We start from the raw sequence: 267,115 nt of genomic DNA, 5'->3' as shown, positions 1-267,115 counted from the left end.
ACAGGATATTTCTCCCCCTCCCTTCTTCTAAGATTTTCCTTTGGCATAGATTTTAATCAATTTCGTTATGAGTCCCTTGGAGTAATACCCCCTGTCCCCCATGTTTTTGTGATTGGGATAGGTTGAACTTCATGGGCCTGTGCGTTTATAATTTTCATGAAATTTGGAAAGTTTTCAGCCATTATTTTTTTAATTAATTAATTTATTGATTGATTTTTTTTGGCTGCATTGGGTCTTCGTTGCTGCGCGCAGGCTTTCTCTAGTTGTGGTGACTGGAGGCTGCTCTTCATCGTGGTGCATGGACTTCTCATTGCAGTGGCTTCTCATTTCAGAGCATGGGCTCTAGGGTGCATGGGCTTCAGTAGTTATGGCATGCCGGCTCAGTAGTTGTGGCTCACAGGTTCCAAAGCGCAGGCTCAGTAGTTCTGGTGCATGGGCTTAGTTGCTCCACAGCATGTGGGATCTTCCCGGACCAGGGCTTGAACCCGTCTCCCCTGCAATGGCAGGCGGATTCTTAACCACTGCACCACCAGGGAAGTCCCTCAGCATTATTTCTTCAATTATTTTTTCGTCCCCTGCCCATTCTTTTTCCTCTCTTCTAGGGATCTCAATTACACATAATTAGGCTAGTTGAAGTTGTCATACAGCTCTCTGATACTCTTATTTTCTCAGTCTGTTTTTCTCTGTTTCAATTTATATAGTTTTTATTGCTATGTCTTCCAGTTTACTAATGCTTGCTTTGCAATGTTTAATCTATTAATCCTAGCAACTGTATTTTTATGTCTCAGACACTGTTGTTTTTACCTCTAGATTTGTTTGGGTCTTTTAAATATTTTCCACATTGGTACTTAACATGATCAATCTCTCTTCCTTGTTGGATATGTAGAATATAGTTATGACTTTTGTATTGTCAGTATCTATTATCAAATACAAAATCTATTTTTGTCATTTCTAGTTCTGGTTGTGTTTCTATTGATTTTTGCATTATAGTCATGTATGCCTGCTTATTTACACTTCTGGTAAAATTTATTTACTACAGACATTATGAAAGTTACCTTCAATGTGCTTGGTATTTTTGCATTTCTATAAATATACTCAAACTTTGTTCTGTAATATACTTATGTTACCTGGAAACAATTTGTTCAAGATTTGCTTTAAGCTCTGCTAGGTGGGACTAGGAAAGCCTTAATCTAGTGCTAACTCGCCTCTCTACTGAGGCAATAGCTTTTTGAGTAATCTAACCAGTGCCCTGTAAATTATGAGGTTTACCACTCTTGCTGATGGGGATACAAACTATTCCTGGCTCTGTGTGAGCTCCAAGGATTACCTGTGCTCTTAAGCATTTCTTTTGCTGGCCTCAGGTGGTTTCCTTGATCCCATGCACTGATGAGAACTTGGCTCAATACTCTGCCCTGCAGACTCTAGCCATCACTGCCTCCCTGGACTCTCAGCTCCATCTTGTCTACTTAGGGAGATTACAAAGCTCCCCTTGTATTCCCCCTCACAGTGCTGAGATGTGGAAATGCTCTCTAGGCAGTAAGCTGGGTCAAGTGTATGGATCACATTTGTTTATACTTTCTTAGGCATTACATTGTGTTGCCTGGTGTCCAATGTCTGAAAACCTTTATTTCCCATATTTTATCTAGTGTTTTGTTATTTTAGGCAGGAAGGTAAATCCTGCCTCTATTATTCCCATTTTGACTGGAAACAGAGTATTAAAAAAAAAATTCTGTTAAGAATTGCAAGAAGAGAAAAAAAAAAAGAATTGCAAGAGGACTACAGAGCTTCCATATGCCCTTCTCCCAGTTTGCCTAATACTAACATTTTACACTACTGTAGTATAATGATCAAAACCAGGACATTAACATTGGGAACAATACTATCAATCAAATGACAGGTTTTACTGAATTTCATCAAGTTTTCTCTGCTAATGTTCCAAAAATTGAATCCACAATCCGGCATTGTATTTAGTTCCCTTGCCTTTTATGACCTAGAAAACTTATGAACTTTTGGAATATTGGGCAAGTTATTTTACAAAAGGGTATTCATTTTGGGTCTGCCTGCAGTTCCTTCATTATTAGAACATAGTTACGCATGTTTTAGTGAGAATACTACCCAAGTGTTTGCCCTTCTTAGTGCATCACCTTGATGCCAATGTCTCACTGTTGGTGATTATTTGGTTAAAGGGGTGTGTGCAATGTTTTATCTTTGTAATTAAATACTTCGGAGAGATACTTTGAGACAATTCTAATATCCCGTTTTTTCCTTATACTTTCACCTTCAACTCTTACCATCCATCAATGGATTTTGTATATAATTACCACTATTATTATGGTGATTTCCTATCTCCCTCATTCCCTTTACATTTATTAATTAGAATTCTTCACCACTAAATTGAACCAGAATCCCTTCTTTGCAGTAGATAATTTTATGGTTCAGGACAGCAATAAACAGGATAGGTCTGGAACATCCCCTTGTATTTGGGGAAAGAACCCAAAGCTACCAAGTAGGCTAGGGAAAATGTGGAAAGGATAAAGGAGCAAATGAAAATGGAAAGGAATAAATTTTATCAATTTGAGCACAAAGAAAAGGTACCAAAAGTTACATTTTGGTTTATCAGATTAGCAGTCTGTGAAATGACAGGAGTTCATAACAAAATTCAAAGAAAAATGTTAATGTAATGTGACCAAAATATTAATGTAATGTGAACAAAATGTAGCTGTAATTACAAATAAGGGAGACAATAAGGATGTGTTGTATTTTTTTCATTTATTCATTAATGATTCAAAAAATAAGTGTCATTCAAGCCACATGGTTATTTCATTTGTCATTAATTTTAAGTCCGTATATAAGGTTTGGATAGCTCATTGTTTTAATTTGTTCGAGCAAGCAAAAAATATTAAAAACACAAAGAAGTGTAGGGCAGGTAGCTCTGGAGTACTACACAAGAAGAGGGAAATTAATCAGCATTGATGGTAACTCAGAATAACCAGGTAGAGTAGGATAGAAGAGCAAATCAGCAGTGTGGTCACATGACAGCTCAGTAAATAGAATGAGCTGTTAATAACAACATTAATAATTATAATACAATTGAACTATTTCAAAGATATGAAATAGCAAGTATCCTAATAAAAAGGGTAACAACAGAGACCCATTCTTTTACTCTGTAGGACATGAATGATCTATCAGTTACATACTTTTAATAACTGCTAACTTAAATAAATTACTAATAAGGAATAGGTAAAGAAAACATAGCTCAGTATACCCAGTGAGAAAACACCTTACTACTGCTGATCATGCAAAACTGGGCAAGACACCAATCTCAAAAATTAAAATCTAATGAATGACAGTAATGTAAATGTATGTAAATATAACAGGTAAATTTTCTTATAAAAATTAATAACCAGTGGCTTTTGATCACTTTGATTATATAACCAGGTCAACTGTTGTAAGAAAGAGGTGATGAGTAGCTAAGATTTGCAACCTTATTAACTGTCTCATTTTGTTGTTGTTGTCTCTTTGTTTTTCCTGAGTCAGGGGAGATTGCTAAAATCAAAGGTCTACTGATTTTCCAACTGCCAAGACACAGTAAGACAACACTGAATGGAATAAAAAGGAAAATTATAAATAGATACAAAACCCAATTGAAGCCATGGTAAATAAAAGCATTGTAAACCCTCTTAATTTTAGTGAGCAGTTTATAATCATTGCAATAGCTGTAGATTTTCTCCTACTTTTAAAGCTGCCTAACAAATTTAAGAGACATAAGATTGGGTTAGAATATTTTATGAAATATTTAAAATGCTCATTTCATTTGGATGCTGACTGGTACTGCCTAGAGGTGAAAAGGCTCCTTAAAGGAATTGTGTTGCAAAAGGTATTTAGGGAAATCTGTTGTGTCAAAACAAAATAGAAATTCAAAAAGAATTCAAACATTTGATGACAATGGAAAAGTTAAAACATCTACCATTAAAACAAAATCAAGAGAAAACAAAACAAAACAAATCTACACAAACACCTTGCAGGACCACAAAACTTTAAAACCACATAGTAGCTGGGGGTTCTAACTCTCGGGAGAAGATAAGTATGCCATATAAAACAAGCAAAAAATTAGAATGCAAAAGATATATTTGAGCAATATTACAAATCACTAAGCCAAAAACAATAAATAGCCAAAAGAACAAAAACACAAACACCAAAAGTAACTATAAGCAAAACATCCCTGGACAAGAAACTCATATGAAAATAACTCAAATAATTAATAATTAGGGAAATTATTTCCCATGCATTTAAGAAACGGATTGATAGGCATCATCCTACATAAACGGATATTCAGAATGTTAATTGATATAAAAAGGAGAAATATTTGGTGATATTGAACAAAGCTGAAAGTATATCTCACTTATGAATGAATAATTCTAGTTCTAGAGTGGCCATAAAGTCTGGAAATAGATTTAAGAGAGGTAGAATCTCTGCAATAACTTCTACTTAAATACACAGATTTTTCCAACAAAACTCAGAAACAAGTGGGCTTTATATATGTCTTTCATTCAAAAGTCTTCTCACCAGTACAACTTGTTCAATGTTAAGTAAGTTGCCTGCCCACTCTAAAGGCATTCCCACATTCCTTACATTCATAGGGTTTCTTACTATTATGAATTCTCTGATGTTTTGTAAAGGATGAACTATGTCTAAAGGCCTTCCCACAAGCCTTGCATTCATAAGGTTTCTCTCCAGTATGAATTCTCTGATGTTCAGTAAGGGCCGAACTGTGTCTAAAGGCCTTCCCACATACCTTACATTCATAAGGTTTCTCACCACTATGAATTCTCTGATGTTGAATAAGGGCTGAAGTAAGTCTAAAGAACTTTCCACACGCTTTACATTCATAAGGTTTCTGACCACTGTGAATTCTCTGATGTCGAGTAAGTTCACTACCTACTCCAAAAGCTTTCCCACATTCCTTACATTTATATGGTTTCTCACCAGTATGAATTCTCTGATGTCTAGTCAGGGATGAACTGTTTCTAAAGACCTTTCCACATGCTTTGCATTCATAGGGTTTCTTACCACTATGAATTCTCTGATGTCGAGCAAGTTCTCGACAGACTCCAAAAGTCTTCCCACATTCTTTACATGCATAAGGTTTCTCACCAGTATGAATTCTCTGATGTTCAATAAGCTGTGAACTAATTCTAAAGACCTTCTCACATTGTATACATTTGTATGGCTTCTCACCAGTATGAATTCTCTGATGTTCAGTTAGTTGTGAATGAAATCTAAAGTCCTTGCCACATTCCATACATTTGTAAGGTTTCTCATCGGTATGGATTTTCTGATGTCTAGTAAGTTGTGCATGCACTCTAAACGATTTCTTACAGAAAGTGCATTCATAGGGTTTCTCACCATCATGAATTCTTTGAAGTGGAGTGATTTTTTCAATTCTTCTAAAAGTCCTTCCATATTGCTTACATTTATAGCACTTCTGATCTTCACAGTATACACTACAGTCTTCATAAAAACTAAATGCGTTCCCACATTCCATACATTTACAAGGTTTCACACCAGTATGAATATTCAGTTGTAGGGTATGTGGGTCATCTACTCCAAAGGTTTTCCAATATTTTCTACGTTCAGAGGTTTTCTCAGTATATATTTTCTCATATTCATCAAAGTTTAAGTCACAACTAAGGACCTTCCCATATTCCTTAAAGGGCTTCTCACTATCATGAATTCTCTGATGTAATATAAGAGATTTATGATTTTTGTAATTGGGTACTTTTTCAGAGATGATTTTCATTTGACTGAAATATCCCACTTCAGGTCTTTGTACTTCAATCTTCCTTTTGCTTTGCCAATCATTTCTGACAATGGAGTTCTCAAGGCCAACTAATTTACTACTTTCTATTACTTCCCCCTGAGAATCATTTTTTTCAATAATGTCCTTCTCTGTAGATAAAGTCTTTTTGTCATACTTGGATTCCAAGTCTGAAAGAAAGGGAAAAAAACAATTTCTTTTTTCATGTGTAACAAAGATAAAATAGTTATAAAATGCACAGGAGAAAAACTGAAAATAATTCACAGTATAAGTGAATGATTAAAATACTATTATGGGGCTTCCCTGGTGGCACAGTGGTTGAGAGTCCGCCTGCCGATGCAGGGGACACGGGTTCGTGCCCCAGTCCGGGAAGATCCCACATGCCGCAGAGTGGCTAGGCCCGTGAGCCATGGCCGCTGAGCCTGTGCTCCGCAACGGGAGAGCCCACAACAGTGAGAGGCCCGTGTACTGCAAAAAAAAAATACTGTTATGAAGTTTGAGGAAAGGTAAAGAGAACTCAGAGAATGATAAGAGTATAACATAAGGTTGTGAGGTTTGTGCTAAGAGAAATGGATTAAGCCAGTGGGTCTGAAATTTTGGTGTTGATCATCACCTAGTAAGCTTGTCAAGTACTGATGTTCATGAACTAATCCAGATAAACTGAATCAACACCTACAGATGTGGAGTTTAGTCATCAATATCTTGTAGAGATACTGCAAATACAGATCAAAATTTGATTATTGATACATACTAACAGTTTTCTGATACTTTTCTTCTTTTACAATATAATCCCAATACTTTACCATCAATAACAGGGTGCTGCTTGTAAAACAACATTTTAATCCATTATCCCCTTTCACCTAATCATTTTCACCTTCTGCATCAAACCACATTTCCTATCATTTAGAGATACCCACAAGATATTTCATTTCTCAGAAATGGAATCCTTATATACTACCTCCTTTTTGTTGTCCGGGTCTAAAAGTTACCACCCTCTGAAATTATGTACTAGCTGACTCTAAGTAAGTTCATATCTATGTCTCTATTCCAATATCTAGTTCCTTGCCCTCATACCCATTTTTCCAATTGTGTAATCTGTAATTTTCTCTGTTATCATACTGTTTATTTCCTTATTAAACTCCAAAAGGACAAATAAAATCATTCTATGTACCACTGAATAGCAAGCCCCAAGGTCATAGTAGTTTACAATTACAGGAAAAGCAAATCACTGGTTGAAAGCAATGTGAGAATAAAAGCCAATATTACAAAAAGAAGTCACTGGAGAACACAATTATCAGAATAATTATATAAGAATCTCCATGCCTTTAAAACCTCACACTACACTACAGTGATTTTATATATATATAAATTTATATACATGAAATTTATAATATAGTAAGATACATTCATATATATAATAGTGTTTATAAATGATTGTTTTCCAATTGCCTCTCCACCTACGCACACTGTCTCCATCACTGCTGTTAATTTCCTCCTATGCAAAACCATGTGTTTCTTCATCCCAATAAAGATGGTGTTTTATTTACCTCTCTTCAGTAACATTTTCACTATTATTCATCTATCCTCCTGAAATCCTAGTCTATATTTAAATGTTTTCCTTCATGCTCTTTCCCAGGTATTCCTTTCCATTTTCCTATTCTCAAAGCTAACCACTGCTATACTGCCTAAAAAAGTATCAGAATGTTTTAGATATTATAATAGGTATTTCTCATATTTTAAAGCTTATGCAATTCTGAGTAAACCTGTGGCTGAAAAGGAGAATTTGGTAACAGAATGATATGTAAAAGGTGGTGGAGGTGGGCAAGAGTGTAAGGCACTTTGTAACAAAAGATCTCTTGGACCTAGCTGGAGATTGGCAATCAGATGAGGGAATAACCTGAGGAAAATCCAAAGTGACTGATATACATTGCATGATAAAAGGCAAAAATAATGTCCTGTGACTGAATTATGTATAATTAAGGTGAAATAATGCAAACACCATTATTTGACTGAAACAATAAAATAATAAATGAGTGCCAGTATCAGTAAATTAAAAGTACTTCCACTTAGAAATGAAGAAACTTTCTATCAAATAACTGTTTAGTTATTGTGGAAATGTAACTGAAATTACAAAACTTTCAGGGAATGGTGGTGTTGAAAATATTGCACATTAAAAATCTATGAAACTCAATATTAGTCACATAGAAAGTAAGGATTTAAACACTTATATTGATAAAACTGAAAGAATGAAAACCAATGTATACATTCCACTCAAGAAGACAGAAAAGAACAAAGTGACCTAAAGAAAAGGTGAGAGAATTCAATAATATAGAATCAGAATGTGATGAGTTAGAGAACATATAAAGAATATAATCAGCAAATATAAAAAGTGAAAGAAATCAAAGATGACATAAACAGATGGAGAAATATACCATGTTTTTGGACTGGAAGAATCAATACTGTGAAAATGACTATATTACCCAAAGCAATCTACAGATTCAATGCAACCCCCATCACACTCCTAGTGGTATTCCTCACAGAATTAGAACAAAAAATTTTACATTTCTGATGGAAACACAAAAGACCCGAATAGCCAAAGCAATCTTGAGAAAGAAAAACGGAGTTGGAGGAATCAGGCTCCCTGACTTCAAACTATACCACAAAGCGTCAGTAATCAAGACAGTATGGTACTGGCACAAAAACAGAAAAGTAGATCAATGGAATAGAATAGAATGCCCAGAGATAAACCCACACACATATTGTCATCTAATTTACAAGAAGGGAGGCAAGAACACACAATGGAGAAAGGACAGCCTCTTCAATAAGTGGTGCTGGGAAAACTGGACAGCTACATGTAAAAGAATAAAATTAGAACACTCCCTAACACCATACACAAAAATAAACTCCAAATGGATTAAAGACCTAAATGTAAGACCAGACACTATAAAACTCTTAGATGAAAACATAGGAAAAACACTCTGACACAAACCACAGCAAGATCTTTTTTGACCCACCTCCTAGAGTAACGGAAATAAAAACAAAAATAAACAAATGGGACTTAATTAAACTTAAAAGCTTTTGCACAGCAAAAGAAACCATAAACAAGACACAAAGACAACCCTCAGAATAGGAGAAAATATTTGCAAATGACAACAAAGGATTAATCTCCAAAATATACAAACAGCTCACAGAACTCAATATCAGAAAAACAAACAGGGCTTCCCTGGTGGCGCAGTGGTTGAGAGTCCACCTGCCGATGCAGGGGACACGGGTTCGTGCCCCGGTCTGGGAAGATCCCACATGCCGCGGAGCAGCTAGGCCCGTAAGCCATGGCCACTGAGCCTGCGCGTCCGGAGCCTGTGCTCCACAACAGGAGAGGCCACAACAGTGAGAGGCCCGCGTACCCCCCCCACACACACACACAAATCCAATTGAAAAATGGACGGAAGACCTAAATAGACATTTCACCAAGGAAGACATACAGATGGCCAAGAAGCACATGAAAAGATGCTCAACATCACTAATTATTAGAGAAATGTGAATCAAAACTACAATGAGGCATCACCTCATGCCGGTCAGAATGGTTATTCTCAAACAATCTAGAAACAATAAATGCTGGAAAGGGTTTGGTGAAAAGAGAACCCTCCTGCACTGTTGGTGGGAATGTAAATTGATACAGCCACTATGGAGAACAGTATGGAGGTTCCTTAAAAAACTAAAAATAGAACTACCATATGACCCAGCAATCCCACTACTAGGCATATACCCTGAGAAAACCATAATTCAAAAAGAGACATGTACCACAATGTTCACTGCAGCACTATTTACAATAGCCAGGACATAGAACCAACCTAAATGTCCAATGACAAACGAATGGATAAAGAAGATGTGGCACATATATACAATGGAATATTACTCAACCATAAAAAGAAACGAAATTGAGTTATTTGTAGTGAGGTGAATGGACCTAGAGTCTATCATACAGAGTGAAGTAAGTCAGAAAGAGAAAAACAAATACCATATTCTAACACATATACATGGAATCTAAAAAAAATGGTATTGATGAAGCTAGTTGCAGGGCAGGAATAAAGATGTAGACATAGGGCTTCCCTGGTGGCGCAGTGGTTGAGAGTCCGCCTGCTGATGCAGGGGACACGGGTTCGTGCCCCGATCCCGGAAGATCCCACATGCCGCGGAGCGGCTGGGCCCGCGAGCCATGGCCGCGGAGCCTGTGTGTCCGGAGCCTGTGCTCCGCAATGGGAGAGGCCACAGCAGTGAGAGGCCCGCGTACAGCAAAAAAAAAAAAAAAAAAAAAAAAAGATGTAGACATAGAGAATGGACTTGAGGACATGGGGTGGGAGGGGGAAGCTGGGGCAAAGTGAGAGAATAGCATCAACATATACACACTACCGAATGTAAAGTAGTTAGCTAGTGGGAAGCAGCCGCATAGCACAGGGAGATCAGCTCTGTGCTTTGCGATGACCTACAGGGGTGGGATAGGGAGGACGGGAGGGAGGCTCAAGAGGGAGGGGATATGGGGACATATGTATGCATATGGCTGATTCACTTTGGTGTACAACAGAAACTAACACAGTATTGTGAAGCAATTATACTCCAATAAAGATCTATTAAAAAAATAAGTAAATGATAAGTGAAAGAACCATCACAGAGGGTATTTTTTAAATGTTATAAGACTTGTATGCCAATCAATTTGAAAATATTGACTTATGAATTATTTTCTAGGTAAATAAATACTGAAAACCCCAGAAGCCATAAAAGTTGAAAAAAGAACAATTTGCTAGAAAGAGATAAAATTGTCAAAGACTTACCTCCCATGAAACAAAAAATCATAAGCATGCCTATTGCCCAGGTTGTGGCAATAAACCAGGTAATGAACCAGGGCTCCTAAAATAAAGATCTGAGTCATGACCTGGAGCAGGAAAGGTAGAAGATGTGCCCTTGACTGTTGTGACAGAAGCAAGAATGTTTTATAATATTAATGAATCATAACAAAAAGACACAGAAATCATCAAAGGAGACCACCATTTTGACAATACATGAATCAAAAGAGGGTAAAAAGTACTTTGTGTACTAAAACATGTTAACTAAACAACTAAAAATTTATAGCTAGTATTAATTTTTTAAAAAGGAACAAAACACATAAAACATGGAAAACCAGAAGAACTCACTTTTAACCAATTCAGGTGTTTGGTCTGGGATAGGGAAGGTATAGGGTGAGCCTGGGAAAGCTTCAGAAAGCAATAGTAAATTCAAAGAATAAAGAATCAAGTCAAAGGTACACAAAAATCCATAAGGAATTAGTATTTATACAGCTAGGCATCAACAATCAAAGACTGTGATGGGCTAAAGTATACTAAACCAATGAAAATCAACAAATCCATAATGATACATAAATAAGAGGTCAGAAAATTTCAAGTGCACCATTTGAGGTGGCTAATTAGTTACAGTCATATAAAGAGTATAATTAAACACTTGCCTTTTCCATTAGATTTCAAGTTTATCAAGTAGCATGAGGGTAACTAATTAAATGTATTAGAAGGAATGATGGACTTAGTACAACACTGATTTAAATGAAGGTTTTCAATTGTAAAAAGCATTAAGTGAATTGTTGATGAGGAACTGTGTATTCACAGAATGCTAAAATAAGACCACAGAGATCCCTTTCTGACCATAATATCTGAATTAGTTCCATCATTGTTCATCCCTTTATTTTGCTTACTTTTCTTCATAGCACGTATCACTATCCATGGTATATTTTCTAATCATTTATTTACCTATTTATTATATATCTCACTTACTAGTATGTTAGTTCCATGACATTAAGATCTGTATTGGTCTTTCTTACCGTTGTACTCTTCAAAGAACAATAATGCAAGTAATATTTATGCCATAGGGTTGTAGAATTAGGTAACTCAGTATATTAAAAGGGCTTAAATCAGGGCCTGGTACAAGGCAAGAACTATGTGAGCTGAGAGGAAAACAAGGAGCTTTCTAAAACATTAAAAGGTCCTTGCTGGAATACTGACTTAACGTTAAATGCAAAGTTCTTTAACCCCATAGCAGGTGTAAGACAACACTTGTGTCAGGCAATGAATATGACTTCTATTTGCCAATGTAACAATATAAATTATACAAATTATTTTAATAATCATAACAACTCAGGACACAGTATCTTAGCTGTTCTCCCAGAAGGTGGGTAAGAAAGTAATAAAGAAATTTTAGCAATTCTGGGCTCAGAATTGCTAAACACAATATAATAGATATCTCAAAGGATACAGTGTATGTATCCTAGAAGTCAAACCCAAGGACTTCCCTGGCGGCGCAGTGGTTAAGAATCCACCTGCAAATGCAGGAGACACGGGTTCGAGCCCTGGTCTGGGAAGATCCCACATGCCATGGAGCAACTAAACCCGTGTGCCACAACTACTGAGCCTGTGCTCTACAGCCTGCGAGCCACAACTACTGAGCCCTCGTGCCACAACTACTGAAGCCTGTGCGCCTAGAGCCCGTGCTCCGCAATAAGAGAAGCCACAGCAATGGGAAGGATGCGCACTGCACTGAAAAGTAGTCCCCACTCACCGCAACTAGAGAAAGCCTACACGCAGCAACAAAGTCCCAGCACAGCCAAAAATAAATGAAGGTAGAAATTATAAGAGACTGAGAAGGGACTTCATAGAAATTACATGAAGAATGATGAAGATGCTTAATGGAGTTGTCATCTCCAACACCATGCTCAATCCATGCCTTTGGAAACTGGGAGAAGAAATTCATCTAGTTTCTTAAAAGATAGCTTTGAGTTCACTGAATGTCAACTGATATTCTATAGAACATATTCTAAATTATGTAAACAGCTAAATTTACCCAGTGAGACCAAGTTGCTGTAATTTTCCATCATGACATCCCAGTACAAGTGCCTCTGAGCAGAATCCAGATACTCCCATTCCTCCTGAGAGAAGTTGATGACCACATCCCTGAATGTCACCAATTCCTGAAACAACAAACCACATAAGTAAAATTGAAGGAAACATTTTTGAGTAAAAGATAAGAAATAAAGAATTGAATTAAACTATTATATATAGAATGGGTAAACAACAAGGGACTACTGTATGGCACAGGGAACTATATTCAATATCCTGTAATAAACCATAATGGAAAAGAATATGAAAAAGAATATATATCTGTATAACTGAATCACTTTGCTGTAAAACAGAAATTAACACAACATTGTAAATCAACTATACTTCAATAATATAAATTTAAAAGAAAAAGAATTGCATTACAGGAAGGGGTCTAATAGTAAGTACATCGGCCAGGGGTAGAAGCCTATGGTATGGGAAGTAAGGAAATTAATGCTTCCAAACCAGACTATCTACAGGTCTTTAAAGAATCCTTTTGATTCAGAGAAATCTTCCTGCATGCTATGGGATTTCTTAGCTAAGCACGTCTGGAAATAAACAAAATAATCAGTTTACAAATTAAAAGAAATAGTGTATACATGAATGCTGCATGCTACATGCCTGCTGAATGAATTATCAATAATAGTGAATTTCTACATCCTCGTTCCTCTGTAAAGGAAAAATATCTAGCTTAGAAAATGGGATATGAACAATATTTTAAAATTTTTTACAACCCCAAGTTCATCACTGTTAATCACCATTTCACATTATATAAGAATTATAACTTCTAATGAAAAATTATTTATTAAATGCTTTTTAGTGGCTACAGAGTAGTCTGCTTGGTGGAAATATATCAGCCTTAATTATATTTAGACATATAAGTTGGATAAGATCTCCTCCAATTCTGAAATCCGCAGTAATCTATTTATGTCGGACTGAGACTAGTCAACATCAAATCCAGTCTACCTGGAAAAATAGGTCTGTTCAGAAGTACAGACTTTGCCCATATGTCATCAAATGGATCCATTTGCTCTTTTTCTCTACCCGAGAGTATGAAAAAGGCTGGTAAATGCCTCCATCTAGGGATTCCATTTCTACCCTATAGCTGCTCTGAACAAAACACTGAACACATAGGAATGTTGAACATTATTTGGAGAATAGATAGGCACATAGGAAATACAGTGTGCTGTTTGACTCCAACTCTCACTAGAAAGTGAAAATGGGGATTTTTATGGGGATGTGGGGCAGGCTCTTAGGGCTGCTTTCTGGGAAGATTCAGACAAATGAAGTGTTCACAAAGGAGAGAGAAATAGCAACTTACATGGTCCATGGTTAGAACTGTAAAGAATTGATCAGGGAATTCCACTTCTGGTATGACAGCATGAGGAGCTCCACCGACATGCTCCCCATTGAAACTGGTAAAAATTATATATAAAAACATAGAGCAAATGAAGAAACATTTGTAAATCTACTAAAACTTATTAAGAACTGTGAAAGTCTGCAGTATCTTAATCTAACCTGCACCCTTCCTTGTCCATCCCATCCTAGTGAGAAAAAGATTCCACTGCAGACTAGTACAGCCAAGGACACAAACTTCCTCACCACTCCTGCCCTGTTCCCAGTCAGATAACTATCTTCCTGGGAGGAGTAGAACATGAGCATTTCTCATTCTGCCCCAAGCTACCTGTTGCTCAGGCAAATGCTATGAAGGAATGGAGATTTTCTTCTGCCTAGTAGCCACACAAGAATTGTAGACTGTACCTTGGGTGTGGCCCTGCTGAGAATACTGGGCTTCCAACTGTCTTTGCCTTGGCTCATAGGGCAGGAGTTCCATGCCACGAGAGGCAAGTTGAGACCTAGGACTGCTGCCCAACCCCCTCCAGGGCCCTCTCCAAAGGAACTGCCTTCATTTGCAACAGAGTGTGAAGAAGTTCAAGGGTAAGGACATTCTCAAAAACACTGGAAATTTTGGTGAAAGGCTATTGGGAGAAGATTGAAAAATTCATTGGAGATAAATGCTAAACTGTAGGCTGGCTAGTTTGTCAGAAAGGATCAGAGAAAGATACTTGGGGAGCCCTTCCTATTGTCAGAACAAATCTCAGACATTGACTTGATTTCATTAGTCTGTGAAGCAGTGTAACCCCACAGCATTACTGAAAAACAATAGTGCCATTAGTCACAATCAGTGGATCCTAACAGCTTGGTGTGGTCAGGTAAAGAGACACTCAAAGACAGCCCTGTCAAAACCACTGTCATCCAAGGGTAACTGTGGTAATAGCAAAGTCTATATCCCAAGGAGCAACATCAGAGGTTTACACTATGGGGGAGATAGATTTCACTTCATTAATCTAGCCAGTCACTAAACAAGAAAGCAAATAACAATAACAGGCCTGGGGAGAAGGAGTAGACAAAAGTACCAGAGTTACAAAAACTATCTAAAATATCTACTTTCCACAAACAAGAGACAGGTGAAGAAATAGGAAAATATAACCCATAAACCAAAAACACTAAAGCCAAAACCAAACAGACAACAGAAAGTGCCTGTGAGAAAGCAACCAAATTTAACAAAGACTTCAAAGTAGCCATTATAAATATGTGCAATAAACAAAGGAACCCATGCTTAAAGTAAATGAAGGTATGATCACAATGTCATATCAAATAAAGAATTGGTGAAGAGATAGAAGTTATTTAATATCACCAGATGAAATTCTGGAGTAGAAAAGTATTAACTGAAATGAAAACTTCACTAGAGTAACTCAACTGTAGATGTGAACTGGGCAGAAAAAAAGTACTAGAAAACTTAAAGATAACATGATAGAGATCATTCAATCTGAAGAACAAAGGAAGAAAACACAAGGAAGAAAAATGAAAAGAGCATCAGAGAAGTGTTGGACACCATTAAGCACACACCTGTAATAAGTGTAACAGAAAAGAGGAAAGGCGCATTTTAATATATTCAAATAAATAATGGATGAAAAGTTCCCGGGACTTCCATGGTGGTCCAGTGGTAAAGAATCTGCCTTCCAACGCAGGGGACACGGGTTTGAGCCCTGATCTGGGAAGTTCCCACATGCTGTGGAGCAGCTAAGCCCGTACGCCATCACTACTGAGCCTGTGCTCTAGAGCCCAGGAAGCCACAACTACTGAAGCCCGCACACCTAGAACCTGTGCTCCGCAACAAGAGAAGCCACCGCAATAAGAAGCCTGCGCACTGCAACGAAGAGTAGCCCCCACTCGCTGCAACTAGAGAACGCCTGCACGCAGCAACAAAAGAACAAGTGCAGCCAAAAATAAATAAAATTTTCTTTAAAAATCAACTGTATGAATTCATATATATGTATACATATACATAAATATTATATACATATATATACACACACATAACATGTATTATTGGGCCTGCAACATATATAAATGTAATATGTTCGACAATAATAACGCAAAGGAGATAGGTAGAAGCAAAGCTGCATTGGGCAAAGGAAACGAATCCAGATGGTAATCTGAATCCACAGGTTCAAATAAAAAGAATGAAAAGTGATAAACAGGATTAATATAACAAAGCTACATATCATCTATAGCTGTTTATGTTCTACAATGGTAGAGTTGAGTAGGTGTGACAGAGACTGTGTAATCCACAAAGCCTAAAATATTTAATATCTGTCCTTTACAGAAAAAAAAACTTGTTAACCCCTACTGTAGAAGTTAATTTATGCATTTTTCACCAGTTACAACTGTAAACCCCTTGTTGTTGAGTGTAAACTATTTCAGTTACTTTGGGCAACTATTTGACACAATCTACTAAAAAAAACATACTGTGACTTAGCAATTCCACTCTTGTGTATATGCCCAATAGAAATGAGTTCTTCCATCCAAAAAGTATGTAAAAGAATTATTTTAGCTGCATTTCTTTATACTGTCCTGAAACTGTTAACAACCCAAACATCCATCAACAGAAGTAGGGAAAAATTAAATGAGATACATTCCTATAATGGAAGATTACTTAAGAATAAAATTGAACAAACAGCAGATGATTTTCATAAACATGAGGTTGAGCAAAAGAGGGCAGAAAAAAATGTACATAATGGGGACTTCCCTGGCTGTCCAGTAGTTAAGACTCTGTGTTTCCATTGCAGGGGGCACAGGTTCGATCCCTAGTTGGGAAACTAAGATCCCACGTGCCACACAGCACAGCAAAAAAAAAAAAAAAAAAAAAAAAAAAAAAAAGTACATAATGTATGATTCCATTTATATGAACTTCCAAATTAGTTAAAACTTATCTATTGTAATAGTGAAAAGAATATTGGTTAACTTTGTTGGGGTTAAAGGCAAGTTGGTAATGACTGGAAGGAAACAGAAGGGAGCATCCTGGAGTGTTGGAAATATGCTATATCTTAGCTGTGTAATGGTTTCATAGATATACATAAATGTTAAAAACAATCCACCTTTAGAAGATGGTTTGTATAGTTTACATTAAGTTACGTCTCAGAAAAAAACCAAACCCACAAAGTGGCAGAGCTGAGTTTTGAACTCATATTCCTCTTACTACAAAGTCTCTTTAGTTCAGAATTTCTTCTTTATGGAGTGAAATCTAAGCATGGGTAGTAGTTCACTGGCAAGTTAGAAACAATCTATAACCTACCAAAATTTACTAAAGCATGAAAGTTATTAAATAAATCCATTCATGTTCATAGATATCTCATGGGTGCAGTAAACAATGACCTCAATGGATCTGGAGTACCCAAACCCTGCTCTTTCCAAAGAAAGGAATGGCCCTTGAACAGCTCCTGGGAGACAACCTCTGAGCCCTTACAATATCCTGCTTGATAAGAGCATATCTGGGCTATGCCAGACAGATAATTTATGTTATAAATGTGATTTATGGTAAACACCTATTTTTGTTGGCCAGGGGTCCGGGGATGCACTGTATCAATTTGACCTCTGAAGCAGCTAAGCCTAGTCACACAGTTGCTCCATGACTGTGTGACTCACTCTCAATAAAGAGTCTGGACATCAAGGCTCAGGTGAGTTTCCCTGACCTACTTCACATGTGTTGTTATAAAATGGTGCTGGCAGAATTTAGTGCTGTCTGTATGACTCCACTGGAAGCTCACATCTAGTTTCTCCTGGACTTTTCTCTGCTGATCTTAATCTGTGTCCTTTGACTGTAATAAACCGTGAACACAAGCATAACAGTTTTTCTGGATTTTGTGAGTCCTAGCAAATCGTCAATCTGAGGATGGTTTTGGTAAACCCTGACAATCCATGACTTTAGTGTAAGTTGGTAAAAACCTAACAGCCTTGGGTTTGTCTCCATGACATCTCTCATCATCAACTTCAAATGCATGTCATCCAATTTCTTTAATGATCATTATCATACCCTACTATAGTTTTAGTCCTATTCACAGTTTATATTATGTGATCAGTTATAAACAAGTTAAGGGATAGCAACTATGTCTCTTTAATGCTAATATCCACACCAATAACATGAATAAAATTGGCATATTACAGGCATTTAATAAATATTTAATCTGTAAATAAAACTTCTGGAAATTTTTCCTTAAGTAACAGATAAAAAAGTAGACAAAATTCTATTACAATGATCTACATCAGCGTAGTTTATGATAATTCTAAATATCTATGGATAGACAACAGGTTAAAGTGTGGTGAGCTATATGTTAGCAATATCTATGCAGTATTTAACAATGATAACATTGATTCATATTAAATGTTGGGGAAAAAATTTTGATGAATTACTCATCAAACAATCAGATTTTTAAAATAATTGGAGGTTGTGTACTATCATGATAAAGAACATAAAACTATCATCCAAAATTCAGTTTGCAAATCTTATCTTTGGCTGTTACTGTGTAACCTTTTACTAAGTTACTTAACTGCCTTAATTTCCTCATCAGTAAAATGGAAATAACAATATGACCTACCACAAAGTGTTGCTATCTGGATCAAATTAAATAAAAGACATAAAGCATTTTCAGTGCCATATAAAAAGCACCTAATGATACCTAATAAAAGCTGTCTGCTAATTTATGAAATGGTAAAGAATATTTCACATCCCTTGTTTCATTATTTTTTTAAAATTCCCTCTATGCTTCACCTTTGTGCTACAGCGAAATTTGAGATTTTCAGGTCTGTTCTTTCCTATAATGTTAACTCATTTCAGAGTCCAGCCTTGAGATTACAATTTTTCCTCAATAATATTTGTCACAAAGATTCTCAAAAATGAAAGGACATATCTCCTTGACCTCTACACAAAGCTGCAGACATATAACTAGAATCTATCTAATATGTGACAATTTGAGCATAAAAGGCTTAATCTTGTCCCTCTGTCCAACACAGAGAGTTACATGCATATTTATTTCTGTTTCTATAAAACTGTCCTTTCAAGTGTAATTTGTATAATGAGTTCTTGTATGATACCTGGATTTCCCAGATCATTCCTATGTCCTCTGAAAGAAACCACCACTTCTTAAAAAACCATGAATCTCTGATCAGCAGTCTTAATTCATGATTTGTTCTCCTGGTAATTGTTTATTTGATATCTATGTAATCCCCAAAGCTTTGAAAACTTAGATATGTCAAATCACATGGTGACCACTGGCACTTTCTACTTATTCCTACATGCCTAGAAGTATGATAAAACTGTGACTTTGTCTCACTTATGTGGCAAATTTATATAATTCTTTTTGCAGAAACAAAAGAAGAAATACATACCCAGGTTCAAAAATTCTCAACAAAATATTAGCAAACTGAATTCAACAATACATTAAAAGGATCATACACCATGACCAAGTGGGATTTATTCCATGGATGCGAGAATGGTTCACCATCCCCCAAACAATTAATGTGATACATCATATTAACAAAATGAGGGATAAAACACACATGATCATCTCAATAGATGCATAAAAAGCATCTGACAAAATTACACATCCATTTATGGTAAAAATTCTCAGTAAACTGGATATAGAGGGAACATACCTCAGCATAATAAAGGTCATATATAACAAGTCCACAGCAAATATCATACTTAATGGTGAAAAGCTGAAAGCTTTTCCTCCAAGAACAGGAACAAGACAAGGATACCCACTCTTGCCACATTTATTCAACACAGTATTAGAAGTCTTAGCCAGAGCAATTACATGTTAAAAAAAAAAAGACATCTAAATGAGAAAAGAAGCAAAACTGTCACTATTTGCAGATGTGATATTATATATAAGAAAAGCCTAATGATTCCACCAAAAAACTATTAGAAGTAATAAACAAATATAATAAAGTTGCAGGATACAAAATCAATATATAAAAAATCAGTTGTATTTCTATGGACTAATAATGAACACTCAGAAAGAAAAATTAAGAGAACAGTCCCATTTACAAGTGCATCAAAAAGGATAAAATACCTAGGAATAAATTGAGCCAAGGAGGTGAAAGACCTGTACACCAAAAAATATAAGACACTGATGAAAGAAATTGAAGAAGACATAAATAAATGGAAAGGTATTCCATGTTCAAGGATTGGAAGAATTAATGCTACCCAAAACAATCTACAGATTCAGGGTAATCCTTTTCAAAATTCACATCCAACGGCATCTTTCAGAGAAATAGAAAAAACAATCCTAAAATTTGTATGGAATCACAAAAGGCCCCAAATAGCCAAAGAAATTTTGAGAAAGAAAAACAAAGCTGGAGGCATCATGCTTCCTGATTCCAAATTATATTACAAAGCTAAAGTAATCGAACCAATGTGGTATTGTTTATTTTTTTAAAAAACCACACACAGACAAAGGAACAGAATAGAGAGCCCAGAAATAAACCCAAGTACTTATGGTCAATTTATGACAATGGAGCCAAGAATATACAATGTAGTAAGGACAGTCTCTTCAATAGATAGTGTTGGGAAAATGGACAGTCACATGCAAAAGCATGAAACTAGACCACTATTTTGCACCATACACAAAACTCAAAATGGATTAAAGACTTGAACATAAAACCTGAAAACATAAAACTCCTAGAAGTGGGTAAGCAACTTGACATCCGTCTTGGCAGTGATTTTTTTTTTTGGATTTAGCACAAAAAAGCAAAAGCAACAAAAGCAAAAAATAAAACAAACAAGTGGGACTACATCAAACTAAAAAACTATCAGCAAAATGAAAAGGCAACCTTCTAATGGAGAAAATATTTGCAAATCATATTACTGATAAGGGGTTAATATCCAAAACATACAAAGAACTCATACAACTCAATAGCAAAAAAACAAACAATTTGATTTTAAAAATGGGCAGAGGGTTTGAATAGACATTTTTCCAAGGAAAACATAGATTTCCACCAGGTACATGAAAAGGTGCTCAACATCATTAATCATCAGGGAAATGTAAATCAAAACCACAATGAAACATCACCTCAACTGTTAGAATGGCTATCATCAAAAAGACAAGAGATAACAAATGCTGGTGAGGATGTGGAGAAAAAGAAATCCTTGTGCACTGTTCGTGGGAATGTAAATTGGTGCAGCCACTACGGAAAACAGAATGGAGATTCCTTTAAAAAATTAAAAACAGAAATACCATATGGTCCTGCAATTCCACTTCTGGGTATTTATCTTAAGGAAACTAAAACACTAACTCAGAAAGACTTATGTACCCCCATGTTCATGTAGCATTATTTACAATAGCAGGCATGGAAACAACCTAAGTGTCCACAGATGGATGAATGGGTAAAGAAAATGTCACACACACACACACACACACACACACACACACACACACACACGGAATATTATTCAGCCACTAAAAAAAGAATGAAATCTTGCCGTTTGTGACAACATGGATGAACCCTGAAGGCATTATGCTAAGTGAAATAAGTAAGAGCAAGACAAATACTGTATGATCTTACTTATATGTGGAATCTAAAAAACCAAAAGACAAACTCCTAGACACTGAAAACAGATAGATGGTTGCCAGAGATGGTGGGTAAGGGGTGGACAAAATGGGTAAAGGTGGTCAAAAGGTACAAACTTTTAGTTATAAAATAAATAAATCATGGGGATCAATGTCCACCATGATGACTATAGTTAATAATACTGTACTGTATATTTGAATGTTGCTAAGAGTGTATCTTAAAAGTTCTTATCACAAGGAAAAAAACAACTCATAATGATGTATAATGATGAATGTTAACTAGATTTATTGTGGTCTTTTTGCAATATACACAAATATCGAATCATTATGTTATTCACTTGAAACTAATACAATGTTATATGTCAATTATATCTCCAAAAAAAAAAACAAAACAACAAAAAAAAGCCCCACATACCTAGAGAGAAAAATTTTGGAAGAATGTACATTATGTTATTACAAGTGATTATTCTGGATGGTGGGACTATGAGTAATTATTGACTTTATACTTTACAAGTTCCTTAAAAACTGAATATTTTACAACAAACCTGCATTAATTCCATCATCAGAAATATATGAGAGCTATTTCTGCATAACAGATTTAACAGAGTTGGAGGCAAGTTTTCCTTCTGTTTAATAACATTATGAACAAAAAGATCTTCAAAATGAGTGGGAACATGAAGGAAATTTGTGACTGAAATAAATTACTTCTACAAACTTGTGAACATCCTTTAGATGTATCACACCAGTGCAGTAGGGTACATTCACTATTCACGTACTTGAATTAACAAAATTCAAGATGGTAGCATCTTCAGACTAAGTAAGAAAATGTGTGTAAAGAAGGCAGAAATGTGTTTGAGGGCTTCCCTGGTGGCGCAGTGGTTGAGAGTCCACCTGCCGATGCAGGGGACACGGGTTCGTGCCCCGGTCCAGGAAGATCCCGCATGCCGCGGAGCAGCTGGGCCCGTGAGCCATGGCCGCTGAGCCAGCGCGTCCGGAGCCTGTGCTCCGCAACGGGAGAGGCCACAACAGTGAGAGGCCCACATACCGCAAAAAAAAAAAAAAAAAGAAATGTGTTTGGTACAGCGTACATGCTTATTACATATGGCTTAATTTTTTAACTTCATTATTCAAAAACTAATATTTTAGATATATAAAACTGCTTACAAATGCAATCTTAGTAAAACAGATTCATATACAATACTGACAATTTGGAATGTTCTTTTTCCTATGTAAAAATACTGTATAATATTACGTATTAATCATTTTTCTTTTTATGACTAACTCCATAGTTTCTCTTATCTGCATGGTATTATCATCACATTTACGTAATGTGATTAACTTAGTTTTTAAGATTATATACACTTATATAACCCCATGAAGTTACAGACATTCTGCACACAAAACCAAACATACCAAAAAAAAAAAAAAAGTTAGGAACTATATAATAGAATAGTTTTGAACATAATTTCAACAGATTTGTGGTCCTTTGTGAGCACCAAAATGGAATCAAATTGCCTTAGGTTAAGAATTTCTATTTTAGGACTTTGGCAAATCTGGCTGTTAAAAATTCCTTTTAAGTGCTCATCAAAATTAACTTTGTATTTTCATTACTCTTCATTTATAGAAATTTATGAGGAATATTTAGAATCTTCACATAATAACAACTATTTTTTTTCTTGAGGATAAGTGGTCTAGGGCTATGCCCAGATTAATGTATCCAATTCTCATAAAATCCATAAGGCACTGATATGATTATTATGTACATTTTATAAAAAGAAATTATAAAACATAGACTAATAACTACTGACCTCCTTGAAATATGACTAGTGTGAACAAAGAACTGAATTTTCAATTTAGTTTTAATTAAAATACAAAAGCAATATAAAATGTTTATTAATTAAACACAATTTTATTGTTTTGGTGTGAATATATTTCACCTTAACCACTGAAAATTTAGCATCCAAATTGAGAAGTGCTATAACAATAAAATATGCACGAAATTTTGAAAACTTAGTATGAAGATATGAATGTAAAATACTTCAATTTATTTGTTATTATATGTTGAAATAATATTTTAGAGATATTGGTTCAAATAAGATGCATTATCAAAATTAGTTTCAACTATTTCTACTTTTTAAAATGTGTTCAATAGAAATTGTAAAATTATCTAAGTGGCTTTCATTATATTTCCATTAGTATTGCTTTAGACTCAAATACCACTATACCACACTGCCTATCACAGTCTACACCAATATGTGGTCTGAAACAAAGTCTACTGCCAAATCTCAAACAAGACTTGGTTGTCACCACTCAAAACTCCCCATGGATTCTCTGGAGAAACTCTGCCCTTGTACACACATACCTCTCTTCACGAAACTCCAATCATATACCCACTCTCAAATGTCAAAGTCAACTTTGTCACTTACTGATTGAAATCAAACCATCTAAAACAAGCCCTTAATTTATCCTCCACGAGTTGTATTTCTGTGCTATCCTTTGGAAAGAAGAGCGTGTGTGGTAATTGAATGATTTACCCAGTGGGTATGGGAATATTAACTGGAAGGGAAAAGGGTATTTGGAAAGGCACTGGAAGAGAAGGGGACCCATCTCTATGGCCCTGTTATTAATTGGGAAGGGAAGTCCTATGAACCAGGAAAATTGATAAGTCACAATTAGGTAGGGAAATTTAAAAGAAGGAAAGCAAATATTCTATGCTCTGTAAAACAAAAATGTATGACAACAAAAAGCAAACACGAACTGACCTTGTATGGGCCATTAAGTTAGTAGCAATGCTCTCCACTTCAGAACTTGCAGAGCTACAGGACCAAGAAAAAGGGACTTGTGAGGCTCAGGACCGGCTAAGAGTTGTGGTGAACACACTGTCCACCATCAGACATGACCCATCACCCACCACAAATACAAGCGGATGGAAGTACGAGTGAAACTAGAATGCTGATTTTTACCAGTATCAGAGAAAAAGGTAAGCATCACCTATGCCCAGAGCTGGAATCTAAGTTCACAGCAGTTTCTACAGGACACAGCTCAGGGAATGCTGTGGTTCTGAAAGGTGTAAATGGCCTCCATAATGCATCCAACGGAGTTTAACCCACGAAGGGATTCTACACCTGTGCCCTCCCCCTCATGTCTTCCCAGAAGCCTGTCTTGAAGGCAAGTGCAGGCCTAAATGCTAATCCAAGGATTCAGTATGTACTTTTCTATTGGGAACTTTCATTATAGGAGTGAAATTCATGACTTTCACTCTGATGGCCATCCCTCTACAGCGAGACCCAACTGGCTACATGGTGTGAGGACAGAAGAGAATCCAGGGAAACACATTCCAAGAAACGATGGAACCTACAATTAACTGGACCTGGATGGGCAACACTCACTTCACCAATGCCCCCTCTGTGTAAAGTACGAGGCTGGGTACTGGGGACATGGTGTTATAGCTTATACACACTCATAGTGTGTGTATAAATTTTACACACTCATAAATGAAAAAAACAAAACTCCAAACTTCAACAAGCTCATTGAAAACAAAATTTAAAAACTCCACTTCGTGCACACTTATAGTCAGTCACAACAGAGATGTTACAGGATCACTCGGTCACAGTGCCAGTCAGACACCCTCGTCGCCACGACCATGTTAACCATGGTCACACAGTAGGCTCCGCCCCCACTGACAGTCTCACCAACCCAATCAGATACCAGTCACGCCATCCCAGGGCCCCGTTACACGCACTCTAGCCCTCGCTCTCACGCACGCACAGGCGCAAACACTCAACAACGACGCCGTCACAAACAGTAGCACCCGCAACCATGGTCGTCCGCGGCTCATGCATACACGAGCTCCTGGCTCCACAAGCCCCATCCACACTCTGCCAGCTTGAGGCCTTCTCACCGCCAGCCCCTCCCGCAGCTTAACCTGGGTCACCTCAACTCACCAGGCGTAACCCAATAACGACCACGACACCGGAAGGTGAACCGAAGGTCGAAGTTCATTGGCGGCTCTGGGGCCTGTGGGAAACGTAGTCCAACACCGAAAAAGTCCAGACTTTCGAGCGGAGCGCGGAGCCCACCAGCTGCAGACACCCCCCTCCCCGCCCCGAGACTCCCGGGAATTCCAGGGCGCAATGATCGCACGCCTTTGGTGGAGGGGTTGCAGCTGGTTGTCCTTCAAGACGCCGAAGAGCCGGGTAATGGTCCTCTGAGAGCGAGGTGAGATCGCGGAAGGAAGGAGAGCCCAAGCCGAGGAAGTAATCGCAAACCTGGGCCGGGGAGAGCAGAAAAGGGAACCGGAAGTCGGGTGCGGGCCGAGGAGGCAAACGGAAGAATCCTGGCTCGGGTAGGGCTGGCTGAGAATTGGAAGCTCCGGGCCTAGGAGAGAAGAGGGAGTTGGGAACCCGGCAGAGGAGGGCCGGGGCGGGGATCGTGAACCTCTGCCGAGGGAGGCCGGGCTAAGAAGGGCTGAAGCCGTGCGGAGGGACTTCGGGCAGGAGAGAGCCCAGGCGAAAAGTTCACTCAGGCCTGTACGTGCGGGACCCCAGGTCCGTGATCGTGAACCAGAGGGTCAAGGGTTTTGTTGTTTTTGTCAGTTTTGCCCCTTGAGAAAGCCCCAACACCCACGGCACATAGCAGACGCGCAGTGAGTGTATGCACGCCCTTGGCGTGTTTAATATCATCACCGCCAGGAAGTTCCCTGGTGTCCTTTTCCTGTTAGTCTCACAGCAGAGACAGCCATGGTTCTGATACATGTTATCGTAGTTTAGCTTTGTCAGTTCTTCAATTCCAATTGTCTCCTTTAGCTCGTCCTAGTATTGTAAGATTTATTAATGTTGTTTAGTTCATTCCTTTTGTTTCTGGACAGCATTCCATTGTGCAAATGTGCCACAATTTGTGTTTTCATTTTTCTCTGTATGAACATTTAGTGTATTTCCAGGTTTTATGTATTTTGATAACGCTGGCATGTTTCCATTTCTCCTGGGGAGATACCTAGTGGAAGAAAATGCTGATAATAGGTTAAGTTTCTATTTAACTTTCTAAGAAGCTGACAAACCTTGTAGGATGATTAGTTACGATTTCTCTTTGAGACTGTATGTGACTGTAAAGTGGTTTCTGAGTTTGATTTGGTATTCTTCTATGGAATTAGGAGATGGGCTCAGTGGAGTTAGGAATATCACGTAGAGTCCATGGAATTGTGGTTTTGTGAAATGGGTGAGATCATAGGAAACAAGGTGTCTGTACCAATTCTTATCATGATCTTGTGTGTTCATTATAATGTGACTGTGAAAGTGGATCACTACATAAGTGATATTAATGAATGACTGCGAAACCCTGTGTGTCTAGTTAGGTGTGTTTCATTTTGGTTCCGCTTGCAGAATTATGACTGTTTCTAATCAAGTAAAATAGCAGTATTATAAGATTATCCAAAGGAAATGAAAACAGGATATTAAAGAGATACCTGACTCCTTCCTATCTTCACTGCAGCAATATTCACAATAGCCAAGACATGGAAACAGCCTAAGTGTCCACTGACAGATGAATGGATAAAGAAAATGTGTGTGTTTACACCCACACACTCATTCACACACACACTCATTCACACACACACATACTCTGGAGTATTATTCGGCCTTAAAGAAGGAAATCCCGCCATTTGTGACAACATGGAAGGACACTGAGGGCATTATGCTAAGTGAAATAAGTCAGACAGAGAAAGGCAAATACTATGTTCTCACTGTATGTGGAATCTAAAAAAACCCAAACTCACTGAAATACAGAGTAGAATAATAGTGGTTGCCTGAGGGTGGGAGAAAGGGAGAGATGTTGGTCAAAGGTTATAAGATGAATAAGTTCTGGGGATCTAATGTACAGCATGGTGACTATTACTAATAATACTCTGTATTATATACTTGGAAGTTGTTAAGTGATTAGATCTTAAATGTTATCACCACACACAAAAAAGCATAACTATATGAGGTAACTAACCTTATCGTGGTGATCTTTTCCCAGTACATACATGTATCAAATCATCACAATGTACACCTTAAACTTAAGTATGTTACTTTTAAAAAAAAGAATTGGAAAGTAGGAGGTAAAATCAATTTCTAGATGACTGAATTGCATACTTGGAACACCATCTGAACTAATACTAATATGTTGAAATGACTAGGGTTCAATAAGTAGTTCACAAGAAAATACTTTTTTTACCTCTATGTACTACTTTTAACAGATTTGAGTGAGTTTTTTTTTCCCTGTTCCTGGATGAAATTATGGGTGATTTAATAACTTTTTCAGTCGCTCTAAGCTAAGGAAAAGTATCTGAAATACTTCGAATCACAAGGTCAGTCTCACAGCAATTAAATTAGTCATTTTCTAATAAAAATGTTTACTGTAAAAATCAATATTTAAACTTCATTTAAAGGAAAAATTTCTTCCATCTGACTGAAACCTGCAGTGTGGAAAAGTACATAATCAGTTTCTTCTCTATTTCCCTAACCTGTATTACTGAATAGTAATATTTAGCATGATGAATATTAATATTTAATAGTAACTGTTTACTATGTAAGTAGACAGATTTAATCAAGTTGTTATGGAAACTCTAAGGTAAGTGCAGTTTCACATGGTTTCTTATGCCTCCCTTCTCTCTTCGTTGTTCATTTTTCTTAAAAAGAATCGAAAAGAGCAAAGGTCCTCTCTTGCAAATCTTAAAGCCATGACGCCGATTAGATGATGTTTCTTTTCTCCTTTCTGCAATAGTCTTTTCCCCTAGCATATATGAGCAGTTTCCCATTTTGAAACTTCCTGGAGATAGGATTCCCTTTCATGAAACTGGTCCACATTTCCTTTTATTCTCTCCAGATAAACCTGTACCTTATCCAAGATCTTCTAATTTTAACTAATGTTCACTTACTAATTGCATGTTTCGCTCAGCATCTCGTTTCTCATGCCCACAAATGGAAATACATTCTCTTGAATTAAACAAGCATATATTCCTTGAATGAACCTTTCTTGTCTAGACAGTGATTTGATGTCTAAGTATTGAGTGCTTAGGAGAGCCCATACAAGAAGAAGACTTTATTATGTCCACAGACCTTGGTTTTCTAGTGAGTAAAGATAGATGTAAAATCAATAGATTACAATATTAGTATATGGCAAGAAGGGAGGTCCCCGTGTTACACTGTGTCCTTCTTCCATCTCCAGCTCACCCTTGGATCATGTTTCTCCATCTCTCCCTTGTAGTCATATCCCAGGACTGCTCTGTCCCATTTACACGTCTCCATTCTGTAACAAGCACCAAAGGCATGGAAGTAATCTATGGTTGAAAGAGCAGATAGAAAAGCCTACTTTCTATACACAGTAAAGCACTGGAGAAGAGAGAGGTCAAGAGAAGCAGGTCCTTGGTGACAGGAGCCTAGGAGTAGAGCCGGCCTTGAACCCCAGTAAAATTAGAAAAGCTGCCCCAAGCCTTCCCTTGGTCATTAATTCAATACTACCCACTCTTTTTTCTTCTCCATGCCTCCCTTACATTTTTTAAAAAGTGAGGAAATCATTCCATTTTTTTCTCTCCTCTAGGTAAGAGGCAAGAACAAAGTATAGTAGAAAATTTTAATTATTTATTTATTTTTAAAATTTATTTTTTGTTTATTTATTTTTGGCTGCATTGGGTCTTTGTTGCTGCGCACAGGCTTCCTCTAGTTGCGGTGAGTGGGGACTACTCTTAGTTGCGGTGCGCGGGCTTCTCATCGCAGTGGCTTCTCTTGTTGCAGAGCACGGGCTCTAAGTGCGCAGGCTTCAGTAGTTGTGGCACATGGGCTCAGTAGTTGTGGCACGTGGGCTCTAGAGCACAGGCTCAGTAGTCGTGGTGCATGGGCTTTGTTGCTCCGCGGCATGTGGGATCTTCCTGGACCGGGGATCAAACCCATGTCCCCTGCATTGGCAGGTGGATTCTTAACCACTGTGCCACCAGGGAAGTCCCAGAAATTTTTTTAAAAGAGAGACATAACAAATGGATGCCTGTCCCTCCTCCCCCTACAAACACAGAGAAATGCCATCTAAACTATGACAGAATGTCTTAAAAATGGTCAAGTTCAAAAGAAAAGAAAAGGAAAAAGGAAAATTCTGCATCCAGAAACAAAGAGATGAATCACAACAGTAAATGTAAAGGTAACTGTGAGCTGACACCTCATAGAGATCTTTGATCCCATATATAATGCTTAAGAGTACTAACTGGGGTCTGGGGTTCTAGTTTCTACACAGGAACAGGGGGCACAGAGCTGGAACTAAGACCCTGCTTAGTCCTATAAAATATTTCTAGAAAAATACTACTCACTGGCCCAAAGAGATGAGGGAGCTTGCAATCTCTGAGACTTTTTTAGGGGATTGGGGGCAAAAAATACAAATACGGTATTACTCCACTTATGTGAAGTATCTAGAGTAGTCAGACATATAGAAACAGATAGCAGGATGGTGGTTGCCAGGGGCTGGGGAAGAGGAAGTGGAGAGTTATTGTTTAATGGATACAGTTTCAGTTTTGCAAGATGAAAAGTTCTAGAGACTGGTTGCATAACAATGTGAATATACTTAACAGTATTGATCTCTACACTTTAAAATGGTTAAGATGGTAAATTGTATGTTATGTGTGTTTTACCACACTTTTAAAAAATGAATAAAGGCTGAAAGAAACTAGAAAAAGACAACCCAAAAAACGAAACCCAAAATAAGTAGAAGAGATAAAAATAGGCAGAAATCAATGAAGTAGAAAGCAGACAATAGAGAAAATGAATAAAACCAAAAGTTGTTTATTTGGAAAGAGTTTTAAAATTTATAAATCCATATTAAGAATAGTTAATAGGGCTTCCCATGTCAGAAATGAAAATGGAGATATCACTACAGATCCCACAGATGGCAAAAAATTAAGGGAATGTTACGAACAAGTTGATGCCAATAAATTAGACAACACAGATAAAATGCTATTATTGCTTGAAAAGCACAACTTCCCAAAACTAACTCGAGAAAAAATAGAAAAACAGAATCTCTCCATATCTATTAAAGAAATTTAATTTTTAATTTAAAAAAAATCCTACATGCAGAACCTGGTTGAATTCTACTGAAATGCTTACAACTCGGCAGGAAGTAAATGTAACAGCACTGCTTTAGAAATTCTTTTAACTCAGGGCACATGAGATTAAGTTGAAATAAACAACAACCTCTTCCTCCACTGAAATGAGCTGAAAAACAAAAACTATAAATCAACAAGAAGGGACTTCCCTGGTGGTCCAGTGGTTGAGAATCTGCCTTCCAATGCAGAGGACACAGGTTTGATCCCTGGTCAGGGAACTAAGATCCCACATGCCTTGGGGAAACTAAACCTGCACGTGGCAACTAAGCCTGTGCGCCACAACTACTGAGCCTGCACACCACAACTACAGAGCCTGCGCGCCTCAACTACAGAGCCCACACGCTCTGGATCCCACATGCCACAACTAGAGAGCCCACACGCCACAACTACTGAGCCTGCATGCTCTGGAGCCCGCACACCACAACGAAGAGAGCGCCCACCACAACAAAAGATCCCGTGTGCTGCAACTAAGACCCGACACATCCAAAATAAATAATTAAATAAAAAGGAAGGAAATTTTTTAAATCAAAAAATTAAAAAAAATAGGGCCTCCCTGGTGGCGCAGTGGTTGAGAGTCCGCCTGCCGATGCAGGGGATACGGGTTCGTGCCCCGGTCTGGGAGGATCCCATATGCCGCGGAGCGGCTGGGCCCGTGAGCCATGGCCGCTGGGCCTGCGCGTCCGGAGCCTGTGCTCCGCAACGGGAGAGGCCACAGCAGTGAGAGGCCCGCATACCGCAAAAAGAAAAAAAAGAAAAAAAAAATTAAAAAAAATAAATCAACAAGGAAAAAGCCATCACAGGAGAGTCAGCAGGTAAAGAAAGAAAGTTGGTGGTGGGTAGGGGAATTGGGTGAAGATGGTCAAAAGGCACAAACAAGTAAGTACTGGAGATATACAACAATGTGACTATAGTTAACAATGCTGAATAGCATATATGAAAGTTGCTAATCCTAAAAGTTCTCATCAGAAGGAAAAAAATTATTTTGTAACTATGTGAGGTGACAGGTATTAACTAAACTTATTGTGGTGATCATTTCACAATATATACATGTGTCAGGTGATCATGCTGTGCACCTTAAGCTTATATGATGTTATATGTCAATTACGTCAGTAAAACTGGGTGGGGGGGAGAAAGTTGGTACCTACAAGAACTGCATATAATATGACAACATAAAAGAATATGAAATAATGTTTAAAATGGAAAAGTCAAGAAAAGCACAATACATAAAAAGAATCTGCAGATACTAAAAGAATAAAGAGAATTTCCAGAAATAAAAATCAAAGTAAAAAAAAACAAAAACCTGAGAACTTAAAGAATTAACACTACTGAAAAGTAAATTATTAGACTTAAACATGTATCTGAGGGAATCACCTAGAAGGCAGCACAGAGATGAAATGTGAAATATAGAAGGGAAACTATAAGAGATATAGAAGAAAATGAAAAGGTTCAATACACATCTAATGTCATAAAAGGAGGGAAATAGAGAAAGGAGGGGAGGCATCAGAAAAGAAAATGGTTTAGAACTTTTCATAATTAAAGTCATGATTTCACGATCAGGAATCAAAATAAGTTGTAAGTGGAATAATGAAAGTAGATCTAATACCTAGACACATCCTGATACTGCAAAATAACAAATCTTCTGAAGGAAAGAAAAAGAAAGAAAACATGTTACCTAAAAGGAATGATGATTAGGCACATGAGATGTCAGAAGGCAATGGAATAATACCTTCAAAATGATAAAGGAAAAATAGCAGTCAAGAATGGGGCAAAATTGGGCCTCCCTGGTGGCGCAGTGGTTGAGAGTCCGCCTGCCGATGCAGGGGATACGGGTTCGTGCCCCGGTCTGGGAGGATCCCACGTGCCGCGGAGCGGCTGGGCCCGTGAGCCATGGCCACTGGGCCTGCGCATCCGGAGCCTGTGCTCCGCAGCGGGAGAGGCCACAACAGTGAGAGGCCCGCATACCGCAAAAAGAAAAAAAAAAAAAGAATGGGGCAAAATAGGGGCTTCCCTGGTGGTGCAGTGGTTGAGTCCGCCTGCTGATGCAGGGGACACGGGTTCGTGCCCTGGTCCGGGAAGATCCCACGTGCCGCGGAGCAGCTGGGCCCATGAGCCATGGCCGCTGAGCCTGCGCGTCTGGAGCCTGTGCTCCGCAACGGGAGAGGCCACAACAGTGAGAGGCCCGCGTACTGAAAAAAAAAAAAGAGAGAGAATGGGGCAAAATAAAGACATTTTAAGGCAAAGAATGGGGATTCTTTCATAGACTCACTGGAAAATTTCTAGAACATACACATTAGCAAGAAGTAAATTGATCCCAGAAAGACAGAATGAGATAAAATTGGTTGCAAAGTCTAAGTAAGTGTATACTAAGTAATAATGATTAAGTAATGACGTTTCAAAACAAGATTAAAAAGCACTAACAATAGAAAGAATAGACTTAAAGCATTCTAAAATCTTCAAGGTGTCCTCTCCCAGTGAAATCATGGACGATGCTAACATTTTTCAGCAACAGTGTGTGGCTAAGCATGGAGTACTGCCAATGAGGGAAGCTCACCTGAGCCTTGGTGTCCAGAGTTTCTACTGGGGCTCAGTCATATAGACATGGTTGACTGCCTGCATGGCTGACCTTAGTTTCCAGCTCCCTCCAGAGTTTGCACTAATACTGCATGACTCAAAACTCCAACCTAAATCACATTATTAGACTCTTCGGTTTTTACCCTCAGGTAAACAAAGACACTATCAAGCAGGACATTCCAAGGGTTTAGTGATCACCTCCCAGGAGCCAAAGGCAAAAGCAAGACCTCTCTTTGTGTAAGGTTAATTCTTTACTACATAAGAACAAACACAGAAAATATTACAATAAATAAACTAATAGTATATGTTAGGAAAACTCAGAAACAAATTCAAGAATAAATTACAAGTGAAAGTTTACCAGAAATGAAGACAAACAAGCAATAAAGAAAAACAATAAAACCACAGATTATATCTTAAGACAAATAAAATTTTAAAAAATACAAATTTTCAAAGTAAAGAATATATAAGCAGCCAGGGGCTCAATAGTCTACCATAATAGTTTTCAGTTCTGGGATAAGGAGATTGATTCACTTGGTGTTTATGCCTGCCCCAAGAGTGGTGGGTCTTAGTATCAGGACTTGCTTGCCCACAGCCTCTATGAGATTTTTTTTTCCAAAGAAAAAAATTCAAAATGAAGGTATAAAAAGGGAAAGAGTTCACATATCTTCTGTCAGAGTGGTGGAAAATGGAGCCCATGAAGGAGCTCAATCTTCTTGACCACAACTGAGAGACCCTGAGAGAATCAGGGTCTAGGCCCATGTGTTGTCATGTACAGAGAAACTCAGGCAGAGTTTGTGGTCTGCATGGATGACAGCCTGGATACACGCAGAGTAACTGGGTAATAACTAAATATACTGAAGATATATGGAACCATGATTCTCATAGTCAGAGAAGATAGGTACAAACATGTAAAGGAAGAGGTCTGAAATAAACCTTGTTAAATTGGATTGGAATTAGAGGCGTCAGTGTCCACTACACAATTTTAAAAAGTGTTTAAATCTTAACAAGGCAGAATTCTATATTCAGAGAAAATATATTCAAGAATGAACGAAGGGGCTTCCCTGGTGGCGCAGTGGTTGAGAATCTGCCTGCTAATGCAGCGGACACGGGTTCGAGCCCTGGTCTGGGAGGATCCCACATGCCGCGGAGCAACTAGGCCCGTGAGCAGCAACTACTGAGCCTGCGCGTCTGGAGCCTGTGCTCCGCAACAAGAGAGGCTGCGATAGTGAGAGGCCCGCGCACCGCGATGAAGAGTGGCCCCCGCTTGCCACAACCAGAGAAAGCCCTCACACAGAAACGAAGACCCAACACGGCCGGCCAGCCGGCCGGCCAGCCATACATACATACATACATAAAATTTTAAAATGCACAGTATTCCAAATCATTAAAAAAAAGAATGAATGAAAAATAAAGATACTTTTAGATAAGAGAAAACTAACAATTTGTTACCAACAGACCTGCATTACAAGAAATGCTAAAAGGAAGCTCTTCAGGCTAAAATACAATGCTACCAGTGGGGAAATGGGATCTTCAGGAACAAAGGAAGAGAGCATAAATGGTAACTCTCTGGATAAATGTAATAACTCTTTTATTTTAACTTCTTTAAACTACATATAAGTATTCAAGGTAAAAATTATAGTGTGTTGTGTTTATATAGATACAGTTTGTATAGCTAGTAGAGTGGCTATACTGTTTTCAGATAAACTACACCAGTGATAAAGAAGGACATTTCATGATAGAAGAGTCCATACATTAGGAAGAATTATTATCATATATGTGTACACACCTAAAAACACAACATCAAACAACACTGCACTTGCATGACCCTAAGAATGAGCGCCTCCTTAAATTTTGCACCCCAGGTGCTTTACTCAATTCAGCATTACCGTAGTCCTGGCCCTGATTTTAATATCTCTCAGCAATTGAAAAAAATACAAGACAAAAAAAATTGTGAAGACGTAAATGATATGAACTATCAACCAACTTGGACAAATTAATATTTGTACAGTAATTCACCCAACATCCATCGAATACATATTCCTTTCAAGTGCACACAGCATATTCACCAATATAGACTATATATTGGGCCATACAAAAAGTGTCAATGAATTTCAAAGGATCAGAATCATACACAGTGTATTCTCTGAGCAAATAGGACTAGACTGAAAATCAATAACAATGAAGTAGCTAGAAAACACACAAATGTTTGGAAATTAAGCAACACACTTCTATATGATCCGTGGGTTAAAGAGGAAATCAAAATGGAAATAAGAAAATATTTTGAACTGACTGATAAAAATACAATATATAAAAACTTGTGGAATGGAGTTAAAGTAGGGAATTTCTGGCTTTAAATGTTATATTAGAAGAGAAGAAGGGTCTAAAATCAGTAACCAGAGGTTCTACTTTAAGAAGCTAGAAAAAGAAAGGCAAAGTAAACCCTCAGTGCCTAGAAGGTAAAAGAGAAGAAATAAACTAAATAGAAAATAAACATACAATTAGCCAAACCAAAAGTAATTTCTTTGGAAAGAGCAACAAATTTGATTAAACCTTACCTAGAATTGTTAAAAATAAAAAACTGCAAAGACAAGTCACCAATATCAGGAATGAAAGAGAACTTATCACTAAGGAACATATAAATAGTAGAAGTCTAACAATGGAATTATTATGAACCACTTCATTGCAACAAATTTGACAACTCAGATGAAATGGACAAAATTACTGAAAAATATAACAGTATAAGACAGATACAAGATGAAATAGAATATCTGAATAGCCCAATACCTATTAAAGAAAATGAATTTGTTATCATAAAGAAAACTCCAGGCCTAGCTAATTTTACTAGAGGATGCTACCAGACATTCAAGAAATAATACCAATCTCATACAAACTTTTCTAGAAGAGGAGGAAATAGTTCACATCTTATTTTATGAGGCCAGTACTACACTAATACCAAAACTTGAGAGAAAATGACATACTAAAGCTTTGTGCAAAATTTCTTAAGAAAGTGTTAGCAAATTGGGTAGGAAAAACACATTCCTCCTGTGTTTCTCCTTTAGTCTTACACTGCTATCCCACTTTACTTCTGGTCACCAAAAGTATGGGTTTTTTTTAACATCAGCTGGGTGTCCTAAAATTTAACTCAATTCTGATGCCATCTACCTAGAGGTAGCATCAGATCACACAGGTTAAGGGCACAGTCCCAAAAGACTGTCTTCCCTACTCCCCCACCCCATTTCAGATGCCAATCAAAAGCCCCAGGTTGTCACCTGTACTTTTGACCAACTGGCTATAAATCGGGGTTCTTCATTGGGTATGAGCATTTCCTAGAACTCACAGAACTCAGAAACACTTGTTTGCCAGTTTGTTATATAACAAAATATATCATAAAAGATACAGACAAACAGCCAGATGAGGGGGTACATAGAAGGAGGTCTGGAAGGGTCCCAAGCCAAGGAGCTTTTGTCCCCATGTTGGGCCACACCACCCTCCCGGTATGTGACTGTGTTCACTGACCTGGAAACTCTCAGAATCCCATACTTTGGGGATTTTTATGGAGGCTTTATCATGTAGGCATAATCAATCATTAGTTTAATCTCCAGCTCCTCTCCCCTACCCATGATGGGTGGGGCTGAAAATTCCAAGCTTCTAATCATGGCTTGATATTTCTGGTGACCAGCTACCATCCAAGAGTTACCTTCTCAGAACAAAAGTTACCTGCCCACCAAGAGTTACCTTCTCAGAACAAAAGACACTCTCCTATTACCTAGGAAATTCCAAGGGATTTAGGAACTCTGTCAGGAACCAGAGTCAAAGACCAAATATTAGAACAAAAGATGCTCCTAGTACTCTTATGACTTAGGCAAATACAAGGGTTTTAGGAGTTCTATACTAGGAACTGGGGGCAGAGATCAACATATATTTTTCTATTATTTCACACAAATTTAATATGGAAATATATATAAGGAAATACAACATGACCCACATATACAAGATTGAGTTAACAATCAAAAATCAATTTAATTCATCATATTAGTTGAATAAAGGAGTAAAGACATATTGCTTCAGTAGATTCAGAAAAAGTATCTTACAAAATATAATATCCTTTCATGATAAAAACTCGCAGCAAGCTAGGACTAGAGAACTTGCGAAATTTGATAGAGCATCTATACAAAACCCCCACCTATGTGTAATGATGAAATATTAAACATTATCCTCCTATGACCAAAAAATGGCAACAATGTCTACTTTCACTACTTCTATTCAACACTGTATTGGAAGTCCTAGCAATTACATTAAGGCAATAAAAATGAATGAAGATATAAACACTGGCAAAGAAGAAGAAAACCCTATCTGTAGATGGCAATTGTTTGTTTACAAAATCCTAAAGAATCTGTAAAGCAAGAACTAGCACTTATAAGTAAATTAGAAAAGTTGCTGGATACAAAGTTACTATATAATAATTAACTAATTTTATATAGTAACAGCAAACAATTGAAAAGTGAAAATTTTTTTTAAAAGGCCTAACAGATGTAATTAAAGTTCCCTGCCTGATCAGCCCTTACTCAGCTGAGCTCTCTGTCTTCTTGACAACCCTCCCAGCTTCTTCCCTTGCTTGAATATGGTGGTCACACTGCCCATAAGAAATAAATATGAAATAATGTATAAAAATATTTATAAGAATTAAAACCAATTCTATAAAACACTTTGAGAATTAAATTTCTAATGACCTGTAAGCAAAAATAATATTGGTGAAGACTTCAGAGAAGAGTAGAGGGATTGAGAGAACAGTCACCTTAGGGTGATGAAAGAATCACAAAGAATAGAGAGATGAGAGAGGTAAGGAAGGTCTTATTTAAACCTATACTGGCTCTCTGTATTAAAAGGCAATATAGTATAACAGTTAATTCAATGAGAACCATGTTGGCTATGATTACTATATTTTTGTTTGTTATTTGCTAAGAGGAAAAATGGAGATTTCTGAAACATTCACAGGTTCTTTCTAGAATGCTAAACAAATGCTGATAAATGCAAAGTTCATGGATTGTCATTTTCAATGACAATGTAGGTCAAATAAAAAAATTCTGTTATAAGAAATGAATGTGTTCACTTCACTATTTAAAATATTTTTTGACTCAATCCATCACCATGTAAATTGTAGAGATTACTTTGAAAATCAGTATAAATCAGGATTTTTTGTTTGTTTGTTCTAAAGGTGGGTCAGAAAATAATGTACAGCATCTTTACCAATTCTGAGTTCAAACACAACATAACACCTGGTTTCTTTGTCAACAGATATGTCTTAAGTGTCCCACAAATCACATCTAGCTCCCTGGGTATCAAAGAAGGTAGAAATTATATGAAGGGACTGAGAAAAGTATGACTATCATGAAGAATGAATGTCATGAAGAATGGTGAGGTGTCATCTGCAACACAACAAAGCTTAACCCATGCCTTTGAAAACGCGGTGAAAAAAATCACCTAGTTTCTTAAAAGATAGCCTTGATATTCCAGAGAGAATATTTAAATTATTTGAGGCAGACAGCTTACCCAGTGAGGAGACTAAGTTGCTGTTTTCTATCATCACATCCCAGTACAATTCCCTCAGAGCAGAGCCCCAGATATTCCACTCCTCCTGAGTGAACTCTAGGGCCGCTTTCCTGAATGTTACCCATTCCTAAAAGCACAAACCCAAGCATTACTGGTGAAATTCAAGAAATGTTTTCAAAATAGAAAGAGAGTAAATAAAGGTTTGAAATCCAAGAAGGGGGCTATATAGCAAGCAAATAGGCTGTGGCTGGAAGTCTATGGTAAGAGAAGTTAAGGAAATCAGTGTTTCAGAAACAGATTATACACATATTTTTAAGTAATCTAGTTGATTTAGTTCATGCCTATTATGTGGTTCCTCAGTTATAAAAACATGTCTAGAAACATGGCTAGAAATGAATAGAAGAATCACAATTTACCAATTCTGCAATAGTGAATATGAGCATACTGCATGCCATATGCCTACCTCATAAGTTATTAATAAATGTTAATTTTTACATCCTCTTTTTCCATTACAGACTAAGAAAATATAATTCATGGAATTTCTTTTCCAACATAATATTAAATCTCCATATAGATAGATAGAGGGATAATAGTTTGCATAAAATTAAAGAATTTCTTCAAGCCTCAGGTTCATTATGTTATATACCATTTTTTTAATGGTTTCATATTTCACACTAAATTGTTCTCTAACTTGTTTCGGTTTGGGTGTAAGACCATTATTTTAAAATATGTAATAAGCACTAAACTTTCTTATGCCAAAGTATTTAGTAAATTTTTTAACAGCTACAGTTAATCTAGTAGATATATCACTCTTAATTATTCTTTTATACTACCAAGTTTAGGGTGGGGGAAAAAATCTCTAACATCTTTTCTACTGATGGGAGTCTGTAGTTATCTACTTCTTTTAAATCTAGCTGAGCCACCATCCGTCACTGAATACTTTCCTTGATCCTGAGTTAGTGGATATAAAATGCATAATGGTCCATAATCACATAGAAAATCATCTTAAACCAGCACAAACTTTTCAAGTACACAATAAATCTTCCTCCTGATAATCATCTTTCCATGACTGATTCCCAAGGTAGATCCCTGATCTCTCTGTATGCAAGTCCCAATTTTACTCCTACTCAATCCTAAAAGCCTCATAAAACATGTAATCTCAACACATACCAACACTGGAGCCAATCAACTGCCAATCGTATATTTTCCTAGAAAATGCAAAGAATTTCTAAGTTTTTCCATGAGTAATCAAATGGGACCAACTTCTCTTAATCATCTCTCCACCATTCTTTGGATGGTGAAATACCTCCTCCTCAAGCGCTTTAATTTTACTCCATAACTCTTCTTGAAATAAGGCTGAACTTATAGGAGATGCTACACATTAATGGAAGAACAGGGAGACCCATCAGGAGGACCCTGGGCTGGTTGGCATCATACTTCACTGGTATGGGAGGAACTGGGGACAGCTTCTTAGAGATCTGTTACACAGGACATTTCTAAATAAAGAAATGTTCACACGATCTAATATATAACTATGTTCAAGAACTAGAGAGAAACAGAAACTTACCAAAGCCATGGTTTAAAATGGTTGAGAACTTGTCAGTACTCTTCAGGGTTTCCCTCCTGGAGAAGCACAGAGACTACAGAGGTGAGAACTGGGAAAAGAAAAGTTGGTCTGACACCAGATGTACTTCTCAGCTCCCCAAATGCTACACATTACTATGTGCTTTTTTCTTTTGTCTTCCTGCCTGTAAACAGTACCTTATCAACATACATAGAAAATAACAGGTAAGATGGGTTCTGGACAAATCTAAACAGTCCACACACAAAGAATCCAGTAAACAAGCACAGATACCAAGCAGAGGTCCTCCTGTCTGAAAGTAGGATCCAGACACTTCAGCAGGAGGGTTCTGGCTCGTCCTCCACTCTGCTAATACTGGCCTGGGCCTGAGATTGGGCACATCTCGAGCAGATACTCCTCCCGCTATTCTATTTTGCAGGGCTGCAAAGGGAAGACACCATCCACACCTAAACCTCATCTTTGGCCTCAGGGATTGGCACATAGTGTAAATTCCAATAAGGCGCACATACTGTAAATTCCAGTAAGGCCCACAATACAGGTCCTGAATGTTCTTCCAGAATTTTGCCATTCACCTACTTCATCATGAAGTGGGGTTTAGGGGCTTCCCTGGTGGCGCGGTGGTTAAGAATCTGCCTGCCAATGCAGTGGACATGGGTTTGAGCCCTGGTCCAGGAAGATCCCACATGCCGTGGAGCAACTAAGCCCGTGCACTACAATTACTGAGCCTGTGCTCTAGAGCCCATGAGCCACAACTACTGAACCCCGGGCACCCTAGAGCCCGTGCTCCACAAGAGAAGCCACCGCGATGAGAAGCCCATGCACCGCAACAAAGAGTAGCCCCCACTCACTGCAACTAGAGAAAGACCGCACACAGCAACGAAGACCCAACGCACCCAAAAATAAATTTTTTTAAAAGTGGAGTTTATTTCCCTTCCTTTGAAACAGAACAGGCCTTTGTGATTCTCTTGATGAATAGAGTGCAGTGGAAATGACACTGTCTATTTTCCATGGCTAGATTAGGAAAGAAAATAGAGCTTCCTACTAACTCACTGTCAAGACGCTCACCCTGAAACCCAACCATTTTGAGGAATCCAAGCAGCTACATAAGAAGGCCACAGCTAGATATTCCAACCACAGTCCAGCTGAGGTTCCAGCAGACTGCCAGCATCAACCACCAAATACGTGAGCAAGCCTTCCGATGATTCCAGCCCCCAATCTTAAAACCACCCCAGCTGAAGCCAAGTAGAGCAGAGACTAGATGTCTCCACAAAGTTCTGCCCAATGAACAAATTAATGATTAAAACAAATGCTATCATTGTTCTAAGCCACAATTTTGGGATGGTTTTTTACGTAGAAACTGGGAATGCCTGATCACCCCACACACAAAAACAGAAAACAGTGCCATTGCAAAACAGCATTGGCCCACATGGAGTCCTACCCCCAAGCCAACTTTTTTGCGGTACACGGGCCTCTCACTGTTGTGGCTTCTCCCGTTAAGGAGCACAGGCTCCGGACGCGCAGGCTCAGCGGCCATGGCTCACGGGCCCAGCTGCTCCACGGCATGTGGGATCTTCCCGGCCCGGGGCACGAACCCGTGTTCCCTGCATCGGCAGGCAGACTCTCAACCACTGTGCCACCAGGGAAGCCCCCTAATAATATTCTTAAAGGTCTCCAAAACAGAAGACCGTTTTTACGGAACACTGTTACTGAAATCAATCAAACCTCCTACCTTGCCATTTTCCCACTCATGTCTTTGAAGAAAATCTGAAGTATCTAATGTGTAATTCTACCTAAGCATTAACAAATCACCATGTAAAGGAGGACTGTTTCTATGTCATGGGACTGCTTAGACAAAAACAGCACAAGGGGAAAGTGTTGCCAAGTGGTTATACAAAAATTAACTGTAGGAAGGGCATTTGATAAGGAACTGGGAAAGAAGGGGATCCATCCTCATGGTACTATCATTAACTGGGAATAGAAGGCTTGGCCAGGTAAATGGATTAGTCACTATTTGGCAGGGCATTTAAGATAAAGTTATTCTATATGCTGAGAAACAAAAATTCATTCCATGAAACAAAAACCTCAAAATGACTTCTAGGAAAGGGGAACCCTCTTGCACTGTTGGTGGGAATGTAAATTGATACAGCCACTATGGAGAACAGTATGGAGGTTCCTTAAAAAACTAAAAATAGAACTACCATATGACCCAGCAATCCCACTACTGGGCATATACCCAGAGAAAACCATAATTCAAAAAGAATCATGTACCAAAATGTTCATTGCAGCTCTATTTTTTTTTTTTTTTTTGCGGTATGCGGGCCTCTCACTGTTGTGGCCTCCCCCGTTGCGGAGCACAGGCTCCGGATGCGCAGGCTCCGCGGCCATGGCTCACGGGCCCAGCCGCTCCGCGGCATATGGGATCCTCCCAGACCGGGGCACGAACCCGTATCCCCTGCATCGGCAGGCGGACTCTCAACCACTGCGCCACCAGGGAGGCCCTGCAGCTCTATTTTTAATAGCCAGGACATGGAAGCAACATAAGTGTCCATCAACAGATAAATGGGTAAAGAAGATGTGGCACATATACACAATGGAATATTACTCAGCCATAAAAAAAACAAAATTGAGTTATTTGTAGTGAAGTGGATGGACCTAGAGACTGTCATACAGAGTGAAGTAAGTCAGAAAGAGAAAAATAAATACTGTATGCTAATACATATATATGAAATCTTAAAACATAAAAATAAAAAAAATGTTCTGATGAACCCAGGGGCAGGACAGGAATAGACACAGACGTAGAGAATGGACTTGAGGACATGGCAGGGGGAAGGGTAATCTGGGACAAAGTGAGAGAGGAGCATTGACATATATACACTACCAAATGTAAAACAGGTAGCTAGTGGGAAGCAGCTGCATAGCACAGGGAGATCAGCTCGGTGCTTTGTGACCACCTAGAGGGGTGGGATAGGGAGGGTGGGAGGGAGATGGAAGAGGGAGGGGATTTGGGGATATATGTATACATATAGCTGATTCACTTTGTTATACAGTAGAAACTAACACAACATTGTAAAGCAACTATACTCCAATAAAGATGTTAAAAAAAAAATGACCTCTAGCTTGGCTTTGAGATGTGCAGCTGCAACACTTTTCTCCTTTCGTGGCCCTTCTTTTGGGATACGGCAAAACTTGGAATGAAAAGGGGATCATGACATACTAGGCCTTTCATACCAAGACAGGCTAAATAAGAACACATTCTTCATCACTAGCAAGCCTCCATCATCCATGTTAAATATACCCAATGGAAGTAAGAGAAAGACTGGAATACTCTTGACCCTTCCCTGTATCATAAAAAAAAGTCAGGTTGACTGAAGCCTAGGAGCAAAATCTGTTTGTGTTCACAGCAGTTTCCTGTCAACAAAGCTATGAAAATGCTGTAGATCTGCAATATGCAGCTTGCCCCCACAGAGCTTCCAAGAGGAATCTTTGGAGGAAGGACACCTACTCTTGGTGCCTTAATATCATGTCTTCCCAGGACCCTGCCTCGAGGGCAATTCCAGCTCTAAAATCCCCGTAATAAACACGGAGCTTTGATTTTTTCAGTTGGAACCTTCATTCTAGGTCTCAAATATTCAACTTCCCTTTGAATATTTGAGACCTAGAATGCTAGCCATTTTTGTGCAGCTAGCATTTCTGCACAGTGTGGCTATAACAGGTGAAAACACAGAGGCAGTGAAAGAAAGCCCAGTGCAACAAATTCCAAGAAACCATGCAACTGACAATTAGCTCCCAAACAGGTTACACTTAATGTACTGCATGCCTGTGTATTAAGCACTAGGCTAGACAATATATACAGGGTGCAATGATGAAGGCAACAGGGGCCATGCTTTAGAACTGGGGACCTCTGTAGTTAACAAGGGGCTCGCAGTCTTTGACAGGCACAGGCTGAGTCACACAGGGATCTTGTCCACTGATTCCTCAATGCTAGAACTGCAAAAATGAAACCACCCTCCTAAAAGTAAAAAAAGTCACACTAGGCCAGTTTTGATCTGCCTCTAGTCGGTCACGATAATGCTGTCACAGGATCACTTGGTCACAGTGTAACACCTCACAGTCGCCGCCGACCACGGTCATTAATAAGGCCCCGCCCCCTCTCAGTCCTAGGAAGCTGATCTGGGCCAGTCAGAGCCTCCCCACCACGCACACACCCCGACCCCATACTCACACACTCGCTCTCGCTCTTTCTGATACACACATACACTCATATGTGTGTATCTTACACTGATGCAGTCACACAATCACACATGCCCACCCACAATCACCTTCCTCAGCAGCTGACTCACAAAGGCCCGAGGCTCCTGCCTCCACCTGCCGCATCCGTGCCTGGGAAACTCCGGGACTCCTGCAGTGAGCTCCTCCCTCACCCAGACCCGGGTCACCTCAACTCACCGCACGGAAAACGATGACCACAAGGCTAGCGGAAAAAGAACCAGAGGCCGAAGTTCATCAGTCCCTCAAGGCCTGTGAGAAACGGAGTCCAACCCGGAAAAGTGCGTTCGCCGACACTAACACACCCGAGCGTCCGCAGCTGGGACCTTGCGGTTCCTAACCCGCCGCCCCGCAGACTCCTGGGAGCGCCAGCCCGCGCGGGAGTGCGCAGGCGCAGACGACTGAGCCTTGGCGGGGCTGAGGTTGGTAGGTCCTAGGGCCTCTGAGGAGGAGGCGGGAATTGGGAGCTCCGGTCCCGGAGGGCAGACTAGGGAAGCGGGACCGGTGGGCAGTCTGGGGAGGAAACCGGGAGCCCAAACCCGGCCTGGTAATTATGATGAGGGAACCGGAACCGGGCCGTGGTAACCAGACACTCAGATCTGTGCTACCGGGGCCTCGGGCGTGGTCCGTGGGCGTGACCCTGAAGGTGACAATCGAGTGTGACCTGGAGCGAGTTTTGCGAGGAGAGATTTTGTCTGTTTTGACCCCGAGGAATCTCCATCGCAGGGAGCAGGGCCTCACACAGAGGATGCTGTGTGTGTGTGTGTGTGTGTGTGTGTGTGTGTGTGTGTGTGTGTGCCAAATGGAAGCGGCCTCCTGTGTCCAACCTGCTGCGTTTTGGATGCGTGCTGCTCTGTGGGATGTTGCGGCTGACTGTGTGTGAAACTGGATGAGTCTTGTTGCGTGGGGACTCCTCTGCATATGTCTCTCTTCGGATTAGGTGTTGAGTCGTGTTTGAGACCGCAGGTGACTATGGAGAAGCGAAATGATTTGTGATGTGATTTTGTAACTTTGCCTGGAATTAGTAATGTGCTGTCTGAGATTGTGAATGACATGGGGGTGCTGTGAAACGGTGCTTTTCTGAAGTGATCGAATGTAACTTTGCATATGTTTGTGACCTACTGTTACTATTTGTGATTGAGAGACTCTGTATGACCACTAGTTAGGTGCATAAGATTTGATTATCTGAATAGTGGTCATTAAGCCTGCCTGCAAAATTGTAACTCAGTAGCAATTTAGCAAATAAAATAGAGGTATGAGTATTGGAAAGGAAGAGGTAAGATTTCATAATTCCCAGATGATAAGGTTCATTACAGGGAAGTATTATATGAACTAAAACCAATGTGTTAAAATGATTAGTGTTCCATGGGTAGCATGCAGGAAAAAACAATTTTTACCCATAACTAGCACTTTCAACACTGATATATGAGTAAGTTTTCCTGCTTCTGGATGAAATCTATGGCAGGGTCAATAGCTTCTTCAGGCATTCCATGATATAAAAGTATTAGGTATACTTTTAATCATAAGACCAGTCTCATTTTAGTAATTAAAATATTATTTTGCTATTTAAAATATTCACTGTAGCAGTCAATACTTCAGACTTCATTTAGCAAACTGTTCTCTCTGCCTGAAAGCCTACAGTGTGGAAAGATCAATTTCTTTTCTATTTCCATACCTGTACTACTAAAAAGAGTTGTTCAGTAGTTAATACTTAAATTACTATTAATAAACTAATAATGAATAATGATTAATTTTCAATAATTAACTATGCTAATTAGTAGTACACACAGGTGAATCAATAAAATGATGAAGTAGAGAAATTAAATAGAAAGTCCAAATATTCTCAAGTATACAGGGATATGTAATAATGATAGAGATGGCATTTCACATCAGCTGAGAACATAGTATTGCTAAACAATAAAACGTACAGGGAAAAAAATCTTCACAAGGCATAAACCCTGTAATAGTTACATGAACAGCTAAGAAAAATTACTTTCAACTTAAAATAGATAAAGGTTTAATTTATTAAATTGAAAAAGAAGATAATGTCAACCAATTAGAAAAGAAACACCTATGAGAAAAACAGACATACTATAAGATGTCATCACAGAAAAGAAATGAAAACTTATTCTCATAATAAGAAATGTGTAAATTAGGGCTTCTCTGGTGGCGCAGTGGTTGAGAGTCTGCCTGCCGATGCAGGGGACACGGGCTCATGCCCCGGTCTGGGAAGATCCCACATGCCGCGGAGCGGCTGGGCCCGTGAGCCATGGCCGCTGAGCCTGCGCGTCCGGAGCCTGTGCTCCGCAACGGGAGAGGCCACAGCAGTGAGAGGCCCGCGTACCGCAAAAAAAAAAAAAAAAAAAAAAAATGTGTAAATTAGAATATATATATTATATATATATATACACATATATATACACACATATATATATATGGTAGGCAGAGATTAAAGTTCTTTTCGACTGCATTCATTAGGGTGTGGGGAGGTACTCTCATGCACTTTTGGAGACAGTGTAAATTGGTAGGAAATCCATGAAGAGCGATTTGGAAATATATGATAAATCTGTCTTCCATGGCAGATGGAAAGTAGAGCTGCAGAGGGAAACACACAATGTGCCCTCTCCAAGCTACAACACATTCCCCAGAATCTATTCTACCTCACCAGAAGATTAGGTTTCTGGCATTGATAAGGCAACAGGATTTGTCCATTTCCCTACTAATCTCTGTCCTGGATTTGTGTGGGGTACACAGAGTGGGCAAGTGCTGAAACTGAAAATAGATGTAGATTTAACTGAGTTATTCTGGGTGATCTAAGTCAAATATGGTTTCACATGGCTCCTTGTATCTTTCCATCTCTGCCTTCTCAGGACTCTTCCCTTTTCCAAAAGAAGAGCTCATAAGAGAAGTTTCATCTCTTGCAAATATCAAAGCCATGCCTCAGGTGAGATGATGTTTCCTCTCTTTCTGAAGTAACTTGTTTTTAGGTTATATGAACGTTTGCTTCCCTATCCTTAAATTTTCTGGATATTGGGATTTGATTCCATCAAACTGGTCTCCAGTAGGGCAAGCAAGTGGCCTAGGTACAAAATTTAAGAAGGACCCTCAGGGCTGTCCAGCTCTAACTTTTGTACCCTACATGTCTTACCTGCCTTACCCTAGTTGCAGTCCTGTTCCCAGTTTCTCTCATTCCAACCGGATAAACTTAAGTCTTCCCCAAATGCACCTTCTCGTTGTAGCCAATGTTTGCATATTGATTGGGTGTATCATCCATCATCTCCTTTCTCAGTCCTCTCATAAAAGTACTGCTGGAACAGAAATATATTATCTTCATTTAAATGGGAATGTATTACTTGAATGAATCTATCTTGTCTAGACACTGATTTGAGATCTAAATTTGTGAGGAGTCAGGGAGCAGACATGCAAAAACCTTGATCATCTCCACTGATCTAGGTTTAGTGGGAGGTAGAACTGGTAGATCACACTATTATTTTCGATTAGATTTCCTGTTTTGTGAGGTTTTTAGGATAGAGATTTGCTTGCAAGCTTGTACAGAAAACTGAAATTTTACATTGCTCCCTGATCTTTCTATTTTATCCATATCTGCCAGCAATTCCTATAAACTGTGGCCTACCAGTGAAAACCCTTCCAGTGTTTCAGTGCTATTATAGATTTATTCTTATATTTTTAGTTTCTTCTAATCTTTATATGTGCATGCAAGAGAAGGAGATGCATTTGCTAATCCACGCTTGAGATATTCTATTCTTGAATCAAAGGTGGTACTTTCTCCTGTTTCCATATCTTTCTTTCAGAAAATTCCTCTTCATCTACCAATCTTTGAAATACCAATCTGGGTTTTCCCCAGATGGTAATTGGTTCTCTTCTCCTCTCTGTCTCTTTTTCTGTATGCACAATCATATTCACTCCAGAGGTTATACTGATCTGATTCTAGTGACTCCCAGATACCTCTCTCCATCCTAGACCTCTAACCAGAGTGTCAGAACCATATATCCAACCTCCAACAGCTATCACTACCTGTATGTTTCATAGACATTTCAAGTACATGTCCAAGGTTTACCTCATTACCTCCTTTGGTGCAGCTTATTCTTTCTCCTGCTTCCCATTTCCATTTTCTAGTCTCAGCACCCACCCACTTGCTGTGCAGATGACCTAAGAGCCGTGCCTCTCTTTTTTCCACTCTACAACCAATTTATGACCAGTTCTGTTGAAACTCGTCATGAAGCAACCCATTGTCTCCTGTCCAGACCACTAATACCATTTTAATCTTGGACACATCTCTAACAGTGGTTACTTAATTGTCTTTCCCACCTAACACACCTCAAGCCTTCTCTAGTGTTCTAGAGTATTGCCTCTAAAGTACAAATTTTTTCACATAACATATGTGATGACTTAACATTTCTTCATGTTTTTTTATACTCCATAAAGCAGCAGACCCAAAGTGGGGTATGCATTACAATGGAATGTACAGGACAGTATACTGAAAAGGAGGAAAATAATAATAGTTTATATTCCAGAACAGTAATCGTTAACAATGTGGATTGCTATTAATGCCAACTGATGATTTATAAATAAATACAAATATGTTGGGAGTGTGCTCAGTACATTTTTAAGACCATTGCTCTGTCTTAAAACAGAGTATTAAAACATCCAGTATTATTACATAAATATGCCTACTGCCTACCTCCATACACCTTTTCTTCTTACAGCTCAAAGACTCTTTCCTAACATACTGTACCTTTTGCTATTTCCTGAATTTACTGACTGGTTTTACTCTCCCCATGAATCTTAAAAGCCAGTGACATGTAGTTCTACAAAAAACATTCATTGTGAGTACAAAGTTTTTATGTCCTCAATGAAGTCTTAGAATACAAAATGAAATTTTCTTTACTTTGTAGTATGTTCCCTTGTACATATTCCTGTCATTGCATCTGTAACATCTATTGAGTGTATGTATTTACAAATATGCCCTTCTTTTAGCCTGTAACTTCTTATGAGCAAGGTCAGGGTTTTATTTGTTTTCGTGCACCAAGCAACCAATCCCATTCAAGGCAAAGAGTATGATCTCATGTATTTTTAGCATGAGATAATAAGTAAATACTGATGAATGTATTTTCAGAGAGAATTTTCTACAGTATAAAACACAAAGTAGGAAAACCAGTTTGACCACTGAACATGTTCTCCAATGTCTAGTTCTCACTAGTTTCAATTACTTTAGGATGAACTAGACTATGCCCTTACAGGGATCAGTGTCATTCAAGGATGTGACTGTGGACTTCACCCAGGAGGAGTGGCAGCAACTGGATCCTGCTCAGAAGGCCCTCTACAGGGATGTCATGTTGGAAAACTATTGTCACCTCATCTCTGTAGGTAAGGAAAATTCCTTGAATCTTTCAGTGTCATGCATATCCTTTCAAGAATTTCTGAAACATATGGAACTTTGAATTTCAAAGATCAGAGGTGATGAATCCCTTTCTGTTAGTAGAAAGCATGATTGTGTCCGCATTTGGCCTAGTACAAGGTATTAACTTTGGTAGGACGTTAATGTGTACCTTGTCTGTCATCTTGAAGCTGTATCTTTCTCTTCCTTCAATAGTTTTGAAGCCCAGCAGCTTAGACCAAGTCTCATTTTTTATTATCAGGATTTCACATGACTAAGCCTGATATGATCCACAAGTTGGAACAAGGAAAAGAACTATGGACAACAGAGAAAATTTTTCCAAGTCAGAGTTACCTCGGTGAGTCTGTATAGATAAAGTCCAGTGGACTCAGGTAGTTGATGTCTTTGAATATTTTCAGAGATCTATTTTTTAAATTTTAGTAAAATACACATAAAATTTATCATCTTAACCATTTTTAAGCATATAGTTCCATGGCATTAAGTACTTTTACATGGTTGTGCCACTATCACCACCATCCATCTCCAGAACCCTTCATCTGTCAGAAGTAAAACTCTGTACCCATTAAACAATAACTCCCCATTAGCACCCCCCACTAGCCCCTGGCAACCAGTATTCTACTTTCTGTCTCTATGAATATGACTACTGGTAGGTACCTCATATAAGTGGAATCATGTGACTGGTTTATTTCACTTAACATAATGTCCTCAAGTTTTACCCATGTTGTAGTATGTATCAAAATTTTCTTCCTTTTGAAGGCTGAATAATATTCCATTATATGTCCATGCCACATTTTGCTTATCCATTCATCTCTCAGTGGACACTTAGGTTGCTTCCACCTTTTGGCTACTGTGGATAATGCTACTATGAATATGGGTGTACAAATATATATCTGAGTCATTGCTTTCTTTTGGGTATATACCCAAAAGTAGAATTGCTGGGTCATATAGTAATTCTACGTTTAATGTTTTGAGGAACTGCTATACTGTTTTACATAGTGGCTACACCATTTTACCTTCTCACCAACAATGCACAAGGGTTCCAGTTTCTCCACGTCCTTACCAACAACTGTTATTTTCTTTTTTTCTTTTTTTTCAGATAGTAGCTGTCTTATTAGGGATCTATTTTTAAAGGCCTGAGATCTTTGAAGTGTCTATACATGACTGACTTTTATACCTCTAAAATCTAAATTTTATTTTGAATATCGCTCCCCACATAAATCCTTTCCTTGTGTGCCTTATGCTTATAGAGCTATTGGCTGCTATTACTTTACCAAGAATCCACTCCATGCTTTGTAGGTATAACGTCCAGAGAGATCTTAAGTGTAAAGTTCTTTGAGTTCTGACAGAAGTATAAACCCACGTATCTCACACTCTAATCAAGATAAAGGACATTTCCATTAACCCATTAAGTTCCATCAGGCCTCTTCCAAGTCAATCCCTCCCTAAGACGATCACCACTGTGATTTCTACCAACATAGATTAGTTTTGTCTATTCTGGACCTTTTTCATGTCTACTTTCTTTCACTCAGCTTAATGTCTGAGAGATTTATACATGTTTTTGCATATATAAATAGTTTATTTTAATTAAACAGGATAGTATTCAATTGAATGGGGAGACCAGTTTATTATGCATCTCCTATTGATAGACATTTGAAATGTTTCAGTTTGAGGCTATTATTATTATTATTATTATTACTATTATTATTATTTTGGCCACACTGCACAGCATGTGGGGTCTTAGTTCCCTGACCAGGGATCAAACCCAAGCCCCCTGCCGTGGAAGCGCAGAGTCTTAACCACTGGACTGCCAGGGAAGTCCCTGGGGCTATTATGAATAAAGCTGCTGTGAGCATTCTTGTAAAAATCTTTTTGTGGACACACGTTTTTATTTCTCCTCAGTAAATACCTATCAGATTGTGTTGCTCATTCATAAGGTAGGTTTATAGTTCACATTTTAGAAGCTGCCAGTTTTTAAAAGTTACCATAGCATTTTAAACTTTTACAAGCAATGTATGAGAATTTTGATTGCCTCCCACATTCTCTTCCACATTTGATGTTATCAGTATTTTCATTTTGGTCATTGTGAAGTACTATTCTGAAGAATAGTAGCATATCTTAGCAGTTTCAATTTAGATTTCTTTTATGACTAATGATGTTGAGAACTTTTTCAAGTGCTTTTTTTTTTTTTTTTTTTTTTTTTGCGGTACGCGGGCCTCTCACCGCCGTGGCGTCTCCCGTTGCGGAGCACAGGCTCCGGACGCACAGGCCCAGCGTCCATGGCTCACGGGCCCAGCCGCTCCGCGGCACGTGGGATCCTCCCGGACCGGGGCACGAACCCTGTGTCCCCTGCATCGGCAGGCGGACTCTCAACCACTGCGCCACCAGGGAAGCCCTCAAGTGCTTTTTATATCTTCTTCAGAGGTATCTGTTCAAATGTTTTACCCATTTTTTATTGGGTAATATTTTTTTTCTTGAATAGTAGGGATTCTTTACATTTTCTGAATAGAAATCTTTTGTTTGATATAGGTATTGCATATATTTCCTCTAGTCTATGGCTTGCCTACTCATTTTAATGGTGTCTTTCAATAAGCACAAGTTTTTGAAGTCCAGTTTATCATTTTTTTCTTTTATCATTATTTCTTTGACCTCTCAAACAAATATTTGCCTTAGGTTGTAAAGACAGTTTCCTGTATTTTTTTCTAAAAATGTTATGTGTATTTTGCTTTTTTAAAATTAGTTCTATGATCCATCTCATGTTAAGTTTTATTTATGGTATGGTAAGTGTTAAGAGTCTGTTTTCTTCCATATAGATATCAATTTGTCCCATCACTTGTTGAGTTGAATTAAATTGCTGATGATCTTATCAAAAATTGTTTGATTGTATTTGTGTCAGTCTATTTCTAGAGTATTCTTTCCTTTGATATAATTTAAGTCCTATTACTAATACCACCTGGTCTTTGATTATTGTAGCTTTATAATAAGTCTTGATGCCAGAGTAAGTCCTCTTAACTTTCTTCTTTTTAAAAAATTGTTTTGGCTATTCCAGGTCATTTTCATTTTCTTTTTCAAATACATTTTACAATCAACTTCTTGATTTCTTTATTTTATTTTATTTTTTAACATCTTTTATTGGAGTATAATTGCTTTACAATGGTGTGTTAGTTTCTGCTTTATAACAAAGTGAATCAGTTATACATATACATATGTCCCCATATCTCTTCCCTCTTGTGTCTCCCTCCCTCCCACCCTCCCTATCCCACCCCTCTAGGTGGTTACAAAGCACCGAGCTGATCTCCCTGTGCTATGCGGCTGCTTCCCACTAGCTATCTATTTTACATTTGGTAGTGTATATATGTCCATGCCACTCTCTCACTTCGTCCCAGCTTACCCTTCCCCCTCCCTGTATCTTCAAGTCCATTCTCTAGTAGGTCTGTGTCTTTATTCCCGTCTTGCCCCTAGGTTCTTCATGACCTTTTTTTTTTTTTTTTAGATTCCATATATATGTGTTAGCATACGGTATTTGTTTTTCTCTTTCTGACTTACTTCACTCTGTATGACAGACTCTAGGTCCATCCACCTCACTACAAATAACTCAATTTCGTTTCTTTTTATGGCTGAGTAATGTTCCACTGTATATATGTGCCATATTTTCTTTATTCATTCATCTGTCGATGGACACTTAGGTTGCTTCCATGACCTGGCTATTGTAAATAGAGCTGCAATGAACATTTTGGTACATGACTCTTTTTTTTTTTTTTTATTCATTTATTTTTGGCTGCGTTGGGTCTTCATTGCTGCATGCGGGCTTTCTCTAGTTGCGGCGCAGGGGGGCTACTCTTCATTGCGGTGTGCAGCCTTCTCATTGCGGTGGCTTCTCTTCTTGTGGAGCACAGGCTGTAGGCATGTGGGCTTCAGTAGTTGTGGCACGCAGGCTCAGTAGTTGTGGCTCGCAGGCTCTAGAGCACAGGCTCAGTAGTTGTGGTGCACGGGCTTAGTTGCTCCGTGGCATGTAGGATCTTCCTGGACCAGGGATCGAACCCATGTCCCCTGCATTGTCAGGCAGATTCTCAACCACTGCACCACCAGGGAAGCCCCCATGACTATTTTTGAATTATGGTTTTCTCAGGGTATATGCCCAGTAGTGGGATTGCTGGGTCGTATGGTAGTTCTATTTTTAGTTTTTTAAGGAACCTCCATACTGTTCATAGTGGCTGTATCAATTTACATTCCCACCAACAGTACAAGAGGGTTCCTTTTTCTCCACACCCTCTCCAGCATTTACTGTTTGTAGATTTTTTGATGATGGCCATTCTGACTGGTGTGAGATGATATCTCATTGTAGTTTTGGTTTGCATTTCTCTAATGATTAATGATGTTGAGCATTCTTTCATGTGTTTGTTGCCAATCTGTATATCTTCTTTGGAGAAATGTCTATTTAGGTCTTCTGCCCATTTTTGGATTGGGTTGTTTGGTTTTTTGATATTGAGCTGCATGAGCTGCTTGTAAATTTTGGAGATTAATCCTTTGTCAGTTGCTTCATTTGCAAATATTTTCTCCCATTCTGAGGGTTGTCTTTTCATCTTGTTTATGGTTTCCTTTGCTGTGCAAAACCTGTTAAGTTTCATTAGGTCCCATTTGTTTATTTTTGTTTTTATTTCCATTTCTCTAGGAGGTGGGTCAAAAAGGATCTTGCTGTGATTTATGTCACAGAGTGTTCTGCCTATGTTTTCCTCTAAGAGTTTGATAGTGTCTGGCCTTACATTTAGGTTTTTAATCCATTTTGAGTTTATTTTTGTGTATGGTGTTAGGGAGTGTTCTAGTTTCATTCTTTTACATGTAACTGTCCAGTTTTCCCACACCACTTATTGAAAAGGCTGTCTTTTTTCCACTGCATATTCTTGCCTCCTTTATCAAAGATAAGGTGACCATATGTGCGTGGGTTTATCTTTGGGCTTTCTATCCTGTTCCATTGATCTATATTTCTGTTTTTGTGCCAGTACCATCTTGGTTTCTCTAAATAAATATGCTGGGATTTTTATTGGTGAGAAATAACATCTCAGCAATACTGAGTCTTCCGGTCCATGACTATACTATATCTTAACATTTTAGTTAGCTTCTCTAATTCCCATAAGCAGTGTTTTATTATTTTTAGTATATTGGTCTTATACATATTTTATTAAGTTTATCTCTAAGCTTTTAATATTTTTGATGCCATTGTAAATAATGAGATTTTTAACATTTCTTTTTCCAGCTTGTTCTTAATATGTGTAGCCACAATTGACTTTTAGATATGGACTTTGCATATTTCTTTTTTTTTTTTTTTTTTTTTTTTTGCTGTACGCGGGCCTCTCACTGTTGTGGCCTCTCCCGTTGCGGAGCACAGGCTCCGGACGCACAGGCTCAGCGGCCATGGCTCACGGGCCCAGCCGCTCCGCGGCATATGGGATCCCCCCAGACCGGGGCACGAACCCGTATCCCCTGCATCGGCAGGCGGACTCTCAACCACTGCGCCACCAGGGAGGCCCTGCATATTTCTTTTGATGGTATTAAATTTTGTTGTTGTTACTCTTGTTCTTTATTTGTTTTGGTATTTTTTTAGATTTTCTATACATAAAACAGGCCTTCTTGAAATAAGATATTTCACTTCTACATTTGCATACTTTATTGCTTTCATTTCTTTTTCTTACCCTGCTGTACTGACTAGGATCTACAGTACAACGTTGAATAGAGGTAGTGAGAGTGAGCATCCTTAGCAGTTCACTAAATTTAGAAGGTAGACATTTAATATTTCATTCTTTAGCTTAATTTTAACTATAGATTTTTCATAAGTGCTCTTTGTTAGATTCTGGAAGTTCTCTTTTCTCCCTAGTTTTCGGACAATTTTAATTATGAATGGATGTTGATCTTAAATGCTTTTTCAGCATTGAGATGATCATATGATATTTATTTTTTAATCTGTTACTGTATGTATTACATTGATTAATTTGAATTTTTTTTTTTTTTGCGGTACGCGGGCTTCTCACTGTTGTGGCCTCTCCCACTGCGGAGCACAGGCTCCGGACGCGCAGGCCCAGCAGCCATGGCTCACGGGCCCAGCTGCTCCGCGGCATGTGGGATCCTCCCAGACCGGGGCACGAACCCGTGTTCCTGGCATCGGCAGGTGGACTCTCAACCACTGCGCCACCAGGGAATCCCGATTAATTTGAATTTTAAACCAACCTTGGGCTCCTGGGATGAACCCCAGTTGGACACGATGCATTATCTGTCTTATAGATTGATGAAATTGGTTTACTAATATTTTAGTAAGCTAAATGCATGATTTTACCAAGGATAGTGGTTCGTAGTTTTCTTGTAATGTCATTGAAAAGTTTTTCTATCCAGAATTGTGTCAGGCGTATCAAACTGGGGGTGTTTCCTTTTCATCTACTTTCTTATGGAATTTCTGTAAGATTGGCATTGTTGCTTCCTTAAATGTTTGAAGAAAATCATTATTAAGCCATTTGGGCCTGCATTTTTTTTTTTTTTTTTTTTTTTTTTTGCGGTATGCGGGCCTCTCACTGTTGTGGCATCTCCCGTTGCGGAGCACAGGCTCCGGATGCGCAGGCCCAGCGGCCATGGCTCACGGGCCCAGCCGCTCCGCGGCATATGGGATCCTCCCAGACCGGGGCACGAACCCGTATCCCCTGCATCGGCAGGCGGACTCTCAACCACTGCGCCACCAGGGAGGCCCTGGGCCTGCATTTTTATAATTCAAAACTTCTGCTTCCAGCCCTGAGGAAGTAACAGAGTCTAGAATTATACTACTACAGGAAACAACTAGAAAACTGGACAAAACTATTTTCAGATATTGAACAACAGGCAGCACAGGCCTGGATTCCTGAGAGAAGAGAAATAAATGAGATGCACCCTACCTCATTCCAGGCTTTCATTTGAAGGCAACTTCCAGACTGCAGTGCAGAGAGAGGAATCCAGAAAGAACCTGGCAGTTTTACTGACTTTAGGGGACCAACACTGGCATTCAAAGAAATTGAGGTGACTAGAATTTGCAGGACACACTTTCCAAAAGAGGGAGTTATGCAGAGAAAGAGTTCCCCAAATCTTGAAAAGGTTCCCCTTGAGTCTTGGCTAAAGGTAAGTCTGCTCGTGGGTAGGTGAAACCCCATGAGACCAGGCAAGGACATGTTCTAAGAAAAATACAATTACAACAGTGTTGTGACACAAACAATTCTCATAGCCTGCTGCACCAGGAATCATTTTATTTCCCTTCAGCCAGAGTGGAGAGAACTTGTTAATACACAGGACATTAGATAGACACCCTAGAAAGGTCACACCTAATAAATGGGACTGCAAGATTTGTCATAAAAGGGCTTAAATTAAAGCATCAAAAGGATTAAACTAATCCAAAAATAACTTCTGTGTGCCTGTTGGGTCCTCCAAGGAGATGCTGAGTTGGAGTTGGGAGTGTAATATATTTCTTAGAGGTGACATCTCTGAAAGATAAAGGAAGAAGTAAGATCAGAAACAGAAAGCCATCAGACCATCATGCAGATATGTGGAAGGAAAGGGGATTGGGCAGGGAGAGCCTTAGACCATTATGCAGAGCTGACAAAGTCTCAACCAACCTAACTCCTCTGAAGCAAAGACTGTTCATCATAGGAGTCCTAATGGACAGAAATGGCCGCCCTCTAGTACCCACTCAGTGTTCAGTCATTTGGTAGGGATTCCCTGGGGAGTCCCTGGCTTGGTTCAAAATCTGAAGAGCATCCTGAAGATGCTAACCATTCTTGCACATGAATGGTAAGTTCTTTTTGAAGGGAGGTCCTAGTGGTGCAACTCTGGCTGCCACAGAATGCCAAAAAAAAAAAGACCAATATTCTTTATGAAAATACAACCATGTCTTAAACTCAACAACATTAAATTGATAATGTCTGATATCCAATCAAAAATTATTAAACATATGAAGAAGCAGGAAAATATGACCCATAAACAGGAAAAAAATCATTCAATAGGAAAAAAACACAGTTAATAAAAACAGACCTAAAAAAGGTAGAGGTGATGGAATTCGCTCACAAGTATGTTAAAACAGCCATTATAAATGACTTGAGTATCATCAAGGATGTAAACTGAAAATGAACATAATGAGGCAAGATAGCAAAGATCGAAATAAAAACCAAAAGAAGCTTCTAAATATGACTATTCAGTATCTGAAATGAAAAGAAAGACCCAACTATGTGTCCTATGTATTAAAATATAAAGACACAGGTAGGTGAAACATAAAATGATGAAAAAATATGTACCATACTGTCTTGCGATTGCCCTATGTGGGGATGAGATCATCCCCCCCTCCACTCACCCAAAATTTGGGACAGATGTCAAGACTGAAATCTCACATAATGAGGCTTTCTAGGGAGAGCAGGGAAGATTTCCAAGCTGGCCCTAAAGTGGCTTGAGAGAGTAAGGAGGGGTGTCTGGCTTTGGTGTTTATTGTGTTTCAGTGGGGGGTAAGGTCAGGTCTCTACACATAGGCTAGGGCTTGCATGGTTTAAACTTCCTGCCAGCACCAACAGAAAGAACATGCAAGGTTTCTGATTGGCTTGCCCAGGTGTGGGGCAAGAGAGGAAAAAAAGGGAGTGGGTCTAGGAAGTTGTCAGCAGTAAGACATCAAAAATAGAATCTGACTCTATTCCACATGGAAACACTAAGAAGAAAATAGGAGTGGCCATATATCAAAGTAGATTTCAGAAAATGGAATATTACAGTGATAAAGAGGGACACTTCATTGAGAAGTCATAACAACTATAACAGCTTCAAAATACTTCAGTGTTTCTCAGCTTTTTATCATTTTCACTACCCGAAAAAGTCTTTTTAGAGATTTTCTTTCTAATTGCCCCCCCATGAAATTTTAATACCATAATCTATGTTCTGTTGCCCTTTGGAGGGCCACAAACCATAGTAATATGTAAGATTTTCTTTTTTCATTTTCTCCAGAACCAATTTTGCTCCCTGAAAGAAGCAATATAATTATAGCTTAAGATATAAATACTTTTCCCTCAGTAACTGAGAGAACAAAGAGAAAGAAAATCAATAAGGCTATGGAAGGGTTGAAACACAATCAGTTGTACCTAGTTAATCTTTATAGACTATTTTACATGGAACATTCACCAAGACTCTATATGCTGGGCCATAAAACAAGTATCAATAAATTAAAAAGAATTGAAATCATAGTGTATAGTTTCTGACCACAGTAGAATTAATTTAGAAATCAAAAACGTATCTCTAAATTCCCCAAATTTTTGGAAATTAATCACATTTCCAAATAACCCATGAAGCAAGGAAGAAATCCTAAGGTAAATTAGAAGGTATTTTGAACTGAATGATAATTAAGACAACATATCAAAATGTGTGGGATGCAACTACAGTAGCATTAAAAATTTTTATTTCTTTAAATCAGGGCCTAAAACAGGGGTTAAACTGTCAACCTAAGTAACTAGAAAAAGAAAAGTAAATTAAACTCAAAAGTTAGTAAGAGGAAAAAATTGACTAAAGCAGAAATCAATGAAATACATAACAGAAGAATAAATAAGTGAAGCCAAAAGCTGATACATTAAAATAATAAAATTAATAAACCATAGCTATATTACTAATAAAAAATAGAAGACACATCACCAATATCAAAAATTAAAGAGGCTACATCACTACAGATCCTACAGACATTAAAAGGACCATTAGGGAATATACAAACAATTTTATACCAACCAATAAGAGTAGGAGAGAACACTTCCCAACTCATTTTATAAGACCAGCATTATCCACAATCAAAGGCACTATAAGAATAGAAAGCTACAAAGCAATATCCTTCATGAAGCTAGATATAAAAATCCTTAATAAAATATTATAAAACTGAATCTAAAAAAATAACTGAATCTAACAGTATTTTAAAAGGATGATACCTCACGGCCAAAAGGAGTTTATCCCAGGAAAGCAAAGTTGATTTGTATTAAAAAATCAAGCTATAGGGACTTCCCTGGTGGCACAGTGGTTAGGAATCTGCCTGCCAATGCAGGGGACATGGGTTCAAGCCCTGGTCTGGGAAGATCCCACATGCTGCGGAGCAACTAAGCCTGTGCGCTGCAACTACTGAGCCTGCGCTCTAGAGCCCACGCACTGCAACTATGGAGCCTGTGCTCTGGAGCCCATGTGCCACAACTACTGAGCCTGCGTCCTGCAACTGCTGAAGCCCGCACGCCTAGAGCCCCTGCTCCGCAACGAGAGAGAAGCCACCGCAATGAGAAGCCTGCATACTGCAACAAAGAGTAGCCTCCGCTCACCACAACTAGAGAAAGCAACGAAGACCCAACACAGCCAAAATAAATAAATTAATTAATTAAAATTAAAAATAAAAAGCTATATAATTCACCATGTAAAGATAAAAAGAGGTCAAAACTCAAGGATATAAGCTACCACTTAAAGTATAGAAAAATAAAAAAGAGAGAAGACCACAATCATCTTGGTAAATGCAGGAAAATAATTAAATTCAACTTATATTTATTATAAATCTATTTATTAGCAATCCAGGGGAATTTCCTCAACTTCCTAAAGAATATCTTCGAAAAACATAGCCACAATCACATTCACTGGTGAAAGCATGAATGCTTTTCCTCTAAGAACAAAAACAAAGAAAGGATGTCCATTATCACCACTTCTATTAAACATTATACAGAACACAAGTCAGTACAATAAGGCAAGAAAAAGAAGTTAAAAGGCTTCAGATTAGAAAGGGAACTATCTTCATTTGTAGGTGACATGATTGTGTACATAGTAAATCCTAAGGAATCTAAAAGAAAAGAACTGTTAGAACTAATAAGTGAATTTAGCAAGTTCACAAAGTTCTTGTTTTAGATAAAATTTGGGAAAATTTTGGTCTGTACAGTTTTTTTCCTGCTCTTTTCTCAATTATATTTTAAATCATTTCATCCTACCCTGTAGTTCACTAAGGATTTTAAAAGTTCTTTTAGTTTGGGTAGTTTCTGTTAACCTGACTTCAAGTTTACTGATTCTTTATTTTCTTATGTTTATTAAGAAACCCATCCAGTGAATTTTATATTTCAGCTATTGGGTTTTTTTTCAGTTTGCATTTCTTTATGCCTCCTGACTACTCCATCTCTTCACCCATATTTCCATCTTTTCTTGTAGATTTGTAAACACATTTATCATAGTTCTAATTTCAACATAGGGACATATATCAGTCTGTTTCTGTTGAATGGTTTTTATCTTCCCTATTGGTCACATTTTCCTGTTTCTTCTGAGGAAGACTTTATATAACATGTTGTGAAGTTGCCAGATCCTTTTTCTTCCTCTGAAGATTGCTGAGCTTTAATCTTACAGGAGGTTAAGTTACTGGAGGCTCATGTCGATTCTTTTTTCAGGGTGCTTTTAAGTTGTTTAGATTATTTCTATTTCGGTTTCAGTTTTGCCTTTAGTTTTATGGTATTGCTCTAAGTCCTGGGATGCAGCCTTTACTCCTAATACATGGCCCTTCTGGGATTTCAGTAGAAAGACCAAAGTTTTAACCAGGTTCTTCTAACTTGGCACAGGACTGGAATTAAAAACTGTTTTTGCAGAGTTAAGTAGCTGCTGAAATCTCTGCTGAGTTCTTTCAGTGTTCCAGCTTTCTTTTCCCTTTATGCTCCTTGCAGTCTTACTCTGTAGAAATGAAGTTAACCAAGGATTTGAGGAGGGCTTTATGCTAACGTTGGGGCTTTCCTTCTATGCTTTCTTCATCCTTGGATTTTGTCCTCAATTTACAGCCACTCTGGTACTCCTGAACTCTGATCTCTGATTCTTCCACACAGGATGACTCCTGCTTTCTCCTTGAGATCTATCCCCTGTGTGCTGCATGAACTACCAGGGTACACAGTGGAAGACCTGGATAAAAGTAGATCTTATTGCAGTATGGTTTCTTTCTTTCAAAGGTTGTATCCATTCCAGTTTCTGCCTGCTTTTGATCATTCTTTAGTGTCTTCAAACAAGTTGGTCTTCTATAATTGGTCCATAGTTATCATTGTTATCAGTTGGAAGGTTGTTCTGATACAAACTTCTTTGCTATTACCAGAATTTTGAATGTCTAAATCAGCAGTTCTCAAACTTTTTAGTCTCAGGACCTTAAAAAAATTTTTTTTTAATTTAAGTATAGTTGATATACAATGCTGTGCCAATCTCTGCTGTACAGGAAAGTGACTCAGTTATACACATACAGACATTCTTTTTTAATATTCTTTTCCATTATGGTTTTTCACAGGATATTCAATATAGTTCCCTGTGCTATATAGTAGGATCTTGTTTATTCATTCTCAATGTAATAGTTTTTATCTACCAACCCCAAACTCCCAGTCCATCCCTCTCCCTCCTCCTCCCATGACAACCACAAGTCTGTTCTCTATGTCTGTGAGTCTGTTTCTGTCTTGTAGACAGGTTCATTTGTGCCATATTTTAGATTCCACATATAAGTGATGTCATATGATATTTGTCTTTCTCTTTCTGACTTATTTCACTTAGTATGATAATCTCTAGTTGCATCCATGTTGCTGCAAATGGCATTATTTCTTTCTTTGTTATGGCTGAGTAATATTCCATTGTATATATGTACCACATCTTCTTTATTCATTCATCTGTCGATGGACATTTAGGTTGTTTCCGTGTTTTGGCTATTGTGAACAGTGCTGCTATGAACATAGAGGTGCATGTATCTTTTTGAATTATAGTTTTGTCCAGGTATATTCCCAGAAGTGGGATTGCTGGATCATATGGTAATTCTATTTTTAGTTTTCTGAGGAACCTCCATACTGTTTTCCATAGTGGCTGTACCAACTTACATTCCCACCAATGGTGTAGGAGGGTTCCCTTTTCTCTACATCCTCTCCAGCATTTGTTATTTGTAGGCTTTATAATGATGGCCATTTTGGCCGGTGTGAGGTGGTACCTCACTGTAGTTTTGATTTGCATTTCTCTAATAATTAGTGATGTTGAACATCTGTTCAAGTGCCTACTGGACATCTGTATGTCTTCTTTGGAGAAATGTCTACTAAGGTCTTCTGCCCATTTTTCAATTGGGTTGTTTGTTTTTTTTGCTGTTGAGTTGCATGTGTTGTTTGTATATTTTGGAGATTAAGCCATTGTCTGTTGCATCATTTGCAAATATTTTATCCCACTCCGTAGGTTGTCTTTTCATTTTGTTTTTTTTTTTTATGGTTTCCTTTGCTGTGCAAAAGCTTGTAAGTTTGATTAAGTCCCACTTGTTTATTTTTGTTTTTATTTCTATTGCCTTGGGAGACTGACCTAAGAAAACATTGGTACGATTTATGTCAGAGAATGTTTTGCCTATGCTCTCTTCTAGGAGTTTTATGGTGTCTTGTTTTATGTTTAAGTCTTTAAGCCACTTTGAGTTTATTTTTGTGCATGGTGTGAGGGTGTGTTCTAACTTCATTAATTTACATGCAGCTGCAGGACTTATTTATACTCTTAAAATTATTAAGAATTAAAAGAACTTTGTGAATGTGTATATATCCTATTCAAAATTAAAACACATTTTAAAATATTCATTTATTTCATTTAAAAAGAACAATATAAACATAATAAAGTCATTATATGTTGACATAAAAATCATATTTTTACAAAGACTGTTTTTCAAAAGAGAAAAGTGAGCAAAGGGGCATTGTTACATGATTGAAGTTTATTTAATGTCTTGCTGAATAAAAGATAGCTGATTTTCACATCTGATTCTGCATTTAATCTGTTGCAATATGTTGTTTTAATTGAAATATATGGAGAAAATCTTCCTTCATGTGTATATGTAGTTTGAAAGAGAAGTATTTTAAAAGCGTTTTTAGATTGTCATGGATATTCTTCATTAATACTACACCCAAACTTAACAATTGGTAGTTCCTAAGCAGTTAGTTGCCACTTAGCAATTGGTTATTTCTAAACAGTTAGTTGCAATATAAAATCTGAAATCATAACAATGAACTTTTGTAGACTATTACATAAAATCCAATGGTCTATTTAAATATTTTACCCATGCATTGTTTTGTAATATGTATTGGTCATTTGGAAAGTAACAGATCACTTGTGCATACAGGTCTGCCAAATTTTGACACATTTCCATATCAATATTTTTTTAAAAACCCCAAACCCACATGTGTTAATATCACCAGCAATCTCATTATAAAAGTCCTTTAGGTATTGGGAAGTTGACAAGCTCACTGTAGCAAATACAAGCTTTCTAACATAATGACTTATACTTCTTTTATCGTAGGTAACAAGTATTAGCAGATGTTTTCTTTGAATAGACAGGTTCACATTGTTCAAGAAAATGTTTACCAGATACCCACATCTGAATAATAGTGTTTTTTCAAGTAAAACTGCTGTTCCACAAAATGTAGATATTTAGTTCTCAACTCACATAATTACACCAGCACTTTTCCTCACAAAATACATTATATGATTGGCCCTTGAACAACATGCATTTGAACTGTGCAGGTCCACTTATACACAAATTTTCTCAATAGCAAATATTACAATACTACACGATCCACAGTTGGTTGAAGCCACAGATGTGGAACTGTGAATATGGAGGAACTGAGGGCCAACTATAAGTTATATGCAGATTTTTGACTGTGCAGAGGGTTGGCGCCACTAACTCCCCATGTTATTTAAAGATCAACTGTACTCTGGTATGCAAAAGAAGCGCTGTATGCATAATTCTTTAACAATCACCCAGAATATTGAAAATATATGTACTCAAGGGTGGAGAGCTTATAAAATTAATGAATTTTTTCTGCTCTAACAAAAAGTCTTAAGTGAAACGTTTTTCCTGCAAGTGTGTGGTAGTTAGAAATGTAGTGATTATTATTATAGATTGGTGCCAGTGCTTTGATATATGTTAATGTGCCAGCATTTTACCTACCATATCAATCATTTTTAGATTTTCTATATTTTATGTTTTGACATCTTTGGGGAGCCCTACTGGCTGAGGAGAGATTGCCCTTCCCAGAGCTAGCCAATTTCTAGAGATAGTAAACAAACAACTTGTTGGTGAGCCCACCTTTCATATACAAATCAACCAATCCCCACTCCACATCCTCAACCACCTCCTTTATCTAACTCACAGACACCAAGCCAATATTTACCCTGCCCTAAATCACCCAGGACCAGGTACCAGACAACTGGAGAGCTCACCTATAACCCATAACCTGCCAACACTCTTCAAACTAGCCAATCCTAAGCTGTTTCCCCTGCTCTGCCTTGCCTTTCTCATGGAAGTAAGCCCCAGTAAAGGCTCTGGCCTACACTTTCCCCTTGCTTCTTTCTGCCTCCTGACCAAAGCCTGGTGCTTCCCCATGTGGCCCTGCATGGCATGGCATGGCCCCTTCTCTCAGGAAAGGTAAGTAATAAAAAAATTTCTTTTAATAGCATTAGCCTCTCTGTGTCATCACTCAGTCACCTCTATAAATTAAAAGTCCATGAGACACCCACCAGTGCTTTTGCCCCACTAATGCAAATAAGAACACAGTATAAAATACTATTATTTTTGTTAATAATGAAGTGTTGTTATTTTTATTATTATTTTGGCTGCACTGTGCGGCATACGGGATATTAATTCCCTGACCAGGGATTGAACCCGTGCCACCTGCATTGGGAGCACGGAGTCTTAACCACTAGATGGCCGGGGAAGTCCCAATGAAGTGTTATTATTATATTTTTTTCGAAGATTTTTTGATGTGGACCATTTTTAAAGTCTTTATTGAATTTGTTACAATATTGCTTCTGTTTTATGTTTTGGTTTTTTAGCCACGAGGCATGTGGGATCTTAGCTCCCCAACCACGTATTAAACCTGCACCCCCTGCACTGGAAGGTGAAGTCCTAACCACTGGACCACCAGGGAAGTCCCCCTGAAGTGTTATTACTAACAAAAATATTTTTGACTTTGTGGACCTCCCATTAGGGTCTCTTGGAAACTGTTAGTTTAGGCCTTTCTTCTTGTTTTTCATCTCTTTCTTTAACATTTCAGCTCTTTATCTTTCTTCTTTTATTATAGTCTCCTATTTATATGCATTCTTAAATCTATCCAAAATATAAAAGGGTAATCATTGCTAATATTAATCTTCCTCTTAGTTTTATTTCCTTTCTTTCCTTTCCTCTTCTACTTGTTTCCTGCACTCAGTCTCACATCCCATTCTCACTGTGAGACCAACTGTCGGATTTCAAAATCCATATGCCTTGGACTAAAGTGATAATTTCAGTATCACTTCTTTCAGTAAATTTCTTCCCAATAAATCTCCGTGTTTCATAACATAGTGCTCAGATTCCTGATATGTACCCACCTTGATTTGGGTGAAAAACTTATCCTACGTTCCTGAGTGCCTTTTTCATCTTGGTTGCTTTTCTTCCCTCTGAAAAAATAAATATTTGTTGAATAAATGGATTTTATTTCAGTAGGCTGTCACCGGTATCCTTAAAGAATCTTTCTTCATCCTCAGTTCTTGTCTTTATAAAAGCCATGTAAACTGTAATAATCTGATCCATTCTCAAGTTGTGATTTCCTTGTTTTATGTGAATGGCTTTCAAGTAGTCATTTTCAGCCCATTTCTCCCACTTGGACTCTACTGGTATATTTTAATCTGCCTACAGCAATATAGCGTCACTTGTCTCATCCTTTTGGTTATTGATATTTCAGAAATAATAGTCATTAACTTTATCTTATCTTTGTATATCCTTTTGTTCCTGTAGTCTGTTTCTTGTAACATCAGGTTGATTCCATCATCTCTGAAATACTTTAAAAATTATCTCTCCACAATTTGTGTTTTATTTCACTCCATGAATTATCTTTACATCCTCTCATATTCTCGTTTGCCACTGACATCTTCAAAAGTGAGAGCCATGTTATTTCAGATGTGGGCTGCTGTAATTACTATTTGGATTTGCCATGATTTTTTTTCCAGTTCTTTCAGTTTCCTTTCAGTCAATATGCAAAAAATATATCACTTATTATATGAAATTTAAATCCCTTCTATTTCAAGGGCTGACAGAATAATATCCCATCTGGTCATTCCACATGTATTTCTCTTTTTGACTAAGAATTCCTGCTAACGTCTGTTCGAGTCTCCCAAATGTACTCAATACAATTGATTTTATTCTTCACAACTGGACCTTTCATTATATGACAGCTGCCATATAACCATAGGGATACTTGCAAAGTTAGCCAACTACAAAGTAAGAGAGTACAGTAGTACACACAAGGCCACCCTCACTTCTGATACCAACTGTAAGTTCAAGGGTCCCTATGACTACTGTTAGGATCAAGAGTTTTCTATAAGGACTTACAAAACTTACTGAAAACTATAATACTCACAGTTATGGTTTGTAGGAGAAGAATACAGATTAAAATTAGCCAAGGGGAGAAGCACATAAGGCAGAGTCCAGGAAAGTACCAAACACAGAGCTTCTAGTAGTCCTCTCTCTGGAGTCATGGACAGCATTACTTCCCTGTGACAATACATATAGAATACTGCCAGCCAGGGAAGCTTCACCCAAGTCTATTGTCCAAAGCTTATATTAGGGCTCCATCACATAGGCATGCTTGACTGCCCATGTGGCTGACCTAAGTTTCTAGCCCCTTAAGAGACTGAGCTAATATTCTGTGACCCAAAGCCCCTAGTTCTCAATCACATTGTTGGTGTTACTCAAAGACCCCCCCCCCAAAATCACATTGTTACTTTCTGGTTGGCCAAAGGCTCCCAGGCAATTAATACTCCTCTCAGGCATGACATTCCAAGGACTTCAAGATTACCTCCCAGAATCCAAAGGCAAATGTCAGACTTCTCTTTGGGCAAGATTATATATTCTTTACCACACAATACTACATATCCTTTGATTAAAAGATCAAATTTCACTTCTCCATGAAATGTTCCTGATGACTCCAAAGCATGTCAGTTCCTTTTTTCTGCATTCACATTATACTTACTGTCTATAAACATGCAAACAGACAAATCCTCTGATATGATCTAGTAATTTGCTACCTGATTCAACATTGTTTTATCTGAGGCCTCTCTTCCCATCTGATTAACAATACCCTCAAAATAAGGTCCTCTCTTTTACTTTTCCTTACTGTGGCTTGTAGCAGAGGCTAGATATTCGATAGTTACTTGATTGATGGCCTGTGGTAGCATGCAAGGAAAACATCTTTCTCATCCATTCAAAAATCATTTAATGGTAAGTTCTTTTTAGATATACATGTCAAGATCATATCTCTTTACCACTGATAAGTGTGTTAATGTATACTCAGAAGGTTTTGAAGAAGATAGTCAATAAAATGTTGACATCCAAGAGCATAAGTTTTAGTTGGGAAGGCATTATCAAATTGAGCATTTTACATATAATATTATATGAAAATAGCAGGTTGTTGAAAGATTGCTTGACTATAATTATATACTAATTTCAGATAAAATAGACATTGAAGGGTAGAAAGAATATGTGAAGGCTTTTGGATAAATTGGATTGTAGCATATCCCTGCAGGTGGTTGAATTCTCAGGAAGGCAGTATAATTACAATTATTGATACAGATTAGTTTTCTGTGTCCTAGAACTACACATAAATGGAATTGTATGACATGTACTCTTTTGCATAAAGCTTTAAATCTGAAAAATGTTTGGGATTCATCCCTTTTGTCATTATGTATCAGTAGGTTTTTTCCTTTTTATTGCTGAATGGTATTCCATTGTATAAATTTCACTGAAGTATTCCATTTTATAAATACATGATACAGTATTACCTGTTTACTTTTCAATGTCTAGTTTGATGGGATAAAAGGGCTGTTGTAAATAAGATGCAAGTCGTGAGTAAGATGAATCCATCTTTAAAATTGCCCCACCGGATATGGGTGGTGGTAAGGCAACAGTAGTAAGATATAGTTTTTAAGGCCAATCAGTGCTGTACATATACACTGAAGAATTCAATCTTTCACAGCCCCAATAGGAAATAGCAGAGTTAAGGTATGTTACTCCACTGGGAGGAAAACTTGAACCCATCCTTCCCTAAAACTGAAAAAGTAATTTAGCAAATTGAAAGGAGGAAAAGTTATAATTGACGGTCAAGAGAATTTAGTTATTGATCATTTCTGGAAGAATACATTGATGGTAGCAGCAGTCAGAACATAACAGTGATTATATTCATGTTGCAGATATACTTTGTCCTCTGGTTTATTTCACAATTCCTAATAGAATTATGTTTTTCCCAATTCTTCCCTTTCAAGAGAAAAAAATTACAGATATGGAGAGTTAGGATCTACGCTATAGACTAGTGTGTCTGTTTGCACTAGGAAATGAGTCCTGAGAAAGTTCAGTTGCCATGGGTGGGCTAAATACAAGTGAGGAAGAAACACATGGAAGTATTTTATAACACTTATTTAGTCATTAGGGAATAAATATATGTCTTTCATCTTCACCTGAACATTTTTATTGCTTACTGTTTAGTACCCTTGATAGGCTCCCTCCATTATCTCTGAATCTGCCCATTCCAAGAGCAATCCCACTTTCACCATCCTTTATCTTCTGCTTACTTGCCCTTGTGTTTATTACACCTGCTTAATGTACCTTATATTTACAACATCCCAAAGATATAAGTGTTGTTTGCTTATGGCAATTTTTCCTCATTTTAATGTTATATACATTTTCCCTCCAAGAGGTAATTTATTTTGGCCTTTCTGTAGACTACAGCAGTGAGATAGACAGTCCCACCATGGGTTGTTTGTATATATATCTTATCCATAACGTTTATGTGAAGACTTACTGGTGTTAATTGTATTTTTTCTAGAAGAAGATTGGAAAGCTGAAGATGTTTTAGTGAAGTTCAAAGAATACCAAGACAGGCATTCTAGATCAGTTGTATCCATCAACCACAAAAGGCTAATGAAGGAGAGAACTAATATTTTGGGGGAAACATTTACTCTCAGCAAGAACCGTATTATTTCAAAAACAACACTACGTGAATATAAACCTGATGGAAAGATTTTTAAAAATATTTCAGAATTAGTCATTAGAAATATAAGTCCTGTAAGAGAGAAGTTTGGTGAGAGTAATGGATGGGAGAAATCACTCCTTAATACTAAACATGAGAAAATTCATACTGCAGTGAATCTCTATAAACAAACAGAGCGGAGTCTGAGTGGTAAACAAGAGCTTATTCAACATCAGAAGGTTCAAACTCCAGAGCAATCATTTGAACATAATGAATGTGAAAAACCCTTCCTTATGAAAGGAATGTTATTTACACATACTAGAGCTCACAGAGGAGAAAGACCCTTTGAATACAATAAAGATGGAACAGGCTACATCGAAAAGTCAAATCTCAATGTTCACCAACAAAATATTATGGAGAAGAAGGCCCATGCATACAGCAAATATGGGAAGTTCCTCTGTAGGAAGTCCATTTTTATCATGCATCAGAGATCTCAAACAGAAGAGAAACCCTTTCAGTGTCCTTACTGTGGGAATAGCTTTAGAAGGAAGTCATATCTCATTGAACATCAGCGAATTCACACAGGTGAGAAACCTTATGTTTGTAGTCAATGTGGAAAAGCCTTCCGTCAAAAGACAGCCCTCACTCTTCACGAGAAAACACATATAGAGGGGAAACCCTACATTTGTATGGATTGTGGGAAGTCCTTCCGCCAGAAGGCAACCCTTACTAGACATCACAAAACACATACAGGAGAGAAGGCCTATGAATGTACTCAATGTGGAAGTGCTTTTAGAAAGAAATCATACCTCATTGATCATCAGAGAACACACACAGGAGAGAAACCATATCAATGTAATGAATGTGGGAAGGCATTTATCCAGAAGACAACCCTCACTGTACATCAGAGAACTCACACAGGAGAGAAACCCTATATTTGCAATGAATGTGGGAAGTCCTTCTGCCAAAAGACAACCCTCACTCTCCATCAAAGAATTCACACAGGAGAAAAACCCTATATTTGTAATGAATGTGGGAAGTCCTTCCGCCAGAAGGCAATCCTCACTGTTCATCAGAGAATACATACAGGAGAGAAATCCAATGGATGTCCTCAGTGTGGGAAAGCCTTTAGTAGGAAATCAAACCTCATTCGCCATCAGAAAACTCACACAGGAGAGAAACCATATGAATGTAAAGAATGTGGAAAGTTCTTCAGCTGTAAGTCAAACCTCATTGTCCATCAGAAAACTCACAAGATAGAAACCGTGGGAATTCACTAAAATCTGTGACTTTTTTGGTGAAAACTTTTAAAGTCATAGTAAACCCTGTACATGATGTTGCTTGCAAGTGTAATAATATTATACAGTTTAAGGTACTGTACCACATATTTACCTACTATTTGCTAGCCTATAAAACACATAAAAAGAATTACTGGACAAATTAAATGATAAAAGTCATTGAAAGTACAAGCTTAAATTTTATTAGATTCACCAGACATAAATTCCTCTATCAAGTTGCTATAAACATTTTAAATTGCTTATTTTAAATTTTAATATATACCTTGTTGTGACCCAGTAATAAACAGTAGGCTGCCTGGCAGTGGTCCATGGACCACACTGTGAACAGAACTGCTTTAAAAGAAAGGTGGTGTGACTGTATTTCTCATTGCAAACATGGTATAAAAGTTGTTACCTCCTCAGAGTTAACCACAGTTCTAACTTCTAACATTATAGTTTTTGCATATTATAAACCTTTATATAAAGTAAATTATACATGTATTCTTTTATATATGGCTTGTTTCATCCATCACTCTGTCTTTAAAACTCATCATTAGTGCATGTGGCAGAAGTTTATTTATTTTCATTCTGTATAAAATTCCATTATATGATTATATTTCAATTTATCCAATCTACTGTTGATGGACTTTTTTATTGTTTACAGCTTAGGGTCATAATAAATAATGCTTCTTTGAATGTATTTATATTTCAGTGTACATATATTCATTTCTCTCATGTATATACTTAGGAGTGGAATTGCTGGGTCCTGGGGTATATGTATGTTGATACTATCAAATGACTCATAACTTTCACATGAGATAATTCACTCTGAAGGAAGACAGCTGTAAATAGTATCAACATGGTGATGGTTCAAACCAAGAATTCATACTAGAGGGAAACTCTATGAATGTTGTGAAAACTGGGAATCCAAATATAATGCATGGCCAAAGGCCTTTAGCCACAGCTCAAATCCTAAATACCAGACACATGTAATAAATTTGAGACTGCCTTTACCCATAAGGATGCCTATTTGAGGGCTTCCCTGGTGGCGCAGTGGTTGAGAGTCCGCCTGCTGATGCAGGGGACACAGGTTCGTGCCCCGGTCCGGGAAGATCCCACATGCCGCGGAGCGGCTGGGCCCGTGAGCCATGGCCGCTGGGCCTGCGTGTCCAGAGCCTGTGCTCCGCAACAGGAGAGGCCACAGCAGTGAGAGGCCTGTGTACAGCAAAAAAAGAAGAAGAAGAAGAAGAAGAGGAATGCCTATTTGAAATCAAAGTCATACTAGAGAAAGGGAGGCATCTAGTATCTTCCTTGCTCAACATTAGAGAATTCTAACTGGATAAAAAACTATCTTACTGGTCATATAAAAATGATAAATATGGAAAAGCTTATAGCCATAGCTCAAATCCTTACAACACCAGGGAATTCACAATGGATGGGAACACTTCAAATGAAATGACTGTAAGAATGATTAGTTATAACTCACTCTATACAGCAGCAAAGAATTCATACTAAAGAAAGGAAAGTTGAAAAGGGAACAGATGAGGCTTCAACTCTTAACTCTGGGGAAAGCTGTTTCCATGAAAGAAGTCCAACCATACTGAGATCATGACGCTAGCGAGCCTACGCGTAAGCACCCTAGTCAATAGACCCAGCTAAGCACCAAGCCGTTATCCAGTATCATCTGCCAACTATATGAATGGGCCATCTGGGGCAAGTCGTCTTTAGATGACTGTAGCTGCTCTGACATCCAACTGGAACCACATGAGAGATCCACTCCCCCCTTCCCAAGCAGGAACTGCTCAGCTGAGGCTGCCTCAAATTTCTGACTCTTAAATGGTCACATTTTAAAATTAAATTTGATGGATTAAAAAGAAGGGGAAAATAATCTCTTAGTATCTGTATTATAAAAATAAAGGTAAGAATATTTGGATTCCAGGGTCAATGAGCAAAAGTGTGGTGACTACGAGGTGATCAAGGCATGAGCAAAAACTGGCCCTGAAATACAGTTGAAGTTTGGACTGTAATTTTTGTTTACAATTACATATCTACATAACAATTCAGTGAGGAGTCCATATACATATCTTTTTTTTTCCTCCTTTTCTGGTAGTAAGTTACACTCATCAACTTGATTACCAATGCAAATGTATACTTCCCAATTTTGTGAAAAAAATTAAAATAGCCCCAAAATACCAGCTGTGGACAATGCAGAGAGAAGTAAGTCTATCTTTGAAAGATCCTGTGCAGAGTCATTTCATGAACTAAGATGAAGACAGAAATCAAGATATAGAATCCAATGGACATAAGTACAGCCATATCCTTGTAGGAGGTACCTTTGAATGCCTTGAAGAAAGTCTAAGTGAAGTTTTGCTTTCTAACAGACGTTCAGGAAAATTAGGTCCAATAGTTTTTATTTTGGTATGCAACAGGATTGGGCTATATTCCAGACTCCTGTGTTAAGATTTCTTTTGAAGAAGTTGAAAATGTTCTTTTTCTTTAATTTTTATGGGTCCTTATTTTATGAATTGATAAATATATGAAATGAGGATTTTCATCTAACTGATCTTTTGGTCAGTGAAGTTTGTGCAGCTCTGAGGAGTGGACATGGTTTTGGAATCCAAGTCCACTTATTCCTAAATATATACACAAGATAGGAATTAATTTGAAAATTCGTATTTTGTAGACCTAACTGCAAGGTCATAGGACACGAGAATTAACATGGGCAAAGATTTCATCAGTTCAAAAGAACTAACAAAACTCCACAGAGTATATACATGTAATGCTTTCCTTTAAAAGCAAAGGATGTAGCTTACCAAGAGAAAGGATAGGCAAGCATTTGGTTGGGGGAAGTCCAGTTGCAAGCTTCCCAGTGTCCTTATTCACACAGAGACTGCACTCTTTTTTTTTTTTTTTTTTTTTTTTTTGCGGTATGCGGGCCTCTCACTGTTGTGGCCTCTCCCGTTGTGGAGCACAGGCTCTGGATGCGCAGGCCCAGCGGCCATGGCTCACGGGCCCAGCCGCTCCACGGCATATGGGATCCTCCCAGACCGGGGCACGAACCCGTATCCCCTGCATCGGCAGGCAGACTCTCAACCACTGCGCCACCAGGGAGGCCCGAGACTGCACTCTTATCTCCTGACTGAACCACTAAGATCTGTGTGAATCTTGGCTCTGGGAGAGCTCAAGGCAGAAGTTCCCCACAAGGGCTTTTATGCCCCTCTGTTCACTGGTCACACAGTCAAGATGGGTTATCTAATCGTTTATGTGAGTAAACAAATTGACTCTGGGCTGTCTCTGAGGAAGTTTTCAACTTTAAACAGCACCTTATATATCCCTCTGCCCTTATCTCAATCAAAGTCAACATCAGACATTCAAGCATCATGGAGATAATGTTAGAGATTTTCCAGTCCAACTATAAATCAATTCCATCCTATAAACATGGTTCCTACGGCTCCTATGTATTTTCTGATCATCTGTGTATGCAAACAAGCATGTTGCCTCACTTCTTGTGTCCCCAGTATCAGATTGTGCATAGTGCATCTCAAACCTGAAACATTTTTGCCAGGTAATACTTGAATATCTTCACTTAGTTTGTGGTCCAGAAATAGTGCCAGACTTGTCATGCCCTGCCTTATAAGTAATATACAACAGCCAAAACACAGATATCAACACTGGTCTCTATAAACTGGGGCTTTTCAGAATCATAGATGTGTGACAGTACCAAGCAGTGAAGAGGATGTGAAACAACTGGAACTCTCATACACTGCTAATGGGAATGCAAAGTGGTAAAACCACTCTGGAAAACAATTTGGCGGTTTCTTAAAAAGTTAAACATACACTTCCCATGTGACCTAGCAATCCCACTTATATTTAGCCTAGAGAAATGAAAACTTATGTTCACACAAAAACCTATGCATGAATGTCTATAGTATTATTATTTATAATCACTAAAAACTGGAAACAATCCAAATGTTTTTCAATGGGTAAATGGATACACCATGGTACATCCACAAAATGGAATATCACTCAATAAAATTAATGAACCACTGACACGTGCAACATTATGGATAAAACTAGTGTCAAAAAGTTACATCCTGGGAGGAGCTTCAAGATGGCGGAAGAGTAAGATGCAGAGATCACCTTCCTCCCCACAAATACATCAGAAATACATATACATGTGGAACAACTCCTACAGAACACCTACTGAACCCTGGCAGAAGACCTCAGACCTCCCAAAAGGCAAGAAACTCCCCACGTAGCTGGGTAGGGTAAAAGAAAAAAGAAAAAACAGAGACAAAGAATAGGGACGGGACCTGCACCAGTGGGAGGAGCTGTGAAGGAGGAAAGGTTTCCACACACTAGGAAGCCCCTTTGCGGGTGGAGACTGCGGGTGGCAGAGCAGGGGAGCTTCAGAGCCACTGACGAGAGCACAGCGACAGGGGTGCGGAGGGCAAAGCAGAGAGATTCCCGCACAGAGGATCACTGCCGACCAGCATTCACCGGCCCGAGAGGCTTGTCTGCTCACCTGCTGGGACGGGTGGGGCCTGGGAGCTGAGGCCCGGGCTTCGGTCGGATCCCAGGGAGAGGACTGGGGTTGGCTGCGTGAACACAGCATGAAGGGGGCTAGTGCGCCACAGCTAGCCGGGAGGGAGTCTGGGAAAAAGTCTGGACCTGCCAAAGGGACAAGAAAATTTTTCTTGCCTCTTTGTTTCCTGGTGCGCGAGGAGAGGGAATTCAGAGCACCGCTTAAAGGAGCTCCAGAAACAAGCGCGAGCCGCGGCTATCAGCGCGGACCCCAGAGACGGGCATGAGATGCTAAGGCTGCTGCTGCTGCCACCAAGAAGCCTGTGTGCGAGCACAGGTCACTATCCACCCCTCCCTTCCGGGGAGCCTGTGCAGCCCGCCACTCCCAGGGTCCCGTGATCCAGGGACAACTTCCCCGGGAGAACGCACGGCGCGCCTCAGGCTGGTGCAACATCACGCCAGCCTCTGCCGCCGCAGGCGTGCCCCGCATCCGTACCCCTCCCTCCCCCAGGCCTGAGTGAGCCAGAGCCCCCGAATCAGCTGCTCCTTTAACCCCGTCCTGTCTGAGAGAAGAACAGACGCCCTCAGGCGACCTACACGCAAAGGCAGGTCCAAATCCAGAGCTGAAACACCAGAGCTGTGCAAACAAAGAAGAGAAAGGGAAATCTCTCCCAACAGCCTCAGGAGCAGCAGATTAAATCTCCACAATCAACTTGATGTACCCCGCATCTGTGGAATACCTGAATAGTTCTTTCTTTCTTTCTTCCTCCCTCCCTCCCTCCCTCCCTCTCTCTCTCTCTTTCTTTCTTTCTTTCTTTCTTTTCTTTTCTCCCTTTTATTCTGAGCCATGTGGAGGAAAGGCTCTTGGTGCTCCAGCCAGGCGTCAGGCCTGTGCCACTGAGGTGGGAGAGCCAAGCTCAGGACACTGGTCCACAAGAGACCTCCCAGCTCCATGTCATATCAGACAGTGAAAATCTCCCAGAGATCTCCATCTCAGTGCCAAGACCCAGCCCCACTCAACGACCAGCAAGCTACAGTGCAGGACAACCTATGCCAAACAACTAGCAAGACAGGAACACAACCCTATCCATTAGCACGGGGGCTGCCTAAAATCATAATAAGGCCACAGACACCCCAAAACACACCACCAGACGTGGACCTGCCCACCAGAAAGACAAGATCCAGCCTCATCCACCAGAACATAGGCACTAGTCCCCTCCACCAGGAAGCCTACACAACCCATTGAACCAACCTTAGCCACTGGGGACAGACACCAAAAACAACGGAAAGTACGAACCTGCAACCTGCGAAAAGGAGATCCCAAACACAGTAAGTTAAGCAAAATGAGAAGACAGAGAAACACACAGCAGATGAAGGAGCAAGGCAGAAACCCACCAGACCTAACAAATGAAGAGGAAATAGGCAGTCTACCTGAAAAATAACTCAGAATAATGATAGTAAAGATGATCCAAAATCTTGGAAATAGAATGGAGAAAATATAAGAAACGTTTAACAAGGACCTAGAAGAACTAAAGAGCAAACAAACAGGATGAACAGCACAATAAATGAAATTAAACATTCTCTAGAAGGGATCAATAGCAGAATAACTGAAGCAGAAGAACGGATAAGTGACCTGGAAGATAAAATAGTGGAAATAACTACTGCAGAGCAGAATAAAGAAAAAAGAATGAAAAGAATTGAGGACAGTCTCAGAGACCTCTGGGACAACATTAAACACACCAATATTCGAATTATAGGGGGCCCAGAAGAAGAAGAGAAAAAGAAAGGGACTGAGAAAATATTTGAAGAGATTATTGTTGAAAACTTCCCTAATATGGGAAAGGAAATAGTTAATCAAGTCCAGAAATCACAGAGAGTCCCATACAGGATAAATCCAAGGAGAAACACACCAAGACAAATATTAATCAAACTATCAAAAATTAAATACAAAGAACAAATATTAAAAGCAGCAATGGAAAAACAACAAATAACACATAAAGGAATCCCCATAGGTTAACAGCTGATCTTTCAGCAGAAACTCTGTAAGCCAGAAGGGAGTGGCAGGACATATTTAAAGTGATGAAAGAGAAAAACCTACAACTAAGATTACTTTACCCAGCAAGGATCTCATTCAGATTTGACAGAGAAATTAAAAGCTTTACAGATAAGCAAAAGCTAAGAGAATTCAGCACCACCAAACCAGCTTTACAACAAATGCCAAAGGAACTTCTCTAGTCAGGAAACACAAGAGAAGGAAAAGACCTACAATAATAAACCCAAAACAATTAAGAAAATGGTAATAGGAACATAAATATCAGATAATTACCTTAAATGTAAATGGATTAAATGCTCCAACCAAAAGACACAGATTGGCTGAATGGATACAAAAACAAGACCCATATATATGCTGTCTACAAGAGACCCACTTCAGATCTAGGGACACATACAGACTGAAAGTGAGGGGATGGAAAAAGATATTCCATGCAAATGGAAATCAAAAGAAAGCTGGAGTAGCAATTCTCATATCAGACAAAATAGACTTTAAAACAAAGACTATTACAAGAGACAAAGAAGGACACTACATAATGATCAAGGGATCAATCCAAGAAGAAGATATAACAATTGTAAATATTTATGCACCCAACATAGGAGCACCTCAATACATAAGGCAAATACTAACAGCCATAAAAGGGGAAATCAACAGTCACACAATCATAGTAAGGGACTTTAACACCCCACTTTCACCAATGGACAGATCATCCAAAATGAAAATAAATAAGGAAACACAAGCTTTAACTGATACATTGAACAAGTTGGACTTAATTGATATTTATAGGACATTCCATCCAAAAACAACAGAATACACATTCTTCTCAAGTGCTCATGGAACATTCTCCAGGATAGATCATATCTTGTGTCACAAATCAAACCTTGGTAAATTTAAGAAAATTGAAATCATATCAAGTACCTTTTCCGACCACAATGCTATGAGACTAGATATCACTTACAGGAAAAAATCTGTAAGAAATACAAACACATGGAGGCTAAACAACACACTACTTAATAACCAAGAGATCACTGAAGAAATCAAAGAGGAAATCAAAAAATACCTAGAAACAAATGACAATGAAAACACAATGACCCAAAACCTATGGGATGCAGCAAAAGCAGTTCTAAGAGGGAAGTTTACACCTATACAAGCCTATCTTAAGAAACAGGAAACATCTCAAATAAACAACCTAACCTTACACCTAAAGCAATTAGAGAAGGAAGAAAAAAAAAACCCAAAGTTGGCAGAAGGAAAGAAATCATAAAGATCAGATCAGGAGATGGAAGCAACCTAAGGGTCCATCATCGGATGAATGGATAAAGAAGATGTGGCACATATATACAATGGAATATTACTCAGCTATAAAAAGAAACAAAATTGAGTTATTTGTAGTGAGGTGGATGGACCTAAAGTCTGTCATACAGAATGAAGTAAGTCAGAAAGAGAAAGACAAATACCATATGCTAACACATATATATGGAATCTAAGAAAAAAAATATCATGAAGAACCTAGGGGTAAGACGGGAATAAAGACACAGACCTACTAGAGAATGGACTTGAGGACATGGGGAGGGGGAAGGGTAAGCTGTGACAAAGTGAGAGAGTGGCATGGACATATATACACTACCAAACGTAAAATAGCTAGTGGGAAGCAGCCGTATAGCACAGGGAGAGCAGTTCGGTGCTTTGTGACCACCTAGAGGGGTGGAATAGGGAGGGTGGGAGGGAGGGAGATGCAAGAGTGAAGAGATATGGGGACATATGTATATGTATAACTGATTCACTTTGTTATAAAGCAGAAACTATCACACCATTGTAAAGCAATTATACTACAATAAAGATGTTTAAAAAAGTTACATACTGTATGGTTGCATTTATGAGACATTCCGGAAAAGGTAAAAATATAGGTACCCAGAATATATCAGTGGTTGCCAGGTATTAGGGCTGGGGGAATATTCTGAATAGAAAGGGGATGCATGAGGGAATTCCTTGAGGTGTTGTAATTGTTTTGCATATTGTTCGTGGTCATAAATATAAAAATATGCACGTGAAAAAAAATAATAGAAGTGTGTACATACCAAAAATAGTGAACTGGAGTAGTAACATCAGCAAGATGGTGGAATAGAGTTTCCAGCACTTGTCCTCTCATTGAAACATCAATCTGAACAACGATCCACACATGAAAATTCTTTCACATGATCTAATACAGCACTTGAGTGGAGCACAGAAATGAAAGATACGTTGAAGAGGATAAAAAAGCCAATTTCACACTACCTGCATTACCCTTTCCCCAAGCCTGTGCAGTGAAGTGTGGAGATACACCCTTTGCATGGGGGGAAGAAGAGTGAAGTGAGCACCCAACTTTGCCATAGACCCAAGCACCAGCCTCCTCCAGTGAATCCAGGCTCCAGGAAAGCCCCTACAGGTAAACCATGACTCAGAATCCAGCCCTGCCCCTGTGGACGCAGACACCAGGCTCCATGCTGTCCAACCCAGCACCACGCTGGCACTACAGACCCCTGTACCATATTGGCACCCATGGACCTAGGCTCCAGGCCCGCCCCAATAGACTCCAGTATCAGGATTGCCCCTATGGTCTCAGACCAGGCCTACCCCCATGGATCCAGACAACAGGCCAACTCCACCAAGGTCAGCCCCCACAGATTAAGGTTCAAGGCCTGTCACTGTCACAGGAACAGGTCAGCTCCTGTGGACCCAGGCTTCAGGCCTACCTCCACAGATCCAGCCACCAGGCCAAGTCCAGTGAACCCCAGCACCAGGCCAGCCCCCACAGACACAGGCAGGCCTACTGCACAGACCTAATTAACAAGCCCAGCCCAGTGGCTCCTGGCACCAGATCAGACACCATGGATCCAAGTTTCAGGCCTGTCCCTGCAGTCTCAGGTACCAGGCCCACTCACCTGCTGAACAAAGCACCAGGTCAGCCTGCCTGAAGGCTCCAGGAGCAAGCTTTCCCATGGACTTCACCAGCTGATCCACTCAGAATCTCTGGGTAGCTAGTTTGTGAAGGGCTTTCACTAATAAGGCCAGTCTGTAAAGACTGGAAGAGGTGCCTCTTCTTCAAATGTGCAGACACCAATGCAAATCCACAAGGACCACAAATAACCAGGGAAACATGACACCACCATAGTAATAATATAAAGCATGAGTAACCAACCCAAAAGAAATAGAGATCTGTAAACTGCCTGACCAAGAATTCAAAATTATCATCTTAAAGAAGCTCAGTGAGCTACAAGAAAGCAAAACAAAATCAGGAAAACAATACAAGAACAAAATGAGACAGGACAAAGAGGTAGAAATCATAAAAAAGAACCAAATAGAAATTCTATACTTGAAAAACACAATGACTACATTTTAAAATGCCAGCACTTCAGTAGGAGACTTGATCAAGCAGAAAAAAGAATCAGTGAGTTCTAAGACTTGCTGTTCATTTGAAATCACCCAGTCAGAGGACCAAAAGAAAGTCTACAGGAATCATGGGGTACCAGCAAAGGTATCAATATATGCATTATGGGAATCCCAGAAGAGGCAGAGAAAGAAAAAGGGGAAGACAGATTATTTAAAATATAAAAATAGGGCTTCCCTGGTGGTGCAGTGGTTGAGAGTCCGCCTGCCGATGCAGGGGACACGGGTTCGTGCCCTGGTCTGGGAAGATCCCACATGCCGTGGAGCGGCTGGGCCCATGAGCCATGGCCACTGAGCCTGCATGTCCAGAGCCTGAGCTCCACAACGGGAGAGGCCACAACAGTAAGAGGCCCGTGTACCACAATATATATATATATATATATATATATATATATATATATATATATATATATATATATATATATATATATATATAAATAGAAAATGTCCCTAATCTGGAGAGGGAAATGAACACCCATATCCATGCAGCCTAAATAACTCCAAATAATTATAATCAAACTCTTAAGAGTTGAAGACAAAGAGGATTTTAAAGCAGCAATAGAAAAGCAACTTGTCACATCCAAGGGCACCCCCCTAAGACTATTAACAGACGTCTCGGCAGAAACCTTGCAAGCCAAGTGAGAGTGGCGTGGTATCTTCAAAGTGCTGAAAGAAAAAAGACTGCCAACCAAGAAAACTACACCTGGCAAAGCTGTCATTCAGAAATGAAGAGAAAAAAAAAATCCCATACAAACAAGGAGGGAGTTTACCACTGGACCACCTTACAAGAAATGCTAAAGGGAGTTCTTCAAGTTGAAATGAAAAGATGCTAAGTAACAACTTGAAAACATATGAAAGTATAAAACTCAGTGGTAAAAGTAAAGTCAGAATACTCTACTATAGTACAGTGGCATGTTAATAACAGAACTTTAGTATAAAGATTAAAGGACAAAGTATCAAAAATAACTGTAACTACAATTTATTATTGATACATGAAATAAAGAAATGTAAATTGTGATATCAATTAACATTAAAGGTCGGGGAGGAGAAGTTAAATAATAGAGATTTTGTATGTGGTCAAAGTTAAGTTCTTAGTTTGAAATAAAGTTATGTTTTTTATGTAAGCCTCATGGTAACCACGAAGAAAAAATGTGCAGTAGATACACAAAAGACAGAGAAAGGGATCAGTGCATTGCACTATAAAAAAAAAGCATCAAATTATAAAGGAAGATAGCAAAGAAAGGAAAAAAGGGACACATGCAAAAAACGAAAACAATGAACAAAATGTCAATAAAAAGACCTTACCTATCAATAATTACTTTAAATGTAAATGAAATAAATTATTTAATCCAAAGATAGTAGAGTAGCTGAATCAATCAGTAGAGTAGTTGAAGGGATTGAAAAACAGATCCAACTTTTTGCTACCAACAAGAGACTCATTTTAAGGATATCCATAGGCTGAAAGTGAAAGGATGGAAAAAGATATCTTATGCAAATGGTAACCAAAAGAGAGCTGGGATGGCTATACTTATATCAGACAAAATAGACTTTCAGTTGGAATCTGTCACAGAGAATAAAAAAGATCACTATTAGGATGTGGCCAATTCATAAAGAAGATATAATAATTGTAAATATATATGCACCTAACATCTGGGCACTTAAATATATAAGGCAAATATTAACAGAACTGAACGGAGAAATAAACAGTAATACAGTATTAGTAGGGAACTTCAATACCCCATTATCAACAATGGATAGTTCATCCAGACAGAAAACACTACAGAACAAATGAATGTAATGGACATACATAGAACATTCCATCCAACAGCAGCAGAATACATATTTTTTCTCAAGCACACACGGAACATTCTCCAGGATAGATCATATGTTATGGCACAAATCTTAACACATTTAAGAAGACTGAAATCATATCAAGTATCCTTTTGACCACAATATTATGAAACTAAAAATCATTAACAGGAGGAAAATTGGAAAATTCACAAATGCATGAAAATTAAACACACTCCTTAACAATCAATGGATCAGAAAAGAAATCAAAAGGGAAATCAAAAAGTATCTTGAGAAAAATGAAAATAGGAGCAAAACATACAAAAGCAGATGGGATAAAGCAAATGCAGTTTCAAGAGGGAAGTTTATAGAGATAAAAGCCTATATTTTTTTAAAGAAAGATCTTAAGTAAACTACCTAACTTTATGCCTTAAGAAACTAGAAAAAAGAAGAATTAAGGCCAAAATCTGCAGGTGGAAAAAAAGATAACATTAGAGCAGATATAAATGAAATAAAGACTAGAAAGACAATAGAAAAGATCAATAAAACTGAGTTGGTCCTTTGAAAAGATGAAGTTGAAAAAATTTTAGCTAGTCTAATCAGGTAAAAAAACAAAGATAGGACTCAAATAAATAATGTTATAAACAAGAGAGAAGAGTTCCAATATTGCAGAGCAGGCAATGAAGAATTTGGAGCAGAAAGGCAGTAAATAGTTGGTACAATGTTTATAAATCCCTCTAATATATTAAAATTAACTAAAGGTAGGCTAAATGTGTACTGATGAGAACATCATGAATCATGGATTATGATTAATCCACTTCTGTCCAAAGAATTTTTAAAATTTAATTCCTGGAAGAATACAAAAGAAGTGACAGGTATAGTTACTCCTGTGTAGGGAAAGCAGATGGTTATAGGACTAGATATTAGGGAAGATTTTATTTTCACGTTATTTTGGGTAATTTTTGAATTTTTATAGTATCTGCTTTTATTTCCCATTTTTTAAACTACAAAATTAATGTAACATCAGAACAGACACACACTTTCATGGTTGGGAATCTACCAATAGAAACATAAGAATCACAATCTAAGAGTGTTTATTGCACGATCATTTCTGGTGAAAAAGAAGTGGAAACAATTTGAATGTCTACAGTAGGGAATGGCTCAAAATACTGGCATACATCCCATACGAAAATATTCTGAAACTTTAAAAAGAATGAGTCAGATCTACAGTATTGACCTGGGAAAACGTCCATGATTATTTAAGTGTAAAGGGCAAAATGCCACGAAATATGTCACTATAGGGGGTAAATCCTTTCACAGACATGCAATAAACCCTTCATATGTGCAGATATGTTCGAGCACGAAGAAAGAAGCAACACACACACATAGTGGTTATTTCAGGGATTTGTAGGAGGGGAAGAAATTGTTTTCATTTTATTTCTGCCCCATATCACTGGTTTCAGTGAAAACAAATAGTTTTATAAAATTTATTTCCAGTACTGATCATTACAATAATTCAGAAACAGCACTGATACCAGAGCAATATTTTTCCTTTTAATAACTTTTCCATTTTCCCACTTGAAAAAAAAAGAGTTCAAAGATTACTAAAATAAATCAATACTAATGAAACCCAGTATTTAACCAACATTTTCCTTAAAGAAAAAAAAGTGTATCTCCAAAAATAATTTCATGATGCTAGACTAGGATGGGGAGAGAAGAAAATTTATTGAAGTCTCAACAGTATGAAGTGTCTGATGTACATTAAATTGTAAGCCATGATTAATGGCCTTCCCACATTCATATGGTTTCTCCCCAGAATGAATTCTCTGATGGTGTGAGAAGCTTGAATGATAGCTAAAGGTCTTTCCACATTCCTTACATTCAAACGGCTTCTCACCAGTATGAATTCTCTGATGTTGAATAAGGTGTGAATGAAGTCTAAAGGCCTTACCACATATCATACATTCATGAGCTTTCTCACCAGTGTGAATTCTCTGATGTCTTCTGAGGTGTGAGCACTGCCTAAAAGTCTTCCCACATTCCTTACACTCATAGGGTTTCTCACCAGTATGAATCCTCCGATGTAGAGTAAGTTGTAAGCCATCACAAAAGGCCTTCCCACATTCACTACATTCATAAGGTTTTTTGCCAGAATGAATTTTCTGATGGTGAGAGAAGCTTGAGTGATAACTAAAGGTCTGTCCACATTCTCTACATTCATAGGGTTTCTCACCAGTGTGAATTCTCTGGTGTATTGTAAGGTGTGATCGATGTCTAAAAGTCTTTCCACATTCTTTACATTCATAGGGTTTCTCACCAGTATGGAGTCGCAGATGTTCAGTAAGTTGAAAGCCACGAATAAAAGCCTTCCCACATTGTTTACATTCATGGGGTTTTTCACCAGTATGAAGTCTCTGATGTTGAGTAAGCTGTGATCGCTGCCTAAATGCCTTCCCACATTCCTTACATTCATAAGGTTTCTCACCAGTGTGAATTCTCTGATGTAGAATAAGTTCTGAGCCATAATTAAAGGCCTTCCCACATTCTTTACACTCATAGGGTTTCTCATGAGTATGAAGTCTCTGATGTATGGTAGGGGATGATCGATGCCTGAAAGTCTTTCCACATTCTCTACATTCAAAGGGTTTCTCACCAGTATGGAGGTGCAGATGTTCAGTAAATTGAAAGCCACAAATAAAAGCCTTCCCACATTGCTTATATTCGTAGGGTTTTTCACCAGTATGAAGTCTCTGATGTTGAGTAAATTGTGATAGCTGCATAAAGGCCTTCCCACATTCCTTACATTCATTGGGTTTCTCACCAGTGTGAATTCTCTGATGTAGAATAAGTTCTGAGCCATAATAAAAGGCCCTGCCACATTCTTTACATTCATAGTATTTATCACCTTTATGAATTCTCAAATGTTGTTTAAGTTGTGAGCAATGAATAAAGGCCTTCCAACATTCCTTACATTCACTGCACTTGTTACTATTTTGAATTCTCTGTTGTTTAGTAAGGTATGATGTATCAACAGTTTCTGCACATACCTTACATTCAGAAAGTTTTTCTTTAGAATGAGTTTTGTGATGACTAAAGAATAAATGGCAACTGAAGTTTTTTCTACATTCTTTACATTCAAAGATTTTCTGTCTATTATAAAATTCCTGAGTGAACAAAATATGTTGGCTAAAAATGGGCATGTGCTCATGGTTGATAATAAACTGCCTGAAATAGCCCTTCTGTTTTCCCTGTTGTCTCTCAAACTGACTTTTGCATGCCCAAATATCTCTGAAAATGGGTTTCTCAGGACTATGGCTTTTAAATGGTTCCATTATAGCCCATTGGGATGATTCTGTCTCATAAATGTTTCTTTTTGGAGATAACTTCTTGGACTCACACTTGGACACCAAGTCTGAAAGATAAGAAACACATTTTAATTGCTAGTTTTGTGTTACAAGAGAATTGAAATACCTCTGGTAGAAAAGAGAGAGAATTGAAAATAATTCACATAAGAAATGAAAGGCTTGGGGAGCTCTTAAATACCATGATGCAATTGAATGAAAATAGAGTAAGGAGAATGCAAAGAAATGAAAGCTCATGAAAGAAAAGTGAGGGAGTTAATTAACAAGTCAAGTCAGTGGTTCTGAAATTTTGATCCACTTCAGAATCACCTTGGGAATTTGTTGCAATTATGGATGTTTACAAAACATTCTAGATCACCTGAATCAGAGTCTATGAGAGTCTGTATATTTTAACACTCTCCACCAGGCCAAAGGATCATGTGATATCTGCTAGTTGTCCCCAAACATCTATTATTCCCCTTTTGTACACTGATTGAACCCTTGGTTTTTAGTTGAGAACAGGCTGCCCAATATAAACATTGCACTTCCCAGGACCCTTTGCAGCAGAATATGCCATGTAACTGGATTCTGCCTAAAGAAATGCAGAAGTATTATGTAGTAGCTTCTGAGAACTTTTTTTTTAATTTTTAAAAATTTTTATTTATTTATTTTTGGCTGCCTTGGTCTTCGTTGCTGCCATGGGCTTTCTCTAGTTGTGGTGAGCAGAGGCTACTCTTTGTTGCAGTGCACAGACTTCTCATTTCAGTGGCTTCTCTTGTTGCAAAGCACGGGCTCTAGGTGCATGGGCTTCAGTAGTTGTGGAATGCGGGCTCAGCAGTTGTGGCTCATGGGCTCTAGAGCACAGGCTCAGTAGTTGTGGCACATGGGCTTAGCTGCTCTGTGGCATGTGGGATCTTCCCAGACCAGGGATCAAACCCGTGTCCCCTGCATTGGCAGGCGGATTCTTAACCACTGCACTACCAGGGAAGTCCTGAGAACTTTCTTAAGAGTCAGCTTGCCCACACCCTATATCCGTTATTCTTCTGATTCCTCAGCAAAGCCAGCTGCAATGTGCATTTAATGTCATGTCTGTCACAGATGATTTTGCAGAACAGAGTTGCCACTCCAGCCTGGACTTTAATGAAAGAGAAAATTAACCCTCTATATAGTTTAAACTACAATTATTTGGGTGTCTGTGTCACATACAGCCAAACTTATATCCAAACTAATACAGCCTTCCATTGAACTGTTTGAGACCAACAGTTACATAAAGCATTCTATGCTAATGCTATTTATTTTTCCATTTTCCTAATGATGATCATTTGGGTTGTTTCCAGTTGTTGGCTATTATGGTTAGTACTGCTATCAACATCCATGCACATTTCTTTTGGTAGAAACAGTACTCCTTTCTTCTAGGTGTGAAATTACTGCACCAGATGATATGCATTTGTTCAGCTTCAGTTGACACTATGCAACAGTTTTCTAATTTACAATTCCATCAAACTCTAAAAGAGTTCCTGTTCTTCATATCCTCAGCAACACTTGTAATTGTCAATCTTCTTTTAAGCATCCTGGCAGATGCGTTGTGATACTGGATTGTGGTTTAATTTGTAATTTCGCAGGCTGAATACTTTGCCATATGTTTATTGGCCAATGGGATATCTTCTTTAATAAATTGCCTATGCAGGTGTTTTGTCCATTTTTATTAATTTTTTGGGCAATAAAATACATACAAAATCCACCATTTTAACCATTTTGAAGCATACAATTCAGTAACTTATAGTACATTCCCACTGTTGTGCAACCATCCGATCTCTAATTCCAGAATATTTTCACCATTCCAGAAAGAAACCTCACACCCATGATCATGTTCTATTCTCCTCCCCGCCCCACCCCCAGCAACCACCAATCTGCTTTATGTCTCTGAATTTGTCAAGAAATTTCATAAACACGAAATCATACAATATGTGACCTTTTGTGTCTGTTCTCACTCAGTATGTTTTCAAGGTTCAGTGATGCTGTAGCATGTATCAGTACTTCATTTCTTTTTATGGCTGAGTTATATTTTATTGTACAGATAACTATATTTTGTTTATCCATTCTCCAGTTGAGGGACATTTGGGTAGTTTCTGGGTTGTATTTTTCTTTCTGATTTGTAGGAATTCTTAATTTATGCTGGATATAACCACTACATAATGCAAGTATCTTTTCCCACTCTGGGGCTGGCCCTTTTGCTCTCTTAATACTATGTTTTGATAAACAGAAATTCTTAATTTTAAGATAGTCTAATCCCAAATTCATAAAAATATACTCAAATAATCTTCCAGAAGCTTTTACTATATTACCTTTCATATTTAGATCTATAATCCACCTAGTGTGAGGTAGAAATCAAGATTCTTATTTTTCAATAGATATCAGCACCACTTACTGAAAAGACCATCCTTTCCCTGACTCTGTGTTATATCAAATGACTTCGTTAGTCATTTTCTCTGTAATCCACTCCAATAAATATTTCAACTCCCATAGCTCTGTTAAAACATTTCTAGCTAAAGTAACTAACAAAATTACTTTACCAAAATCAGTGCTCAAATGCCAGTCAACACTCTATTTGACTCATTAGTAGCATCTGACACAACTGATCAATCCCTTTGCTTCCTGTATACCATATTCTCCTGGTTATCCTCCTACCTCTCTACTTATATTCAGTTCCCCTTAATGAATTCTCCTCCACTTCCTGACCTCTAAATGTTGGAATGTCCCAGAACTCAGGCTCTGGCCAGCCCTCAATCTACACTCTTTCCCTTAATAGCAGTCTGTCTTAAATACCAATAATATAATACTAAGTCTTAAATTTATACCTCTTAATTATGATAAATTACACATAACATAAAATTTACTATCTTACCCACTTTTAAGTGTTTAGCGAAGTAGTGTTAAGTATGTGCACACTGTTGTGCAACCAATCTCCAGAACTTTTTCACCTTGCAGAACTGAAACTCTGCACCCATTAATAACTCCCCATTCTTCCCTCTTCCAGTTCCTGGCAACCACCATTCTACTTTCTGTTTCTATGGATTTGACTACTCTAGATACCTCATATCACTGGAGTCATACAGTATTTGTTGTTATTTTTCTGAATGTGACTGACTTATTTCACTTAGCATAACGTCCTCAAGGTTCATTCATGTTGCAGCATGTGTCAGGATTACACACACACACACACACACACGACAACCACACATTTTGTTTCTCCATTTGTTTGATGATGAAATCTAGATTGCTTCCACCTTTTGGCTACTGTATATAATGCTGCTAAGAACATGTGTGTACAAGTATCTGTTTAAGTTGGTGCTTTTAGTATATACCCAGAAGTGGAATTGCTGGATGATATGGTAATTCTAGTTATAATTTTCTGAGGAACCACCATACTCTTTTCCCACAGTGGCTGAACCATGTTACACTCCCACCAACACAAGGGTTTCAGTCTCTCCACTGCCTCACCAATACTTGTTATACTTGTTTTTTTACTGTAGCCATCCTAATGGGTGTGAGGTGATATTTCACTGTGGTTTGGATTTGCATTTCGCCAGTGGCTAGTGATGTTGAGCATACTTTCATGTGTTTGCTGGTCATCTGCATATCTTTTTTGAAGAAATATCTATTCAAATCCTTTTCTCATTTTTAAAATTGAGTTGTTTGTTTTTTTGTTTTTGGTAGGAGTTCTTTATATATTCTGGATATTAACCCCTTATCAGATACGTGACTTACAAATATTTTTTCCTATTCCATAGGTTGCATTTTCACTTTATTGTGTCCTTTGATGTCTATACTTCTAGCTTTTATCTTACCCCTAAGCTCCATATTTATCACCTAGTTGCCTAGTTGAAATCTTCATGTAAATATGTAATAAGTACCTCAACCATAACATGTCCAAAGAGAAGTTTTTTTTAGATTCATTCATACTCCAGCTTAACCCATCTCAGTAAATGCAACCATATTTTACCAATAGGTTAAGCCAAAAGCCTAGTTTTTTTCTTCTTACTCAACTTACAGTCTATTAGCAAGCATGGTCAACTTGTTCTTTAATATATATATAATGACATAATAATTTATCAGCACCACTTCTATCACAGTCTAAGCTACCATTGTTATACTACTGCAGTAACTCTCAAATTGGTCACCTGCTCTCTTTCTTGTTCCACTAAACACATCATATCTTAGTGACAACACATAACTTTTGCTCTCAAATGCCTCTAATAGTTTCCCATCACATTTAGGAAAAAAAGATTCTTATAATGCTCTATAAGGTCCTATACCCCCTGGGCTCTCTCTACCCCTCTTACCAAAACGTGTAGGATGCAACTAAAGCCACATTTAGAGGAAAATCTATGGCCTTAAATGCAAATAGAAAAAAGAAATTCTTAAAGTGAATCACCTAAACATCTATTTCAAGAAGTTAGAAGAAGAATAGCAAACTTAGACCTCAAAAAGTAGAATAAAGTAAAAAACAAAGATAGGCAGAAAAAATAAAACAGAAACAAATATGTAATAGGATTTCTGGCAAGACTGGTCAAGAAAAATAGACTACCTTACAGATTAAATGTTAATTACAGAGAAAAAAAATACAATGGAGTAACTTGGCAAACACCATCCAAACCAAGTGATCAAAGGTAACAACACTAATAATGGGACAGAATGACATTATGTGCCTCCTTAAATAATACACTGAGAAAGATAGGTCACCAATGCAATAATCCTGCCAAAAATGTATAGCCTGAATTTAATCTGGAAGAACCAACAAACATACTCTAATTGAAGGATATTCTATAAAAGTGGCCAGTATTCTTCAAAAATACCAGCCATAAAATCCAAAGAAAGGCTGAGGAACTTTTCAGATTAAAGTAAAGAGAAATGTAATGTGAGATCCTGAGTCAAGTGAAAAGGACAATATTTGGAAAAGTAGTGGAAAATAATGCAGACAATAAATGAGACAATAGATTTGGATAAATGTAAAATTTCCTGAATTTATGAAATGTAAGAGAATATCCTTGCTCTTAGGAAAGATAACTATTTAGGGTAAAGAGACTTAAATGAAATAATAAGGAAAATATGGCAAAAATATTACCAGCTGGTGAATATAGGTGAACAGCATATGGGAGATTTTTTGGGGTTATTTTGTACCTCTTCCATAAGTTTAAAATTAATTCAAAATAAATTTTTATTTCATAAAAGAGAGAAAAGGTACAAATAACCAATCTTAGGAGTGAAAAGGGAAATATCATTACAAACAAAAATGCATCCCCTTATAGAGTTACATTCTTTTGAGATAACATCTAATAAATAATTAGTAAATGAATTAGTAAGTCAGATGGCAAAAAAATGCTATAGAAAAATAAAGAGGAAAAGAGATACAAGGTTATAATGGAAGGTTTGAGATATGTGGCAACAATTTTCCTCCAAAAAGACTGGAGACTAAAGGTATCAGCTTTACCTCCTGAGAGGCTGGAAACTAAAGGTCAGCCACATGGGTAGCCAACAAGGATTCCCAATAAAAATTCTGGACACTAAGGCTCAGGTGAGTTTCTCTATTTGGCAATATGCCCAAATGCATATTGTTCCACATAGTTGATGGGAAAAGTTAGCACCGTCCATGACTCCACTGGGAGAGGACAACAGGTAGCTCCACACTTGGCACTCTCCTAGGCTCTTCCCTATGTACTTCTTCCCTTGGCTAACTTTAATCTGTATCCTTTTGCTGTAATAAACTGTAACTGTGAGGATGATAGCTTTCAGTGAGTTCTATGAGTCCTTTTAGTGAATTATCAAATGTAAGGGTGGTCTCAGAAACCCTTGAAATTGCAATTGATGTCAGAAGTGAGGGAAGACTCCTGTAGACAGCTCCCTCTAATTTTCATATGAGACCATAATAAAATCAAATTATAAAAGAAAGACAACAAGAAAATCTCCAAACACCTCCAAATAACACATTTCTAAATAATCTATGGGTGAAATTAAAAGTCTCAAAGAAAAAAATTTTTTTGAAGGATTATAAGGACATGTATATCCTTTATATACATGGATATATATATATATATAAAATTATATATAGATAATCCATCATAATGATAATAAGAACACCATGTATAACTTTACACTCATAACTTTGACAACTTAGAAGAAATATACCAATTCCTTGAAAATCACAAACTACCAAAACTCAGCCAAGATGAAATAGGTAATCTGAATAGTCCTATAACTATTATAGAAATGGAATTTATAATTTAAAAGAGATCCTGAAAAAGAAATATCCAGGTCCAGATGGTTTCACTGGTGAATTTTACCAAACATTCACATCAATTTCTTTCACCGAAGGATGAAAAGGGAACACTTCCTAACTTACTTTATGAGGCCATTATTATTCTTATACCAAAAGCAGGCAAAGGCAGCATGTACACACACACATGCATGCGCACGCGCACACACACACACACACACACACACACAAAGAAAACTACAGGCCAGTATCTCCCATGAACTTAGATGAAAAAATCCTGAATTAAATTTTACCAATCAAATCCAGAAGTGAATAAAAGGAATAATATATCATGACTAAGTGGAATTTTTACAGGTGTGAAAGGCTGATTCTGCATTCAAAAATCAATGTAATCCATCATACCAACAACTAAGAAGAAAAATCACATGATCATATTAACATTCATTAAAAAAAACCTCAGGGCATTAAAAAGAGAGGGGACCTTCCTCAACCTCATAAACAGCATATACAAAAAATCTACTGCTAACATCATACTTAATGGCAAAAGACCTTACCCCTGAATGCTTTCCCTCTAAAATTAAGAGGCAAGGATGTCCACTATTACCACTCTTATCCAACACAGAACATATTTCTAGCCAACAAAAAGGCAAGAAAAAGAAAGGGCATAGATTGGAAAAGGAAAAAAAAAAGACTCTGTTTGCAGATTATGATTGTCTACAAGAATGAATCTACAAGGAAAAATTAGTGCTAGTTAGTATTAGTACTAACTAGTACTAATAAGTTCATTGAGTAACGTCATAGAATACAAGATTAACATACAAAATTGGCCGAATTTCTGTACACTGACAATGACCAAATAGAAACCAAAATAAAAATGCAATACCACTTACAAATGCTCCAAGATTAAAAAAAAGAAATACTTAGGTAAAAAATTAACAAAACATGTACAGATAACATATGATGAAAATTATAAAATGCTAATAAAAGAAATCAAAGGAAAAAAGCTTGGAGAAATGCTGTGTTCATGGATTGGAAGACTCAACAGTGTAAAGATGTTAATTCTCTAATTTCATCTATAGGTTTAACGTAATTCCTATTTAAATCTCAGCAAGTTTTTTTGTACATAGAGACAAGCTTATTCTAAAATTTATATGCAAAGAAAAAGGCCCCAAGGATAGCCAAAACTTTTTTTTGGAAAATAATATAGTGGGAAGAATCACTCTTTCCAATATTAAGGCTTACTATATAACTGCTGTAATCAAAAGTATGGTATTAGCAGAGGAATAGTTACAAAGATCAATGGTACAGAACATAGATCTCAGAAATGGAGCCACACAAATGTGCTCAACTAATTTCTGATAACGGTGAAAAAGCAACTCAATGGAGGAGGGATAACTTGTTGAAAAAAATGGTGATGGAGAATTAGACATCCATAGGCAAAAAGTTAAACCTTGACCTGAAGTCTCACATCTTCTACAAAAAGGTACTCAAAATGGATTACAGATTTAAATGGAAAATGTAAAACTATAAAAGTTCTAGGAAAAAAATAGGAGAAAATCTTTAGGACCTAGGACTAGGTGGTGTTTTGTTTGTTTGTTTGTTTGTTTTTTGCGGTACGCGGGCCTCTCACTGTTGTGGCCTCTCCCACTGCAGAGCACAGGCTCCGGACGCGCAGGCTCAGCAGCCATGGCTCACGGGCCTAGCCGCTCCGCGGCATGTGGGATCTTCCCAGACCGGGGCACGAACCCATGTCCCCTGCATCGGCAGGCGGACTCTCAACCACTGCGCCACCAGGGAAGCCCTAGGTGGTGTTCTTAGACTTAACACCAAAAACCAAAACCAAACAAAAAAACAACAACAAAACCCCCTAACAATTCATAAGATTTAAAAAATGAATAAAGGCTAGACTTCATCAAAATTAAACTTTTCTCTGCAAAAGACCCTGTTAAAAGGATTAAAACACAAATTATAGACTTGGAGAAATTATTTCTTTAAGTCACATATCCAACAAAGGCCTATCTATTGGGTTGGCCAAAAAGTTCCTTAGGTTTTTAAGTAAAAATAAAAGACACAGTTTTCATTTTCACCAAGAACTTTATTGAACAACGTATTCACCATTTTGTTCCACTACCTTCTGCCATTTTTCAGGCAACTTCATAATTCCATCTTCCCAAAACTTTTTATCTTTTTGAGCAAAGAACTGTTCCAGGTGCCTTATACAGTCTTCCAGGGAATTGAAATTTTTTCCATTAAGGGAATTTTGTAAAGACTGAAATCAATGGAAACCCGAAGGTGCAATGTCTGGTGAATACGGTGGATGAATCAGAACTTCCCAGCCAAGCTGTAACAGTTTTTGCCTGGTCATCAAAGAAACATGCAGTCTTGCGTTATCCTGATGAGAGATTATATGTTTTCTGTTGACTAATTCCAGATGGTTTTCATTGAGTGATGCTTTCAGTTGGTCTAATTGGGAGTAACACTTGTTGGAATTAATAGTTTGGTTTTCCGGAAGGAGCTCATGATAGAGGACTCCCTTCCAATCCCACCATATACACAACATCACCTTTTTGGATAAAGACCGGCCTTTGGTGGTTCACTCTGCTTGCCCCATGATCTCTTCCATTCCACATTATTGTACAGTATATATTTTCCATTGCCTGACACAATTTGTTTTAAAACAGAACATTTTCATTACGTTTAAGTAGAGAATCACATGCGGAAATATGGTCAAGAAGGTTTTTTTCGCTTATGTGGAACCCAAACATCAAAGTGATTAACATACCAAGCTGGTGCAAATGATTTTCAACGCTTGATTTGGATATTTTGAGTATGTCGGCTATCTCCCATGTGGTGTAACGTTGATTGTTCTCAATTAATGTCTCGATTTGATTGCTATCAATTTTAACTGATCTACCCGATTGTGGAGCATCATCCAGTGTGAAATCTCCAGCACAAAACATCGCAAACCACTTTTGTCACGCTCTATCAGTCAAAGCACCTTCTCTATACATTGCACAAACCTTTTTTTGCATTTCAGTTGTGTTTTTACTTTTCTGGAAATAATAAGGCATAATATGCTGAAAATGTTGCTTCTTTTCTTCCATCTTCAGTATTAAAATGGCTACACAAAAATTCACCAATTTTGATTTTTTTAAAAAATGTACTCTGATATGACAGGTATCACAATACAATCTAACAAAATTGTTTCGAATGAAGTTAAAGACAACTAAGCGCACTAGAACCATCTTACAGAAAAAACCGAACTGTTTGGCCAACCCAAAAGAATACATAAAGAACTATGAAAACTCAACAGCAAAAAACCCCAAACAATCAAATCATAAAATGGGCAAAAGACATGAACAGACATTCACTGAAGAGGACACACAGATGGCAAATAAACATGATTTTCTGTTAAGGGAATTCAAATAAAAACTATAATGAAATTTCATTACCCACCTATCAGAATGGTTAAAATGAAAAACTGATAACACCAAGTGCTGACTAGGATTCAGTGAAATGCATCATTCATACACTGCTAGTGTTTGGCAGTTCCTTTCAAAACTAAAAATGAGCTTACCTTACGACCCAGCAATTGCATACTTGAGCTTTATCCCAAGTACAAACTTTTACATGAATGTAAGGAACATATATATATATGTTTACATATGTGTGTATATATATATATTCCTTACATTCATGTTATACATACATATATATATATATATAAGAAAAAAGCTAATCTCAAAAGGATACATACTGCAGGATTCCATTTATGTAACTTCATGAAATAACAGAGTTATATAGATGTAGAATAGATTAATGGTTACCAAGAGTTAGGAATAAGGGAGAAAGGGATGGGTGTAGCTATAAAGAGATAATAGGAGGGAGTCTTGTGGTGATGGTACTATCTATTTTGATTGTTGTAGTAGTGATACAAGGCTATATATGATAAAACTACATAGAGCTATACATATGCACAGAAACACACATACAAATAAGTGTGTATATAAGTAGTGAAATCTGAGTAACTTCTATGGATTATAAAAATGTCAATTTTTCAGTATGATATTGTACTATAGTTGTGTAAGATGTTAACACTGGGAGAGGCTGGAGGAAGGGTACATGGAACTTCCCTGTACATTTCTTTGCAACCTCCTGTGAATCTATAACTATTTCAAGGTAAAAAACTTTTAAAAAGAAATCACCACACCATATATGCAAAAGGAAAGGCCTGACCAGGTATCAAAAGTTAGTAAAAAGAATAACATCTTACATGAAAGCAAAACATTTAGGAAAGTATATATCATTTTTCCATGTTTCACCTCTGTATTAGTTTCTTAGAATCAACGTAACAGTGTACCACAAACTAGGTGGCTTAAAACAACAGAAATATACTCTTTTCATAGCTCTGGAGTACTATGAGTTACAGACATCATCAAAGACCTCTAATTCAGTGGTCCCCAAACTTTTTGGCACCAGAGACCAGTTTTGTGGAAGACAATTTTTCCCCGGGGGCGGTGGGGGATGGTTCAGGCAGTAATGCAAGCGATGGGGAGTGGCAGATGAAGCTTTGCTCACTCTCCCGCTGCTCACCTCCTGCTGTGCGGCCCGGTTCCTAACAGGCTGTGGACCAGTACCGGTCCATCAAAAGATGCAATCAACAGAGCTCAACCCCCGCAGCCCAGGGGTTGGGGACCCCTGCTCTAACTTGTGGAATGAACCTGCTCTTAGCCTTCAGGACCCTATACTTTCCTAGGGTCCTACTCCTTCTTTTCTAATCATCCCTCTACCATCTCCATCTCCTCAATGTAGTCATTTGCTTTAATTTTAACAATTTCTAATCAATTAATTTTTCCTAAATATTTTATTAGAAAATATATTCATATGTTCTCGATCCACTACTAGATTAAAAATGTCTTTATAACATTTAAAAAATGTATTCTCATCACCTAGCAAAGCAACTTGTATGAATTTTTTTTAATTAATACTCTGTTGATTGCATCTTTTGATGAACAGAAGTTTTTTAAGTTTGATGTACTCCCATTTGTCTATTTTTGCTGTGCCTTGGTATCATAGCCCAGAAATTACTGCCAAATCCAATGTCACGAAGTTTTTCCCCTATATTTTCGTCTATGCGTCTTATAGTTTTGGGTCTTAGATTTAGTTCTTTGATCCACTTTGAGTTAATTTTTGTATATGGCATAAGGAATTTTATTCCTTTGCATGTGGGTATCCAGTTTCCCCAACACCATTTGTTAAGAGTACAGTCCTTTCCCCCATAGAATGGTCTTGGCACTCTTATCTAAAATCATTTTGTCATATATCTGAGGGTTTATTTCCAGACTCTCTATTCTATTCCACTCATCTATATGTCTGTCTTTATGCCAGTACCACATTGTCTGATTACTGTAACACTGCAATAAGTTTTGAAATCAGATTTTCCCTAATTATTCTGTCGAATACAACCTTACATTAACCTTATAACCTTAATATAACCAACATTCTTACCAGTTGGCCTACTCCTCACAACAAATTTCTGCTTCCTGACTATAGCTCACTCACCTGGGAACTGTTCTCCTATCACTTCCCTCATAACCATCCAGGGCTCCTTCCCTTGCTCCAATGAGGAGATCACAGCTGGCTTAGAAATAGAAAGTCCTGGTTATAAGAAAAGAAATGGAGATGAGGTGGAAATGAAAGTATTCAAATACTGTGTTTCAGAATTTATTTTAAAAAACCTACAGGACAAGATGGTACTCGATAAGGTCTAGAGAAGAAAGAAAAGTCAAATTCTCATATACAGGTAAACTCAGGATCATAAGAAACAAAACAAACAAATAGATGGTAAAATGCTCTTTAAGTTATGTAAGTTTTCACTCCTTATTTTCCTTTGAGAAAAAAAGGAGTTTCCTGAAATACTTATTCTCAGATACTTTTCCATGTTAAATGTAAAGTTCTTAGAATGTAACTTCCAAATGCAAATTGTTTACATTTGTTGCAGTAAATAGAACAGTGTTCATTTGAGCTGTAAATGTAAATGACATTTCTTGACTCAGTCCATTACTACACTAATTGGGAAGGCTAAAGAGCTTTGCACCCAGGACCCATGCGCTTAGTTTTATCTACACTAGTGCATCTGCACATTTAGCACATTGCAAGTGAAACAAAAGACAAAGCCTGGTTTCTTTGACTATGTTATGCTTTAATGGTATAGAATTTCAATTCTGCTCCTTAATTTTCAAGGAAGAAAGTCAATTATAAGGAAGGACCAGAGTAAGATGTGAGGATAGAGAAAATGAAGGTGCAACTCCACTTGGCTGTGCTCATTTCTACACAAAGAGAAAATTCATCTAGTTATTTGAAAGGTAGCCCTGAAATTCATAGTGGAGAAAGCAGAAATTCCAAGAAACAGATTCTGAATTATTAGAGGCAGATAACTTTACCCAGTGAAACCAAGTTGCTATAGTTCTCCAACATCACATCTTTGTACAAATTCCTCTGTGCAGGGTTCAGGCATTCCCATTCCTCCTGAGAGACATCTATAGCCACACCTTTGAACATCACCAACCCCTAAAATGACAAATCACAGTACTGTTTTTGAAATTATAAGAAACATTTTTCAAAAGGAAGAAGCACTGCTAAAAGAAGGCACTGCAGGAAAGGGATGGTACAGTGAGTATATAGGCTAAGGCTGGAAGCTTGTATGGGTCAAAAATAAATTTAGTGAGACTAAAGCAGAGTGCCCACATACTCTTAAACAATTCAATTTCTGCACACACATCCTCTAGCATAGGGTGGAAAACTTCTGTTAATCACTCATCTAGAAATTTAGAAAATAAATAGAGGTTCCCAACTAAGTTAAATAGTTGTAAATTTTTCCAAAATTTCTTATGAAAATCTCCATCTTCAGAAAAAGGACCTGATGATTTTTCTTCCTCATTATGACTAAGCATTTTTACTTTTAATGCAAATTCTTTAGTAAACACCCAGTGCAGACTATATTTTCCAAAGATGGACAGAGCACATCTCCCTTTCATAACCTTGGTATGCCCCACTCACTAGCAGGCCAGTAGCAGCTCTGGGCCCTGCAGCGAACCATGTAAGGAACTGGTCCCATCCACCAGCATGCCAACACCAGATCTGGGACCCTCAGCCCCACAACCACCCACTCCAGAAACTGGCTCCACCCACCAGTGGGCCCCACTGCCAGCAGTCTCGTGATCCAGCTCTGCCAACCAGTGTCCATCAGCCTCAGTATAAGACAGGGCCTGACAGACAACTGGACCAGGAGCCAGCCACACCTACCAGACTGCCCACAGTAGTCAGCCCACCACAACAGAAGGACCCACGCAGCCCAAATCTGGGGCACCCCTAGACTATATAGCTCTAGTGCCCAGAGGGGAGAGTGCTGCTGGGACACAGAGGACGTCTCCTACAAAAGGCCACTTTTCCAAGGTTGGGAAAGGTAACCGATCTATCAGAAACACAGAAATAAAAACAACCAACTGGGCAAAATGAGGTGACAGAGAAACATCTTCCAAATGAAGGAACAAGATAAAACCCCAGAAGAAGAACTAAGTGAAGTGGAGATAGGCAATCTACCCTATAGAGAGTTCAAGGTAACGATTGTAAAGATGTTCGAAGAATTCAGGAGAAGATTGGATAAACAGAGTGATAATCAATAAGTTACATACAAAGGAACTCCCATAAGGCTATCAGCTGACTTTTCAGCAGAAACTCTGCAGTCCAGAAGGGAGTGGCATGATATATTTAAAGTGATGAAAGGAAAAAACCTAACCAAGGGTACTCTACCTGGCAAGGCTTTCATTCAGTTTGATGGAGAGACCAAAAGTTTAAAAACAAACAAAAGCTAAAAGAGTTCGGCACCACCAAACCAGCTTTACAAAAAAATGTTTCTCTAAGTGAAAAAGAAAAGGCCACAACTAGAAACATGAAAATTACAGAAGGAAAAATCTCATCTGTAAAGGCAATTATACAGTAAAGGTAGTAAATTAGCCATGAAGCTAGTAGGAAGGTTAAAAGACAAAAGTAGTAAACTCATCTAAATCTGCATTAAGTAGTTAAGGGACATATATGCAAAACAAAAAGATGTAAAATATGATAAAAACAGGAAAAGTTGGGGGAGGGTGTAAAACATGCAGAGTTGTTAAAATGCATTTGAACTTGAGAGATCAGTAACCAAAAATAATGAAAGAAAGAGAGAGAGAGATGGAGGAAGAAAGAAAGACTGTTATATACAGTGTGGGGAATATAGTAGATAACTGTAATATTCTTCTATGGTGACATACCATAACTAGACTTATCATGGTGATCATTTTGAAATGTATAAAAATATAAAGTCACTATGTTGTGTAACAGAAGCTAACATAGTGTTGTAGGTCAGTTATACTTCAAAAACAAACAAACAAATTCATAGAGAAAGAGATCAGATTTGCATTTAACAGAGGCAGGGGGTGGGGAGGGGGATTGTATAAAGGTGGTTAAAAGATACAAACTTCCAGTTATAAGATAAATAAGTACTAGGGATGTAATGTACAACATGATAAATATAATTAACACTGCTGAACGTTATTTATGAAAGTTGTTAAGAGAGTGAATCCTAAGAGTTCCCACAAGAAAAAGAATTTTTTTCTATTTCTTTATTTTTGTATCTACATGAGATGAAGGATTTTACTAACTCTACTGTGATAATCATTTCATGATGTATGTATGTCAAATCATTATGTTGTATACCTTAAACTTAAACAGTGCTGTATGTAAATTAGATCTCAATAAAACTGGAAGAAAAAAATGCTGAAAGAAAGCTGTCAGGCTATAATTCTATTTCCAATTAAAATCCCTCAAATGAAGGTGAAATAAAGATTGGAGTTTTATTTTTGTTACTGTTGGTTTGTTTTTTTGAGAGTAACAAACCTTGCTACAAAAAATGTTAAAGGAAGTTTTTCAGGTGGAAAGAATTTCAGGTGGAAAAAATTTATAGGTAAAAACTTCTATCCACAGAGAAATGAAGAGTGCTAGAAATGATAAGTTCGGAGGTAAATAAGAAAGATATTGTTTTCATCTCATAATTTCTTTAAAAGATAATTGACCATTTAAAGAAAAAAACCTGGGAGTTCCCTGGTTGCCTAATGGTTAGGATTCTGGACTTTCACTGCCATGGCCTGGGTTCAATCCCTGGTCAGGGAACTGAGATCCTATAAGCTGTGTGGCACACCACACCCCCACAAAAAAAAGGAAGAAAGAAAAAAAGAAAAAAAATCATGTGTGGTTTAAAAGTATTTAGAAATAAAATATATGAAAACAGTAGTAAAAAAAGATGGGAAGGGGAAGTGGAAATATCCAGTTTTAAGATTTTTGAATTATGTATGAAGTTGTGTAAAATTATTGGAAGATCTAGTAAGATTTTTTTTTTTTTTTTTTTTTTTTTTTTTTTGCAGTACGCGGGCCTCTCACTGTTGTGGCCTCTCCCGTTGCGGAGCACAGGCTCCGGACGCGCAGGCTCAGCGGCCATGGCTCACGGGCCCAGCCGCCCCGCGGCATGTGGGATCTTCCCAAACCGGGACACGAACCCGTGTCCCCTGCATCGGCAGGCGGACTCTCAACCACTGTGCCACCAGGGAAGCCCAAGATTTTTTTGTTTTTAAAATCACAATGGAAACCTTAGAACAACACCCAAAACAATAAACAAAACAAAACAAAACAAAAATGGTACAGCTAATAATCCTATAATGGAGATAAATGGAATACTAAAAAATACAGGATTAGTCCAAGAGAAGGCAGAAAAATAGGGGGAAAAAAGGAAGAAAGGATAGATGATAAGATGATAGATTAAAACATAATCATTACATTTAATTTACGTGGTCCATCTAGAAGTCAGCAAAATTTTTCTGAATAGGGTCAGGTAATAAATATTTTAGGCTCTGTGGATCACATATAGTCCCTATAACATATTCTTTTTTCTTTACTTATTTATAACCCTTTTGACATGCAAAACCATTCTTAGGTTGAGGGCCATAGGAAAATAGGTTGTGGGCTGGATTTGGCCAGCATGCCATAGTTTGCTAAACCCTGTGTAGATAGATGAAGGCAGCGACTGTCAGACTGGGTAAAAAAGTAGAACCAAAGTATATGCTGTTATATGAGATACACTTAAAATAGGTTAAAATAAAAGGATGGGGCTTCCCTGGTGGTGCAGTGGTTGAGAGTCTGCCTGCCGATGCAGGGGACACGGGTTCGTGCCCCGGTCCGGGAGGATCCCACATGCCACGGAGTGGCTGGGCCCGTAAGCCATGGCCGCTGGGCCTGCGCGTCCGGAGCCTGTGCTCCGCAACGGGAGAGGACATAGCAGTGAGAAGCCTGCATACCGCAAAAAAAATAAATAAATAAAAATTAATTAATTAATTAATTAATTTAAAAAAATAAAAGGATGGAAAAAAGATATGCCATGAAGAAAACAGTAAAAGATATGCCATGAAGAAAACGGTAAAAGAAAGCTGAATCAGTTATGTTAATAAAGAAAACAGAATTCAAGACAAAGAATATTATCAAAAAGAACATTTCATGATCAAGGGGTCAATTTGTCAAGAGGATATAGCAATCCTAAATATGTATGCACCTAATAACACAGCTTCAAAATACCATAAAGCAAAAATTGACAGAACTGTAACAGATCCACCATTGTATCTGGAAATTTCAACTGTCCTCTCTCAGTAATTGATAGACCAAGTGACAAAAAAAATTAGTAAAGATATAGAAGAGTTGATCACCACTACAAACATTTGACCTAACTGATAAACACTCTACCCAACAGTATAATACCCTTTTTTTTAAATTGCACATGGAGCATTCACCAAATTGTCCACATATTGGGCCATAAGACAAATCTCAATAAATTTAAAAGGATAGAAATTACAGAGTATGTTCCTTGACCACCACAGAACTAAATTAAAAATGAACTATCAGAAAGATCTGAAAAAGTTCCCACATATTTGGAAGTTAAAGAGCACTCTTCTATATAACCCATGGGTGAAAGTAGAAAGGGAATTTTAAGCTAGAAAAATAAGAGAAAGTTAAATCTAAAATATACAGAACAAAGGAAAGAATAAATAAGATCAGTAATCAGCGAAACAGCAAGGGCAAACTAGAGAGAAAAACCAGTAAAACTAAAAGCTGGTTCTTTGAAAAGACCAATAAAATTGACAAGCTGCTAGAATACTGATCAAGAAAAGAAGACATAAATTATCAATATCAGGAATTTAAAAGTGTGAATTACTGTAGATCTGACAGGCATTAAAATGATAATAAGGGAATATAATGAACAACTTTATGCCAATAAATTTGACATCTAAGTTGAAATAAACTAATTCCCTGAAAGGCACAAATTACTAAACTAATTCAAGAAAAAAAAATCCCAAAGCCCTTTATCTATTAAAGAAATTAAAGTCTCCCCATGAAGGAAACTCTAAACTCAGATGGTGTATTAGTTTTCTACTGATGCTGCACATACCACCACAAATGCAGTAGCTTAAAACAAATTTATGATCTGTTGGTTAGAAGTCCAACAAGGGTTTTACTAGACTAAATCAAGGTATTGGCAGGGCTGTGTACCTTTCTGGCAGCTCTAGGAAAAGAGGCCATTTCCTCACCTTTTCTAGCTTCTAGAGGTTACTTACGTTCCTTGGCTCATGGCCCCCTTCCTCCATCTTCAAAGCCAGTAATGTTGCATTTTTTTAACTGAAGTATGCATATTCCGTACTCACATCCTCTTTTGACCCTGACTCTTCAGATAACCCAAGATAATCTCCCCATCTCAAAAGCATTAATTTGAGGGACTTCTCTGGTGGCACAGTGGTTAAGAATCCGCCTGCCGGATTCAATTCGGGACAAAGGTTCAATCCCTGGTCCAGGAAGATCCCACATGCCGCGGAGCAACTAATCCTGTGCGCCACAACTACTGAGCCTGCGCTCTAGAGCCCGCAAGCCACAACTACTGAGCCCACATGCCACAACTACTGAAGCCTGCATGCCTAGAGCCCATGCTCTGCAACAAGAGAAGCCACCACAGTGAGCAGCCCGTGCACCGCAACGAAGAGCAGCCACCGCTCACTCGCTGCAACTAGAGAAAGCCTGCGTGCAGCAACGAAGACCCAACACAGCCAAAAATAAATAGATAAACAAATTTATTTTTTAAAAAGCATTAATTTAATCATATTTGCAAAGTCTCTTTTGCCACGTAAGGTAACCTATTCACAGGTTCTAGGATTAGCACATAGACAGTTTTTTTTTGAGGGGGGCTCATTATTCTGCCTACCACAGATGCTTTTTGCTGGTGAATTCTATCAGACAATTAAGGAATAAATAATACTAATTCTATAAAAAAAAAACTCTTCCAGAAAATGGAGGAGGAGGATGCAAGTCCTGACTTATTTTATAAATAAAGGAGGAACAAAGACATTTTCACATAAAGAAAGCTGAGAGGATTAGTCACCAGAAGGTACAAACTACAGGAAATGCTAAGGAAATGTCTTCAGGCCAAAAAGAAATGATACCAAACAGAAATTCAGATCTCAAGAAGAGAGAGCAATTGGAAATGGTACATATGTGAATAAATAAAATGTATTTGCAAAGAATCAAATAAAGTATTTTTTTCAAGAGTCTATTGAATTTCCTTTGTTTCTGTGGATTTTCCCCTTTTTGTTTTGTAAATTTGTGCTTTCTCCCTTTTCATTCATGATTCAAAGGTTAGTGATTTAACTTACTGATTTATCTTATTAGTTATAATTTTTTCCTGTTTTGTAACACATGTAATTTTTATCTTTGTAAATCCCTTTCAGATTTCTTTCTACTTATTTTTAACTTACAAATTTTCATTATTTTTTGTTAGAAGCATTTAAATCTATGACTTTTCCCTTAGAGTCCTGCTTTAACTAAATTCCATGGGTTCCAATATGTAGTGCTATCACTGACATGAGAAATTTTTCACTTTTTAGATTATATTTCTTCTTTGAATCAGCAGTTACTAAGACAGATTTTATAAACTGCTGGTAAGAATAACAATTTTTCTGATTCTGTAATTAAATTCTAGTTGTATTTCACTGTGTTCAGAGAATATTGTCTACCATTTGTACTTTTTGGGCTTTACTACAGCCTAATATTTTGTCATTTTTTTCTGAATGGTCCATGGATACTTTAAAAATGCATATTCACTACTATTAGCATATAATGTATATTAGTAAGATAGATCTGATGGAGTATGTGATTTAGTACTTCAATATCCTTAACTAAATTTAGTCCACTTGTCTTGACTTTGACTAAGAGGGTTAACTAATGTCCCCTACTGCTGGCAAGAATCTATTTCTTCTTCTATCTGCTTTTCTATTTGTTTTAGGAAAGTTGCTGCTGTAATATTTTATATGTAGGTAATTCATAACTATTTTAGCTTCACTTTGAAATTTACACTTTAGAATTATGTAGTGTCCTTCTTTGCCATGTTTTTTTTTAATTTATTAATTAATTAATTTATTTATTTTCAACTGTGTTGGTCTTAGTTGCAGCACGTGGGATCTTTCCTTGCAGCATATGGGCTCCGGAGCGCATGGGCTCTGTAGTTGTGGTGCACAGGCTCCAGAGAGCATGGGCTCTGTAGTTGCAGCACACAGACTCTCTAGTTGTGGCATGGGCTTAGTTGCCCCACAGCATGTGGGATCTTAGTTCCCCAACCAGGGATGGAACCTGCATCCCCTGCATTGGAAGGCAGATTCTTAACCACTGGACCACCAGGGAAGTCCCTCTTTGCCATGTTTAATGGTGTGATGTGGCCTGAAGTTTAGTATGTTTTCCTTTAGTTTCCATTTGCCTGGTATAATCTGTCCATCCTTTTATTAAACTTTCTGAATCACTGAATCACTTAAGCGTCCGATGCAGAGAGTTGAATTTTTCTTTGTGCCTCAATCTGAAAGACTTTTTCTCTTAATAGGTATGTTAAAACTCATATCCAGGGACTTCCCTGGTGGTGCAGTGGTTAAGAATCCGCCTGCCAATGAAGGGGACATGGGTTCGAGCCCTGGTCTGGGAAGATCCTACATGCCACGGAGGAACTAAGCCCATGAGCCACAACTACTGAGCCTGCGCTCTAGAGCCCGTGAGCCACAACTACTGAAGCCCATGTGCCTAGAGCCCATGCTCCACAACAAGAGAAGCCACCACAGTGAGAAGCCCACGCACTGCAACAAAGAGTAGCGCTGCTTGCTGCAACTAGAGAAAGCCTGTGTGCAGCAACAAAGACCCAATGCACCCAAAAATTAATATTAAAACAAAACAAACAAACAAAAAGAACTCATACACAGTTATTGATTGATAAGACATATATTTGCTCTTTCGTCTTAGTTTTACCATACAATGATTTTGTTCATTACATATACATAGTCATCCCTTGGTATCCACAGGGGATTGGTTCCAGGACCCCCACAGATACCAGAAGCTGCAGATGCTCAAGTCCCATGTAAAATGGCATAGTATTTGCGTATAACCTACACATATCCTCCCACATGCTTTAACTCATCTCTAGATTACTTATAATACCTAATATAATGTAAATGCTATGTAAATAGTTGCTTGCATGAAGCAAATTCAAGTTTTGCTTTATGGAACTTTCTGGAATTTTTTTTCCTGAATATTTTCAATCTACAGTTGGTTGAATCCATAGATGTGGGACTCACAGATATGGAGAGTTGACTATATATATATATATATATATATATATACATATAAAATGTATATACATATATACATATGTACATATATATATTTGTGTGTCTTAAGTCTTGTACTATATAAGCTGATTATTTACTTTCTGTCTCTTTCATTACAAGTCAAGTTCCACAGGAAATGATTTGTATGTGTCTGATTTTTACCCCCCACTGATTTATTCCTAGTTACCTAAAAGAATGCCCATCACATAGTAGGTATTCAATAAATATTTGTTAAATCAGTTCATCAAACCAAAGTTCTGACAAGAGGAACATCAATATTTCCCTCAAAAGGATACTATTTATGTTCTTTCCTTATTCTGGCAGAAGACTCAGCATATGGGAAATAAGTAATGATTTACTGAATGAGTATATAAACTGGTTAGAGAGATGAGCAAAAAAGGAAGATCCTATATTTTTGGCACAATCACTTACTCACTCACTGGCAAGTTACTGTGTGTTATTCGGTTAGGTAACAATATCAGGATGAAGAATGCAAATATTCACACGACCTATAGGAAAAAAAGAGGACTACTTCAATGAGGAACAAGAAAACAACAACTTACATGGGCCATGGCTTTTTTTTTGGAATTCAGTGTATTTATTAGTTGTCTTCTTAGTTCCACTTTAGAAGAAATTCACAGTCCAAAGAAAGTGTTGCTCAATGAGAGGGGTTTAAAAATAAACAAAAACAAAAACAAACATGAGATGATCTTGCCTCTGAGCTCCCAATGTGCTAACTTAGAATGACATTTCCCCCACTTCACATCTCCTACTCCCAGACCCCATACACACATACATAAAAGATCAGAGAAAAGATGAACAAATCCCAACCTTACTCAAAGCAAGGAGGGAACCAGCTATGGATTCAAGAAAGACTGGGCCCAGGCTCTTTAGCAGGAGGGATCTAGAGAGGCAAATCAGTGTCCCAACACTATGATAAAATCGACCCAACTGGCCTGCTCAGACCTACCCTGACCAGATTCTCACTGAATTAAGAGGAAAAAGAAAAGGAAATGCACCTTATGAAAAGGTCAGGGAAAGAGAAAATGACTCAAAAGATGTAACAGATCTTTGGTTATATCTAACATTCTTGTGTAACAGGAACTTCAAAAATAGACACTAAGCAAAACTGAAAAGAAGAAATAGAACAAAGATGTCCGGAGCAAAATAAATACTTGAGTCTTTAGTTTGAAGTACCGGTGAGAATTTTAAAAACCACATCCTGGGGCTTCCCTGGTGGCGCAGTGGTTGAGAATCCACCTGCCGATGCAGGGGACACGGGTTCGTGCCCTGGTCCCGGAGGATCCCACATGCCGCAGAGCGGCTAGGCCCGTGAGCCATGGCCGCTGAGCCTGTGCGTCCGGAGCCTGTGCTCCGCAATGGGAGAGGCCACAACAGTGAGAGGCCCGCGTACCGCAAAAAAAAAAAAAAAAAAAAAAAAAAAACCACATCCTGGAAAATCTTCTGAAATTTATCCCTAAATACAGGCAAAAAAGACCTAAATATCTTTTAATAAGGAATTACAAAACAATGTGTATTGTGTTCTAATCTTTGGGAAAAAATACTCATGAACATAAGCATATATGTATGTACATAGAGGGTGAAAGCATTTGCAATAAAATGTTCAGAGTGGTTGAAGAATTATAGATAACTTTCACTTTAAATGAAGTAATATAACAAAGGAATTTTGAAGGTTAATGTGAAAATTTCAGGTAAGATGCAGCACCTAATCATCTTAGACACTGTTTTTGGATGTGCAACAGTGTCATTCTTTCCTCCAATTCCAGGTGTTTCTAAGGGGAGTGGCAGAAGTAGTGAGGTACAGAAAAATTATGAGATACTAGGCTTTTCTGGAAGCTCAAACTTTGTGTGACCTTGAGTGTGATGTGGAGAGGTTGTCTGTTACTATGAAGACTATGTTTCTCTGATTCTTGGTGATGTGTGTGAGCTCTTCAGATAACTATGAAGGACACCGGCTAAGTGGGCATACGGTTAGTTGTTTGTTGTTTCCTTTCTTTTTCTTTTTTTTTGTTTTTTTACTATATAAGTCACTTTGAGGTTGTGTGACGATGATAAACACGGGGGGGGGATGGTGGGATTACGTGACTTTGGCTTTATGACGTGTGTATGAATCTATAGGTGACTACTGGAATGTCTTCCTAACTGCCTGATTACGGTGAGCCTGGGTTTAAAGGTTTGTGTAAATGTGCTTTTCTTTTATGTAAGTAAATGGGGCTTACACAAATAGTCACCCGCAATCATGAACATAAACACATACAAACTCCATTTACACATATGGCCAATGCACAAAATTACAATGGTCACAAAAGCACGAATCCAGTTGCTGTCACAACAAACAGCCAAATATCCTTAGTCATGAGACTAATTTCCGTCACGCACGCACAGACTAATCTACTCTCCCTAGGCCGGCTCCCGCACTAAGAGGCCTAACACTCCAGACACTCCTCTTGCCCGGTCCTCTTGCCCGGTCCTGGGGCTACAGGATTCCTCACCTTCAGCATCCTCAGGAGGAGCTCTGGTCCAAGTTCTGATTGGACTTCCCGGCGAAACCGCCCGCCGAGCCCTGCCTACTCTACCCGTAAGGGGAAGCCCTCAACTGTCTCTGCGGCCGACTATTCAACCGACGTTCTGACCGGAAGTAGCTTTGGAAAGCCGTGTCCTCTGGGAAACTTAGTCCTAGAGGAAGGAGCCCGGGAGGCTAACGAGGTAGGTCTTCCGCTCGACTTCCGGTCGCACCTCCGCTGTTTCACTCGGGCTTGGAGTGACGCCACAACCACCCAGTTTGCGTGGCTCACACCCGGGTTTGGGGGCTGAATTCGGAACCTCAGATTTCTCTGAGGACGGATTTCAAACCTGGCACGGTGGCTGTCCCCACCCTCCCAATGTGCACGTTCGCAGGCTTAAGAGAACTGTTGTCTGGTGCGGAGAGATCCAGCCTCTGGATGGTTCTCTCCGCGGTTGCGATGCGAGATGTATTTTCTGTGAGTCCGTTACGTACGCGGGGGTGCGTCTCATCGAGAGGCAGATGATTATGTGACACCGACTGTGAGGGTGTCATGCGTGAGGAAATCTGTATGTGAAAGTGGATGTGCTACATATTCGTGTAGGTTCAAGCAGTGAGCTCGGCCACGTGCAGTGATTGTGAGGTGGCATAATGTGATGACTTACCTGTGAGTGGTGCTTTGAGACCGTGTGATTGATTACGCATGCTTGCGGGTGGCGCGGCTGGCTATGCTGGCATTGACCTCACAACATTCTGTGGAAGGCTGCCTGTGCTGGGTCCACCTATGACAACCGGGAGGGTTTAGGTGTGGCGAGTGTCCGCAGGTGAATTTCACCAGCGAAGGGAGGAAGCTGGTCTGTTGGAACTAGGAGGGACCCAGTGGATGAATCACAGATCCCTGGGGCAGGCAAGCTGGTCCTGAGCCGTTCGTGTGGGGGGGAGGGGGGAGAGGTGTGAGGTGACATTGTGTGCCTAAGTGTGTGTGACAGGCTGGAATTAATCCAGAGGGGTGGAAAATAGTACAGATTATCTGCGATAAGGGACAAATCTATGGTAAAGCTTTTTAATCTTGCTGAGGCCAGAAGCTCCATCTCTTAAGTGTGAGGAAATATAGTATCTGTGAGAACATGTGGTTGTGTTTCTGTGTCTGATTCTGTTATGTATATTAGATGGTTTGCACTTGAGCCTATCACTGGGAGAGGGTGTTGAGTGAAATATATGAAGTATGTGAAAGTGGTTTGTGACTGTACCCAAGTCTCTGCCTATGGCAGTAAAAGGGCTGGTGATTATAACGTTGTGACTTTGACGTTTTGAGTATGATTGAGTGGGAGGTCATGCAAGAGATTTGGTAAAGGTGTTTTTGTGTGTGTTAGAATGCAACTTATGCAAGTTAAGATCTGGATGGAAGACAGTGTGAGGTTGTGATCTGAATTTAGAAACTGTGAGAGACTGCAATATTATGTGTGTGAGATTGAGTAGAGGTGATACCTACTCTGAACCTCAATTATCTCTAAAAAGATAATAATGGCTAAGCTTCCTGAAGCATCAGTTACTTGAAAATTTAAATTTCCAATGGAAATTCTTTTAAATCTAAGAAGAATTAAAACATGACTAAAATATGAAATAATTTATTGTGATGAAGAATGCAAAATGACCATGAAAGGTTTTTTGGTTGGTTTGTTTTTTAATTTCTGTTATGTGGTTACTGGGAGTATGGTTGATATTCTTTGGTGGAAGTGAAATAGATGGGAAGTCTACAAAATTCTTAACTTGATCTGTATAAGTGGACGAGTTCTAGGTCAGGAGAACAAAAGCTTAACTTGAATAATAAAAACAGTCATGGCCGCTCAATTCCCAGACTTGACCCAGTGTGCAAACTTAGAACCCCTTTAATGAGAGACACTGCTCCATTGCCAAAAATGTATACTGTTAATTTTTCCCCTAAGCTTTCCCAAAAGAACCTACAGCCTTTACCAGGATAACTGTATGTTGAGGAAAAGGAAATAATCAGACCTTTCAGGGATTACTGGACGATGGCTCTGAATTGACACTAATTTCAGGAGACCCAAAACATCATTGTTGTCCACCAGTCAGAGTAGGCGCTTATGGAAATCAGGTGATCAATGAAGTTTTAGCTCAAGTCCATCTCACAGTGGACCCTGAACCCATCCTGTGGTTTTTTCCCCAAGTTCTGGAATGGATAATTGAGATAGACATACTCAGGAACTGTAAGAATCCCCCTCAATGGCTCTCTGCCCTATTGAGTGAGGGCTATTATGGTGGGAAAGGACAAATGGAAGCCACCAGAATTGCCTCTACCTAGAAAAATAGTAAACCAAAAGAAACACTGCATTGCAGAGATTAGTGCCACAAGGGCTTGAAAGATGCAAGGATGGTGATTCCCACCACATCCACATTAAACTTGCTTATTTGGCCTATGCAGAAGACAGATGGATACTGGGGAATGACAATGGATTATCATAAGCTAAGCCAGGTAGTGACTCCAATCGCAGCCACTGTACCAAATGTGGTTTCATTCCTTGAGGGAATTAGCACATTCCCTGGTACCTGGTATGCAACCATTGATCTTGCAATTTTTTTTCCCCTCCATCCCTGTTAATAAAGACAACCAGAAGCAGTTTGCTTTCAGCTGGCAAGGCCAGCATTACATCTTCAGTGTTCTACCTCAGGGCTATATCAACTCTCCAGCCCTATGTCGTAATTTAGTTCATAGGGATCTCGATTACCTTTCCCTTCCACAAGATGTCACGCCGGTCCATTTCATTGATGGCAATATGCTGATTGGACCTAGTAGCAAGAAGTGGCAACTACTCCAGACTTACTGGTAAGACATTTATTTGTGTGTCAGAGGGTAGAAAATAAATCCAACAAAAACTCAGGGGCCTTCTACCTCAGTGAAATTCCTAGGGACCCAGTGGTGTGGGGCATGTCAGATATCCCTTCTAAGGTGAAGGATAAGTTGTTCTTATCCTTATCTGGCCCCTCCCATAACCAAAAAAGAGGCGCAAAGCCTAGGAAGCCTCTGGATTTTGGAGGCAACATATTCCTCATTTGGATGTGTTACTTCCATCCCTTTACTGAGTGACCTGAAAAGTTGCTAGTTTTGAGTAGGGCCCAGAACAAGAGAAGGCTCTGTGACTCTGCAACAGGTCCAGACTACTGTGCAAGCTGCTTTGCCACTTGGGCCATATACCCCAGCAGACCCAATGGTGCTTGAGGTATCAGTAGCAGATAGGGATGCTGTCTGGGGCCTTTGGCAGGACCCTATAGGTGAATCACAGCATAGGGCCTTAGGGTTTTGAATCAAAGCCCTGCCATCCTCTGCAATTAACTACTCTCCTTTGGCGAAACAGTTTTTGGCCTGTTACTGGGCCTTAGTAGCGACTGAACACTTAACCATGGGCCACTAAGTTAACACGTGATCTGAGCTGCCCATCATGAACTGGTTGTAATCTGACCCACCAAGCCATTAAGTTGGGTGTGCACAGCAGCAATCCATCATGAAATGAAAGTGGTATGTTGATCAGGCCAAGCACACCCTGACAGCACATGTAATCCTCCTACTGGGCAGAATTTCAAGTAGTGCACCTGGTTACTTATTTTTCTTGGAAGGGGAAATGGCCAGATGTACAATTATATATGGATTAATGGGCTGTGGCCAATGATTTGGCTGGATGGTCAGGGACTTGGAAGGAACATGATTGGAAAATTGGTGACAAGGAAGTCTGGGAAAGAGGTATGGACCTCTCTGAATGGGTAAAAATGAAGATATTTGTGTCCCATGTGAATGCTCACCAGAGAGTAACATCAGCAGAGGAGGATTTCAGTGAAGTGGATAGAATGACCCATTTTGTGGATACCAGTTTCTTTCCTCAGTCATTCTTGTCATCACCCAATGGGCTCATGAACAAAGTGGCCATGGTGGCAGTGATGGAGGTTAGGCATGGGTGCAGCAACATGGTCTTCCATTCACCAAGGCTCACCTGGCTATAGCCACCGCCGATTGCCCAATCAGCAGAAGAGACCAACACTGAGTCCCCAGTATGGCACCATTCCCTGGTGGCAGGTTGATTACACTAGACTGTTTCCATCATGGAAGGGGCAGCATTTTGTTCTTACTGGAAGAGACACTCTGGATACAGACTTGCCTTTATTGCACATAATGCTTCTGCCAAAACCACCATCTGTGGACTTGCAGAATGCCTTATCCACTGTCATGGCATTCCACACAGCATTGCTTCTGGTCAAGAAACTCATGTCACAACAAATAAGTGCAGCAATGGTACCATCCCCATGGAATTCACTGGTCTTACCATGTTCCCCACCATCTTGAAGCAGCTGGCTTGAAAGAACAATGGAATGATGTTTTGAAGACTCAGTTACAATGCCAGCTAGGTGGCAGTATCTTGCAGGGCTGAGGCAAGGTTCTCCTGAAGGCTGTATTTGCTCTGGATCAGTGTCCAATATTTGGTGCTGTTTCTCCCATGGCCAGTGTTCACAAGGCCAGGAATCAAGTAATGAGAGGGATACCACTCACTATTACCCCTAGTAACCCAATAGTAAAATTTTTGCTTTCTGTCCCCACAACTTGTGTTCTGCTGCCCAGAGGTCTTAGTTCTAAATGGAGGGATGCTTCTACCAGGAGACACAGTGATTCCATTGAACTGGAAGTTAAAGACTGCTACCCAGCCATTTTGGGCTCCTTAACCCTCTGAATCAACAGGCAAATAAGGGAGTTACTGTGTTGGCTGGGGTGGTTGATCTTGACTACCAAAAGGAAGTTGGATTGCTACTCCACAAGGGAGGTAAGGAAAAGTATGTCTCAAGTACAGGGGAGCCTTTCCAGTATCTCTTAGTATTAACAGGCCCTGTGATTAAAGTGAATGGAGAACTACAACACTACTCAGGCAGGACGACTGACGGGCCACATTCTTCAAGAATGAATATTTGGGTCACTCCACCAAGTAAAGAACCATGACAGGCCGAGGTGCTTGCTGAGGGCAAAGGGAATATGGAATGGGTAGGGGAAGAAGGTAGTTATAAATGCCAACTACAACTGTGTGATCAGTTTCAGAAGTGAGGACTGTAGTTGCATTCAGCATTTCTTCCTTATTTTGTTGTATTTGTGTACGTGTGTATAGTAGATATGTTTTCTTCCCTTTTTTATCCCTTTATCATTGTAACATAAGATGTACTGACCTTTTATCATTGTATTTAAGTATTATTAACTTTACATCATAATATTTAAGTTATGAGATATCAAAGAGAAGAGTAAAGATCAACCAAGGACTTTGCACCCTCTTCTGGGCAGAGGATTAATGTGTTTTTTGGTTATCTGCAAGATATTTCTATGATATTAGGTGGAAGTATGACCTTGTTATTGTCTTTATTCAGAGATTTAAGTATGGCTTAAGGAGACGCATATACGTGCCAGGTTGTTACGGGGTAGATTTATGATGGCTAATTTTATGTATCAGTTTGGCTGCGCACAATGCCCAGATATTCGGTCAAACATCATTCTGGATATTTCTGTGAAGATGTTTTTTAGATGAGATTAACATTTAAATCAGTGAACTTTGAGTAGAGCAGATTACCCTCCATAATGTGGGTGGGCCTCATCGAATTAGTTAAAGGTCTCAACAGAACAAAGACTGACCTCTCCCAAAGCAAGAAGGAACTCTGCCAGCAGAGAGCTTTCGGATTTGAACTGCAGTTGTTCCCTGGGTGTTCAACCTGCTGGCCTGGCCTACAGATTTTGGATTTAACAAGCCTCCACAATCTCATGAGCTGATTCCTTAAAATCTCTCTCTCTCAGAACCTTATGAGCCAATTCCTTAAAATCTCTCTTAATCCCCCCCCACACACAAACACACACACGCACACACACACACACACACACACATCTTATTGGCTCGGTTTCTCTGGAGAACACTGACTAATACACTAGTCTAAGAATTTTACATATATTGTCTCATTTAATCCTCATGAGAACCCTGTGAGGGAGGTATCCTTATCATTCCCAGTAAACCGATTTGTCAAGTGAGGCACCAAGAGCTGAAATAACTTGTGAAATGTCAGAGTTCCTGAGAGATAGAAGCAGAATTTAAATTCCAAAGCCCTCAGCCTTTAACTGTTTAACTACTAGATTCTACCATTTTCCAACTCTATATCTTCTGCTCTGTATCCTGATTCCATGTCCTAATTATTGTGAATTCACAGGAATTCTGGGTATAAATGAATTTTTTCTAGTCAAGTTTATAGTTTTGAATCTCTTGATATTGGGTCCAAAAGGAAACTAATGGAGCAAGGTGATTTTCTCACAGGATACAGGGAATTATGGCTAATATTTCAGAAGTGAAATAAATCCCCCATCAAGAAAACAAAAAACAAAGCAGCAAGACCAAGCTGTGAGCCTCTCAGCTCTTCTTCTCTAGGCTGAACACCCACAGGCATGCTTAGAAACCACGTTTGTTGGAAGGAAACATAAATCATTCATATCCGACTGTGTTTAGAATACACTGAGCTGTAAATCTAACCTAAAGACGTACAACAGTGAGTTTTTTTCACCTATTTTTGAAGAAGTTCCCTTTAACAAAATTCCTTAAAGCATATATTCTAAAATCAATACATTGTTCTTATAAAGAAATTATACTTAAGTTTAGATTTATGTAAGTTATCTCATCGTGAGGAAGTTCTGGAATTTATTAAACTAGTTTATCCTTGCTGGACTCAGAAAGCTGAACCATGGGAGAGAAATTCCTTGTATATGCTGCCTAGCTCTTGTGTCTGGTCCACCCTCCCTTTTTTCCCAGGATCATATGGGACTAGGCTTTGTAGAGTTGGAGTGTTTTTGTCATTTGCAGGACTGTTGCTTCTGAAGATGTCCATCAGGTTCTCCCAGGTGGAAAGTAAGTGCCTGAACTCTGCTCGGAGGGATGTAACCACAAGGATGTGATGTTGGAGTCTGGTTTTACCAGTTTAGAGTATTTCCCCTGATTGTTTATAATCTGCCTGCTGGAAGTATTTTCCTTCTGGAGGAAATCTCTGGAGAGACTTTGAAGAACTGATCTGACCTTTGTATAACTGGAAAGAAATAACTGCGGTTTGTTTTTACTGAGGCTTCATTTTCTTGACACCTAAGGTGAACTTATCTTCTTCTGGCTCTTCTCTTCCTCTTCCTTGATTGACATCACCACCACAGACCCAAGTCCCACACCTTTTTCTATATATAGCACTTTATATCGCTAAGCCAGATGTGATTTCCTCATTGGAAAAAAGGAGATAGCCCTGAATGGTAGAGAAAGCAGTGAGTAAACCAGCTCCAGAAAGAGAGATGCCATTGCAGGTAAAAGTTCAGCTGATGTGAAGAATCAGAACTTTAAGCTGAATCAAATGTTGAATTCCTAATTCCCAGTACTTTAGAAAGTGACTGTATTTGGAGATAGGGCCTTTAAGGAGGTAATTAAGTTAAAATGAGGCTGATAGGGTAGGCCCTAATCTAATCTAACTAGTGTCCTTATAAGAGGAGATTAGGACATAGAGAGAGACACACTACGGATGGGTGTGTAGGAGAAAAGGCCATATGAGGACACAGTGAGAAGGTAGCCATCTACAAGCCAAAAAGATACCTCAGGAGAAACCAGAGCTGCCAACTTGTTGATCTTGGCCCTCCATCCTCCAGAACTGTGAGAAAATTAATTTCCATTGTTTAAGCCACCCAGTCTGTGGTATTCTATTTATGGCAGTCCTATTAAACTAATACAGGAGTATTAGCCCTTTATCTGTGATAAAGATATTTATTTGTAAGTTGTCTTTTGATTTTATGTGTTTTTAATTATAGTCAAATCTTTGAATATTTCAAAATTTTCAATATTTTCTTTTACTGCATCTATTTTCTGAGTCATAATGAGAAAGTTTTTCCTTACCCGGAGGTTAAACTGGAATTCATCGATGCTTTCTTCTAGGACCTATATGGTTTCATATTTTTACGTTTACCTCCCTGATCTATTGAGTTTATTCTTGTGACAGGATGTGAGGTATGGATATAATTTTATTTTTTTCCAAATGGCAAACTGCTTGTCCCAGCTATGTACTTATACTTTAACTTTTTATTTTGAGATCATTGTAGATTCATATGCAGTTGTAAGAAATAATATAGAGAGATCCCACATAAACGTCACCCAGTTTCCCTTAATGTTAACTTCTTGTAAAAAAAAAAATCATGACCAGGATTTTTTTTTTTTTTTTTTTTGCTGTACGCGGGCCTCTCACTGCTGTGGCCTCTCCCGTTGCGGAGCACAGGCTCCGGACACACAGGCTCCGCGGCCATGGCTCGCGGGCCCAGCCGCTGCGCGGCATGTGGGATCTTACGGGATAGGGGCACGAACCCGTGTCCCCTGCATCGGCAGGCGGACTCTCAACCACTGCGCCACCAGGGAAGCCCCATGACCAGGATATTTATATTTATATAATACATAGTACTTCTTCACGTTTTGCCAGTTTTACATGCACTCGTTTGTATCTGTGTTTCTGTGTATATTTGGTTCTATGTAATTTTATCACATATGTAGAGTCATGCTATTATAGATACTATATTGAGTAAAAGAGGCCAGACACAAAAGAACCTACTGTATGATTCCACTTATACAAAGTTCAAAAACCAGACAAAATGAATCTACTGTGATAGACGTCAAAATAATGTTAACTTTGAGGTATACTGATTGGGAAGAGACATGAAGGGAGCCTTCTGGGATGTTGAAGTTTCTTTATCAAATGGTGGTTGTATGGGCTTATAAAACAAATCACCAGGCTAGGATTTTAAGGTCTGGGCTCTATATTGTGCAAAAGTCTTATTAAAAACAAAGGAAAATAAATCATTCCTGGGACTACCCAGGAATCCTCCTTCCAATGCAGGGTACGCAGGTTTGATCCCTGGTTGGGGATCCCTGGTCAATCCCACATGCTGTGGGGCAACTAAGCCTGCGTGCCACAACTACTGAGCCCGCCTGCCACAACTAGAGACCCCGCACACTACTACTGAGCCCACGCGCTCTGGAGCCCATGCACCACAACTAGAGCACCCGCGCACCGCAACTACTGAGCGCCACAACTAGAGAGAAGACTGCACGCTGCAATGAAGAGCCCACGAACCACAAAGAAAGATCCTGCGGGCCACAACTAAGACTTGAAACAACCAAAAATGTAAACATTTTTTAAATTAAAAAAAAAGAAATCATTCCTGTTCAATAAATGGCAGATCTATGTTCTGAATCCACATTTCTTTAACTACAAAACCAGTTCTCTTTCAATTCTGACTTCTGTCCAGAAGCCCAGATTTTATTACATTGAGTGAAACCTGAGCGTGCATAATTTATTTAAACAAACAATTTCCACTAGATTGGTAGATTTAAAAGACTGACGATGCCCTATATTAGTAGACTAGACACTCCCATACTGTGTTGTATATTGGTGAAAATTTAAGCAGGGCACTTGATAAAGATGTATAAGCAGGTTTTAACTATGAAAGCCTCATTGTCAATAATATTTCTGAGACTGTCAAAAAGATATAATTACACATGTGCACAAAAAGGAGTGTGCAGTAAAACACTGTATAATAATGAGGGAAAGCTGGAAAGAACTTAAATATCCTACAATAGGGAAACAGTTTAAAAAGTTACAGTATATCCAAACAGCATACTCAAAAAATTATGACACAGTTTGTCATTTGATGACATGAAAAGCTGTTCACTATATTAGGTTAGATGAAGAAGATAGATGACAAAACAGTACTACAGTATAATTCTGTTTTGAATTTCAGAATCCTATATGGCTATATCCATGTGTTAATTCACAGAGAAATAGGTGAGATGATTTGGAACAAATAAGCTGTTTCTAGATGAGCTTTACTTTAAGCTTTTCTGTATTCTTCAAATTTCTGAATTAAGAATCTACTAATTTTATAATCAGAAAAAAATAATAGAGCTAATCCCTCCCTCTTTGAGAACAAAAGAAATGATAGGAGATATGAATATAATACATGGAGTGTATTGTTGTAGTTGTTTGAATTCTGTCTTAAGAGGCCTGAACTTTCTTCATAGACATGAAGCCTTTCAAATAAGTGACTCAAATACTACCTTAAAGGTCCTAAATCTTGACTCCTAAGATTTTATACACAATGAATTCCTCACTGGTTGCCCCTCACCTAGGCTCAGATTTGCTGGCCGACCTCTCCACTAGCCTTAGAAACTAACAAGGAAACCACATTTGCCTTGAAAATCAATTAATTAATTAATAATAAAACCTGCACATAGGAGAAGAAATGGGATTTAGGTCTGATGTGGTTAATTCAGACCATTCCCTTTGTCATCAGGCAGAAAAGGAAGTTGAAAAAGTAACCTGAAGTATTAGGAGTATGACACTTTTGAAACAACACAGCAGAGATGTTCATTTCCATCTTCAGGAATCATACCAATCCTTCAAATAGCTAAGCACCCTAAAGAGTCACATTCCCCAGTGAGTCACAGTGATGAAAGTTAAGATGGCTCCAGAATGCAGATTCTGAATTGGAAAATGGAAGAGATATTGTAATCAGGGAGACCCAGTTTATTAGTTAAATAAATGTACATTGGTCCTATATCCCACCTATATTGAACAAATTCTTCTGAGTGGGGTGAGTCACCTATACACACTCAGCAGAAGTCAATGCCACATTCTTGAGTCTACATACCCCTGAAATGACAGGAACCCATGTTCCCCTTAAGGTCCTGGAAGGGAATGTAAAGTTGGTGAAGACGTGGGAGTTGGACAGGAAGAAGAAGGGGTTGCTCGGGAAAGTTATTGGTTAAATAAATTATAAAATAACCATGTAATAGAACACTTAGATACACAAATGCAAAGTTGTAGAAAATTTAGGATATGGAATATTTTCAAGGTATAACATCAGTAGAGAAATCACTTAACAAAGCAGGTTGACCAATACAATTATATCAGTATAGGGTGATAGAAAATGTCTAGAAGTTTAAACAGCAGTTTCAGTTATCTATTGCTGTGTAACCACCCCCAAAAGTTTGTGGCTTAAAACAAAACCATTAATTAGGCTCATCATTCCGGGGTTTGGCAATTCGGGCTTGGCTTGGCTGAGTGGTGCTTCTGCTGATCTCACTCACGTGACAGCAGCCAGCTGGTGGCTTGGTGGGGGCTGGATGGACCAAATGGTCTCAATGAAACATCTGGCAGTTGTTGCTGTTAGCTTGGCCTCTGTCTCCAAGTGATCTTTTGTCTTCAAGCAAGCTAGCCTTTAGGACCTGGTGGTCTCAAGGCAGGAAGAGGGAAAGAGCAAAAGCTGCAAGACTTCCTAAGGCTTTATCTTGAAAGTCTCACTTCCACCACATTTTATTAGTCAAAGTACATCACAAGGCCCTGCCTAATTGTAACCTAACCATTTCAGGAGAAGGAGAGCAAATACTTCCCTTTTCTGAAAAACTAAAACAAAGAGAATAACAGCAACAACAACAAAATCCCTGACCTTGAGCTTGGTTTTCAGATATGCTCTGTAATGTTTTCCTTTCCCCAGGGCTCTTCTTTCAGAGAGCTGCACTGCAGGGGAAGGGTGAAGAGAAGGGGAGTAAGGACTCATGAGACACCAGACCTTTCTTAGAGCATGAACTGGCTAAACTGGAAGAAATTCTTCAACACCACCCAAGCTCAGTCATCTACCACACGCATACTCAGATGGAAGTAAAGGGGAGATGGGAGTACTACTAACTTTTCTTAGTATCAAAGGGAAAGGCCAGGGTCACTGATAACCAGAGCTGAAACTTTCTCTAAGTTCACAGCAAGTTTCCTGGGGAGACAGCTTTGGAAATGATGTGGTTCTGAAACATGGAACTTGACCTCAGCTCCCAAAGGAGATCCTCTGAGGAAGGAATCCTACTCCTAGGCTCTCTACAGGTCTTCCTAGGACTCTGCCTAAGGGACACTCCCAGCCGCAAAACTCATTCCAAAAACAGGTTTGTGCTTTCTTGCTTGTATATAACCTTTATCCCACCACTCAAATATCTGACTCCCCTTTTTGTGACCATTTCTCTGCAGCTGGTGTCCTGGCTATGAAGTGGGAGAAAAGAGAAAGCAGTGATAAAAGGATACAGATACTAAGAAACAATAGAACCTAAAATTGGCCCCTAGGCAGGCAACACTCACTCCACTCATACCCACTTTTGCGTTAAGCACTGGAGTCTGGGCACTGGAGGTGGAGGTGCTGACAAAAGCAGCTCAGGCCGTGCTTCAGTGCAACTCCGGTTAATACAGGCATCGTCGTCTTGACAGGCACAGATACACTCTCAGGGAGATCAACAGATCGCCTCAGTCCCGACGTTAAACCAACTGCAGAAATGAAGCTCCACCCCGTGACACAACCAAACTCCCACCCGGTCACAGAACGAAAAGCCTCTTCCACCACACTAGGTAACAACAGCATCGTCTTCTGAAGGGCGGTCTCAAGCCCCACAGTGTCACCTACCTCAACATCACAGCCGATCACGGTCACCCAAAGGGTCCCGCATCTTGCACCAGTCACGGCCTCATCACCGCACACACACCCCGCCTCGTTACTGCCACAAATGCTCACACACTCTTATACACGCCTACACAGGCCTGAGCTCCAGGCTTCACACGCCCTGTGTGCGCCAGAGGGTGGGGGCTTCCTCACCGTGAGTGCCCGCCGTGCCCAGACTCAGGTTACCACTCGGAGCGCGACGACCGAGAGGACCTCAGAAGGGAATCAGAGATGAACCAAACATCAAAGTTCTTTTCAAAAGCAACCCAGGGGCTGTGGGAAATGTAGTTCAAAGCCGCAAAAACCCGGATGTCGAGAAGGCGCGCCTGGGACGCGGCGGCGAAGAAGGAGCCGCGGAGACTCTTGGGAGGTACAGCCCGCGCTGGAGTGCGCAAGCGCAGATGGTTGGCCAGTAGTCGAAGGTGAGCCCAGTGGGTCCTGCTGGCGCTGGGCAGGCTGGTGATTGTGGTACCCGGTGGGGATTGCCGAGCAGGCAGGTGGGAACCAGGACTGGGAAAAGCGAGGAAAGAAGAGAGAACCTGGGCTGAGAGAAGGCCGGGGAGGAAAGCGAGGAGGGAAGCAAGAGCCTAGGCAGGGGAAGGAACTGGGAGCCAGGGCTGGGAACGCCGAGGAGGGAACAGGGAGCCCGAGGCGGGTGTGAGCTCGGCCTGGCACACACAGGCGTTCTGTTTGTGTAGCTTTTTGTGCCTGGTCTTGTGTCTGTGTGTGGAACGTGTGTTACTCTGTGTAACGTTATGGAACCTATTGTTTATGAAAGTGAGAGGGTCTCTGCGTGTGTCTAATTTTTAAATTAGGTGCGAGTAGATTTGTGTTTGAGACTGTATGCGACTTTGGAGAGGCAACAGTAAGGGGTTTGTGAGTAAAATTTTGCAGCTTTGTGTAGAATTATGTAATGGGCTCTGAGAGATTATGCATGAATTGTGTCTATGGGATTGGAATTGTGTAGTGGGTGATATAACTGAATATGTCAAATTTTGAAGTATTTGTGCACACTAATAATTGCACAATTCACGGTGACTAGGAATGTGTCTGGCTCGTTGTGTGACTGAGATGGAGCATTTGAGATTGAGCATTTGAGAAAGTAGATGCAAGACTAGTTAAGTACTATGTATTGTTTATATTGTCTGAGTATTGTCCATTTTATATGCCTGTAGAATTTGACCCTGGCCATTAGACAAGTAAAAAAAAAATAGAGATTTTAAAAACGGAGAGAAGGAGGTAAAATTAAAATAATTTTCAGATGGAACAATTGTATATTGCGAAACCCCATATTGACTAGTGACCAGTATGTTGACATAAGTAGAACATCATTAGGAGAACACAATAAACTTTCTCCATAACTGCTACTCTCAGAATTTCTATTTGGGTGAATTCCTGGACAATAAAGTTTCAATAATTTCTTCAGTCATTGTGAAGATAAAAAAATCTGTTGAACATTTAAACACAAGATCAGTCTCGTTTAGCTGAATAAAGTGTTCACTGTAGAAATCAATACTTCTAATTTTTTTAATTTAATTTAATTTATTTTTTAAAATAAATTTATTTATTTATTTTTGGCTGCATTGGGTCTTCGTCGCTGTGTGTGGGCTTTCTCTAGTTGCGGTGAGCGGGGGCTACTCTTCGTTGCGGTGCGCGGGCTTCTTACTGTGGTGGCTTCTCTTTGTTGCAGAGCACAGGCTCTAGGCACACGGGCATCAGTAGCTGTGGCACGCGGGCTCAGTGGTGGCGCTAGAGCTTAGTAGCTCTGCGGCATGTGGGATCTTCCCGGACCAGGGCTCAAACCTGTGTCCCCTGCATTGGCAGGTGGATTCTTAACCACTGTGCCACCACGGAAGTCCCACTAACTTGTTTTAAAAGCAAAAACTCTCCCTCCTGTTGGAAGTCTGCTGCGCTAAAGAAAACATGATCAGTTTCTTCCCTCTCTAATTCCTCAACCTCTATTTTGTCCCCTCTTTACTCCCTCTAGGTTGATAGTCTCCAGCTGGAATGGATTGGGAGCTGGAAAAGAGAAGTCAGGGACAAGAAGAGGCTAACATGACTGGTACTGTTATAATTTAGTGTAAGTCATATTTACCTTCTGAGAGACCCCACTGCTGGGAACTTCCAAATACAGTTCCCTTTTCATGGGCATGGCCACTTCTCTAGATGCCTCCTCTTGGCATGCAGTGGCCCACCTACTCTGGTAGGTCTTGTTCTCTCCCATCAGTCCTCTTGGACAGGATCCAAACCAACCTAGGCATGCTCCATCCGTGGGTTCCCCATCTGGAGCTCAGGTGATAATTAGCCACTTTAGTCACCACCACCCAGCTCCACACCCCCCCCCCACCGCCCAAATCCTGGAAACATGTACATTTCCCCCCCAAATTCTCTCACCACTTTGATTTATAGTGGCATCAGGGTCTGAGGAGCCCCTTGTTTATTATAAGGGAGTGAGAAGCACCTACTTTTCTTCCCCCTAGAAAACTATGTTCTAAAAATAATTTGTTCTCTTAAAGAGACATTCCCTTTTCTCAGCCTCTCAAAGTAGGAGGTAAATTAATGGTAGCAAAACTTTACAGTCAGCTGCTTTACAAGACTTCATCTTAGAATGAGGGACAATTGAAAGATTGTTTTGCCTACCATCTTTGGGACATCTGCTGAGTCTGAGGCAGAAAAATTGCTAAGTTACCATCCTGTTCAAAACAATGACAACAGTTAGAAAACTCAGAGGTTTGCTGGAAAAGACATTAACAAATCAGTAGGTTTCATATATGTGTCTGTGCGTATGTGTATATATGCATCAAACAACTATGGAAAGTTGCCAGTGGCCATCAAAATATAAGATACAAAAGACATGATGTATAAAAAAATTTTTGATGTTCCTAAGGGACTCAAAAATTAAAGACTTAAATAAAAGGACGAGGGACACATGATAAATTGTCAAAACTCCCTAACATTTCATGGAGTTTCATTAAAATTTCAGTAAAATTTTTTAACTTTCTGAAGTTCTTAGGAGAAAATGAACAAGACAGAAATTGCTAAAGAAAAATAATGAAGGGGGAAGTAAGCCTACCTGATACTAAAACATGTTTGTTTTTTTTTTTGCGGTACGCGGGCCTCTCACTGTTGTGGCCTCTCCTGTTGCGGAGCACAGGCTCCGGACACACAGGCTCAGTGGCCATGGCTCATGGGCCCAGCTGCTCCACAGCATGTGGGATCTTCCCAGACCGGGGCACAAACCCGTGTGCCCTGCATCGGCAGGCGGACTCTCAACCACTGCGCCACCAGGGAAACCCCTAAAATATGTTTTAAAACTGTAATAACTGCAGACTAATCCTGGCAATTAAATGAACAGATCAGTGGAACTAAGTACAAAGTCCAGATACACTCAAATATATAAAGGAAATAAAGTGTATGATAAAGAAAAACTATAAAAAATTATTTTAAGTAATTATAGAATTAATTTCCTTCCTTTAAAAAAGATCTAATATCAATCCAGAAAATAAAAATAAGTTAATAGAAAAGTGAAAAAATCGAGACCTTTCACAGACAAGAAACTAAAAATGGATGGCGGTGGTGGCTGCCGTGGGGTGGTGGCTGCCTGGCTTGGCCTGGCTTTTATTTAAAAAACAAAAATTAAGGTGCTTTTTAAACTTGTGAATAGAAGCTTATCTTCTCTCATAATAAGAAAAATAAGAACTAGAATCACAGTGTATACCTTGGTAAGCATCAGGAAGTTTGTATCAGTGGTACTCATGAGGGTATGGGGTGACAAGAATTTTCACGTATTGCTGGTCATGATGTAAATGGTAGGGCCTTAATGGAGAACAGCTTGGAAGTAGTTAATAATAGCAAGCAGGTTAGGAGAGAAAAGATAGTTCTAGAGAGGTGGGGGCTTGCCCAAAATCTAACCCATTGCCCCAGGAGCCTGTATCTCTGGCTTTGGGGATAAAATCATTTTTGTCTAGCTTATTCTCCCCCCATATTGGTGTGGGATATATAAATGGACAAGCACCAAAGCAAGGGAAATGGAGTCAGTCTTGAGTCGTAAGTCATAAGAGAGCTTAAAAGCATGTGTAGTGGCATGTGCCTTCTTTTCATCTTGGTTTTGCCTTCTTAGGGACCGCCCCTTTTCTGAAGAGGAGCCCAAAGGAAGACTGGTCATCTCTTGCAGATCTCAAAACCATGGCTCAGGTGAGGTGATGTGATGGTTCCTTTCTCCTTTCTGAAATAGTTTTTTGTTGTTGTTTTTAAGAATATTTGAGCATTTATTTCCCTTTCTTGTACTAAAATCCTCCTGTTTATCTTCCCCTTCAGGAAAGCAGTCCCCACTTGTTCCCATATTGGTCAGATAAGCTTTTACCTTCCACGAGTGCTCCTTCTAATTTTAAGCAGTGTTCACACATTAAGTGGGTATAATCATTCAACATCTTTTCTCAGTGTTCTCCCAGAAGCAGTGCTAGAACAAAAACGCATTTCCTCAAATGAGAATATATTACTTCATGAACCTGTCTTGCAAAGATAAAAACAGTCAAGATGGAGATGGAATTGATAGATTGCTGTTAGTTAAGTGGCAAGAAGTCCTGTCTTGAGGCTTTGAGACTAGAGCTATGCTTTGGCAGATTGTGCAAAAACCAAGAATCCTGTATTTCTCCTCTTGGATCCTTGAGTTCTGCTCACAGCTGCTAATAATTCCTAAAAATCTGTGGTACGTGTTATAGATTTATTCCTATTTTTCAATTTCTTCTAATTTTATGTTCACTTGCAAGAGAAGTAAATGAATATACTTAGATCACCATACTGAACTAGGAGTGTAGCTCATGAAATAGTCTGCTCTTGGTTTCAAAGACATTATTCTGGTTCTTTCTTTCAGAAAATTCATCTTTATACCTGGACCTCTTTTTTTTTTTAATTTTTATTGGAGTATAGTTGATTTACAATGTAGTATTAGTTTCAGGTGTACAGCAAAGTGAATCAGTTATACATATATATGTCCACTCTTTTTTTACATTCTTTTCCCATATAGGCCATTACAGAGTACTGAGTAGAGTTCCCTGTTCTATACAGTAGGTTCTTATCAGTTATTTTATGTATAGTAGTGTGTATATGTCAGTCCTAATCTCCCAATTTATCCCTCCCCGCCTTATCCCCTGGTAACCATAAGTTTGTTTTCTGTATCTGTGACTCTACTTCTGTTTTGTAAATAAGTTCATTTGTACCCTTTTTTTAGGTTCCACATATAAGCGATATCATATGATACTTGTCTTTCTGTGTCTGACTTACTTCTCTCAGTATGACAATCTTTAGGTTCATCCATGTTGCTGCAAATGGCATTATTTTGTTCTTTTTTATGGCTGAGTAGTGTTCCATTGTATATATTGGACCTCTTAAATACTGGTGTTCTCCAGATTCTGTATTGGTTCTCTTCACTGTATAGTCCCCTGTTCTTATTCACAGTCTACCACTATTATTCTAATGATGCTCAAATAATTTTAATCCTAAATCTCTATTGTGGGTGTCAAAACTGTATCCAATCTCCAACTAGATACTACCTCCTGTGTCTTCCACAGATACTTCAGGCACATGCCCAAGATTTACCTCATTATCTCCTACCATTTTAGTCTTTTTTTTCCTCTCAACCTGCTTATGGGCCCAGCCCCTACCCACCTGCTAACACAGCTAACTTGAGTTAAGTGTCTCTTTTCCACTGCACAACCATTTAGTGGTGAATCTTATTCCTTATATTTCAGTTCCCTTTATCTCCACTGATATCATCATGGGTGTCTCTCTCATACTGGTAACTTATCTTCCCATTTAACACCTTTGCTCCTTTTCCCATCCTCCAAGTGCTCATCCCAGTGCTCCCTTATGGATGTTTGTGTTGCTTACACTTTTCTGTTTAACTGTGTGTGTGTGTGTGTATGTGTGTGTGTGTGTTTTAAAATATACATGACATAGGGCTTCCCTGGTGGCGCAGTGGTTGAGAGTCCGCCTGCCGATGCAGGGGACACGGGTTCGTGCCCCAGTCCGGGAAGATCCCACATGCCACGGAACAGCTAGGCCCGTGAGCCATGGCCACTGAGCCTGCGCGTCTAGAGCCTGTGCTCCGCAACGGGAGAGGCCACAACAGTGAGAGGCCCGTGTACTGCAAAAAAAAAAAAAACAACGAAAAAAAAACTTTGAGAGCTAAAATATACATGACATAAAATTTTATCATTTTAACCATCTTTAAGTATATAATTCAGTTCCATTAAGTACATTCACAATGTTGTATAACCATCACCAGTATCTATTTCCAGAACTTTTTCACATCCCAAACAGAAACTCTGTACCAATGACATTAAACAATTAACTCTTATCTTACAGTTTTCATAGAATTAGACCCGAAGCACATTAGAAGAATGTTTAAGACAACCTATTAGGGGAGAGGAAAATATTAAAATATGCATTAATAGTTTAAATTCAAGAATAGTAATCAATAAAAGGGCTTCCCTGGTGGCGCAGTGGTTGAGAGTCCGCCTGCCGATGCAGGGGACACGGGTTCGTGCCCCGATCCCGGAAGATCCCACATGCCGCGGAGCGGCTGGGCCCGCGAGCCATGGCCGCGGAGCCTGTGTGTCCGGAGCCTGTGCTCCGCAACGGGAGAGGCCACAGCAGTGAGAGGCCCGCGTACAGCAAAAAAAAAAAAAAAAAAAAAAAAAAAAAAAAAAAAAAAAAAAAAGAATAGTAATCAATAATGATAATATAGTTTTCTAATTCATGAATATGAGGCACATCTCCTTTTATTTAGATCTTTAAATTCTCTGAGTAATGTTTTGTTATCAGTGTACCAATCTTGCAAACGTTTGTTATATTAATACCTAGGGTTTTTTTATGCTATTGTAAATACTATTCATTTTTACTTCAAATTCCCATTGTTTATTGCTAGTATATGAAAATGCAATTGATTTTTTTATATTAACCTGCATTCTCTCTAAACTTATTCTAGTAATTTTTTGGTAGATTCTTGAGGATTTTCTACATAGATAATCATGTCATATGTGAATAATTACTGTTTTCCTTCTTGCTTTCCAATATGTATTCCTTTTATTTCTGTCTTGCTTTATTTACTACATTGTCTAGAACCTTCAGTGCAATGTTGAATATAAGCGGTGAGAACAAACATTTATGCCTTATTCCTGACTGAGGGGAAAAGCATTTAGTCTTTGACAAAGTGTAACATTAGTGACAATTTTTACTTAGATGCTCTTTATCAGATTTATCAGGTTGAAGTTCTAGTTTGCGGATCATTCTTACCACAAAAGGGGGGGTTGAATTTTGTCAAAAGTTTTTTTGCGTCTGTTGGATTTTCTGCATTATATGGTTTTTCCCCTTTTTAAATTAACATGGTGAGTTATATTCATTGATTTTGAAGTGCTAAACCAGCTTATCCCTAGGATAAACCCCACTTGGTCATGATAGGTTCTTTTTTCATATGTTGCTTGATGAATTTACAAGTTTTTCTTGCAATATCTTTGTCTAGTTTCGGTATCAAGGTAATGCTGTCTTACAGAATGAGTTGGGAAGTATTCTTTCCTCTTATTTTCAGAAAGAACTTGTGTAGAGCTGCTATTATTTCTTCCTTCAGTGTTTGTTAGAATTCACCAGTGAAGCCATCTGAGCCTGGAGATTTCTTTGTGGGAAGCTGTTTAACTAGCAGTTCAATTTCCTTAATACAATTATGGCTATTCATGTTATCAATTTTTTTTCTCTTCAGTGAGCTTTTATAATTTGTGTCTTTCAAGGAATTGTCCATTTCATCCAAGTTATAAAATTTATTGGCACAAAGTTGTTTAAAAATCTACTCTTTTTATCCTCTTGATGTTTGTACAGTTTGTAGCAGTGCCATCGATTCATTCCTGTTATTGGTAATTTGTGACTCACCTTTTTCCTTGATCAGTTGGCTAGAGGTTTTTCAATTTCTCTGGTCTTATCAAAGTACCAACTTTTGGTTTCATTGATTTCCTCCATTATTTTTCTGTTTCCTGTTTCTTCATTTCTGCTCTTATATTCTTATTTCCTTTCCTTTTCATTACTTTGGGTTTAATTAACTCTTTTTCTTATTTTGTATATGGGAGCTTATATCATTGATATGAGACTTATTTTTTCCAATAGAACATTTAATGCTATAAATTTCCCTCTAACAAATTTAGACGTGTTGTATTTTCATTTTCATTCAGTTGAAAATATTTTCTAATTTCTCTCATGATTTCCTTTTTGACCCATTGGTTGTTTAGAGGAAGTATGTTTAATTTTCAAATATTTGGGGATTTTCCAGATAGCTTTCTGTCATTGATTTCTAGTTTAATTTTGTTGCAATCAGGGAACATGCTGTATATGATTTCATTCTTCTTAAATTTATGGAGACTTTTTTTGTACCATCTGATTGATATTCTGTGTGCACTTGTAGAGGATGTATATTCTAGTGTTACTGGATGGCATATTCTCTAAATAATCAGGTCAAATTGGTTGATGAGGATGGTAAAGTCTTCTGTATCCTTATTGATCTTTCAGTCTATTTGTTATAGCAATGACAGAGAAGAAAGTCAAAATCTTAAATTATAATTGTGGATTTGTCTATTTTTCCTTTTCAGTTCTATCAGTTTTTACTTTATATATATATATATATATATATATATATATTTATTTATTTATTTATTTATTTATTTTTTTTGCTTTACGCGGGCCTCTCACTGCTGTGGCCTCTCCTGCTGCGGAGCACAGGCTCCGGACACGCAGGCTCAGTGGCCACGGCTCACGGGCCGAGCCGCTCCGCGGCACGTGGGATTCTCCTGGACCAGGGCACAAACCCGTGTCCCCTGCATCGGCAGGCGGACTCTCAACCACTGCGCCACCAGGGAAGCCCTACTTAATATATTTTGAGGTTCTGTTTTTAGGTGTATTCATATTTAGGATTGTTATATCTTCTCATGAATTGACCCCCTCTATCATTATAAAATACATTACTTGGGACTTGCTTGACGGTCCGGTGGCTAAGACTCCATGCTTCTAGTGCAGGAGACATGGGTTTGATCCCTGGTTGGGGAACTAAGATTCCCACACCCTGCACAGTGTGGCCAAAAATAAATAAGTAAATATAAATAAAATAAAATGCCTTGCATAATCCCTGATAATATTCTTTGTTCTGAAATCTATTTTGTTTGATACAGTTGTAACCATTCTGGCATTCTTATGATTAGTGTTTTTATTTTTTTGTTGGCTGCGTTGGGTCTTCGTTGCCGTGTGTGGGCTTTCTCTAGTCGCGGCCAGTGGGGGCTACTCTTTGTTGCAGTGTGCGGGCTTCTCATTGCAGTGGCTTTGCTTGTTGCAGAGCACAGGCTCTAAGTGCGCATGCTTCAGTAGTTGCAGCACGTGAGCTCACTAGTTGCGGCGCACAGGCTCTAGATCTCAGGCTCAGTAGTTGTGGTACACGGGCTTAGTTGCTCTGTGACATGTGGGATCTTCCCAGACCAGGGATTGAACCTGCGTCCCCTGCATTGGCAGGCAGATGGATTCTAAACCACTGTGCCACCAGGGAAGTCCCTATTTTTAATTTTTAATTTTAATTAATGTAAAATGAATTAGTTTTAATTAATTAATTTCCAAAAAATGTCTTAAATATCTTTTAATCTAGAGCATCTCCCTCCGTTTCTTTCTTGTTTATTTTTAGTTGCAGTGTAGTTGATTTTACAACATTACATACATTTCAGGTGTACAGTGTGGTGATTCATAGTTTTAAAAGGTTAAACTCCATTTACAGTTATTCCAAGTATTGGCTATATTCTGTGTGCTGTACAAAATATCCTTGTAGCTTATTTATTTTACACCTAGTAGTTTGTACCTCTTAATCCCCTACCCCTAGCTTGTTCCTCCCTCCTTCCATCTCCCCACTGGTATCCACTAGTTTGTTTTCTATGTCTGTGAGTCTTGTTTCTGTTTTGTTGTATACATTCATTTTGGTTTTTAGATTCCACGTATACGTGACAATGTACAGTGTTTGTCTTTCTCAGTCTGACTTGCTTCACTGAACATAATACTCTCCAAATCCATCCATATTGTTGCAAATGGCAAGATTTCATTCTTTTTTATGGCTGAGTGATATTCCAGTGTGTGTGTGTGTGTGTGTGTGTATGTACACACCACATCTTTATCCATTCATCCTTTGATGGGCACCTAGGTTGCTTCCATATCTTGGTTATTGTAAGTAATGTTGCTGTGAACATTGGGGTGCATGTATCTTTTCGAATTACCATTTTTATTTTTTTCAGATACATACTGAGAAGTGGAATTGCTGGGTCATGTGGTAGTTCTATTGATAGTTTTAGTTTTTGTTTTTCCTTGTGGCTGCACCAATTTACATTCCCACCAACAGTGTATAAGGGTTCCCTTTTCTCCACATCCTTGCCAACATTTGTTGTCTGTGGTCTTTTTTTTTTTTTTTTTTTTTTGCGGTAGGTGGGCCTCTCACTGTTGTAGCCTCTCCCGTTGCGGAGCACAGGCTCTGGACGCACAGGCTCAGCGGCCATGGCTCACGGGCCAGCCGTTCTGCGGCATGTGGGATCTTCCCGGACCGGGGCACGAACCCGTGTCCCCTGCATCGGCAGGCGGACTCTCAACCGCTGCGCCACCAGGGAAGCCCTGTCTGTGGTCTTTTTGATGATAACCATTCTTACAGGTGTGAGGTGATACCTCATTGTGGTTTTGATTTGCATTTCTCTGATGTTAGTGATGGTGAGTATCTTTTCATGTGCCTGTTGGCCATTTCTGTGTTTTCTTTGGAAAAATGTCCATTTAATCTAATGCCCATTGTTTAATTGGTTTTGCTTTTGGTTTTTTTTTTGATACTGAGTTGTATGAGCTGCTTATATTTTGGATATTAACCCCTTATTGGTCATATCATTTGCAAATATTTTCTCCCATTCTATAGGTTGCCTTTTCATTTTGTTGATGGTTTCCTTTGCTGTGCAAAAGCTTTTAAAGTTTAATTACGTCCCATTTGTTTATTTTTACTTTTGTTTCCTTTGACTTAGGAGACAGATCCAAAATAATATTTCTACAAATTATGTCAGAGTGTTTTTCTGCCTATGTTTTCTCCCAGGAGTTTTATGGTTTTAGTCTTACATGTAGGTCTTTAATCTACTTTGAGTTTATTTTTATATATATGGTGTTAGAAAATATTCTGACTTCCTTCTTTTACACATCCAATTGTCCCAGCAACCCTTATTGAAGAGACTGTCTTTTCTCCATTGTATATTCTTGCCTCCTTTGTCATAGATTAATTGACCATAAGTGCATGGGTTTATTTCTAGGCTCTCTATTCTGTTCCATTGATCTGTGTGTCTGTTCTTATGCCTGTAGCATACTGTTTTGATTACTGTGTTTGTAGTATAGTCTGAGATCAGGGAGTGTGATACCTCCAGATCTGTTCTTCTTTCTCAAGATTCTTTTGGCTATTCGAGGTATTTGTGTTTCCATACAGTTTTAAAATTATTTATTCTAGTTTTGTGAAAAATGCCATTGGTATTTTTTTGTGTTTTTTTTGGCTGCACCACACAGCGTGTGGGGTCTTAGTTCCCTGGCCAGGGATCAAACCTGCACCCCCCTGCATTGGAAGCACAGAGTCTTAACCACTGGACCACCAGGGAAGTCCCACCATTGGTATTTTGATAGGGATTGCATTGAATCTATAGATTGCCTTGGGTAGTATGGTCATTTTAACAATATTAATTCTCCCAGTCCATGAACCTGATACACCTTTCAACCTGTTTCTGTCATCTTCAATTTCTTTCATTGGTGTCTTAATAGTTTTTCAAATACAGGTCTTTTACCTCCTCAGGTAAGTTTATTCCTAGATATTTCATTCTTTTTGATGTGATTGTAAGTAGAATCGTTTCCTTAATTTCTCTTTCTGGTAGTTCATTGTTAGTGTATAAAAATGCAACAGATTTCTGTATATTAATTTTGTATCCTGCAACTTTACCAAATTCATTGATGAATTCTAGTAGTTTTTTGGTAGCGTCTTTAGGATTTTCTATGTATAGTATCATGTCATATGCAGTGACAGTTTTACTTCCTTTCCAATTTGGATTCCTTTTATTTCGTTTTTTGTCTGATTGCTGTGGCTAGGACTTTCAATACCATGTTGAATAAAAGTGGGGAGAGTGGGTATCCTTTTCTTGTTCCTGATCTTAGAGGAAATGCTTTCAGCTTTTCACCATTGAGAATGATGTTTGCTGTGGGCTTATCATACGTGACTTTATTATGTTGAGGCATGTTCCCTCTATACCCACTTTCTTGAGAGTTTTTTTTTTATCATAAATGGGTATTGAATTTTGTCAAAAGCTTTTTTTGCATCTATTGAGATGATCATATGGTTTTTATTCTTCAATTTGTTAATGTGGTATATCACATTGATTGATTTATGAATATTGAACCATCCTGGCATCCCTGAGTTAAATCCTACTTGGTTATGGTGTATGATGCTTTTAATGTATTGTTGAATTCAGTTTGCTATTATTTTGTTGAGGATCTTTGTATTTGTGTTCATCAGTGTTATTGGCTTGTAATTTTCTTTTTTTTGTGATGTCTTTGTATAGTTTTGGTATCGGGGTGACATGCCTTATAGAATCAGTTTGGAAGTGTTCATTCCTTTGCAATTTTTTGGAATAGTTTGTGAAGGATATGTGTTAACTCTTCTTTAAATGTTTGTTAGAATTCACTTGTGAAGCCATCTAGTCTTGGAATTTTGTTTGTTGGGAATTTTCTTATTATTGATTCAGTTTCATTACTGGTAATTGGTCTGTTCATATTTTCTATTTCCTGGTTCAGTCTTGGGAGCTTGTGCATTTCTAAGAATTTTTCCATTTCTTTTAGGTTGTCCATTTTATTGGCATAGAGTTGTTTGTAGTATTCTCTTATGATTCTTTGTATTTCTGTGATGTCAGTTGTAACTTCTTTTTCATTTCTGGTTTTATTGATTTAGGCCCCCTCTTTTTTCTTGATGAGTCTGTCTAAAGTTTTATCAATTTTGTTTATCTTTTCAAAGAACCAGATCTTAGTTTCATTGATCTTTTCTATTGTTTTTGTTTGTTTGTTTTTAGTGTCTATTTCATTTATTTCTGCTCTGATCTTTATGGTTTCTTTCCTTCTACTAACTTTGGGTTTTGTTTGTTCTATTTTAGTTCCTTTAGGTGTAAGTTTAGTTTTTTTATTTGAGATTTTTCTTGTTTCCTGAGATAAGCCTGTATTGCTGTATACTTCCCACTTAGAACTGTTTTGCTGTGTCCCATGGATTTTGGATCATTGTGTTTGTGTTTTAATTTGTCTCCAGGTATTTTTTTATTTCCTCTTTGATTTTTCTCACTAATCCATTGGTTGTTTAGTAGTATATTACTTAGTCTCCATGTTTTTGTGTTTTTTGCAGTTTTTTTTCTTGTAGTTGATTCCTAATCTCATAGCATTGTGGTCAGAAAAGATGCTTGACATGATTTCAGTTTTCTTAAAGTTACCATGACTTGTTTTGTGTCCTATGATGTGGTCCACCTTGGAGAAATGTTCCATGTGCATTTGAAAAGAATGTGTATTCTGCTGCTTTTGGGTGGAATGTTCTGTGTATATCTATTAAGTCCATGTGGACTAATGTGTCATTTAAAGCCCTTGTTTTCATATTGATTTTATTTCTTTGTATAGACACATTGATGTATGTTAAAGTACCCTACTATTATTTTGTTACTGTCAGTGTCTCCCTTTATATCTTAATATTTGCTTTATATATTTAGGTCCTCCTATGTTGGGTGCATGTATTTTTACAATTATTACACCTTCTTGGATTGATCCCTTGATTATTATGTTTTGTCTCTTATAACACCCATTGTTTAAAAGTCTGTTTTGTCTGATATAAGTATTGCCACCTCAGCTTTCTTTTGATTTCCATTTCCATGAATGCCTTTTTCCATCTCATGTTTAGTCTGTGTCTTTATATCTGAAGTGAGTCTCTTGTAGGCAACATATACACAGGTCTTGTTTTGTATCCATTCAGCCACTCTGTCTTTTGATTGGAGCATTTAATCCATTTACATTTGAACTAATTATTGGTATATTCAATATATGTTCTTGTTGCCATTTTGGTAATTGTTTTGGTGTTGCTTTTGTAGTTTTTTTTTTTTTTGCCATACGTGGGCCTCTCACTGCTGTGGCCTCTCACGTTGCGGAGCACAGGCTCCGGACGCGCAGGCTCAGCGGCCATGGCTCACGGGCCCAGCCGCTCTGCGGCATGTGGGATCTTCCCGGACTGGGGCACGAACCTGTGTCCCCTGCATCGGCAGGCAGACTCTCAATCGCTGCGCCACCAGGGAAGCCCTGTACTTCTTTTTTGTTCCTTCTTCTTTTGTTATCTTCTCTTGTGATTTGGTGACTATCTTTAATGTTATGTTTGGATTCCTTCCTCTTTTTTGTGTGTGTATCTATTATGGATTTTTGGTTTGTGGTTACCATGAGGTTTCTATATAGCAATATATGTACGTGTGTGTGTATATGTATATGTATATATGTATATTGATTGTTTTAAGTTGCTGATCTCTTAATTTCAAATGCATTTTAACAACCTTGCATTTGTTCTCTTCTCCCCTCATAATTACTGGTTTTTTTTTTTTTAAATAAATTTATTTATTTATTTTTGGCTGTGTTGGGTCTTCGTTTCTGTGCAAGGGCTTTCTCTAATTGTGGCAAGCGGGGGCCACTCCTCATTGCAGTGCGCGAGCCTCTCACTATCGCAGCCTCTGTTGTTGCGGAGCACAGGCTCCAGACGCGCAGGCTCAGTAGTTGTGGCTCACGGGCCTAGTTGCTCCGCGGCATGTGGGATCTTCCCAGACCAGGCCTCGAACCCGTGTCCCCTGCATTAGCAGGCATATTCTCAACCACTGCGCCACCAGGGAAGCCCCATAATTACTGGTTTTGACATTACATTTTACATTTTTTTTGTTTTGGATATCCCTTAACTGCTTATTGTGGATATAGATGATTTTACTACTTTTGTTTTAATCTATTAGCTTTGTGCATGGACAATTTAATACCTTTACTGTATGAGAGTTTTCTTTTCGTAATTTTCATGTTTCTAGTTGTGGTCTTTTCTTTTTTGCTTAGAGAAGTCCCTTTAACATTTCTTGTAAAGCTGTTTTGGTGGTACTGAACTCTTTTAGCTTTTTCTTGTCTGTAAAACTTTTGCTCTCTTCACTAAATTTGAACAAGAGCCTTGCCAGGTAGAGTATTCTTAGTTGTAGCTTTTTCCCTTTCATCAGTTTAAATACATCGTGTCACTCCCTTCTGGCCTGTAGAGTTTCTGCTGAAAAGTCAGCTGATAGCCTTATGGGAGTTCCCTTGTGTGTAACTTGTTGCTTTTCCCTTGCTGCTTTTAATATTCTCTCTTTATCTTTAATTTTTGCCATTTTCATTACAGTATGTCTTGGTGTGTTCCTTTTTTGGTTGATCCTGTTTGGGAATCTCTGTGCTTCCTTGACTTGGATGTTTATTTCCTTTCCCAAGTTAGGGTAATTTTCAGCTATTATATCTTCAAATATGTTGTTAGCCCCTTTCTCTATTCTCCTTCTGGGATGCCTGTAATGTGAATATTAGTATCCTGATGTTGTCTCAGGGGCCTCTTAAACTTTCCTCATTTCTTTTCATTCTTTTTTCTTTTTTCTGTTCAGTGGCACTGATTTCCACTACTCTGCTTATAGCTCACTGATCTGTTCCTCTGTATCATTTAGTCTACTGTTGATCTGTTCTACTTTATTTTATATTTCATTTATCGTATTCATCATCTCTGTTTGGTTGTTCTTTATATTTTCTAACACTTTGTTAAAGACTTCTAACTTCTCTCTCTATGCATCCATTCTTCTCCCAAGTTTTTGATCATCTTTATGATCAGTACTTTGAACTCTCTCTCAGGTAAATTGCCTAACTCCCCTTCACTTAATTCTTCTTCTGGGGTTTATTCTTGTTCCTTCATTTGGAACATGTTCCTCTCTCACCTCATTTTACCTAACTTGCTGTTTTTATTTCTGTGTATCTGGTAGTTTGGTTACCTTTCCCAACCTTGGAGAAGTGGCCTTTTGTAGATGTCCTTTGTGTCCCAGCAGTGCACTCCCATCGTATCACCAGAGCTGTATGCTCTAGGGTGCCCCCTATTGGGTTGCATGGGTCCTTCTGTTATGACAGATTGACTACTGTGGGCGGTCTTGTAGGCTTGGTTGGCCTCCAGTTTGGTTGGTTGCTAGGCTTTGCCTTGGCAGAGACTGCTGGCCACTGGTTGGTTGGGCAGGTCTTAAGGCAACTGGCTGGGAAACCCCAGGTGACCCCAGGGCTAGTGCTAGCTCACTGGTGGGCAGAATCCAGGAGACCCTGGGGCTGGTGTCCACCATTGGTGGGTGAAGCCAGGTCCTGGGGTCTGGCAGCCAAGCCCAGGGGTCCCAGAACTGGTGTCTGAACACTGGTGAGAGGGGCCATTTTTTGACACTGCAGCATGAGGCATGTTCCAAAGTTTGTGTTGGCCTGCTAGTGGGTGGGGTCAGAGCCCAGCCAGTCCCAGGGCAGGTGCTGGCCTGCTGGTGGGTGGGCTGAGTCTACAGGCTACAGGGCTGTGGTTGTCCGACTGGTGTCCACCTGCTGGTGGTTGAGACTGGTCCCAACTCTAGAGCAGGCTCACTGGTGTGTGGGACCATGAATTCTGGGGCTGGTTCCTGCCCACTGGTGAGTGGAGCAGGGTCTGGTTTCAGGGCCCTGGGGGCCCTGATTCTAGTGCTTACACGCTGGTGTGTGGGGCCAGATCCTGGGACCTCTGGTGGGCAGGACCATGTCCAGGGTCGGCTGTGGGGTTAGGAGGTCTTGAGGCAGCCTGCCTGCTAGTGGGTGGGGCTTTGTCCCTACCAAGTTAGTTGCTTGTCTTGAGGCATCTATGTACTAGGACCTTTGGGCTGCTGGGTGGAGGATGGGTCCTGAGGCTGATAAGCTAGAGGGAAGAATCCAAAATGGAGGTTGCTAGCACAGTGTCTACATTGTAGAACAAGCTCCCCAAAATGGCTGCCGCCAGTGTCTTGTCCCTAGGGTGAGCTGTAATTGCCTCTGACCTCTTTGGGAGACTCTCCAAGATGAGCAGATAGGTCTGACCCAGGCTCCTTTCAAATTACCACTTCTGCCCTGGTTCCTGGAGCATGTGAGATTTTTGTCTGTGCCTTTAAGAGTGGAGTCTCTATTTCCCCTAGCCCTCTGGGACTCCTGAAAGTAAGCCCCACTTGCCTTCAAAGCCAAACGTTCTAGGAGCTTGTCTTCCTGGCACAAGACCACTGGGGTTGGGGAGTCTGATAATGGGGTTCAGATCCCTCACTGCAGAGGAGAGCTTCTGCAATTATAATTAGTCTCCCATTCATGGGTCACCTACCTAGGGGGCTGGAACTTGACTACATCACAACCTCACTCCTACACATCTTGTCATACCTTCTTTATCTGTAGATCGTTTCTTGTAGGTGCCAGTCATTTTCACTGATGGTTGTTCTGTAAATAGTTGTAATTTTGGTGTGCTTGTGAGAGGAGGTGAGCTCAATCAAGGTCTTTCTATTCTGCCATATTGGCTGATCTCTTTCAATTAGTATTTACATAGTATACCTGTTCTCCATTCTTTATACTTTAACCTACCTATGTTTTAATATTTATAATGAGTCTGTTACAGAGAGTATATATTTTGGTATTAATTTTATCTCCAGTCTGATACTCTCCCTTTTCTGGGATGGGGGGTTGGGGCTGTTCTGCATGGCTTGTGGGATCTCAGTTCCCTGACCAGGGATTGAACTCAGGCCATGGCTGTGAAAGCCCAGGATCCTAACCAGGTAACTCCTGATACTGTACCTTTTAATTAGAGTTTTTAGTCCATTTTCATTTAATGAATTATCAATAAGTTGTGTTTAAATATACCATCTTGCTATTTTTTTTTTGTTTTCCCATTTGTTTTTTGATTGTTGTCCCTGTTTTTCTTTTGTTTGTTTGTTTTTTGGCTGCATTGGGTCTTAGTTGTGGCATGTGGGATCTTTGAGGCATGCGGGATCTTTTGTTGTTGTTGTGGCGTGTGGGCTCTTTGTTGTGGCACATGGGCTTCTCTCTAGTTGTGGCGCATGGGCTCCAGGGTGTGTGGGCTCTCTAGTTGTGGTGTGCGGGCTCCAGAGTATGTAGGCTCTGTAGTTTGCGGCATGCAGGCTCTCTCATTGAGGTGCGCAAGCTCAGTAGTTGTGGCACACGCAGGCTTCGTTGCCCTGCGGCATGTGGGATCTTAGTTCCCCAATCAAGGATCAAACTCATGCCCCCTGCACTGGAAGTGGACTTCAATGGACCACCAGGGAAGTCCCTCAGTATCTCTAATAGTTAAGGGTTTTCAGATTTTTTTCTTTCGGTAACATGTTTTTTAAGTTAAAATATTTGTCCATTTCACCTACATTGTCTAATTTATTGCCTTTAATTTGTTTATAATTCTCTCTTATCTATTTAATATCTGTAGGATCTGATAATGGCCGTGTGTAACATCCCTCTTTATTTCTTAATCCATCTAACTAGAGGTTTTAAAGTTTATTGATATTTTCAATGATTTGGCTTTAGGTTTCATTGATTTTCCCCTATTGCTTATTTATTTTCTATTTTACTGATTTTTCCTTTTTTCCTATTTCCTTTACTTGCTTTGGGGTTAGTTTAACTTATTCTTTTTTAAAGCTTCTTAAGATAAAAGTTTAAGTTATTGATATTAAATCTTTCTTGTTTTCTAATATAAGCATTTAAACTTGTAAGTTTCTCTTTTAGCCTATTCTACTTGCATCTTCAAAATTTGATCTATTTGTATTTAGTTTAATATATTTTATGAAAAACAATTTTTTTTATTTTTCTTTGACCCTAAATTGGTTACTTGGAAGTGTATTGTTTAATTTCCAAACATTTGGGGCTTTTCTAGATATGCCATTTTTATTGATATCTAATTTAGTTCATGTGTGGTCAGAAAACATACTTTGTATGATTTGTCTTAAATCTGTTGAGACTTGTTTGCGTTCTGTCTTGGTGCATAGTCCATTTACTCTTGAAAAAAAGTGTGAAATTATTGAAAGTGGTGGACTATAAATATCAAATGCATTACGTGTCAGTATTCTTTAGAGATTCTAAATCTGTACAGATTTTCCCCCTTTTGTCTAGTTCTCAGTTACTGACAAACATTAACACCAACCATGATTTTAGACTTTTTAAAATCTCATTTTACTTTTGTCAATTTTTGCCTCGTGTTTTGAAACTTATTTAAGTACATATCCATTTGTAGTTGCTATATTTTCCTCATGTATTTACTCTTTTATTATCAGGAAATGTTCTTTTTTGTCTGTAGTGGTAATACTCCTCAGCTTCTTTTACTATAGCCCCATCAGCTTTCCCATGTTTAATGTTTTTATGTTTTTTTCCCATCCTTTTATTTTAAACCTATTTGTGTCTATGGTATTTAAAGTATGTCTCTTGAAGACAGAATATATTTTGAGTCTTGGTTTTTTACACATTTTAATAATCTCAGTCTTTTTGTTGGAGTGTTTAGTCCTGTAGTTGGAGTTAGGGCTGCCATTTCACTCTTTGTTTTCTGATTACCTAACCTGTTTTATTTTAATCTTTTAACCATACTTTATATTTTAGTGCAGTTTTAGGTTCAGACAAAATTAAGCAGAAAGTACAGAGAGTTTCCATTTATGCCCTTACCCCCTGACACATGCATAGCTTTCCCTACTATCAATATCTTACACCAGAGTGGTATGTTGTTAAAATCAGTGAACCTACATTGATACATCATTAGCATCCAAAGTCCATAGTTTACATTAGGGTTCATTCTTGGTGTTATATATTCTATGGATTTTGACAAATATATAGTGACATGTATCTACCATTATAGTATTTTACAGATCAATTTCACTGCTCTGAAAATCCTCTGTGCTCTGCCTATTCATCTCTCCCTCTCCTCTATAATATGTGGCAATGGCAACCACTGATCTTTTTTTTTTTTTAATTTTAATTTTTGGCTGCTTTGGCTGCCAATTTTTGGCTGCTTCATTGCTGAGCTCGGGCTTTCTCTAGTTGCAGCAAGTAAGGGCTACTCTTTGTTGCAGTGCGCGGGCTTCTCATTGTGGTGGCTTCTCTTGTTGCAGAGCATGGGCTCTAGGTGCGTGGGCTTCAGTAGTTGTGGTGCACAGGCTCAGTAGTTGTGGTGTGCAGGCTCAGTAGTTGTGGTGCACGGGCTTAGTTGCTTCACGGCATGTGGGATCTTCCCAGACCGGGGCTCGAACCCATGTCCCTTGCATTGGCAGGCAGATTCTTAACCACTGCACCACCAGGGAAGTCCCACCACTGATCTTTTTATCATCTCCATAGCTTTGCCTTTTCCAGAATGTTATATAGTTAAAATCATATATTATGTAGCCTTTTCAGATTGGGCTTCTTACATTTAATAATATGCATTTACGATTACTCCTGGGCTTCCCTGGTGGCGCAGTGGTTGAGAGTCCACCTGCCGATGCAGGGGACACGGGTTCATGCCCCGGTACGGGAAGATCCCACATGCTGCGGAGCGGCTGGGCCCGTGAGCCATGGCCGCTGAGCCTGCACATCTGGAGCCTGTGCTCTGCAATGGGAGAGGCCACAACAGTGAGAGGCCCATGTACTGCCAAAAAAAAAAAAAGATTACTCCTAACCTGTTTTTTTGCATCTGTTCCTATATCCTGTTTTATTTTGTGTCAAGCAATACATTTTCATAATTAATTTTTATTTCTCTGTTGAGTTTGTAGTTATATCAGTTTGCATTATTTTTTTTGGTTGCTTTAGGGATTACAGTATGCATCTTTAACTTAATCATGTTTTACTTAGAGATAGTACTGAATTACTTAAGGTAAATATGTCAACTTGCAACATTGTATTTTCATTTACTGGCTTCCCCGTGGTTTGTTTTTTTTGTTCGCCATGTGTGTGATATTTATATTTGTAATAAATGGTGTTAGAATGCCTACTTTAAACCAAGGGTCTACAGCCCAGAGGCTAAAAATAGTCTGCTATGTGTTTTTGTACAGATTGTGAGTTTAAAATAGTTATACTTTAAATGTTTGAAAAAGTGCAAAATCAAAATATTTCTGACCTACGTAACCAAAATATTTCTCACCTACGTAAGATTTATGAAATTTAAATCTCAGTGTCCATACATGAAGTTTTATCGAAACACAACTTTGCTCATTTTATATACTGTCCATGGTTGCGTTCATACTAAAACAGCAGAAAGTGTTCACCAACCCCTGCTTGAAACACTCATGTTTTTTAAATAAGGAAGGAAATGAATATTTATAGTCTTTTATATACAACTTTTCTCAACCTCTTCATTCTTTCCTAAAGACCTTGTTTATCATCTGATGTCATTTTTACCTTCAGCCTGAAAACCTTCCATTACCATTTTTGATGATACAGTTTTGCTAGTGATGAATTCTCTCAGATTTTTTCTGAAAGTAGCTTTATGTTGACTTTGTTTTCAATAGGTAATCTTGCTCAGTACAGAATTCTTGTTTGATGTTCTCTTTGGCTTTTAGCAGTTTGATTAGGATTTCCTGAATGTGGTTTTCTTTTGTTTTTATCCTTTTGGGGTTCATTAAGCTTTTTCAATATGTAAGTTAAGTTTTGCTTACTTTGAATCTGTTAGGCCATTATTTCCTTAAAAATTATTCAGACCCTTTTTTTTCCCCCTATTTTTCTGGGACTCCAATTACACCTCTGTTGGATTACTTTGAAATTGACCCACTGCTCTCTGTGAGTCTATTCATTTTTTTTTCTTTCCCTCTCTATTCAGATTGATTAATTTCTGTTCATCTAGTTATATATAGGCATACCTAATTTTATTATGCTTTTATTTCACTTTGCAGATATTTCATTTTTTACAAATTGAAGGTTTGTAGCAATGCTGAGTTTAACGCAAGTCTATTGGTGCCATTTTTCCAACAGCATTTGCTCACTTCGTCTCTGTCACATTGGCTGTTCTTCAGTATTTCAAACTTTTTCATTATATTTGTTATCATCTGTGATCAGTGATCTTTGATGTTAGTATTGCAAAAAAGATTACAACTCACTAAAAGCTCTGGTGATGATTAGCACATTTTAGCCGTAAAGTATTTTTTAATTAAGACATGTTCATTGTTTTTTAGACGTAATGCCATTGCACATTTAATAGACTACAGTAGAATGTAAATGTAACTTTTATATGCACTGGGTAACCAAAAAATTCGTGCGACTCGCTTTATTGCAGTAATCGCTTTATTGCAGTGGTCTAGAACTGAATCTGCAATATCTCTGAGGTATGCCTGTATTTACAAGGTTACTGATTGCTCCTTTTTCTATTTCTAGTCTGCTACTGAGCCTACATAGTGAATTTTTCATTTCAGTTACTGTACTCTAGAATTTTCACTTCGTGCTTTTTTAGCAGTTTATGTTTCAAGATTCCATGCCAGGTTTTTTCATTACTTCTTTAGATACATTTAGAACAGCTCTTTTGAAGCCTTTGGGGCAAAATCCAATACCTGGGTCCACTAGGAATTAGTTTCCATGAACTTTTTCTGAATATGGGTCATATTCCCTCTCTTCTTTTTCTGTTTTGTTTTGTTTACATGTCTAATTTTTGCTAGAAACCAGAATGTTGTGAGTAATATGTTATAGTAATCTGAATTCTGTATGTCTGTTTTTCTGAGGATTATTGTTTTTTGTGGTTGTTGTTCTAGCAGACGATTAACTTGCTTGGAATCAAACTTCAAACTCTGCCCTCCCCGCCCCTCCACCTCCACCCCAAGTGTGAAGCAGCTGATAGCTAGGTCCCTTAAGCTTCCACCTGCTGCTTTTTACCCTGGTCCCATGATGGGAGGTAGATTCCCACTGTGTTCATGTACTTTAGCTCTCAAAGAATTTGGTATATATTTATACTTAGATTTGGGGGCTGACTTTCTGCATTCTCTTTCTTTCAGTGTTTCACCCCTTATACTTCCTGCTGCTTTTTGTTAGCTCCAGCTTCTGACACCCCAGTCCATTAAGGCTTCAGTTTTCTTCTGCTTAAGCTATGAGCAGGTTGTGGAATGCCATTAATCAAAAATGCAGAAATCTCCAAATCTCACTAGGTACACTTCTGTTTTTCAAAACTCTTTTCTGGTATCTTTCTGTTTGCTCTTTGCTAAGCCTCCTGTTATCTCTCTAACAATTGCTTAGTTTAACTATCAACCTGGAGTTGTGGCAGAGTTTATACTCAGATTTGGGGTCTCATTTTTCCTGTAGTTCTCTCACTTCCAGAATTTATCGCTAAATCTCCAGCTCATCTGCCAGCCCTCAATTCTGACCCCTGTCACGTTTGAGGAAGCTCTTCACCTGAAGAGCTATGGGCTTTGGGGTACCTTCGTGCAAAAAAGCCACAAACCTAACAATTCTTACTCATTGCTGCCCTTTAAGGATAAACTCTCCTCCAATTTTTGCTTGACCAATTCACTCTATTATTACTGGATGCCCAAAGTCACTCCCATGCATTTTAAAACTATATTCTTCCTGCATAACACATTAATCTTGAAGTGGAAAAAATTTACCTCCTCAGTGAAGCCTGAAAAATTGTTCTGCCCTTGTAATACACTGTTGTCTTGTACATACTTCTGTTATAGTACCCATAACACCTTCTTGTAGATTTGTGTTGACACATACTTTCTTGAAGGTATGTGTTACATGCTTTGAGGTTGTAACTTCTTGTGAACAGGGACAGCGTTTTGTGTATCTTGGCACCCTAGTAAACGAGTCCAATTTGGGGTTACAAAGTCACTTCACAATAAACATTTTTAGAATGAGTTATTAAATAAATTTGGTGGCAAGTACTTCTACCTTGATTTTTGTTTCCCTTACTATTTAAATCACAAAACAAGAAAAATGGTAGGCATTCTTTACAAGTTTTCGTAAGAATGCCACAGAGGAACAGGATCAAAACTAGTCCCCAATTTCTCGTCAATTTGTTCTGATCACAGTCCCAAACCATTACAGGGATCAGTGTCATTCAAAGATGTGACTGTGGACTTTAGTCAGGAGGAGTGGCAGCACCTGGATCCTGCTCAGAAGATGCTATACATGGATGTGATGTTGGAAAACTATTGCCACCTCGTTTCTGTGGGTAAGAAAAACTCTCTTTGAAACTTTCAGTAGCATGCATTTCCTTTCAAGATGCCTAAAATATGTGTGATCTTGATTTCAGGGATAAGAGGTGATGCATTCTTTTTGGTTGACAGAAAGGATTATTGTGTCTTCACTTGCATAGTGCAAGGTGTTAAATTTACTGTTACACAAAGGAGTATCTTAATTTGCAGTACTGAAAATTCACCTTATTGATTTTTCAAAGGTATTGACGCCTAAGCAACTTAATCCAAATCTTCCCTTAATCAGGGTGTCACATGACCAAGCCTGACGTGATCCTCAAGTTGGAACGAGGAGAAGAGCCATGGACATCGTTTACAGGTCATACCTGTTTAGGTGAGTTTCTGACTCTCAGGCAGATGAAATCTAGTGGAAAATAAATTTAAAGTGGTCACATGGTGGGTGACACCTTTGAAATATTTGGTAGTGTCTTTTTAAAGGTTCCTAACTGTTGAAATGACTATTGTGCCTGCAAAAAATTTAAATCACTTTCAAATGTCACTCTCCCTATATAACAGACTTCCTTAGTTTGCTTGGTGTTATCTAAGATAGTTGCCACTCTTAATCAAAATTAAGCCTTCCTTCTTTTAGATCTTTTTCCTTCCTTCTTATAGATCTTTTTTCTTGATTTGTATCCTTTTTTAGCTCTCTCAGTCCCTTTTAGCCATTGAATAGATTTCTTTTAGTCATTTTAAAATCTATCTTTAAGAAAGAAAAAGTTCTTGGCTAATATTTCTCTTCTTAGTTGCTTTTTCTTTCCCTTTCTTTTATAGTATTTCAGATTTGTTTGCTATGCTAACTCTAAGTTCCCATTCTCACCATGAGTCTAGCTATTAATTTTAAAGCTCACTCACCTTGGCCCAGACTGATAATTCCATAGTTACCATTTTCTTCCATTAAACTTTCATGGTTCATTGTTATATGGCTGATCATCTTTCCTGAAATCATCTCTTGGTTTGGGTAAAACACTGAATCATTCTCATCCTGATTCTCTAAGTGATTATTTATTTCCAACTTAGTCTGGTTTTTTTACCACTCTGGCCATATTGCCTGGAACAGTGCCTCATACATAATAGTCACACAACTTTTTTTTTTTTAATGTATATTGTTTCACTGGACTCTCAGTCTTATTTCTCTAATTAGTCCTCAAGAGATCTACCTTTCAATTATAGTAGTCTCATCCACTCTCAGAACTTAAGCTCCTTGTTTTATGTGGAGAAGCTCTAATACCAACATACTCAGCACAGTCCTCCCACCTTCACTCTAGTCCTTCACAAGTTCTGCACTATGATGCCTCACCTGTTTTGTGACAATAAGTTGAAAATGAAAATCACCAACTTTCCTAGCTCTTAAATTCTTTCCTATTAACTATTTCCAAATTATTTTATTCCTGCCATGATAACAGCTTGATTGTCTCTGTCATAATCTCTTGTGGATCTCTTCACAATTTGTGTTTATCAGCCCATGAAATATATTTACATCCTCCCATATTTTCATTTTTTACTCACATCATGCAAAATGACGACTACCTTATTTTACGTCTTACATACGGTAATTACAATTTGTTTTTGCTATAATTTTTGTCCTAATTTTTTCAATTTATATTGTTATTTTCCTGACAAGCTATATCATCACTTGTTCCCCACTACTTATTATTATAGGAAATTGAAATTCTCCTTCATACAAGGACTACTATAATAAGCCCTCATCTGGTCTTTTCAACTTTCTCTCTTTTGTGGAAAATGCTTGCTAATTTCCACTTCATCTAGTCTCCTAAATGTTCTCTATACATGTAGGGTCTGTCATGATGTCTGTACTTTTCATTGTGTTCACCCTTCCGTATAGTGTATATCTTTGAAGTCTTGAGATTTCTTCTCCTTTCTATTCCTTGGCTACTCCCCAACATATCCACCTTTCCTTTACCTGAATTTCCATGCTGCTTACTAACTGTAACCCACACAGCTCTTGGATGTTATATAATTTGACACTTGATTGTACATTGTTTATGCTTAAGGATTCTTTCTTTCAAAGATAAGGTCCTCTGTATCTTCCTTGCCATAGTATACAACATTTTAAGTAGTCAGTAGTTGCTTCATTTTCTGTTTATGGAGCTGTACAGGGGAGATCTCTTTTTCCTCCATTTATAAAGTATGTCCTGATAAGTCCTTTCAGAAGTACTTGCTCAGGCCATGGCTCTGTACATTCTGATTCAAATGGTTGGATTCTAACAAGCACTACCTATCTATGATATGCAGTGTTAATGTAAACTCAGAAGAGTACAAAGGCGATAACCAATAAAGTATTCCTTTATGAGAAAGGATTACTGTCAAAGTCTGCATTTTTCATGAAATATTTATGACACAGTGTAAGCTTGTAAAAAGATCTGTTAAAATTCTTTTTCTAGACCATAATTACTTTCAAGCTATAAAGAAATAATAAAGTGGTGGTGGGATATATGTGAAGGGTTTTGATATCATGGAGTAGTAACATTTTCTTGAAGATTATCTAAATATGATTAGAAATAAGACTGGAAGGCAAGTCAACTGATTAAAAGAACATGAGCAAAAGCATGTGATTGGGGATAAGGGAGGTATTTATAGGGCAGTAAATATTAGGCTTTGATTGTTATGGGTGAAATTTTTCAGATATGTGGACAACCCTGAAAACTTGTTTGAACATAAAAAGTAAGTCTAGGTAATATAAAGTTTTGTTTACAGGAGAAATTCCTTGTGTGTTAGTATTGTGGGTAATGGACTCAAGGAAGAAATAGATTTTTGAACCTAGATTTAACATTGTTTCACTAGATGTGGATGATTTCAAAGCAAAAGAGTCAAATATAGTTCTAAACTTATAAGAGAAATAAAGGTTAAGATTAATGAGTGATTTAGAACCAGAGTGAACAATTTTTCTGGTCCTCCATATGGAAAACTGGAGTTAAGAATGCTACTGTATCGGGGAAAGACTTGAATCTTTCTTTAAACCTCTAAGTTAGCACTTGAAAAGAAGAATAGTTATAATTAATGGTCATGAGAGTTTTGTTATTGAACAAGTCTGAAAGAAAATAATAACAACAGCAACCTGAATACACTGGTGAACATACCCCTAGTCTGTTTTAAAGTTCCTGTTGGGAGTGTTTTCCTAGTATTTCCCTCACAAGAAAAAATGATCCCCAGCTATACAGAGGATTATAAACACTAGGAAAATAGTTGATGCTTAGAAAGATTTATTGGTGGGTGTGTGGAAAGAGGGTGTGGAACAACTGCAAGTATTTTACCTCACAGTCTAGGGATGAATATTTAAAAGTATAGGCTCAGGGGGATTCCCTGGTGATCCAGTGGTTAGGAATCCACACTTCCGCTGCAGGGGGCACAGGTTCAGTCCCTGGTCAGGGAACTAAGATCCCACATGCCACGTGGTGCAGCATAAAGAAATAAAAATATAGGCTCTGATCTGTGTCCTCCAAATGCCTTCCTCTAAAATTTTCCCTGAACAAACTTTTCTGCTAATTTTTCTTGTTCATCCTACTTAAATCTTAATGCTCTTGAAAGGTTCACTTCATTGCCTCTGAATCTACCTATCCAAGCATGAATTCCTCTTCCACTATTCTTTTGTCTCTTCTCCTTACTGCTTCGTGTGTTTGTTTCACTTTCTGTATGAAGTTCTGGTGTAAAATGCAAATGTTACTAGCGTTCACTACTTATTTTTCATCTTTTTCCACACTGAGGCAGAGTTTTTGATTTAGGTTCCATGTCTTTTCCCAGGCAAGGAATAATTTGTCCTTGGTCTTTTTTGGCCTCATTTGTACTAGACCCTATTACAATTCCTTTCCATAGCAAATATGTGAAGATTCACAAATTGTTATTAATTATATTCTTTCCTAGAAGAAAAGTGGAAAGCTGAAGACTTTTTAGTGAAATTCAAGGAACAACAAGATAAGTTTTCTAGATCAGTTGTATTAATCAACCACAAAAAACTGATTAAGGAGAACAGTAGTGCATATGAAAAGACATTTACTTTAAGCAAAAACCCTATTAATTCAAAAAACCTACCTCCTGAATATGACACTCATGGAAAGATTTTTAAAAATGTTTCAGAATTAATCATCAGTAATCTAAGTCCTACAAGAAAGAGACTTAGTGAGCATAATGGATATGGGAAATCACTCCTCAATACTAAGCCAGAGACAGCTCACTCTGGAATCAAATCCTATAATCAATGTGGTAGGACTGTCAGTCATAATGAAATGATTATGCAATATCATGAGATAGAAACTTCAGCACAGTCATTTGGATATAATGACTGTGAGAAATCCTTCCTTAAAAAAGGAGGCCTAATTATACATAATAGAGCTTACAGAAGGGAAAAACCATCTGAATATAATAAAAGGAGAAGAACAACCAATATTGAAAAAAAGCATATATGCACTGAATGTGGGAAATCCTTCTGCAGGAAATCAGTATTGATTCTGCATCAGGGAATTCACACAGAGGAAAAACCCTACCAATGTCATCAATGTGGAAATTCATTTAGAAGGAAATCATATCTCATTGATCATCAGAGAACTCACACTGGAGAGAAACCCTTTGTTTGTAATGAATGTGGTAAGTCCTTCCGCCTAAAGACAGCCCTCACTGATCATCAGAGAACACATACAGGGGAGAAATCTTATGAATGTCCACAATGTAGGAATGCCTTCAGATTGAAGTCACACCTCATTCGTCATCAGAGAACTCACACAGGAGAGAAACCGTATGAGTGTAATGACTGTGGGAAGTCTTTCCGCCAGAAGACAACACTTTCCCTACATCAGAGAATTCATACAGGAGAGAAACCCTATATTTGTAAAGAATGTGGGAAGTCCTTTCACCAGAAGGCAAATCTTACTGTACATCAGAGAACTCATACAGGGGAAAAGCCCTATATTTGTAATGAATGTGGGAAATCCTTCTCTCAGAAGACAACCCTCGCTCTTCATGAGAAGACTCATAATGAAGAGAAACCTTATATTTGTAATGAGTGTGGAAAATCCTTCCGCCAGAAGACAACCCTTGTGGCACATCAGAGAACACATACAGGGGAAAAATCCTATGAATGTCCTCACTGTGGGAAGGCTTTTAGAATGAAGTCATACCTCATTGATCATCACAGAACTCACACAGGAGAGAAACCATATGAATGTAATGAATGTGGGAAATCCTTCAGTCAGAAGACAAATCTCAATCTACATCAGAGAATTCATACAGGAGAGAAACCCTATATTTGTAATGAGTGTGGGAAGTCTTTTCGCCAGAAAGCAACCCTCACTGTACATCAGAAAATACATACAGGGCAGAAATCCTATGAATGCCCTCAGTGTGGGAAAGCCTTTAGCAGGAAATCATATCTCATTCATCATCAAAGAACTCATACAGGAGAGAAACCATACAAGTGTAATGAATGTGGGAAGTGCTTCCGCCAGAAGACAAATCTCATTGTACATCAGAGAACTCATACAGGGGAAAAGCCTTATATTTGTAATGAGTGTGGTAAGTCCTTCAGTTATAAGAGAAACCTTATTGTCCATCAAAGAACTCACAAGGGAGAAAACATGGTAATGCAGTAATAAATGATGTGATTTCTTTGTGAAGCCTTTCTAAGTTATTGTAAAACTTTAGTTTTTTTAAAAAGCATGCTTAACGTGAATAAGGTAATTTTAATCACAAATGTAATAATAATTATTAACTTAATGTACTATACCACATAACTATTTATCTACTGTTTACTAGCATATGAAATGGATATGATCATTGATATTGAACTCTTATCAGCAATGAAGCTAATTTTTTACATTTTCAAGTTCTCCTGCTGACTCAGTTTATTTTTTTTAATTCTTATATAATACATGCAGAAGCAAGATACAAGGTGGTTTTAGGTATCAGTCTCCATAAGAGGAAGAAATTATGAAGTATATTTCTCATTGCACTCTGTGGAATAAAAGTTAGTTGTTACTTCCCCAAAGATTAGCACTTCCCTGGCTTTTAACATGAAATAGTTTTTGCATGTCTTTAAACTTTACGTTTTATTATACATTACAAATTCTTTTATGTCTTGTTTCACTCAGCATTTTAAAGATTCATACATTATTGCATGTGTCAGTAGTGTATTCATTTTCATTCTGTATACTCTTCCATTTTAAGAATATACTGCTATTTATCCTCTTGATGGATATTTGTATTTTTTATAATCTTGTGTTGTAATAAAAATACTACTATAAATATTCTTGTATATGTGTGTGTGTATTTCTGTTGATTTTATATGAAGACTGGGATTACTCAATCCCAGGGGATATGTAAAGTATTTTCAGTTATGTTAGATACTGCCAAACATCTCTCAGACCTTTCTCAATGTGAGATGATTCAATTTGGAGAGTAACAGCTCTGTAATTCAAGTGGAGAAAGGTCATTCAACTGAAGAATTCCTACTAAAAAGAAATCCTTATAATGTTATAATTGTGAGAAGGCTGTTAGTCATGAATATATGAATGTAATAAATGTAGAAAGACCTTAGCTGTGGCTTAAACCTTACACAAAATCAGAGAATTCATATTGGAGGGCATCCTACAGTTGTCGTGATTATAGGGGTACTTTTAGCAATAGCTTATGTCTTATTCACCATCAAAGAATTTATACTAGAGAAAGGTTAAGAAGGAACATAGATGAATAAAATTTGGGAGTATAGGAATCTATTCACTAATAGAATTATGAAAAATATATATAAGTAAGCCTATGTATAATATAATAAGCCTATGTAAAGTAAGCCTTTTATACCTTGATTTATCTCACAGGAAATGTGGGTTTCGAAAATCCCAAATGAAAAATCACTGGAGATTTTGATGTGTGAGAATTGGAAATCTAAGATAATACCATCTATAGCATTTTTTCTGTGAAAGTAGTAAGCTCAACAGCAATTTGAACAGTGTTACTAAAGGCCCTTCTTGAGGGGGATTATTCATAACCAATATTTATTACATACATGAAGTTATTGTGTGTAATAAAATTCAGCAGAAATTTAAATAAGCTGTTTTTTCCCCCAATTCAGTAGAACTGTAAACTGTATCTAAGTAAGGAAAATAATCGATAGTTCAAGTATCTGACATTAAAAATGTACAACAGACCGTCTGGCCTATAGAAAGGGGCACCAACTGCCAGTGGATTGTAAATGGAAACATGCTTGTCGTTCCTGGTCTTGCAGATGATTTCAGAGCAGAAAAAGAACAGTGGGTGATGAAGCAAATCAGACATGATAAAAATTTAGACTTAAAAGGGACATAAGATAAAAGATAAAATGCCTTGTCTGACTGGACAGAACTTTGTGAAATGTAGCCTTAACTAATAGTTATTATTTATGTTTAGAGATTTTTTTCTTAGCGTGTAGGCAGGATGAACATATTAGAATAAAATAGCTACAACAAGTAAGATTACAGGATCTATATTCAGAATTAGGAGAACCTAGAAATTATCTCATTTGAATAAATCTGTGTTTGTAGATGAGTAGAAATATATGCTAATGATGATGACTACCAAAAGAACTGCACTCACAACCAAGGATGCAAGCCTACCTCTTTTTCCTGAGTATGTAGTTAGTTGGAAGCAAAACCCTCCACCAGCGAAAAGATTTTTGACTCACTGAAGGCTCAGATGATGGTTAGCATTTTTTAGCAATAAAGTATTTTAAAGTTAAGGTATGTACATTGCTTTTTTAGACATAATGCTATTGCACACTTACTATAGCCTACAGTATAGTATAAACATAACTTTTATAGTATAAACATGACATATTGGGAAACCACAAGATGCATGTGACTCACTTTATTGTGATATTTGCTTTACTGTGGTGGTCTGGAACCAAACCCACAATGTATATGTGTATTATATATGTATATTAAGGCCACGTTATGATGGACAACATATAGTTGGGGTTTTTTAAAAATTCCAGTTGGACAATGTCTTAATACTGGTTTTAAACCATTTACATTTAATGTATATATACTGATATTGTTGGGCTTTAGCTCTAACATTTTTTCCTGTGTCTCCCCTCTATTTTTAATTCCTGTTTCCCTTTCTTGCTTTTTCATTTGAATATATATTATTATTCCATTTTAATTTATCTATTTAGCTTTTTACTATTTCTTTATTTTCTTTAGTTCTTCTGAGGATTATAATACACATAACATATATATAATTCACAATATACTTTGAGTTAACATTTTAGCACTGCATGTTGAATATGGAAACCTTACCACCATATTTGTCCCTTTTAGCCTCCCCTCTTTATGATTATCATATTTACTATATCTACATCCATCACAAACCTCATCAGAAAGTGTTATACTGCTTGCTTTTTATCACAGTAAATATTTAAATTATTTTTAAAAACCCAATTTTATTATTTACTCAGCAATTTGCCATTTCTGTTGCTCTTTACTTATTTCTGAAGTTTCAGGTTTTTCTTTGATATCATTTCCCTTCCATCTAAAGAGCTTCATGTAGCATTTCTTTTAGAGCAAGACTTCTGGTAACAGATCCTCTTTGTTTTCCTTTACCTAAGAATATCTTTTATTTACCCTTCATTCCTGATAATTTTCACTGGATAAAGTTTGGGATTGACATGTCTTTCCTCAAAGCACTTAAAAAATGTTGTTCCACTATCCTTTGGCTTTCATACTTCCTAATGAGAATTAAGGAATTGTTCTCCTATATATAATGCATCAATATTCTCTGGAAGCTTTTGAGATTTTTTCTTTGATTTTCAGCAGTTTGGTTATGATGTGTCTCAGCAAAGGTTTCTTTTAGTTTATCCTTTTTGTGGTATGCTATATTTCTTGAATCTGTAATTTTAAGGTCTTTTGCCAAACTCAGTAGGTTTTCAACCATTGATTCTTTAAATATTTTTTTCTTCATGGCACTCCATTTTGTTGCTGAGCCTATCAAGTAAGTTCTAATTTTCACTATTTTTCAGTTCTAAAATTTCCTTTTATACATCTGAAAATTATATAATAAAAATTTTAAATTAAAATGTTTAATTTTGTTTTGGTTCTTTTTTTATAGCTTCTGTTTCTCTGCTTAGATATTCACTCAAGAGTTCACCTTTACTTCTTGGAACATGGTTCTAATTCTAATGTGGATCATGTCAGTATTGGTGTCTTTTTCTTTTCCATTGTGAGTTTTAAAATTGTCCTGTTTCTTTGTATGTGGAGTACATTTTTATTGTTTCCTAGACATTTTGAATAATTGGATTATCTGAGTCTAGTTTAAATCCTATGGGGAACATAATTTAGGTTTGTTTGTCTTAGCAGGCAGTTTATTTAGATTCAATATGCAAGTTCCAAACTACTTTCTGTGCCCTGGGGTTCCAATGTCAATTCAGTTTTCAAAGCATTTGAAAATTGGAATTCTGTGTGCTTTATCTTGTAAATGCTTCACCCAGTACCCACTCTGAGACCTGGTTGATGGTCCACCTGGTTCAGTTCTCAAGGCCATTAGTATGCTGCCTGGTGTCAGATCTACACATGTGCACCCTCAAGTTCATATAATACTTTAAGGGATCCCTAACTTGAGTTGCTCCTCTCCCCTATCTCACTAGAACTCTTTAGTTCCCAGAGGTCCCCTTCCTGGATCTAGTTAGAGCAACAGGGCTTTATTTAGCCTTCCCATTCTGCTGTGGCCTTCCCACAGCTAGGTCGTCTCCCAGTGCCAATGAGTGAGAGAATAAAGAGGAAAAAAGCAATGGGATTTCCTCCACCTTCTTCAGAACAGACTTCCACTAGTAAGATAGGATTCCCTTGCCTCAGGGTTTAACTATTTGCTGGCAGCTGCTGCTACCACCACCTACCCAATCCAGGACTGCAGCTTTCAGGACTAGTGTTTGCCTGCAGTGAGACCAGAAAGAAAAAAACAACATGGATTTCTTCCACCTTCTCTGCTCCACAAAAACCCCTTCTCCCACTCTTCCAACTATAGAGAGTTTCTTATGGAGCTCTTTCCATCCAAGTTTGGCTAACAGTTTTGGGATTCAGGTTGTTTCAGTCCAGACCAGCACACCACCAGATCAGTCAAACTTCCAACTTCTGGTTTCCTTCCCAGTCTGTCTGCTAACGTTTACTTTTCAGTTTTCTCAGCTGCTTCATCCATTCTGTCTATGATTTTAGTTGCATTCAGTGGGAGAGGCAGGGTGGAATATGCTAACTCTATCTACTGGTACTGGTTCTTTTTTTTTTTTTTTCCTTTTAAATTCTTGAGTTTGGATGCATCTTGCTTAAAGAGCTGGAAATAGAGTGCAATCATGTGGTACGATTATGTCAATTTCTGAATGGTGACTGATAGGCAAAACAAAGTTCTGCCTCTCAAGTCATGATTTCCTCCATGTTTGGTTTCATTTTGTTAATATTTTCATTAGAATATTTGCATTAATATTCATAAGCTCATCTAGATCTTTTAGAAACTATCTTGATCCAGTGTTTAGACTTCTAGGATGAGCTTGTAAAATTCTTTTAGAGATTATCCTTAGTTTTTACCTGATATTTAAATATTGTTTTGTGTGTGTGTGTATGTGTGGTACACGGGCCTCTCACTGTTGTGGCCTCTCCCATTGCGGAGCACAGGCTCCAGACATGCAGGCTCAGCGGCCATGGCTCACGGGCCCAGCCGCTCCGCGGCATGTGGGATCTTCCCGGACCGGGGCACAAACCCGTGTCCCCTGTGTCGGCAGGTGGACTCTCAACCACTGCGCCACCAGGGAAGCCCTAAGTATTGTTTTTAAGAGAGGTTTTGGACCAAATTTTCATTTTCCTGCTATGTGTATTGGACTACACAGATTTCTACCTCATCTTGAGTCAATTTTAAAGAAAATACTTTCTGTATATAATATTACTCATATTTTTAAACTCTCCATAAATATATGTGTGCTACCTTATTAATGCTCTCATATTTCTCACCTTTACGTTGATCAAATTTATAAGTCTCGTTTAGATCAGTGTTTTTTCCACAAAAATAAATTAGGGAGACTTTATTGCTTCTTCCATTGATTTCCAATTTTAACTGTACAAACTGTTTTCTTCTCCTGTAGTTAGGTTAATTTGTTCTTTTTCTGGTTTCTTAGGTTTGATTACATCATCAGTTTTATCAAGTGTCCACTATGTGACAGACACTGTTTCAGAACTAGGGTTATAATAGTGTAGTCACGTGGGGCAATGATGTTAATTGTTGAATGATGATGCAAAAAAAGTTCTGGCCCTATGTCTTGATTACCCGCATTTGTTAAAGGGTATTAGTGTTCTTCTAAGATGACTTTGGTCACCTCATACAGGTTTTGTTATGTAGCAACTCATTATCACTCATATCTGAGTGGTATCCTGTTTTAATACTGGTTTTCTCTTTGAATCAACAAATAAAATATAAATTTCCAAGAGGAGGTTAGAATCACTCCACAGATCACTTTCTAATTGTAAGAATAAAAAAGGACCTTTAAAATGGAGAGAGTTGACAGTCACCACCTTAACCATATGATCAAATTTAGCCTCATGTTATCAGTATGTACCTTGATATACAATACAAAATACTTTACATTATTTATGAAATATTCTTGCAAAATTGTTTGATCCAAACTTAATCTCTCTACACTTAATTTCCAATGTAAATGGCAGAATTAATTAAATGACAACATTAGGAAATGAGAACAACAATCGAAAGTATGGAACATCCTACAAGACAACTGCATGGACTAAGAAGAAAAAGTCATTGGAAAAAAAAAAAAGTGAAGAACTAAACTAGCCTAAAAGAGACATATCAACTAAATGCAATTTCTGAACCTAGAGTTGACTCTAGATAAAAAAAGAAAGTGGGCTTCCCTGGTGGCGCAGTGGTTGAGAGTTCGCCTGCCAATGCAGGGGACATGGGTTCGTGCCCCGGTCTGGGAAGATCCCACATGCCGCGGAGCGGCTGGGCCTGTGAGCCATGGCTGCTGAGCCTGCGCGTCCAGAGCCTGTGCTCCGCAACGGGAGAGGCCACAACAGTGAGAGGCCTGCATAACGCAAAAAAAAAAAAAAGAAAAAAAAAGAAAGCAAACAACTGTAAAGTCAATCTTGGGACAGCTGGGAAAACCTGAACATGTGTCACATGATATATTTTAGAAGATGTGGTTATAGTATGGTTATGTTGAAAATTATAGGAAGATAAACCAAATATGACAAACTTTTAGCTATTAAACTAGGTGGTGGGGGGCAGGGTGGTAAATACATGTCCATTGACTTTTCTAACTTTCCTGTTTCAAAGTTTTCGTAATGGCAACTTGGAAGGTTTACTAATGGACGGTTTTCTCTTTGTTATCCTTTTGATAATTTCTAATAAACTTTGAATTGTGAGAGGAGAGTGTAGATTATGGGATATCTGTTATTAGGAATTTATTAACAGAAAACTGCTTCATACCCTTTTCTACTTAAGCAACGAGCTATATTCTCAATATATATTTACAGCCACTAGTTCCAGAGTATTTATTCCAGCATTAGTTTCCTGATGCAGCTCATCAGGAATGAAATTGTCTCACATGTTCTCTGTATTTTACTGGACTTTATTCAAAATCAGCCATCTGAAGTTGAATAGGAGAATGGGGATGATTGGAAGCTCTTCTAAGTTCATTACCAACATAGTGTCTTTCTCTAATATTAATTATCATCAGAACAACAGTAGCTAATATTTGTCAAATAGTCTTATAAGGGTTTACAGGTATTAATCCTCACAAAAACACAGATAGGTATTGTCTTCACCATTTTACAACTGAGGCACAGAACTAATATATTGGTATATTGCTGAATATCTTGAAGATGATGATAGGCTAGGTATGTGATGTGACCAAAGGCTTTCTTTCAGTTCCACAACTGATAGATTAAGAGATTCTCCTCTAGTACAAATTTGCTGGTATACAACAGGAATTGAGTGGTTTTGATCTCAGGTGGCCTCAGCCTGCAGCAGCTTGAAGCAGGATCTCAGTTCCCCAGCCAGAGATTGAAGTCAGGCCGTGGCAGTGAGAGCGCTGAATCCTAGCCACTAGACCATGAGGACCAGTGGCCAGTGACAAGGCCCTGGCTTGTCTGCTTTGTAGAAATGAATTTCAACAAAGAGATGGGAAGTAGTGAAACAAGTAAAGTATTTATTCGGGGGGAAAAAAAGTACGTGTGAATAGACACACAGGAGGCCTCAGAAAGAGAGCTGCGCCGTCATGGTAGTTTAAATCACTTAGGTGGGGCATCTCTTTTGGGTTTCCTCTGGCCAATCATCTTGCTTTGCCAGGTTCTGAGTCCGTATTTGGTATAATTCAGGGTCCTCCCCTGAGATGCACGTGCAACTTTTAGCCAAGATGGATTCCAGCCCAGAGGTCTATGGATAGGTTGACATCACCTACTATGGGGTGGCGCGCCCCCCCCCCCCTTTTGGCCTCCACAGAGGCCAAATGTGCACATATAGTCTTGACCTCAGAATGGAAATACGTGGTCTCTTTATCTTTTATTTGGGCAGGACTCAGCTCCTCTTCACTTCTGCCATTATCTCTATCTTGGAGTATCTACTCCACAGGGGACAGACTCCAGCTGCTCAGCCTGGGGCTCATCTATCTCCTGCCTCAGGTTTGGAAGTATTTTATATATTCATTAGATTAAGATACCTGGCAAGAAATCTTTTATGCTAAATAAGTTGTAAGAATGACTCCCCCCCAAAAAAAGTTTCTTAAACGTTTCTCCTAGTGTTAATATTCTATAAAGAGTTGAGTCAAAAAAAAAGTACCTTTGAATTAACACTATAAGGTTATGAATTCTCAGGTGTTCATAGAGACATGAATATTGGGCCTTCATACATTTCTTACGTTTTTAGAGTCTTTTACCGTTATTAATTCTCTGGTGTTCAGTAAAGCATGAACGAAATCTAAAAGCATTCCCACTTTCCTCACATTCAGGGTTTCTACTTAATGTACATTCACTGATGTTCATTCTATCTAAAGGCCTTCCTACATCATTGTGCACATTCATAGTTTGGTTTCTCACCATTATGATCTAACGATCTATAAGGATTAAATGAAGTTCAAAGGCCCTTCCATAAATCTTAAATTCACACAGTTTCTCCTTAGTGTGCATTTTTTGATGTTGATTAAGTGTTGAACTCCATCTATAGGCCTTCCCACATTCCCTGCATTCATAGGGTTTCTCACCAATATGAATTCTCTAATGTTGAATAAGATGTGTCCTCTGCCTAAAGGCCTCCCTACATTCTTGACAGTCATAGTTTTCTCATTAGTATGAATACTCTGATGACCTGTAAGGTGTGAATGAAGTCTAAAGGATTTTTCACATTCCTTACATTCATAGGGTTTTTCATTAGTATGAATTTTCTGGTGTACTCTAAAGTATCTGGAAGAACTGAAAGTCTTCCCACAGGCCTGACAGTCATAGAGTTTCTCCCCAGAATGGATATTCTGGTGTACTTTAAGGTTTTTGCCAAAACAAAAGCTTTCCCACATTCTTTACATGTATAGGGTTTCATGCCACTATGAATTTTTAGAGTTGACATATTCTAAATGCCTTCCCACATTCCTTACATTCATAGGGTTTCTCCCCTGAGTGAATATTTTGGTGTACTCCAAGGTCTCTGCCAAAAAACTAAAAGCCTTCCCACATACGAGACCTTTACAGGGTTTCACTCCATTATGAATTTTCAAATGTCAAGTTGGTTGTTCACGAATTCTAAAGGCCTTCGCACATCCCCTACATGCATAAGGCTTCTCAGCAGTATGAGTTCTCTCATGTTTGATTAGATCTGAGCCATAATTAAAGGTCTTCCCACATTCTTTACATTCATAAATGTTTACTAGGAATTCTGTGATGTAGGGTAAGAGATGTATCTTTTCTGTGAATAGATATATTTTCATAGATGATTTTCATTTGGCTAAAATATTCTTTTTGAGGTTCTTGTTTCTTAATCTTGACTTTGTTCTGCCAGCTATTTTGGATAATGGAACCCTCAAGGTCAAGCATTTCACTTCTTTATCTTACATTTAGATAAATTTATTTCAAAAATGTTTTCTTCTGGAGATAGTCTTTGTATCATACCTGGTCTCCAAACGTGGAAAAATAAAGCAAGAAAACTAACAAATGTTGTTTTCCTGTACTGGGGTACAGGAGGGGGGTGCAGGGGGACAGCAGAGATAAGTGATAAACTGAAAATACATTAGCAATGAATTTCGATAAGGTTATTATGCAGTTTGAAGAAGGCAAAGAGAGTTTAGAGAATAATGAAAGCATAAGTTGTGAGCTCTGTAACAATGAAAATAGATTAAATCATTGATTCTAAAATGTAAGTGTTCAATTAGAATCACCTCAGGAGCCTGTTGCAAGTATTAATTTCAGAGACCAACCCAGACCAAGTGAATCAGAATCTATAAGGGTAGGTCTTAGGCATCTATACTTTTAACCACTCCGTCAGATGTATCAGAGGCAGATCAATGTTTGACATTCTCTGTTTTTTGTTTGTTTTGGTTTTCTTGGCTACGCTGTGTGACTTATGGGATTTCAGTTCCCCTGACCAGGGATTGAACACAGGCCACGGCAGTGAAGGCCCAGAATCCTAACCACTAGGCCACCAGGGAACTCCTTGACATTCTCTACTTACAGATTTTTTTCCAGTGGTTTCTCACTGCACTTAGAACATCATATGACCAGTTAAAGGTGGATAACAAGGCCCTTCTTATAAGAACTCATCTCAACCACTGCCCTTTTAACCTACCTTAAAAATTCCTTGAAGGCACTAAATCTGACACATTATTTCCCACCTTTTGGAACTTCACATTATGTTTCATCCCCATGAATTCCCCTGACACAGCTTTTTATAGGCCTGGCTCCTCATTCTTCAGGCCCCAGATTAAAAGTCATTTCTTCAGAGAGGCTGTATGATCAGAACCTACCAAATTCCATGTTCATTGTTCTCTATTCTAATATCTTGTGTTTTGATCTACTTTCACTGTTTTCAATTACATATTCTTTAATTTCTCATTTCTTAATTTATTTCCAGGTATTTCTATAGCCCTAAAACTCATGATGGGTAGATCTAATTCTACTTTATTTACTATTAAGAAACAAGAGCTAGGATACAGTAGTTTTTAAATAATTAATTTTAGAATAACGGAACCACTGAATTTAAGAAAGAAAAATAAGAATAAAGGTAAATAATACAAAGATAAGCCATTGGGAAAGATATTTTGATGCCTATCAAAATACACTTTACCATAATTACACAGTAGTTACTGTATATGACTCATTGCCTATAATCTCTCACATCTTCCATATACTTGTCTCACACTTTTCCTACAGTGATCAAATATATGTTTTCCTTCATCACTTTCCTTTCTGATGGGTGGAAATGAATTTGATCCAAACAAGCTCAGTTAAATGCACAAACAGAAAAGGTGACTGCATTCTTCTATCATCTTTACCCTTAAATATACAGGTATCTCGCCACAGTCGACCATTCCCCCAGTGGCTACTCTTCTTTGTCCCCCATTTCAATAAGGCAATAGGATGTTTAACTTAAGATTCATTTTTAGCATTACACATCTATCCAAAGGTGATTATTAATCTCTCGTTCATTGAAGCTTTCTGTCAGGTCCTCCAATCTATTCCTTCATCGTCAAGGCTAACCAGTAGCATACTTCCCAGCAAAGTATCTCAATGATTATTCAGGTATTATAATAGGTAATATAGTAGGTATATCCAAAATTGGATACTGTGCTAAAATCGAAGTGTTGACAAGGCTGTCTTCCTTCTGGAAGCTGTAGGGAAGAATCTATTTCCTTGCCTTTTCTAGCTTTTAGTGCCTGCCTGCATTTCCTGGCTCATGGCCCCTTCCTATGTCTTCAAAGCTAGAGCATAGCATCTTCAAATCTCCTTCTATGACTCTCCTGCCTCCCTCTTTCTCTTATAGGAACCCTTTGACTACACTGGGCCCACCAGGGTAATAATCTAGGATAATTTCCCCATCTCAGGGTCCTTAATTTAGTCATACCTGCAGAGTCTCTTTTGCCATGTAAGTTAACATATTCACAGGTTCTGGGGATTAGGACATGGACATTTTGGGAACATTAGTGTGTCCAATTGGATTTATTTGAAATGAAGGGATGGTCAATACTAGATAATCTGTTAATATGACTGGTTGTAATATTAGATCTAATGGGGAAACTCACATAATTCTCTCCTTAGAAGCTCAAAAAGCATGTGATAAATTCAAAACCCAATCTTGTTTTTTAAAGTTCTGTTAATCTGTTAATATGACTGGTTGTAATATTAGATCTAATGGGGAAATTCACATAATCTGTTAATATGACTGGTTGTAATATTAGATCTAATGGGGAAATTCACATAATTCTCTCCTTAGAAGCTCAAAAAGCATGTGATAAATTCAAAACCCAATCTTGTTTTTTAAAGTTCCGTAAAATAGGAATTGATATATAGATATATTGCAGCTTAAAAGCCAGGGACTTAAGGATGAAACACTGGGGGCATTCCTGCTAAATTCAGAAAAAAACAAAGGTACTCACCATCAACCCTACTATTCACTGACACAGAAGGAAATTAGATATGTAAAATTTGGGAAAAGGGGGTAAAAAACTAACAATGTACAGATATGATTGTATCTCTGGGAAACTCAAGAAAATCAAGTAAAACTCTGCCACAAACAACCAGAGAATTCAGTTTGGTAGTGGGATATAAAATTAATATACTGAAATTACTAGTCTTCATATATAAAAGTAATAGTTTCATATTGGAATTAGGGAATCTATTTTTAAAGCAAAAAACTTAAGGTGAAATTAGCAAAATCTATGAAGGACACAGTAAATACTCCTAAATGACAAATGCATTTTAACATTGAGAAATATATCCTATTCTTGGATGAGAACACTCAACAGCATAAAAAGACATCGATAATTCTCTTAATTCAGTACAAACTTCATGTGAGCCCCCATAAAAAAGCCAGCATGTTTTTTCTCTCAAGAACTAGACATGTTAAATTTAAAGTTCAGTGCTCGCTTCGGCAGCACATATACTAAAATTGGAATGATACAGAGAAGATTAGCATGGGCCCTGCACAAGGATGACACAAATTCGTGAAGCATTCCATATTTTTTTTTAATTTAAAGTTCATATGGAGGGACTTCCCTGGTGGTGCAGTGGTTAAGAATCCACCTGCCAATGCAGAGGACACGGGTTCGAGCCCTGGTCTGGGAAGATCCCACATGCCACAGAGCAACTAAGCCCATGTGCTACAACTACTGAGCCTGCGCTCAGAGCCCATGAGCCACAACTAGTGAGCCCACATGCCACAACTACTGAAACCCGTGTACCCTAGAGCCCACGCACCGCAACTACTGAAGCCCACGCCCTCTAGGTCCCACGTGCCACAACTACTGAGCCCACGTACTGCAATTACTGAAGCCCATGTGCCTAGAGCCCATGCTCCGCAACAATTAAAGCCACCACAATGAGAAGCCCGTGCACCACAATGAAGAGTAGCCCCCACTCACCACAACTAGAGAAAGCCTGTGCACAGCGACGAAGACCCAATGCAGCCAAAAATAAAATAAAAAATAAAGTTCATTTGGAAAAAGAAGGAAGAATAACATGAAAATGTTTGAAAAAAAGCAACAGTGGAAGAATAATCATACCAGACGTTGTTTGTGTTATGTTAAAGACTGAATAATGGGGCTTCCTTGGTGGCGCAGTGGTTGAGAGTCCGCCTGCCGATGCAGGGGACACGGGTTCGTGCCCCGGTCCAGGAGGATCCTGCATGCCGTGGAGCGGTTGGGCCTGTGGGCCATGGCTGCTGGGCCTGCGCGTCTGGAGCCTGTGCTCCGCAGCGGGGGAGGCCACAGCAGTGAGAGGCACGCGTACCGCCAAAAAAAAAAAAAAAAAAGAAAAGACTGAATAATGAAAACATTATAGTACTGGTGAATAATTATACAGGCAATATGAATGGAACAGAATAGAAAGTTCAGAAGCATTGCAGATATTTTACAAAGTGTAGTGTATATTAAAGTGAACTTCAATTCAGTAGGACAAAGAGATTTTTACATATATGGTAAACTGAAACTATTTTACATACACACATAAACAAACAAAAAACAGTTATTCCCTAAGAAAACCACAAGCCAAAACACAAAACAGCACTGCTACAAAAGGTGAGAGTGACTCACCAGTGGTGTTCCAAGCTCAACATTTGTCAGAATAAGAAGTAGGAAGGAAGACATAATCAACAACTGGTGTTTATTTGATGGGGGAAGGGTACTAAGCCAAAAGCAGCAAATAGACTGAACCTGCACAGCATGTCTACATGACTACAACTGTTTGCCTTCAGAAGAAAGCAATAGGTGCGGGAACTTGGACATGATTCATAGGCCAGTTGCTGGTAATGCCCTAGAAGGAAAGGGAAGCACCCACATCCACTGTACTAACCAGTAAGGTAACCTGATACCCCATAACATGAAAATATATCTCCCCTTTATCTCTTTCTCTCTTTTTTTTTTTTGGCTACATTGGGTCTCCGTTGCTGCACCTGGGCTTTCTCTAGTTGTGGCGAGCGGGGGCTACTCTTCATTGCAGTGCACGGGCTTCTCACTGCAGTGGTTTCTCTTGTTGCAGAGCACGGGCTCTAGGCAAACGGGCTTCAGTAGTTGTATCACACAGGCTCAGTAGTTGCGGCACATGGGCCCTAGAGGACGCGGGCTTCAGTAGTTGTGGGGCATGGGTTCAGTAGTTGTGACGTGTGGGCTCTAGGGTGCACAGGCTTCAGGAGTTGTGGCTCGCGGGCTCTAGAGCACAGGCTCAGGTGTTGTGGTGCACGGGCTTAGTCGCTCCACAGCATGTGGGATCTTCTCAGACCAGGGATTGAACCTGTGTCACCTGCATTGGCAGGCGGATTCCTAACCACTGTGCCACCAGGGAAGCCCAATATACTGTTCTTTTCTGGCTCTTTAAAATGTCTATTATACATGTAGATCATATTCTGGATGTATTTTTATGTTTTTCCTTTCATAATCTGTGTCATTTTTCTCAGTCCTTATCAAGCTGTTACGGTTGACTGATTTGGTACTCTGCCATATCCATCCTGCTAATTATAGTTGCTGAGTCCAATTGCTTCATTTTATTGGCCTCTGTTCACTTGTAAAGGGATTGGAATAAATAGCCTTTAGCTTCCCAATTTATCTCTAAAGATGCTCTATTACAATAATGGTTAACTAAAGGTTAATTCCTAACTATGTAAAATTCTATTTCCTCATCTGTAAAAAAAAAAAAAAATGAAAATGGTTAACTACTAGCTATGTAAATTCTATTTCCTTGTCTGTAAAATGGAAATAAGTGACTACACTTCATAAACTTGATGTGAATATTGACACATTATAAAAGACTCAATGACTGGTAGTTATTATACAAAAACCTATGATTCCTGAGAGGAAAAAGGCAGAGAAGAATAGGAAAGGCTCAGTGGAAGAGTGACAACCGGATCTCTGCCTTTGATGAATATATTTTGATAGCTGGTAATTGACAATTATAATGGATGGACATTCCAAACAGAGGAAAAGGCACAAGAGATATTGCTAATGTGGAAAAGAGCAAAGCAAGTTCTGGGACCATTAAGCAATCTATGCTTAGTTGACATATAAAGTACATGCTCTAAATTAGTGACAGATTAAATTAGAAAAGTAGAAAATAAATAAAATATGAAAGACCTTGAATAATGTGGTAAGGAGTTCAGTTTTCTTTTCAAGAACTGAAGAATGATAGACATTCTTCATATGGCAATGAGATAAAGTTGTCTTTCAGATTTCTCTGGGAGATAAACAGAGATTGCATGTTTACCCAAAGACCACATTCTGCATAGCTCTATCATCTCAAAAAATTTGCTTCTCTGGCAATTTCCTTCCTGGATTATGTATCAGACTGGAATCTCCCAATTAACTCAGCAACCCAGGCAATCATTTCACTGTTTCCACTAAATGAAGTTAGGAAGAATAAAAATTGGTTCTGGTTACATGTGAAAAGGATGGATGACTGTCTGCAATGGTCCAGAGTCCTTACACCAGAAAGCCAAACAGAACTGTGAGGCCTCTTAAGCCCCACTTTTCGGTCCTGTCAGCACAACCTTTACAGTCAACCGTACTAACCCGCACTTCCGCTCTAATACTGTCTGTGCCTACATTTCATTTTGCCCTTGGAAATGCCAGTTGTATCACAAACACTGCAAATGTGCTAAACCTCAACAGTAAAGGTTTTACCCCCATTTTCTGCCTTAATTTAGCCATACTTTTTCTAAGGATTTCTCTTCCTCTTTAGGCCTCTAGAGTTGATGTTGCTCATTTCCCATGCTTCACATCCCACGGATGCCAGAAAAAGGGTGGGTGTTATTTTTTATTGCCTACACATTTGTACCCCTCATTCTCATATAAAAGTCCTTCAGCGAGAGCTATGTCATATGCTTATATCACTTCCTATACTTCAAAGTACTGTAACCTGTTCAAAACTCATTCTGGGAATATAGTTTTGAGAAAAACTTATGGATCTAAGCTTTTTTTTTTTTTAAACTGTTGCATTTCTGCTAGACTTGCTCTAACTCATGCTGGTAGTTTTAAGGACTTATGTATCTATGCTTATTTTCACAGAAACTGCTGTTTCAACTAGGTTTACTGATTTCCAGGTTGTGGGTTATATTATGCCTTCCAAAAGGTATGTTTAAGTCCTAACCCCAATACCTATGAATGTGACTTTATTCGGAAACAGGGTCTTTGCAGATGTAATCAAGCTGAGATCACACTGGATTAAGGTGGGCCCTAAGTCCAATAACTTGTCATAAAGAGAATTTTTGGACACACAGAGAAGATAAGGGGAATAGGATCATGTGAAGAGACTGGAGTGATGCAACTACAAGCCAAGGAAGGCCTGGGGCTACAAAAGTTGTAAGAGGCAAGGAAGGATTCTTCCCTAGAACCTTCAGAGGGAGCATGGCCCTGATCACACCTGTGGGTTTTGGACTTCTAGCCTCCATAACTGTGAGAGAAGAACAAAATACCACAAACTTGGTGGCTTATCAAAATATCTGGTGGGTTGTTTTAAGTTTTGTGGTACTTTGCTATGGCAGCCCTAAGAAACAAACATTCCTCAGTGACTGAAAACTTCAACAGCAGTTTTTGAATTTTCTCTCTCTCTAGTTCCATTATCATTATCTGCATGGAAAACTTACCCAATTGGCTTGTCCGCCTCTTCTGTCATATACTTTCACAATGGTAGAGAATAGTAATGAAAGAACACATATCATGTGCATTATAAAATTAAGTTTAAAAAGGGAAAGTATATGTCACTTTCATTTATGCAATCAGGTTTGAAAGCTTAAATACTACCAAACTTATTCCAGTAGGACTCCAAATTGGCCAAACAGGAATTCTACAAGGAATGCCATAAATGGACTTTTGTTGTTCACTTTTATTACACAATAAAAGATAGAAAAAATAAAGACACATTTTTTAAAAGATAGAAAAAATAAAGAAAAGGAAAAAACTCAAAATCATCCATAATCCCAGCTATTCAGGATTACCACTCTAACATTTGCTAACCATCCTTCTTCATATTTTATTCTGAATGTGTACAGAAAGTATATTTGTGTAGAAATGTATAGAAATAGTTACTTATTTTAATCTTGTTTTGTTGGCTTCCCTATTACACTGTAGAAAATTATGTATTTCTATTGCACTGTAAAAACACTAGGGCAGTGGAGAAAGTGACCTGAGGGTAATAAAATGTGCAACTTACACATAGCCCTCTGAGAAGGCCAGGCCTGAATGGTTATATATAATTGATGGGTGAGGAAATAGTGCCCTGAGTAGGAAAAGCCAGGTCTAGGCCATGATACAATTTGGGCCAGCTCCCATCTCTTTCAAAGAACTCCATCTCCCATCATTTTAGGCATTCAATAATAAGGGATTAAAAAATGATGGAAATGATCATGAGTTTCTCTTGAGTTGGCTTTGCTCCTGATAGTTTTAAAATACCTGGTTAATTTGTCAATTTCTCTCTGTAGTTCTTTTGTTTTATTAATATTCTCAGGCTATATTATTTAGCAACCTACATGATTAGAGTTATATCTTCCTTAGTGAATTGAAATGTTTACTGTTCTCTAGTGACTTTACCTCTAGTAATGTTTTCCTTGAAGACTACTTTGTCTGTTATTTAAATACAACAGCTTTCTCTTAGATACCATTTGCCTGGCATATCTTTTCCTGTATTTTTCACCTTTCTGTCCTTATCTTTTTAGAGATACCCTTGGTAAAATGGCTGATAGCTGCTTTTAAAAAAGAATCCTATTTCATGATCTTTACTTTTAACTGAAAAGTTGAGCCTATTTACATTTACTTGATTAATGATGTACTTAGATTTATTTCTACTATTCATTATGTGGTTTCTACTTATCTCCCATTTTTGTTGTTGTTTCCTCCTCATTTTCCTGCCTTTCTTTGGGTTGGTTTTTTTCTCACTCCATTATTTTCTTCTACTTTAGAAGTTTTCTCTCCCTGCCACCCCTCCCTCCCTTTCTTAGTGGCTACCCTGGTTATTTCAGCATGTACACTTAAATCAGTGCATCTGCCATCTTCCTGAAATAAAAGGATCTTACAATGCTTTAACCCAGTAACTCATTCACAAAAGTTTGCGTCTCAAAACTTTAGTTTTTTTGTTAACGCCACAAAACAGACATTATCATGGTTTTATAGTCACTATTCCTTAATAAAAACATTTATATTAAACATCCTTTTGTATAAATATTCAACCCTTGGTATATTTTAGTCTGGTCTCCGGTATTTTCTCCTGTTTTACATATCAACGTATTTTCTACAAGATTCCTGAAGTAGCATTGCTAGGAATTCCCTGGCTGCATATGCTAATTAACACAGCTAATGCAGACGTGCCCTAAAGTTCACTCCTCTAACCATCTGCATTCTCAGTTCTGTAGGATGACAATCTCATTATATAGAACTTTCATTCAATAACACTGTCAAAATTTCATGTGGCAGGATATGTGAATAAATGTCTCTCAAGTCTGATATTCATCTTAGGGTAGAAAAATCATTAGAGAAAAGCCATCATTAGTATGTTCTGGGTCAACTCCACAATACCCCCTTCCCTGCCCCAGGGCACGCAGTTCAAATTGGACACATCTTAGGAATGTCTGAAATGAGGGGTGACTGTTGAGGAAAAAGGAATTTTTACTGAAAAATTCGAGACTTAAGATATATTTTATTGGGGACCTACGAGCATGCTTCAACACTTCAGTATGAGAGACCTCCTTTATCTCCTCAAATCTTGCACATTCCTTCCTCCGCTTTCATTCTAACCAATTGCATCTGATATTTCACTGAGAAAATACAATTAACCAAACAGAAACTTCCTTTTATTCTCCCCTCCACCAAATTCTCAGATCTGCTTGCACTGACACTTATATTCTCTTCCCTCCTGTTCAGAGAAAGTAACCCAGTTCCTATCAACCACTAACTGGGTTATCTCTGCAACAGCTCATCTTCTTCCGGCCTCCCAAATACTTTTGTCCTGAAGTTACCTTACAGTTTACAAATATACTCTACCCAGCTTTAATAACAAACCAAAACCAAAGAACCAAAACTCCCTTCATCTCACATCTGCCTCAAACTAACTTGCCTCTGGGCTTCTAGTGAAACACTTAAAGGGTAGTCTACTCGTGCTGCCACTCTTCCTATCTTTACGTTCACCCTTTAACTCTAAGAATGATAAACATTTATCGAGCACTTAACGTGCTGAGTACTGTTCTAAGATTTTTTTAAAATGTTAATTATTTCTTAATCCTTATAGCTCTATGAGAAGATGATGTACCGGAGATAAGGCAACTGAGGCACAAATGTTACAAAACTTGCAGAAAGCCTCAGAAACAGTGGCAGGAACAGTTTTCAAACCTGATAGCAGAGCCAAGTTCTTATCAATTTACCCTATGCTAAACCAATGTGGTTTATGACCCCCGCAATCCACCAAAAAGGCTTTTGAACAGGTTTACAGTGGCCTACATACTGCCAAACTTAAAGGACACTGGCTCATCATTTAATTTTGTAGTAAAATCAACAGAATGACCATTTCTATCTTCATATACTTAGTTTCCTTGGCTACTAAGACACCATACTCTAAATAGGCTCCTGCCTCATTAGCATAGGAGATCAGCTGCTTTTCTTTCCTCTACGTGACTTCTAAACATTGGAGAGTACCAAGGCTCAGACCTAGGCCTTCTTATTTCCTCTAAAGACTGTACTTTACCTCAGGAATCTTATCCTATCACCTGTCTTTAATACTATCTGAAGGCTTATGATTCCAAATTCTCTGATTCCCACTTAGTGTCAAACAAGCTTTTCAAATCTAACAAACACACCTCAAACCAATTTTTTTTTTCTTAAAGGAAACTTTTTTTGGATTTTTTTTTTGATGTGGACCATTTTTAAAGTATTTATTGAATTTTTGTTACAATATTGGTTCTGTTTTATGTTTGGTTTTTTGGCCGCGAATCATGTGGGATCTTAGCTTCCCGGATGCATTGGAAGTCTTAACCACTGGACCGCCAGTGAAGTCCCTCTCAAACCAATTCTTGATTCTATTTCCTCCCAAACTGCTTCTCCATGGCCCCTAATATCTTAATCAGCTAGCTGTAGAAGTTAAAAGTTGGCATTGTACTTGATGTCTCCCTGTTATCATGTACCTCATAAGTCCTGTCAGCTCGCCTCCAAGTAAATCTCACAACTCTCCATTTCCACCCATCTCCAATGCAACATCTCTATCCTAAACTCTATTACCTTGCTTCAGTGATTGATTACTCAGCCTCTAAAATGGCCACTCTGCCTCTCTACTCTTGCTCCCATTTCAACCCGTTCTTCACAAAACATCAAATGATCTCGTCAAAATGTCAATCATACTGCCACACTCAAGTCTCCTTTGGCAGATTCTCATGGCGCTTAATCAATCAAGTCTTTGATGCAATGGCCTATGACCCTTACATTTATATGCTACATGGCTGTATCTTCAGCCACATCGTACACTTCCCCTGCCTCCCAGCACACACAAGAGCACTAGTAAGATCTTAAGAGGGCAGCAGCATGTTTTGATATTCATTATCTATCAAATGGCATGCAACAGGTAGTAGGCAAATTATTCGCCAAAGTTTGCAAGCGCCATCTCTCCCATCTATTACACTGAAGTTGTCACAAAAAGCCATAACTTGCTTTATAGTCTTAGCTCACCACTAAATAGATATAAAACACTAAGCTTGTCACTTACCTCTCATTTTTTCTAGATATCAAATGGAGAAATAATACTCTACTACCCAGTGGAGCTGCTGTGAAGATCATCAGTTCTCAAAGTGTGGCCCCTGGCACAGCAGCACCTGGGAACCTGTTAGAAATTCAAATTCTCAGCCCCCATCATGCCAGATTTACTGAATCAGGAACTCTGGAAATGGGACCCAGCAATAAACCCTCTAGGTGATTCTAATGTACACTGAAGTTTAAAAATTTAGATGAAGACACCGGGAAAAAAAAATAGAGCTAAATAAATGCCAGGTTATGTTGTTATTACTGCCTTGTATGACAAAATGGTGTTTATTATACACCAGTGGTAAATAGTAAAATTACAAAGTCAGGTTTTTCATAAAATAACTTGTGTTGGCTCATAGTATTTTAAACACAGAACACCTTAAACGTGAAATACGTATACAGTATGTAAGCAAGGAAAGCAGAGATAGTATTGCTTAAATAACAGATATAACTAAGGAATATCTGAAACAGTAGATGAAAGGTTATCACTGAAAATTAGGATACTTGAGATTTTGTTGGGCTTGGGGCAAGGATAAAGGTTTTATGGTCCCTCACATGGTTTGGGTATAAGGTAGCTATTAATATGTATCCTGGCAACGTGGGCAATGTGGGAGTAACCACAATTTATCTTATAAATCTTGAGTAACAATGATTCAGGTTTCCAATAATCTGGTCACTTGTATCTATTAGGATGGAGTAAGACAGATGTACTTAGGAAGTTCAGGTCATCTGCCTCCTGACATACTAAAATGATGATTCTAATTTTCAGATTCAACTCCCCTCTATGGGTCAACACTACCAGCCAAGCTGGACGGGGGTGAGGGGTATCCCAAGCCACAGTCAACAGACACATTAAGGTATCCTCTTGGTTTTGTCTTGGCGTCAGGCTTTACTTACTGTGTTGAATCCAAAGCTGCTAAAACACAGGAGCAGAGTTAAGAGCTAAGTGAAGCATGTGAGATTAAGGAGAAAAAAGTAGTTCAGGAAAATGCCTTATGACTGAATTTTTTTTTTCGTGGTACGCGGGCCTCACTGCTGTGGCCTCTCCTGTTGCAGAGCACAGGCTCCGGACGCACAGTCTCAGCGGCCATGGCTCACAGCCCTAGCTGCTCCGCGGCATGTGGGATCTTCCCGGACCGGGGCACGAACCCGTGTCCCCTGCATCGGCAGGTGGACTCTCAACCACTGTGCCACCAGGGAAGCCCTATAATATCCTTTTTAAAAAGGGGGTTGTGGAACTTCATACTAGAAATGACTAAGACTCATGTATTTAAGTCATGGTCATTCCTCCAAAATGGCTAATAAAAGATACACAGTAAAGTTGTGGCATTTAACTGAGTTTAAGAGTTTATTTTTTATTTTTTTTGGCTGTACCGCATGGCATCCGGGATCTTAGTTCCCCAACCAGGGATTGAAGCCTGCACCAGGGATCGAACCCATGCTCCCTGCATTGGAAGCACAGAGTCTTAACCATTGGACCACCAGGGAAGTCCTTAAGAGCTTTCTAAAAAGCAGTTTAAAAAGTCAACCTCAAATGCTGTATTGCTGATGTTCACCATTCAAGAAAATCTTAAAATATTTATATAAAGTTACATTGTGATGAGGGACTAAATAATAAGTACCTTCAGGAAGGACTGGTTTACACAATAGATTTCTGCCCAGAGTCTGAACCACTTTTTTCATACCTATCTCATCCTCTCCACCTTTGTAAAAGAAACAGTAACTTGATGGGAAGAATCCCTTCACAGTGTATATGTATATCAAATCCTCATGTTGTACACTTCAAATATCTTACAATTTTATTTGTCAATTATACCAGAGTAGAGCTCGAAAAAACAAACAAAAAAGGTGTATTTGTCAAAGCAGGGGGAGGAAGGAAATAATCTGCAGGTTAAAACTGAGATCCAGGTGTTGGCATTTAACTCAAATTGTGAACATTCTGGGAAGTTGAATGGTTTCTCTTTTTAAAAATGAAATAATCGGGCTTCCCTGGTGGTGCAGTGGTTGAGAGTCCGCCTGCCGATGCAGGGGACACGGGTTCATGCCCCGGTCCAGGAAGATCCCACATGCCGCGGAGCGGCTGGGCCTGTGAGCCATGGCCGCTGAGGCTGCGCGTCCGGAGCCTGTGCTCTGCAACGGGAGAGGCCACAACAGTGAGAGGCCCGTGTACCACAAAAAAAAAAAAAAAAAAAAAAAGAAAGAATCAAAACCTTTACTTTTAATGCATATGCTGTTACCATGGAAATTTACAGGACAGGAAAATGGTCATTCCAAAGTCAGTTTATCTGAAAAACACAAATTATATGAAGTCTGTGTCTGTATCCTTATTTAAACTAAATGTTCTTAAAAATTCCTAAGCTCAAATGATGTCACAAAATAGTGTCAGAAATGTGTAGACCATATAGTGTACACTATATCGTGTAAAAATAAATTAAAACAGATTTGGATTATGCTGTCATTTTAAATTTTAATAAAATAGATAATTTCATACTACATAGAGAGCAAGTCCATCCACTCATTGATAAAATTTTAGAAATATTTTCTATAAAAAGTTTAGTAGCTGATTGCGAATGAATCCATTAGAACATGATTTCTATAGGTACAGTGTTCCCATCCTCACCCCCATTCTTGTTAATTTTGAGAAAATTTAAAAATACAGAAAAGTACAAAAAATAAGACAAGATATCCATATACCACAATCCAGAATTAACCAGTATTTCAATATATTTTCTTGCAGTCTTTTTTTTTTTTTTAAAGAGAAATGGACGTTTATATATAAAACTGAAGTCCCCTCTAACCAATCCAATCCCCCCCTCTCCCACACACATTACCTTCCCTTCTCCACTCTTCACAGGCAACCATTATCAAGAGTTTGGTCTGTATCCTTCCAAACCATTTCAAAAACATTTAAAAAACATACATACATATATGTATCCATTACCAATATATAGCACTGAAATTTTGAGGGAAGTTTTATTCAAATTTACAAAACTGTCAGCGTATTATACGTCATTCTGCAACTTTATCTTTCCCCCTCAACATTTCTGAGATCTTTCTCTGTAATACATATAGATCTCATTTATTACATTTTACAGATATACAGTATTCCATCATAAGTATTTTCCATTTTGTTGCTGATGGGCATTTAAGTTGTTTCCAATTTATGACTACTACATATCATGCCACAGTAAATAGCCTGGTACACATTTCCTGAGCATACAAACTCAGAGTAGAATTGCTAGGTGTTTTTCAACTTGCTATAAGGAATGTTTCCCAATTCCCAAGGTCATAACCATTTTAGTATATAGCTTTTTCATATTACTGTTTTTAACCTAACCCCCTTGGATCTTACCTTTGTGTATAGTTCGTGTTTTGTTTTTTTTTTGTCCCTTGGAGAACAAATTACCTCCAAATCATTTTTTTAAATAGTCCCATTATATTCTCATCTCCTGATGCCATTTCTATATTATAAATTCTAATAAATGCATAGGTGTTTCCAGAATCTCTTCTGTCCTGCTAAATCAATACCATAAAGGTCTCTTCCTTCCTAATACTTGCAACTTTTTTTTTTTTTTTTTTTACATTGGTGAAGATCTCCAGATCCATGCAGATGGCAATGTTAAACATGTTTTCCATTCCCAATTTTAGTGGAAATGCATCTAAAGTTTCAGCATTAACTGTGCTGTATGTTGGGGTTTTTTACTGGATATTATCATACAAATGTCTTTCTCTTCAGGATGAATTCTCTGGTATCCTTTAAGTTTTTAGCTTTTGTTTCTCTCATTTGTGAAGCGTTCCTTCAGAATGATTATTTCTGATATGTTATGAGATGTAAATTCCTGATGAACACTTTTCATGATATCCACAGGTTTTTAATGAGTATGAATTTTCTGGTGTCTAATATGGTGTGATTTCTGGCTGAAAGCTTTCCCACATTCACTACATTGATAAGGCTTCTTACCTGTGTGTATTCTCAAATGTAGAGCAAGGGTTGAGAATTGAGAGAAAGCTTTCCCACACTCATTACAACCATAGGGTTTCTCACCTGTATGGCTTCTCACATGTACCGTAAGAGAAGAACTTTGAGAGAAGGCTTTTCCACATACATTGCATTCATAAGGCTTATCACCTGAATGAATTCTCACATGTACAATAAGTGACGTTCGCTGAGAGAAGGCTTTTCCACATTCATTACATTCATAGGGTTTCTCTCCAGTGTGAATATTTTGATGTTTTATGAGGTACTTCTTCTGACCAAAAGCTGTTCCACATTCACTACACTTAAAGGGTTTCTCTCCAATATGAATTTTCTCATGCTCAGTAAGGTTTGATTTGCCACTGAAAGTTTTCCCACACTCCTTACATACAAAGGGCTTCTCTCCTGTGTGAGTTCTCTGGTGTCTGATGAGGTTCGACTTCTGAATGAAAGCTTTCCCACAATCCTTACACTCAAAAGGTTTCTCTCCAGTGTGAATTTTCTGATGGGTAAGAAGGTTTTCCTTCTGGCTGAAGGATTTTCCACATTCATTACATTCAAAAAGCTTCTCTCCAGTATGGGTATTTTGATGTTTAATAACATACTGCTTTTGGCTGAATGCTTTTCCACATTCATTACATTCAAAAGGCTTCTCTCTATTATGAAAATGCTCATGCTCAGTGAGAGTTGATTTGTGGCTGAAGACTTTCCCACATACCTTACAGGCAAAGGGGTTTTCCCCACTACAAATTCTCTGCTGACTGAGGTGTGACATCTGAATGGAAGCTTTCCCACATTCACAAGATTTCTCTCCAGTATGAATTTTTTGATGAATGAGAATTTACTTTTAGGTGAAGGTATTTCCACATTTCTTACATTTGTAGGGCTTCTCTGTGTATGACCTTTCAAATGCAGAGTAAGAGGTAAGGTTCAAGAGAAAACTTTATCATACTTAGTACCTTCAAAGCTTTCTCTTCAACTCTAAATTTTCTAATAGTCAAATGAAGTTTTGTTACATTCACTGGTTTCTCTCCAGTATGAATTTTCTTCTACTCAATGAGATTTGTTATCTAGCTAAAGGCTTTTCAATATTCCTTAGAAGCACAGGGTTTCTCTCCAGCCTGACTTCTACATTTATGAGGTGCAACATGTGAGTGAAAGTTTACCACATTCAGTAAATTCATAGGTTTTCTCTCCAGTATGAATGCTCTGATATCATATGGGGTTCAAAATTTTTTAAATGAAGGCATTTCCACACTGATTTACACCTAAAGGGGGTTATTACCACAAGTAGTAAGCTGTGGCAGGATTTCCAAACTAATTGATGATTCTTTCCTACACAACTAAGTCTAAATTGTGTTTCAAACTCTTTCTAGGTTAAGTTGAAAAGGTGTTGCCTTAAAAGATATAAGGTTTGAGATCAGAAGAAGTATTTTTCCAATTTTCTTACATTCACTGCTTTTTTCCTCAGTCTGTACTTTACTGGAGCTGGATGCAACTTGCCTCCCAAGTCTTGTTGCCTCTCTATCTGCTCATCATCTTCTCAGGCTTCTTCTAAAATGGAGTACAAAGAATCATCATTTAAAGGAGTCAATGTGCTTAGAACTGTGGCTGGCACATGGTAAGCACTCAATAAATGCTAGCTTTATGTTATCATCATTATTTATGAATTTTCCCATTATTAATAATAAAATTTCAGATTGTGCTTTTGGGGATGAACTTGGGTAGCCCACCTCAACAGTATGAAAGAATCCTCATGACCAATGTCTCCAACTAAATTTTGAGAAGGAAACCTTTATAGAGGACCCCTGGTTGAAAATTAACATTCATATGTACATAAAGCTTAGATTATTCTTGAAAAATGATCTTTCTTATTTCATAATCCAGCAAATTGAATGTAACAAAAAATGAGGAATTTACAAACAGGATAAAGAGATGACCACATAAAATTAAGAAAGTCTACCTGGGATTCCTAAGAAATGGAAAAAGGAAAAATCAACTGCTTCCTTCTAAAACTCCATTAAAATGACAAAAGGGAAAATGGTACAAACTCACAAGAAAAAAGAATATGATAGGAGACATCAATACACACAGGTATTAACAAAATTTTTGATAACATAAAGTACATGGAAGATTTTCAACACACAGAAGAGCTAGGGAAGTTCGAATGACATATAGGTATTCCAGAAGAGGATGCCAATGTCAAGCAAGCCAATTTGTGCCACAAAATATCAGAAAGATTCAGGAAATGAAGGGAAATCAAGTATCTCAGAAGAAGGAATGAAGGATGGTTGCTGGGTAAAAAAAAAAAAAAGATTGTGTGAGTTGCAGCTGGACCTCTACTGTCAGTCAGGAGGACAAAGGACCACTCCTCTGTAAGAAATGGAAGTTATTCTTTGCAGAAATTTAATCAGAGTAGCTCTAGTCTCAGGGACACTCAACAAATGAGATGACAGGTGCTATACTGAAATCAATGGGATCTATATGTAATATGGTGAAACCTCCAGTTCCATTATGCAGCTGATGCCAAAAAATGTTGGCAACCTGTGAGCAGGATATGAAAGGACCCTTTTCTGGACAAAATGAAAGGCCAGTGAAAAACTTAAACAGGATGCCCACCATATAAGATGATACTTGTTGCTTGTACTCATTTTTTTTTTTTTGCTGAAACAAAGTACCTGGGCACACCTGAGTTCATGAGAGTAAGGCAGTATAACGCTTCTGCAGGAGGAGACCCTGAGCCCATGAGGCATTCTATTTTTCATCCACTAAAGCCTACCAAATGGCTAGAAGCACCCAGGCACGAAAGAGCTTATGTTTTAGTGAATCACTCTTAAGTATGACTGTGCAGCCGGTGTTCCACACACATTAGAGGAACCCCACTAACATGACAGATAACATTGAGAGAAAAAAGAAAGTCTAAGGAAATAAAGGTAAGGCACAACAAACAACAAAACCTTAAAAACCAATCACAGTTATGAGAAGATATCTTATCAGTGAAACAATAACAGGATTCTGTAAGCAAGAAGCAGAAAGAAAAAGTTCCCTTACAAATTAAGACTGGGGTTGAGGGGGTGGTGAGGGGGAAGGTGGTAGACTGTATTACCATTCACCAATAACAGTGTCTCCTAAGCGCAGAGGGGTCATACTGTTAATATGAGCACAGGTGACAAGTGTCATTTCCTAGTAGAAGTTTTGTTTGTTTGTTTTTTGGGGGGGGGCACGCCTCGGCTTGCAGGATCTTAGTTCCCTAAAACCAGGCATCCAACCCGGCCCCAAGCAGTGAAAGTGCAGAGTCCTAACCACTGGAATGCCAAGGAATCCCCTCTCGAGACTTCTTTTTTCCCCCTTTTTTTTTCTTTCTTTCCTTTTTTTTTTTTTGGCTACACCACGCGGCATGTAGAATCTTAGTTCCCCGACCAAATATCGAAACTTTGTGCCCTGCAGTGGAAGTGCAGAGTCTCAACCACTGGACCTCCAGGGAAGTCCTCTCTAGAATTCTTAAAAGGCCTACTTGGTACCCCACACAATGAATAATAAAGATGCATACCTAGAGGGGCTTCCCTGGTGGCGCAGTGGTTGAGAATCTGCCTGCCAATGCAGGGGACAGGGGTTCGAGCCCTGGTCTGGGAAGATCCCACATGCCGCGGAGCAACTAGCCCCGTGAGCCACAAATACTGAGCCTGCGCGTCTGGAGCCTGTGCTCCGCAATGAGAGGCCGCGATAGTGAGAGGCCCGTGCACCGCGATGAGGAGTGGCCCCCACTTGCCGCAACTAGAGAAAGCCCTCACACAGAAACGAAGAGCCAACACAGCCATAAATAAATGAATAAATAAATAAATAAATATTTTAAAAAAAGATGCATACCTAGACACATCACTGTGACATTTCAAAACAGAAGAGGCCATAAATGCTTTCAGAAAAAAGAACATATATCATTCAAAGAAAAAGGAATCAGAATAAAATTTCCCAATAGAAAGACAGGAAGCTAGAGAGAAAATTCTGAGAGAAAAATTTTAAGCTTAGCCTATCAATCTAATAAGACAGTCAAATAAATCCATTTTTCAGATACGCAAATACCCAAAAATGCACCTTTTCTCCCAGGATGGTATTAGAAGATGTGTTCCACCAAAATTAGTAGACAGAGAAGGCAACAGATATAGAATCCAAAAAAAGGGGATGCATAGGGGAAAAAGTGAAGAAAATTTCTATGATAATGGTGATGAAAAGCTGTAAGGTAAGAGCTGACTATCAAGTCAGAGTACAGCCAGTCTAGACTGAAGCAAGAGGACAAAAATTCTAGAAGTAATATCTCTAAGGGGAAAAATAGAAGGAGATTTCCCAATGCATTTGACCATGTGGAAACAAGTATTGAGAGGGCTTTGAACTATTCTGAAGAAAGTCCAAGGGAGTCTGTGCTAAATATAGGAAACCAAACAAGGAAAAGCACTCGGGCAAATCATCTAAGTTGTGAGCTAAACCTAGCCACTTTTCTCATGAAGCACCATTTTTTACTTTATTTTATGGAGCACCACTAATTTGCTTTAAATAAATTAATAAATGCCTTACAAACTATGGTTATTAAGCCTTGGGTATTGTTTGCCAGGAACTTCCTTCAGACAGAACAAAGTAAAACATCATCTCAAGGAAAACAACTGACAGTATGTGTTGCCAATGACAGAATTTAAGTTTTCAAACAAAAATTAGCATTTTGGAAAACCACAAATCCTCCACCATGAAACTGATAGCTTCCCAATACTTAAAAAACTTTTCTAATGAGACTGGTGATGTTAACAAACTGTGATGTTTTGATATTGTATAATGAGATACGTCAACATTTTAAAGATCTCCATAATTCAACAGACAAATGCATGATATTACAAAATCATGCATAGGTAAGAGATCCATTCAAAGTTTAAGACAAACCAATGGATTTTATGTAAGAGAACAAAAAAATGTGTTTCAAATTTCACATTATGGCTAATCTTAAAAAAAAAGATCACTTGTCAAGTGTTGGTATAGTACCAAAGAATATTCACAATTATCTGAAAAGGCTACTAAAATACTTCTCCCATTTCTAACTACATCTGTGTGAAGCCACAATTTTTTAATATACTTCAGCCAAAACAACAGGTTACAATAGCACATTCTGCTATCTCCTATTAAGCCAGATAATAAAGATACTTACAAACATGTAAAACAATGCCACTCTTCTCACTAAATTTTTTTATTTTGGAAGATTGTTATTTTTATTAAGAAACTTAAAGTTTATATGCAATGGGGTTTTTTTAAATTAATAAATGTTTCTAAAAGTTTCAATTTTTTGTTAAATAAAGTAAACATCACAAAAGTCCACATAATAAACCAAAGCTTTTTGTGGGTCCTCAAGTTTTAGGACTGTAAATTTTATTGCTATTGGGTACTGGGTTTTCTTCTGTGGTGATGAAAATATGATAACGGTGATGACTGCAAGACTTTGTGAATATACAAAAAACTACTGAACTGTATACCCTAAAAGGGTAGATCTGGTTAGCTGAATTATATCTTAATAAAGCTGTTATGTAAGAAAAAGGAAAAAAAAATGTGAAGAGTTCCTAAGACCAAAAAACTTTGACAACCTGATGCTCAAAACATTTCTCATTATTCATTCCACAAATACCTTCTTCTTTCCTATGTGCCTGGCACAGTTCTAAGCTCCAGGGATAAACAGTACTGAACAAAACAGACAAAATTTTCTGCACCCATCAAGTTTACATTCTAGTGGACAGAGACAAATAATAAACAAATGAAGGAGATGGTTTGTTAACAAGTTCTAAGTGCTATGGGATAAAATTAGGGAAAGGATAGAGTTTCAATTTCAGATGGAGCGGCCTCTGAGAAGGCAAGATTCAAGACATGAAGGAAGAAAGAGTGGTCTGGAGGAAGAGTATTCTAAGCAGTAGTTAAGTAGGTTCAGAGGCCCTGAGGAAAAGCCTGCCAAGCATGTTAAATATGCAGTCAGTGAGTCACAATTACACATATTATGTTCCTTATATCCTTTGGCTTAGCCTGATCCCCTCCTACTTTTTACACTTCTTAGAATTCACAGCACCTCCTGGAAGCAGCTCCAGTAACATGCTCTTAAAAAGACTTCTCCAATCTTGTCTCTTACTTCTAAACATCTTTCCCTTAACTACTAATCACATTCACTTTTCTTAAAATAAGTGTTTCATATGAAATATTTTTAAACCCAAATTTGTACGTAGCTAAGTCTTAACATGCTAACTATAATCTGAGATGCTGGATTGCAGTAACAGCTCCACTCTTTTCTTTGGATGGCTGATAGCAAGTATTTTTTTAAATATAGGGGCATTACCAAGGGGGAAAAAAGGAGGGGAGGACAGTTTAGAGTTTAAAGACGAAAAAGACAACAACCAAATCCAAAGTTTAAACCTTGACTGGATTCTGGTATTTAAAAAAAAGCTATAGAGGGAGCTCCCTGGTCGTCTAGTGGTTAAGATCTGGTGCTTTCACCGCTGTGGCCTGGGTTCAATCCCTGGTCAGGGAACTGAGACCTCGCAAGGCTCGAAGAGGCCAAAAAAAAAAGAAAAAAGCTATAGAAAGTATTTTGGAGATAACTGGGGAATCTGAATATGGACTGTTACACAATATTAGCACATTATGACTAATCATCTAAGGTGTGATAACAGTATTTTTGTTATATAGAGGGATGCCAGTATTTTTAGAAAATGCTTACTTAATTTTTTAGGAGTGAAATGTCATGCTGTTTGTGTGCTGTAGTGCACACAATACACATGCACTGGGATACAGATACATCAAACATGGCAAAATACTAACTAATGAATCTATGTGGTGGGTATAGAGGAGATCACTGTACTCTTCTTTCAGTGTTTTATGGTGTTTGAAGATGTTAAGAATTGATTAAAAAAACAAACTTTCCACAATAATAATTCAGATTATTTAACAAGGTACCACATGTGTAATCAAAACTGCAAACAGGGCCTCCCTGGTGGCGCAGTGGTTGAGAGTCCGCCTGCCGATGCAGGGGATACGGGTTCGTGCCCCGGTCTGGGAGGATCCCATATGCCGCGGAGCGGCTGGGCCCGTGAGCCATGGCCGCTGGGCCTGCGCATCCGGAGCCTGTGCTCCGCAACGGGAGAGGCCACAACAGTGAGAGGCCCGCATACCGCAAAAAAAAAAAAAAAAAAAAACTGCAAACAGAAAATATAAAACATGGGCCTTCCTTTCAACAAATTCATAAGATATCCAGACATAAAAACAAAAAAACACGTAAGATGGTATTTACTAAGGACTTTTGAATTTCTGTGGAAAATGTGAAGCAGGATGGACAATCAGAGGGGAGATCAAAAAAAGAGGAAGTAACAGGTTTAAATAAGCAGGAACTGAATAGGTAGGGTATTTCATAATCAAAGGCCAAGATTCAAATAATTTTATAGAAAGGAAATATGTTCACATTTATATTCACATGGTTAATATGCCCTCTCTTGATTAGAGCAAAGTATATCTTTTAAAAGGTTTGACTGACCATATCACAAGGACCATAAGAAAAGAAATAATCCAGACCTAATTTGAAAATGGTTTGAAGTAACGCCTGGACCTGAAATAATGAGCTGAAATCTCTAATTTGGGTAGGATATTAATGATTTCACGGTCTGACACAATGAAAATGAAGTCAATTGGACAGTTGTTTATCCCATAAACAGGTAAAATTATGGTGGGCAAGACAAAAAGGCTGGAGGTGCCAAAATAAAAATTGATATTTATAGAAAGAGTTACTTCTAACTTCAGAATGAATGAGTCACTTTCTAGGAATCAGTTTATAAAGGGAAGGAGGAAAGGCAGAATGCAAAGTTCCAGAAGCCACCTCCAGTAAGAGGATGGGGGGGAGGGGGCAAAAGATAAGGAAACACTTAAGACAGAAAAAGCAACATCTCAGGCCATCAAAGTACCAATCAAGCTGAAGTGGGAGAGAATTCCTAGAGGAGGGACTCAAAACATAACATAAACAGATGCTTTCTTCTAAAATGATAAAGACATCTCTGCTCACTTTATGCCTGTGAAGGAGAAAGATAAAGAGGAAAAAAAAGGGAAAACTGCATTGTTGATAAGAGTAGGAAGTAGCTATAATTCTAATGTCTTATGAGAAAGGATATGAGTGGGCAGCTGCCATTGCTGTTTTTAGGAAGAGCTCTCATGCACAATGCTCTCCAAAAACAAAAGGCACAGCTTCAAGGGCCATTATCACCACCTCCTTGTTTCTAACAACAGAATCCAGGAATGTAGGCTGGATGCAGGAGACTTGGTGGACACACTGGCATCCCTGGGTGGTAAGAAAAGTTAAGACTGAGCAAGGAAATGCAGAGACACCATCACTGAATAAAGCAGCTTATTAGTACAGCAAAACAGAAGTCATCACAAGTTTCTATCTCCCTAAATTCCTGACTTGTGTATCCAACTCTCTACCTGAATATGCACTTAGATGATGGACCAGTAGATATGTCACAATTAACGAGTCCAAAAGAAAACTCTTGATCTATCTCCCAAAATTCCTAAAGTCTTCCTATCTCAGTAAATGGTAACTCATCCTCTTCTAGTTAAAGAGTCATACAACTCCTCTTTCTCTCATAACCAACATAAAATAAGTCAATCTTGTCAGCTGTTTCTTTAAAATATCTTAAGAATCTGACTATGTGTCTCACTAAGTACAATTACTACCTAGATTACTGCAATAGCCTCCACATTAATCCCCTCTACCATGTTTTCTTTATAGCAGCCAAACTGTAATTCTGATCTTTTCACTCCTCACCTCAACCCCCCCCCCGCTTTTTTCCCCAAATATTTCATTTTTATTAGAATATTTTTTTTTGGTGGTAGAGCATATTACAATCTCAATTATCCTAACAGGCTTTTAAAGGAAAGCAGTTCTGGGACGTGCCTGGTGGTGCAGTAGTTAAGACTCCAAGCTCCCAACGCAGGGGGCCTGGGTTCGATCCCTGGTCAGGGAACTAGATCCCACATGCATGCCACAACTAAGAGTTCACATGCCACAACTAAAGAGCCGGCAAGCTGCCAACTAAGGAGCTCACGAGCAGTGCCACAACTAAGAAGGACACTAGCTGCAACTAAGGAGCCGGTGAGCCACAGCTAAGGAGCTATCAAGCCACAACTAAGAACTGGCACAACCAAATAAATAATAAATATTAAAAAAAAAAAAAAGAACCCAGAATTCCTTCAGGTTCACATGCCTGGGAGGAGCAGGGGGAAGAAAAAAAAAAAAAGGAAAGCAGTTCTATCTGACAAGGAGAGAAGCACCAATGTTTAGAGAATGGATATTAAGCAGAGAGGAGTAGAGTGACTCTTCCTCCATATGTCAGCAAACTTGAATACACTCAGCTTTGATACCTTGCCAACTTGCAAAGCATCTAATAGTGGCTTGAGCCACAAGGGATAATTGAATTATGGTATTTAACAATATTTATTGCTTGACTACTGGCTTCATACAATTTGGTGATTTACCTCAAAACCCTTTGATGGTCTCCCCAAATCACTCAGATTAAAGGCCAAAGTCTATGATTTGGCCTGTTAACCTAACCAAACCTATTCTTATTTCCTTTGTTCACTCTGCTCCAGCCCACTGCCCTGATCGTTATTTCTTGAACAGCACGCTTCAGCCTCAGGGTTTTTAAGACTTTTTTGTTCCTTTTGGCTGAATGCTCTTCCACCAAATACTGCACGCCCCACTCTCATACTCTTAAATGCCATCCTCTTAATGAGACCTTTCCCTGACCAACTTATTTAAAATTATAACCCCCCAACTGGCCCTCTCTATGCCAGTTTTCCTTGCTTTACTCTTCTGCATAGGACTCACCACCAACTAACAGAATATATCTTTTACCTACTTATTCATAGTCTGTCTTCCCCAAATAGAATATAGACCTCAAGAGGGAGGAATTTTTGGGCTTCCCTGGTGGCGCAGTGGTTGAGAGTCCGCCTGCCGATGCAGGGGACACAGGTTTGTGCCCTGTTCCGGGAAGATCCCACATGCCGCGGAGCAGCTGGGCCCGTGAGCCATGGCCACTGAGCCTGCGCATCTGGAGCCTATGCTCCACAACGGGAGAGGCCACAACAGTTGAGAGGCCCGTGTACCACAAAAAAAAAAAAAAAAAAAAAAAAAAAAGGAGGAATTTTTGACTGCTTTGATCACTGACTTTCCCTAGTAACTGAACTGGTGCCAAATACAAATCATTCAGTAAATACTTATTGAATATACGAATATACTATGTTGGTAGAAATGTAAACTGGTTTACTTCTCTTGAGAACAATGTGCCTATTTCTATCAAATCTATAAAAAAACATAACTTTGACCCCAGCACTTCCACTTAAGAGTAAATTATGATGTAACTATATCTGCACATCTCTGCAAAGCAATATAAACAAGTATATGCACTTGCATCTTCAATTGCATAAGCCTGGAAACAACCTAAATGTCCATTAGTACGAGATAGGTTAAACAAATTAAATGTTGATAGAGAAAAAAAGAAAACTATGTACACAATAGAATACATACCACCATTTACATGAAAAGGAAAACTGAGGGCTTATGTATATTCATATTTGCAGCACAGATACATAATATATGCTGGTTTATTTGTAGACTACCTGAAGAAGGATACATGTGAAACTCTTAAAAGTGACTGCATCTTTGAAAAAGAACTACAGGACTCAGGGTCAGAACAGCAGACTTTTTCACTGTATACCTGATGTTCAAAAATTTTTACAAATTCACGTATTACATTAAAAAACAAATACAGACTCATACATCCATACACACACACACAGCAGACAGGCAGAATTGACTTCTTAGGCAAAAACTTCTCAAAGAGGTACATGGGGGCAGAAGGGAGGGAGGCAGGAGTTTGTTGATGTATAATGGGGGCGTTGGATAAGACGACAACAGGAAGTGTGATTACAGATGTAAAATATAATGCCGAGGCATTTAACCACTGAAAGAATGAGAGAAATGGGTAAGTAATAAAAAGGAACCTAAATATCAGATAATATATAAAGACTTAAGACATATAAAAGAATGCACAAAGGAGTCTATACACATCAGGGGATATGAGACTGAGGGCATCGTGAAAGAGGACAATCACACAGAGGCAGTACAAATGAAGTGCGAAGTGCTGACCTGCAGAATGAAGGCAAGAGGGGAACCTGGTCCTCTAGCATCTGATTAAAGGAACAGACTACTAAAAGGAAAAATGACTGGAAATGTCCTTCAGGTTTCTGAAGAATTCATATCAAGTGATACTCTAAGACTGAGGCCTGTATGAAAACATCCTTAAAAGCATTTCAGAGGTGGCAGTGCTGACTGAACAACTGTGACCTGCCTGGTTGTGATGCACTCACCTGGACAAATTTCCTTTACACTTCTTTCTCCACCATCCAGAGTTCGTCTTCTTGCTTCAACACAGGATCACATACAGCTTGGACAGCTTATAACCTGCTATTGGGGAAATGACACAGCACTAGAATGTTAATGCTGGAGCCAAAGTTCTGTCCTAGAACTCAGGCTGAGCCCTGGGGCCTCCTGGCCTTCTGAAGGATGAGGAAGGTGCAGTCTCCAGGAATGCACAAGGAAGCGACCCTGTGAAAAAGAACGAAGTAATGACTTTTTGTCTTAGAGATTAAAGCACACACAACTATATGAGCAAAGGGACTATTTGGGTCCTGAATTTCAAAGGCATACACTCATTAAACCTTTTAAGGCTCCACACATCCAGAAATGGAGGAAGAAAGAGGGAATGTATTTTGAAAATTTGACCTACATAGGAAAAGCTATTCATACCTTACATGACTGGCTGCTACTGTTCTCTAGCACCACATTCCTATGTAGGCTCCTAAGTGGATTTTAACTGTGGCCCTTATTCCTGGATGAAATTCAATACTCATATCTATGACTATAACAACATACACCTAACAGAACTAAGCCACATGGATAAAGTTGTTCTTGACAGTATTCAGGAATAAAAACTGAAGTTTTCCTGGAGTCCTAATATTTACTTCGTTAGCAATATACTCTGAAAGAAACTATATACTAAAAATGTCCTGTAAATATATGTTCATCCACACATTCAAAAAAATGTTTTTAAGAACATTATTGGGACAATGGACAAAATTTGAATACGGATTTTGAACTAAACAATAGTATTGGCATTACATTTTCTGATTTTGATTACTGTACCATGGTTATGTATAAGAATGTCCTGGTTCTTAGAAAATTTATGCTGAAGTATTTGCAGATAAAGGGAGCATGTATACAACTTAGTCTCAAATAGTTCAGAAAAAAAATGTACACACATATTTGGAGAATAAGAGAAGGAAAAATAAAGCAATAAAAAAGTAAATGATTGGTGAATTTGGGTAAAGGGTATATGGGACTTCTCTGTACCCTTCTCTAGAAAGGGTACATGCAACTTTTCTATAAAGTTGAAATCATTAAAAAAAAAAAAAAAGCAAAATCCTAAGTTACTACTTATACACTCTATCTACTATGTGTGTTGAAAAAGCATGGAAGGCTTAGAGCCTGCTTTAAACAGTAATGTACACAGAGATAAACATGAGAGGGCGAGTTGCCTAGAAACAGCCTGCAAAAGGAGATCAAGTTTGATCTTCTGGACATGCAGTGTGTCAGGTTTCTGAGGATCATGCAGGCAAGTATATCCATTACACAACTGCATATATAAATAAGGAGCTCAGAACAGCCTAGAATGGAAATGGGAATTTGTCAGTTGTCAGAATATCACTGCTGTTGAAGACAGGTGGAATACTACTGTGACTGCTTATAGAGAACATACACAGTACGTGAAGATGGTCAAGAATGGAATCCTAGGAACACCAAAGGTCAAGGACACAAGGAAAGGTTTCAGAGGAGCATGGTGGCTGTTTAGTTTCAATCTTTCAAATACTTTTCCTGAAAACCATATAAAATATCAAGAATAATGGGGTAATGGGGAGGGTGGGACAAGGGGGCAAGAAGCTAATCCATACACTACATCTGTAGTGAAACTAATAGAGAGAATTTATGTTAACTCCAAATTATTTGTAAGTGCGGCCCCAAAACCCAAAATAGCCAAAGTGGTACAGGAACCACAATAATGTAATAGGTGTAGCAAGAAAGACTAGATAGGGCTTCCCTGGTGGCGCAGTGGTTGAGAGTCTGCCTGCCGATGCAGGGGACACGGGTTCGTGCCACGGTCTGGGAAGACCCCACATGCCGCAGAGCGGCTAGGCCCGTGAGCCATGGCCGCTGAGCCTGCACGTCTGGAGCCTGTGCTCCACAACGGGAGAGGCCACAACAGTGAGAGGCCCGCGTACCACAAAAAAAAAACAAACAAAAAAACAACAAAAAAAGGAAGACTAGATAATGGCGAGAAGTCTTTGAGGTAACAGATCTCAGAAATAACTAGCAAATATTCATTCTCAGAATGAGGGATTCACCCTGAGTGAGAACTGTTGTAATGAAGTCTAATTATGAACAACAAGATAGCCACAAAAGAAAAGACAAACCCCCAAACTCCATATACCTCTGCCAAAGGGAAACCCAAACAGGAGGCCTAAAGAAGTTACAAAGAAGCCTAGGAAGAACTCAAAATGCTGAGGGAGATTCTCAGGACTTAAGGAGTTCAGAAATCTGCAGGTAGTATTTCCTTACAGAATGAGTAGACCTTACCCTAAGACGGAAACTAATGAAAGCAAGACCTAGATTAAACAGAAAGAGACAGCAGGGGAAGCAGAAAGAGCAGGCTTAAAAAGTACTTAGGGGCTTCCCTGGTGGTGCAGTGGTTGAGAATCCTCCTGCCAATGCAGAGGATACGGGTTTGAGCCCTGGTCCGGAAAAATCCCACATGCTGCGGAGCAACTAAGCCCATGCGCCACAACTACTGAGCCTGCGCTCTAGAGCCCGCTCACAACTACTGAAGCCTGTGCGCCTAGAGCCCTTGCTCCGCAAGAGAAGCCACCACAGTGAGAAGCCTGCGCACCGCAACAAAGAGTAGCCCTCGCTCACCACAACTAGAGAAAGCCCATGCACAGCAACAAAGACCCAACACAGCCAAAAATAAAATAATAAATAAATTTATATATTTAAAAAAAAGCAAATGCATCATCCTGGAAGGCAAGTACTATGAAGATTTATGGGAAACAGAGAGATGGAGATAAAAGTCTGCCTCAACCAGGTTAGGGTCATCTAGCCAGAGAAGGTGTGGAAGCCCTCTGCTTTTAAACACTAGAAGAGGCACATGAGCTTTGAAGTATAGAATGCTACTATGTTTCCTTTTTCCTGGTATTTGTCTATGAATATCTACCTCATACAAACATGAGAAACACAAAATATTTTGTCTGTGTCCATACAAGGATGCTTTAAAGAAAACAGTGGCAATGAACAGCACAATTTCCCAACAGTTAAACTCACCTGAAAATTACTGCCACAAGTAGATAAAAAATGAAACACAATGTAACAAATTTTTTTAAAAAGACATAAAAACTTTAAGAAGCAAGCAAAGCTATAAAAAGAACACAAAAGATAAATGGAGAAACTGATTTAAGAAATGGTCACCCAAAAGGAGGAAATGGAAAGAAAATAGGAGTGGACATCTTATTTTTGTTATATTTGACTTTTGTAAAGACTGCAGCTATCAGAGTTTAGAGGGATTTTTATTTCCTTGATTAATGTGATCTTTCCTGGTTGTTGTATCTGAGGCATAACAGTGGTCTCAGCCTTAAACTTTTTGTTTCTACTCACATCCCCAGAGACCCAGGCAGCATGGGTAATTTATACATATATAAGTAATCATAATCTATATCTGACCACGAAAGCCAGCATCTTATCTAATGCAAAAATATTGAAGGCATTTCTATTAAACTCTAAATAAAGATAAGGATGCCCACTGCCTCATTTTAAAATATAATTATAAACAATAATTCAGTAAGTTAAGCAGGGAATAAAATTAACTTATAGAAATCAACAAACTTTGGGACTTCCCTAGTGGTGCAGTGGTTAAGAATCCGCCTGCCAATGCAGGGGACACGGGTTTGAACCCTGATCCGGGAAGATCCCACATGCCATGGACCAACTAAGCCCGTGCACCACAACTACTGAGCCTGCGCTCTAGAGCCTGCGTGCCACAACTACTGAAGCCCACGTGCCTAGAGGCCATGCTCCACAACAAGAGAAGCCACCGCAATGAGAAGCCAGCGCACCGCAACTACAGAAAGCCCGCAAACAGTAACGAAGACCCAACACAGCCAAAAATAAATAAATAAATTTATATATATATAAAAAAGAAATCAACAAGCTTTATATATAGCACAATGACTCCATTCATAACAGCAATATAAAAGATAAAGTACCTAGAAATAAACTTAGTAAAAAGTATCTAAGACCTATATGAAGAAAATATTAAAACACTTTAGGGCTTCCCTGGTGGCGCAGTGGTTGAGAGTCCGCCTGCCGATGTAGGGGACCCAGATTCGTGCCCCAGTCTGGGAAGATCCCACATGCCGCGGAGCACCTAGGCCCGTGAGCCATGGCCGCTGAGCCTGCGCGTCCAGAGCCTGTGCTCTGCAAGGGGAGAGGCCACAATAGTGAGAGGCCCGCGTACCGCAAAAAAAAAAAAAAAAAAAACCACTCTAGAAGACCCAAAAGTAAACTGGAACAACACATATCATGTACATGGACAAGAATATTTAACATTATAAAGATCTAATGTCCCTTTCACTAAATTATTTTACAAAATTTAATGCAATATCAGTAAGTTTTTTTCTAGAACTAGACAAGCTGATTATCTAAAGTTTACACAGAAAAATAAACAAGAATTAGGAAACTGAAAAAAACAAGTAGTAAGAGAAGAGTAGCTATAATAGATATTAAAACAAAATTATAAAGCATCCATACTAAAAAGATAAATACTGGTACACGAATACAGGCTGGAAGATGGATGAGAATATAAAGTCCAGAAACAGACCAAAAACATGAGAATTTAGTATATGATCAAAATGGAATCTTAAAATAGTAGAGTTAAGGCCTTTTAATAAATGGTGTTGGAAGAACTGGGTAGCCTATTGGAAAAACGTAAACCTGGATGCAAACCTAAATATCATACACGAGGATATGAAAACCCATGGAAATTATAATCTTTTAAGGATTTGAAAGTATAGGTGAAACTTGGAGTGGGAAAGGCTTTCTATGACCATAAATGGAAAGACTGATAAATCTATTACATAAAAATAAAAACTTCCTGATTCCACATGGTTTAAAAAAACAAACCACTGTGAACAATACCAAAACACAAATTTAAAACTTGGAAAAAAAACTGCAACTCATTTCACATAGGGCTAACCTTTCTAATGTAATTTAACAGCTCCTAGAAGAAAGAGACACCCTATAGTAAAAGGAGGAAAAGGATATGAACAGAGTTCCCACATAAATACATGTGGCCCTTAAACATATGGAAGATACTCAACCTCACCCATAATAGAGATGTAAATTAAACCTACACTGAGATACCAATTTTCACTCATTCCTTTGGCAAAAAAAAAAATTCAACTCTACATTGTGATGATAAGGTTCTAGGAGGAAAGGTGTTCTTGTAGATTGCTTATGGAAATGAAAGTACTTAGCCCTATGTGCAATTCTACTTGTAGCAATCTACTTTGGAGATAATCTTACATAAGTACAAAATGACACAGATGAAAAATTATTCATTACTGCAGTAACAGCAAAAGATTGCAAACAACCCAAATGTCCAAGAGCAGAATCAACTACGGTACACGCACACAATAGCATCTTATTTATAAGGCAGTTAAAAAGAAAAATATATATATAATGATTAATAAAGGATATCTCCAGGATATACTGTTAAGTGAAGAACACAGATGTACATAGTACATCTTTTACGTAAGGACAGTGGGGGATAGGAGGGAAGAATAAACATACACTAATGGCCCAACAAACAAAAAAAATCTACTTGAAGGATAAAGAAACAAAAAAACAAACTATATTTAACTGGGACAGAGAAGAATGTGATAGGGAGGGGAGCAGAATGAGATATCTCTATGAGATATAGTTTTTCTTGAATCACAGAAATGCATTATTTACTTTTTATACGATCAAATTGATTTTTTAAAAACGCAATCCCTTAACTTGAAAACTGAAACAAATGAACTCAACTGTACATTAACTTGGTAACACAATTCCTCAAAGGATTTATTTCAAATGACTTTAGAACTGAGAACTTTGACTACACATCTTTCGAGGGATGCATTCTAAGGACAAAAATAGCTACAAAGAAAATTTTCACATGATGCAGTATGTTTACGGTTACTACTATCACACTGTTATTTTTGAAACCTTTTTTTTTTTTTTGCGGTACGCGGGCCCCTCACCGCTGTGGCCCCTCCCGTTGCGGAGCACAGGCTCCGGACGCGTAGGCTCAGCGGCCACGGGTCACGGGCCTGGCCACTCCGCGGCATGTGGGAAGAACATGTGGGATCTTCCCGGACCGGGGCACGAACCCGCGTCCCCTGCATCGGCAGGCGGACTCTCAACCACTGCGCCACCAGGGAAGCCCGAAACCATTTTTCTTTTTATAGTGCAGGATAAACAAATAATCCTATACTTATATTAACCTGTTCCAAAATTTTTACTATAAAATACAATTAGGGGCTTCCCTGGTGGCGCAGTGGTTGGGAGTCCGCCTGCCGATGCAGGGGACACCGGTTCATGCCCCGGTCCGTAAGGATCCCACATGCCGCGGAGCGGCTGGGCCCGTGAGCCATGGCCGCTGAGCCTGCACATCCGGAGCCTGTGCTCCGCAACGGGAGAGGCCACAGCAGTGAGAGGCCCGCGTACCGCAAAAAACAAAACAAAACAAAACAAAAAAACAATTAGGAGCTAAGTATGAGGTACAAATACCGAACCATTTAAACTGAATTATAAATACTAATATGAACTCATGATTTTTCAAAATGGGTTTTCTAGTTCCGTCTCTGAAATGGCCTTGAAACAATTACCTCTGCAGCAATAAAGTAACATCCAGGAGCTTCCCTGGGTCTGCCCGCCAGTGCAGGGGACATGGGTTCGATCCCTGGTACGGGAGGATCCCACATGCCGCACAGTGGCTGGGCCCGTGCGCCACAGCTACTGAGCCTGCGCTCTGGAGGCCACAAGCCACAACTGCTGAGGCCCATGCGCCTGGAGTCCATGCTCTGTAACAGGTGAGGTCACCGCGATGGGAAGCCCGCATGCCACGGCGAGGAGTGGCACCCGCTCTCCGCAACTGGAAAAAGCCCACACACAGCAATGAAGCCAATGAAGCTTAAAGAGGAGAGGGGGGGCCTGGAGGGGAGTGGGGGAGAACGAACATCCAGCACCCAGATCTTGGTCTCCAATACCACTCTCCAGTAAAAAGAACCAGAGATCCTTGAAGAAATAGCTAATTCCAAGTCTGGGAGGGAAGGTACAAGATGGGCCTGGAGTGCAAGATAGCTTTCAAAGTTAAATGGGGGCAAGTTAAAATGAGACAGGAGTTAGCATGAAGGAATGTCCACTGACTAAAACTGTGACAATATGACTATCAAAAAGAAAACTAGCTGCAGTTATTAGAGCACAACTTTAAAATGATGCTTAAAGAAAAAGCCAGGATAAATTTGACACAATTTGAGGTAGCAATCAAATAAATGTAAAAGAAACGAAAAAACTAGAAAATCACTTTGCAACCTTGAAGAAATTATTGATTCAGCTAAGGATTATTTATTGGTGTTAAAACCATTCATTAAATGATTGATGGGGAATGGACATTTGTACCGTGCCAAATTATGAAACCATACAGATTACACTTTGGTCATAAAGGGGAAAATACAATCACTAATGGTGGACCAGTCATGTATTTCTGCCCTGATGTTATGCAATTTGAAGATCACCTCTGATGTAGTCTGACCCAAAACAGGTCACAATTAGGATTTTTAAAAAACATCATCAGAGGCTCTGAATTAGAACCATGAGAAAGTAACCATCTTAGAAATCAAAGATCAAATCTCATGAAGGAGGCAGTGATGAATTTCTAAGGATGAATGTAACCTGAACAAAGAACTCTAACTTCCTCATTCCAGTTACAAAAGAAAATGTCAAAAAAAAAAATGCTTAAACATGGAAATTAAAAAAGAGCATCTACATACCTGAATGTTTCAGAAATTTTTACCAGAAACAGTTAAGAATGAATGTACTGTTTCTGAGGAAATTTTTTGTCCCTTTCTGAATTTTCTAAAAATTTTTATTTTATATTGGAATACAGATGATTAACAATGATGTGCTAGTTACAGGTGTACGGCAACGTGATTTAGTTACACCCATACAAGTATCCACTCTTTTTCAAATTCTTTTCCCATTTAGGTTATTATATTGAGCTGAGTTCCCTGTGCTATACAGTAGGTCCTTGTTGGTTATCTATTTTAAATATAGTACTGTGTACATGTCAATCCCAAATTCCCAATCTACCCCCCCCACACACACACACACTCTTTCCCTCTGGTGACCATAAATTCATTCTGAGTGTTTGCTTTGCAAATAAGTTCATTTGTATCATTTTTTTTAGATTCTGCCTATCATATATTTGTCTTTCTCTGCCTGACTTAACCTCACCTAGTATGATAATCTCCAGGTCCATTCACCTTGCTGCAAATGGCATTATTTCTGAGGAAGTATTATTCTGTAGATAGTAATAATAGTACTACGTACAAGTTTATCCAGTACTACTAAGTAGTAAGGCACTCTTCTTTAGAACTCCTCCATCTACACAACTACTCCGTGAATCACATACTGTTATTTTCTCTAAAACACTGGATGAGAACCAGAGGCACAAGGGAGTACCTGCCTAAGGTCACCAAGGTACAAAGTGGCAGAGGAAAGAGTCTGGTTCTACGGCCTATGGCCTCCTTTTTAAAAAAAATTACTTTCTTTTGAATATACACTAAATTCATATAGTTAGGGGAAAAAAAAACACAAAACATAGAAAGCTATGTGCCCTTGTCCTATCTATGCCAGTACCTCTACCCCCAACAGAGATAGGCACTCTTACTGGTTTCTTGTGGATCTTGTTTCTTAAAGGAAACAAATACAAGTATATATTCTTCTCTCTCCCCCTTCTTACTCCAAATGAAGCATACCATACATTCTGCATTTTGCATTTTTCACTTAACAATACATTTCTGGAGTTATTTCAGTGTCAGTATACAGAAAGCTTCCTCTTCATTCTTTTTTTTTTTTTTTTTTTCTTTTTGCGGTATGCGGGCCTCTCACTGTTGTGGCCTCTCCCGTTGCGGAGCACAGGCTCCGGACGCGCAGGCCCAGCGGCCATGGCTCACGGGCCCAGCCGCTCCGCGGCATATGGGATCCTCCCAGACCGGGGCACGAACCCGTATCCCCTGCATCGGCAGGCGGACTCTCAACCACTGCGCCACCAGGGAGGCCCCCTCTTCATTCTTTTACAGAGCTGCAAATTATTCTGTTGTATACATACATCGTAATTTTATTGAACCAATCTCCTACTGATGGGCATGAATTGTTTCTAATCTTTTCCTATGTGAAACACTGCTGCAATGAACAACCTTGTACCTGTACAACTTCATGTAAATTCAGGTACATTTGAAGAATGAATTTCCATCTGTAAAGTAAGTCAAAAAGAAAATACATTTGTAGTTATTATACATACTGCTGAATTGCCCTTCATAGGCCTGCTTCCTGTTAATACCAATACTATTTTAATTTCTGAGGATTTAAAATGTTACTGTTGGGGGAATTCCCTGGTGGCCCAGTGGTTAGGACTCCGCGCTTTCACTGCTGAGGGTGCCTGTTCAATACCTGGTTGGGGAACTAACATAACAAAAGCCCAGGGGAGTGGCAAAAAAAAAAAAAAAAAAAGTAAAATGTTAATGTTGGGCTCCCACCTCCCCACACCCCAACTGCTTTCCTTTTTCAGAGTTTTACTAGCTATTCTAGCTTGTCTATTTTTCCATATGAAGTGCAGAATCAGCTTACCTAGATCCAAAAAAAAAAAAAAAAAAAAAAACTGGATACTTTTATTGGGATAACATTAAATTAATAAATTTACTTAAATTAAATTTGCACACACTTCTTTAAGATGTCTTCCAATTGAAAAACACTGTATATTTGTTCACATCTTATGTTATGCCCATTAGCAGTATTTTAAAGTTCTTTTCCAATAGTTCTGCACATTTCTTAAGTTTATTCCTCAATTTTTAAAAAACTGTTCTTGTAAATAATGGTTTTCTTCTATTATACCTTCTAACTGGCTGTGGTTTGTCTATTTGAAGGCTACTGATTTGTAGATATTGACTTGGTCCCCAATTATTTACAATAACGTGAAGGATAACTGAAGGTGGATTCCTCAGACTTTTTCGTTACTTCACAAAATCCATACAACCTGGGAACACCTCCACGCATTTAGGAGTTAGGACAACTAACTAGTCCGGATAAACACTGAAGGACCTAAGTGTTTTTCAAAGAACAAGGATAACCGTGCCGAACCTAGAACCCCAAACCCTTGACTCCCCAGTCCTCGGCCTTCTGCACTATTTGACACTGCTTCTCAAAATGTAAGGCTGATATTTACTCTAAATTAACAGGAGACCTATTAAAGTACCCCAAAGAACAGGATATTTGAGACCGTTTGAAGCAGGCTCCCCATAACAAAAATTTCCTTTGAAATATTTTTGCTTGTTTAAAAAAAAAAAACCACGGTGATTTGCATTCTACCCCAATTAAAAACAAACGCGCTTTTATACAAAAGTCCATTTAAAAAGTAGTTACCACTTAGCTTTTATATCACCCTTCAAATCTTCAAGTAAATTAGATGTTCCAGGAAGACGGCACCGTTATTATCAGCACTTTCGACACGGGAAGTGCCGCTCGGATGTTATTCTCTCAATGCTGGCTTCCTACATCTCTCTCTCTCTTAGAAACAACCATACACAATGCTGCACCCACAGTTTCTCCCTCAATCTCAAACATCCGATCCAACTTGCGGTCAAACTCAGGGTCATGCACGCTCGAACCCTCCTCAGAGGCCCCCACCCCCACCCTACATGTAGGCCAGACGCCCTTAAACCCACTCCCCACCCTCGCGCCGCACCCCAATACATCTAGAATCCTTCTTTTCAACCTCCCAGACCCCATCGGCCCAAGACATCCACATCCCACCTCCTATTTTCGCGCCACGTGGACCCAGGGGCCGGACTGACCCGCGGACAAAGACCAAAATGTCCACTCGGTCCGCTGCGCCTGCGCACTCCGAGGCCGAGTGAGCACTCCCAGAAATCTCCGCGATGCGGCCCGCACGGTCACCGCGGCCAAGCGCAGGCTGGTATCTGATTACCTTCTATCGACAGCAACGCCGCTTTTCCGGCCTTGGACTACATTTCCCTTAAGGCTTTGCTGGTCGACATTCTATGTCTCTCCGTCTGTCTTTCCCACGCGAACTTGGCAGCCTCTTTCTGTGATTATGATGCTCTCAGGGTGAGTACTTCTGCCTTGGAGGAAGATCAGCTCAAGCCTGGTGGAAGGTTTGGAGCCGGAACCCCACCCCGCTCTTTGAAGCCTCCCGAGGGCAGCGTCAAACGGGCCAAGCCCATACTCTGAAGTATGAGGACGCCATCTTCTCTGTAGCTGGTCTGGCTCTGGACTACATTTCCCAGAGTCCACAGCGGCCCAGCGTTACGTCTCTCTTGACGTCGTGGCGAGGTCGTTAGCTCCGCAGGGCCCCGGACGCGACCACGGGGAGGCAGAAGGTGAGGGGTCTGGGAGTCCGGGGCGGGGACAGGGCGTGTCCAGAGAGCCTTGGGTTTTTGCGCGCTGGCGCGAGCGGGCTAAAATTACACAATTCTGAATGTGTCTTTGTGTGTCATGGTGGTGAGTAGATTGTGCGACTGTGTGTGCCTTAGTGGGTGTGAGATTGTGGCTGTGTATAAGGCTGTGGAGGTGTCTATGATCGTGTTTCATTGTGTGTCCTAAGAGTGGATATGTGTTTGTGTTTGTGTGACACTGACCATTTGTTCAGCACCAAGTGTGTGGGTGTGAGGTGCCTGTGACTCCAGTGCTCTGACAGATTTTGGCCCTGGACAGTGATAACCTCAGCCTTTCCCTGTAACACCGAGATTGGGCATGATGTCCAGTCTTCTCTGCTCTCCCTCCCCTGTGTGGGAGGGTCGGGCGATGACCCTTTAAAAATGCCCTGGTCCCTCATGATTGCTTTTCCTTGACTCTTCTCCAAGAGACGTATTGAGAAGAGAAGGAAAGAATTATTATTGAACATCCAAAAGCCAAGTTTCTCCGTGTATCAGTTTTTCTTCTTTCCCTGAAACCCTTCTTATTTTTCGTGATGTGTGTTAAAAACAAAAAACAAAAAATTTAGCCAAATATATGTGAAGATTATTTGGCTTTATTCAACAATTCATGAATCAGGCAGCATCCCATCTACCAAGTAGAGACATACTCCAAGGAGTTGTACAAAATGGAAGGTTTTTATAGGCAGTAGGAAAGTGGTGCAAGGAAGTTATTAGCAAAAGAAAAGAAAGGATTGTTTTAGGCCGGGACATCTTTTAGGGGAAGGAAATGGCAGGGGTCTTATCATGCAGATTACCTCACTAGGGCTAATCAGGAAATTTCAGATTGATTGTTTAAAGAGCACATTTTCTTTTTTTGTTGTTTGTTTGTTTGTTGAGTTTTTATGTAGGAGCACATTTTCTTGAGAGAGATTGAAACTGGTATTGTCTTGTTTGCTGTTATGGGGGCACATGACCCCATTTGGGGCTTGTTATTTTCGTTTTTAACACGTGCTTTTCTTTCCTTCTTCTGAAACTTCTTGCCTAACAAAGACACACACCACCGCCCACCCCCAAGTGAACTGGTGTCCAGTATTTGCCATTGGAGTAAATTACTGAGTGCTATGGAGGCGAACTGAAAGGCCCATACCTTCCATACTCCCTGCACACCTAATGTTAATCTAAATGTTTTTAAACTTTTCATTTTTAATTAGCTTTAGACTTAAAACTGTTGCAAAAATAGAATTCCCAAATACTCTTAACCCAGCTTCTCTATCAAAGCCAGGAGATTAACGCTGATAAATAACCAATCTACAAACCTTATTCAAATTTCATCAGTGTCCCTTAGTGTCCTGTTTCTGGACAAGGCTCCAATCCAGGATCATATGTTGCAGTTAAGTTGGTAACTCTCCTTAGTCATCTTTTATCTGGAATGGTTACTCAATCTTTCTTTGTCTTTCATGACCTTGACACTTTTGAGGTGAACTGGCCATTTATTTTGTAAATTCTGCAATGTAGAATGTTCCTCAATTTGAGGTTGTCTGATACTTCCTCATAATTAAATTCAGATTATTCAGTTGAGGCAAGACTACCCCAGAAGTGATGTATTCTCAGTGCATCTTATCAGGAGACACATGAGATTAATTTGTCTCATTATTGGTGGTGGTAACTTTATTTGCCAGGTTTCTCCACTGCAAAGCCACTCTTCCCATTATAATTAATGTGTCTCACGGAGAAATACTTTAGGTCTATAAAATTATGCTGTTTTTCATCCTACTTCCACTTACTACATCCATTGATAATTCCTGCCTGAAAGCTTATTACCAGGTATTTGCCAAACGGTGATTTTTTTTTTTCGGATTCTGTTATTCCTTCTACATTTATTAATTATAATTCTGTTACAAATAGATTTTCCTTCTCCCCATTTAATTTATTTACTAACTTATATAAGTATAGTCTGGATTTTTTAATACTATAGGTTATAATCCATTACTATCACTATTTTATTGCTCAAATTGTCCCATATTTGGCCACTGGGAAACCCTTTGGATTGGCTCCTGTATCCTTCCAACGTATCCCCTTTATTTATTTATTTATTTTTTAGTACTTCCTTATTTTCCTGCACCGCAGGATGTTCCAGGTTGATACTGTACTTTCCCAGCCCTAGTCCTGGAATCAGCAAATTTCCCAGGGATCACTGGCTCCTTTTACTAGAAAATTATATTTAGAAACCCAGATTAGATGTGCTCATTGCTACTGGGATGTCTTTGCTTCTTGACTTTCTCAGATATGAAATATATGCATCTGTACCCACACATTTGTATCTATCTGTATGTATACAGATAATCCATGATTTCATATGATATCTCCAATTCCAGTTCAATACCACAGGGCTTCTTCTAGCCATCTCCATTTCCTTTTCTGTAACTCCTTTCTCTGACAGTGAAAAATTCGGCTCTCATTAACCACAGTGCATTTATTTATTTGCTCAGTCTTGAGTAGAAAGTAGTTCTAACACATATCCCCAAACCCCATATAGTTCTTTTTTTTTTTTTTTTTTTTTTTCTGTACGCGGGCCTCTCACTGTTGTGGCCTCTCCCGTTGCGGAGCACAGGCTCCGGACGCACAGGCTCAGCGGCCATGGCTCACGGGCCCAGCCGCTCCGCGGCATATGGGATCCTCCCAGACCGGGGCACGAACCCGTATCCCCTGCATCGGCAGGCGGACTCTCAACCACTGCGCCACCAGGGAGGCCCCCATATAGTTCTTTTTGTCTTACAGTTCATAGTAAAAATACAATACCCCCCCCCAAAATAAAATAAATAAAAATACAGTTTTCCCTACACCCATCTGTATGGTAATATTACTCATTTGTAATATACATAGGTTCATTTGTTACTGTTTGTATTTTATTTGGGGCTCCCAAACACACATCCTGGTTGATTTTAATTATTTTTTGAGTATGTGAAACATTAACATGGTTCTGAAGGTTAGAATTAGACCAGATCTACTCACTTACTCCTCCATCATTCCTTCTCTCCCAGTTCCATTCCCCCATTTTTTCCACACTGTTCCCAATCACCCATTATAGCTAACCAACCAATCTCAGTTTGTTGGGGGTTTTTATGGTTAAATATACATAACATAAAATTTACCATTTTAATTATGCTGTTCAGTAACATTAACTCCATTTGCATTGTGCAGCCATCACCACCATTTATCTCCAGAACTTTTTTCATCTTCAAAAACCGAAACTCTCTACCCATCAAACAATAATTCCCTTCGCCCCTTCCTCCAGCCCCTGGAAACCACCATTCTGCCTTTTATCTCTATGAATTAGAATATTCTAGGTACCTCACATAAGTGGAATCATACAGTGTTTGTCCTTTTATGACTGACTTATTTCACTGAGCACAATATCTTCAGGATTCATCCATGTTGTAGCATATGTCAGAATTTCCTTCCTTTTTAAGCCTGAATAATTTTCCATTGTACATATATACCACATTCTGTTTATTAATTTATCAGTGGGCACTTGGGTTGCTAACACCTTTTCGCTATTGTGAATCATGCTGCTCTGAACATGGGTTGACAAATATCTGTTCATGTCCCTGCTTTCACTTCTTTGGAGTATATATCCAGAAGTTGAATTGCTGGGTCACATGGTATGTTTAATTTTTTGAGGAATCACCATAGCATTTTCCACAACAGCTGCACTATTTTACATTCCCACTGGCAGTGCACAAGGGTTCTGATTTCTCTACATCCTTGCCAATGCTTGTTATTTTCTGCTTTTTTTATAATAGCCATGCTAATGAGTGTGAAGTGGTATCTCATTATGGTTTTGATTTGTATTCCTTTAATTAGTAGTGATGTAGGAAATCTTTTCACGTTGTTTGTTGGCCATTTGTATATCTTTGGAGAAATGTCCTTTGCCCACCCCCCCTTTTCTTTTGGCTGCACTGTGCAGCATGCAGGATCTCAGTTCCCCGACCAGGGATTGAACCTGGGCCATGGCAGTGAAAGCCTGGAATCCTAACCACGAGGCCACCAGGGTTTGTTTGTTTGTTGTTGTTGTGTTCTAGGAGTTCTTTATATATTCTGAATATTAATCCCTTATCAAACATATGATTTGCAAATATTCCCATTCCATGGATTGTACTTTCACTCTGTTGACAGTATCCTCTGATGCACAAAAGTTTTTTATTTTGATGAAGTCTACAGCACATGTTTTTTTCTTTTGTTGCCTGTGCTTTCGATGTCACATCCAAGAAATAATTGCTAAATCTAGTGTTATGAAGATTTTTCCCTATGTTTTCTTCTAAGAGTTTTATAGTTTTAGCTCTTATGTTTAGATCTTTGATCCATTTTGAGTTAATTTTTTAATGTAGTATTAGGCACAGGTCCAACATTATTCTTTTGCATGTGGATATCCAGTTTTCCCAACACCATTTGTTGAAAAGACTGTCTTTTCCCCTATCAAATAGTCTTGACTCCATTGCTGAAAATTATTTGACCATATATGTGAGGATTTCTATTCTATTTCATTGGTCTAGATATCTGTCTTTTTGGCAGTACCACACTGTTTTGATTACCATCTTTGGTAAGTTTTGTAGTAAGTTTTGAAATCAAGAAGTGTGAGAGTAAGATTGTTTTGGCTATTTGGGGTCCCTTGAGATTCTGTGTGAATTTTAGGATGGATTTTTCCATTTCTTCAAAAAAATCATTGAGGTTTTCATAAGGATTGCATTGAATCTGTATGTTACTTTAGGTAGTATTGCCATCTGTCTTGGTCAGCTCAAGCTTCCATAACAAAATACCATAGACTGGGTGGCTTAAACAACAGAAATTTATTTTCTTACAATTATGGAGGTTGGAAGTCTGAGATCAAGGTGCCACCTTCTCACTGAGTCCTCGCATGGCAGAGAGAGAGTGAGCTCTCTGGTGTCTCTTCTTATAGGGACACTATTGCTATCATATCAGGCCCCCACCCTTATGCCATCATTTAAATGTAATTACTTCCATAACGGCCCTATCTCCAAATACAGTGACATTAGGGGTTAGGGCTTCCAGCATATGAATGGGGCAGGGAGGACACACACAATTCTAAGTCCATAACAGCATCTTAACAATATTAAGTATTCCAAGTCTTGAACACAGGATATCTTTCCATTTATTTATGTCTTCTTTCATTTCTTTCAGCAATCTTTGTAGTTATCAATGTGTTAAGTCTTTTGCTTCCTCAGTTAACTTTATTCCTAAGTATTTTGTTCTTTTGATACTATCATAAATGGATTTGTTTTTTTTTATTTTCTTTTCTGATTGTTCATTGTTAGTCTATATAGAAATGCAACTGATTTTTGTGTGTTGATTTTGTATCCTGCAACTTTGCTGAATTCATTTTTTAGCTCTAACAGGGTTTGTGTGTGTGTGTGTGTGTGTGTGTGTAATCTCTAGGGTTTTCTATATATAAGATTATATCATCTGTGAACAGAGATAAGTTTACTTCTTCCTTTCTAATTCGGATGCCTTTTATTTCTTTTTCTTGTGCAACTGCTCTGTCTAGGACTTCCAGTACTATGTTGATAGACATCTTTTCATACATATCCTTAAGGGCCTTTTTTACATCTTTTTTTGTGTGTGAATTGTCCATCTCTTTTTCCTATTTACTTTCACGGGGTTTTTTTGTTTGTTGTTTGTTTTTTTTTTGGTTTTGGTTTTGTTTTTTTTGGTGCTTTGTCACAAAGTTTAAGAATTCTTTACACATTAGGAATATTAGTTCCTCATCTGTGATGTATGGTGCAAGTATTTTCTTCCAGTTTGACAGTTGTCTTTTGACTTTGTTTATGGTGTTCTTTGTCATTGAATATTTTTATTTTTATGTAGTCAAATTACCAGTGTTTTCCTTTATTGCTTCTAGAGTTAGAAAGCCTTTCTCAATCTCAGGATTAAAGGGGAATTTACATGTGTTATCTTCTAATAACTGTATGGTTTCATCTTTTACATCTAGCACCCTGATCCATTTGGAGTTTAATTTTGTGTATGGAATGGGGCATGGATTTAATTTTATATTTTCTAAACGGCTATCCAGTTTTCCCAGCACCATTTATTAAGAATTTTATCTTTGCCCCACTGATTTGAAATGCCATCTCTATCATATACTAAATGTCCATACATATTGATACTTGGTTCTATTTCTAGGCCTTCTGTTCTGTTCCACTGGTTGGTTTGTCTATTTATGCACTACTACCACACTGCTTTAATTATAGAGACTTTACAGTACATTTTAATGTCTAGTACAGCTAGTTTCCTGATGTTCCTTTTTTTATTGTCAAATTATTCAGTTTCTCCTTTATACCATTTATGCAGCAAAGGGTTCTGTTGGCATAGATCTACATCTTTTGGAGGGTTGTGATTTGTTGATTCATGAACAATGGCCCCTGCATAATTGTACACAGATACCCTGGCTCATGTAACACTCGTTATTAATATTTTTGATTTTCACAGTCTGGGTTGATGAACAAGGCCTTCTGCTGTTCTGGCTTTTAGGAGTAAGAATGTGATTGGGACCTATCTCAGAAGTCTAGATTCACAAATCTGGGATAAAAGTTTGTTTCAGTAACCAGATCTAATTTGATATGGGGCATTTTGGGTTTTGGGTCTTAAATTTGTTTCTGGCCAAATCCATGTTGTTCTTTTGATAAGTTATGAAAAAAACAAAAAAAAAGAATATTAGCTAGTAGTACTTGGTGTTTGTAAATAAGTGGTCACAGCAGGGTTTTTAAAGGAGGTCCAGACTCCCACCCTTAGACTTCAGGGCTCTGCAGACACCATGAAATTTTATGCAGTTTGTTTTTTTTTTTGCGGTACGCGGGCCTCTCACCGCTGTGGCCTCTCCCGTTGCGGAGCACAGGCTCCGGACGCGCAGGCTCAGCGGCCATGGCTCACGGGCCCAGCCGCTCCGCGGCATGTGGGATCCTCCCGGACTGGGGCACGAACCCACGTCCCCTGCATCAGCAGGCGGACTCTCAACCACTGTGCCACCAGGGAAGCCCTATGCAGTTTTTGCAGATACTTTTTTTTTTTTTAAAATATTTATTTATTTATTTATTTAGGCTGTGCTGGGTCTTAGTTGCAGCACGCGGGATCCTCACTGCGGCTTGCAGGCTCATAGTTGTGACATCTTAGTTATGCCATTCGGGCCTCTTAGTTGTGGCATATGAACTCTTAGTTGCGGCATGCATGCAGGATCTAGCTCCTGGACCAGGGATTGAACCCGGGCCTCCTGCATTGGGAGCACAGAGTCTCAGCCACTGGACCACCAGGGAAGTCCTTGCAGATACTTATTTATTTGATTTTTTTCTTGAAAGGAGGTTTATGATTTCATAAGATTTTCAAAGAGATTCATGACCCTTAAAAATTTAGAACTGCAGGGCTTCCCTGGTGGCGCAGTGGTTTTGAGTCCGCCTGCCGATTCAGGGGACGCGGGTCGGGAAGATCCCACATGCCGCGGAGCGGCTAGGCCCGTGAGCCATGGCCGCTGAGCCTGCGCGTCCGGAGCCTGTGCTCCACAACGGGAGAGGCCACAATGGTGAGAGGCCCGCGTACCACAAAAAAAAAAAAAAAAAAAAAAAAAATTTAGAACTGCAATCAAAGACAGTAGTGCCCGGTAATAATAGCCTTTGAGATGTCCAAAATTTGTGCCCAACAACAGGGAGTTAAAAGAAGAAGTTTCTATCACATATTACATTCATATGATGGAATATTATTCAACTAATAAACATATGCTTACAGAGAGTTGACCAGATCAAGGAAAATACTGTAATGATACAACACTGAAAATGATGAATAAAAAAGTATTCAAATTTTGCAAAGATCCCATCCCCAAATTTTTTAATGGGTAATTGAATGGAGAAGAAACTGGCTATGTATCTGACACCAGGCATTCTGCTTTGTGTTCACTGTCTCACTTAAACTGGAAATTGCACTATCTTGATAATTGGTCATTCACAAGATGTTTTTGATAATGAAGCTATTTCAGTGCACCAGAGAATATGTTAAAAGACTGTTAAAGAACTTTTTTTTTTTTTTTTTTTTTGCGGTACGCGGGCCTCTCACTGTTGTGGCCTCTCCCGTTGCGAGCACAGGCTCTGGACGCACAGGCTCAGCGGCCATGGCTCACGGGCCCAGCCGCTCTGCGGCATGTGGGATCCTCCCGGACCGGGGCACAAACCCGCGTCCCCTGCATCAGCAGGCAGACTTGCAACCGCTGCGCCACCAGGGAAGCCCCTTGTTAAAGAACTTTTAGTTGTAATTTGTTTCAATCATACTAATTTCCTTTTTTGTCCCTACTTGTGTTATAGACATTGGCTCGGTTGCTCATAATTTTTCTGCTGCCAGGAAAATAAATGTCATCTACAACTCCAGTTATTTATTTTTGTTTAAGTGGAAAGTTACACAATGCATTGACTGTGTAACAATTATATTTTAAAGTCACTGTGTAGTATTTCATTATCGAGATGCACCTTAATTTATTCGCTTTACTGCCTACTAAAGAGCATTTATATTTCTATATTTTAATTGTGAAATTGTCCCAAAAGTACTCTTGTGCATACAACTTCACGTATTTTTATAATGAATTCCTTTGGGTCAGGCATTAGACATTTATTAAGAATTTGCAAATATGCAAAATCCTAATCTAGAACTCAGGGAGACAAAGTACTTTTAAAAAGTGAGAATCTCTGTTTTTAAAATACAAATAATGTAATGGGGGAGATAAAACTTGTATACAAATGTCCAAAGTAAAGGATGAAAAAGGGCACTAGTTTACCCTGATAGTATGCTATGAGAGTTCATAAGAGGAAGATATTTGTATGACCAGAGCTGTCACTGTCATGTCATGTCATATCTAAGTCAGACTGATCCCATAAGAACTCTATGGAGGTGAACTGAGTCACCTATATTTCCTGCAATTTTCATTCTAATCATCAGAAATCCAAAGTATGGGGACTTCCCTGGCAGTCCAGTGGTTAAGACTTCGCCTTCCAATGCAGGGGGTACAAGTTTGATCCCTGGTTGGGGAGCTAAGATCCCACATGCCTCATGGCCAAAAAAACCAAAACATAAAACAGAAGTAATATTGTAACAAATTCAATAAAGACATTAAAAATGGTCCACATCAAAAAAGTCTTAAAAAAAAAAGTGTTAAAAAGAAATACAAAGTATGACCAATGGAGCAAGATGATTCTATAGCTGTTCAGAGAACACTGAGGCAAATAGGGCAGGTGCAGAAACATAATAAACCTATCTGGCGAGAAGAGCTGAAAGGAAGCATCACTTATACACAGGACTTGGCCTGAATGACTTTTAGTTCTCTTCCAGGCAGGTCTCCAGCACACATAAATGTAGTTACCAAATCAAGAAGTTTGCAACAATTGGGAGCTGACAAGCAAAAACAACAAAAGCAGGGGCTTCCCTGGTGGCGCAGTGGTTGAGGGTCCGCCTGCAGATGCAGGGGACGCGGATTCGTGCCCCGGTCCGGGAGGATCCCACATGCCGCGGAACGGCTGGGCCCGTGAGCTGTGGCCGCTGGGCCTGAGCGTCCGGAGCCTGTGCTCCGCAGCGGGAGAGGCCGCAGCGGTGGGGGGCCCGCATACTGCCAAAAAAAAAAAAAAAAAAAGCCATTTTGTGAAAAAGAGCTGTTTTTAGAATATCCTGAGCTATTATTTCATGTTCAAAGGAAGATTGTTTAAAAAAAAGAAAGTATTTCCTTTTTCATCTGCCGTTTGGGAGTAGCTTATACTTAACAGAACTTTAAAATATGCATTTAACAATTAATGCGTGGTTATTGAAAAACTACACTTAAGCAAAACTAAGAAAATTGAAGATCACAACCCAGAAATAACTAAAGTAATCTTTAAGGATAAAACTTCCCAGATATGTTCAGTCTGATTTGTCTGTCTATATTGTCTATGTTAATATATACATGTATTTTACAAATAAGACCACATGATGCCCAGTTGTTTTGTAATCTAACCACATCCTGAACATTTTCTATGTTATTAACTACTTCATTACTACTAAATTTGTGAGTACTGAGAATTGCTGTTTTATAGAAATCTTTAATTTATTTAATATGCTGTTGTCTGACTCAGAATCTTGAACATTGCCTGAGAATGTACATACCTCTCAGTGTATTGATTTTGGGTTGATGTTTAGACTGGATGTTTACATCCATAAAGCTCAATACAACATTTAAAAATATGACATATAGGAAAAGTTTCAAGTTACATCAGAAATTCACTTAGTTAAATATCAGAGTCATGTAAATATTTTGACAAATGTATAGATTGGCCTGTCAACAAAAGCGATGTGCAGATGTTCATGGTGCTAAAGGAGGCCATGTTACTGCACACAAAGCAACTAATTATTAATATCTATAATGACTGGTGATCAGGAAGTGATGTTTTAAGAAATTTTCATCTTTTTTTTTCTTTTTGGCTGCGTTGGGTCTCCATTGCTGCGTGCGGGCCTTCTGTAGTAGGGGCAAGCGGGGGCTACTCTTCGTTGCAGCGTGTAGGCCTCTGATTGCGGTGGCTTCTCTTGTTGTGAAGCATGGGCTCTAGAGCGCAGGCTCAGTAGTTGTGGTGCACAGGCTTATCTGCTCCGTGGCATGTGGGATCTTCCCAGACCAGGGTTCACACCTGTGTCCCCTGCATTGGCAGGCAGATTCTTAACCACTGCACAACCAGGGAAGTCCAAGAAATTTTCATCTTAATACAATAGTTTATTATTTATATGTAGGTGTTTCTTGTGTTTAATTATGTTTAGGAAATTATTTGGGGGCTTTGTGTTAAAATGTGACTCATTATATTTTTCACATTTTAAATATTGGGGAAGAGGCTCCTGGTTAGAGTTTCTACTCAGAATGATTGCTTTTCCAGGAACAGATTACTAATGTTAAGGTGAAGATATCTATATATATATCTGCTTCTCATGAGCTGTCAAGTTCTCCCACTCCCCCGGCCCAAACCTTGTGTGATGTGGGATCCATGCCCTCTGAAGAATAAGAATGTCTGTCAATTTAGGGACAGGGATGTAACTGCAAGCTTCACTGGGTGGTGTGTAGATGGCTGAACTTTGCTTAGAAGGATTTGTACAAAGATTTGATGATAGAGGTCTAAAGGAGCATGATTTTGCTGGGTCAAGAACAACTTGTCCCATAACTCATAATCTGCCTTTTTAGGGCCTTTTGTTTCACATTGTGGGTTTGTGAAAAGTCCCTTTGAGATGTATAGAGTTGGAAATGCACAGCTCTGCTCTGTTATTTCTGAAGCTTCCTCTGACTTTTTAAAAATTATTCTTTCTTGTACTGACCAAGGCCCCAAGTCTGAATTTTTATTTAGTCAGAGTATAGCTGAATTAGGGTATTAGGACAGGTTGTTATGCTGTGGTAGCAAACAACCCCCAAATCTCAGTGGTTTACAAAATAACTTTTTATTTTTTGCTCATTATGCATCAGCATAGGCAGGGTCCCAGACTAAAGGAGACTCCACCATCCTGTAGCTAGCTGTACCATCTGAAACACACAGCCTCCTTGGCCACCACATCAGCAACAGAAAGATTAGAGAATTATGTGGTCTGGATTATGTGGAAGACTGGATACTTGAAAAACTGGACAATGGTGAGACATTAGTAATTAAATTAGTAATGTCTACCACACTGGCTAAGACCCATTTCTTTTTCTGTGTATAGGAAGTTGCTTCTGTAAATTAGGTGTGAATTCTTTTTGGAGCAAGGAAGACATCCTGGACTGTGGAAAGAGGTTAACAAGAGGCCTGTGCACAGGTGAGTGAGGAGACTAAGGAAACAGGAAGCCTTTTATATGAAAGCTCACCTCCTCTGTGGGAAGTCAGTTACTGTTTGAGGACACACCCCTCAAAGGCTCTAGAACTATGGAGAAGATTAAGCTCCTTCAGCATACAAGTTCCCAGAGGCACTTCACTGTCACTCGTATCACTCCATTCATATTTTCTTTTATAATCTATCCTGCCCCATGAGGAGGAAGGAGTTAATTGTGTTATTTATGATTATAAAACATATGCTTAAGGGAAAACTTGAAAACACAGGAAAACAGGGACTTCCCTGACGGTTCAGTGGTTGAGACCCCATGCTTCCAATGCAGGGGGCGCAGGTTCCATCCCTGGTCGGGGAACTAAGATCCTACATGCAGCGTGGTGTGGCAAAAAAGAAAAAAGAAAAGAAAAGAAAAAAAATACAGAAAAACAGATTCCCCCATAATTATACACCTAGAGACAAATGTAAAAATTTAATTGAAAATCCTTTCAATCCATTTTCTATGCATACACATATGCATGTATATATTTTTCCTATAAAAATAAGATTACATATACTGTTTTATTACCTACCTTATTCACCCAAAGTTGTTTAACATCTTAACATCAGCAAAGATTTGTTTTTATGGCAACAATGTTTCCATTGTATGGATACACTATATTTTGTAGGATATTTAAATTCTCTCCAAGTTGTTTCCATTGTCAGCAGTGTCTCCATCATACACCCCACACTCATCTTTTGGATAGAGTCTCATATAGAATTACTTCATCAGAGGATATACATGGTTTAATTTCTGCTAACATTGCCTTGTTGAAAGTTTATACCAGCTATTATTCTACTGTGTGTGTCCATTTCCTCACATCATGCTATTGTGACGTGTCATCAGTCTTTTAAAAATTTGCCAAATTGATAACTGTAAAATGTTATTTCCTTATTGCTTTAACGTACATTCCCTTCATTACTAAAACTCTTGATAGGTTGAGGAGCCACTTTATTATCTAGTGAGTTGTTCATGCATATCCTTTGCTCATTTATCTAAAATTATTGCTTTTTTTCTGAAAATTTAATTTAATGTTTTTTAAATTTATTTATTTATTTATTTTTGGCTGAGTTTGGCCCTTGTTGCTGCGTGCGGGCTTTCTCTAGTTGCAGCGAGCGGGCTTTCTCTAGTTGCAGCGAGCAGGGGCTACTCTTCGTTGCAGTGCACGGGCTTCTCATTGCAGTGGCTTCTCTTGTTGCGGAGCACAGGCTCTAGGCACATGGGCTTCAGTAGTTGTGGCTTGCAGGCTCTAGAGCGCAGGCTAAGTAGTTGTGGTGCACGGGCTTAGTTGCTCTGCGGCATGTGGGATCTTCCCAGCCCAGCGCTCAAACCCATGTCCCCTGCATTGGCAGGCAGATTCTTAACCACTGCGCCACCAGGGAAGCCCTGAAAATTTAATTTTAAAAGCACTATCCAATAAGAATTTTTGTTTTTTATCTGACTTGTGAGTTAAAGGCTTTTTTTTTTTTTTCATTTTATCATTTGCCTTTTCATTTTGGTTTTAGTATTTGGGGCTAGAGTTTTTAAAATCTCAAATATAAGTTTTTTCTTTGTATTTTTCTGCCTTGTATGTTATGTGTCCACAAAATATAAATACGTTATATTTGTCTGACGTACGTTTACAGATATTTTATTTTTATATTAAATATTTTATCAAGTTAGAACTTCTTTTTGGCTTATGGTACAACCACAAAAAATAGGCTGAGAAATTGCTACTTTGATAAACTCTTAAGGTTTCCATTGTGATCTTGTACATTCATTGGAGAGTTTGAGTGCCTCCCATGTAGTATTTTATGCCCTGAGGAATTAATAATGAACAAAACCAACAAGATCCCTGCTTTTAAGTTTAGTGGGAAGAGTCAAATAATTGACAAGCAAATATATAATAGAATGTATAGTAGCACTGAGAGCTAGAAGGAAAAATAAAGCAGGGAAGGCTAAAGTGAATGACAAAGGGTAATATTTTAATAGTTTGGTCATAGAGGTGAAGTTTAAGCAGAAACCTTCATGGAGGGAGCAAGTGAGCTCTATGACTATCTTGAGGAGGAGCATTCCAGAAGGAATATACAAAGCCTCCAAAGGGAACATGGCTGGTATTATGTGGTGCGTTCTAAATAGTCCATGGACATTTAAGAATAATATCTTATTGGTAAGTGAAAATTTTAGGATTGTTACCAGGATACATCCAGATGTGGCCTTTTGTGAATTTTTATAAGCTTTCAGGGATTCTTTCTAATATAAAGATTCAAGTATTTTATTTCCTCCAGAAAACACTCTTATTATTCACTTTTATTCACTTTTTTCCTCCCGCTGTTCTGTTTTATTCTCCCCTTTTACGTATATTTTAGGTCTTCTGGATCTCTCCTCCATATCTCTGACCTTTGTTTTCAGAATTCATTTCTTCTGTGTCTTTTTTTCCTCTGAATTCTGAGATGTTCTCCTAGGCTTTTCCCTCCTGATTTCTAATGTATCTGGTGCCTTCTTGTCTAATAATTCTTAAAAGAAACTATTACTTGTCAGAATTGTCTCCTGTGACAAAGCCCTTACAAAAGGTTTCAGTTTCCTTCTCCCATTAACCCCTAACTCTCTTAATTAGGGAATTTATTGTTCATTCCCCTCATTAATGGCAGTAACCACAGGGAGGCAGTTTATGCTGATGGAAACTTTCATGGGCAATAAAATACAACACTTGGGTTCGTATCCCACTCATTGTGGCCTTGGGTCAATATCATAACCTCTCAGGCATTCTAGCTTCTCTTATGTATAATGTGAGAAATAAAATCAACTTTATTTAACTAACAGGGTAGTTATAAAAGTAAAACTAAATGAAGTGAATATGAATGGCACTGCATCACCTCACCCTAGAATCCTGGGGATCATTCCTGCACTTATGTACTCTACCTTCCCTAGTTATGAACTAACTACCTGTGATCTTCTGTAATTCAGCCCCCAATACTTGGGTGCTGGTTCCCATCCCATCTCTCCTGCTCAAGATCATTGCTCCTGTGCAATTGTCTCCTGTGTCCCTGCATTATTCATTTTTCTTTACTGGGTTATTCCCATCACTATAAACCATACTGTAATCTCTCCCACGTTCAAAACAAACAACCGTTCCTGGATTCCATATCCATTTCTAGCTCTATTTCTCTGTTCTTTTCAACAAAACTCCTTGAAAGGGAAGGCTCTTCTGTCTCTACTTCCTTTCCTTCCATTTTCTCTTATAAGTTTATTTATTTATTTATTTTTGGCTGTGCTGGGTCTTCGTTGCTGCGTGCAGGCTTTCCCTAGTTGCAGCGAGTGGGGGCTACTCTTTGTTGCAGTGCTCGGGCTTCTCACTGCGGTGGCTTCTCTTTGTTGCGGGGCACAGGCTCTAGGCAGGCGGGCTTTAGTTGTGGTACGCTGGCTCAGTAGTTGTGGCTCAAGGGCTCTAGAGTGTAGGCTAAGTAGTTGTGGCGTACGGGCTTAGTTGCTCCGCGGCATGTGAGATCTTCGCAGACCAGGGCTCTGAACCCATGTCCTCTGCATTGGCAGGTGGATTCTTAACCACTACACCACCAGGGAAGCCCCACCTTCCATTTTCTCTTGAACTCACTCCAGCCAAGCTTTTGTGTCCTCCACTCTAGAGAATCCACTTTTGTTGAGACTTCTAATGATCTCTCTAATGCCAGATCCAATGGACAGTTCTCGTTCCTCTTACCACTTGACCTATTGGTAGCATTTGACAGTTGTTCTCACCTTCCTTCTTGGTATACTTTCTTCACTGGGCTTTCAGTGAAGCCCAGTTCTCTTTTTTTCCTTCTATTCCACTGATGTCTCCTTTTCAGACTCCTTTCTTTCTTTTTTCCTTTTCATCTCCCTGTTCTCTAACCGTTGGAGCCCCTCAGGCTCAGGTTTTGGACCGTTTTTCTTCCTTACCTTTAATCACTCTGTAGGCAATCTTACCTAGTATCAGAGCTTTAAATATCAACTGAACAAGATAGCTAGTGGGAAGAAGCCGCATAGCACAGGGAGATCAGCTCGATACTTTGTGACTGCTTGGAGGGGTGGGATAGGGAGGGTGGGAGGGAGACGCAAAAGGGAGGGGATATGGAAACATATGTATATGTATAACTGATTAAATTTGTTATAAAGCAAAAAAATAAAAAAAATAAAAAAAAAATCAACTGAACATCAGTAACTTCCAATGTTATATTCCTACATTTGGACTTTCTCTGAACTCCCAGATAGAATGTCTAATGGACATCTGGCATTTCCACTTAGACATATAATAATCATCTCAAGTATTAAGGTAAAACAGAATTCATAATTGGTCCATCCAAACCTGCTCCTCTCACAGTCCATTGTGTTAAAAAATAGCAACTTCATACCTCTAGTTGCTCAAGCCAAAAACCCTAGCATCATCTTGGCCTCTTTTTTTTTTTTCTTTTATACCTAAAATCAGTAAATCCTGTCAGCTCTTCCTACAGAGAATATATAGAATCTGATCAATTCTTGTCACCTCCCCCATGACCATACCACCCTAAGGCAAGCGCCTCAACCCCTTGCCAGGATTACTGCAGTAACCTTCTCACTAGTCTCCCTGCTTCCCCCCCTTGTCCTCTTAGTCCATTTTCCATGAGTGATCCATGTAAATGTAAATCAGATTATGCCATTCCTTGGTTTGAAGTGTTTCAGTGGCTTCCTGTCTTACTCAAGAGTAAAAACCAACGTTCTTACAATGGCCCACAAGCCCTGTGTGATCCAGCTTCCATCTACCTCTCTGGCCCTCATTTTCTCACTCACCCCATTCCAGCCACTCTAGTCTCCTTCCTCTTTGTTGTTAAAGCCTGCTCTTGCCTAGAGGCCTTTGCATTTGTTGGTCCCTCTGCTAGGACTGTGCTTCCCCTAGATATCTGTGTCAATGTCACGTTCCCAATGAAACGCCTTCTTAGACCACCCTTCATTTCCCCATCTCCTTAATCTTTTTATTTTCCTCTATAGAACTTTGACCCCTTTACATATAAATAGGAATATCAATGTCAGTATATCAATATTTGTTATTGTCTCCTTCCATTAGAACGTGAGATCCGCTGGGACAGACTGGATTTGCTATCTTCCTTACACATAGAACCATGCCAACTGAGGTGGGAACTCAGTAAATATGAAAGAATTCCTGACTCCTTTTTCTCTCTCTGCATCCATATCCAATCAGATGCCAGAACCAGTTGATTTTACTTCTCTGACACCTTGAATTCATCCCCTTCCTCCTCATTTCCACTATCACTATCTTGGGTCAGGCCCTTTGTTTGCTTGGGAAAGTACAGGCACCTTTCAGCTGATCTCCCTGACTCCAATTTTACTCCTCTCCACTAAAATAATCTGGCTATATTGGCCCTTTCACTTCCTTTTTAAAATTCTTCAGTAGCCTTCCGTTCATTAATGGGTGAAAACCAAACTTGTATATATTCAGTCAGTATTCATTGGTCACCTTTATACTTCAGTCGCTGTGGCCCGTACTATTTACAGTGATGATGAGACCTGGTCCTCATAGTTAATGTCATAAGCATTGTCTTCCTCTAGATTCTAGAATTAATTAGATTTAAATTCAGATTAACTAAAATTAAATTAAAAATTCAGTTCCTCAGTCATACTAGCCACATTTCAAATGCTTAGTAGCCACATGTGGCTAATGGCTACATTATTGACAGTACAAGATGTGAAGATTTCCATCATCACCAAGGTTCTGTAAGACAGCACTGGTCTAATCCTTGCCCCAAACTGTACAAGTCATTCCCAGTTATTCTCTGCAATCCCAACACACTGTCTACTTTTGGTCCACTTTTTGCCACTGCTCTTCACTGTGCTCAGAATGCTTTTCTGTCCCTTTTCTGCCTATTAATATCCTCTGATTTTAAGCCCCAAATCATATTCTGTAACTTACAGGAAATTTTCCTTGACACCAGCCCCCAATGATTTAACTAGTCTTCCTTCTGACGGCACCCCTCCCCACCATGGGAACTCAGCAAGGCAGTCTGGCTGCTCACTTCAGCACTATTGGAATTATTTCCCGCTGTTGCCAATGGAAATCAAAGAAAATGGATGTGACGTCTCTGCAGGTGGACGGCAGTAAGAGGGGCTTATTTAACCTGCTTCTCAGTGCAACTTGATAGGAGAATACAACGTCTTAAAGTTGCATATGTGTAGCACTAATGTTTCTTTTTAAATAGTTGGGGGAAAATGACCTAGAAAACCAAATTGCAGTTTGGTAGCCAAAATTAACTCTTGGTTTATTTGTCCTTTGTGTGTGAAAAGTCCTACTATTCCGTGCATCTGACTTCCTCACGTATCTGTTGATCAGTTTTGGTTCTTCTTAGTTCTATTGAGATCTATCCAGTTGACACCAACGGCCTTAGCGGCAGCAGACTCTGGAATAACTCCTTACACCTTTCTGGGCTGCATTTCTCTAGACTTCACTCTCCAGGGAGGAGTTTTCTTTTCTTACTTTTTGACTCTCTTGCACACCATATGCACTGAGGATTCTGGAAACTTCTAGCATGACTGCAAAGTGGCCAAGAGAATAAAGTACTTGATGATAAATCACAGTATTAAAAAAAAAAAAGCGTGGGTGCTCCTTGCACCTGTAATTAGAACCAGCCTTACTACCTTCCTTAAAAACCCCTGAGTTCTCATTATCTTGACGTAGGCCATTCTCCACCAGCCTCAGCAGTTGTCAGCCACAGAGGAAGTGATGTTCTTCAGGAAAGCAATAGAGAGGGCTGATGTGGAAAATAAGGATTGCTGGTCCAAGAAGCTTCTAGAAATTGAGTTCCCACTCAGGTCAATATTCTGGAGGTGTAGGTATGCTTGTAAGATGCCTGTAGTACTGTGGTTTTTTTTCTCCTGTCTGTTAAGTCCAGCTGGGGCTGGAGGCTTTGACGAAGCCTCTTGTATGGATGGCGTGGCCCTTTTTGAACTTAGAAGGAGAATGTAGAGCCGGGGAGGTACCCAAGAGGTTTTGCCTGTTGAACCCAGAGAAGCTGGAAAACTTTGTTTAAGGGTTGTCTTTTTCACAGGGTTTGGCCTGCACAGGTATGCTCTGCTTCTAGCCTGTAGGTACCGTCCTCATCTTTAAGGGGTAAAGTCTGAGTGAGTCTGAGTTGTGATCCTCCTTGCTGCAGCTGCAAAGGAAGGTCTGCTTGGTACAGCTAGCTGGGAGCTGTCTAGGCCTCATCTAGGGTGTAGATTAGCATCAACAAGATAGGGACTGTCCCAGCCAGAATCCGTCCTGCTAACGTGCTTGGATTCTATGTCAGTGCCGAAGCACATCTGCCTTGAATCCATCTTTCAGCTTCCTTATGGTTTAGGAAGGGGCTGGGTTTTGTTAACTCAGTAGTTCTTGGCATTAGTGTTGTGTGGTGGGACAAGGGAAGAGCAAAGGAAGCAGAGCGGGGACCCTGGAAGTACAGTTGTTTTAAGCTCATCTATTTAGGCGTGCTGAGGCAAGCTCGGTTTATGAGATTTGACCCCTCCTCCCCCTACTCTGTTGTGTTTTTTTTTTCAGGACTCTGCACTTGTTCAAGAGAAGAATCTAAAGAAATCCAAGCAGGACAGGTAGTTCTAAAAGCCATGACCCAGGTAAGTTGAAGTTTCCTCTATCCTTGAAATAATAGCAACATGTGTGTTCTTTATCCTGAGACTTCCCTGTCTGGCTGAGCCCCATTCAGTAACCTGCTCCCAGTTCCTCCATTGCAGAGAATGAGCAATAGTGCCTCACCTCCCTCTGTGGCCCTCTCTTCTCCAACAGTGTTCACATACGTGCACAATGTTTTTACCAGAGCACCAATGGAGCAGAAATATATTCTCCTGAGAGAGATTTGAGAGCTGCCCTTATCAGAACCATGGTTGAATAGAGCCAAAGATAAAATGACTTTGATCTTTTCCATTAACCCAAGTAGTTTCCTTTTTTTCTTCTATTTTAAAATATCACCCCCTCTTTAAAAATCATAAAACATTTCACAGTATTGAAAAATACATACAAAAACGTGTCTATAACATATATAGGTATAAAGAATAATAAAATGAGTTGATATATTTGTTTAATGTACCATCTAAGCAACCTTATCCCTTCCCACATCCCTTCACATATCGTATTACCACCTCACCAATGTTAATGACTACTTTTAATTTTGCGTTCGTTAGCACTTTGATTCTTATAATTTACCATGTATGAATGCCTGCTGAACAGTATACTGTTGAGTTTTACATTTTTAAATTTGATGTACAGTTGTCATATTCTCTATATTTTTTACCATATTTTTTCGCTCAACACAATGTGATCTCAAGTTATTCACGTTAAATTGTGTAGCGCTAGGTCAGCAGTTCTTAAAGTGTGGTCCAGGAAGACTTTGAGACCCTTTCAGGAGGCCTAGGGGTCAAAATTACTTTTATAATAATAATACTAACACATTATTTGCCTTTTTAACTCACAACTCTAATGAGTGTACAGTGGAGTTTCCCAGAAGCTATATGAAATGTGTTATCCCAACAGATTGGGGAGTTCCCTGGTGACCTAGTGGTTAGGATTCCTGGCTTTCACTGCTGTGGCCTGGGTTCTGTCCCTGGGTGGAGAGCTGAGATTCTGCAAGCCGCATGGTGCAGCCAGAAAGTAAAATTAAATTAAATTAAATTAAGTTGGCCAACAGATTGAATACAGAAGATGTGAAAATCTAACTCTTTCATTCAGCCAGTCATTAAAGAGATTTGCAAAAATGTAAAACAGTGCTACTAAATTTTTTTTATTTTGACAAAGTTATTTTTCATAAAATGTGTTATTTATGTTAACATGTAACAGGTTTATTATTAGTTATTTGAATAAATTAATAATTTTTAAAATTTATCTCTTTTAATTTCTAATGTATATATTGATAGATTTAACCAGCATTAATGAAAGTCTTCAATAACATTAACAGCTTTATTTATTGTATATATATATATAATTCACATACAATGAAATACACTCATGTAAGTATATAGTTCAGTGCTTTTCTAGTATATTTGCAGAGTTGTACAACCATCAGCACAAACTATTTTAAAACATTTACATCACTGCCAAAAAAAATCCTGTTTGCATTAGCCGTCACTCCCAAATTCCCCTCCTCATCCCCTGGCAACCGCTAATTTACTTTCTGTCTCTATGGAATTACCTTTTCTGGACTTTTAATATAAATGGAATCATTGAATATTTGATCTTTTGTATGTGACTTTTTTCACTTAACATAATGTTTTCAAGCTTCCGTGATGTAGCATGTATCAGTATTTTGTTCATTTGTATACCAAACGATATTCCATGGATATGTATAGACCACATTTGGTTCAGCAATTCATCAGTCTGTGGACATTTGAGTTGCTTCTACTTTTTGGCTATCATGAATAATGCTGCTATAAGCATTGGTATATACCAATGTTTTTAGGTAGACATATGTTTTCATTTCTCTATACTTAGGAGTGGAATTTCTGGGTAACATGTTAACCCTATGTTTAACATTTTGAGGAACTGTCAAAACTGTTTTCCAAAGTGGCTACCCCATTTTACATTCCTACCAGCAATGTAAGAGAGTTCCAGTTTCTCCACATCTTCACCAATATGTGTTTTTTGGGAGTTTTGTTTTGTTTTGTTTTCATAATAGCCAATCCAGTGGATGTGAAATGGCATCTTATTGTGGTTTTGATTTGCATTTCCCTAATGATTAGTGATGTTGAACATCTTTTCATGTGCTTATTGGCCATTTGTATATTTTCTTTGGAGAAATCTCTTCAGATTCTTTGGCTGGTTTATAATTAGGTTGTCTTTTTTATTATTGAGTTGTGAGAGTTTTTATATATTCTGGATTCAAGTCCCTTATCAGATAAACAATTTGCAAATATTTTCTCCCAGTTTTGTGGGTTGGAATATCACTTTCTTGATGAAATTATTTGCAGAACAAAAGCTTTAAATTTTGATGAAGTTTATTTTATCTTCTTGTTCTTTTTGTTTCTTTTTTGTGTCTGGTGCCATATCTAAGAAACCCCTGCCTGACCAAGGCTGTGAAGATATACTCCTATGTTTTCTTCTAAGAGTTTTATGGTTTTAGCTTTTACATTAAGATCTACAATGTGTTTTGAGTTAATTTTTATATATAGTGTGATGTGGGGTCCAACTTCATTCTTTGCATATGGATATCCACTTATTCCAGCACTATTTGTTAAAAAGACTAATCTTTTCCCATGAAATTATCTTGGTTGGTTTAATTTAATATGTGGTAGTCCTTAGGGAGCTGGTAGAAGATGCCTTTCTTCAGAGAGGTTTTGCAGCTAGGAGTATTCTCAAATTCGGCACACTTTAATTTTTCTCCTGGGGTTTCCCCCAGCTGCATGAATTTCAACCTCACTAAAAATGAGACAACCAGTCATTATGTGCTTCCTAAGGGGATGCTATAGTAAAAGTAAGTACACAGTACGACCTCTGACATATTTATGTCCCCTAAAAAATATGGAAGTAGAGAAACATGTTAAACTATACCATGAAGATAAGATCAGCCAAATCCAGAATATGGGAAATGCTACTGATTCAAATGTTTGTTTAATGAATAAACAGCAATAAAAATTTTTAAAGGGTCTATGGGGGCTATAAGAGATTTGAGACACTTTAGTAAATCCATAAACTAATTGCAAGGGGTGGATTTTGTTTGAATCCTGATTTGAACAAACCTACAATCAAAAATCACTTTTGAGAAAAGTGGGGTAATCTGAAACTTGATCTGGTTATTAGGAAATTATTGTTAATTTTATTGTGTGATAGTGATATTCTGGTTATTATGCCTTTTTTAAAAAGTCTACTCTGTTAGATACTAAAGTATTTGTGGGTGAAATACTATAATGTTTGGTATGTGGGATTTGCCTGAAAATATACCAGGAGTAAAAAATGGAAAGGAAGACCTAAAACAAGATTTGCAAGGTCTTGTTAAGTTACTGAAGCAGAGTGATGGATTCGTGGGGGCTCATTATACTATTCTCTGTACTTTTGTGTATTTTGAAAATTTTTGTAATCAATTTAAAAAATAAAAGTCATTTCATTTACTAGTAGTGCATGGGTTTATTGTTTCAGGGATTGGTGACATTTAGGGATGTGGCCATAGAGTTCTCTCAGGAAGAATGGAAGTGCCTGGAACCTGCCCAGAAGGACTTGTACAAGGATGTAACTTTGGAGAACTTCAGTAACTTGGTCTCACTAGGTAAGGACATTGTATAATACAGGACCAGCCAGGAAACAAGACTCCCAGGGACTACAACAGTGGGAGGCTGTTACCACCTCCGGCTGGAGGGGGTAAAGAGAGGAAACACTGCCACCGGAAGATAGTGAGAGCTAAAGCCATGGAGAAGGGCCAGCTGGTAGCCACTGTACCTACCTCCAGAACTCCTGGGTTAAAGGAGGGAGCAAGAGGGATAAGAAATATCCTGAACTGTCTTCCTGCCCACTGATGCTTTCCATCTACCAAACCCAATGAGAAATGATAGGACCAGGGTAATACAGGTAATACAGACAGCTTACAGGTAAGCTGTCTGGGGCACAGCTGGGCACATAGCAGGGCCAAGAGTAGTGAGGAATGGATTGGGGAGAGGGAGAGGGCAAATGGAGAATAAAATTTCTGGTTTCTTCATGGTGAATTTCTGGGAAGACTTACAAGTTTCTGGCTAAGTTTCTGTTCTCTGTCTTCAAGGGAATTGTTCTGTGCTTTGTTGAAGTGGAAATGGGTAGTGCCATTGGCACCTCCACCTTCCCATCCTTTGGACAACCTTCACACCTTCCTTTATGTAATTGCCTCTCTTCCTTAGCAACCAAGAGACTGGGTTTGAATTTGGAAACAGCACGATCATGCCCCATTTCTTTTCCTATAAACAGGACTTTCCCTTTCTAAGCCCGATGTCATCTCCTTACTGGAGCAAGGGAAAGAACCCTGGATGGTTGTAAATGATATGACAGGACCATGGTGCCCAGGTGAGTGAGGGCTGATCCAATGGGGGGAGGTCACTGGGAATAATAGCCCAGCAGGTGAGTCAACTCATAACAGTAACTTGAGTTATTGTCAGGAAACTCCCTCAAAGCCCTACTAAAAACTGCGGAATAAAAGCCTGAGACGTGAAGCCACGAAGAACAAAGACCTTGCCAGCATCAGCTTCCAAGGGAACCTTGCCTTTATCCCCATTAATTCCTCTCTGTCCTTTCTTCTCTTATGTTTTCTCCTCATTTCAAAAAGGAATGTGCCCCTTTCTAGTGGCAACTATTTTACCTGTAGTTTGCATCCTTTTTTCTGCAAGTGTCTTCATTCCTTAAAAAGTATTTATTTTCTTAAAACAGCTTTTCACTTCACCTAATTCAGCAATTCATTTATTCTCTTAACTTTTGAGAGGTAAGGATGTGTAGTGTCTGAGGGAATACTCCGGAATCAGATTTTTTTTTTTTTTTTTTTTTTTTTGGCTGCATCAGGTCTTAGTTGCGGCATGTGGGATCTTTCGTTAATGGCGCGCAGGCTTCTCCCTAGTTGTGGTGTGTGGGCTGCAGAGTGTGAGGGCTCAGTAGTTGTGGCGCATGAGCTTAGTTGCCCCGCGGCATATGGGATCTTAGTTCCCCAACCAGGGATTGAACCTGCGTCCCCTGCATTGGGAGGCGGATGCTTAACCACTGGACCACCAGGGAAGTCCCTGGAATCAGGTTTTCTGAGTTCAAATCCTGGCTCTGCCACTTACTAGATCTGCGAATTTAAGTAAGTTACTTAAATTCTCTGTGCTTCAGTTTTCTCCTCTGCAAATGGGATTAAAAATAGTGCCTTCCTCATGTAGTTATTGTGGCTTTTTTATGAGTCAGTATGTGAAAATGCCCAGAACAATGCCAGGCAATAGTGACCACTAAAAAAATGTTAGTAAGTATTTGTAACTGGCACTTGCTGGACAGAAATGGAGCCTTTGAATACTTAGTTATGTTACTACCTCATGACTTCTCTGTATTGTTGTCATTATTTTCATCTGGGATCATTTTTTCTCTATCTGAAGAACACCCTTAATATTTACTTTTTTGTAGGTCTGCTGTTGACAAATTCTCTCAGCTTTTGACCACATGAAAATGTCTTTATTCTACCTTTTTTCTTGTAGGATATTTTCACTGAGTATGGAATTCTGTGTTGGCAAGAATCTTCTCTCAGCCCAAAGAAGAACTCATTCCACTGCCTTTTCTCTTCCAATGTTGTCATTAAGTCAAGTTGTTCCAATTTTGGAAAATGTTCCACATATATTTAAAACTAGTGTTCTTTGGATGGGGCATTCACCTCTTTAACTATAACCCTTTTGATTATGTGATTTAGAGTCTGTATGTCCTTTTAACTTTCTCTGTACTTCCACTATCAAATTCTGAGAGCTCTTTTTTTTTTTTTTTTTTTTTTTTGCGGTACGCGGGCCTCTCACTGTTGTGGGCTCTCCCGTTGCGGAGCACAGGCTCCGGACGTGCAGGCTCAGAGGCCATGGCTCACGGGCCCTGCCGCTCCGTGGCATGTGGGATCTTCCCGGACCGGGGCACGAACCTGTGTCCCCTGCATTGGCAGGCGGACTCTCAACCACTGCGCCACCAGGGAAGCCCTGAGAGCTCTTAATTGTATTATATATTTTGCTACTACATATTACATTTTTATAAAGATGAAATATAGATCCTTGTTGCAAATTGTATTTTTATCAGTACAGTCCATCCTTCATTTTGCCACTTAGTGGCATTTAACCTTGAATTCTATTTTTTCTGATATTAGTATAAAATGCCCTGCTTTTGTTAGTTTAAAAAATTATATGGGCCTCCCTGGTGGCGCAGTGGTTGAGAGTCCGCCTGCCGATGCAGGGGATGCGGGTTCGTGCCCCGGTCTGGGGGGATCCCATATGCCGCGGAGCGGCTGGGCCCGTGAGCCATGGCCGCTGGGCCTGCGCATCCGGAGCCTGTGCTCCGCAACGGGAGAGGCCACAACAGTGAGAGGCCCGCATACCGCAAAAAGAAAAAAAAAAAAAAAAAAAAAAAAAGAAAAAAAAAAAATTATGGTGTATCTTTGCTTATCCTTTTCAAAAAATTATTGCCATTTTAAGTGTGTCCATTATAATCAGAATTAGAGTTTCCTTTTTTAATCAATCTGAGAATCCTTGACTTTAATAGAATTTAATCCATTCTCATTTATTGTGATAATTCATGTGTCTGTTCTTACTCCTCCCATTTTATCTTATATTTTCTGTTCCTCATTCTCTTTATTTCTAGCTATTCCTGTTTTGCTCACATGTTATTACCCTTTCTACCTTTAAGCAATTTTGAAGTTGTATGTCCTATTGCTTTGTAATAGAATAGTCTTTAACTTGACTTTAAGAAATGTGCTTAGGGCTTCCCTGGTGGCGCAGTGGTTGAGAGTCCACTTGCCGATGCAGGGGATACGGGTTCGTGCCCCGGTCTGGTAAGATCCCACATGCCGCAGAGCGGCTGGGCCCGTGAGCCATGGCCGCTGAGCCTGCGTGTCCGGAGCCTGTTGCTCTGCAATGGGAGAGGCCACAACAGTGAGAGGCCCGCGTACCGCAAAAAAAAAAAAAGAAAAAGAAAAGAAATGTGCTTAAACCTGTGTTTCTCTTCCCACCTCAAGACTGAAATAGAATTTTTTTCTTTTTAGTAAAGTTTTTTAAAAAATATTTTGAAATCATTCTAGTTTAGACTTATAGAAAATTTGCAAAATTATTACAGAGAATTCCCATATACCCTTCACTCAGCTTCCAAATGTTAACATTTTATGTAACCATAGTACAGTTATCAAAACCAGGAAATTAACACTGGTATAATACTATTAACTAATCTACAGATCTTATTAGAATTTTATCAGTTTTTCCCCTAATGTCCTCCTTCTATACCAGGATCCAGTCTGGGATTCCCACATTGCATTAAGTTGTTTTGTCTCCTTAGTATCCTCCAATCTGTGACAATTGCTCTCTTTCATGACTTTGATCCTTTTGATGAGTACTCTTTCGGAGAATGTCTCTCACTTGTGTCTGCTTGATATTTTCTCACAGTTAGATTGAGATTATGCATCTTTGACAGGAATACCACAGAAGTGATGTTGTGTCCTCTATGCATCATATCAGGGGTTGCCTGATGTTAATATGGCTTTTTACTGGTAGTGTTAACCTTGATCACCTTGGTTAAGGTGTCTCTCATGTTTCTCTCCTGTAAAGTTAATACTTTGCAACTGTAAGTGGTAATTATCTTGGAGGGAGATACTTTGCAACTATATGCTGTTTCTCCTCATTTTGCCCACTGGTTTTAGTATCCATTGGTGGATCTTGTCTGTAACAATACAATAGTGTTGCCTTGTGTTGATTTTCTATGTCCCTTATTGCTTCTGCATTTATTAATTGGAATTCTTCTGTAAGGAAGGGCTCTCCCTACCCCCTTTCCCATTCATCTATTTATTCAAAGATTTGTTTCTATCAGTATGGGCTATTTATTTATGTATTCTATGAGTTACAGTCCAAAAATATCATTGTTTATTCTGCTGTTCAAATTGCTTATTGGGAAAGCTTTGGCCATTTGGGAACACCTTCAGGTTGTATATATATTCACAATGTTGTGCAGCCATTATCAGTATCCATTTCCAGAACTTATTCATCATCCCAAACAGAAACTCTGTACCTATTAAACAATAACTCTCTACTTTCCCCTCCGCCCTGCCCCTTGTTACCTCTTTTCTACTTTGTCTCTATGAATTTGACAATTCTAGGTATCTCATGTAAATGTAGTCATGCAATATGTAGTTTTAGGTTCATTCATTTATCAGAATTTAATTCCTTTTTAAGACTGAATAACATTCCATTGTATGTATATACCACATTTTATTTATTCATTCCTCTGTTGATGGACACTTGGGTTCTTTCTATCTTTTGGCTATTGTGAATAATGCTGCTCTGAGCCTTGGTGTACAAGTATCTGTTTGACTCCCTGTTTTCACTTCTTTGGGGTATATACCTAAGAATGAAATTGCTGGATCAGCTGGTAATTGTTATGTTACTTTTCGAGGGCATTTCTTAATTTTTAAGAGTCTTTTATAAATTGTGAAGATCATCCCATTATCTATGATATAAGTTTCAAATATTTTCTCTGTCACTTGTCTTTTGACTTTGCTTTTGGTGTTTTTTGTTCGTGTGCAAGTTTTTTTGTTTTTCACCTTTACATAATGGAATTTATCAGTCTTTTGATGCTTTTGGATTTTGAGTCATTATTTAGAAGGTTTCCCTATACCTAGATTATAAAGTAATCTACCACATTTCCTTCCAGTTTTTGTATGGTTTCTATTTTAACATTAAAACTGTATTCAGAGTTTATTCTGGTATATGGTGGTATAACATATGGATCTAATTTTATCTTTTTCCAAATGACTATCTAATCCCAACATTATTTATTATAAAAACTATTCTTTTCTCCTTTGAGATACCACCTTTATAATAAATTCAATTTCCATATAAACTGTAGTCTATTTCTGGCCTTTCTATTGAGTTCCATTGGTCTGTCTCTAGAATCCAATATTTATTCATCAAGCAATCCATTATTGCTACTATGTGCTAGGATTTGGTGACAACGGCTAGTGAAAACGGCTTTATTTCTGCCTTTGGGGAGGTAAAAAAACAAATCAACAGATGAGTAAGTAAATGAAACTCTTAAGTACAACTGATGAAAGTGTTATGACAATAGGACACACGTTGTGGGAGAGAGAATCAAAGTATACACTTAGGGTTATCAGGCTGAGAGCTTTTTGAAAGTATGAGTTTTAATCTGAAACCTAAAGAGAAAAGCAGACATACAAAGGGCCCAGGACAGGATTCCCAATAGATAGAAGAACCTGATGAGAGGTCTAAGATGGAAAAGACCTACATTTATTCTAGATACTCAAAGGAGGGCTGTGGTTTGTTACATAGGGAGGAAAGGGGAGAATATTCAAAAAATGAAGATGCATTGTCCTTGGTGGAGATGGAGCGACAGAGCGACAACAAAGACAAGCAGGGACCTGCTTTGCCAAGAACCTGTGAACCATGGCATTGAATTTAGAATTTATTCTCTGTGCAGTGGGGAGGCTGTGAAAAAGTTTAAGCAGAGATTTTCATTTTGACTGACATCAGCATCATATGGTAGAAAGTGCTAAAAATATAGATGCCTTATTTGTTTGAAATGCCCTGAATAGGCAAATTCACAGGGACAGAATTAGTGTTTCTCTGCCATTAGTGATTGCCAGGGGCTGGCAGGAATGAGGAATGGGGAGCGGCTGCTTAATGGGCACAGGGTTTCTTTTTTATTTTTTTTAAATTGAAGTATAGTTGATTTACAATATTGTGTTAGTTTCTGCTATACAGCAAAGTGATTTACATACACACACACACACACACACATATACATATATATATATACACACACATACATTCTTTTTCATATTCTTTTCCATTATGTTTTGTTATTATTTTTTGCGGTACGCGGGCCTCTCACTGCTGTGGCCTCTCCCATTGCGAAGCACAGGCTCCGGACGCGCAGGTCCAGCGGCCATGGCCCACGGGCCCAGCCGCTCCGTGGCATGTGAGATCTTCCCAGACCGGGGCACAAACCCGTGTCCCCTGCACCGGCAGGCGGACTCTCAACCACTGCGCCACCAGGGAAGCCCCTCCATTATGGTTTAATTTCAGATATTGAATATGGTTTGCTGTGCTATACAATAGGACCTTGTTGTTGATCCATTCTATATATAATAGTTTACATATTCTAGTCCCAAACTCCCAATCCAGCCCTCCCCCGCCCCCCCACCTTGGCAACCAAAAGTCTGTCCTCTATGTCTGTGAGTCTGTAGCACAGAGTTTCCATTTGGGGTGATGAGAGTGTTCTGGAATTAGAAAATAGTGGCAATGATTGCAGGACACTGGGAATGTACTGCAAACCATGGAATTATACACTTTAAAATGGTTAAATGGGAAATTTTATGTTATGTGAATCTTCAATTAAAATATATATATATATTACTTTTAAAATATGTGTAGATATGTATGTATACACATGTCTTGGCCCTACTCCTGTAGATTTTGATTCAGTGTGGGGTGCTGTTTGGACATTTGTTTTGTTACAAGGCTTCCTGGATGTTCTGATCTCTATCAAACGTGAGAACCACTGGCTTAATTTATTTTCTTGCCCCTTTCTGGCGCTATATGAGCTCTTATCATATTTGTGCTTTCATGTGCTTTTTAGAAATTGCACAGCAATATTTGAGACTTACAGAAGCAATTCACCTATTATGGTTATTATTTTCATTTTGTCTCTGTAGTCTCCTGTATAATTTTTAAATTTCTCTTAGAAGAAGAGAACAAGTTGTATTTACTTTTTTTTTATTTTTCAGACTTGGAGTCCAGGTGTGATAAATTTCTACAAAAAGATATCTTTGAAGTGGAGTCATTCGATTGGGAGCTGATGGAAAGCCTTACATGCTGTGCTTTTGAGGGCTCCAGTTTTAGAGATGACTGGGCATACAAAGGCCAGTTTGAAAAACAACAAGTAAATCATGAGTGCTCTTTCAAACAAGTGAAAATCACCTATGGAAACATGCCCACTTTTGAGCATCATACATCCCTCACCCTACATCCCAGCAATGAGACTGGCGAGAAACTGATTGAATGTAATGAATGTGGGAAAGCATTTAGCCGTGGCTCACACCTTATTCAACATCAGAAAACTCATACGGGTGAAAAGCCCTTTGAATGTAAGGAATGTGGGAAAGCCTTCAGTCGTACCTCGCACCTTGTTCAACATCAGAGAATTCATACAGGTGAGAAACCTTATGACTGTAAGGAGTGTGGGAAGGCCTTTGGTCGTACTTCAGAACTTATTCTACATCAGAGACTTCATACTGGTGTCAAACCCTATGAATGTAAAGAATGTGGAAAGACCTTTAGACAGCACTCACAACTTATTCTGCATCATAGAACTCATACAGGTGAGAAACCCTACGTATGTAAAGACTGTGGCAAGGCTTTTATTCGCGGCTCACAACTTACTGTTCATCGGAGAATTCATACAGGTGCTAGACCCTATCAGTGTAAAGAATGTGGGAAAGCCTTTAGACAGCATTCACAGCTTACTGTACATCAGAGGATTCATACTGGGGAGAAACCCTATGAATGTAAGGAGTGTGGCAAGGGCTTTATTCATAGCTCAGAAGTTACTCGACATCAAAGAATTCATTCTGGGGAGAAACCCTACGAATGTAAAGAATGCGGGAAGGCCTTTAGACAGCACGCACAGCTTACACGACATCAGAGAGTTCATACAGGTGACAGACCCTATGAGTGTAAAGATTGTGGGAAGGCCTTTAGTCGTAGTTCGTACCTTATTCAGCATCAAAGAATTCATACAGGTGACAAACCCTACGAATGTAAGGAATGTGGGAAAGCCTTTATTCGTGTTTCACAACTGACTCATCATCAGCGGATTCACACTTGTGAGAAACCCTACCAATGTAGGGAATGTGGAATGGCCTTTATTCGTAGTTCACAGCTTACTGAACATCAGAGAATTCATCCTGGTATCAAACCTTATGAATGTAGAGAATGTGGGCAGGCCTTTATTCTTGGCTCACAGCTCATTGAACACTACAGAATTCATACTGGCTAGAAAGCCTTGATGTTAGGGATGTAGGAAAGCCTTTATGTGGAATTTATGCCTGACTCAATATTAGATAATGCATAAGGTAATGTAATTATTGTCAGAGAACCTTCATTTGTCACCTCCATTATGGAACATCAGGTAACTCATACCAGAAGAAAATTCAATAAACATGGGAATTCTTTTTGCCTCACACTCACTGTTTACTAAGTATCAGAGATCTTACACCGAAAAAAGATTAATATGAATATAGAAGAGCCTCCTGTTACCGCTCAAAATATGTTAAACGTCTGAGAATTCCTAATAGAAAATGACCCTATTCAAACATTTTGTGACTGTGCCTTTCGCCATATACCTTACTTAACATTATCTCACTTCCAGCAATTACTGACTGTATAACATTGGGCAAATTATGCAATGTCTGTGTTCCTCAGTTTACTTATTTTTAAGCAGTGATAATTATATGTACCCAATAGAGTTTCCGTGAAGACTGTCAGATATTTTATATAAAGCCTATGCTCAATAAATACTATTGTCATTAATTAATAACTGTATTACTGTTAAGGAGTTCATATGAGAGGAGGGCCTTATGAATGTATCAAATATCCAAAGCCTTCAAAACCACTTGTTAGGATAATTCATTCTGAAAAACAGTAGTAAAGTATAGTTATCATGAGAAGATCTTCATTTAAAAGGTTGTAAATTTTGAAGAATAGAAATTAAAAGAAGAGCAGCTGAAAGAAGTCTGCCCATTTAGGAATCTAAAACCACCTCCAAGTATAACTTCAAAAGAATCCAACTAAAATTACAAACTAGAAATGAATGGCAGTGAATTCTGCATATCAAAACCAGTTCAGTGTAACCAAAGCTGTACTCCTGTCAGAACCCAAGGATTAAAGGTAGGGGCTTTGGGACTTCCCTGGTGGCATGGTGGTTAGGAGTCCACCTGCCAATGCAGGGGATACAGGTTCAAGCCCTGGTCCAGGAAGATCCCACGTGCCGTGGAGCAACTAAGCCCATGCGACACAACTACTGAGCCTGCGCTCTAGAGCCCGCGAGCCACAACTACTGAAGCCCGCGCGCCTAGGGCCTATGCTCTGCAACAAGAGAAGCCACTGCGACGAGAAGCGTGCACACTGCAACGAAGAGTAGCCCCCAATCACCACAACTAGCAAAAGCCCGCATGCAGCAGCGAAGACCCAATGCATCCAAAGATAAATAAATGAATGAATTAATTAAAAATTAAAAAAAAAGATAGGGGCTTTGTTCTGTAAGTAGATCTCCAGCACCTACTCATTGCCAGTCACATATTAAACGCATTAAATGAACGGTCAACCCTAAAAGTTAGGGGAAATTACCACATAAACCCAAGTCAACAGTAAGAACGATTATTAAAAAGAAAAGAAAAAAATGGGACTTCTCTAGTGGTCCACTGGTTAAGTCTTCAAACTTCCACTGCAGGGGGCGTGGGTTTGATCCCTGCTCAGGGAACTAAGGTCCTACATGCTGCATGGTGCAGCCAAAAAATATAAAATCAGAAACAACAGTAGACTTAATCTGAAGGTTATTTAACAATATAATAGACAATTGACAACTCTAATATAGAAAAAAAACATTTAGCAGTATGAATGAGGAAGGGATGGATTTTTAAAAAGTAGCAACTATGCATGACTTTATTCTAATACATTTAGAAGTCTAGAGAGAATGGATTTTTACAAAAATAATCAAAATTGGTTCAAGAAGATGTGGGATTTCCGAACAATCAATGATTGTGGAAGGACATAAAAAGTCATCAAAGCTCTGTCCCTTTAGAGAAAACAATTTTTTTGTTTTGTTTCGTTTTAATTATTTTTGGCTGCGTTGGGTCTTCATTGCTGTGTGCAGGCTTTCTGTAGTTGTGGTGAGCGGGAGCTACTCTTCGTTGCGGTGCACAGGCTTCTCATTGTGGTGACTTCTCGTTGCGGAGCATGGTCTTTAGGCATGCAGGCTTCAGTAGTTGTGACGCATGGGCTCAGTAGTTGTGGTACACGGGCTTAGTTGCTCCGTGGCATGTGGGATCTTCCCGGACCAGGGCTCGAACCCGGGTCCGCTGCATTGGCAGGCGGATTCTTAACCACTGTGCCACCAGGGAAGTCCCAAGAAAACAGTTTAACATACAAAAACCTTAAGGAACAGATAATCCCTGAGAGAAGCTTTACAATTCATCTTCAAGGCTAAAAAATTTATGATAAAAAACTCAACAAGGGCCTCCCTGGTGGCGCAGTGGTTGAGAGTCCGCCTGCCGATGCAGGGGATACGGGTTCGTGCCCCGGTCTGGGAGGATCCCATATGCCGCGGAGCGGCTGGGCCCGTGAGCCATGGCCGCTGGGCCTGCGCGTCCGGAGCCTGTGCTCCGCAGCGGGAGAGGCCACAACAGTGAGAGGCCCGCATACCGCAAAAAGAAAAAAAAAAAAAAAAAACTCAACAAGAATAACTCCTGAAAAACAAATTGTAGATAATAATTATCATTTGTGAAGATAAATATAAATAAAATTCCAGCTAATTTAATCCAGTCTATGAAAATTAATTTTAGATGGAATATCTGGAACTGCACCTATTCTGGATTAAATATGTTTTTAGAATTTTGATGTTGTAACTCCAGGATGTGACAGTGACGGGGGAAAGAGCCTTGATCCAACTCCAGGGACATCCAGGTCAGGGCTTGTGAATGACTCTGAGTAATCTTAAAAAACACATCCCCTCAGCCCTTGGGGTAGCCAGTCAGTGCCTGGGGCAGAGGACCCATTGCACCCTGATGCCATCCATCTTCTCAGTCATCCTGAGTGTTCAGTAAAAGCACCTGCATTTTCTGCATGTGTCACTGCCTACAAAGGGTTACAAAGCAATGTGCTTTATGTCATTTTTCTTTAAGTGGCTTAATGATTAGGATGTACAGTTGGAGGGGCTCAAATCTATGACGCTAAAAATTATCACTTTGAATAGCTAAAACACAGGCACAGGATAAAAATTTTAAAGTTAAATTTTGTATTCACATAAATGAACCTCCACACATTACCCTGTTGCCCTCTATGTAGCAATCACTGCTATCAAGTTCTTGCATATACTTCCTGATTTCTCCGTTTGCTTAAGTGTAGACATACACATAACACTCTTTATAAGAATGTTTTACATAAATGGTAGCAAATTTCTATACATTGCTAGTTTTGCTTATCCATACATCTTGAAGATTGGACCATGTCAATACATATATAATGGCCTTATTCTTTTTTAACAGCTGCATAGTATTCTCTCGTATGTGTGTTTCATAATTTATTTAACCTTATCCATTTAGTTTATTTTTTGCTCTTTCTAACAATCCTATAATAAATATCCTTGCACATACATTATTTTGTATATGTAATATATACCTTTAAGATGAATTTCTAAAAGTGGAAGTGTTAGATCAAAATAAAATACTTTTTTTTTTTACTAGCAAACATCAAAAAAATATGTATATACTTCTTTCTTTTAAACTTTCTGTCCTCACACTCTTAGAATGTACCCCCAGTGCCCCATGACCAGCTTCAATAATTATCAGCTCATGGCCAGGCTTGTTTTATCCATATTTCCACCCACTCCCCCACCTCCATGTTATTTTTGAAGTAAATCCCAGATATATCATTTCATCTATAAAAATTTTAATATGTACCTCTGAAATATATCACAAATTTAGAAAAGATTTTCACGCCTTAAAAAAATTGACAGCACTGCCTTAATACTTAACATTGAATATCTGATAGCCAGTGTTCCAATTTCTAATTGTTTAATGAATGTCAATTTTTTGAAAGTTATCAGGATCCAAATAATGTTCACATATTGCAGTTGATTGTTGTGTTTCATAAGTCTCAATCTATCCATCCTCCTTCATCCTCCTCCCCCAGACCCCTCCACCCCCAACCCCCGGCAATTCAACTTTTCAAAGAAACTAGTTTGTTTGCCTTGGAGAGTTTCTCAGAGCTTGGTTTTTGCTGGCTCATCCCAATGGGTAGTAAAACCTGCTCCTCTATCCTTGGTATTTCCTATAAGTTGGTAGTTGATGCCTAGAGGCATGATCAGATTGAGGTTCCATTTTCGTTGTTGTTGTTAAGACTACTTATAGGTGGTTAATATTGAGAGACATAATATTTAGGTGTCTTTCTTTTTATGATGTTAGCAGCCATTGATGTTCAATTGGTAAATCTATTAATTTATTAGGGATTACAGAATGATGATATATTATTCTTGCTTTATTAGCTAGAATTTTTTTTTTTTTTTTTTGGCAGTACGCGGGCCTCTCACTGCCGTGGCCTCTCCCGTCGCGGAGCACAGGCTCCGGACGTGCAGGCCCAGCGGCCATGGCTCACGGGCCCAGCCGCTCCGCGGCATGTGGGATCCTCCCGGACCAGGGCACGAACCTGCGCGCCCTGCATCGGCAGGCGGACTCCCAACCACTGTGCCACCAGGGAAGCCCTAGAATATTTTTAAAAAGAGAAACTTCCTTTCAGCTACTGTTTGGTTATCCATGTTACAATAAGGAAAGGCAGGGTAGATGCTTCTTTCTTTCTCCGTATTGGCTTTCACAATAATGAGTTGGTTCCCTAACATTCTGCCATGGTAATCACTGAGTTTAGAGGGGTGTGTATGTGAATCATATTCAGTATGTTTAAACCTATTTAAGTTGTACTCTCATTGATGCTCAGATTGTTCCATGTGTGGTTTGTGGGATCCTCTTCCATTTGACTCCTGTGTCCTTTTGATATGACCCTGCTAGTCTTTGATCACTTGCCTGCTATCTGCCACAATAGGATGTTCCAGGCTCATCTTGTTCATTTCCTAGCCCCCGCCCGGAAGTAGCCGTTTTCCAAGGAATCCTTTTTCCTTCGGGTATTTTGGTACTTTCCAAAATGGCATTTGGAAACTGCAGTCACTAGGTGTGCTTCATTCTCCTGGCTGGACATTTGTTTTAAGTAAATATACATTTTAGCCTGTTTTATACACATTGCTCAAGTGCCTTCAGGTAGATGGTGCATCTATGCGTCTGCCCACTTTAGAAGAGATCCCAAAGTACCACATTCATCTAACCCTAAGAAAACATTTACTGAAAGTTCACCATTTGATGGGTGAAAAATGGAAAAGTCGCTTTTGTTTTCACTTGCATTCCTTTGATTATGTAATAGAGGTGACCATTTGTTCACGTATTTGCTGACCATTGGTACTGCTTCCAGCATGGTGCCTAAAATATAGTAGGTGGTCATAAATATTTGTTAATTGAATAATTGAATGTTCATATCCTTTATCCATTTAATATTGAGGTAGTCATATTTTTCTTCCTTAAAAGAGATGTTTTTGAGAGGAATAAATGTGTATAAAATTCCTAATACAATGCCTGAAATTCACCAAGTGTTAGTTCCCTGCCTTGCTGTTTGCCTATATTGTCATTCACGCCTCTGATTTGGCTTATTTTCTACTTTAAGATAAAGAAATTGAGAGTCAGAGAGATTAAGTAGTTTGCCTAAGGCCTCTTAAGTGGAGAATCCTAATTTCAAGGACAAGGGCAAGATAGGGTAGAGTTTCATATGTACAAATTTCAGAATGTATGACTGAAAAGGAAAAAAATCAGTGTTTTTTCAGATAATCTATAAACTGCAGTCAGCTCATGGCCGAAACACAGAAAGTGGCAATGCTAGGATCAAAAGGATGAAAGAGCTTAGTAAGAATGGGGTTTTGGTTTTTTTGTTTGTTTTTGTTTTGTCCTTATAAAAAAGTAGAAATGCTCAAATAGAATATAGAGAATATAGAAAATGAGAGGGAAAAATATTGTTGTGGTACCTTAAATATAAATGTTATCATTTTTGCATATTTCTACCTTCTAAGTTTTTAAAAATTCATGCTTTGTCTTTATTATGGAAAACTTCAAACATACACAAAAGTAGAAAGTATAGTACAGTGAACCCTCAATAGTCTCATCACCCTGCTATAAAAACTGTCAGCCCATGGCCAGTGGTGTTTGTCTACACTCACATCTACTTCCTCTTTCATTGGATTCTTTTGAAAGTTGTACTCAGATGTTATATGATGATGACATCTGAAAGTATTTCAGTAATTATCTCTTAAAGAGACTTTTAAAAAATATCAGTTGGGGGGACTTCCCTGGCGGTTCAGTGGTTAAGACTTCGCCTTCCAATGCAGGGGACGTGGATTTGATCCCTGGTCGGGGAACTAAGATCCCACATGCTGCAGGGCAACTAAGCCCACACGCTCGAGAGCCCACGTGCCGCAACTAATGAGCCAGTGCGCTCCGGAGCCCACGCACCACAGCTAGAGAGCCTGTGTGCTGCAACTAGAGAGAAGCCCGCCCGCTGCAACGAAACAATCCCGCATGCTGCAACTAAGACCTGATGCAGCCAAGTAAATAAATAAAATAAAATATCAGTAAGGGAATTCCCTAGTGGTCCAGTGGTTAAGACTCCGTGCTTTCATTGCCGAGGGTGTGGGTTCAGTCCCTGGTTGGGGAACTAAGATCCCACATGCCGTGCCGTGCGGCCAAAAAAAAAAATTTAATTAAAAAAATATATACAGGGACTTCCCTGGTGGCACAGTGGTTAAGAATCCGCCTGCCAATGCAGGGGACACGGGTTCGAGCCCTGGTCCGGGAAGATCCCACATGCCGCGGAGCAACTAAGCCCGTGCGCCACAACTACTGAGTCTGCGCTCTAAAGCCGGCGAGCCACAACTACTGAGCCCGCGTGCCACAACTACTGAAGCCCTCGCGCCTAAAGCCCATGCTCCGCAACAAGAGAAGCCACCGCAATGAGAAGCCCGCGCACCACAAGGAAGAGTAGCCCCCGCTCACTGCAACTAGAGAAAGCCCGCGCGCAGCAACGAAGACCCAACGCAGCCAAAAATAAAATTAAAAAAACAAATTTATTTAAAAACATATATATGCATATCAGTAAGAATTTATAGTCCTGGGCCATTAGTGGGGAAGACAATAAAATTTTCTACCAAATCCCCCTGGTTTAAGCCGATTCTCATTGTGATCGCAGAGGAAGTTGTTTCATATGTATTAGGAGAATTAGAAACTTAGGAAAAGGTTTTCCTAGAAACAACATTCTTTTCCAAAGTTCTCTCTTTTCTTTTCAAAAAAAAAAATTTAGGTGCAATTGTGAAATGTGAAGTGTTTTTTAAAACTGTTTGTTTGTATTAAACAAAATTGACTGACTTGGTACAACTCCTAACTATAAGATTTCTACATCTTTGATGTGTTGAGAATTGTATCTGCTTCTTTACTCCTAGGAGGCAGTCAGATATTTGTTGAATGACTGAGTTAATAAATTAGGCAAATGATAGAATATTTTTATGGGTGGTGAGAAGATGTAGGTGGGGAACCTTCCCTTTACAAAAAAAATTTTTTTCTTTTAAAGATATAGATGTGAAATTTCACACTTAGAAGTCACCATGCGGGGGTGGGGGGGGGTGGGAGGAATTGGAAGGTTGGGATTGACATATATACACCATTGATACTACGTATAAAATAAATAATTAATGGGAACCTACTGTATAGCACAGGGAACTCTACTCAGTGCTCTGTGGTGACCTAAATGGGAAGGAAATCCAAAAAAGAGGGGAAATATGTATATGTATAGCTGATTCATTTTGCTATACAGTAGAAAGTAACACAACATTGTAAAGCAACTATACTCCAATAAAAATTAATTTAAAAAATAAATTAAATAAAATTATCATTATTAATCATGAAAAAAAAAGTCATCATGCCTTAAAAAAAAAAAAAAAAAAAGAGGGAGAAGTCACCATGTCTTAAACCCTGGCTGAAAAATTTCACAAGTCATTCTGAAGAATTCACATATCAAACTTTATTTCCAAAATTAAAATATTTCATCCTTATTAGATTCATAAGCAACATTAATGATGGACGAGGTTGCTTTACTACTCCAGCTAGAATCCCTCAGGCATCTCAAGTGTAATATCTAAAGCCAGGTTTATAATTCCACTCCCCCCAACTTACAGCTCCAAAGTCCTCTTTTGCTTCCACATGTCTAATATATCTTCTCTAATGATGTACCCAGTTCTGGTACCTTATCTTCCACATTTGAAATATTAGCTTTAGAATCAGGCCTGGACTCTGTCACTAACTAGATGATGATAACCTAGCCTCCCTAAGCATCCATTTGGGGCTCATAATAGTACCTCATGGAGCTATCATGAAAACTTAAATGTGAAGAACCTGGCAGAGTTACCAGCACAATAATATGAATAAAATCAGAAAGGAAAGCTTGATGTTACATAAGAACTGAAAGTTACATAAATAATTGCAGGCATACCTAAACTGAGCCATTCCTAGTCATATAAATCAGTTCTTCTAACTGTCTTTTCTCTCAGCAAATGGCCCCCATTTCCCACCCAGCTACTCAGGGACCATCCTTGGCCTCCCTCTCCCTGGTTATTTTGAAATCTCTTTTGCTTCTACCACTAGGACATTTCTGGAACAGACACACCCCTTCGCTGAGTACCATGAAGAGGTACTTAAAGGTGATAAGCCCTGCAGCCAGAATTCCTGAGTTCAAATTCAAGCATAGCTACTTTACTTGCCAAGTGGCCTTGAACTAGTTTCATTATTTGTATCTAGGCAGTAATTTTCAAGTGAAGATATAAATAATATATGCTTAGAACATGCCAGGAACATAGTAAAGGTTGAGTACATTTACTTTTATTTCAATTCAGTTCAACTATATCTATTGAGCACCTACTATATGCCAGGCACTGTTCTAGGCCCTGGGGATACAGCAGTGAACAACACAGACAAAAGCCCCACCTTCATGGAGGTTGTATTCCAACGGGGAGAGAGACCAACAAAATGAGTAGATTTTGTAGTGTGTTGGAAGGTGTTATGCACTGAGGTGAAAAAAGGGCAGGGTAAGGAGATCAGGAATGGAAAGGAGGTTGCAATTAAAGTGATTACTAGTTATTGTCATCACCAAGTATTTAATAATTATCTATTTATATATGTTAATACTTATACATGTTTCTTATTAATTAATGAACTTGTTACTATTTCTAGTTACTAAGTGCTACTTGTTATGTAGTATAATCGGTGATCTTTTTTTTTTTTTTTTTTTTTTTTTGCAGTACACGGGCCTCTCACCGCTGTGGCCTCTCCCGTTGCGGAGCACAGGCTCCGGACGCGCAGACTCAGCGGCCATGGCTCACGGGCCCAGCCGCTCCGCGGCATGTGGGATCTTCCCGGACCGGGGCACGAACCTCTGTCCCCTGAATCGGCAGGCGGACTCTCAACCACTGTGCCACCAGGGAAGCCCTCAGTGATCATCTTTTATCATTGTTACGATTTTTATTATTGTCTTAAGTCAGCCCTCAGACATCCCTTATCTTCCACCAGAAAGCTGGATCTAGGGACTTTCCTGGTTGTCCCGGGGGTAAGACTCAGCATTTCCACTGCAGGGGGCGTGGGATTAATCCTGGTCAGGGAACTATGATCCCACATGCTGCACAGGACAGCCAAAAAAAAAAAAGCTAGGTCTAAAACCAAATATAAGTATGTTACATCAACAGTCTTCGCTCACTTAAGGAATAGAGGCCAAGCTCCCTGACCTAGCTCTAAGCCTCCTCCTCTCACTCAGCCTTGGATCTATGCCCTGCTTAGCGCACCAGCTCCAGCTCTTAGCCCTCCCTCTGGAACTGCCTAAGCCACTTGCAGCTCATCTTTGCAGCACATTACTTCCTGTGATGTAATAACATGAGAAACAGACAAGGTCACTCTGTGACCTCATGTGAAATAAGAGAGAATGATGCTCTGCAACCATACAAATAACATCAAGGTTCAGGGTAAGATTGTTCTTCTAGCTTCCGATACCCAAGGTAAGAACTATAGTGCTAATAAACATAATAGATTACTTTTAGAAAATGAAGGAACATGAGGGTCCCTTTTAGGCACCAAACTTTTCTGAAACGTTATTCAGATGATATGCAGTGTGCAAATGAACCACAACTTTGTAATTATTTCATCTAACAGAAAAGACCCAGTAGTAGACTTCCTGAGATAGGGTGCCAAGGTCATCAATTTACTTGGTCATCTTCCTACTGCAATAGAAATAAAAGTGGTTCTGGCAGTTTAAAAACATCACTGGCTTAATTGACTCTACTAAAGTAAGAATCTGAAGGAAAAAGCCTGAGGTGGAGGGGAAAGGTACCAGGAAAGACAGGAGATTTTCTCGGGCAGTGCTTCACCTCCATTAGATGCCCAGAGTCCTGATATGGAAGGAAAGATGCTCCAGGCCTTGGCAAGCAAACTCATCCATCTTCAGGGAACATGGATGGCCTCTAGCTGAGGACAGAACGATTGAAATCCAGAGGGCATCCCCTGGCTCGGGCTCCCTCCTGGGATGGTCAGGGTCTTGAGACACTTTAGCTGGGGAAAGGCAGAGAAGAGGCTCCCAGACTCACCTGACTGTGCCCTCCCCTCATTCTGGGGCATCAGTCCTCACCCTCTGCAATGCATCCATCCATCCTGACACCCACACAGTCCTGCAGCTCTCCGCTTATACCAACTGGGAATCAGCCCCCTCCTCCTCTCTCACCCACATTGCCTGGAGAATGTAGTAACAGCCCCATTTTACAAATGAAGAAACAGACTTGGGTGGTTAAAGCTAAGCAAGCAACAGAACCAGGATCTGAATTCACTTTGGGCTTCTTAGCGAGCTCAATAAGATACCTCAGAAAGACAGTAAGAAAAAGCTACAAAATTAACAGACAATGGGAAAGAAACAAAACTGAACTTATTTAAAGCCAAAACAGTCCTCAAGGCCTTTAACACTATTTAAGCACTTGCCAAGGGCGGTCCCTGTGCCAGGCCTCTCTTTTCAATCACTCTCAACTACAGGGTTACAGACAGCACCATACCAAAGTAACTGGCTGTGAAGCTGAATAATGGCTTCCCAAAGATGACCACATCTTAATCCCTAGAATCTTATACGGCAAAAGGGACTTTGCAGATATGATTAAAGTAATGGGGAGATTATCCTGGATTATCCAGGTGAACCCACTGTATATCACAAGCGTTCTTAAAAGAAAAAGGCAGGAGATCAGAGTGAGTATTAGGAGATGTGACGAAGAAAGCAAGAGGTTGGAGGGATTCAAGGAAGGAGTCACAAGCCAAGGAATGCAGGAGGGGACTTCCCTGGTGGTCCAGTGGTTAAGACTCCCTGCTTCCATTGCAGGGCACACAGGTTTGGTCCCCGGTCAGGGAACTAAGATCCTGCATGCCATGCAAGGTGTGGCCAAAAAATTTAAACAAACAAACAAAAATTACCAAACTGATTTCCAAAGCAGTTACACCCTCTTGTGTCCCCACCAGCAGTGTATGAGAGTTTTCATTGCTTCACATTCTCTCCAATATTTGATATGGCCAGTTCTAAAAAAAAAAAAAAAAGGAATGCAGGAGGCCTCTAAATGCTAGAAAAAACAAGGAAATAGATTCTTACCTAGAGCTTCCAGAAGGAGCTAGCCCTGCCAATATCTTGACATTTGCCCAGTGAAACTGATTTTGGAATTTTATCTTCAGAACTGTAAGAGAATAAATTTGCATTGTTTTAAGCCACTATGTTTATGGTTATTTGTTACAGCAGCAATAGAAAACTGACACAATGGCCAAAGTTTGAAGTGTATTTGGTTGGACAAATTTTCAGGAAGTTATTTCTTACTAAGTAGTTATATAATTATATTATAAAAATGTATTATTATATATTGTATTATTATAAATATAACAGTACACTAATATTATTTAATAATATTTATACAATATTACTATATAATTATTAAAAGATAACAAAATGATACATTGTTTCTGGAATAGCCTTGGGAAGCAAACTTGAAAAATACATCTCAAGAATGCTCACAAATGCTAGTGTAAATTAGCATTTTTCAAAATACAGAACAAGGAAACAAGGAAAATTCATTCATTCCATGTTTTCAAAATACAGAATAAGGAAATAAGGAAAAAGCTGAAGGAAACCAAATTTTCACTCTCTTTTCAAAATATATAAGTAAAAGTAGAAATCCTGGCTTTACAAAACATTATCTTGGAAAAGCATCAGAAATGCACACACTATCAGAAATATAGACCTAATTTACAAAATCCTAGCAGGCATTTTGAACATTAGCTATTAAAAAATTGCAAGACAGGTAGTTCCTTTGGTATATATAGCTTAAGACAAAGTGAGAATCTTTTTTTTTTTTTTTTTTATAGTGTTTACTTTTACTTGTTGACAGTTTGCTTTATTTATTTATGGCTGTGTTGGGTCTTCGCTTCTGCGCGAGGGCCCTCTCCCATTGCGGTAAGCGGGGGCCACTCTCCATCGCGGTGCGCGGGCCCCTCACTATCGCGGCCTCTCCTGCTGCGGAGCACAGGCTCCAGACGCGCAGGCTCAGCAATTGTGGCTCACAGGCCCAGTTGCTCCGCGGCATGCGGGATCCTCCCAGACCAGGGCTCGAACCCGTGTCCCCTGCACCGGCAGGCAGATTCTCAACCACTGCGCCACCAGGGAAGCCCCCAAAGTGAGAATCTTGAATGCAAAAAAGAGAAGCATGTGTAGGGAGGCCTTAGTAAGATAAATAGCTTATTTTTCAACAGAAATCATGAGGATCAGAAGGCAGTGGGATGACATATTCACAGTGCTGAAAGAAAAAAAAAAGAATCTATATCTGACAAAACTATCCTTCAAAAATAAAGGAGAGGACTTCCCTGGTGGTGCAGTGGTTAAGAATCCACCTGCCAGTGCCAGGGACACAGGTTCAAGCCCTGGTCCGGGAAGATCCCACATGCCTGTGTGCCACAACTACTGTGCCTGTGTTCTAGAGCCTGCGAGCCACAACTACTGAGCCCACGTGCATTAACTACTAAAGCCTATGTGCCCTAGAGCCCATGTGCTGCAACTATTGAGCCCACGTGCTGCAACTACTGAAGCATGCACACCTAGAGCCCATGCTCTGCAGCAAGCAAAGCCACTGCAATGAAGTCGCCCCTGCTCGCCACAACCAGAGAAAGCCTGCACACAGCAACAAAGATCCAACACAGCCAAAAAAAGTAAAAAATATAAATTAATAAATATTCTTTTTTAAAAACTAAAGGAGAAATTAAGATATTCCTATATAAATAAAAACCAAGAGATCATTGCTAGCAGACCTTCCTACAAAAAACGCAAAAGAAATGCTTCAAGCTGAAATGAAAAAACACTTGACAGTAACTAAAATCCACAGGAAGAAGTAAAGAATACTGGTAAAGATAACTACAAAGATAAATATAAAATGTATTTTTTTGTTTGTAACTCCTCTTTTTCCATACCTGATTTAAAAGACTACTGCACAGGGCTTCCCTGGTGGCACAGTGATTAAGAATCCACCTGCCAATGCAGGGTACACAGGTTCGAGCCGTGGTCTGGGAAGATCCCACATGCCGTGGAGCAACTAAGCCCGTGTGCCACAACTACTGAGCCTGTGTGCCACAACTACTGAGCCTGCAAGCCACAACTACTGAGCCCGCACGCCATAGCTACTGAAGCCCGTGCGCCTGGAGCCCGTGCTCTACAATGAGAAGCCCACGCACCACAACAAAGAGTAGCCCCCGCTCACCGCAACTAGAGAAAGCCTGCACGCAGCAACGAAGAGCCAATGCAGCAAAAAAAAAAAAAAAAAAGGTTGGTATATGGTGTGAGGGAGTCCAACTTAATTCTTTTGCATATGGATATCCAGTAGTACCATTATTTAAAATAAATTTATTTATTTTATTTATTTCTATTTTTGGCTGCATTGGGTCTTCGTTGCTGTGCGTAAGCTTTCTCTAGTTGCGGCGAGCGGGGGCTACTCTTCATTGCGATGCCTGGGCTTCTCATTGCAGTGGATTCCCTTGTTGCGGAGCACGGGCTCTAGGCTTGCAGGCTTCAGTAGTTGTGGCACGTGGGTTCAGTAGTTGTGGCTCGCAGGCTCCAGAGCGCAGGCTAAGTAGTTGTGGCGTGCGGTCTTAGTTGCTCTGTGGCACGTGGAATCTTCCTGCACCAGGGCTCGAACCCCTGTCCCCTGCATTGGCAGGTGGATTCTTTTTTTTTTTTTTTTTTTGCAGTATGCAGGCCTCTCACTGTTGTGGCCTCTCCCGTTGCGGAGCACAGTCTCCGGGCGCGCAGGCTCAGCGGCCATGGCTCACAGGCTCAGCCGCTCTGTGGCATGTGGGATCTTCCCGGACCGGGACACGAACCCGCGTCCCCTGCATCGGCAGGCGGACTCTCAACCACTGTGCCACCAGGGAAGCCCTCCTAATCATTTTTAACTCTTGAGTTAGCCTTTTGGGACTCTAGGGAGGACTGGGAGACTAATGCAAAAGCCTTTTACTTAAAAAATCAGGGACACAGGGGCTTGTATATGGTTTTAAGCTCCATATCGCCCCTAAAGAATTAACATTAATTCCTTCATAATAAAATTTTCAGGCAGTGTTCACATTTCCCCATTGGGTCATATTATTTTTATGTTTTTTGTCTGTTGAAAACATATACACATTGCTTGTTCAAATCAGGATCAATAAGTATTACTGAATGAATTTGCTGATTTCAGGAACAAATTATCCTTTTATGACTGGGGGAGGCTGAGTATATTTTTGTGGTTTTGTTGTTGTATTTGGAAGGTTTATTTATTTATTTTATATGCATAAAATTTCCCTGTAAGGATACACAAGAAACAACACAGAATGGTTCCCCTGGAGAGGAACGCAGAGTCCTCAGAGGCAAGAAGACTTTTCTTCCTATTCACACTTAACGAATTTTAAACCATCTTGAACTCATGATCTATTCAGCAACTGGATGGATAAAATTAAGAAGTTTTTAAAAAGCAAGTCCTAAAACATCATCAAAAGGGATTGGTGTGTGGGAAGGTAGCGGCGGGAGGAGCTGTTTTTCCAAACCTGCCACAAGATGGCAGCAGAGAGACACCAAAGCTTGGCTCTGGACTCTGGAAGGCTGCTTGACTGGAATCAGTCTCTCTCCCCACTCATTACAGGTAAATCCTGGTGGGTTCCTGCCCACCTCTATCCTGAGCTGTGAGACTGTAGCTGAGCTAAAACATCCTCAGACTCCTGACCAACAGAAACTGTGAAATAATGTTTATTGTTGTTTTAAGCTGCTACATTTGTCACTTGGCATTTATATACTAGAACTCATACCATTCCACCACAAAATATTTGAGTATGTATTTCTAAAGTGTAGAGACTCATTTTTTAAAAACACAACCACAACAGCTATAAAATTTTAAATTATTTACCATAATAAAATATCCAAGCAGTCTAGTTAAGCACACATGCCGAAGTATTTGAAGTAAGAGTACAGATACCTGCAATCTACTTTGACATGGATCAAAAAATGATATAGGGGACTTCCCTGGCAGTCCAGTGTTTAAGACTCCCTGCTTCCACTGCAGGGGGCGTGGGTTGGATCCCTGGTCGGGGAACTAAGATCCTACGTGCCGGGCAGCACAACCAAAAAAAAAAAGAAAAAAAAAACAAAACGATGTGGCTTGATGGATTGATAGAGGCTTAGATGGCTAGTTATGTGATAAAGCAAATGTAGCAAAATATTTATTATAGAATCTAGGTGGTGGGGATACAAATGTTTAGTAGAAGGTTTCTTCACCCTTTCTGTATCTTTGAAAGTTTTCATAAAATGTTGAAGGAAAAGTCAATCATTGTCCCAATTTCCAATTGTCTCAAAAATGTTTTTTCTGTTTGTTTTTTTTTTACTGTTTGTTCATATCAAGATCCAAATAAAGTCCACATGTTGAGATTGGTTGGTATATAAGTTCTGTGTTCTTTAAACCACAGAATTTTGGTGCCTTTTCGTTATAGCAATAAGTGTTCATGCTAACACAGGGTAGCAGAGCTTACATCCCCCAGCTGGTTCTTTATCCTGAAGTTGAGTCCTTTTGTCCTGCAAGTGGATGAACCCATTCCTAAAGGAGACCTGCATGATGGCAGCCGCAGCTTCTTGCTTAGGGCTTCCTGACCAAGGTCAGTGCTACAGGGTGTGTTCTGGACTCTATCCCTGCAGGGGCAGCATCAGAGAACAGCTTTTCTAGGTCAGTTTTCCTAGGTCCTGAGACTCATTCCTACAGGACTAACCTAAAAGCAAGGCATATGTCCAGTGCAGTTGCACAGAGCCCCACACTCATAAGTGTGGTAGGTTTTTGTTTGTTTGTTCTTTGGCCGAGAGGCTTGCAGTATCTTACTTCCCCAAGCAGGGATCAAACCCGAGTCCTCAGCAGGGAAAGCGCAGAGTCCTAACCACTGGACCTCCAGGGAATTCCCCTCAGAAGCGTGAGGTTTAATGCTCTATGGCTGCCGTCTTGTAATTCTTCACATTACCTTTGAATTTGTGTTTTATAAGTGGAGTCTGCTGGGACGATGGAGCAGGCACCAGGGACTTGGAGCCTGAACCGTGTGCATTCTCTCCTCCCACCACTCTCCACCTCCCTGAGACAGGCTCTTAGCTGCCTATTCTTCTGCCTCCTGGGGGCCTGGGCGTAGGGAGGGTCAAGGTCCACCACACACATCCCATGGCCTCTGAGGGCAGGGCAGAGTGGCAGCTACCCCCTCCTCAGTTGGCACTCCACGGCACATTTAGCAGGTGACCCGGCAGGGGCGAGGGTCCTGCCCACCTTTGATCCAGGTTCCTGGCTCTTCTTGAAAGGGAAATTGCATCACCCTGTAGGGAGCAAGCCCGTGGGAAGGAGAGATGCCTTGTTTGACTTCTCCACCTCTGGCCAGGGCACGAGTTGGTCCACTGGCTGGTGGGGAGAGGAGGAGAACCCAGCAGCCAGCAGCCGTGTGTGTACGCACACACAAAGTTGCAAGGCAGGTCCCCCAGGTGACTGTGAGAGTTTGTACTCACCCCAGGGTATCCCTTACTCTAGGGAGCATGACATTGAATAGCAAACTAAAAATACCATGACAGGTTAAGAGCAATCATGGAAGAAAGAAAAAAAGCTTTATATTTTAGTATTTTTAACAGCAATTTTTTTTCCTGCCGTTTGAATGAGAGATCCCACGTTTTCATTTTGCACAAGGCCCCATAAATTAGGTAGCAGCCCTGCTTAGAAGGCACTCCTTCAGCCTTTCCAAACTTTCTGGTATCCAATTCTCAGAGCAGTTTCTATTTTCTTCCCTGAATACTGATCCTACATGACTGCAGATAACAGGGGACAGCTGGGTAAGCGAGCACATGTGCGGCCACTTCCTGGGGATGCCCAGAAATATCTAGATGACTAGAATCTAGGAGAAGCACTGAGGTCCTTCTTTGTTAAGTGGGTGGGAGCGACCAAGTTAGAGAACATTTGGGTTATATTGTTTTTCCTTCAACGAATATTTATCAAATCTACCCATGCGGGACTTCCCTGGTGGCGCAGTGGTTAAGAACCTGCCTGCCAACGCAGGGGACACGGGTTCGAGCCCTGGTCCAGAAAGATCCCACGTGCCGCAGAGCAACTAAGCCAGTGCACCACAACTACTGAGCCCATGAGCCACAACTACTGAGCCCATGTGCCTAGAATCCGTGCTCCGCAACAAGAGAAGCCACCGCAATGAGAAGCCCACGCACCGGAACGAAGCGTAGCCCCCCTCTCCGCAACTAGAGAAAGCCCCCGCGCAGCAACAAAGACCCAACGCAGCCAAAAAAAGAAAAATCCACCCATGCACCAGGTGCTGGGGATGCAGTGGAGTCTAAAGTCAACAGATAGATAAATAGAGCAACTACAACGTTTTCCAAGGTGAAGAACTGAGTGCGGAGGTGGGGGTAAGATACGAATGAAGAAGCAAAGATGGTGGCTATGCGGCGGAGTCATTTTGTGTGCATGTTTAACTTATGCAGAGTCAGCTACATGGATTCACAATAAACCAAGAGAGATAATGAAAAATAACTATTTAAACAAGGAAAATTATCCTGCCTTTCATTCCACTCAGTGAGGAAGCAGCATATGCCCCCGTGAGTATGAGATACGGGCGTAATCTACTACTTCCTTGGTTCCCATCACTCACCTGGATGAGGTGTGAGTTGAGTGCATTTTCCATACTACATGGTCCCTAAACCCAAAATGAACATTGACGTTTAGCCAAAGCCACAGTAATCTGTTTCAACATGGGAGGAAAAAGGACCGCACTTGACATAATGAAAGCTGGTATCTTACCTTCCTTTACTCGCTCTCCAACGTCAGTGGGATAGGGAGAGATCCGAGGGACCCGACGGAGGACTTGCACTTGCCCCAGGCCGATATCACCGCAGAAACAACCCAAAAATGAATTCTCTGGAACCGCTTTCCTCTCCACGCGGACCAACAGAATTCCGAGATGAGTAACAGATGGGTGCTCCAACCATTTGACGCTGGGATGCGGGGATGGGGTTGCAGCGTCTTCTCCGCCCACCTATTGGACGAATCGGAAAGCGGCCGCCGGGACCTCGCTGTCCTGGGGCTTACCGAGGGCGTGGCCTGGGACTCCCCCGGAGGGAAGGGCACCGTCTGTCCTTGGGCGGAGAGGGGAGGTGACTCCGGCCGAAGAGCAGGACACAGGATGAGGGCCCTGCGGGTGAGGGCCCCCACGGGTCGGGCTGGGGCCCCCAACCCGGAAGCCCTCGCCCCTACACGAGACTCCCCAAACATTCCGGGATCTGGGGACTTGGAACGTGAGCCCCCTTCAGGGCTCGGGACTCCCTCCTAATAAGCCTGGGGCCCCCTCCCCCCAGCTCCCAGTCCAAGAGCTTCTGAGACAGCCGGGGACCCGTTAACATGGCCCAAAGCCCCGAGTTTGAACTTCTTCCCTTCATCCAGGGCTCGCGTAACACCTCGGGACTCAGGCACCGGGCACGTAACACCCCTCCCCCGCCCCCGAAGCTCTCGGGCAGCCGGGAAATCCCCCAGGCACTCGGGATCCAGTCCTGACATTCCCGGCACCTGAGCTCCTCCAGGAAACTGCAAAAAACCTCTCCGGGACTTGGGCCCGCAGAACATGAGTCTCCCTTCTGGGTCCAATCCTCTTCCAATAGTACCCTCTAGACAGCCTGATAACCTCCAAGCCAGACCGTCTAGGCACGAGTCCCCTTCTTCTGGGCCTTTCTTGACAGGACACCCTCCCCCACTCTGGCTGCCAGTTCGGCTCTTGCCTTTGAGACGCTCCCAAGGGACAGGACCGTCCCCGAGTCAGAGCCTCGGAAAGTCCGACACCCTCTCCCCAGCGGGACCTCCTCCGGGACACCCCTCCAGGCGCCTCCAATACCCAGCCATCCCCTCTCCACAGGTCTCCCAGGCACTGGTACGCTCTTTTAGCTCAACCGCCCGGAACCGCTTCGAGAACCGAGTGGCTGAGAAACAGAAACTCTTTCAGGTAGGCGGGGCGGGGAGAGGACCCGGGGCCGCCTGCTTGGTCCTGAAGAGGAGTTGGGGGAGGCAGGCGCTTAAGGTCTACCGAGTAGGCAGCGCCTTTCCAATCGTTTACCCCCAACACCCAGGCGGACAATGACCTCCCGGTGCACTTGAAGGGCGGTCTAACCGACAACATCCTGTATCGAGTGACTATGGCTCTGAGTCTGGGAGGTGAGTGCAGGGCCCGGCTCGGCCTGAACTGCGGGAGGAGGCGGGACTCGAGATGGAGAGGGGAAGGGGCTGGTTCCAGCGCTGGGGTTTTGGGAGGGGATTGGGTTCTGAGCTGGTGTGGGACGGTATGGGGCTCTGGGCTGGCAAATAGGGAGGAAGCACCCTAGGGCTTGGGCTTCTGTCCCAGGAGGGCGGCTGGGCTACTGATGGGTCTGGGGAGAAAGCCCAAAGCCCGGTCTGGATCAAGGTCCAGCATTTCCCCAGTTGAAGTGCAGTTTGGGAAAGGAGCTGGAGCCTGAAGTAGGGCTGAGATCCAGGATGGTGACTGGGGAGTCTGCAGGGGGCTCAGGGAGGGAATTAGGGTCTCATTCTGTATCCCCCCACACTCCCTCCCTAGGCACTGTCTACAGCCTGTACTTCCTTGCCTGGGCCTCCTTCCCGCAAAAGAAGTGAAACAAGAAGTCTGCAGGACCTGAACAAGCATCAATAAATGTGCCGGCTTCTTGGGGAAGCCAGCCCGGCTCTGTCCTGTGTGTGTGTACCTCCCAGCCTTCCACCAGCAAGTGATCTCTGCCCTGCGGGCAGACCATTGCTCCAGCCCTGAGTCTCCGACGCTAGACCAGGGCTATCCCTAGGATGTCGCTGCCTCTCAGCCCTCCCAGCACCCCTGGGCTGCCCCTCAGGGCCTGGGGACCTGGAATGGGACGGGCTTTGTATCCTGGATAGCAGCCCCTCTCCCTGCAAAGGCCAGAGGGTGGGAAGGAAGATGCTGAGCATAATGTATGACACACAGAGGCAGAGGCAAGTGAGGACAGACTTACTCAAGCACAGAAGCTGAGAGGGGCAAACATGGCCTTGGGGGACAGAGCCTGGGGCAGCACTCAGACTTCCCACCAGCATGGCTCTTGGAGCAGAAGCAGAGATGGTCCAGGCCTCTAGTCTTGGCCTCCACAGGCTCTGTGAGAGATCTCAGCAAGAATGAGGCTACAGGGACTTCCCTGGCGGTCCAGTGGTTAAGACTCCGCGCTTCCAACGCACGGGGCGCAGGTTCAATCCTGGGTCGGGGAACTAAGATCCCACATGCAGCAGGGCCAAAGAAACCCCAAAAAGAATGAGGCTACAGCTCAACTGGGATCCAGAATTTGAAAAATGACCAGGACTAGAAGACAGGCGGAGACAGACTCCCTCTGCCCCAAACAGAGCCAGAGACACCCCTCAACGCTCAGAACAGGAGGCAGATCTCAGAGAGAGCAGCAACTAGGGTGCATTTATTTACGCCTGGGCCTGGCAGGCTGGGAGCAGAATACAAAGGCACTGGGGCATGTGGCCTGTTATGGCCTGGAGTTCAGCTGCCTGGGTGGTAACTGAATGGGTGTGCCAGGGTGTGTAGGGACTGGAGTCATCCTCCCAGAACTGAGGGAAGGGCCCTTGGGGTGTGCAAGCAACACAAACATTGGGCTTGGCACAGAAGCAAGAGAGGGGTTATGGAGTAGATGTGAGATGGGTGTGCCGGGGCAGGGTGTGTTGAAGCATGTTGGGCCCTGGTTGTTGACTGAGAATCCGGTGCCAAGGGCTGGGAGAACAGAAAGGCCTGTGGGTCAGCAGGAGCCATGAAGATGTGACTGCAAACAGGATCAACCCTGGGGGAGACTGAAGAGTCCAAGGTGACTCCTACAGCGAGGCGATGAGGGGGCAGGTCTGGGACTCCCGTTCAGGAATACATGGTCAGCTGTAGCCACTGGGAAGAGGAAGGCACTGAGAGTGAGGATCAGGGAACCTAAGAATACCAGCAGCCCTTCTCTGCCCTCACCCAGGGGTCGCTGGGAAAATAGGAGGGAGGGAGCCCCAGCCCAGAGCTGGTACGGGGACTGAGGGGAGGGGCCCCCTGCTAGGATCCCACATCCCAGGATGGGGTTCTTACCTCCTGGATGTTCACCTGGATTTGTCCAGTGCCATCTTTGTCAAGAGATTTGAAAGCACCTGAAGAAAGGAAGGGTTGGAGGGATTGGCTTTTAGGATAAAAATATATTAATATATGGGATGACAATAATAATGGCTAGTACTCTGTGCCAAGCAATGTATAAAGCACTTTCCATGTATGAACTCATTTAATCCGATTCTGTGAGATAAGTGTCATTTAAAAATAAGGCACAGGGCTTCCCTGGTGGCGCAGTGGTTGGGAGTCCACCTGCCGATGCAGGGGACACGGGTTCGTGCCCCCGGTCCGGGAAGATCCCACATGCCGCCGAGTGGCTGGGCCCGTGAGCCATGGCCGCTGAGCCTGCGCGTCCGGAGCCTGTGCTCCGCAACGGGAGAGGCCACAACAGTGAGAGGCCCGCGTACTGCAAAAAAACTTAAAAAAATAAATAAATAAAAATAAGGCACAGAGGGATTTCCCTGGTGGTCCAGTGGGTAAGCCTCCACACTCTCAATGCAGGGGGCCCAGGTTCAATCCCTGGTTTGGGAGCTAGATCCCGCATGCATGCCACAACTAAAAACAAAAAAAGATCCTGCATGCCACAACAAAGATCCTGCGTGCCACAACTGAGACCCAGCGCAGCCAAAATAAATAAATTTTTTTTTAAATGAAAAAAAAATAAGGCAGAGAAGTGATGTGCCCCAAGTCACACAGCGAAAAAGTCAGGAAACTGGGATTGGAACCCAGACTGCTACCCACCTCAGTAATGGGCTCCATATAGTGACCTGCATGCCCCCCATCACCCCTCTGCCCGAGCCCCAGCCTCCCACCGACCGGCTCCACATGGTTCCAGCCTAAGCAGGCCACCGGAAGGAGGCGCTGCACTTCCTGCTCCTACAGCCTGGTGTGGTCCCCACTCCTGCCCTGAAACTCGACTCCATGTTCCTCACTCACAGCCACACCTGTAGGCAAACAGGCTCCCATGCTGTCTTTGTGGCTTCTCTGTCACTCATCACTAAGTTACCAGCCTCAAGGGCCCACTCGCCTGGTACCCCAGATGCTGCACTCACTGTTGGCCCTCTTGCTGGTAAATCCAAGGCCATTTCTTGGGCCCTCTCATACATGACTTTGGGCATCATCTGCCCTACTGTCCGCTCCCACCTTCCCTTCATGTCCCCGACATACCTGCCCCTTTTCCTCTCCCTATGCTCTTAATGCATTGTCCTCCCTGCGCTCTTGGGACGCCGGGAGATCTTCCTAAAGCTAAACCTGAGACCCTGTCATTCCCCTGCCTGGACCCTGTCCACTGTCCCCAGTAGAGTCTGAGTACCCCTGAACTTGGCATTCACAGCCTGCACAGCCTGACCAGGCCCATTGCTCCTGCCTCCTTTTATGCAACTCTCTCAGACAAATCTGAGTTCAAATTCTAGCTTTGCAACTTCCTAGCTAAGTGGCTGTGAGCAAGAAATTTTGCCTCCTTGAACCCTAGGTTCCTCCTCCAGAAAATGGGGACAATAATTCCCACTTCGCAGGGCTGTCCTAAGGATTCAGTGCATTAACGTTCACAAGAGCCCTCATGATCCAGCCCCTACTGACCCCTCCCAGCCTTATGTCTCCCCATCCCACCTCCTTCCTTTTTAGCACTCTGAACCGAGTCCAACCAAAATCATCCAAAGCACCATCTACTCTTTCCTTTCTAGGCCTTCGCACAGGCTGTTCCCGCTGCAATGCTCATCCCCACCCTCTTGCTGGGGTCACTCCTCCTTATCCATTAGGTCTCAACTCACATGTGCCCTCCCTCCTCCAGGAAGCCCCCCTTGACCCCTTAAGCTACATCAGGTGCCGTGTTAGGGTTGAAGAGCTGTGAGAGCTCCCCCAGTCATAAATCTAAACCCAATCTGCCCTGAGCTTCCCCCTCACAGCCCTCGTCACTCTGCCTAGGCTTCCCCGATCCCAGCCGTAACCATTGTGAGCTGTCACTGTCTGGTAATCTGCCTCTCCTCCTCTGGACTGTGAGCAACATGCGGGCAGAAACTAGGGCTATTTCAGTCACTGCTGTGCCCCTAACATTGCCCACCTCAGGGTCAGGCTCAGAGGAGGCTTGGCGGATGGAAGTTGGACAGATCCCCGCCCAGGAAGAGAGCTGGGGTGTCACTCACGGAACATGGCATCCAGTCTGACCAGGCAGCTGATGAAGTTGTCAAAATCCATGTTCCCTTCCTCATCTGAGTAGCGTCGGATGATCATGTTGTAGAGATGCTCATTCAAGCGGAATCCTGAGAACGACTGTCTCTCAGGTGTGGGGGCCACACAGCCCAGCCCTCCCAGCCCCAGGATTCAGGCTCAGCCCAGCTGAGTGGGGGCTGCCTCTCCAGTCCCACCCCCAGCCCCATCACGTTCCCACCAGCCACACCTGCTGCCTCAAAGGCCCCCGGGAGTTCACTGCTGCCAATGGTCCCTGAACAGTCCATGTCAAACCTTTTGTATATGGCCTGTGGGGACAAGGAGGTCAGGGTTCAACTAAGCATCATGGGGCATGGCATCTTCATGGCTTGGGGGTCTTTGTGCTAGGAGTTTCAGAGGCTGCACACACCTGCCACTTTTTGATGTTGTTCCACAAGTACTTGAATTCCTCGAAGCCCAGCTTGCCGGTCGTGTCACTCTGGTGAGAGGGTGTTAAGAATAAATGTACCCAGATGTGTGCACTGTGTACATGATGATGATAATGGCCAAGCAGGGGAACCTGGGCTAAAACCCCAGCTCCCATCCCACCCTAGTCTTGTCACCTTGGGTGTGGCTTCATTGCTCATTTTGCCATATACTTATTTGAGTCTATATTTCTAAATGATAAGGACTCTCTTTAAACATAACCACGGGGAATTCCTCATTTATAAAATTCTTCAACAATAATTCAATGTTATAAATGTTAGGACATGTAAAGAACAAGGGTATCTTAGAACTCTAAGGAAATAAGGTGATGAGAGTAAATACCTGCTGGGTTTGTGATAAAAAGTGAATTAGAGGCTTCCCTGGTGGCGCAGTTGTTAAGAATCCGCCTGACAATGCAGGGGACATGGGTTCGAGCCCTGGTCTGGGAAGATCCCACATGCCATAGAGCAACTAAGCCCGTGCGCCACAACTACTGAGCCTGCGCTCTAGAGCCCGCGAGCCACAACTACTGAGCCCGCGTGCCACAACTACTGAAGCCCTCACGCCTAGAGCCCGTGCTCCGCAACAAGAGAAGCCACCTCAATGAGAAGCCCATGCACCACAACGAAGAGTAGCCCCCACTTGCGGCAACTAGAGAAAGCCCACACGCAGCAACGAAGACCCAACGCAGCCAAAAAATAAATAAGTAAATAAAAATAAATAAATAAATAAATACATAAATAAAAGTGAATGAGAGGGCTGTATATTGGTATAAAGCCCTTAGCTCAGGGGTTAGCACTTGATAAATTCTCAATAAATAGCAACAATGGCCAAGACTTATCAAATGACCAAGTACACGTCAGATAGTGCTAAGCTTCTCAGGAACATCACTTTTGTCACTAAATCCTCAAGACACCAGTCCCACCAGTATTATACCCCAGTGACAGAGAAACAGATTCAGAGCTGAAAAATCTACCTGGGTGAGATCATAGTAACAGTTAGCATGTACAGACCACTTATGTGCTATGTACTGTGCTAAACCTTTTGCATGTAACTCCAATTTGGTATCACCATTGTCATTCATCCGATTTTACAGAGAGGCAAATTGAGGCACAGACAGGCTCAGTAACCTTGCTAAGGGCAGAGATGGATTTGTTTAACCCTATGCAACATGTTATGACAGCTGATGTTATTATGTATTGCCGCATGTCCAAAGTGGGTGTGTGTTGTGATATATACATGTCTACATCTGTGGATATGAAAGCTACACATTGACTGCCCCAATCATGCTCTCAGAAAATCCCCTCTTGGGAATTCCCTGGCAATTCAGTGGTTAGGACTCCTTGCTCTCACTGCCGAGGGCCCGGGTTCAATCCCTGGTTGGGGAACCAAGATCCCACAAACCATGCAGCACAGCCAAAAAAAAAAAAAAAAAAAAAGAAAGAAAAGCAAAAAAGAAAATCCCCTCTTCACCAAGGCCTCCGCCAGACTGCCCTCAAGGATACATCCATAACAGCCACCATGCTGCGACATGTGTCAATGCCAAAACCATCCGTCTTCAGATCAGGATCTGTGGGATGCAGGTTGAAAGTCAGAGGCTGGAGATCACAGCTACCCCAGTCGCCACGCCTCTAAACCTGCCCCGTGTGTTGACCCCAGTCACTCACGTCGGGTCACGATTTTGTTGAGAATGTTCATGAGTTCTGTGGCACTGACCTCCATGTCCTAGGGGGAGAAGTTAGGAATGGGTCAGGGGCGACTGAAAGGGGTCTGGGCATGTCATGAAGGAGGATGGGAACTTTGGGATTGCCATGGTCGAATGTACATGTAAAGGGCATCCAGAGGGAAGGCATGGAAGGGTTAGGACACTTCTGGGGGCCCCAGGTTACTTACCTCTCCAGCCAGCTGGGCAAAGAGCCTCCGGAACTGCCGGACCTCCTCACTCTCATTGGCCTCGATGTTGGAGTAATGGGTGCGAGGGGGCTGCAGAGGGAAGAGATCTCAGAGCTGGTAGGGGGAGGGGTGTCCTGGCCAGGACAGCCTTAGGTGGGAAGGTCAGAGTGGGATGGGTGGCTGAGTGACCAATGAATGAGAGGTGGTCAATGAATAGGGAGTGGATAAAGCTAAGTTTAAGGATGTTACAAGGGAGAGACTTAATGAGATAAATTTCATAAGGAGAAGTGTGGGGCTTCTTCAAAGGGACAAGGATGGGTCCTTGTCCCTTTGAAGAAGAGGGGTCTCCGATTGTGAAGGGTGGCTTACCGGGGGCTCTGGGTTGTACTGCGCAGCCGCCTCACTGAAGGGAAACAAGGGGGAGTTAGTGCCAGGGGGCGGGGCCTCCAACGGGCAGCACCAACCCCCACACCCCAAGCCTCTAACCCCCAGCTCGCCGCCCTACCTACCTGTTCCCTCCGCCCGCCTCATCAGTCCTTGTCCTCACCTGTCCCTATCCTCGCTGCCCTGGTTGTGCCCCCACGGTAGGACCCCCTCTTGCCAGGGCACACCTACGCAATGGCAGATTCCTCAAAAGACGAGAGCTCATTTCATAGAAGCTCGGCCCCAGCTTCCCGGGGCCCCACCCTCCTGGGTTCCACCTGTCTAGGAACTTGCTCCATCACCACGGCTTCTGAACACTTGTGTCTTCCCAAGGTCCCACCCCAGCTCCATTAGTTCTCACCCCTTTAAGGGATCGCACTCAGTAGCCAAGGCTAACGAGGCCCCTGCCGACGCCCTGCCCTACCTACACCAGGACATTTTTCTATTTTAACCAGCCAGTTCCCAGCCAGGCCCTGCCCCTTCAAGTCCATTTCCCCTGTCCCATTAGGGTTAGACCTCTTCCGGGCACACTTCACTGACCCACCTACGAGAGCCATGCCGCGCCCATAAAGCTAGCCTTGCCCCCATGAAGTGATACCCAGCCTCACTGGCTCCGCCCCCTTAACGTTTATCTCCAGGTTAGCGGAAGTAGGCGGCGCCAGCCCCATTAAGCCCCACCTCCCAAAGCCCCGCCGGTCCCATCAGATTGTGTCCCCACAACTGACTACCCCCATGTCAAGCCCCGCCCCCATGAACTCATTACGGTCGGCCCCCTCAAGGCCGGTCTCCTAGCCCAGTCCCGGCCCAGCCTAATTAAGGTTCCTGGTCAATGTCCAGGTTACCCCATTCTATTCTGGCTGGACAAGCCTCTTCCTCCAGGCCCCGCCCCTCCTCAGGCCCCGCCTTACCTAATGGCGCTAATGACCCCGCCCAGGATGCGCATGGCAGTTCCGCCACCACCACCGCCGCCGCCTCCGCCTCCGCCGCCGCCGCCGCCTCCGGCCCCGCTGATCAGGCCTCCGAGCACATTCCCTAGGCCCCCGCCCAGGCCCCCGCCTCCCCCGCCGCCTCCTCCACCCTTCAAGAACGAGTTAACCAGGAACATGGCTGTGACTCAAGATTCCTGAGGAGGGAAAAAGGGGTCAGGTGGCTGTCTCGTCCCTGAGCCCGCCCCTTCCCCCACAGAAATACGCATTTCTGACTGCTGGACTTGGGGGAGTGATATGAAGCCTCTAGGCGGAGACCTATCCTCCGGTTGCGGCTTGAGGGTCCATTCGGGATGGGGCCTGGGCTTCTGGGGGAAGGTAGTTCTTGGTTGGGTGGCATAGGGACGCAAGATCAGGTTTGAAACCTCCTCCCGGTCTAAAGGGTCCGCGTCTGGCTTGAAGGACTCTGGGCTGAGTCTACGCATAGGCATCATTAAGCACCAGACACCGGCCAGGTCAAGTGGGGTTCTCGAGATGGAGGCCCCAAGCTGGCTCTCGAATCTGAGATCCAGAGCCCTAAGACTGATTTAGGGGTTTGGCGTGGGTCGGGAGCGTGGATCAGGAGCGTGGATCAGAAATTCTCCGCCTGGAGACTCCTGGAGCAGAGTTTAGGAAGTCCAGAATGTGGGCTTGAGGGTTTAGGTACAACCTGCAGCGGGATTACAGTCTCATCGCTGTGTCTATGGGTTCGGGTCTAAGATATTGAGTGTGAGCCCCGGGGCCCGGGATAACGGAGTCCCCGTTAGAATTGAGAGCACGGATCCAGGATCGTGGTCCTGGAGGCCACACCCAGGGCTGAATTTACGGGGTACCTCTCAAATCCATGGGCTCCTATTTTAGATCCTGAGAGGGAGGGTGGAAGTCCCCGGGGCGGGATAACTAGGGCCGGACAGATCTGGGGGTTCGAATCTGAGATTGTGGGTGTGGTGGACCCCTGAGGACAAGATTTGAGCATCCCTTCGGGTCTGGAGGCCTCCAGGGCCGGGTTTACGGAGTGCAAGGGGAGTCTGGACTGGGCGCTCACCACCTCTCTCGCGCGTCGGCCGGCCCTCTAGTCTGTGCTGCTCTGGGGCCTCCTGCTGCGTCCGGCTCCGCAGGGAGGGGCGGGTGACTCAGGCGGAAGAGGCCGGATTAGGCACTTGCGGGGCGGCCCAGCGGCATCCGCACGGTCCTAGAGCCGACATTGAAACTGTGCGTGTGCCTGCGGGCCCCGCCTCCTGTAATGGGGTGCGGCCGCGCAGGCTCAGTCCTGCGTTTCCGGTGCTTAGTGTTCCGACACCGCCCTGGCTTTAAGGAGCTGAGGTTTTCCCCTACACTTCTTGGTTCCAGGTGCAGGCACCCGGGGACGAGAACTCCGAGGTGACTTGAGGACTCGTCGTGCCCAGGGTCACCCCCTAGTGTTGTAGTGTGAATGTTCGCCCCAAAATCAGCTTCCACCCGCTCACAGATGTGGTTTTCGGTCTCCTCGGAAAGGAACTCTTGGGACTCTTGGCACTTGTCCCCTATCCTAGCCTTGTCGCGACAAGCAGCATCTGGAGGCCCCGAATTATGTTTGGCCCACAGTCCGGGGACAAGCGCCCGCATCTGTGGCGGGGTTCCTGCGGCACAGCCCTGATGGCGTTCCAGTTCCGCCTACGAATTGGACTGTCTTGTGCCTTCTCCATCCACAGCCCTTGACCCCCTGAGTCAGGGTCACCAGAATAATTTTTCCTGGACGGGCCCAAAGTGTAGTCTCAGTCTTACAGTCTCTAAAGAGGGGCCCAGACACAGGAAGAGTCCCCTGGCCACAGCCTGGTTTCTGAGGCTAGATGTTCCCAATGTCGGGTGGTGGGCAGGTTGCGGAATGCAGCTGAGAGGGAAAATGGCAACTGAAGCCACCTTTGGGTATCTTTCCCTTGCTCTCTGCTTCCAACGTCCAACCTGTGAAGGCCCAGTACTTTTTCAGGGCTCCTCAGAGGGAGCTAAATCTGGCTCCCGCAGGCAGTCTGGCTCTCTAGCCCGCTGTGTAGCCCTTAGCCTCTCCCCGGGAAGCCGGCTCAGCTCGAGTTTGAATCCTGACTTTGCCCTTAATAATTTGGGATCCCAAAACAGTGAGCTGAGCAACGATCTCCTAATCTGTAAAATGCGAACAAAGGTTTCCATGCCCCCACTTTTTGGCCCCTATCAAAATTAAGCAGTAAATGCTTAGTAAATAGTAGCTATTATCCTCTGTGTCTTGCTTCTCCTTAGGTAATACTGATAAAAAAAATAACTGCCAAGCACTCTCCCAAGTACTTTACGTATATCGGGTCATATGTCCTCATAACAGTCCTATGGGATGGATGCTATACATTATCTCCATTTTACAAATAAGTAAACTGATTCTGAGGGTGAACTCCCAAGCCTGTACTCTTGAGCACTACTGAAACCGAGCAGGACCCTGTAGGGCTCCTGGGCACAGAAGCCTTTATGTGTCCCCTGTTTCTTGTTTGTAGGAAATAGGCTTCAGCCTCCATGACCTTCCTTGAGCTCCAAAGGGCAGGTTCAAACAGCTGCTAATCAGGGAAGGGAGGGGATGCAGAGACAAGGGAGGAGCAGTCAAGAAACAATAGTGCAGGGGCTTCCCTGGTGGCGCAGTGTTGAGAGTCCGCCTGCCGATGCAGGGGACACGGGTTCGAGCCCTGGTCTGGGAAAATCCCACATGCTGCGGAGCAACTAAGCCCGTGCACCACAGCTACTGAGCCTGTGCGTCTGGAGCCTGTGCTCTGCAACAAGAGAAGGCTGCGACAGTGAGAAGCCCGCACACCGTGATGAAGAGTGGCCCCCACTCACCACAACTAGAGAAAACCCTCGCACAGAAACGAAGACCCAACACAGCCAAAAATAAATAAATAAATTCATTTTTTTTTTAAAAAAGCTCTATTTTCCATCCCTCCATGTATCCTTGCCCTGTACAATCTGACTTTGTAGTTTCTCACATCAAGGGGTAGAGTCCATTTCCTAACTCTTTGAAGCCAGATTGGCCTTGTCATTAACCAACAGAATAAGGTGGAAGGACAGTGTAATACTTCCCAGCCCAGGCCTCAAGGGGCCTTATGTTCTTTTCTCTCTCTCCCCGCGTGCTCTCAGACAATGCCATCGTAACTGTCCAGCGCCGAGTTGACCCTCTAGCAAATGACAGATGCAAAAGTAAGCCCAACCAAGATCAGCCAAGCCTGGTCCATATCAGCAGAACCATCCAGCTAATCCATACACTTTTTTTTTAATGCAATGTTTTCTTTTATTAATATTTATTTATTTATTTTTGGCTGTGTTGGGTCTTAGCTGTGGCACGTGGGATCTTCGTTGAGGCGTGCAGGCTTCTCTCTAGTTGTGGCGCATGAGCTCAGTAGTTGTGGCGCGCTGGCTTAGTTGCCCTCGGGGCATGTGGGATCTTAGTTCCCCGACCAGGGATCAAACTTGCGTCCCCTGCATTGCAAGGCGGATTCCTTACCACTGGACCACCAGGGAAGCCCCTAATCCATAGACTTGTGAGAATAATAAATTATTATTTTTTTTAAATTTATTTTTGCCTGCATTGGGTCTTCTTTGCTGTGCGTGGGCTTTCTCTAGCTGCAGCGAGCCGGGCTGCTCTTCGTTGTGGTGCATGGGCTCTAGGCGCGTGGGCTTCAGTAATCATGGCATGTGGGCTTAGTTGTTGTGGTTTGCAGGCTCAGTAGTTGTGGCTCACAGGCTTAGTTGCTCCATGGAATGTGGGATCTTCCCAGGCCAGGGCTCGAACCCATGTCCCCTGCATTGGCGGGCAGATTCTCAACCACTGCGCCACCAGGGAAGCCCAACAAAAGCTCTTTGAGGCCTCAACGATTCTTAAGAATGTAAAGAAGTCCTGAGACACAAAAGTTTGAGAACCACAGATCTAAATGCCAGCTGTCATTGCAGGACCAGTAAGTTGAGGTGAAGAGTTGCCTCTTGAGTTTAGCAACAAGGAAGGGCTTTATTTTTCATTTATTTTAAATTTTATTTATTTATTTATTTATGGCCGTGTTGGGTCTTCATTGCTGCGTGCAGGCTTTTCTCTAATTGTGGTGAGCGGGGGCTACTCTTCGTTGCGGTGTGCAGGCTTCTCATTGTGGTGGCTTCTCTTGTTGTGGAGCATGGGCGCTAAGGCACACGTGCTTCAGTAGTTGTGGCACATACGCTCAGTAGCTGTGGCGCATGGCTTAATTGCTCCGTGGAATGTGGAGTCTTCCCAGATCAGGGCTCAAACCCGTGTCCCCTGCATTGCCAGGCAGATTCTTAACCACTGCGCCATCAGGGAAGTCCCAAGGAAGGGCTTTAGCAATAGAAAGAGTTTAGTTTTCGTGGAGTTAGGAGAGGGTTGCAGTAAGGACCATGTAGGCACCTCTTTCCTGAAGTTTGGCTGTGGTTTTATAAGGGATGGATCAGGCCGACAACACAAAAGCCAACATTGGATCTTAACATCACAAAAAGAGACAGAACCTGATGGTATGTGCCTCCTGATGGAAAAATTCAATACCACCCATAAAGTATATTTATCCTAAAATTGAACCTGGATCTGACCCAGTTTTTGGATCTACCAGTTTGTAGAATACACAGGGTTAGAGGAATATATTAAAGGACAACAGGGGGGTACAACCAGCCAAATCAGACAGTGGGAGATCCCACAGGGAAGTTGTAGAAGACTTAGAGCTCTATCAACCAAATGCACTGAACCCTGAACCCTACTTGGATTCTGATTTGAACAAGCCAACAGTAAAAAGACATTCATGAAACGAATGGGGACTTTGTTTCATATATAATAACACTGACCACTTTGTTTCATGTATAATAACACTGACCATATATTAAATCATATTAAAGAATTATTGCAACTAGGGTGTGATGTGAAGACTTCACACCTTTTAGAGACACATATAGAAACACATTTCTGGATGAGGTGATTTGTTGCCTGAGGTTTTTTATAATTATTATTTATTTATTTATTTAGGCTGCACTGGGTCGCAGTTGCCACATGCGGGATCTTTTAGTTATGGCATGCTTACGGGATCTATTTCTCCAACCAGAGATCGAACCCGGGTTCCCTGTATTGGGAGCGGAGTCTTACCCGCTGGACCACCAGGGAAGTCCCTGCTGTCTGAAATTTAATGACGGGAGAAATAGGGGGAGGTCAGAAAAACTGAACATGATTGGCCAAATGCTGACAATTACTGAAGTTGGGTGACAGGTAAGAGGGGAAAAGGGATATTTTTTCCTTTAAGATGGGCGCTCCTTGACCCAGCTTGAGAGATAACCGAGACCCTGGAGAGTGACCGGTGGAGATGCAGGAACGCGGGAGGAAGGACATTGGCTCACACTCTCTGATTAAACCATGGCGGGTTCGACCGGCCTCCCGCACCTGCGCAGCCCCGTCCCCCGCGAGGGAGCCAAACCCCATAATTCCCCGCGCCGCAGGGCGGGAGCAAGACCTCAGCTTCCAGACGTGAACAAGGTTAGACCGAGGGTGTCGCATGCTTTTCTGGGAAATGTAGTTTGCATGTTAGGTTGGGAGACACCTGTCAACGCCAGCGAGACTACGCATCCCACAATGCACCGCGCGCACGGTGCGCGGAGCAGTGCGCTGCTGCCCCCACGTGGCGACTGAAAGGTTATTGCCGGAGTCTGGGACAGCGCAGAGGCTAGGGTTGCAGAGCCTGCAGGGACTTGGCAGGCGGGCGCTGTCCTGGGAACCCCTTTCGGGGAGGGTGGCCCCAGAATTGCGCCAGGAAAGATGGGGTGGGGAGGTGAAAACGGTGAAGAAATTGGGACAGGACCCCCTGTGAGGATTAAATGAAGCCAGCATTGTAACTGTTGACTGTATATTGGCATTTTTATTCCTATGGCTTATACAGCACTTACCTGCGTGCCTGGCTCTGAATTTAAGTGCTTTACGTGTGCTAGCTCATTTAATGCTCACAAAATCGTTTGGTAGGTACTATTATCGGCCTCAATTAAGAAGTGAGGCTGATACCCAGGGAGAAGGACTTGTCCAGTGCCCAGCTGGTGACACAGCTGGGGTTTGAACCTAGGCTGTCTGGCTATTCCTCACTAAGGTTGCACCACCTGTTAACCTACTGAATTATCCCAAGTTTGTAACTGGTTCACGAATGAACTCAAGTGGGCTATTAGCATATTGAGTTAGCAATTTAGCTCAGTTCCAGGACAAAGGTTGCATTCAGCCTAAATTTAGCATTGGGATCAAGTTTCTGATCAGCATGAATCACGGAAGGGATTACTTCAAGCCTACAAAGCCCAGTCCCCTTTTGTTCACATGACTCCTATTGAAGTCTCCTCCATCCCATCCCTTCCCTCATACCAGCACCACCTGGCAAATTTAGTGATTTTATTTTCCCTTCCCCTACTGCCAGCAACTTTATTCATAATGAAGTATCAGTCAAAAAGAAAAAAGAAAAAAAGGAGGAAATGTTTAGTAATTATCTGTTTGTCTGCCTTCAACTCCCAAGCCAGTACTGTGTTCATTTCATGAGTGTGTTTCCAGCATCAAGCCTGACATACAGTGGGGATTGGGAGGGCTCAAAAAATGTGGGGAAAGAGTGCTGGACATTCACTGTCTTCCATCTGCACTGACCTGAGGATTAAGGGCAGGATGGTGGATGGTGCAGGTCAGGCACGGGCAGCTGGTGCGGGGACAGGAGGATTTAATGGGCCTGGTGGATCCCATGGCCCTTTCCTGCCGCTTCCCCTGAGGTTATGGATCTGGGGACCTGGTAAAGGGTGGTCAGTGCTGGAGCCGCCAAAACCCACGGTCCATTTTCATAGTAGTGGCTGGGAGGGAGCTACTCGGCCCAGGAGTATGTTCCAAAGCCCACTCTGCATCTAGGGTGGCTGCATGACTGACACGTTCTCATCAATACAATACGAGCAGAAATGGAACATGCAGAACATGTTTTTAAAGAAAATGGTGAAAGGTCCCCACACTGTCTTCTCCTATTTGCCACCTGGAAGCAGATAATTCCAAGCACATGAAGATGATGGAGCCCCAGTATGGAGTCTGGGTGTGTGAATCATGGAGACTGCTGTCAATCAACCAGAAACTCTGCACTGGACTGTGTGTGTAGGGGGATATTTGTTACAGCAGCTGGTATTGCATTAACACATTGACCACTGTCCCCCTTCCTTTCTGGACCCCTTAAAGCTTAAGCACCAGGTCATTCTGTAAAATGTGTCTCCCCAATCCCTAACTGTGGTTGACTTTCACACAGCAAGTGTAGGTTTCCTAATTAGAAATTACCAGCATGATCCCTTCCATTGTCATCAAAAATTTTAATGTTTCCCCATGTTCTGATGGGGACAGCTTCTTCCATGCTGACAGCTGGAAGGCATTAAAGCACACCCTGGAAGTCTGTGCTTAGATTTTCCACTGCAGTTTGACAGATCCTCATATACACTGATGCTGTGACCCTTGCTTGGAGCTCGGAGGTATGACTTTGGGTGATCACTGTGTCCAGGAGAGCACGTGATCGTCTTCCTGCCCCTATTCTTTGGCCTCATCACATGGGGGTGCACACTGGGCCTGATCTTAAAGTGAGCCTCAGGTCCTCAACGCTGGGCTAATTCTGCTGAGCTCTGGCTGAACAAAGGTTGGT

The 267,115-nt window shown here is 39.8% G+C and overlaps 7 protein-coding genes across 21 annotated transcripts; 3 read left to right on the top strand and 4 right to left on the bottom strand.

The window, feature by feature from the left end:
- Window positions 1-2,754: 2,754 nt before the first annotated feature.
- ZNF529 (zinc finger protein 529) lies at window positions 2,755-44,602 on the bottom strand (the record flags this gene model as incomplete). The annotated part of the gene is made up of 9 exons (XM_082606662.1): window positions 2,755-5,988; window positions 12,701-12,827; window positions 14,057-14,150; window positions 24,410-24,463; window positions 25,592-26,174; window positions 38,890-39,016; window positions 40,196-40,263; window positions 40,745-40,891; window positions 44,581-44,602. 9 exons carry the CDS (start codon window positions 44,600-44,602, stop codon window positions 4,586-4,588), a joined length of 2,625 nt encoding a protein of 874 aa, XP_082462788.1. The 3' UTR covers window positions 2,755-4,585.
- Window positions 25,785-72,007, top strand: ZNF382 (zinc finger protein 382). 8 transcript variants are annotated; one of them, XM_082607972.1, is made up of 5 exons: window positions 25,785-25,865; window positions 47,608-47,681; window positions 49,974-50,125; window positions 50,398-50,493; window positions 70,025-72,007. In XM_082607972.1, exons 3-5 carry the CDS (start codon window positions 49,987-49,989, stop codon window positions 71,446-71,448), a joined length of 1,659 nt encoding a protein of 552 aa, XP_082464098.1. In that variant the 5' UTR covers window positions 25,785-25,865; window positions 47,608-47,681; window positions 49,974-49,986; the 3' UTR covers window positions 71,449-72,007. The 8 variants fall into 8 exon arrangements, with proteins under 8 accessions (XP_082464098.1, XP_082464097.1, XP_082464103.1 ...); XM_082607971.1 differs by lacking the exon at window positions 25,785-25,865 and adding an exon at window positions 25,921-25,992; XM_082607977.1 differs by lacking the exon at window positions 25,785-25,865 and adding an exon at window positions 25,927-25,992 and having other exon boundaries at window positions 49,999-50,125.
- A 22,926-nt stretch (window positions 72,008-94,933) lies between these two features.
- On the bottom strand, window positions 94,934-108,579 carry LOC309795562 (zinc finger protein 461-like). The gene is made up of 4 exons (XM_082608023.1): window positions 108,183-108,579; window positions 99,292-99,418; window positions 98,411-98,506; window positions 94,934-95,969 (listed from the first exon to the last, which is right to left on the bottom strand). The coding sequence occupies exons 1-4, from the start codon at window positions 108,189-108,191 to the stop codon at window positions 95,824-95,826; spliced, it is 378 nt and encodes a 125-aa protein (XP_082464149.1). The 5' UTR covers window positions 108,192-108,579; the 3' UTR covers window positions 94,934-95,823.
- A 14,490-nt stretch (window positions 108,580-123,069) lies between these two features.
- ZNF565 (zinc finger protein 565) lies at window positions 123,070-232,835 on the top strand. Of its 6 annotated transcripts, XM_082607963.1 has the most exons (10): window positions 123,140-123,214; window positions 124,705-124,797; window positions 126,838-126,911; window positions 146,853-146,979; window positions 147,249-147,335; window positions 212,083-212,175; window positions 219,765-219,838; window positions 223,347-223,473; window positions 224,142-224,237; window positions 230,674-232,835. In XM_082607963.1, the coding sequence occupies exons 3-10, from the start codon at window positions 126,903-126,905 to the stop codon at window positions 231,942-231,944; spliced, it is 1,884 nt and encodes a 627-aa protein (XP_082464089.1). In that variant the 5' UTR covers window positions 123,140-123,214; window positions 124,705-124,797; window positions 126,838-126,902; the 3' UTR covers window positions 231,945-232,835. The 6 variants fall into 6 exon arrangements, with proteins under 6 accessions (XP_082464087.1, XP_082464089.1, XP_082464088.1 ...); XM_082607965.1 differs by lacking the exons at window positions 123,140-123,214; window positions 124,705-124,797; window positions 126,838-126,911; window positions 146,853-146,979; window positions 147,249-147,335 and adding exons at window positions 200,209-200,295; window positions 218,147-218,319; XM_082607964.1 differs by lacking the exons at window positions 123,140-123,214; window positions 124,705-124,797; window positions 126,838-126,911; window positions 146,853-146,979; window positions 147,249-147,335 and adding exons at window positions 200,209-200,295; window positions 218,147-218,329.
- Window positions 175,889-200,115, bottom strand: ZNF146 (zinc finger protein 146). 3 transcript variants are annotated; one of them, XM_082608015.1, is made up of 4 exons: window positions 199,709-199,808; window positions 198,104-198,152; window positions 188,842-189,079; window positions 175,889-178,965 (listed from the first exon to the last, which is right to left on the bottom strand). In XM_082608015.1, the coding sequence occupies exon 4, from the start codon at window positions 178,184-178,186 to the stop codon at window positions 177,308-177,310; it is 879 nt and encodes a 292-aa protein (XP_082464141.1). In that variant the 5' UTR covers window positions 178,187-178,965; window positions 188,842-189,079; window positions 198,104-198,152; window positions 199,709-199,808; the 3' UTR covers window positions 175,889-177,307. The 3 variants fall into 3 exon arrangements, with proteins under 3 accessions (XP_082464141.1, XP_082464142.1, XP_082464143.1); XM_082608016.1 differs by lacking the exons at window positions 198,104-198,152; window positions 199,709-199,808 and adding an exon at window positions 199,884-200,115; XM_082608017.1 differs by lacking the exon at window positions 198,104-198,152 and having other exon boundaries at window positions 199,709-199,799.
- Window positions 232,836-250,232: 17,397 nt separating the features above from the next.
- On the top strand, window positions 250,233-252,118 carry COX7A1 (cytochrome c oxidase subunit 7A1). The gene is made up of 4 exons (XM_082608022.1): window positions 250,233-250,599; window positions 251,308-251,394; window positions 251,519-251,603; window positions 252,001-252,118. Exons 1-4 carry the CDS (start codon window positions 250,363-250,365, stop codon window positions 252,054-252,056), a joined length of 465 nt encoding a protein of 154 aa, XP_082464148.1. The 5' UTR covers window positions 250,233-250,362; the 3' UTR covers window positions 252,057-252,118.
- A 726-nt stretch (window positions 252,119-252,844) lies between these two features.
- On the bottom strand, window positions 252,845-260,604 carry CAPNS1 (calpain small subunit 1). The gene is made up of 11 exons (XM_082608021.1): window positions 260,497-260,604; window positions 259,395-259,609; window positions 258,433-258,466; window positions 258,064-258,153; window positions 257,838-257,895; window positions 257,676-257,740; window positions 256,115-256,183; window positions 255,935-256,013; window positions 255,681-255,797; window positions 253,525-253,583; window positions 252,845-253,341 (listed from the first exon to the last, which is right to left on the bottom strand). The coding sequence occupies exons 2-11, from the start codon at window positions 259,589-259,591 to the stop codon at window positions 253,315-253,317; spliced, it is 795 nt and encodes a 264-aa protein (XP_082464147.1). The 5' UTR covers window positions 259,592-259,609; window positions 260,497-260,604; the 3' UTR covers window positions 252,845-253,314.
- Window positions 260,605-267,115: the final 6,511 nt, after the last annotated feature.

The sequence above is a fragment of the Mesoplodon mirus genome, assembly GCF_964341445.2.
Source record: "Mesoplodon mirus genome assembly, chromosome: 19".
In the NCBI taxonomy this organism is placed as follows: Eukaryota; Metazoa; Chordata; class Mammalia; order Artiodactyla; family Ziphiidae; genus Mesoplodon; species Mesoplodon mirus.
Note: the sequence above shows the minus strand (reverse complement) of the source record. Positions and strands in the feature narration are given on the sequence as shown.

What these genes read in the sequence shown, in the direction of transcription:
- ZNF382 (XM_082607972.1), top strand. Translation starts at nt 49,987, where the DNA reads ATGCCCTTACAGGGATCAGTGTCATTCAAGGATGTGACTGTGGACTTC. An exon ending in TTGTCACCTCATCTCTGTAG is followed by an intron (nt 50,126 to 50,397) that starts GTAAGGAAAATT and finishes TTTTATTATCAG; the next exon opens with GATTTCACATGACTAAGCCT. An exon ending in TCCAAGTCAGAGTTACCTCG is followed by an intron (nt 50,494 to 70,024) that starts GTGAGTCTGTAT and finishes TATTTTTTCTAG; the next exon opens with AAGAAGATTGGAAAGCTGAA.
- LOC309795562 (XM_082608023.1), bottom strand. An exon ending in TAGCAACTTGGTTTCACTGG is followed by an intron (nt 98,507 to 99,291) that starts GTAAAGTTATCT and finishes TCTTATAACCAG; the next exon opens with GACTTTCTATTTCTAAGCCA. An exon ending in GATAGGAGAACAGTTCCCAG is followed by an intron (nt 95,970 to 98,410) that starts GTGAGTGAGCTA and finishes ATTTTTGTGTAG; the next exon opens with CCATTTTAATACTGAAGATG.
- ZNF565 (XM_082607961.1), top strand. An exon ending in TTGCCACCTCGTTTCTGTGG is followed by an intron (nt 146,980 to 147,248) that starts GTAAGAAAAACT and finishes TCCCTTAATCAG; the next exon opens with GGTGTCACATGACCAAGCCT. An exon ending in TACAGGTCATACCTGTTTAG is followed by an intron (nt 147,336 to 150,880) that starts GTGAGTTTCTGA and finishes ATTCTTTCCTAG; the next exon opens with AAGAAAAGTGGAAAGCTGAA.
- ZNF146 (XM_082608016.1), bottom strand. Translation starts at nt 178,186, where the DNA reads ATGTCACACCTCAGTCAGCAGAGAATTTGTAGTGGGGAAAACCCCTTT.
- COX7A1 (XM_082608022.1), top strand. Translation starts at nt 250,363, where the DNA reads ATGAGTAACAGATGGGTGCTCCAACCATTTGACGCTGGGATGCGGGGA. An exon ending in AGAAACAGAAACTCTTTCAG is followed by an intron (nt 251,395 to 251,518) that starts GTAGGCGGGGCG and finishes CCCAACACCCAG; the next exon opens with GCGGACAATGACCTCCCGGT. An exon ending in TATGGCTCTGAGTCTGGGAG is followed by an intron (nt 251,604 to 252,000) that starts GTGAGTGCAGGG and finishes CTCCCTCCCTAG; the next exon opens with GCACTGTCTACAGCCTGTAC.
- CAPNS1 (XM_082608021.1), bottom strand. Translation starts at nt 259,591, where the DNA reads ATGTTCCTGGTTAACTCGTTCTTGAAGGGTGGAGGAGGCGGCGGGGGA. An exon ending in CAACAAAATCGTGACCCGAC is followed by an intron (nt 257,741 to 257,837) that starts GTGAGTGACTGG and finishes TGCATCCCACAG; the next exon opens with ATCCTGATCTGAAGACGGAT. An exon ending in TCCAGGTGAACATCCAGGAG is followed by an intron (nt 253,342 to 253,524) that starts GTAAGAACCCCA and finishes TCCTCTTCCCAG; the next exon opens with TGGCTACAGCTGACCATGTA.